Genomic DNA, 286,548 nt, shown 5'->3' with positions numbered 1-286,548 from the left:
GGAGGTGCCGGGGCTATGGCAGCCATCCTGTGACTGTGAGGACACTCGGGGCAAAGCGAAAATGAGAAGAATGATGCGACGGAAGGATGGAGAGGTCTGCTTTCTTAATGATGTTGGTCGTCTCCTGAACCAGTCTTGGAACCTCTGGGTCAACCTCTGGGTTCTTGTTAAGTGTGAAGTATGGACTTCTAGTTTGACCCAAATTTCATCCATCTACTGGTACTTGTAATGAAAAACATCCTGATAAAGGGAAATTCACAGAGTTTCCCCTCTCCTGGCTCCCTTAACAAAGTGAGAATTGGAACTGCCTCAAACTTTAAATAAAGCATATTGTAGAGAAATCCTAAAATTATGGGATTCACCTCCCCCTCCCTCCACCCCCACCATGGTGGCAAAGAACACAGTCTTTGGAAGTACCTGTGCTGGGTTCAAAATCCCACTCAGCTGCATACCTGCGGCTTTACCGGTAAACTGGAAATAACACCCAGAGGGAGAGCCGTTCACACTGCTGCCTGTTTGGGGGTGTTCTCCTCCCTCTAGTGCTGCGCTTTGTTTCCTTGCATTAGTCGGCCTGGGCTTCCACCATAGAGAACCACACCCACTTTTGGAGGCTGGAAGTCCCAAGATCTAGACTGGTCTCTGGTGGGGGCTCGCTCCTCGCGTGGCCTTTTCACTGTGTGTGGGTGTGAAGAAGAGAGGTCTCTAGTGTCTCTTCCTCTTCTTAAGATTCAAGCATTTTACCATCAAAGACAGTTTCTCTCCCCAAACAACAACAAACAGTGTGCTCCGTCGTGTCCAGCTGTTTGTGACCCCATGGACAGCAACCCTAGAGGCTCCTCTGTCCATGGAATTTTCGAGGCAAGAATACTGGAGCAGGTTGCCACTCCCTTCTCCAGGGGGTCTTCCAGACCCAGAGGTCAAACCCTTGTCTCCTGTGTCTCCCGCCTTGGCAGGCAGGTTCCTTACCTGCTGAGCCAGTAGGGAAGCCCCAAAGAGGACCTACTTTAAACAGTTCGTTAAACACCAAGATCAAGATGTTTTTTGCTATGATGATACAAACTTATGTGAGAGGTGTAGGTGTGTGTGTGTATTTGCGTACCAACATAAGTCAGAAACACGTGTGGTTTGAGAAAGGTTATTGGCAAAGATCAGGTCCTACATTTTGCTGTTGAATGTGTGATCTTTTCCTTCCATCATTTATTCCGCAGACATTTATTGCGCACTTCCTGTGTGCCAGGCACCGTGTTGCGTTTTCCTTTGTTTGCTTGGATGTGCATTTCTTTTTTGTTGTTGCTTTTGTTTTTTAGTAAATGATTTCTGTGATCAAGGAAATCTGGGAAACAATGAGATGGTCACAGAATCCTGGGTTTAGAATAACGTTCCAGATGTCTTTCCCCCTGTCTCTCGCGCATCTAACAAATTCAAGTCAGTTTAGAGTCTATTCTTGTTAAAAAGACCTCCAGCAAAAGCGACTTCACCGCAGTCTTTAGCACCTCTCCCAGAGCTTGCTCAGTTCTGTGTTCTTGGAGGAAATGATCTCTATAACAGTAATGGTTGATGCACTAAAGTGCCCTGGTGGCTCAGTGGTAAAGAATCTGCCTGCAATACAGGAGACCCAGGTTCGATCCCTGGGTCGGGAAGATCCCCTGGAGAAGGAAATGGCTACTCGATGTAGTATTCTTGCCTGGAGAATCCCATGGACAGAGGAACCTAGAGAACTACAGTCCATGGGGTCGCAGAGTCAGACTCGCCTCAAGTGACTTGGCACATGTGCAAAGTGCTCATAGTGTTGCAGGAAGGGGGACCCCCTCCAGGGCCCGAAACTGGGCTCTCATCTAACACTCGGAAATGAACTGTCCGAGGAGACGTGATGACAGAGCAAGAGATTTTATTGGGAAAGCGCACCCAGGTGGAGAGCAGTAGGGTAAGGGGTCCCCCTTCCTGCAACAATAGCATGGACCTGTGTCCAGGAACTGAAACATGTTGATGTATTAAACTGAGGAGATATGTGAGGATCAAAGAAACTGGTCCCAGCAGTTGTTGAAACTGCTTGTGCAAGCATGTAACTTCGCTATAGAAGACATTCAGCTCCTCTGAGCCTCCATTTGCAAAGGCATTCGTTCTAAAAGCTAATGTGTAGAGGGGGAAAGAATCAAGTATGATCAAAAATTACCCTTGACCATCCTTTCTGTTATAACAGTAGAGCAGGCAAGGACCAGACAAAACTCGGGGCCAGGGACGGCCCACTCCACCTCTTCCTTGAAACAGGGCACATGATTGCCTGGGTAATTTGTTTGGTTATTTTAGTATTTATTTGGCTGCACCGGATCTCAGCTGCAGCACACAGAATCCTCAGTCTTCACTGCGGCATGTGGGATCTTTAGCTGTGGTGGGTAAACTCTTAGAGGCTTGCTGTGCATTCTTTGCTTAGCATGTGGGACCTAGTTCCCTGACCAGGGATTGAACCCAGGCCCTCTACATTGAGAGCTCGGAGTCTTAGCCACTGGACCACCAGGGAAGTCCCTGACCAGGTAATTTAAATCCTTCTTTTTTCTCTCTCTCTCCCTCTTTTCTCCCCACACACATATAGTAGAATTCAGGGAAGGTAAATGGACCTAGAGGTGACTGCACTTTAACAATAACTACCCTGTATGGTTTTTCTGATGATTAAAAATATAATTCATGTAAAGCAGCTAGTTCAGGGCCTCGCATAGGGTAAACATCCAGAATATTTTAGCTCTCATTATTATCCCCATTATTACTTCTCTACTGAAAAACAGTTCCTTCTTTTGAGAAATTCTGGAAGCCAGATTCCACATTTCACTCTGGCTAGGTCACCCACCCACCACTTCCAGCAAAACTGCAGATAAATAATTCTATCTTCATCCCATGAGTACCTTCATGGCACCGCTGCTGTGCTAAGTCACATCAGTTCATGGCACCGTCACTGGCAAATAAGTGATCTATCAATCACTTATTGAGTGAATTATGAAATCTGTGGTTCAGAAGTGGTAAGGGTGAAATAGAGGAGGAAGATTATCTGATAACAGTACTTGCCTAATACTGTTAAGACTTAAAAAAACAAACCTGATGTCTAATAAATGTCCAAAACGGCTTTAGCTTTGTAAAAGGTCGTATACTCTTTCGTTTATTTATAAGTATCTCTTACATTCTTACCCAGGCTCCGAACAAGGCTCGGAAATCTGGTGATGACAGATAAGAGCCCTTGTAGACACACTGGGGAGAAAGCAATCCAAAAGAACTGTTCAAAAGATTATTTCTGATTCCAGTGCTTCATGCAGGAGATAAACAGAGGGATGGGGACGGAAGGTGACTGAAGAGGAGACCAGCCTCTATAGGGCTTTGGGACTGGCCTGGGGGGAGGGGAGAGGGGGGACATTTGAGCTGAGGTCTGGGGTGATAACAGTGTCAAAATCTAGTCACAGTACTTAAAAAAACATTTAAAGGTGTGATATATTCTGAAAACAGCTTCATTTGCGTTTTCCCCTTTCAAAGAAATCTTTGGCAGAGCCTTTAAAAGTCTGATCATACCCAATCCTAGAAAGAATGCAGACAAGGGGCTTCCCCGGTGACCCAGTGGTTAAGGCCGGGCTTCCAATGCAGGGGGCTTGGATTCAGTCCCTCGTTAGGGAACTCAGACCCTACGTGCCACATGGCACGGCCAAAAAAAAGAATGCAGACAAAGGAGACCCCTTATAAACTTCTCTTTGGAGTGGAAGTTGATGCAATCCTTTGGAAAACTTTTGGTGACATCTAGTTAAAACTGAAGGCGTGAATGTCCTACCACCCAAAAATACAATGTCTAGATATGGTCTTTAGATAGACCCTTAAAAATATCTCCTCTTAGGGAAGGAAGCAAGGGAATTTTCTTTTAAATTCTAAAGCCCAAATATAAGACAAAAGGAACTGACTCCACAAATATTTGCAGAACACCTGTATATGCCAGGTACTAGCAAGGCTCTAAGAGGCTCTGAGAAAACGATGGTGAATGAAACCATCAAAGACTGTGGCCTCCTGGTCGCCACGACGGAAGACCCACCAGGAACAAAAAGCCCCGCCCTGACCGCCTCTGCCCGCGCCCTCAGTTGCTCCAGTGTGTCCAGCTGTTTGCGACCCCGTGGACTGTAGCCCGCCAGGCTCCTCTGTCCATGGTGTTCTCCAGGCAAGAACACTGGAGCGGGTTGCCCTGCCCTCCTCCAGGGGGTCTTCCCGACCCGGGGATGGAACGTGCGTCTCCTGTGGCTTCTGTAGGACGGGCAGATTCTTTACCACTGAGCCAGCAGGGAAGCCCAGTTTGTAATGCTGGTTTTACAGAAGAGGAAACCAAGCTTCAGAGAAGTTGTCGTTTGTCAGCTAGTCAGATGGAGGACCTACTAGCCCAGCACTTTAGTCCCTGGACTACACTTGAGTCCATATCTACCCATGGGGAGACAGGTGTCAGTGTCTATTTACTGCGCTGGGTGCCCACTGCTTGGCTCAGAAGGAGCTGCATGGTTTTGGTGTGACCGTAGGCAGATTGGAGAACCATCCAGAAGTAAAACCTGCAGAAAAGGCAGGCTTCAGAATTAGCTGCTGAGATACGGGAGTAGACTCCACGGAGAGAGAAAGAAAGAAGGCTCCTTCCTCTATGCCAAGCTCCGCCTCGAGCACCTGCCTCCTCTCCTTTCCTCCTTGAAGAAAATCCCACAGCTAGTCCTGGGCAGCTCCAGAGTGTGGACCCCAGCTGTCCCCACAACATGCTCAACCCCCGAAATACCAAAATCAGACAAAACTCTGAGAGATGCCTTCCGTAAGGGGGCAGTAGGAAGAGAAGTGAAGGCGGGCGGAGAAAAATCAGAATCAGGGGTCCCCTAGTTTGTTTGTATCCTCCACTGGTGTACAAGTCCTGGCTTGGGGGCAGCAGCCCCCAGAAGAGAGGAACTCTGACATCATCGCCCCCAGGAGGCATGCCTCCTGCTTCTGGAAGAGAGTGGCCCTCATGGGGACACTTTGCTGAATGTGTCTTTTGATGTGTTTTTTTTTTTTCCTAAAAAAAAAAGTGTAAGAAAAGAACACAGAAAGGTAGAAAAAAATAACACAATGAGCCTCCCTGTCTTCTTCATGCTTAATAAGCAACTACTAACATTCCGTATTAGCTTTAAGACGTTTCCATTTTTAAAAATCTCAGATAGGTGATTCCTTTTATTTCCATCTTTCTTGACATTGACCTCATTTCTCTTTCTACTCACCTCCTAAGTTAAATATTAGCTTATTTCTTCTTTATCTTTCTTTCCTAAAAAATACATTCAAACTGTCTTCCATCATTTCAGGTGCATCTCACATTAAGAAAAAAAAAAAGCAATTCTGCTTATTTACATGCATGCATAATTACATAATTTTCATAAGTACATGATTTTAATATCACAACCATCTAATTTTCTTCCTCTTTTTTTTCTTGATTTCTGCCAACATCTCCCTTCTTCTCCATAATCTTCTCTCCTCTTCTCCCACTCAGCCCCTACACACTAGCAGTCTTCACAATGAAGTTGCCATCATTTCATATTTTTATCCAGGTTTAAGTCATCCTCGACAAGGATAACTTACCATTGTTTTCCCGAAATGAGGTAGTATTTTACACATTAGTGCCTTTTATCCTTGTCACTCCATCATACTTAATGGAAATTCACTCGACACAATTCTTACAGATTTATCCATTCTTTTTACTTATTGTCGTACAGGAAGTAAACGTCACTTGGTAACCTTAGCGGAACTGGTTTCAGGACTACTACCGCCCATGCTGAAATCCACAGATGGCTCAAGTCCCTGATATAAAATAACGCAGTATATGGTTGGGCTTCCGTGCGCATGGGTTCCAGATCCAAGGATATGATATTCCATAGTGTGACTGTGCCAGGGGTCATTCCTTTTGTTTCCAGCTTTCTGCTGCTATGAAGGATGCTGTTGTCATACACATCTTTCTGCATCTCAAAAGCCCAGATGTCCTAGGAGTAGGTGATGGCTTCACCTGCGGCAGCCGAGCTGAGAGGCTCACAGGGGAGCTCCACTCTGAACTGCCTTCCCGCATCTGTACTAAAGGAGATCAGGTTCGGAAAGGACCGGGGTCCCTGCCTGCTGATGGAATTTTTTATAGTCAAGTCCTTCGCTCACTCTGTAATCCCGAGTCACTGAGCTGTGCGGGCACCTCCCAGGCGCTGTAACCGAGAAGAGGGGTCCCCTGCCGTGCTGGTGGGAGAAGCGAACGGCGAACTTGGCAGGAAATGACGTCAACTGTGCGCGCTGAGGAGGCTGGGAGTTGCCGAATGGTGGAGGGAGGCGCTCTCAGCATCTACAGAGATGGGGCTTGGTCAGTAATCAGAATGAGTCTTGAATTAGTGTGTATTTTCCTCTGTCCGTAGCTCTTTCTGATGGCTGAGGCTCGAGGGAGGGGACTCTTGCCATCAGAGTCTGCGCCTGTGAAATAGAAGCCCAGCCTGAGAAATCCTCATTTTTGGAAAACCCAGCAGGTGCTTCATCGCACAGTCAGGCTTGGGAAGGACTTCATGACTGTCAGGAAGCAGGTTGGAGGCCCCAAGCACCCAGAGCAGTGACTTGGGAGGGAAGAAAGTGGGGGTTTGAATTGAAAAAGCTGACTCAGAGAACTTTCTTGCCTCTGACCAGAAAGTTATGCCTATCAAAATCTTAAACTGCAAAGAGGGAGACCCCCCAGGGACTACCCCCCTTCCCCTTCCTCGGGAAACACCTAAGGACTAGTTCCAGGGCTTGATTCATTTGATGTGCAGTTTAGAGATGTGAAAAACAGCAGTGGGCTGCCGGAAACCCAGCAGAAAGAAAAATCTAGAATTGCAAATGTAAAACTCCCACCCTCTGACAGAGATTATGCTGATGGCATTGAAAGCCAAAAAGAGAAGCAGAAATGACCTGATACTGGAATATCTGAGAAGGGAAACACCAGGGGGCGAATCATTGCACCCCCCACCCCATTATTATTCTGGGAATAGTAATACCTACCTCAGAGGGTCGTGTTGAGGATTAAAAATAAGACCGTTGTCAGGTCAAGCATTGAGCCATCCCGGGCGATTTGTTGGGGCTGGTTCCTGGCAGCTCCCTTCCCCCAAGCAAATTCTTCTAGCAATCCCCAATGCGTCCAAGAAATCCCTGTGGTTACTGCGGACATCATCCGGGGACTTTGCTAGCGGCTTATCCAGGTGGCACATTGCAACTTGACTCTGACAGTTTGGAAAAACAGAGCTGTTCTGACCTTTTTGATGTCTTTTGCTCCTGCATCTGCGCCTCCAGCCTGCCCGTCGGTTGTGATCCTTATAAAAACCTTAAGGATGCTCCAAACTACACACTCTCAAGCGGGCTGGAGCTTCCACCCCCAGGTTTTGCTTTACGGCCTTCTTCTGCCAGCTTTGCCGATGCTTGATGTGAATGACGTCAATGATCTTCCTTTTGTAGTGTGTCACTGACTTTCTCCGATCATTGGGCTTAATCTCACTCTTTCCCCGAATTTCAATTTTGTCTATTTTTAGGATAGCCCCAAAGGAACCCTTAACAGCTGTTTCAAGGCAGTATTGTGAAAACAACCCAAATTGGTCCCTGCTTTGTTCTGTTTATACAACTGTGAGGGGATGGGGAGCAAAATGTTTGAAAGGAGTTTCGTTTAACTTTTCTCACTAAAAAAGTATTAAAATGTGAATTATTTTAATAATTATAATTATTTTAACACAGAGCTATATGTTATTAAATATGCATTTTGCTTGTAAATCCATATGCATTTAAATATGTGTGTATGTAAATGGAGAAGAGAATGGCACCCCAGTCCAACATTCTGCCTGGTGGGCCACAGGGCACAGGGCTGCAAAGAGTCAGACAGGACTTGAGCGACTTAACATGGACAGGTGTTTATGTCATATGCAAATATTACATATTACAAATTGGAGAACAAAATGGCAACCCACTCCAGTATCCTTGCCTGGAGAATCCCGTGGACAGAGGAGCCTGGTGGGCTGCCGTCCACAGGATCAGAAAGAGTCGGGCACGACTGAGCAACTAACACACACACATATTACAAATATGTACATAATCCGTATGTATTAAATTGTACTAGATATTAAAATATGTGTATTATTATGTGTTAAATGCAGGTGTAAATATGTATTTAAATGCATAAAATATATATACAGACACATATATGAACCAAGCACTTGCTTCAGATGGTAACTTTGGATAAGGTGGAATTTTTGTATGCATGTCAGCACTGGCATTCTTCCAGAGACTTATTTCTGTAGCCCCGTTTGAAACACTTACTGGATGTTTTTGCTGGTTATAAAAGTGATATATACACTTGATTTTAAAAATTTGGAAAAGGGCAGATAGAGAAAATATCGCTCTTGTCCACTCTCTCCCAAATCAGGGTTCTGGCACTGAGTGTACTTCCTTCTGGTTCTTTTCTGGCAATAACCAGTTTAAACCTTTAGTCCAGCACCTCTGTTTGCCGTTCCTCCTGGTATCCTATCTGCTCTTGGTCGCAAGCTCTGCCTAAATTGCTGTCTTAGAAAAATCCAGAATGCTTAAGAGAAGAGACATGTAGGCAAAGAGAAGAATGGATAATTCAGAAAAGCAACTACAAAATTAAGAGCATGATTTTTGCTGTATAATCCATCCGTTGTACCCTCCTCTACCCCCATAAGACCCTTCTCCCTACACTGCACCTTCTTAGGGCGCTTCACACTCTACCTGGGGTGAAAAGGAAGGGAATTTATCACCCTCAGTGGAAATGTCAGGGTCAAATTATATACTCTTATGGTAAAGAGAGGGGAGTGGGCAGTGGTGGGGCTATGGCTTTAACAATTCCTAGGCAGGCTTTCGTGCTGGCCAACTAGCTTGCATCATGATAATACAATTTTGTATGTTAAACAACAGATGTCAGACAGAAGAAAGAGACGGGGTCTTTGCTTTTCTTCTCCTGTGGACCCTGCTCCCCCAAAGCAGCCATTTTTTCAGTTGCCATGACAGTGGTAATAGGACTTTATCATTTTCCCATGCCTGCTGCACGCTAATGCCGAGTCAGCTCACAAACGTTAGCTGGTTAGGGAGGAAAGAGTCCAAACCGCAGTTTGCGTAGTGCTGCAGAGGAAGACGCCACCACCGCCTTTTCCACTGCCTTCTCCTTCTCCCCACAGTCCTCAGCTCCCGTTTTAGGGGGCAGTTTCTGTAAAGCAGAAGTTTTGATTTGCCTGTTACTCTATCATTCACAATCAGCCTCAGAACTCCTGATGCTCTGTGCACTCATTGACAAAACAGATTAGTCACTGCTTTTTTTGAAAAGAAGCCACAGAGGACAAAGATCATCCAGATAGTAACCATAAGTAATATCTATAAATCAAATACGCATATTCAGCATATAACAGTTCTACTCTTTCTTCCTGAATACTAATCTCACTTTCAAAGCATCAGGCCCATTTACACACTAAGTAGAAGAAAGCTCTTTTGAGACCCAGCAAAACTGAGAAAATCATAATATTTTTATAAGAAGAGCACCTTCCTTCAAGAAACAGAGATGAGCTTGAAATTAAGAGATAGTCACATTCAGAATGACTCCTTCTGAGACTGAAGGAAATTTATTCTGATAAAATGGACAGAAAGGGAAAAAAAAAAAATGAAAAAGTGGTCATTAAGCCCAGATGATGGGCACACAGATGTCCCTTATATTATTCTTGGTACTTCTCTGTGTTTGAAATGTTCTGTAGTTCCTGAAAATTTTATGAATCAGCCTGTTTGGCTTTTAATTGTGTTAACTAACAGTGTTTGAGTCACAGCCCAGTGGGGGGAAAAGAGAGAAAAAAGAAGAAACAAAGTCACGTGGCAGAAGCAAAATTAACCCCAAAGTGATTTACAGCACACTTACATTTCCCCCTTAATTTCTAACAGAATGTGGTGGTCAGCTAATGTTTGCTTTTTTTTTTTTCTTCCTAATCCCTTAAGAAGAAAAAATTTTTGCGTCAATTGGCCGCGAAAATGATTGCTTCTATTGTTGGTTAGAGTTTATTCTCCGGAATTGAAAAACCAGTTGCTTTTATATGCATTGTCCGCCTTATTTTTTAGGCATCTGGCACATTTTATTCCTTTTTTGTTATTTTGAGTTGTTCTTTTATCGCTGTCTGCAGGAAGCAGCATTGGCATGCCCCAGATAAGACGGGGGATCCAGATGTGCATATCAAAGGGTGAACAGCTGCTGATTAAGAAAAACTTTTCTTTTTAAGCCCAGCTTCTGTTCAAAGGCATAATAAAGCCTATGGCGTTAGTGACAAACTGGAAATTCAATGCCTTGTCACCGCCATGCATCCGAATGGGGGAAGAAAAAAGGTCAAAGAAATTGGTAAGGTCCGCACTTTAGAGTTCTGAAAAGACAGAACTGGTAAAAGTTCATCTTCTCCAGACGTATGCATTTATACCCTGCTGTGTTTATTCACTGTTTTCTGGGGGAAATGAATGAGCCACAAATGGGCTGGCTGGCTGTTACGATTAGGGATGAATTTTAAATCACCAGGTTATTTTTTAGAAGAGTGAAGTATGTTGAGGGTGAAAGCAACTGATTTTAATGTCATCGGCCGGCTTGTGCTTCTGCTGGAGTGAAAACACGCTTCGGAGCACAGGAGGCATGCATTTAGGTGGAGGAGCACAGCGTTGTAATAGTTTATAAAGTAAATCTTCCACTGCGCCTGTGCTTCTAACATTGGGGCACTCCCTCCTCCCTCCGCTGCGTCTCTCTGTGTCCCTTGTGGGAACATAGATGCCCACAGGCAGGCATAAAGGCACAGATCTATACACTTATTTAAGGAACCAGCAACTCACTCCAATATCGGACAGAAGAGCCTGGCAGGTGGGCTGCAGTTCATGGGGTTGCAAACAGTTGGACATGACTTTGTCACTAAACAATAGTAATACACATGTTTAGTGGTGGTGTTTTTAAAACTAATTTTGCCAAAACTTGTGTATACTTCCTTGATCTTGGCAGTTCCATTTGCCGGTCATTCCACTGGCACGCATAAGCCGACCTCATTCTTTTTCATTTGTGCGTCAGTGGTCTGTGAGTTGGCTGTACCATAATGTCCACAACCAATTCATTTTCGGCAGCCACTTAACGTTTCTTCCAGGGCTTCCCAATTGCGAAAAAATGACGCAAAAAATGCCCTCACGTGTAAATTTCTGTGCTCATCCTCTGTTCTCTCTGCACATTCATTCTCTTTCTCGACTGTCCAAAAAAATATTTTAATTGCTGAGGAAAGTCGTGCATCTATGCTTGAGTGTCAAGCAAATTAGAAATAAGTTAATCTCTTATTTTCTCTTTTGACTTAAGATTTCAGAGAACTGTAATATCTGTCACAGTATCTGTACGTCGGTTCTGAAGGTATCTGATTTCACTTTTGTTCTTGGGTTCCTAAGCCAAGTTCTATAGTTGACTCAACAATTGACCTTCACTAGTCATTTTGGTACGTGGATCTATTTTTAAAGTTAGCTGAGTCAAATTTGTCAGTGAGGCTATCACTAGAGTTTTAAAAATATATAACTAACCCTCTTGTTTGGTAAATAAGCAATAAAGAAACTTTGCCCAGGGTATGTGGTGGTGGTTGAGGCCCTAAGTCGTGTCTGACTTTTGTGACCCCATGGTCTCTGGAGCCCGCCAGGCTCCTCTGTCCATGGGACTTCACAGGCAAGAACACTGGAGTGGGTTGCCATTTCCTTCTCCACGGGATCTTCCCGACCCAGGGATGGAACCTGCGTCTCTTGCATCTTCTGCATTGGCAGGTGGATTCCTTGCCACTGAGTCACCTAGGAAATCTCGACATTCATTAGTGTTTTCTTTAAAAAATTGTAATACATGCGAAAAAATAACACTGAGACGAATGAGAAGATATGCCAACAGGAAAAGCATCTGCTGCATTGCTAACTGAAAGGCAAATCGTGAATCTGCACATTCTATGTGACCTACTTGTAGATGGGATGGTTGCAGCGGTGGACGGACGGACGGACTCATTAGCGAGTGTTATCTCCAAAGGTATGGAACAGGTGAGGAAAGGGAAGAGAGAAGTTAGGTATTTACATTTTTTCCTGTTAATTATTTACAATGGGCATGTAAAGTTTTTCTCATTAAAAAAGAAAATCTCTGTTGCCTGTTGTCCCAAAGACAGGAAGTTAGGCTGGTTATAACCAATTAACTGACTGACCTTTTTTTTTTTTTTTTTAAAGAATATTCATTAAAAGAATATAAAATTATTTTACATCCTTGTCGTTTAAGTTTTCATGGGTACAAACTCATATCGTTCACAGTCCAAAATTGGAAAACGGTTAAAAAAAAAACAAACAAAACAGTTTTCTGCCTCCCAGAACTAAGTTTCCTTCCCCAGGGGTAATCACTGGTACCATTTGCTGCTGCTGCTGCTAAGTCACTTCAGTCGTGTCCAACCCTGTGCGACCCCATAGACGGCAGCCCACCAGGCTCCCCTGTCCCTGGGATTCTCCAGGCAAGAACACTGGAGTGGGTTGCCATTTTCGGGGGTGTAAATCCTATTTATTTATTTTTGGCTGTCCTGGGTCTTCACTGTTGCCCGAGGGCTTTCTCCAGTTGTGGTGAGCAGAGGCTACTCTGTGTTTTGGCTCCGGGGCTTTGGGCTTCTCTTACAAAGCTGGGCTCCTGGGCTCGTGGGCTGAGGGAGTTGTCACTCACAGGCTTAGTTGCTCTGTGGCATGTGGGATCTGCTCGGGCCAGGATCGGTGTGGTGTCCCCTGCGTTGCCAGCTGGATTCTTAACCACTGGGCCACCAGGGAGGCCCTCGCTGGTATCATTTCTGCATGCGTCTTGTGCGCCCTCCGTCGCTTCAGTCGTGTCTGACTCTGTGCGACCCTGCGGTCTGTGTAGCCCACCAGGCTCCTCTCTGTCCGTGGGATTCTCCAAGGCAAGAATACTGGAGTGCATTGCCATGCCCCCCTGCAGGTATGTGCATCTTATTAGATACATCTTAAGCATACTCAAGGAAGTGCGTCTGTGTGTATATATATAATATGAACATAAGTTTATGTAAGTATAAGAAGTATAAAAGTATTGTTTATTTTCTCATCAATGCTGCTGCTACTACTGCTAAGTCGCTTCAGTCATGTCCGACTCTGTGCGACCCCATGGACGGCAGCCCATCAGGCTCTGCTGTCCCTGGGATTCTCCTGGCAAGAACTGTGGAGTGGGTTGCCATTTCCTTCTCCAATGCATGAAAGTGAGAAGTGAAAGTGAAGTCGCTCAGTCGTGTCTGACTCTTCGAGACCCCATGGACTGCCGCCCACCAGGCTCCTCCGTCCATGGGATTTTCCAGGCAAGAGTACTGGAGTGGGGTGCCATTGCCTTCTCATCAGTGGTAGCATACTATTCAAATTGGTCTGTATTCCTTGTTTTGTTTTGTTTTGTTTTCCACGTAACTATACAGAAAGAGAATTATTTTTATTTATTCATTTGCTTATTTATTTTTAATTTTGCCTGTGCTGGGTCTTTCTTGTGGCACGCGGACTCTCCAGTCGAAGAAACACTACCTAGGCATTCTAATGCCATAAAACGTGAATATGAGCAGTCATAGCATCAACTAAACACAGCAGTTAGACCGGAAAGAGATAAATCAAATCTGCTTTCATAGACAGAGGACTCGGGCACATGTCTGGCGGTGGCTGTGGGTGGGGTCTTACAGCCCCAGCTGCTGTGGAAGCAGCGTCAAACCGGCAGGTGAGCCTGGAACCCCGAGCCCTCCCAGCGTGGCCTTCCAGCTTCCTGGGGAGCCTGCTGACCCAGCGGATACCCTGATACAGCAGGAGCAAACGCTCTGCTGGGGAAAGGCTGGAGCTTGAGCTGGAAGCTGGCCAGCGGCTGCCTGGCGCGGCCGTTCTCCTTCCGCAGCTCGTGGAGCAGCCTCTCGGGGGACAGGGCCTCCGCCCACCTTTCCCAGGCCCTTCTCTCCTGCCAGAGGAGCTCGCTCAGGCCGGAGCAAGCGGCTCTCTCCAGTTCCCTCTCTGTGTCCTCTGCCATCTTCTCGTAGAGGCTGCGCTTCTGACTGGCATAGTCCAGTCTTCGGGACACGTGGGGGCATCTCCTCTCGACCTCCAGGTGGCATGTTGCCTCCGCAGTCGACTTTCTCAGTAGCTGCCTGACCTGCTCCTGATGTAATTCAGGCAGCATTTCAAGTTTCAGCCGCAGCTTCTGGATCTCCCTCTCCAGCTGTGCGTTTTCAGACCGCAAGGAGGTTTGCTCGGTTTGGAGACGTTTTATTTGTCCCATTCTCTCTTCATTGGTTTGATTTTCTTCATACAATTTTCTGGATATTTCTTCTTTTTCTTTCTTCTTCCTTTTAAAGGATACTTTTACGTTAACAGCATGAATGAGACCCTTCAGATCAGCTTCCGACAGGCCCCCTGGGGGATGCTCACTTTCTGCTTCCCTGTTTTCTCCCACTTCCAAGTTGCTCCTCTCAACGGGACCCTCTCTCGAGAGGCCAGGCGAATGTCTGGTCTTCAGTGTGGTTTCCATGAGTGACTTTAGTTGGCTCCTTCCATCATCCAGCAGCTGCCGCATTTGCGAGTTTGAGCATTCCAGCCCATCTTTTTGTCCCTTCAGGCCCTGTGTCCTGTGCCTCCATCCCTCCATTTCTCCGGAAATGGAGACTGTGAGACTTTGCTGAAGATGACTATTTCCATTCAAACCAGCCCTCAGTTGTTCTGGAGATGTCGCACCTTGTCCTGAAAGACTTTCAAGATGTTTTTTGTCGCAGTCACCTGAAGTTGGTGGGATTCCGCCATGTCTCCAAGCGACCGTGTCTGTCCTTGGAGACGAGCCATCATCAGCCCATGAAACGAAAGTCGGGGGGAGGGCTCACTTTTCTGTACTTTTTCACGGAGGTCTTTCATGTCCTCAAGAGATGATCCGCTCGGGTTTCTGTTGAGGGCCTCCAAGCACAGGATTTGTAACGTGGAAGCTCTGGCCACCACCACGGGCGTCTTGAGGGCTTCAGAGGCTTGCGCCGTGAGTCCAGTCTTCTCCCTGACTTTCCTGTAGACCTCAGCACGGGCAGAACGCCTCTTGGCCAGCTCTGCCCCACTTCTTACAGTGCTCCGGCTCTTGACTATGAAAAGCGCCATGGCTGCACACAGCAGGATCTCCCAAGGAAACCCCCAGGGACCTGGGACTCCTCTCAAGGCCGCAGAGACCAGCAGGAGAGCATCCCCCAGACCCAGTGGTGAAGACATTCTGGAGACGGGCAGCAGGCCCTCACTGATCCCACGGGCATCCCAGCTCTGCCTCTGATTTCCAGTGTCCCATGGGCCGTAACTGACCGCACGGAACCCTGTGGCTTACTCGGTCTCTATGACAACCAGTTGCCTGGCAACGAGGGTGCACCACCCTTAGGGCTGAGGCAGGGGAGGTCCCGCAGGTTCTAGAAAGCCACACTCCCCGACTGCCCTGCTCACTGCACAGATCGTGGTATCACCTGTACAGGATGTTCAGGGAGTGGACGTGGTTGGAGAGCAAAGCTAGAGGGTCACGCGGTGCCACGCCCTACCCCCTTCTCTGCACACAGGAGCGTGTCAGAGTGCAGTGAGCTGTAGATGAGGTCTCCTGATCTCAACTTCCCTCTGCCTCAGGGTTGACTTCCCAAAGCCCAGGCTTGACTACAGAAGTCCCAGGGATGTCTCTCCTCTAAGACTCACTCACTCATTCACTCTGGCATGTGGTCAATGTTTGCGCAAGGACAGAGGACGGAGAGGCGTCCCCAGGTGGACTGCCGGTCGGGATTTCCATCATGAGAACTCAGGAGTGAATCCCAACAGGCAGGTTCGTACAAGTGCATGGATTTTCTGGGGAGCCTGTCTACCTCCATTCAATCCAGGTGTTCCGCACGGGGTCGACTCAGGGCCCCCGGCTCCTTCACAGCGTGGCCCTGCCATCTTCAGCTCAGGGCCCCCAGGGCTGCCCGGGGGACAGTCTCCAGTCCACCGAGGCATCGGCAGCCTGTGCCTCTGCAGACAGAGCAGGTTCGGTTCACTACCTCTTGCTTCTTCCAGCCCCATCTCCCTCCGCCAGTGCCTCTCCGTAATCAGGCTCAGAGCCTCATGGTCCACCACCCAGCACTCTGCCACGAGCAGCCAGTGGAGGGTGCAAGCAGGAAAGGGACACGGTCTGACCGATGTTTGAGAAGGACAAGGTGGGGAGACTTCCCTGGTGGCTCAGTGGTAAAGAATCCACCTGCCAACGCAGGAGACGTGGGTTTGATCCCTGGGTCAGGAAGATCCCCCAGAGAAGGAAATGGCAACCCTCTCCAGTATTCTTGCTGGGAGAACCACAGACAGAGGAGCCTGGCGGGCTACGGTCCATGGGGTCGCAAAGAGTTGAACACGACTTAGCAGTGAAACAACAACAAAAAGATGGGGGGCAGAATTGAAGAAGGCATCGGACCCAGGCCCCTGCACCCGGAGTGCAGAGTCTTCACCACGGCACCACCAGTGAAGTCCCTCTCCTGTAGATGGGTAGGCAGTTTGGCAATATGTACCAAAGTCAATCAGGGATCTTTGATCCAGCTATTCCATTTCTGAAATTAAGCCAGGAGATAGTCTCATTGTTGTGAAAAATTCAGTATGTAGCAGCTTATAATCTGCAGTAATATTTATTATATAATTAAAAACATGGTAGTTTTTTTTTTTTTTAACATTTCAAAAAAGAGTCTGTGAAAGATGAGAAGCAGAAGAGTGCCCTGTTCAAGAAAGAAGCTTCAGGATTTCCCTGGGGGTCCAGTGGTTAAGACTCTGAGCCCCCACTACAGGAAGCCCTGGCTTGACCCCCTGCTCAGGGATTTGGATCTTGTGTGCCATAAGACCTGGCACAGGCCAAATAAATAAATAGTTTAAAAGAAAGAGAGAGGGAGAGAGGAAGTAGTTTCCTAAATAATCCAGCTTCTTTTCCGGAAGAAGCTACTTTCCCTCTCTGAGCCTCAGTTTGTTCATCTATAGAATGGGCGTAATAGTCATGCCCACCTTACAGGGTCATGGTGGGGTTAAATACATTCAAGAAATGGTGGCTGCCATAATGCTCACTGTTATGATGCTGATCATTATTGTTACTTACTTAAATCTTGGTTTCGGATGAAGTATAAATGGTGGGTTCTTTGGTATGGCTGAGTCAGAAGCCTGAAATGAGGAAACCACTCTTGCACAACTTCCTTGGACGTCAGAAATCCTCACCATTTCCTCTGGAACTGTGAGTGTGGATGGCATGTCACACACTAACAGCTGCAGCATCCACCTCCCTGTTTCCTAAGCGGTCCAGTGACCTCCAGATTTCGTTTAGGTTTTCTATTATTCTCTTCCGAAAGGGACAATGGAGCTCTTGTTTGAACAGCTTTGGTGAGCCCAGAGGACGAACTGGTCTCTATGAGCAGCATCAAAGAGTTGCTTTCCACACGTTAGTTTGTCAGCTGTTTTCTTAATGCAAAGTTGGATAGGGGAATATACACAGTCGGGGGAGAAAAAAGATACTTTTGTGTCTACAGCTGGGTGTCCACATTTGATAGGGATAAGTGGGATTTAATGTCACAGCTTTGCAAAGATAAAGCCTGTGTGAGTAAGAAAGCCTAAGTCGCCCAATCTCAATTTTCACTGGCTTTTAACCATCACTCTGTCGGGTTTGGTTATGTTTATTGGGTCACAGGAAGACAGAAGTGAGAGACAGCACCAGGAGCTGATTTTGTTGAGATGTTGGCTATTACTTCTATCCCTTCAAAATAAAACAAACACAATGAAACAAAAACCCTTGTGGGTTAAATCTGGAAAGGCCAGTATGAAGCAGCAGGGGTGTAAATGGGGCATTCTCAAATGGGCTCAGGCATATCGTTTTAGGCTTTATTAACTTTTATATCAAAAAGAACAAGGCATCAAGAGTTGTGGTTTTGTTCTTAGATTGTAAATTTTTATTTCAAACAAAACAGAAAAAATAAACATAAAAAAGCTGCCAGATAGATGTCTTGACTCTCTTCTGGAGAGTAATTGTTCAAATTAATCCACTTTGGTTTTGCTGTTGTTGTTTTTAAGCACTATCCACATATTAGCCAAGGGAACGTTTTATTTATTTATTTATTTCGGCCGTGCTGGGTCTCCACTGCAGCGCCGGCTTCTCTGGTTGCGGCAGTCGGCTTGATTGCTCTGCTACATTTGGGATCTTGACAAGGATTCTATCCCTGGGTGGAGGAGATCTCCTGAAGAAGGAAATGGCAACCCACTCCAGAATTCTTGCCTGGAGAATCCCATGGACTTAGGAGCCTGGCAGGCTGCAGTCCACGCGGTCGCAGAGTCAGACACGACTGAACAACCGAACACGCACTGACGCACGCATGCACGTGATCCAAAGACCAGTTCCAACTTTGCATTTTTTTCTAGATTGCCACCAGTTATTTTGTAACTCATCTTCCCCTCTACCGATCTCAAAGACAGTCTTTATCAAATGCTAAATTCCCACTTGGACTTAATATCGAGGACTTTTGAGAAGCGTATGTTGTGTGTGTTTAATTGCAAAGGGAAACTGTTTCCAAATCAGAATACACTAGAATTTAAAGTCTTTTGGGGAACTCCCTCGCGGTCCAGTGGTTAGAGATCAGTGCTTTCACTGCCAGGCCCAGGTTCAATCGTGGTCAGGGAGCTAAGACTCCAGAAGCCATGAGGCATGGGGGGGGGGGGGGGAAGCCTTTTGCATTCGCTTTCGATGCTTGGGCTGGGTGTGCGTGTGCGTGTGCGAGTGCGCGTTCGCGTGCCTGCGTGCGCGTGCGCGTGCATGTGCGTGTATGTGTGTGCACACGGTGTTCTTGCGACTGTGAGCCCACTATGGTGTCTCATTCGTCTTGCCAAGTCAAGGTTTAGGAATAGGTACAAGACACCACTTTGAACAAAAAGATGATGGGAAATCAGCTGAGAGGCCTTCAGGGAGGGTTATCCTCACCCTTAAAGAGGGCTGAAAGGCAGGGACGTTTCCTTTTGCCTCTGGGAACCACCGCAGTTAAGAACGTCTTGAGGCCGTGGTGGGAGGCAGCCCAGGAAGACGAGCTGCGGCTGGAGCATGGAAAGAAGAAGAAACGGGAAGACCTGGCTCCTGCACTAAGTCACCGCCGCGAGAAACAGCCAGAGACAAACTCCTTGACAGACGGTTAATCAAGATTGCCCAAGCCCTGCTGAGCTGGGTTTTCCGTTATTTGCAGCTAAAACTGTCCTAACAGTCCAGCTTCCCCAATATATCGAAAGATCTAGAACTTTCTCTTCTCCCCTGTGGAGCTGAACTGACCCTATCCCCTCTTTGAAGTCACCAAGTGTGACAAGGTGTGGAACAGGGTGAGAAGGGAACTTTATCAAACTCAGTAGTTCAAATAAAATTATAAAAACACAGGGTACCTTCGGAATTCTGCGAGCCAAGTATATGTCAGCACTGCATGGCTTCTTGGAGAATATGCTATTTGTTTCCTGAAGACAAACCCCTCTGCTCCTAGTATGTAATTTTATGCTTTTCATTTAGAAAATCGGCTAGAAATTACTCTGGGTGTTTTGGAGCTATTTTGCCAACATAGGAAATGAAAAGATTAGAGAAAGTTGAAGCGAAAAAGGATTCTTTGAGATTCTCTAGAGCAGTGGTTTCAACCTGGCTATACATTGAAATCATCTGGGAATTAAATATATATATATATTAAAGGCTACCGCCTCCCCTGAGATTTCAATTTTATTGTTCCAGGATGTTACCTAAGCACCAGGATTTTTTTTTTTAAAGCCTCTCAAGTGTTTATCACTGTATTTTAATTTCATAATACTTTCCCTCAAACTTTTATTGAAAAACGATTTTTTTATTCCGTTAATAGTTAAGTGAACTATGTATGCTGGGAAAGATTGAAGGCAAGAGGAGAAGGGAACCAGAGAGGATGAGATGGTTGGATGGGATCACCACCTCGATGGACATGAATTTCAGTAAACTTCGGGAGTTGGTGATGGACAGGGAGGCCTGGCGTGCTGCAGTCCATGGGGCTGCAGTCGGACACGACTGAGCAACTGAACTGAACTGACCAATCCTTCACCTAGCTTTCCTCACAGTTGACATTTGGCTATATTTGCTTTGAATAATCTACTTTTAAAATTCATTATAGTAAGTTTTATCCATCTTCATACATTTACTGAAAATAAAGCCCTTGCTTTTCTTCTTCCCAAGACATTTATATTTTACATGTAATACATTTGCATCTTTCAAAAATTTCAAGTGTAAAAAGATGCCCAGTGAAAGCCCTTCTTGCTTTTCTGCCCCCCTCCCTGGTAGGAACCAGCCTTCTCACCTCTTGTGTGTCATTCTGGAAATATTTTATCAATATGTTGTCTTGTCCTCACGTTGGAATAAAATTTAGCTAGATCTCCTGTACTTCTCTAATGCAAGATTATCTATTACCATTGTTAGCGTCCAGAAATACCTATTTGTTAAAAAGTTTTGTTTTGTTTTGTTTTAAATGGAAAAATTCCTTGCCAGGGGTTAAAAATTAATCAACAACAGAAGGGCTAAAGAAAGGCCAGACCGCCCGGCCCTGCCCCAGGCCCATTCCTCAGAGGAAACTGCTTTTAACTCTTTCTGGTTGAAGTTTTTTTCATTCTCATTCCAAATTCCAAATATTAGATTTACACCACTGGTTGTGGAGTATCACCTGGAGAATTTCATCTCCCGACTTCTTGCATAAAGTAACCTTTTTAAAAAACAGATGCAAGATGACTCCTTTCTGGCTGTTTATGACCAGAGGATCCTTAGATGTTAGGAGCCCTCTTTCAAATGTTTCTAATATGCCAGAATGCTTTGGAAATGTTCTTGTTATGCTTAAATAATTTGCATAAGCATATTGTTTTGGTTGAGCTATCGTGATAACAAGCCAAATCTTAGCAGATTCTCTATTTCTCTGGGACTTGAGAAATGACCCTCTTGGATTATCACTGAGCATGGGTTTATATTGTGGGCTTTTGTATTCTTGTAAAGAGGTCGCCTTGCAGATCAAAGTCTTAAGAGTTGTTGCTATAGTCTTAAACCCTATCTTTATTTATTCATTCAACAAATACCGGAAAGAACCAGGGAGCTCCTGATGCCAGGATAAGGAAGATTCAGCTGATTCATGAGTATAGGAGTTTATTTTGGAGTGATGAAAATGTCTTGGAACTTGAGCGGGAAGGTGGTCACACACACTGTGAATGCGCTGAATACCCCTGGATGGCTCACTTCAAAATGGTTAATTTATGTCACGTACATGTATTCTCAACTTTAAAAGATGGTGAGGGGGAAGGACAGTCCCACGGTAAGACAGGTTGGAGAAACCTCCTACTGTGCAGCCCTCTGAGGCCTGTGTGTTGCTACTGTCGTATCAAGTATCTGAGAAATGTTCCCCAAATGCCTCTTACCCAGACTGGCCAGGCCAACTCCCTCTGGAACTGCTCCCAATACCTCTTCACATTATTTGGAAGCCGGCTTTAAGGAAATTCATGTATCGCCATGGAAAGAGGTTCATGATGATTGGGTGCACCAAGCCGTCACCAAGTGGGGTGTGCTGTATGACCATTTTTTGGTGAACCTATGTAAGTATATGTAGGCATAGAAAATACGTCGACGTCGTTTTTGCCAACAGAAGTTATCTGTTTTATATTCTCACAAGTAAATTTCTTTTTCTTCTTTTTATCTGTATTTTAAAATGTGTCTACAAGACTATGTACCTTTTTACGTAGTTTTTTTTTTTTTTTTAAGGAAAGAACCTTCCCTTTATATTTACTTTTGCCCTCTCCTACCTGCAAAAATGGGCTTCCCAGATGATGCTAGTGATAAAGAACCCACCAGCCAATGGTAGTTTCTTTACATCAAGTGACATGAGTTCAATCCCTGGGTCGGGAAGAGCCCCTGGAGGAGGGCATGGCAACCCACTCCAGTATTCTTGCCTGGAGAATCCCATGGACAGAGGAGCCTGGCAGGCTAAATGTAGTCCATAGGGTCGCAAAGAGTCAGCACTGAAGTGACTCAGTACGCACCTGCAAAAATGCCTGAGTTTTGCCCTTGTATCCTAATAGACTTAATAGGTTGGACTCTGTATCCATTAACATAGTGGGGAGGGTGAAATTTTGCAGTGTGCATGCAGCTTCCAACTGGTTCTTTAGAGAAGTTTGGGTCTGCCTGTGCCATGGTTTTCTGTTCTGTGAAGTGGATTCAGCTCTTGGGTTGTTATCACTCAGGATTTATTCACTACATTCAGCTCAGTTCAGTTGCTCAGTTGTGTCCAACTCTTTGCGACCCCATGGACTGCAGCACACCAGGCTTCCCTGTCCATCACCACCTCCAGTATAGTATATGGGGTTGCAAAGAGTTGGCCACAACAGAGCACACACACACGCACACACAGACATATAATAGGACCTTGAAAAATAAATAAAAACACTTGAAGAGGGTCCATTTAAAGCCAGTAGCACTCATTATTGTTGCTGTTCAGCCGCTCAGTCGTGTCTGACTCTTTGTGACCCAGTGGACTGCAGCACACCAGGCTTCCCTGTCCTTCACTATATCCCAGAGTTTGCTCAAACTCATGTCCATTGAATCACTAATGCCATCCAATCATCTCATCCTCTGTCACCCACTTCTCCTCCTGCCCTCAATCTTTCCCAGCATCAGGGTCTTTTCCAATGAGGCAACTTTTTTCATCAGGTGGCCAACACATCGGAGTTTCAGCTTTAGCATCAGTCCTTCCAATGAATAGCCAACAAATATTCAATTTCCTTTAGGATTGAGTAGCACTCATATTCCCTATATTAATTTCCTATTGCTGCTCTAACAAATTATTATCACAGCTTCAGTGATTTGAAACAACAGAAGTCTATTCTCTTAGAGTTCTGAAGACCAGAAGTCAACATTCTTCTCCCTGGACTGAAGTCAAGGCCGTGTCGCAGGGCCGGCTCCTTCTGGAGGCTCCAGTAGAAACACTTGTCCTCGCCTTATCGAGTTGCTGCGGGGCACCTGCCTCCCTCGGCTCCTGGAGGCGTCATCACATCACCCCACCTCTTGCGTGTGTTGTCATGTCTTCTACCTCCTAATTTGACTTGCTGCTGCCCTCTTATAAGGACCCTTGCAGTTGTATCGGTCCACCTGGATAATCCGGGATCATCTTCGATTTTCTAAAGATTCTTAATTTAAGCACATGTGCAAAGTCCCTTTTGCCGCATGAGGTGACACACCCACAGGTCTCAGGGACTAGGGTGTGGCATCTTTGGGGTTGGTATTATTCAGTCTATCACAGCCACTGTTATTTCTTTGGAGCCTCCTGGTCGGTCCCGGGCTTCCCAGGTAGCTCAGCTGGTAAAAACTCGGCCTGCAGTGCCAGAGACCCCGGTTTGAAGCCTGCAGACACCCTCCCCACATGCCACTCCTCTTTTCCCAAAGGACCCCATGAGACTTTCGCTCTTGCCCGTGTCTTCTCCGGAGCTCTGTTTACAGCAAAGAATCTGGCAGCTTCAAGTCCATCCTTCCATCCTGATATACCCGCTTCCCATCCTGTATACAACACAGTGAGGGGCAGCACTTTCTTCTTGAGCCATAGGAAATTCTGATCACAGCAGTGATTCAGTTGTCTGGTGCTGAGTCATTCATTACATTCTCCGTCTGTGTTGCCGAGCCCTTTACTATGTATTGGTTATAGTACTGGTTAAGAATCCAAAAGAGCAGAAGTACAGTTATTATGTCATTGTGACATAGTCATTGTGATGATGGTGATGTCCTAAGTCTCCATCCAGAGGTTGTATAAAGTAGTGGTTGAGAATGCAAATACCCAAGCTACACTTTCTGGGTTCAAATCCCAGCCCCTCCACTAACCAGCTGTGTGAGCTCCTCTATCCTCTCAATGCCTGTTTCCTCACTTGCTGAAAGACTATCCAAAAACTATCTACCCCATTTGCTTGTATTGAGGAATAACTAAAAGAAAGGATATAATGTGTCTGACACATAGTAGGTCCCCAGTATTTTCTAATTCCCTTCTCTTAGAGGTCAAGTGTAACATATCAGACCAAGCTCTCCCCTTATAGTACTGACAGCTGGATCCAAACTATGAGATAATAGTCTTATTTCCATTTCCACAGATGAAAAGGTTTTCCCAGAAGTGTAAGCAGTGAGTGAAGAACTTGCCTAGGCCAAAAAGTAAATGTATGTACATACACATATGTTGAGCTTTAAGCCAACTCTTTCACTCTCCTCTTTCACTTTCATCAAGAGGCTCTTTAGTTCTTCTTCACTTTCTGCCATAAGGGTGGTGTCATCTGCATATCTGAGGTTATTGATATTTCTCCCAGCAATTTTGATTCCAGCTAACCCTAACCCATCACTTCATGGCAAATAGATGGGGAAACAGTGGAAACAGTGGCTGACTTTATTTTTGGGGACTCCAAAATCACTGCAGATGGTGATTCTAGCCATGAAATTAAAAGACGCTTACTCCTTGGAAGGAAAGTTATGACCAACCTAGATAGCATAGTCAAAAGCAGAGACATTACTTTGCCAACAAAGGTCCATCTAGTCAAGGCTATGGTTTTTCCAGTGGTCATGTATGGATGTGAGAGTTGGACTATAAAGAAAGCTGAGCGCTGAAGAATTGATGCTTTTTAACTGTGGTGTTGGAGAAGACTCTTGAGAGTTCCTTGGACTGCAAGGAGATCCAACCAGTCCATCCTAAAGGAGATCAGTCCTGGCTGTTCACTGGAAGGACTGATGCTGAAGCTGAAACTCCAGTACTTTGGCTACTTCATGCGAAGAGTTGACTTATTGGAAAAGACCCTGATGCTGGGAAAGATTGAAGGCGGGAGGAAAAGGGGCTGACAGAGATTGGATGGCATCACCAATTCAATGAACATGAGTTTGGGTAGGCTTCAGGAGTTGGTGATGGACAAGGAGGCCTGGCGAGCTGCAGTTCATGGGGTCACAAAGAGTTGGACACAACTGAGCGACTGAACTGAACTGAACATACACATATATGTATGCTTGTGTGTGTGTGTTTAAGTTTGGGGGAAAAAATCAACCTCAGAAAAGTACATGACAAAAAGAAAAAAAGAAAAAAGAAAAAATGACAAACAATGTTAAAAGTGATGTATAGTCACAATTTTTTTAAAAAAATTAAGGACTGGGAGTTCCCAGGTGGTCTAGTGGTTAGGGTTCCAGGCTTTCCCTGCAGTGACCTGGTTAAATTCTTAGTCAGAAAACTGAGATCCTGCAAGCTGTGCTGCTTGGCCAAAGAAACAAAAAACAAAAAATTAAGTACCAAGAAGTACCCGCCAAATGAAAAGCTTCCATCTGAGGTAACCACTGTTAGCGCTTTGGCAGCCTCTAACTGTATTTCTCTGAGCATATGTGAGCCGCTTCGCTGGATCGGTTCTGCGTGTTCATTCTGCTCTGCCATCTGTATCTGTAAATTCCAACAATAAGCAGTGAGCAGTTTCATGAATCACTTTGTCTTTTCATTATGTGTTTCATTTGCAAACTAATAGCTGGCCTGTTTCAGCTTCTTAATCTGAAGTGACTATAGATCCAACAAGTCCATTCTGAAGGAGATCAACCCTGGGATTTCTTTGGAAGGAATGATACTAAAGCTGAAACTCCAGTACTTTGGCCACCTCATGCGAAGAGTTGACTCATTGGAAAAGAGTCTGATGCTGGGAAGGATTGGGGGCAGGAGAAGAAGGGGACAACAGAGGATGAGATGGCTGGATGGCATCACGGACTCAATGGCCGTGAGTCTGAGTGAACTCCGGGAGATGGTGATGGACAGGGAGGCCTGGCGTGCTGCGATTCATGGGGTCGCAAAGAGTCGGACACGACTGAGTGCCTGAGCTGAACTGTAGACCACAGAAAGTGTGAGAATAGTGCAGAAGGGTCCCTGGTTCCTGTCCCTCGGCTTCCCTCAGCTTTCCCCAGTGGTGACACCCCGTAACTACAGCGCATCATCACAACCAGGAAAAGGACAGCGGCACAGTTGATTCAGAAACTGCAGGCCTTCCTCAGGCTCACCAGTGTCTACAGGCACGTGCTTTTGTTCTTTAACTTGTCTCTAGATGTAGATCTATGACGTTTTATCTCTCAGTTCAGTTCACAGTCGCTCAGTCGTGTCCGACTCTCTGAGACCCCATGGACTGCAGGACGCCAGGCCTCCCTGTCCATCACCAACTCCCAGAGTTTACCCAGACTCATGTCCATTGAGTCAGTGATGCCATCCAGCCCTCTCATCCTCTGTTGTCCCCTTCTCCTCCTGCCTTCAATCTTTCCCAGCATCAGGGTCTTTTCCAATGAGTCAGCTCTTCGCATCAGGTGGCCAAAGTATTAGTTTCAGCTTCAGCATCAGTCCTCCAAGGAATATTCAGGACTGATTTCCTTTAGGATGGACTGGTTGGATCTCCTTGCAGTTCAAAAGCATCAGTTCTTCTCGATTTTATCTCTACTTGCTCTTCCAAAGGACTTCCCTGATGGTCTGGTGGCTGAGGCTCCGTGCTCCCAGTACAGGGGGCCCTGATTTCAATCCCTGGTCAGGGAACTAAATCCCACATGCTGCAACTAAGACCCAGTGCAGCTAAATAAATAAAATTTTTAAATGCAATCAATACAGAAATATGGTGTGCAGAATATTCAAACCCACTGTGATGTTTGGGATGTTCTCTCCAGGTTATTCTCAGTGTGTATGCTGTATTTTTTTTTTTTTAATAAACAACAACTAAAAGGATGTTCTGAGATATATATATATATTTTAAATTTGCCTTTAAAAAACAATCTTGGACATCTTTCCGTAATAGGAACAAATTTAGATTTGCTGCAGCGTGAATGTTTTTAGGGTGAAACATCTGCACGGTGGCTGTTGACTTCCCATGGAAGTAGGCACTCGGTTTATGTCCAGCCTCTAAATTTCTTTGGAAAACACAAGTCCCACCTGCCAGCCTTTCAGAACCTGAGCCGTGCCGTTTCCTGAGCTAGATCCCTGCCCTGCCCTGGCCCAAAGCCCGCAGGGGGCACATCTTCCAGACCTCCTGGCCGAGCACGCTGCTCCCACACCTGCCCAGGCATGAATCACTATCACCTTTTACAGAACATTTTTATGAGACCTCCACCGTAACCGCTTCCAGTGAAATCATTCCGGACCCCCCTCCCTCTGCACCCCCCCCACACCAGGACAGCTCTTCCCAGGATGGATGTGAACAGCTCCATTTCTGCTTTTATGCATTTGGCATAAAGATTTCTTGCGGCTCATAAACACCTTGGCCCTTTTACCAGTGTCAGAAAGGATGTTTATGACCCAAATATGAAAACTTGGTGAGAATTAACACTTCAGCAAAAGGGCTGTGTTATTCTTGGCAAGAAATACCTTCTAAAGACGACCCAAAGCAGGCAGGGCTCCCGGTGTGAAAATACCCGTGATGGTGACATGCTTATGCTTAAAACTCTAAAAATCATCTAGGATTCAAGCTCTTGACTGCTTGCTGTTCAGTAACGGGGTGGCTGAGCAGTCCAACAGGTTGCCGGCTTCCTGTTTGGGTGTTTTTATGGCATTGTGATTTTGCCAAGTGAATGAGGCAAAATAAAACAGGAAAAGAGATGTTGGATCAGGAGTTTAATCAAAATCCGTTTTGTCTCTGGAAGCCTCCCCCAGAGTGGCTTCCTCTTCCAGGCCCCGCAAGCCTCTGTACTGACAGATGCCGTTTGCTCATTTACGATGTGATAATAAAAACCTTCAGCCTTATTCAGTGTGACCCTTCTCCCCTGACAGGAGGGCACCAAATGGCTTGGAGTCAGCAGGCATCTTTTTTTGTTAAAAATGATAACTTCACATGAACTGCAGTCAAAGGATGCTTCGGAAAAGTCTCAGAATTTGGTCAGGGAAAGAGAAGTCTAATGAGAACAGGCTAACACTCTGGAGGGACCCAGAAATACGTGTGTTTGTAAAATGACCCAGATTTTACACCAGTAAGGACTATCTGAAAGCATAGGTGAATGCTGAACAAGAAGATACAAAATCGTGGCCAGTTCTTTATAAACCGGAGGCTCCACTCATTTTTGCAGTTGTGTTATTTGTATGAAATAAAGACATTTAAGCAATAGGTACCTAACTAACATCAAAGTGTAACCCACCTTCTAGTGTCTTATACAAAGGCATTTTCTTTGATTTTCTATTATTAATGCATGCCTAGTCTTTAGCTCAGAAGGTAATGAAAATGTAGATCGAAGGTTGCATAGGTTTTTTATCCCACAAATTTACATTTCATGAACTTTCATTGATCTCAGTCATTTTCAAGCTAACAGTGTTTTTTAGCTGGCAGAGCTGTGTAGAGCTTTTTGCAGGACACGTGCTTCACACTGATTCAGACTATAAATTGATTAAAACCACTAGTTTCAAAGTAGGCCATACGAGACAGTTGGGACTCTCATACCCTGCCATGGTGGTGGTGGTGGTACTCGGTCGTGTCCGACTCTTCGCAGCCCCATGGATCGGAGCCCACCCGGCTCCTCCGTCCATGGGATTTCCCAGTCAAAAGTACTGGAGTAAATTACCATTTCCTGCTCCAGGGATCTTCCCAACCCAGGGATCGAACCCAGGTCTCTTGTGTCTCCTACATTGGCAGGCAGAGTCTTTACCACTGTGCCACCTGGGAAGCCCGTGTTCTATCCTGTACATGTCATAAACTATAAATGAGAATTGTTGGTTTAGACCACAGATGTCTTTTTAAAAAGGTGGACAGATTTCTCCATCTGCAGAGGCTAAGCAGATATTTTCATAGACCACCAACTCTTGTGGGTCCTTCCTGAAATGTTCTACCTACAAATAAACCTATATGTTAAATATAAGACATGAAATAAGGTCCTTCTACCTACAAATAAACCTGTGTGTTAAATACGAGACATGAAATAAGGTCCTTCTACCTACAAATAAACCTGTATGTTAAATACGAGACATGAAATAAGGTCCTTCTACCTACAAATAAACCTGTGTGTTAAATATGAGACATGGCCTTGGTTGAAAAGCACATTTGTGATTGTATCATATTCTCCATTTTCTGTTATTTGTGGTTATTTTTTCCCTAACCATAAGTGTGAATCAGTAATTTGGATCAACTTCAGCCTTTAAAAAAAGAGTATATGTTAGTTTCTATTATTTGGAATATAACAAAGGCTAAAATTATTGAGCATGTACTGTGTGCCCAGCTTAGTTCTAAATCCTATAAGGGCATTAACTCATCTCATCCTCACCACACAACAAGAAGTATTCTGAATATTCTTGTTCTCCAAACAGGGGAATTAAGAAAAGAAGCAGTCAAGTGGCTGAGAAACAACTAACGATGGTCTTGTTAATGGAAAGTTGTTTCCAGTTTTTTATATCACCGGCAGCGGTAAGGGCCCTCGTACATCAGTTTTTACACACACCTGTCATGATTTTTGTAGGCTTATGTGCTAGGCATGAAGTCGCTGCATCTAAGGTCTAATGTCTTTTTCATCTTCAAAAGTGTTATTGCCAAATTATTCTGGCTTGGTATTCCTTCTTCCTGTGTGGGGCAAGCTGTTTTTAGCTAACGTCATCATTTCTTTAGGTAGATGACAGAAGGATGGGGAGCTGGAGGGATGGAAGGATGATGGTCAGAAAGAGCTCATTTTCTAAGAGTTTTGAATTAACAACATTGCCACCATCACCAGTGAAGGGAGTGGCCTAAAGGACTGCGATAGTTTTCTTAAATTTATGGGGAAACTATCTGTAGAGTACAAACAGTTTCATCTCATCTGCATTTTGTTAGTAAGTTCCAGAAGCTAAAAAAAAAAAAATCAGTTACTGTCATAAATTTATTCTGAGAGGCAACTGACAAGCCAAATGGTGAGTCCCAGCAGTGGCCCACCCTGCAAACGAGAGACTCCCTAAGTTTGAAGCAGGAGAGTTTCCCTGGAAAAACACTTGGTCATCAACACTCCTGGTCCCACCCCACCACCCCTTCTGCAGTGAACACAGAGCAGAGGCAAACTGCTTTAACTTCAAAAAAAAAAAAAAGCAGATTGATCTGAAATGAAACGAGGCCTTCAAAACTCACAGTTTAACGCTCATCAACTCTGATAGTGAGCAAGGCGGCTCAGCATGTCTGCACACCTTCATCCTCAGAGAGACAGAAGCTCACTGGAGCAGTTCCCCTGCACTTGTCATCTGTGAGCTGGAAGATCAAAGGCCGATGCCAGGCCGGGAAGTGCGAGAATTAGTGTCCCTCCAGGAGCCTCTCGCCCCGCAGCAGGCCTGGTGGCTCTCCTTAGGATCATGAGCTCTTTGCCTCCTATTCAGGGTTTCATTAAGGGCATCAGTTCAGTTCAGTTCAGTTCAGTCGCTCAGTCGTGTCCGACTCTTTGCGACCCTATGAATCGCAGCACGCCAGGCCTCCCTGTCCACCACCAACCCCCGGAGTTCACTCAGACTCACGTCCATCGAGACTGTGATGCCATCCAGCCATCTCATCCTCTGTTGTCCCCTTTTCCTCCTGCCCCCAATCCCTCCCAGCATCAGAGTCTTTTCCAATGAGTCAACTCTTCTCATGAGGTGGCCAAAGTACTGGAGTTTCAGCTTTAGCATCAGAAAGTGAAGGAAAGAAAGTGAAGTCGCTCAGTCATGCCCGACTCTTTGCGACCCCGTGGACCGTAGCCCTCCAGGCTCCTCTGTCCATGGGATTTCCCAGGCAAGAACACTGGAGTGGGTTGCCATTTCCTTCTACAGGGGATCTTCCTGACCCAGGGATTGAACCCAGATCTCCCACATTGCAGGCACACGCTTTAACCTCTGCACCATCAGTCCTTCCAAAGAAATCCCAGGGCTGATCTCCTTCAGAATGGACTGGCTGGATCTCCTTGCAGTCCAAGGGACTCGCAAGAGTCTTCTCCAACACCACAGTTCAAAAACATCAATTCTTCTGCCCTTGATCGACGGCGATGGAAGGTTGCTGTTTCTTTTGAAGTCCAGCCGTTAGAACTGTGATTCGGATTTGCAAAGCCCATGGCTTGTCGCCTGGCACACAGCAAACGCTTGGTAACTGCGGCAGTTATCCTTAACACCTTCTTTTTGTTCAGTTGCTCAGTCATGCCCGACTCTTTGCGACCCCGTGAACCGTAGCCCTCCAGGCTCCTCTGTCCACGGGATTTCCCAGGCAAGAACACTGGAGTGGGTTGCCATTTCCTTCTACAGGGGATCTTCCCCAGCCAGTAATCGAACCTGCGTCTCGTGCTTAGCAGGTGGATTCTTGACTACTGAGCCCCCTGGGAAGCCATTATTAACGTGACTCATTGGCAAAATGATCTGCATGACTCCAATAAAGTGATCTTATCCTACTTTGATGAAGTGCTTTAGAAATTTCTAGACTGGAGTCTGGCATGTAGAGGAGCTTGACAAACTTTTCCTGCGAAGCAGGGCTGGTTCACTGCAGTCCCCACACCCACACCCTCCCCTGGGTAGCTGAGTGAGGCTCTGGGAGCTGACATCCTTTGCCTGAGGTGGGGTCTGAGCCTCGGTCTTTAGAAGCCTGTTCTGTCTGTCTTCTCCACTCCAAAATCTGCGTGGCTGAGCAACCGATTCGCTGAGGTTTCTGTACCCTTTCTGGGGCAGCCATCAAGTAGAAGAGACTGTTCTGCACATGTCAGTGGTAACAAGGCTGAGCCTGCGGAAAACCCACGGACTCTGGAGCCCCACGGCCTTGGGCTCAGTCTTCAACCCTGACGCTGTAGCCGTGTGATCCTGGGCAGATCACTTTAGCTCTCGGGGCCTCAGTCACCAAAATGGACATAATTGTATGCACATTTGGGGATCCTTGGAGGATTAGATAGTATGATACCGTTTATTACATACTGCCTAGCAAGATCTAAGAATCAGTATAAAAATAACGCTAAGTCGCTTTAGTCGTGTCTGACTCTTTGTGACCCCATGGACTGTAGCCCTCCAGGCTCCTCTGTCCATGGGATTTCCCAGGCAAGAACGCTGGAGTGGGGTGCCATTTCCTTCTCCAGGGGATCTTCCCGACCCAGGAATCGAACCTGCGTCTCTGACGTCTCCTGCATTGGCAGGTGAGTTCTTTACCTCTAGCACAACCTGAGAAACCCATAATAATACCTGAAAATAATGCCTGAGAATCTCCATCCGGTCGGATGTGGAGACCCAGCTCTCTCTAGCCATCAGGCTTCTCAAAGATGTGTTTGTCTTGAGCGTCAGAAGCTGTGACTGCGCTGTTGCCTGACAAAGAGGAGTTAAGACAGCAGATAGACTTCAGGTCAGCCGACCGTGGGATGGAGAGAGGACGTTGCACTGATCAGTGGGCCTGATGGCACCACCAGCGTGTGTCGGTCTGTTTGGTGTTACCAGGACTCAGCAATTTTTTCTGTAAAGGGTCAGAAAGTAAATACTTTAGACTTTGTGGTCCAAGGGGCAATGTCCTCAATGCTTCAAGTAACCATTCTTGCTGAAAGACTGAAGTTGTTTCTTATCCTTTACATTTTAAAATGTAAAAACCATTCTCAATTCAGACTAAACCAAAACCAAAGGCAGTGGGCGGCAGGCGGTGGCAAGGGAGGGTGGTAGTATCTGATTTGGCCTCTGAAGTCTGCTAATTCCTGGTATCTGTGCAAATATCTATTTTACTTCCAAAAAAGGATAATACTAGAAATATAGATTTTTATCATTTTTTAAACATTATCTACAATGAATATCTTCTTAGAATAAGTTATTTATCAATTCCATTTTTACAGTTGTGAGCACAGGCCATATTTGCAGGGAGAGTTTATTATGGCGGATACGAGCGTGGTTTAGAATTCTGCCTCCATCATTTCCTGGTTGTGTGATCTCGGGGAGGTCACTTCTCTCTACACTTTCATTTTTTCATCTGTAAAATAGGTGATCAGTGATTCAACTAAAAAGTATTACGTGCTAACTATGTGCCGGGAACTCTTCCAGATGCTGAGGACTTAGAACCTGACAAAAACCACAGTCCTAGTTGGGATAGGTGTGAGAGGAGATAACAGGCAATAAACAAGCAAATAAATTCAATAGTGTGGTAGCAGCCCATCCTTCCCTGGTGGTACAGCGGATAAGAATCTGCCCGCTAATGCAGGGGACAGGGGTTTGATCCCTGGTCCAGGAAGATTCCGCGGCTTCCCAGGTGGCGCTAGTGGTGAAGATGCAACAGGCAAGGGATTGATCCCTGGGTGGGGGAGATCCCCTGGAGGAGGACATGGCAACCCACTCCAGTATCCTGGCCTGGAAAATTCCATGGACAGAGGAGCCTGGCGGAATACAGTCCATGGGGCTGCAAAGAGTCACACACACACACACACACACACACTGGGCAGATTCCACATGCATTTCACATGCATTTAACAAACCTGTCTTAGACTTGGTCTGAAGAAGTCCTGTAGTAACTATCCTCCAGACGGCCTGATAGTCCTCACCTCCTCATGCATGTCACCAATAGAAGGCTGGGGAAATGACAATGTACACGCTCCCAGAGAAGCTCATAGGAGACCTTGTAGCTTCTGCATTGCTGTCTCTTGGATCACCTACCTGGTCTGGGGGAAGCCGACTGCCCTGCCATGAGGGCACATAAGAACCCCCTGGAGATGCCCGCATGATGAGGAACTGAGGCCTCCCACCCACACCCAGGACCTGCTTGCAGGTCATGTGAGTGCCCCAGCTTGGAAATAGGTTTGCCAGCCCCAGCCAAGCCTTCACTGGACCCCAGCCCTGGCCAGTAACTTGTCTGCAACTTCACCCAGCTGAGCTACTTGTGAATTCATAGGAGACCCACAACATTTTTAAAAGAAGTGTATTGGCGTAAACACAACGAGCTTTGGACTAAAGTGGGCACAGACAGTGCAAAGGGAAAAGAGGCCTTTGAACCCTAACTTCTGTTGACCAAAAGAAGGCTGCAAAAGCCCGCAGCTGTGGACAGGGTCTGCATTTCATGGGAAAGTAAGGTCGACTCAGAGAAGAGACTCCCTGAGTCTGAAGGGTAGATCTAAGAGACGTGATCGCTCATTGCACGTCACGGGACTAGTAGTGATGGAGCCAGGTTTCAGACTGACGCAGTCTGGCTCTAGTCCATGCTCTTCGCCTCTGCATTATACCACGTCTCTAACGGATGGTTGGAGGGGTAGATAGGCAGACAGTAGTATAATTTTAGTTCTCTGAATTATCTATGCTCATGTGAGTACACACACAGTCAGAGTTCCAGACACCAGTGGCCTGGAGTGTGTTGATCTGATAGACTGATGATCTCTACGACATTCGCTTAGAGAATGGTACAGCCTCTGATCTTGAACCTTTTCTTTTTACACAAAGAAAAGGGTTAGGGAAGGAGGTAAAGATAAGGAGGGACACTGACCTTCCTACACCACCTGTGCAGATTTGTACTCCATCTTATTTTTAACACCCTGCTTCAAAGGGTGTGGGTCTGCCTTCTCGGCCTTCATTTTGTGTATCATTCTTTTTTTTTTTTTCTTATACAAGTAGTTATAGCCTACATGATCAATGCAGGGAAATCAGAACGGACCAGGAAACAAAAAGAAAACAAAGGTTGCTCGTATTCCCACTAATGAGGAATGGCTCTTGCCTGCATTGTAGTAGGTTTTGTTTGTTTGTTAAATGCAATATATTTGTATGACTTGTTATAAGGAGCCAGTTTGGTTGTGGCTAAATATTTTGTTGAAAAGCCTTCAGTAATTTCTTTTTCCCCCAGAGAGATTCCTACACCCATAGTTAGCTAATTTCTTCTTCCAATAACTGTGAGCTAAGATAAATACACAACAGTGTGTTTTCACCTCTGTGTGGGTTCCAAAGAGGATTTAATAGAAATATCTCCTTAAAAATCTTCACAGCCTTTTGTTTTGCTACTAAAACCCTTGCCTGACACAGTGGCTATGCAATATAAGTGTAACTAATTAAAAAGTAGATTTAGTCAACCATTTGTTTGGATTAAATGACAAATGGTTGACTGATAATTTTTCCCTGAATCAACTAGATGGTTAGTACTGGGATTTTTTTTTTGTCCCTACCACATTGACAAGCTGTTTTGAAATTGTGTGGACACAGACTAACCACTCCATCTCATGGGGGAAAAACTCAGTTAATGATGGATCTTTCCAAATATTCAAAGACTGCATATAGGTCTGTGCCGGCGATTCTGCTTTCCAAAGAGAGAGACTTGGAACTGATATGGGTGCTTTTAATGCTGATTTCACTGTACCATTACATTTTTTAACTTAAAAACTGATCCTTGTTGGATTTTTCCTCACCTTAAAAAAGAGATTCCCGCTTGGTGGGAAAAAAGGTAGAAGAGTACAGAAATTTACAACATAGAAAGTGGAAAACTTCTCTCACCTCCCCGCCCCTCCCAATGCCCGCCCCCCCAACCAACACCATCAAACCACTGTTAAGGACAGTTTATGTAAATGTTTTACACTGTAACTTATCGCAACAATTTCAGCAGCAGCAGGGGAGAAAAAGGAAAAAAAAAAAAAAAAAAGAAAACTTTAGCAAAACTAAACTAGAAAACAGTTTTCCCCCCAATTCCGGGTTTCATTTTCCAAGGTTTCAGTGAGTGAAGTCGCTCAGTCGTGCCCAACTCTTTGCTATCCCATGGACAGTAGCCTGCACCAAGCTCCTCCGTCCACGGGATTTTCTAGGCAAGAGTACTGGAGTGGGTTGCCATTTCCTTCTCCAGGGAATCTTCCCGACCCAGAGATCGAACCCAGGTCTCCCACATTGTAGACAGATACTTTACCGTCTGAGCCACCAGGGAAGTAACCCAGGGTAAACTGTGAGTCGAAAATATTAAATGGAAAGTTCCAGAAATAAACGATTGAGACGTTTTCAATCCTGTGCCACTCTGGTACGGGGATGGAACCTCGCGCCCTCTGCTCTGTCCCACCCAGGAGGTGAGTCACCACTTTGTTCGGCATGTTTACATTGCATTGTATACGACACCCTCCTGCTAGCATAGGAAAAACACCATCTATATACAAGGTTCAGCGCTACCCGATGTGGGCTTCCCAGCTGGCATTAGTGGTGAAGAACCTGCGTGCCAGTGCAGGAGGCACAGGAGACGCCAGTTCCATCCCTGGGTGGGGAGGGTCCCCTGGAGGAGGGCACGGCAACCCACTCCAGTATCCTTGCCTGGAGAATCCCGTGGACACACGAGCCTGGTGGGCTACGGTCCACAGGGTCGCAAAGAGTCGGACAGACTAAAGCGACTTGGCTCAGAGTATCCAGGGTGTCACATACTGGAACATATCCCCTGCCAATGAGGAGGGACCATTCTCCCAGCAAGCTGCTGCTGCTGCGAAGTCGCTTCAGTTGTGTCCAACTCTGTACAACCCCATAGACGGCAGCCCACCAGGCTCCCCCGTCCCTGGGATTCTCCAGGCAAGGACACTGGGGTGGGTTGCCATTTCCTTCTCCAATGCATGAAAGTGAAAAATGAAAGTGAAGTCGCTCAGTCCTGTCCGACTCTTAGTGACCACATGGACTGCAGCCCACCAGGCTCCTCCGTCCATGGGATTTTCCAGGCAAGAGTACTGGAGTGGTTATTTCAAGCTGATGGGTGATTGGTTCTCTACTTCCTATTGTTTATCTGCATTTTCTATAACAAATATGTGACTTGTGTGGTTTTTTAAGTTTTAAAGAAAGTAAATGGTTTCTGAAAGCCAGTTTAATTCACTTGATGTGTGTGTTTGTTGTGGTTTGTGTGTGAATTACCTGAGGGCTGCTGGCCAGTGCAGTTCAGCTGCGGACTGTCCACGTGGGGGCTCCTGGGGCTCCTGAAATTTCTGCTTCTCCGTCCTCGTCGTCTTCATCTCGTCTTCCTTCGCCCCTTCCCACCCCATCGCCTCTCCTTCTTCCTTTTGATGGTGTTTCTGATTGCCATAGCGCTTCCCTGGTGGCTCACGCAGGCGTGTGCGCTCACGTCCGACTCTGCGGACCCGTGGACTGGTAGCCCGCCAGGCTCCTCTCTCCATGGGATTCTCCAGGCAGGACTACTTAAGTGGGTTGCCATTACCTCCTCCAGGGGATCTTCCTGACCCAGGGGTCGAGCCCGTGTCTCCTGCAGCTCCTGCGCTGGCCACCTGGGAGGGATCAGTGGTTAAGAATCCACCCGCCAAAGCAAGAGATACAGGGGACACGGGTTCAGTCCCTGGAGCGATGGAAGACGATCCCCTGGAGGAGGAAATGGCCACCCGCTCCAGTATTCTTGCCTGGGAAATCAAATGGACAGAGGAGCCTGGCAGGCTACAGTCCACAAGCCCCGAAACAGTCAGATATGCCCAACTTAGTGACTACAGAACAAGATATGCATTCTACAGATTTGCATTAAAGTGTGTGTTTAAAAACAGTATTGCTGTAAGTTAGACAATGCTGTCTTGATTGACAGGGTTAACCCTCCAGCCTCCTGAAAACAGATAAACAGAGATAGGCCAGGTATTTAGATTTTTCATCAGTACCTCCTCTTGTAATGCTTAATTCCATTCATCTGCGTCAGCATCTAAAGTTCCTTGAGAATTAAAATTGCCAACATTAAATTTCTTTGTCAAGATCTGTAACGTCAGATTTTTTTTTTTTTTTTTTTTTTGAGTTTTGACAAGCATGAGAATAGGGCCAATCTCAGAAGTTTGGGGGAATTTTTTGGTGTTTCAAGATAGTAAGTTTGTATTTTGAAATTTGAGTCTGTTCCACATAACCATGAACCCCAGATCTGAGTAACCAGAATGTTTGATTCTATGCTAAGGTGTTTCATTGTATAGAAGCTTGTAAAATGTTCCATCTATGGCCTTTGGTTCTTCAGAAATTGCTTCATCACAAGGAAATTAATTTTATATTAATTTTAGCAATATTAATGTATCACTTCAAATCTGAAGTTTAGGAGATCAATTAGGAAAGTTTAAAAAAAATTGCAAGGAGGAAAAAAAAAATCCACTATTGTTATGTTTTTACCTTCTTAATTTATCTCCTCTAAGGAAGATTCCCCCTGGAAAGTTAACTATTCACATTGTAGATAATACAGTGAAATGTGATCTCTTGAACTAACAGAAATGGTTTAACTGGTTAATCAGCCTCATTCCTTATCTCCAAACTAACCTTCCCTCTCCTATTTTGAAAAATAAACAGAGGACTTATGAGACACTGGGTGGGTCCCTGGGGTATTCTAATAGCTGTGTTCTGGCAGAATCATTGTTGGGATAAAAAGGAGGGCAGAGACAAAGCTACCCGGCGCCCTCTGAAGAGACCAAGGAAGCCATCATGCCCCCGCTTCTCATTCACAAGTGTCCACACTCCGGACTTTCAACATGACCTTCGAGTGAGGTTGCGTTCAGAGTCACACAGAAGCACTGATGAGGCTGAAGCAGGATCCTGCGCCTCCTCCCCTCTTTCTCTCAGAATATTCCTTGCCCTTTAACCACCCTCGTTTGCAATACGCTTGAATATATTAAGCACAGACGTCTCATTCATGTTCCTCATAGACTCCCGAGCTTTCGCGGCTCTACTTTTTCTTCTGTGAAAATTTCCAATCACACAGAGACTCACGTTTTACCACTACGTGGACACCCACCATCTAAACAGAGCCACTGCTGGCGTTTTGCCGTAGCTGCTTCATGAATTGTTTCTTTCTTCCTCAGGCATTTCGAATGATAGATGTCATGACTTTTTGTCCCTAATTTCCCTCAGGTTGTAGCTATAAAACTCCAGAGAGGATTTTTAAAATAAATAGAGTCCTAATTTGGGAATCCTAATTTTCCCCAAAATACCCTTCCCGGCTGGTACATTTCAGCCAGGATGCAATCAGGGACCACGCATTCCGCGTGGCTGTCCTATGTTCCGTGTCCCCTGTAAAGTCCGGAACGGCCCTCCCTCCAAGCCCCGCCTTTTGCTTTCCTCATGAGGTTAACTTTCTGAAGCGCCAGTTTGACTTCCTCCAGGAATACTTTGTACAACTTTGGTGTCTCATCACTGGACCACAATATACAGTCCAGATGAGTCAATGTTTTATAAAATATCTTCTAACTAGCACAGTTATATCACATTGCTTTTTAGATTTCTTTCCTCTTGCCTTTTTTTTTTACTCTATTAAAAGTTATAATTTAAAACAGCACACATTCAGCATAGCATGCTTGACAATATGGCATACTGTTGAGTTAAAACTCCCTACTTTTTAAGCTTTCTGTATATGTGTGTCTGTGTGTGTGCATGCGCTCCGTTGCTCAGTTGTGTCCAACCCTTTGCAACCCCATGGATATAGAGTGTATACTGTATATTACCTATAACTGTGTATATCATTATGGCTATAATTATATATACACAATATCCTGTATATATACAGAATGTATTATATATAATATACGTACGCATAATATGTAATGTATATTCTATGTACAATTTATACAGAATGTATATAGGATGATTATATGTATATTTGGGGTATATAAATACAGAGAATCTCAAAAAACTAGATGGGACTTGTGACTGATGGCCACTCATCATATACTCAGGAACTGTGGGCTCATCCTAATCTAGGGGCTCTTTTTTATTGAAGCATAGTTGATTTACAACGTTTCAAGCGTACAGCAGATTCAGTTTTATATTTTTATATGTGTATATAGATATATGTCACCATACTTTTGCAGATTATTTTAATCATAGGTTCTTACAAGATATGGAATATAGTTTCCTTATAGTAAGTCTTTGTTGGTTATCTGTTACTATTTTATATGTAGTGATGTGTATCTTTAATTCCAAATTCCCAATTTATCCCTCCCCCGTCTTCCCTCTTTGACAAGCATAGAGTATGCAGTTTCTCCTAATTTGGGGTTCTTCTTCCCTCCATTCATCATTAGATGTCCCTCACACCTAAAGCAATTCTTTATTCCGTGTCATATAATGCAGTCATCTTCGTGTCTAGCGCTGGCTGCCCCGGGGCGTGTGACCTGTAATATGAATTTGTTTCCAACACCGGCGGGCGGTTTCGGCCCGGCTTCCCCATGTCTGCAGAGACGCCTTCTAATGCTTTGACAATCACTTCCTGGAGATTAAGCTGAATTATGTGGCCAGCAGCTCATGCCTCTTTTTTTCCCTTGTCGCCTTAATTTCATGCCAACTTTTCTGGGATGGCAGAGTTTTCCTCCTTCCGTACAAAAGCTCTCTGCTTGCCAGCGGTGTAGATTCTAATCCGTGTCGCCAGGAAAGACTGTTTGATCTGGAGGGGTCAGTTGCGCTGCCCGAGACTGAGGACGTGAGCTGCATGACCGGTGGTTGCATGAAGCCACTCAGTGCTGGGCTGGTTTGCTCTGAAGGAAACAGCTGCGTTGTGAAAATGTTCAAGTAACTGCTCACATTTAAAACCTTAAGGGCCCTCACCTAAGAATTCAGATCGTATTCTTTTGACAAATGGGAAGTTCTGGTCACATCGGTCCTGCTTTCCTAAGAGGCTCTGGTTACCTGGCTGGGCCCAGGGACAGCCTGCTCCAGGCGCAGGACTGAACTTTCTAGAGGCCATGCCCACTCCTTACAGTGCAGAGAGGGGAGCTGAGGCCTTTGGGTGGCCGTGGTGATAGAGTCACCTAAGCTGCATTGAACCACCACTGTGCATCAGATACAGGCAGAGAAAAAGAGACACAGTACCGTCCTTCAGGTGATGAGGAAGATGAAACAGACAGAGCTCAAGTGGACAGACATTAATCATAGTCATTCCGTAGAAAATAACTGAGCCCCACCATGTGCCAGCCACCGATCCAGCAGGAGACGGAGCAGCGAATGTAGCCAAGTCCCTAATCTCACGGTGCTCACGCTGGGGGTGAGGGAAGGCAGACAGACAATAAACAAAGTAATCTGAGTGAAACACATAATCGGTTAGATAGCTGTAAGTGCTATGGATAAAAATAGTGCAGGGGAAGCCAGGACGGCTTGGTAGGCATTGCCACTTTATAGAAGTCACAGAAAACTAACCAACCTGATCACACGGACCACAGCCTTGTCTAACCCAAGGAAACTATGAGCCATGCTGTGTAGGGCCACCCAAGATGGATGGGTCATGGTGGAGAGTTCTGACAAAACATGGTCCACTGGAGAAGGGAATGGCAGACCACAGAACCCCATGAACAGTGTGAAGAGGCAAAAAGATAGGTCACTGAAAGAGGAGCTCCCCAGGTTGGTAGGTGCCTCATATGCCACTGGTGATCAGTGGAGAAATAACTCCAGAAAGAATGAAGGGACAGAGCCAGAGCAAAACCAACACCCATTTGTGGATGTGACTGGTGATGGAAGTAAAGTCTGATGCTGTAAAGAGCAATATTGCATAGGAACCTGGGGTGTTAGTTCCATGAATCAAGGCAAATTAGAAGTGGTCAAACAGGAGACAGCAAGAGTGAACGTCTACATTTTAGGAATCAGTGAACTAAAATGGACTGGAGTGGATGAATTTAACTCAGATGACTATTATATCTACTATTGTGGGCAAGAATCCCTTAGAAGAAATGTAGTAGCCATCATGGTCAACAAGAGTCTGAAATGCAGTACTTGGATGCAGTCTCAAAAATGACAGAATGATCTCTGTTCATTTCCAAGGCGGACCATTCAATATCACAGTAATCCAAGTCTATGCCCCAACTAGTAATGCTGAAGAAGCCGATGTTGAACAGTTCTAAGAAGAACTACAAGATCTTCCAGAACTAATGCCCAAAAACATTGTCCTTTTCATTATAGGGGACTGGAATGCAAAAGTACAAAGTCAAGAAACTCCTGGAGTAACAGGCAAATTTGGCCTTGGAGTACAGAAAGAAGCAGGGCAAAGGCTAACAGAGTTTTGCCAAGAGAACACACTGGTCATAGCAAACACCCTCTTCCAACAACACAAGAGAAGACTCTACATATGGACATCACCAGATGGTCAATACCAGAATCATATTGATTATGTTCTTTGCAGCCAAAGATGGAGAAGCTGTATATAGTCAGCAAAAACAAGACCGGGAGCTGACTGTGGCTGAGATCATGAACTCCTTATTGCCAAATTCAGACTTAAATTGAAGAAAGTAGGGAAAACCACTAGACCATTAAGGTACGCCCTAAATCAAATCCCTTATGATTATACAGTGGAAGTGACAAAGAGATTCAAGGGATTAGATCTGATAGACAGAGTGCCTGATGAACTATGGATGGAGGTTCATGACATTGTACAGAGGCAGGGATCAAGACCATCCCCAACAAAAAGAAATGCAAAAAGGCAAAATGGCTGTCTGAGGAGGCCTTACAAATAGCTGTGAAAAGAAGAGAAGCGAAAAGCAAAGGAGAAAAGGAAAGATATACCCATTTGCATGCAGAGTTCTAAAGTTCTCTCTTCCAAAGGAGAGATAAGAAAGCCTTCCTCAGCAATCAAGGCAAAGAAATAGAGGAAAACAATAGAATGGGAAATACTAGAGAACTTCTCAAGAAAATTAGAGATACTAAGGGAACATTTCATGCAAAGATGGGCTTGATAAAGGACAGAAATGGTATGGACCTAACAGAAGCAGGATATTAAGAAGAGGTGGCAAGAATACACAGAAGAACTGTACAAAAAAGAGCTTCACGACCCAGATAATCACGACAGTGTGATCACTCACCTAGAGCCAGACATCCTGGAATGTGAAGTCAAGTGGGCCTTAGGAAGCATCACTACGAACAAAGCTAGTGGAGGTGATGGAATTCTAGCTGAGCTATTTCAAATCCTGAAAGATGATGCTGTGAAAGTGCTGCACTCAATATGCCAGCAAATTTGGAAAACTCAGCGGTGGCCACAGGACTGGAAAAGGTCAGTTTTCATTCCAATCTCAAAGAAAGGCAATGCCAAAGAATGCTCAAACTACCACACAATTGCACTCATCTCACATGCTAGTAAAGTGATGCTCAAAATTCTCCAAGCCAGGCTTCAACAGTATGTGAACTGAGAACTTCCAGATGTTGAAGCTGGATTTAGAAAAGGCAGAGGAACCAGAGATCAAATTGCTAACATCCGCGGGATGGTCAAAAAAACAAGTTTCAGAAAAACATCTACTTCTGCCCTATTGACTATGCCAAAGCCTTTGACTGTGTGGATCACAACAAACTGTGGAACATTTTTCAAGAGATGGGAATACCTGACCACCTAACCTGCCTCCTGAGAAATCTGTATGCAGGTGAAGAAGCAACAGTTAGAACTGGACATGGAACAACAGACTGGTTCCAAATTGGGAAAGGAATACGTCAAGGCTGTATATTGTCACCCTACTTATTTAACTTATATGCAGAGTACATTATGAGAAATGCTGGATTGGATGAAGCACAAGCTGGAATCAAGATTGCTGGGAGAAATATCAATAACCTCAGATATGCAGATGACACCACCCTTATGGCAGAAAGTGAAGAACTAAAGAGCCTCCTGATGAAAGTGAAAAGAGGAGAGTGAAAAAGCTCATTTAGAACTCAACATTCAAAAAACGAAGATCATGGCATTCGGTCCCATCACTTCATGGCAAATAGATGGCTAAACAATGGAAACAGTGACAGACTTTCTTTTCTTGGGCTCCAAAATCACTGCAGATGGTGCCTGCAGCCACGAAATTAAAAGACGCTTGCTCCTTGGAAGAAAAGTTATAACCAGGCCATATTAAAAAAAACAGTGACATTACTTTGCCAACAAAGGTCCGTCTAGTTAAGGCTATGGTTTTTCCAGGAGTGATGTATGAATGTGAGAGGTGGACTATAAAGAAAGCTGAGCGCCGAAGAACTGATGCTTTCAAACTGTGGTGTTGGAGAAGACTCTTGAGAGTCCCTTGGAGATCCAAGTAGTCAATCTTAGAGGAAATCAGTCCTGAATATTCACTGGAAGGACTGATGCTGAAGCTGAAACTCCATTACTTTGGCCACCTGATGCGAAGAGCTGACTCATTTGAGAAGACCCTGATGGTAGGAAAGATTGAGGGCAGGAGGAGAAGGGGATGACAGAGGATGAGATGGTTGGATGGCATCACCGACTCAGTGGACATGAGTTTGGGTAAACTCCGGGAGTTGGTGATGGACAGGGAGGCCTGGCGTGCTGCCGTCCATGGGGTTGCAAAGAGTTGGACACAACTGAACTGCCATTTTATATATAAAGGTCAGTGAAGGTGACTTGAAGGTGAAGCAGAACAAGGGAGGGAGAGAGACATGGAAATGACGGGGGAGTGTTCCAGGCTGAGGGAACAGCCAGTACAAAGGTCTGAGGTGGGACCACACCTGGTTCCTTCTGGACCACAAGGAGGAGCTAGTGACAGGGAGAGTAGGAAGAGCCAGGGTCAGCGGGGCCGTGGGATCCAGGCTTTGGACTCAAGCAGATGAGCCTTGTCAGCTGATCTCCGTGTTCACAGATCCCTCTGCCTATTTGGTGTAGAACAAGGCAGGGCAGGAGGCTCCAAGGAGAGCAGCCTGGAAGCCATCCCCATCCCCAGACTCGGAGCAGGATAGAACGGTCAGATTCAAAGCACACTTCAGAGGTGGAGATGGAGGCTTGGCTGGCTTGGGGAAAGCAGAGAAGAAAAAGATCAAGGGGTCCTCTGTTTCTTTTAACCAAGAGGCAGGATCAAGTGACTGTGAGCCAAGCTGGAGAATTCTCTGAGAAAAGCAGGCTTGGGACTTCTCCGGCGGCCCAGCAGTGAAGTGTCTGTGCTTCTGATGCAGGAGGCGTGGGTTTCACCTCTGGTCAGGCAACGAAGACTCTGCCGGCTGCACAGCGCTCTGCTCTGCTGAGTCGCTCAGTCGTGTCCGACTCTTTACCACCCCATGGACTGTAGCCCGCCAGGCTCCTCTGTCCACAGGGATTTTCCAGGCAAGAATACTGGAGTGGGTTGCCATGCCCTCCTCCGGGGGACCTTCCCAACCCAGGGATCGAACCTAGGGTCTCCCGCACTGTGGGCAGATTCTTTACCAGCTGAGCCACCAGGGAAGCCCAAGCTTCACAGCGTACCTCCCCCCCCTGCCCCCCGCATTCCCATCTGGGCATCGCCATGTGAATCTGCTTTGGTTGCTGAGGTTCCTAGAAAGGACATCCCTTTATGAATTAAAAAAAGAAACCACCACAAAGAGAAGGCTTTTGTCTCTGCCTCCTTCTCCCAGCCTGGAGCAGGCGCAGCCATCTTGCAACCGTGAGGACAAATGCCATGTGCTGAAGATAGCAGAGCAGAAATGTGGAAGCCCTTCCCTAAAGGCATCCTTGGCGATAGACCTGACCCCAGCTTCCCTCTCCCAAATATGTGGTGGCATGCAGCACATAAATCTTTATCTGGAGAAACCGTGGAGTTTCCTGTTACCTGTAGGCAAACACATTCCTGAACGATCTATCGTGGCAAACACAAGATAAAAAGAATCTTAGAAAAGATCTAGCTCATAGTCGAAGTGTCTTCCTCAGAAGACTAGTGTTATGGAATGTTAGTGGCCATATATATGAAGCGTGGACAGGGTGTTTGTCAAAGAGCACAGCAGTTCTCAGTCAACAGCGCAAACAGGGTTTATTTCTGTAGGACTTGTCAGGGCCTTCAGGACGCCAACGGACCTATGAATTTCCTAAGGAAGATATAGCCTAAGCTATTTGACTATAAACTGTCCTTTTACAGGGGAGCATTTCTTTGAATTGTTGTTTTTGTTCAGTCACTAAATCCTGTCTCTTTGAAACTCCATGAACTGCAGCACGCCAGACGTCCTTGTCCTTCACTCTCCTGGAGTTTACTCAAACTCATGTCCGTTGCATTGGTGATGCCAGCCAACCATCTCACCCTCTGTCGTCCCCTTCTCCTCCTACCCTCAATCTTTCCCAGCATCAGGGTCTTTTCCAATGAGTCAACTCTTCGCATCAGGTGGCCAAAGTATTGGAGTTTCAGCTTCAACATCAGTCCTTCCAATGAACACCCAGGACTGATCTTCTTTAGGATGGACTGGTTGGATCTCCTTGCAGTCCAAGGGACTCTCAAAAGTCTTCTCCTACACCACAGTTTGAAAGCATTGGTTCTTTGGTGCTCAGCTTTCTTTATAGTCCAGCTCTTATATCTGTACACAACTAATGGAAAAACCATAGCTTTGACTATAACAGACCTTTGTCGACAAAGTGATGTCTCCACTTTTTAAATTTCTCTGAATAAAGCTTCCCAGAACACACTGAAAGGCGGTCTGCGAGTTTAGCGCATGAGAACCTGACAATATCGGGCTGCCTGACACCAGTTAGGGGTCCATGAGACGGCTGTTGTCATCGGGACGCTCTTCTTGGAGGTCACATGAGCTAATCACAGCCCCTCTCTGGAGTTTTAACTCCAGAGGAAGAAAAAGTCTTCTTTGTCTGGATGTTGGCGAGATCTCGTGTTCTACGGCCAGGATTGCAGCCTCGTGGGGATGTGGACCCGAAAGGCTGGAGCCGACAAGGAGGAAGCCACAGGAAGGACAGATGGGATTGTCCTGGGGGTGTGAGGCCCTCAGGAGCATCACCCACGAAGCTAACTCCTTAGGAACCGCGTTCTGTCCTCGTCTCGATTTCCTCCAGGAACCTCGGTGTCTTCTCACATATTGTGCCACAAAGCAGCCCACCTCTCTGCCACACCCCAAGCCTCCGTTTCTGGCTGACACTGAACCCTGGGCAGATGAGGGCTTGGAGGATGGCAGAATGGAAGGTGGAGCCTTACCTTCTGCCGCACAAAGGCCTAGGTCTCCCTGCAGGAGTTCAAGGGCAGGCACTTTTCTGCCTTTGAAAACACAGTGTTTCCTGGGCCTGAGCAAAACAGCAGCTCTGGTTGTCTTGACACACAGGGGTCTCTCCTGTCCAATCTCTCCTGATCTTCCTGAAAGCCGGAGATGAACTCCCCCAGGAAAGATGCTCCCCCACACCTGGAGGAGGAGAACATTCTAGTCACCGGAGTCCTGTGGGTGGGGGCTGCTTTGAGCCCAAGAAGAACCAGAAGGTTCTGCATATGATTTTATTTTATTATTTTTTTTTTTTTTTTTTTGTCACGAGGCTTGCAGGATCTTAGTGCTCCAACCAGGGATTGAACCTGGTCCCTGGCAGCAGAAGCACGAAGTCCTAACCCCTGGGCCACCCGCGAATTCCCAACTTTGCACAAACTTTGTTGAGAAGCTCTCATCTGCCTGTAGCATCCCTATAGAGTTTACTTTTCCATAATCTATTAGACTGAGTATATAAGCACTTAGGCCCAACTGCTTGCTTTCTTCTTTGTTTCGATATATCCCTTTTTAAACATATTTTTATGTGGAGTGAAATTGCTTCACAGCGCTGTGATCGTTTCTGCTATGTGTGTGAGTCACTCAGCCATTTCGGCGGTCCAGTCTGCATCAGCGATAAGCTTAAGGATGCCCCTCCATCTGGAGTCTCCTTCCCAGCCCCCCTCCCCAGCTGCCTTCTGGATCTTCATGTTCCTGAAGGGCTCCCATGTCCATGTCATAAAATTATTAAATTCCTAAATAAAATTGACAGTTGACCCTTGAACAACGCAGGAATTAGGGGTGCCGACCCCTGGTCAATTCAAAACCCAGAGGTAACATTACAGTCGGCCCTCTCTTTCTGTGTTTCCACATCTCTGTGGATTCAACCAACTGTGGATTGCACAGCATGTGTTTAGTGAAAAGAAATGTGCACATAAGTGGACCCACGCAGTTCAGCCCCATGTAGTGCAGAGCTCAACTGTATACGCTTTTCCCCTGTCTGTCTGTCTGTGTCAACTTAATTCTCAGGCTCAGTCAGAGACCCTAAAAGGAGAGGAAACGTTTTGCCTCTGATATAATATTATTTTTTTTTAGGAAGCTGGAATGATACCTAGTTTATTTTTTATTTTCAAATATGAGTGCAAATCAAACAGGCACACAGCCAACAGCCTTTAAGCGATCTTTTCTGTTTGCAATGATCTATGAATATTAAATAGTCCAACAAAAGCAGGTTTTTTATAGTCAAATCAAATATTCCCCCAAACCAAACAATAAAGCCCATGATCTATATGAAAGTGACAAAGTCTCCACATCTCAGTTCTCTCAACTTTGTTGTTATTGCTTAGTTGCTGAGTCGTGTCTGAGTCTTTGGGACACCCCTCTACCTCCCATGGACTGTGGAGCACCAGGCTCCTCTGTCCCTGGGATTTCCCAGCCGAGAACACTGGAGTAGGTTGCCACTTCCTTCTCCAACCTCTCCTACAATATTATCTGTCTGAATTCACAGCCGTAGTTTCTTTAAAGTGAAATATCATCAACTTTGCCTTCTATGCCTTGTCCTTGTCCCACCCACGGGAGCACCATGGTCAGGGATCAAGCTTCGTGGAGAGGTTGGTCTGAGTCTTCCCAGGCAGGATCAGTGGGGAAGGTCATGGTTACAAAAAGTTATCTTAGGAAATGGAGACTGGATCCGTCCAGGAGGGAAAGAGGCAGAGCTGAGAGACTAGCCTGGGGCAGGGATTTCCAGGCCCCAGGAGCTGCTGAGGCACCCTGCCCTCCCTTTCTCTCTTTCCACCACACTCCTCCCGCTTCCCTGGGTCTCCCTCCCACCAGCCCCTACCCCACTCTGTTCCAAGACCAAACCAGTTCTAGGGGAAACAGCTGAGTCTCACTAATCAGAGTACGAGAAAAATCTGAATCAACCACAGCTTCCATTTATTCAGACTCTTCCTCAGCGAGTTATAAATGCCAGCAGATGACTCTTGCCGTATCACACTTCACTTTATCGTGTTCGGGAGATACAGCATTTTTTTACAAATTGAAGGTTTGTGGCCACCCTGCATTGAGCAGATCTATCAGCACCGTTTTCCCAACAGCATTATTATTTTTTTGATACGTATTTATTTGGCTGCGCTGGGTCTTAGTTATGGCATGTGAGATCCAGTTCCCTGACCAGGGATCACACCCGGGCCCTGGATGCGCGGAGTCCCAACCACCGGACAACCGGGGAAGTGCCCGGAAGCTTTTTAAACAAGTGCACATTTGATTCGAAATATCTATGCACCCGGGAATATGTCAAGGCACCAGTTATTCTGATTTCATGTTTTTTATTTCATATTTTTAATACTAAAGTGTTGCACCAGCAAAACTAACAGTATTGCAGTTCTTAAAAGCCCTATACAAGGATATTAAAATCTTCCAAAGTGGCTTTGCAATGAGTAACTGCTAATTGCAAATAAAATTTAAAAGGAAGGGAGAGTGGCTGAGTAAATACAGTCCTAGACACGGGGTATGTGGGGTGAAGGATTGGAATTCCACAGAAGGCTTTTCGGCGTGGCTGTACAAGTAAAGAGAACCCTCCACTTGTTAGGTTATGTTTGATCACGTGCTCCTGTTAATAAACTTGCAGGACTCCAATTGGGCAAACACCCAGCCATGCTGCAAAAAGGCTTTGTCCCTAGAACATATTTAAATTTCAAATGCATGCCTAAAATAATAAGCCCAAGCCTAGTGCGGGTTAGATTCTCTGTCTAACTTGAGGGGCCGTTTCATTTCACTCCAGCTCTTTGGAGCTCTGCAATTGGGTTTTGTCCACTACCACCCCCCCCATCCCCCCACCCCACCCCCAAGCCTGTCTTCCTTTCTCTCTGCAATCTCCAGTGGCAATTAGCCTAAAAGATATACCTCTGTGCTCTGGTTTGGTTTAAAAAGGCATTAATCTTGGTTATGGGGAATACTCTATGCTAATGCGTGTTTTATTTTCAGCAAGCCTTATTGATCTGCACTTTCCATTCTTCCTTATTAATGTCCAGCAGCCCAACTTTTAAAGGGTCCAATTTCAAAGAGACGCTCTTTGGGAAGTACTCCCCCTCATGTTTCTGGAAACACAAGTAGACTCTGCCCGCCCCCTCCCATCTATATGCATGGATGGGTTAATGTGAGCATCCCGGGTTGGAGGGCTCTAGATGCAGGCATGGAAGCTAAGGGTACCTGAAGGAATATTTCTCACTGCACAGCTAAGAGTGTGTGTGTGTGTGTCTGTGTGGTGGGGGGCACTGGGGAGGGGGTGGGAATCAAAATCACCTCTTTTGAATTTGAGAATCTCTACCTTCTGTTTGTGGCTTCCCTGGTAGCTCAGCTGGTAAAAAAAAAAAAAAAAAAAAAAAAATCTGCCTGCAATGGAGAAGACCCTGTTTCAATTCCTGGGTCGGGAAGATCCCCTGGAGAAGGGATAGGCTATCCACTCCAGTATTCTTGGGCTTCTCTGGTGGCTCAGACAGTAAAGAGTCCTCCTGGAATGCGGGAGACCTGGTTTCGATCCCTGGGTCAGGAATATCCCCTGGAGGAGGGCATGGCAACCCACTCCAGTATTCTTGCCTGGAGAATCCCATTGACAGAGGAGCCTGGTGGGCTACAGTCTATGGGGTCACAAATGACTGATCAGCTAAGCACGTGCACATATCTTCTGTTTCAGTTCAGTCGCTCAGTCGTGTCCGACTCTTTGCGACCCCGTGAATCGCAGCACGCCAGGCCTCCCTGTTCATCACCAACTCCCGGAGTTCACTCAGACCCACGTCCATCGAGTCCGTGATGCCATCCAGCCATCTCATCCTCTGTCGTCCCCTTCTCCTCCTGCCCCCAGTCCCTCCCAGCATCAGAGTCTTTTCCAATGAGTCAACTCTTCGCATGAAGTGGCCAAAGTACTGGAGTTTCAGCTTTAGCATCATTCCTTCCAAAGAAATCCCAGGGCTGATCTCCTTCAGAATGGATTGGTTGGATCTCCTTGCAGTCCAAGGGACTCTCCAGAGTCTTCTCCAACATCACAGTTCAAAAGCATCAATTCTTCAGCGCTCGCGTCCATACATGGCTACTGGAAAAACCATAGCCTTGACTAGACGGACCTTTGTTGGCAAAGTAATGTCTCTGCTTTTGAATATGCTATCTATGTTGGTCATAACTTTCCTTCCAAGGAGTAAGTGTCTTTTAATTTCATGGCTGCAGTCATCATCTGCAGTGATTTTGGAGCCCCCAAAATTGTATGACACTGTTTCCACTGTTTCCCCATCTATTTGCCATGAAGTGATGGGACCGGATGCCATAATCTTAGTTCTTCTGAATGTTGAGCTTTAAGCCAACTTTTTCACTTCTCCTCTTTCACTGTCATCAAGAGGCTTTTTAGTTCTTCTTCACTTTCTGCCATAAGGGTGGTGTCATCTGCATATCTGAGGTTATTGATATTTCTCCCGGCAATCTTGATTCTAGCTTGTGCTTCTTCCAGCCCAGCGTTTCTCATGATGTACTCTGCATAGAAGTTAAATAAGCAGGGTGACAATATACAGCCTTGAGGTACTCCTTTGCCTATTTGGAACCAGTCTGTTGTTCCATGTCCAGTTTTAACTGTTGCTTCCTGACCTGCATACAGATTTCTCAAGAGGCAGGTCAGGTGGTCTGGTGTTCCCATCTCTCAGGATCTTCCACAGTTAACTGTGCTCTCTTTCCCTGGGTTCCCCTAATTTTAACACCTAACATATCATGGTTTGTGTTAGTTGCCCAGTCACGTCCCACTTTTTGCAACCCTTTGGACTGCAGCCCACCAGGCCCCTCTGCCTGTGGGATTTCCCAGGCCAAGGACACTGGAGTGGGTTGCCTTGCCCTCCTCCAGGGGATCTTCCCGACCCGGGAACTGAACCCATATCTCCTGTGTCTCCTGCATTGCAGGCAGATCGGAGAGGCCCACATATCATGGTACCCTCATCAAAACTGAGAAATCAACATTGCTAAAATACTATTAACTAAACTCCAGATTTTATTATGATTTCATCAGTTTTCCCACTGACTGTTACCCTGTTTCTGCTCCAGAATCTAATCCAAGATACCACTGTGCATTTTTAATGGCTTAAAAAAAAAATCTTGTTTTGTTTTCATCTCATCGACCTCCACACAGCATTGCTTTTTGTTTTGTGAGGTTTTTCCCTTTTTTCTGTTTTTGCCATTAATAATAAGTCACAGGGGAATTCCCTGATGGTTCATTGGTTGTGTGGTTCAGTTGCTTAGTTATGTATGACTGTTTGACTCTGTGGACTGCAGCACGCCAGGCTTCCCTGTCCTTTCCCATCTCCTGGTGTTTGCTCAAACTCATGTCCTTTGATCCAGTGGCTAGGAATCTGCAGTCTCACTGCTGAGGGCCTGGGTTCCATCCCTGGTCGGGGAACTAAAATCCCACAAGCTGTGTAGCACAGCCAAAAACAAGTCACGGGAGAATACAATCTTCTGAAAGCAATCCTAGAATCTGTTTACTTCCTAAGTGATGGTATGCATCCCAAAGGTGGCACACATGAGATATTTCAGGTGTTATGCCAACAGACATTTTCATTTCAAAAATTATGTATATATTTCAATGGCTTTTAGAGAAGATGTAACAAGCCAGTAAGACCATTTTACACACATCATTTGCCAGGATGAGGTTGAATGTAAAAAAGTGAGTCAATATCAAGATGACTTAAAGGAAAATGTTAGGTAAATAATTGTGTGATTCACAGTTAAGTCAAGGAGGGTGCATAAAGGCCTCAATTTTGGAAACACTAGGAAAGCTATGACAAACCGAGACAGTGTGTTAAAAAGCAGAGACATCACTTTGGCAACAAAAATCCACATAGTCACAGCTATGGTTCTTCCAGTGGTCATGTATGGATGTGAGAGCTGGACCATCAGGAAGGCTGAGCGCCAAAGAATTGATGCTTTCGAATTGTGGTGCTGGAGAAGACTCATGAGAGTCCCTTGGACTGCAAGGAGATCAAACCAGTCTATCCTGAAGGAAACCAACCCTGCATATTCATTGGGAGGACTGATGCTGAAGCTGAAGCTCCACTACTTTGTCCACCTGATGCGAAGAGCCAGCTCACTGGAAAAGACCCTGATGCTGGGAAAGGTTGAAGGCAGGAGGAGAAGGGGACGACAGAGGATGAGATGCTTGGGTGGCATCACCGACTCAATAGACCTGAACCTGAGTGAACATCAGGCGATAGGACGGAGAGACTGGCGTGCTGCAGTCCGAGGGGTTGCAAAAAGTCAGACAGGACTTGGTGACTGAGCAGCGACAACTGGCAGCAGTTGGTGTTGTTTCAACCCTTTCTTATGCACACGAGGAAAGCGAGGCCTGTGCCGGCACTGCCGGGCCCACGTCTTCCCAGGCGGCCCCATCCCTGTGGAGGGGACAGAGCCAGGCACAGCTCCCGGGTGACCTGTGTGTCGTGGCGGGTGACGGCCACAACTCCAGGCTCGAGATCATTCCCGTCAAGCAGACTCGAGAGTGGAACCTGCCAGGGGCTTCGGGAAAGTGGTCCTTCATCTTATGAAGGGATGCACTCAGGAGCTTCCCTCATGGTCCGGTAGGTAATACTCTGTGTTTCCACTGCAGGGAGCGCAGGTTCCACCCCTGATCAAAGAATTAAGATCCCACATGCCGTGCGGCAACTAAGCCCATGCGTCACAACCGGAGAGAAGCCAGCCCCCGGCAACAAAGATCCTGAGTGCCGCCACTAAGGTCCGGTGCAGCCCAAAATAAATAAACTTTAAAAGTTGAGAAAAGAACTAAGAATAGGAGGATCTGGTACACGAAGGGGGCTCAGTAAAGAACTGTCGAATGAGTGGACTCTTGTGCGGCTGTGCCTCCACACGTGTACACTGTGTGGAGATACGTAACTGGAGAAGGTGATTTGAAGGAAAATGTATCATTTGACCGTTGGCTGTCACCTGCCAAGTCACACTCAGACTGAAGCAGAGGAAGGCATAGCACCCAGGGATGCTGAAATGGAGACAGATGCAGCCCCCTGGATGTTGAGATGCCGCGCTTAGGGTTGGGTGAGTCTAACCTTACTACATTAACACTAATTAGCAGAGGCCACATTATGGACATTTCATGCAAGGAGAAGGATATGTACGCCTGTGTGATTCTATGAGAATGGCAGCCCTGCAGTTGTACCGTAAGTTGCTCTCATCTTCCCAGCTAGACTGTCCTTCCTGACCACCCTGCCTCCTCCAGGAAAGTTTCTCTGCACCCCGGAGGATCCTGCAGACCAAGGCGCCTTATTACGTATTCTGCCCTTCCCATGGATCAGCCAGTCAGAGATCTCTATTCCATTCTGGCTACCAACACTGCCTCCTTGATTGGTTCAGAGATGAATAAGCGATCACACTGAGCCAATCAGAGCCCTCCCTGGGACTCCTATGCCAGAGTTAGCATGGAGAATACTTTTAAGGTTAAGGAAAGTTTCCCAAATCCAGTGCCTTTGTTGTTGTTGTTTAGTCGCTAACCTATACCCAACTCTTTTGCGACTCCATGGACTATAAGCCCACCAGGCTCCTCTGTCCATGGGATTTCCCAGGCAAGAATACTGGAGTGGGCTGCCATTTCCTCTTCCAGGGGATCTTCCTGATCCAGAGATCAAACGCCTTAAAAGGTAATAAATAACATATGTTAATTTATACATTAAAATAAGCCTAATGGAAAATACACCAAGCTAGTAATAGTGGCTTTCTCTGAGGCATGTTGTAGACGTTCACTTTTATATCATATATTCATACCATATTTGAATTTTCAAGTGATGAAAAGAATTAAAATAAATAAATAAATCCCATAAAATAAAACCAAATTTTGAAATTAGTCTCCTGTATTGGCAGGCAGATTCTTTACCACTGAGCCACCAGGGAAACCCCCAAGTGCCTTTAGAACCTTGTTAGTCTCACCTCCAACTCTAAGCCAGGTAGGATCAATCTACTTAATCACATCATCCTGAAGGCAAAACAGATTTCTGTCCCTCCCTCAATGTTTTGAGTCCCATCCTCACAACATTGATCCACAGATACCAGATAGTAGACTTTGGGAGGGAAAGGGGTTGTCAGTTAGAAGGGAAAAGGAAGTATTGGCCTCCTTCCTTTATTTAGAGTGTTCTTTGAAAAACAGACAAACAAAACCTGGTTGCATATTGGTATCAACAAAGACAAGGTTTTGGTGTGGATGCTTGGACGTTTTGGATGTTTGGATGCTGAGTTCCTGGCAGCGGCAGGTTTGGCTCATTCTCTGTGCTTTTGTTCATGTCAGTTGCGCGCAAGTCGATGCCAGTCATTGTGATGAGCACTGGAGTAAGGGGGCTTTCAGCCCACTAGAGCGCAGAGGTTGGAGTTCTGGAGTTCATTAGGCATAAAAACTGTTTTCTAAATCCATCTACCAAGAGCCCCAGGCCAGCCCCGCCTGAGTGGCTTCACAGTTGCCAGCCCCAGCCTCTTCCTCAGGGTACATGAGATTCTGATAATTCTCTCGGATTTGTCCTCCAACCATGTTACCTGTTCATTCAACTCAATGTGATTTGAAATTTCAGAATTTGGTTTTACTTTATGGGATTTACTTATTTTTTTAATTCAAAATAAATTCTTTTAATCACTTGAAAATTCAAATACGGTGTGAATATATGGTGAAGGGAAAGGGAAAGTCGCTCAGTCGTGTCCAACTCTTTGCGATCCCGTGGACTGTAGCCTACCAGGCTTCTCAGTCCATGGGATTTTTCAGGCAAGGGTACTGGAGTGGGTTGCCATTTCCTTCTCCAGGGGATCTTCCCGACCCAGGGATCGAACCCTGGTCTCCAGCATTGTAGGAAGACACTTTACCCACTGAGCCACCAGGGAAGCCCAATATATATGAATATATGGTATTAAAGTGAAAATCTACAACATGTCTCAAGAAAGCCACTATTACGAGTTTGGTGTATTTTCCATTACTTCTTGTAATGGATAAATTAAAACATGTTATTGATTACCTTTTAAGGGAATTATTCTCTTCTTACTATTTTCCACCAGCCTTTTTCTCTGAACAATACATTCTAGAACAATTCATTCTAGACGTGAGCTGCTCAGTGCAGCACCGTGAGCCTCATGTGGGTGCTGCTGTGGTTCAGTCACCAAATCGTGTCCGACTCTCTGTGACCCCATGGACTGCAGCACACCAGGCTTCCCTGTCCTTCACTATCTGCCGGAGTTTGCTCAAACTCTTGTCCATTGACTCAGTGATGCTATCTAACCATCTCATCCTCTGCCACCCTCTTCTCCTTTTGCCTTCAATCTTTCCCAGCATCAGGGTCTTTTTTTCAGTAAGTTGACTCTTTGCATCAGATGGCCAAAGTATTGGAGCTTCAGCTTCAGCATCAGTCCTTCCAGTGAATATCCAGGGTTGATTTCCTTTAGGATGGACTGGTTGGATCTCTTCGCAGTCCAAGGGACTCTCAAGAGTCTTCTCCAGCACCACAGTTCAAAAGCATCAATTCTTCAGTGCTCAGTCTTTCTTGATGGTCCAACTCTCACATCCGTACATTATGTGGGTATTCAAGCTTAAATAAACACATAATTAAATAAAATTGAACCTTCAGTTCTTCAGTTACAACTGCCACATTTCAAGAGCTATGTGTGTTGAGTGGCTACTATACAGGGCAGACATAGAACATTTTTATCATCGCAGAAAGTCAGAGCTGCTCTAGATAACTTTCTGTGTTCCTCTATAGACTTTCTACTTCATTCTTTTTTTTACCTCATCATTATTCCTTGCATGAATATACATCAATATATTTCATTTCTACTAATGGGCATTGAGTTTGTTTCTAGTTTTTCACAGCTGCAGCAACACTGCAAAATACATCTCCATACATAAAACAAGCCTTGCTTGTGCCCTGACTCTGCAGAATGAAATCTCAGAAGTGAAAATGCTCAGTCAAAAGTTATAAAACTTGATTCAAAGTTTCAGTTTTTAAAATAAAACGTTTGTTCTTCAGGAGCTGAGACTGAGAATGGATATTCCTGTTGATTAATCAGACAATTAATCAATAGGAATATCCATTCTCAGTCCGTATAGGGCTTCCCTTGTGGCCCAGCTGGTAAAGAATCCGCCCGCAATGCAGGAGACCTGGGTTTGATCCCTGGGTTGGGAAGATCCCCTGGAGAAGGGAAAGGCTACGCACTCCAGTATTCTGGCCTGGAGAATTCCATGGACTGTATCGTCCAACGGGTCGCAAAGAGTTGGCCACTCCTAGAGGGTCCTCACGCTGCGACAGAAGATCCCACGTGCCAACTAAGGGCTGACGCAGCCGAATCAGTAAATAAATGTGTTTTTAGAAAAAAAGAAGTGGTCCCACTTTAGTTATCAATTTTTCCATCCATTCCATTCCTACCTGAAATGGGTAGGTTGAAAGCCCCAAACTCTTTTCCAGGCAGAATGGTCCATGACACCCAAAAACATTCTGGCTGGACAATATCTGTTTAGTGACTGCCTGTAAGAGACAGACACTGCACCATAAAAGCCAGACATCCAAGGAAAATAAATAGCCGTCATGCATGAAATGTTGTTTACGAATCTAGTATTGTAACACAATGCTTCTCACGCCACTCACTATTTGTGGCTATTCAAATAGATTGTGTATATACAGATTTCCACTTCTGGTCATGATGAGTAACAGACACTAGATCTACCCTCATTTATTATACGATTAAAAAACAAAGCTGCACCGAATATTCAAAGTCTACCTTTTCAGACGCTGGCCGATAGGAAAAGATCATGACAAGTTGTCTGAGAAGAAGGAATCACATCCGTGAACCTCGTGGTTGCTGGATTTTGCCTAGAGGCTCGGTCAGCAGTGCGGAACATTTCTCCAAAGAAGACACGGGTGGCCACTGGGCACATGGAAAGATGCTCTACATTGCTGGTTCTTAGAAAAATGCAAATCAAAGATCCTCAGAATGGCCTTCATCAAAGAGTCTACGAATGATAAATGCTGGAAGGAGCAGGAAGAAAAGGGAACTCTCCTACACTGCCGGTGGGAATTTAAACTGGTGCCGCTGCTCTGGAAAACAGAATGGAGGCTCCTTAAAAAAACTAAAAATAGGACTTCCCTGGTGGTCCACCTGCCAATGGAGGGGACGCGGGTTCAATACCTGGCCGGGGAACTAAGCCAAACATTACAGCCCCACCCGCCGGCGCCAAAAGAGAGTGATGATGAACGGCACCTTTCAAAAGGAAAACGGCGTCAGTCCACCAAACGACAGAATGCTAATCTAGATATTCCTAGTAACACAGAACTGAAAGTAAAATACAAGCACATAGTACGGAACTCAAGACAAACAAAAATATTAATTGTTTGCCATACAGACTGGGAGTTTGTGAGATAAATGTCTATAAACTTAAGTGCTGGGTCAAAGCAGATATTGATAAAAAGTGTGATGGATACTGCCTGACTACTGTCAGTGGGAGATGGTGGAGTAAACGCACAGTTGCTATTAACAATAACCTAATAACAGCCAAGATTGTTTTGAGTACCTACCACAGGCCAGGCAGTTCTCACTTATTAACTTTTTACTCTCAGGGAGGCACTGTGCTTCTCTCCCGTTTTCTGGAAGACTTCCAGGGTAGAGGATTATGAAAAGGACTGTGAATGTAGGGAGGGCGGATAAGCAAGCCATGCTCATCACAAATGCTGGACATCTTCACTAATGCGCAGGTTTAATTTGTCCTGTGTTCCTGGGTAGCTAAAAATGGAGACGACAGTAGCCATTTCATCCTCTTGACTTTTTTCGCTCTTATTTTGCTCCAGAGGCTGGAAACTGCCTTCCAACACAGTTTTCTTAACGGACATTGAAAACATGAATTTCAGAGTTTTCACACATCATAAAATAATCTTCTTTGGATTGTTTCTCAGCCGTTTAGCCAGAGTAAAGTGCTTCACCGAAATTGAACACAACGCTCCTCTCCTCCCAAGATTTTCACCTCAGTACCCCTACCCTGCCCCCACCCAGCTTAACACGCTTCCTTCTATTGTGAAAAGAAAATTCCATGAATGCAGAAGCGAGAGACTCATGAATTTTCCTTTTTTCCCTCCTCAAGGTGCTTACCTAAGATGAGCTTTGTGATTGGAATGCAAAGGGGCATCAAACGGACTCCCGATCGCATTAGAGAAGATAAGCAGTCATCAGATGGTTTGACTGATTGGTGGTTAAGTATTTTCCTGAGGAAGCCACTTTCAACATTGTCTTCCGAGGGGCTTAACAAACTGGCTCTAGCCTCCTAAAGTCATGGTTGCTAACTTTTGCTCTTGGTACACTAATTTTTTTTTTTTTTTCTGATCAGTTGCAGCCAATACAGGTTTTGATTTTACAGATTTTACAAAAGGGCTGGAGAATCTCCCAATGTTTTTGCCCACCAAGGCAACCTCCAGATCACTGAATGTTATCCACTGTAATCACGGAATCCTCTATCTCTTTTCTAAAATGGAAGATGTGGGACAAAATAAGTTGTTTTTAGGATTTTCTTTCAAGATGCCACCTTTCATTTCTAAAAGTAAAATTCCAAGCTAAATTGAGAGCCAGCGGCAATACCTCCTAATGTGAAAATTCTCATGGATTAAAAAAAAGTTTGCTCCCAAAACATACTAATCATTTTTAATCAGCCTGTTTCCCCCCCCACCCCTTTCTGACTAAAGACATTCTCAGCATTTGGAAAAACCCATTCACCGACAAGTTGTAACAGTCATTATAATCATAAAAATGACAAGGATTTTAAAAGCCAGATGCTAACCTGGTGACAAAGAGCTTAGCAGGACTTGTGGGCCGAGAAGCCCAGGGAGATTTGAGTCTGCAGTGAGTGACTTGAAGGGAAATCCTGACTCCAATTATAAAGCAAAGACAAAATCCTCTCAGTCCTTTCAATCCATCCAACTTCTCTGACCAAATTGTATTCTCCCCACACCCTCCCCCCTCCAGCATTTCCATAAACAATATAACCATCAGACCAAACCCCTCGGTCAGCAAATAAAGGCAGAGAGCTAAGTAAATTTGCTTCCCAGCAATTATTTTTGTGAGGTCACGAAGTTAAGCATTAAAAGCGTACCACTGCGAAGGGAGGTGTTCAGTAACTGTATGATTTGTGCTGCGAAACTGACGAAAGCACCCAGACTCTCTCCTACTTTCATGCCCACAGAAATCATTGACCACGGGGGTCTTTGTTCCCTAAATTCATCGAAGAGGAATCTTTCACATGAACGCCCCTGCAATCCTGTTAATCCCCTCCTGCGCTCTGCTTCCCAAAGAAAACCCAATTGGTCATTTGGGCTGAGTCTCCACCTGCAGATTATCAGGATAATTATGATCGGGGCGGGGGAGGGGGGGGAAGAAAATAGAAGCAAGCAAGAAAAAAGGGGAAAAAAAATCCACCAAGATGTTTAGTATCCAGAGAAGGGATGAGCAAACTTTTTCTGTAAAGGGACAGAGAGTGAATGTTTGTGACTTTTACAGTTTCTGAATGAGACTGCCCACCGATATATGTGAAATGAAAACAGCCACAGACATTACTTAATTATATTATAGTGTCAGCCAGGTTCCAATAAAACTTACGGACACCGAAACTGGAGTCTCTATAATTTTTACATGTCATAAAAGTAGTACTATTTTGGTTGTTTATCTACCATTTCAAAACGTAAAAAGCGTTCTCACCTCATGGGTGGATTTGGTCCGGGGACTGTAGTTTCCAGACCCTTGATCTAGAACAATCTGGCCTTGGAAACCGCTTCTGGTCTGAATGATGTGGATCCGTTTTGATGGGTTTTGCTACTTTCACTGGAGAAGGAAATGGCAACCCACTCCAGTACTCTTGCCTGGAAAATCCCATGGATGGAAGAGCCTGGTAGGCTACAGTCCGTGGGGTCGCAAAGAGTCGGACAGCTACTTTCACAGGCAAATATATACATTTGACAATACAGCTGGAGGAGGATTTCTGGATTTTAATATCCTATTCAAAGATGTAGTGAGGAATTCCAGGAATTTAAGCCAGGAAACTAGACTTCATGCCACATACACCCAAAAGTACTCACCAGGCTTTTAATTACAAATTAAACCATCCAAATCCTAGGACACTTAGCATTCTGGTCAAACAGAAAACTGTCGCCTAAGTGCCTTCCTGTAAACCATGCGTCTCAACCTCAGCACTCCCGGCATATGGGCCAGGGGACCCTTGCTGAGGGGCCACTCCCTGCACTGTAGGGTGCTGGCAACATTCCTGACTTCTACCCCCGCTAGATGCTAGCTGCTTCTCCCAAGTCGTGACCACCCAAAACGTCTCCAGATACTGCCAGACACCCCCGGGGGGACACCCAGCCTCAGCAGAGAATCCCTGATCTGAATCAGCTCTGCCAGCACACCGTTCTGATGATGGAATCATTCTCTATCTGGACTGTCTCCTAACTGTGAGACAGTTGTCCGTGCTGAGAACTTAAAATTTGCTAGTGTGCCAGAGGAGCTGAGTTTTTAAATTTGTTTAAGTTTCATCCCTCTGAAGTTAAATTTAAGTAGCTATGTGTGGCCAGTAGCTATTGTATTAGATGTGCTGTTCTGACTCTGACCATCCCTGCCCCAACCCCAGCATAGGACAGGAGCTCAGACCCCGACTTTCACTCCCTTACTCCGTTAGTATGTATTTCTTGAGCATCCGCTGCGGGTCTGGCACTGTGCTAAGGATACAAGATGAACAAGCGGAAGGCAGTCCCTGTCCGGATGGAGATTTCAGTCTAGTGATGAGGAGAGAGAAAATATAACTTAGCAGAGAGTAATTGAAACTTATGATCAGGGCTCTCTGCAATAGAAAAAGCAGGCTGGGGGAGGTTGTCTTTTAGATCACGTGTTCTAGAGATAGCGCTCCAAATGATATTTAAATTAAAATCGCCGGGATTTCCCCAACAGTCCAGTGGTTAAGACAACAGCGTCCAATGCGGGAGGCACGAGTTCGAACCCGGGTTGGGGAACTATAGAACCCACATGCTGTGCAGCCATATAAATAAACACAGGTTTTAAAAAAATTAAAATTGCAATGTGATTTGCTTGACACGGTGCACAATGGAATGGGACAAAGGCTTGATGATTGTTAGCTGCTTTCCTTAAGAGCCAGCATTTCCTGAACTTCTATGACATTTCCTCCTTGCTGGGAACTCTTCTAAGCCTCACAACATTATACCTATTATCCCATTTTATGTTTGAGGAAAACTGAGGCATGCTAACTTGTTCAACAGTGCATATCTAAGAAGTGACAGAGTTAGGATTAGAACCCAAGCAACCAGAGGGTATCTGGGCCTGCTGCTCTATGAACCGTAACTCAAGTGGATCTTCCAGGGCACCCTGGGACCAGAACACACCAGTGTCAGTTTTTAAAAAGCCAGGCCTTACAAACTAGAGGTAGGGAAATAATAACAAGATGTGCTTTCCTCAAGATGTGAGGGAGACAGACCTCCGCATTCCTCATCTCTTGATTGAAATCTCCCAGCCACTGAGAACTCTAGGTAATAAATTGTAACTCGTCTTGGCTGTGCGAAATCTCTTGTTTCCGGGTGCTAGGAAAAACACTGCCAATGCTTCGTAATTTCTGGTGAAATATGAGGCAGAGTCAGCTAGGAGTCTCTCAGCTGCACATACGTGAGAAATTTCAGCTCACGCGTCTCCAGGAACAGCCCTGAAAGCTCGACCATCAGAACGAGGCGGCTGCCTCTTCTGATGACATCCCCACCACGGTAGTCCTCCAGAGACGGTCAGTCCTCATCACTGCAGAGGTGCGTGCTTCAGCCTCCCAGCAAAGTGCGTCTGTAACCACATGTCAGCACTCCTGGTTCTCGCTCAGCCTCTTGCAGACAGGCGTAGAGCGGGCCGGAGACCACTCTGCTGCTGGGTTCAGCTCTCACACCGTAAGCTGTCTTTTCTCTGTCCACTTAGTGCCATATTTCTCCCCCTTGTTCTTTGTGTTGATGTCATTGTTTAAAATAGTCCCTGAGTGCAGGGCTGAAGTTCTGGCTACAGTTCCTAAATTCACGAGGCTGTGTGTGCCCCAGAGCGAAATGCATGTGCAATAAGCTCCCCCCCAAATCAGTCCCCATGCGCAGTCACTCCCCTTCTGCCCCTCCTCCTAGCCCCTGGCAACTGCTAATCTGATTCTGCCTCTGTGGGTCCTGGAGGTGGAGTCACGCAGAGCCGTGGTCCTCTGTGTCTGGCCCCTTTCACCTAGCAAAGCATCTTCGAGGCCCACCCATATTGTAGCATGAATCAGTACTTCATATCTTTTTGTTTGTTTTTATCAGCTTTCTTTGTTGTCATTGTTTTAATTTATGCTTGCAACAATTTTTCAGTGTATGCTATGGTGTTGCTAACTATAGACTCATCCTTGTACAGCTGATCTCAAAATTTTTTTCATTTTGTTAGCTGAAACTCTAAACCAGTGGAATAGCGACTCTGGGTTTTCCCCTCCTCCCAGCTCCTGGTAGCCCTATCCCTGGCCATCGTCCTTCTGCCCTTTATTCCCACAGATTTGACTTTAGAAACTTCATATACGTGGGATTAGGTAGTGATTGTCTTTTATGATTGATTGATTTCACTTGGCATAATGTTCTCTAGGCTCATCCTCATTGTAGCCATATGACGAGATTTTCCTTTTTTAAGGCTGAATAATATTCTGCTGTGTTCTGCATGTAGGCCGCATTTTATTCATCCATTCATCTGTTGATGGACACTTGGGCTGACTTCACATCTTGGCTGTTGTGAATGATATGACGATGAACGTGGGGGTACCAGTGTTTGTTTTAGGTCCTGTTTTCAATTCGTCAGGACATACCCGGAAGTGGGAGAGCTGGGTCATATGGTAGTTCTATTTTTAATTTTTTTTAAATATTTTTACTTTATTTTACTTTACAATACTGTATTGGTTTCGACATACATTGTCTATTTTTAATTTTTTGAGGAGCCTCTATACTGTTTCTTAGTGGCACCATTTTATAGCCACACCTACAGTGTGTGAGGGTTTCCATTTCTCCACATTCTTGCCAACACTTGCTACTTTTTTTTAATATGGTATCCATCCTAATGAGTGTGCAGTATATCTCCTTGTGTGTGTGTGTGTTTTTTTTAATATTTATTTATCTCAGTTGCACCAAGTCTTGGTTGCAGCACGCAGGGTCTTTAGCGGCAGCGTGTGGGCTCTAGTGCCCGGATCAGGGATGGAACCCGGGCCCCTGCACTGGGAGCGCAGTCTCAGCCCCTGGACCACCAGGGAAGTCCCTCCTTGCGGTCTTGCTGTGCATTTTCCTGATGGTTGTTCAGCGGCTTTTCATGCACTTGTTGACCATTTGTATATCTTCTTTGGAGAAATATCTGTTCACGTCCTTTGCCCATTTTTTAGTGGTTGGTGTTGTTATTGAGTTGTAGGGTTCTTTTTATATTCTGGATATTGACCCTTTTCCAATATTTGGCTTGCAAATATTTTGCTGGTTGCCTTTGCACTCTGCTCATGGTCTCCTTTGCTGTGCAGCAGTTTTTAAGTTTAATGTAGTCCCCTTTATCTATGTTTTGCTTTTGTTACCTGTGGTTTTGGTGTCATATCCAATAAATTGTTGCCCATTCCAATGTCATGAAGCTTTCCCGCTATGATTTCTTCTGGGGGTTTTATAGTTTCAGGCCTTATGTTTAGATTTTTATTCTCTTTTGAGTTAACTGTTATAGATGGAGTAAGATAAGGGTTTATCTTCATCCTTTTGTGTGTAGATATACAGTTTTCCCAGCACCATTTGTTGAAGACAGTCCTTTCCTCATATTGTTATCTTGGCACCGTTTTTGAAGATCATTTGGCCATATACATGGGTTTATTCCTGAACTCTCTATTCCATTTCATTTATATTTCCTTTTTATGACTGGATAATATTCCATCACATGGATATACCTTACTTTATTTTCAATAAGTAGATATTTGGATTTTTCCACTTTTTGGCTATTATGAATAATGCTGCTGTAAATATTTGTGTACCAGTTTTTGTATAAGCATATGTTTTCAATTCTCTTGACTACATACCTAAAAGTAAAATTTCTAGATCAATGGAAATTCTATGTCTAATATTTTGAGGAGCGACTGAACAGCTTTCCAAAGTGACAACACTATTTGCATTCCCACCAGCAATGTATCAGTTCAGTTCAGTCGCTCAGTCATGTCCGACTCTGTGACCCCATGAATCTCAGCACGCCAGGCCTCCCTGTCCATCACCAACTCCTGGAGTTCACTCAGACTCACGTCCATCGAGTCAGTGATGCCATCCAGCCATCTCATCCTCAGTCGTCCCCTTCTCCTCCTGCCTCCAATCCCTCCCAGCATCAGGGTCTTTTCCAATGAGTCAACTCTTCGCATGAGGTGGCCAAAGTATTAGAGTTTCAGCTTTAGCATCAGTCCTTCCAATGAATATTCAGGACTGATCTCCTTTAGGATGGACTGCTTTGGATCTCCTTGCAGTCCAAGGGACTCTCAAGAGTCTTCTCCAACACCACAGTTCAAAAGCATCAATACTTTGGCACTCAGCCTTCTTCACAGTCCACCTCTCACATCCATACATGACCACAGGAAAAACCATAGCCTTGACTAGACGGACCTTAGTCGGCAAAGTAATGTCTCTGCTTTTGAATATGCTATCTAGGTTGGTCATAACTTTTCTTCCAAGGAGTAAGCGTCTTTTAATTTCATGGCTGCAATCACCATCTGCAGTGATTTTGGAGCCCCAAAAATAAAGTCTGACGCTGTTTCCACTGTTTCCCCATCTGTGTATGAGCATTCCAATTTCTCTATATCCTTGTCAACACTTTCACTGTCCATTTTTTAAGTTGTAGCTACCCTAGAGGGTATGAAATAGGATCTCATTGTAATTTTGGCTTGTACTTCCCTGATGACTAATGATGCTGAGTATCTTTTTATAAGTTTATTGGCCATTTATATATCTTCTTTGAAGAAATGTATAGTCCATATTTTTGCTCATTTTTCATTGGGTTATTTATCTCAAAAATAATAAAATTGTTAAGTTGCAAGAGTTCTTTATATATTTCACATATTTGTCCCTTATCAGATATATGATTTGCAAATATTTTATGGCAAAGAGTTAATCAGGCAATAAAACGATCAGACTAGTGGTTTACAAAGATATCTTGTACCAGCTAATCCGTCCTTAGCTGTTAACCAAAAGAGGGAGTTGATAATGGTACCCCGTGGATCTCTTTGTATGTCAGCTGATCGACCGGGAATGGTGCGATTTTATTAGTGATGGCTAGAATAGTGATTTTATCTGTGTATCAGTCACCATATATTAGACACTATCTTGAGCATTTTACATGTTTCAGTCCTTCTGTGATGATTCTCATCCAGCCCATTTTGTAGGTGCAGAACCCAGGGAGAATCTGTGTCCCTTCCCCAGGGTCACACAGCTAGTGAGTGATGGAGCTCAGATTTGAGCCCAGGCTTCTGGATCCCACGTCAGAGTATTTAATCACAGCACCTCGGTGAGACTCGGGGACAGCTGGGGATCTTTCTTCTCCTCTGAAATCTCTTTCCTACTTTGTAACTGAGGGTGGGCTCTCAGATGCATCATTCCAAAACTGGCTTCTTTAATCAGGTAATTCATCGTGCCTTTTTCTTCTCAAAAGTCTGTGATGCCTTGGCCACACCTGCCTGAACCAGGCCTCCGTCATGTCTGACTCCTTGCAACTCCATGGACTGTAGCCCCCAGGCCTCTCTGTCCATGGGGTTCTGCAGGCAAGAATACTGGAGTGGGTAGCCGTTCCCTTCTCCAGGGGGTCTTCCCGACCCAGGGTTGAACCCCAGTTTCCTGCATTGCAGGCAAATTCTTTACTGTGTGAGCCACCTGGGAAGTCCTCTGAGCCACCGGCGAAGTCCCATTACCTAAGTGTGAACTGCAATGAAAATAGATATTCGTAATATAACAACTATCGACATAGTTATTATTGGTTTCACTTTACTAATAAAAATATTTGGGAGGGAGAGTTTCCTGGTTGTCCAGTGGTTAGGGTTCCATGCTTTCGGGCCGAGGGCATGGGTTCAATCCCTGGTCTGAGCATTAAGATCCTGCAAACGGAATGACGCCGCCAAAAGAAAAAAAATTCCTGTTCAGTGGCAGTGCATGATGGAGCGGTCCCAAGACCACACTGCTGCTAAGAGTCACCAAGGTTTTCACTGTAGCCTTCCAGCACCAAATGTTGTAGGGTTTTTCCTCCCATGATACTTCCCTAGGGATATTATTTTCCTAGAGAACTAAGGGAGCAAATATGTAGATTTCACAGATGAATTAATTGGGCTTCCCTGGTGGCTCAGACAGTGCCAGTGCAGGAGACCTGAGTTCGATCCCTGGGTCAGGGAGATCCCCTAGACAAGGGAATGGCCACTCACACACCAGTATTCTTGCCTGGAGATTTCCATAGACAGAGGAGTCTGCTGGACTACAGTCCATGGGGTGTTCAGCCAGGTTCTGGAAATACCATAAAATCCTGCATGGCAAAATAAGTCACACACTTTCTATTTCACTCAAGTGAAATGTAGGTATATGTTTCCAAGTTAAATATTAATTGTATTCCATCAAAATGAACGATGAAAATAAATAGATTGTGTAAAATGCTGATAATACAGTTTAATAGCTATGAAAAAATTCAACTATGAGATTTTTAAATTGAGCTATCACTGACGTATAATACTGTGTAAGTTTAAGGTGTACAACGTGCTGATTTGATACATTTGTATATTGTGATGTGATTGGCATCCCAGCCTGAACTGATATCTCTGTCACTCACATGCTTATCTCCTTTGTGTGTGATGAGAAGCATTTCAGATCTAGGATCTCGGCGCTTGTTTTGTTTTTGCTCTTTGGCTGCTCTGTGCAGCATGTGGGATCTTAATTCCTGGACTAAGGGTTGAACCTGCAGCCCTCACCCTGGAAGTGTGGAGTCTCAGCCACCGGTCTGCCAGGGGAGTCCCTCTTTGTACTTTTGAAGTATTTAATACAGTGTTATTGACCAATTCTCAGTTTTTAACTGCGTAAAGTTAGGAAGGGTCAATATACGTGGTGGAATACAGGTTTTTCTTTAAAATATATAAATAGATATTTCCAAATGAGAAGGATATAAAGGGTTAAATCATTTCCTTTTTTTGTTCAAATTATAGACTCCAAGATTAAGCCTGAGGTATCTAGGCATCTCTGTGCATCCCAGAGGTTGGTTGGTTTTTCATCCCTGATAGGTAGCATATCTTTTGGGGTACGGGGGGAGGGGGCGGGGAATAAAACCCCTCAGCCTTAAATGACGCCTATTTCAGGAAGAATGTTGACTGATTAGTACAATTCTACTGTATTTATTTGCCAAGGCACTCCTCTCCCTGCTGAGAAGCAAAAGTTGTCCTTGCTTCTATTTTCTTTCCAAGCATCGCTGTTCCATTCCTCACCAATGAGGAGAGAAACACAAACAGTCAAGTCCTCGGATCCTTCTGTCCAAACTCAATGGACAATTGCCTTCATGCCGGGTGGACCCGGCCGACTTCCTCCGCAGTGAGCAGCCTGGCGAGGAGAATCCTTGCCGACGTTTAATAAGGTTTACTTCAGCTTGCGCTGAAGCAGCTTGGGCGTGTGAATTGTCGGAAGCCCCAGAACTAAAGATGCGCCCTCGGAAGCTCCGTCAGGAAGGGGTGGTATCGAGGGTCATAAATCCCCCTGTGGCTTTTCAGGAGTTTATGCTCCCAGGCCTCTTGCACAATAGGCTACAGGATGACTCTTAACACCTCATTAAGGTTGCTTTTTTACCAAATGCTAATAATAAAAAGGAGCCCTAAAAAGCCTGGCTCATTTTTATTCAGAATGCTCCGCTCTGAAATATAACAAGACGTCATAAAGTGCAAACACAATGGCGCACTCACATCTCGGGTAGACTCATTAAAACCGTTGTGTTGACAGGAATCCGGGGAAGTCAAGGCTGGGCTCTGGGTGGGAAACTGTCTTACCCTCTGGGCCACGGCGCCTTCAGTCTGCCGAGAACGGCAAGGCCAGTGGGGCCATAATGCCTTTAAGGCTTCATCTCCTGCTGTGAGGTATCATCTCCAACTTTTTCTTTCTGATCACAGCAGGGCTTTGCCAATGGGGCCTTTTCTTCCACTGTCCCCAGAGTTCTACTTATTATATGGTCCGTGGCACCTATTAGGGCCAAAACTAATTAAAAAAAAAAAAAAAGCTCAGTGCTACAAAGAGTGATGTATGCATAAATCCCAGGACAGTGAGAATAGTGAGGAAGCCCTGGAGGCTGTTCTTGTTTGCAGAGACTCTGGTGTGACACGGGGCAGTGGGGCTGGAGACGGACTCCGCCACCGTCCAGCTGTGTGACCCTGGCCTGGGACCTCTTCTCCCTGCACCCTGGTTCCTGCTCCATAACCTAAGACTGGAGGCCGCAGTGCCTGCTTCTGAGATAGGTTCTGAGGAGTGAAGGAACCAGATGGTGCCAGTAGCTTGCTGGGCGTGAAGACTGGCAGACAGAAAGCCCTCCATGAACGGTACTTCATATTCATCCATTCATCATGTAACAGGTATATCCTGGGCACAGCATCAGACAAACACAAAGTCTGTCCCCTTCTAAGCTGACCTTTGATTGTTCTCCGAGGTACAGGAAGGGGAGGACAAAATGGAGCTAATGCCTACCGTGCCCCTGGGGAGGCCTGAGACTCTAGGTGAATCCCTCGAGCTCTGGGGCAGTAAGGCCCCTCAGGAACCAGGGACCTTCTCCTGGTTTATATTTCATTTTATTTTTCTGGCTGTGCTGGGCCTTTGTTGCTGTGCGGGCTCTCTAGTCGGGGTAAGCAGGGGCTCCTCTCTGGCGCCGGGGCGCCGGCTCCTCGTCGCGGGGGCTTCTCTTTCTGCAAAGCACGGGCTCTGGGGTGTGTGGGCTTCAGGAGCTGTGGCCCCCAGGCTTGGTTGCTCTGTGGCATCTGGGAATTTCCCTGACCAGGGATCACACCCGTATCCCCTGCGTTGACACGTGAATTCTTAGCCACTGGACCTGCCCGGGAGCCCCGCAGTGGATAATTCCTAACTGGGGGAGAAGGGGGCCGTCTTGTGCATTGTGGAACATTTAGAACATCCTTGGTCTCTGCCTACCAGATGCCAGTAGTGCACCCCCCACCCCCTCCCCACCCGCTTGTGACAACCACAAGTGTCTCCAGACATCGCCACGTGTCCCCTGGGGACAACATCGCTTCCGTCTCCTCAACCCTGAGCTGGAAGAACAGCCTTATCTATTTCACAGATAGCGGAGATGTGGGAGAGGAATGAAATCGAGCCCAGCCTGGCACCTCATAAGCCTCAGGCTTTCCCTTCAGTCGCAGGTGCTCTGGGCTCCGACCGCGCAGAATGTGGCGGGAATCCTCTGCTCCTGCTGTCTCCAGGGCGCCCCGGTGGTAAAACGAGCAGGATGGGGTCCACTCAGCCACGGCCAGGGCCCATCTGCAAGTGATTTACTGACCACCTTTGGAACTTGGCCTTTGCCGATGAAAAGGTCCAGACAGTTACAGAGAATTAGACTTGACTTTTGAACACGCAGACGCAGTTCAGCCACAAGTCTGACCCTCTGGGGGCCTGCTCCTCCCCTCCTGGTTCATGAGGACAGTGTGCTTGCTTCCAGACCCTTGTTGGTGGAAAGTTTCTAGAAAGCCTAGAGATCTCCATTTGTGCATACATGCGTGCTGAGTCGCTTCAGTTGTGTCTGACTCTTTGTGACCCCATGCACGGTAGCCCACCAGATTCCTCCATCCATAGCACTCTCCAGGCAAGAACACTGGAGTAGGTTGCCATGTCCTCCTCCAGGGGATCTTCCCCACCCAGGGATCGAAACTCTGTCTCCTGTGGCTGCTTCTGCATTGCAGGTAGATTCTTTTCTACTGAGCCACCAGGAAGCCCTCTCCATTTGTTCAGAAAGGAGGCTGATTCAGGGGAAAAAGGAAAGATAAATAGATCAGTTCAGAGCATGAGCTGTGGAGGCATGGATACTGTTTCAGTGTGACCGTGGGCAAGTCACTTTCACTTTCCGAGCCTCAGTTTCTTCACCTGTCAGTTGAAAATCACAATAATAATATTATTACCCCCAATTGCTTATGAGGATTAAAGGAGAAAACGCCAATAAAGAGCCCTCATTGCCTGATCCACAGTAGAACCCAATAAATGGTAGCTCAATATGAAACAAAAAAATTCTGTTGCTGAACTGAGTCCCAGGCTTGTCCTCAAGGTACAGAGAAAGCACCACCTGGGTCTGCCTGTGACTTCCCCAAATTCACTCCCGGGAGTTCTGCAATACCTGGCAAGCTAGGGAGAGTTGACCACCCTGAGAAATGACTTCAAAAGTGATTTTCTGGTCCAGGGTCCTGGACCAAGGGCCCAGCAAGGTGAAACGGGGACTAGCGACCAGTTTGGGAAAGGTGGTGAGCCCCTCACCACGTGGGCTCCTCCAAGGGAGAATATGCTTTGTGAGTTTCAAGGAGAGGTTTACGAGCACTCTTCTTGAAGGTTTAATGGTCCCGAGTGATTTATCTTATCTGGAGAGTCATTGCTATAGGAGAAACCTGCTCCTCTGAGCTTCTGCTTTCCTTTACCATCAAACCTTTCATCTTCTCAGAGAGTCGTCTCCCTCCCCCTTAAATAACCTTATTACGGCCACACAAAGGCAGGGCCCAGCCGCCTGCAAGACAGGACTCCTCAAATCATGGTTTCATAAACCAGTTTGGCCAGAACATGGGACTACCTCATAGGATCTGCTGGGGTGTTTTAAATGAGCACAAGGATGCAGGGGGTCTAGGGTGGCAGGTCCATGGGATTAAACAGCCCAGAATCACATGTGACCTGCTCTCAGAAGCAGGGACTTAAGGAGAAGTTATCCACCAAACTTACTTCCCTTGGCTGTCTCTGAGTAATTAAGACACAAGGATGCCTTTCCACAGTGGAAATCCTGTCAAGTGTGGTAAACAAAAATGTTTCTATATCATTCTGCTTTTAAGCGGTACTGTCCAATAGAACCTCCCACATTGATGGAAGCACCGTGCAACATGGTAGCCACTAACCAAGTAATTCTTGGGCCTTGGAAATGGTACTCATGTGACTGAGAAACTAAATTCTTCACATTATTTTACCTCAGTTAATTTACTCTTAAAGAGCCATATGTGGCTGGTGGTTTGTCATATTGGGCAAGGCAGTTTTAAGGGGATAAACTTAAAACAACAAATACCATTTCAAAGGCTGTGCATATCATTTCCTTTTCAGATCTCAAAAGTATGGAGGGGATTTCAGCAACTCTATCAGAGCAGCTGTCCTATGCTTTTGTACCGCTGTGTCTGCTGGTCACGTCAGTGTTACACACCAGCTCGGGCTTAGGTAGGAAGCAGGTCACTGGAGCCTTGCTTTTCATTGCTGTGATGGTCAACAGAAAATCTGGACACTTAGAATGAATTAAACCCCAGAAAAGTGTTTGCTAAAATGCTATTAAAATGTTAAATTACAGAATGAATGCATCTTGTATTAAAGATTGAAGAAAATACCCAAACAATTTTAAAAGACTATAAAATGAAAAGTGAAGCAGACATATACCACCTCTCCTTTCGCTGTCCTTGCCACCACCCCTCAGTTCAGAGGCCCCTCTTCTCACAATCGCTCTGGGTAAATTATTTCAGGCCTTTTTCTCTCTATATTTTTAAAAGTATGTGTGTTTTTGAAAAATAATTTCTGTGTTTTTTTTCAAAACTTGGGGTCAATGACACATGCTGATCTACATGTTGCTTAGTTTTTATTTTAATTTTAATAAGAAGCAGATGAAAACATTTCTGTTACAAACATAAATATTAAAACATGTCAAAACTATACAAAAAACAACCCAGGAAGTTGGTGTCACAGCCCTCCTTTTTCACTCTCTTCTTAAAGAGAATCAGTACCATTGTGTGTAGCCTTACAGATTTTCTTGTACATTGACGCCCATATAAAAATATATTGCTTTATTTTTGTGTGTTTAAAAATACGTAAACTGGATCAAACTGTACATATTTTCCCCTCACTTTCCTTTCTTGCTTGAAAACCCTGCCACTGTTAGTACTTGGAGTATCCCTCATTCTCCTCACCTGTTTCACAGATTTTCTGAGTGCGAATGAAGTAGCTTGTTTGGCTCTGTCTGGTTAGTACTTGGAGTATCCCTCATTCTCCTCACCTGTTTCACAGATTTTCTGAGTGCGAATGAAGTAGCTTGTTTGGCTCTATCTGTCCCTAGCGGAGAGTTCGCTAGCTTCCAGCTCATCGTTAGTAGCATGGGGCTGCAATGCGTGCCTGACACCTGCCCTGCTGGGCCCCTGTGGGAACTGTCCTTCTGGACATATACCTGGGAGAGGGGTTGCTGGGGGAAACGGGAGCCACATCTAAACTGTCTTCTGTACCGAGCTGAACATTGTGCCCCTAAAATTCTTTTCCTCCCCAGAACCTCAGAAGTTGACCTTGTTTGGTATTTCCATGGGTCATGGAAGATGTAATTAATTAAGATGAGGGCATACTAAAAGTGGGGCTTCCCAGGTGGCTCAGTGGTAAAGAACCCACCTGCCGATGCAGGAGACATGGGTCAGGGAGGTCCTCTGGAGAAGGAAATGACAACCCACTCCCGTAGTCTTGCCTGGGAAATCCCATGGACAGAGGAGCCTGGCGGGCTATGGTCCATGGGTCACAAAGAGTTGGACACGACTGTGCAACTGAGCGCGTGCATGCACACACACACACGCACGTACTAGAGTAGGTTGGGCCTTAACCTAGACTTGGAACCCTTATAAGAAGAAGAAAGGAGACAGGAGCAGAGACTCAAGGAAGATGCTGCGAGAAGACAGAGGCAGAGATCAGCCGGATGCAGCTACAAGCCTCGGAACAGCCAAGGTTGCCAGGAGTCAGCAGAAGCTCCGGGGGCCTTCAGAGAGAGCCCGGCCCCGGTGACCCAGTGATTGCAGACGTCTTGCCTCCAGAACTGTGAGGAAGTCATCTCTGTTTTGCAGCACCGAATTTGTGGTTATTTGTCAAGGCAGTTCTAAGAAACTGATACACCCTTAAAGCAGCGACACACCCACTAACCAACCTGTAAGTGCTCTTGATCGCGCTGAAGTCCATACCCTCGGCACCACTGAGTGTTACCCTCTTTAATGTATTTACTTGGCCACACTGGGTCTTCGTTGCAGCATATGGGATCTAGTTCCCTGACCAGGGATGGAAGGCTGAGCGCTGAAGAATTGATGCTTTCAAACTGTGGTGCTAGAGAAGACTTTTGAGAGTCCCTTGGACAACAAGGAGAGCAAACCAATCAATACTAAAGGAAATCAATTCTGACTATTCATTGGAAGGACTGGTGCTGAAGCTGAAGCTCCAATACTTTGGCCACCTAATGCGAAGACCCAACTCATTGGAAAGGACCCTGATGCTTGGAAAGAGTGAAGGCAAAAGGAGAAGGGAAAGCAGCGGACGAGATGATTAGATAACATCATTGACTCAATGGACGTGAATTTGACCAAACTCTGGGAGACAGTGGAGGACAGAGGAGGCTAACATGCTGCGTTGGGTTGCGAAGAGATGGGCACAACTTAGCGGCTGAATAACAATAACAAAAAACTGGAGGAAAGCAATTTGAGGAGAGCCCTTCAAGTCTTTTTAACAAACGTCTTAATAATTGTATATTTGGAACTATTTCAAATGTTCAGAGAAATGCAAATAAATAATATAACAGATAGACCTATTATCCATCCCTATTTAATCAACACTAATACCTACAAGTCCGTGATTCTTTATCTGCACTCACAGAATATAAAAAGCCCTGAAAACCAACAACTGCTGTGAGGCTATCTATTATCCTAACATTTCACCTCATTTGGAATACAGACATTTCATTGCCAATATAGCACTGTGTTTGATTACAGGGGCTGCCCCAGGTTCCCCTGGGAATAATGTGGATCTCTCTCTAATTAGTTTCAAGTATCTTTTCATACAATTTCTGTTTTGTTCAGTCACTCAGTCATTTCCAACTCTTTGCAACCCCATGGACTGCAGCACACCAGGCCTCCCTGTCCTTCACCACCTCCCAGAGTTTGCCCAAGTTCATGTCCATTGAATTGGTGATGCCATCCATCCTCTGTCGTCCCCTCTGTCATCCCCTTATCCTCCCGCCTTCAATCTTTCCCAGCATTAGGGTCTTTTCTAATGAGTCAATTTTTATACAATTTTAAAATCATAACAGTAGAGTTATCCTCCCACTAGCCTTTCACGAGCTCATTTCCCTCTGTCCTTGCCTCAAGGGAAAACTGCACCCTGAAGTTGGAGTTTCTCTTTTCCTGGATGTTTTGATAATTTTACCTAAATAGTTATGGAGGGCTTCCCAGGTGGCACTAGGGTAAACAATCTGCCTGCAATGCAGGAGACAAGCGTTCGATATCTGGGTCAGGAAGATCCCCTGGAGGAGGGTATGGCAACTCACTCCAGTATTCCTGTCTGGGAAATCCCATGGACAGAGGAGCCTGGTGGGCTACAGTCCATGGGTTTGCAAAAGGGTTAGACACGACTTAGCGGCTAAACAATAACAATATTTACGGAAAGAAATGATATCATGTTGTGTTCTTCACTACAAAAATAAAGCACACTTCATCCAGTTTCAACTTTATCTTTCATACCATGTTCTCTGACTAAAATGTTAGAAATCAATAACAGAAAGATGACTACAGAAACCCCACACATTTGGAGCATTTAAAACACATTCTGGACTTCCCTGGTGGTATTCAATTAGAGGAGTATACCAGAGTGTGTTTATCCATTCTCCTGGAGATGGACTTTTGGGCTGTTTCCATTTTAGATCTATTGAGAATAAAGCTATTATGAACATTCTTATATAGTGTTTGTGTAGACATAGGTTTTCATTACCTAGAAATGAAATTGCTGGTTAGAGAACTTCCAAACAGTTCTCCGCGGTATTTATCCCACCAGCAATCTGTGAGGTTTTCAGATGCTATGCAGTATTGGGTGTGATTTCTCTTTTTTTTTTTTTTTTTTTTAACTTATTTCTTTTTAAGAGAAGGATAATTGCGTTACAGCGCTGTTGGTCTCGTCCATACAACATGAATCAGCCGTAGGTGTACCTGGGTCCCCGCCCTCTTGGGCCCCCCTCCCCGCCATCCCACACCCCCAGGCCGTCACAGAGCCCCAGTCTGGCTTCCCCGAGTCACACGCAGGTTCCCACTGGCTGTCTGCTTTACACATGGTGGTGCATGCGCTCCCACGCTACTCTCTCCACCCGCCCCACCCCCGCCCCGCCCCGCCCCGCCCCCGCCCCGCCCCCGCCCGGGGCCGTAAGTCTGTTCTCTGCGTCTGCACCTCCACCGCTGCCCTGCGGATCGGTTCATCAGTCCCATCTTTCCCGATTCCATACGTATGCGTTAAGATGCGACACGTGTTTTTCTCTTTCTGACATACTTCACTCTGTATAATAGACTCTAGGTTCATCCTCCTCGTTAACACTGACTCAAACGCCTTCCTGTGGTCAGTCTTTTTATTTCATCCGTTCTCCTGGGTCTGTACTGATAGCTCATTGAGGTTTAATTTGTGTTTCTCCAGTGACGAAATGATGCTGAGCACTTTTTCAGGCTGAGTTTCCTTTGTAATAGATTTCACTCTGACTGCTGGTAGAGCCCAGACTGGAAGGTCCAGAAAAGGGAGTGGATCTGCTTAGAAGTGGATCTTAGAAGGGGTCTCTTGGAAGGCTAGCTGCAGAAGTGGTGTGGATGGATTAGAGTGGGGAGATACACGTATCTGGGCTTCCCTAGAGACTCAGACGGCAAAGGATCTGCCTGCAGTGCAGGAGACGTGGGTTCAGTCTCTCAGTCGGGGAGAGCCCCTGGGAAGGGAATGGCAACCCACTCCAGTGTCCTTGCCTGGGAAATCCCATGGACAGAGGAGCCTGGTGGGCCACAGTCCATGGGGTCGTAAGAGTCCAACATGACTGAGCAACAAACACACACACACACTCAGTAAAATATAGATTTTACCTTGCAGCTCGTGGGATCTCCGTTCCCACCCCAGGGACTGAACCCAGGCCACAACAGTGAAAGCCCAGAATCCTAGCCACTAGCCACCAGGGACGTCCCAGGATGGCAGTATGTTTTGAGATACAGCCATCAGGAGTCCTTAGTAGATTGAATAGGAGTTGCAAGACAAAGAATCAAGAAAGATGTTCAGCTTTTGCCCTGAAACAAGGGGTGACTGGTGATGTCAGTCACTGCGGTGGAGACTGCTGGGGAGGAGCGGGTCTGGAGGGAACAGGTCACTTGACTCTTGCGAGACGAAGTGTCCATTAGGCATTCAATGGTGATGTTTGAGGAGAAAGAAAAGCCAATCTGGGACTCAAGGAAATGGTTACAACTGGAGTCATCTGCCTGTTTAAACCCGTGTGTTTGTGTGTGTGTGTGCGTGTGCGTGTGCACGCCAGTGCTTAATCGCTCCGGGTTGACTCTGCGACCCCATGGACTGTAACCCGCCAGACTCCTTGGTCCATAGGATTTTTCAGTGCCGAATACTGGAGCGGGTTGCCATTTCCTTCTCCAGGGGATCTTCCCGACTCTGGGACTGAACCCGAGTCCCCTGTGACTCTTGCTTGGCAGGCAGATCCTTTACCCGCTGAGCCACCAGGGATGCCCCCTTTAAGGCCATAGGGACGGCTAAGGTCACTAGGCAGTGGGTGTCAACTTTGGTTGCCCTTCTGAAATCAACTGGGGAGCTTAGAAAATACTGATGCCTGGGCCCCACCCCAGGGATTCTGATGTAATATGTCTGGGGCTGAGGCTCAGGCATAACAATTTTTAGAAGTATCCTGAGTGATTCCCCTTAGACTGCAAGGAGATCCAACCAGTCCATCCTAAAGGAGATCAGTCCTGGGTGTTCATTGGAAGGACTGATGTTGAAGCTGAAACTCCAATACTTTGGCCACCTGATGCAGAGAGCTGACTCATTTGGAAAGACCCTGATGCTAGGAAAGATTGAGGGCAGGAGGAGAAGGGGATGAGAGAGGATGAGATGGTTGGATGGCATCACCAGCTCGATGGACGTAGGTTTGGGTAAACTCCGGGAGTTGGTGATGAACAGGGAGGCCTGGCATGCTGCGGTTCATGGGGTCACAAAGAGTCAGACACGACTGAGTGACTGAACCGAACTGAGCTGAACTGAGTGATTCCAAAGTGTAGAGGTTGAACACCTCTGATGAGAACAACGCAGCATTGTAGAGCAGATCTCTAGGCTTTCACCTTGCATCACTGAAACGTCATGTCCGTTGACCAGCAGCTCCCCATCCAGCCCCTCTCCTCAGCCTCCGGCAGCCACCATTCTACTCGCTGTTGCTATGAGCTCGACTGCTCTGGGTGTAAGTGAGATCATGCAGCATTTGTCCTTCTGTGACTGGCTTTACGTCACATAGCATTATGTCCTCATGGTTTCTTCAGGGGATACTCTGTGCCAGGCTGTGCTTCCGTCTCAAGGCTGAACGATATTCCCTTGTGTGTGCTTATCATCTTTTCTGCAGTCATTCATCCCTTGATGGACGTTTTGGTTGCTTCCACATCCTGTTTGTTTCCTTGGTTGGTTAGTTTCTTCACCACACCACGGCATATGGGATCTTAGTTCTCAGACCAGGAATCTAACCCATGCCCCACTGCAGTGGAAGCGTGGAATCTTAACCACCAGGACATCAGGGAAGTCCCTGCACCTTGATTATCGTGAATAATCCTGCAATGAACATGGGAATGCAGATCTCTTCAAGATCCTGGTTTTAATTCATTCGGATAAATACCTGGAAGTCCAATTGCTAAATCGTTTATTAATTTTGGTTTAAAGTTTGGTTTAACTTTTAAGGAACTTTCATGTGCCCTAGTTTTCATTCCTGGAGTTTTCACAGACATGAACCCAAGCATTAGCGCAGACGGGTAGTATAAAAGGCAGGTGCTGGATTCTGAAGTCTGCCTGGAGTCAAATCTACCGTGTGACTTTGGGCAAGCTCTTTAACCTCTGCGAACCTCAGTTTTCTCATCTGCACAATCAAAATTTATCTATTAAGGAAAAACTGATTGAATGCTATAATGGTTCTAACACAGGGAATGGTGACTAGCACAGAAAAACTTTGGCCCTCTTGATGCTTACATTCTGTTTAGAAAGATAAGTAGATTAAAATTTTACTTAATATATGGCAACTTTTATCAGGATCAATGCTAATGAAAAAAGATTAAAGCAGGGAAGAGTTACAGAAAGCATAGCTTTGTGCCCAATCACTCAGTCGTGTCCAACTCTTTGTGATCCCATGAACTGTAGCCTGCCAGGCTCCTCTGTCCTTGGAATTTTTCAGACAAGAATACTCCAGTGGGTTGCCATTTCCTTCTCCAGGGGATCTTCTGGGGCCAGGGATTGAACCTGCGTCTCTTGTATCTCCCGAATTGGCAGGCAGATTCTTTACCACTGAGCCAGGGAGAGGCCCTTGAAATGCTTCCTTGCCATCATCAAACTGTCACCAGGAGGGAAATTTAAGAGTCAGTGTCTCTGGAGACTCACTGCAGCCCCCAGCCCTGCTCTTCAGCCCTCAGAAAAGAAACCTGGAATCCTTTTTAGGAGCGCTCTCCTTTACAGATCTTGTTAATCTAAGGAGTTCTGTTTTCTCTATAAATAAGGCAACAGTCCCCAGTGTGGTCTGGGTGGTATCTCCTCACTGTGTATGGTATCTGGTGCAGAATGGAGGTGAGGGAGGAAGGAAGGGAAGCAGGGGAAAGATATGGAAGAAACCCAGAGGAGCCTTTTACTTTTGAGAATGTGATAGACTGTCACCCTTGAACCCAAGTTACGCTGTTTGTTTGTGAGGTGGGGGCCTTTCGCAGAAGCTGCAGCACCACACTGTTACCGACTGTGCTGATCTAGCCCTGTTCGTCCCCTGCACTCTGAGCCATCAGGAGTCTTGGGAGACGAGTGGGTATCACATATCTTCCTAAACAACCCTCAGAGCTGGGCCGGAAGTTAAACAGTTGCCCAGGTTTTCTTTCTCTGTTCCCTGCAGGATCAAATACTCCCTACAGCCAGAGGCCTAACTGTGTCTTTTCATCTAAACTGGGATCTCCACGGAGTCAGGGGTTATGTCTTCTCTGTTTTTGTAATCGCCATGATCTGGCATAGAGCACCAGGCAGGGGAGGCATGAAGGAGTGGATGACGGATGGATGGATGGATGGATGGATGGATGGATGGTTGGATGTGGAGATAAGTATATGGAAGGAAGGAAGGGAGGTAGGTAGGAAGACAGGGAGAGGAGGAAGTTTGGAATGAGTGGAAACACGGAAAGCAGAAAAGAAGGGGATGAGGAAGGGAGGGAGGAGGGAGGGAGAAGGATGAATAGATAAATAGATGGTGACTGAGCGAATGGACAGATGGATGGATGATAGATGATAATAGTGAGCATTTCGTAAGCCCTTATTATGTGCCAACTTCATCTTCTCCACCATTTTCAATATATGAAAAGTGAGCTTCAGGAGAGCTGTCACAAACCCAAAATGATATAATTCTGCCTGACTCTTGAGTGAGCATACCGATCCATTATATCCTGGTGTTGAATATATGGATGGATAAATGAATGATTTGTCTGCATCCAGACTTTTCTTAAGGGCTTCCTGGGTAGTTCAGCTGGCAAAGAATCTGCCTACAATGCAGGAGACCCCGATCAATTGCTGGGTCAGGAAGTTCCCCTGGAGAAGGAATAGGCTACCCACTCCAGTATTCTTGGGCTTCCCTGGTGGCTCAGACAGTAAAGAATCTGCCTGACATGTGGGAGACCTCGGTTTGATCCCTGGATTGGGAAGATCCCCTGGAGGGGAGCATGGCAACCGTATGTAGTATTCTTGCCTGGAGAATCTTCACGGACAGAGGAGCCTGGCGGGCTGCAGTCCACGGAGTCTCAGAGCGTCGGACACAGCTGAGTGACTGAGCTCAGCACAGCACACAGCACAGACTTTTCTTGAAGGACATGCAGAAACTAAGCAAGAGCAAAACAGATGTCTTCAGCGTCACCTTTTCCAGCAACAAACCAGAAAGTGCTCCTCCCACTGCTTTGCAAGCCGAACAGTGGACACTGGAACGACAGCAACAAAATGGTGTGGGTGTTAAGGTTCCAACTTTTAAATCTGGGGCCTTTGACCGCAAAAAGGTTAGAAAACCTGTGGACGGAGCAGGGGGTCTGAGAGTCTAGGAAGAAACTGATTCTACACCTGGTTGTCCCAGTTTTGACCACAGAACTCGCATGGGCTCTCTCGACCTCAAAATCCTGCGGGTCCAGTGAGTAGCTTGGACTGAATGACGGTGAATGTGAAGCCCTTTCCCCAGATTCTTCTGGTTAAGATTTACACCCACTCTCGGCCGGGACAGGACATGGTCCCCACTGTGACAAGAGGCAGTGTCGGGAAGGGGGGCGGTGATGAAGCCTGGGTGCCCCGAACCAGGCAGCCTGGGTGCCCCATTCCGACTCGAAGTGGCCTTTTAGGCTACTGATTTCACCTGTGTGCATCAGTTTCCTCTTCCGTAAAAGCAGACGCGACATACTTTATACCTTGTAGAGTGGTTGGAGAGTGTTATCACAGTGTCTGGCCACTGGGAACCTCAATTTCATGTCAGCTCTTGTTGTTTCTTTTAAAAACTTTTTGTTTCTACTATTCATTACAAAAGTAAAGCTACACAGATAATTCAGCTTTATTTTAGAATAAAATTATTTCAAATACAGAGATAAAAGTTAATCAAAATTTACCTTTAGTGCCCCGTTCGCTGTTACTCTCCCTTATTAGAAATAACGGCTTTGTCTGCTGTCCTTCTAGAACTAATTTTTATGTGAATTCAGTCATTCCATGTAAAGGTTTTTTGCTTGATAGTGAGTCTTGCAAGGATTTCTACAGAAGGGCCATGGATCTGCCTCACTATTTTTCATGCTACATTGTAATTCATGGGTTATTTGAATTACAATTGTTTTTAGGCTTCCCTGGTGGCTCAGGTGGTAAAGAAACTGCCTGCTATGTAGGAGACCCAGCTTCAATCCCTGGGTCAGGAAGATCCCCTGGAGAAGGGTATGGCTACCCACTCCAGTATTCTTGCCTGGAGAATTCCATGTATAGAGGAGTCTGCTGGGCTATAGTCTATGATTTCTCAAAGAGTCAGACATGACTGAGCTACTAACATTTGGATTACACTTTATCTAGCTGTTCTTCTATAAGTGAACTTTCTCCTTTTCTTCAATTAATTTTTAATTTCACTAATAATATATGAACATATTCTCTTTGCAAAAAAGCTAAAATATTACAAATAAGACTGAAGCCCCCTTTGACGACCTGCTTGCCCAAACTTCTTTTCCGCCTCTCCCCCGTTTGAAACCTCAGCCATCCATTGGGAATGTAGGTTTCTAAGACTTTTCCAATGCACCTCCATAATGACGCATCTGTAGAGAATGTATAGCCTTGCTTTGTGCTTTCTGGTTTTGTCTTGCAACTTGGTCTGTTACCTACTAGTATATGTAAAGCTTCCCAAGTCTCCATAAAGCCTGCCTCTTTCTCTTTCAGTCCTACAGAATATGGCTTTCTTCTAGCTATAGTTTGGATATATCCCATGCCTTAATAGTTCCCTGTTGGTTGACATTTGAGTACTTTCCAGTTTTCCCTCTCACCATTAACGCAGCAGCCTACATCCCTACCCACCAGCACAGGGGACCTCCATTCACCAGTAATTTGAAAGCCGTGTATGTGATACAGACTAACCGACCAGTGAAAGCCCTGTGTTCTTGGGACTTTAAACTTAGTCGTATTTTAGAAGCAAGTGTATTTCTTTTCCATCGGTTTAGACAGTGTGACCCAGTGGGAAGAGAAAGGGCTGCAGAACCAACTAGTATTCATTTCACCCCAGCCTCTTGCCACCTTGGGTAAAGTTTACTTCTTCAGAGTTTTGATACCTTCAGCTGCACCCCTCATAGAACTAACTGTGAAAGCTGGCTTAAATAGTGTGGGGGTCACCTGCCCCTTGGGAAACCCTCGACAGATGCAGACTGTCGTTGTTAAAAGCTAGTCTGCCTCATATCCCTCAAAGGATCCGAGGTGTCTAGCTTAGACTTTTCGTGCTGCTGACTTTTAAGTTCACTCTAGCAAGCTCTTTCTAAAGTGACAATAAAAAAAATAAGCCAAAAACCAAAACAAAGCTGACTATTTAGATTTCCTGCCAACTGCAAATCAGCATTAGGTGGCGGTACCTGGCCCTCAAGAAAGAGGACACCTCTAGAGGCTAATTCCGACGATTTGGGGCTTTTCCCACTCACCCCAACCCGATAATTAATAGGAGTCAGGAAGAAGCCCCTGTATTTCTAAGTGCCGACTCCCGCCTTGCTGGCACTCCAAACATCTGAAGGAAAAACAGTTTGTTAATTGCTGTCTAGACAGTTTATTGCGGCAATAAGATCAAATCCCAGAATCCTAAGGTTCGTGGTATGAATCATGGAGACTAAACAATTGTTTTATTGCGTTTGCAGAGACGTTGACTTATCACATCACCGGGTAGTAAAATTCCTTCATGGTTTATCCGAAATAATTTTGCTCCTTTTACACCACTCTGTGATGATTCCACCTCTCTGGGGCTGTTAAAGCGTGTTCTCCGTCACATCTAAAGAGCTTCTTATCCAGTACCCCGTTGTCATCAAGCGCGACGGTTCGATCCATCCTGGGAGCCTTTGTGAGGGTGGGCGACCTGAATAGAGTGCCTGTCATAGCTCTGTCTGCCCACGCCCAGGTGAGTGGACAGTCCCTGAACCTGAAAACCTCTTGTTTGTTGGCAAAGGCCAATTCGGCATTTGGGTTTGTTTGTTTGTTTGTTTGGCCACGCTGTGCAGCCTGTGGGATTTTAGTTCTCTTACCAAGGGATTGAACCCATGGTCCCTTCATTGGAAGCACAGAATCCTAACCACTGGACCACCATGGAAATCCATGGCAAAGACCAATTTGATGGTTTCCTCCCATTGACTGTCTGGGTGAAATGGACAAGTGCCTCTGAAGGTCTGGGCTGATGCTGCCTCTGCTTGCGGCTGTATGCGCACCCCGATCGCCTGTGGACTATGAGAGAAGGGACCAACAGTCCACCCGCTCCCAGACCCCACAGCCGCCAGTGGAGAGGGGCCGCCTCCACGAAACACAGGCTCAGGGAGTTTAAGGGGCTTCTTTGGGTGCTACGCCCAGGGCTTTGTGACATGGGAAGCCAAGAGACTTCAGAGATTAGCATCAGATAAATTGTGATATCTTTTCTGAAGGAGGTACACCCGTTTCGCTCTTCTCTTTTACGTCCCTGCCCTGGCGACAGTAAATATCCATGGTGAGGAGCAGCTGGTCTCCAAACCCCTGGAATCAAGTGATAATTTTAAAAGCTGAGGGGCTTCCCTGGCGATCCAGTGGTTAACACTCCATGCTTCCACTGCAGGGGCATGGCTTTGATCCCTGGTCAGGGAACTAAGATCCCACATGCCGCACCACGTGGCCAAATACAAACAAAATTAAACATTGATGTGGAATTTGTAGAACATAAAATTATTTTAAAGTGAACAATCCAGGGAAATTCACTACCTTTGCATTATTATGCAAGCAGCACCTTGGTCAAATACAAAACGCTTTCATCACTTGAGAAGAAAACCCCCGGTCCATTAAGCGGTGCTCTGCATCTCCCCCTCCCGCCAGCCCTGTCAGCCGCCAGTCCTTGTGGATTTACCTATTCTGGATATTTCATGTAAGGGAATCCTGCAACATGGCCTTTTGTATCTGACTTCTTTCCCTTGCCATCATGCTTTGGGGATTCCTCCGCGTTGTAGCATGTATCGGCACTCCGTCCCTTTCTCACGGCTGACTAATACTCCGTCGTGTCCATAGCCCTCGTTTCTTTGTCCGTTTGGTTATTCTCCGAGCATCCGAGTTACTCACCGCCTCTGTCTGCAGTGCTTCAGGGCACATGCATTGAGTACCTGTTTTCAATTCTTGTGAGTGTTGCACCTAGAGACAGAATGGCTGGCTCACTCAGTAACTGTGTTTAGCCTTTCAGGAAGCCACCAAACTGATTTTCAGAGCGACTGATTTTCAGAGTGAGGGTTTCAAGTTTCTCCACAACCTTGTCAACACTTGTTATTTTCCATTTTTATGTGTTTTTAAAGATATTTGTGCTGTGGACCATTTTTAAAGTCTTTATTGAATTTGTTATAATATTACTCGTTTTAGGTTTGGTTTTCTTGGCTGCAAGGCATGTGAGATCTTAGCTCCCCCACCAGGGATCGAACCCTCACACTGGCCTTGAAAGGCAGAATCTTAACCACTGTACCACCAGGGAAGTCCCTGTGTTTTGTTTTTTTGCTGACTGCTATCCCTCTGGGTATGAAGTGGTATGCCACTGTGGTTTTATTTCCATATCCCTATTGACTCATGATGTTGCACACTTTTTCATGTATTAGATGGCCATTTGCCTAACTTCTTTAGAAAAGTCCTTTGCCCATATTTTGATTGGGCTATTTGTTTTTTTCTGCTGTTGAATTGCAAGAGTTTTTTTGTGTATATTTTGCATCAGAGATATGATTTGCAGTAACGTTTTCCTATTCAGTGCACTGTCTTTTTCCTGACGATGTTCTTCGATGCACAGATGCTTTTAGCTTTGTTGTTGCTGTTTGGTCGATAAGTTGTGTCCGACTCTGCAACCCCATGCACAGACTGCAGCACACCAGGCTCCTCTGTCCTCCACTGTCTCCCAGAATTTGCTCAAATCCATGTCCATTGAGTCGGTGATGCCATCCAACCATCTCATCTTCTGTCATCTCCTTCTCCTGCCCTCGGTCTTTCCCAGCATCAGGGTCTTTTCCAATGAGTTGGCTCTTTGCATCAGGTGGCCAAGATTGGAACTTCAGCTTCAGCATCAGTCCTTCCATTGAATATTCAGGATTGATCTCCTTTAGGATGGACTGGTTTGATCTCCTTGCAGTCCAAGGGGCTCTCAAGAGTCTTTTCCAGCACCACAGTTTGAAAGCATCAGCTCTTTGGCACTCAGCCTTCTTTATGGTCCCACTCTCACATCCATACATGACTACTGGGAAAACCAAAGCTTTGACTATACAGACCTTTGTTGGCAAAGTGATGTCTCTGCTTTTTAATATGCTGTTTAGGTTAGTCAAGAGAATGCACTGGTCGTAGCAAACACCCTCTTCCAATAACACAAGAGAAGACTCTACACATGGATATCACCAGATGGTCAACACTGAAATCAGATTAATTATATTCTTTGCAGCCAAAGATGGAGAAGCTCTATACAGTCAGCAAAAACAAGACTGGGAGCTGACTGTGGCTCAGTTCATGAACTCCTTATTGCCAAATTCAGACTGAAATTGAAGAAGAGAAAACCACTAGACCATTCAGGTATGACCTAAATCAAACCCCTTATGATTATACAGTGGAAGTGAGAAATAGATTTAAGGGCCTAGATCTGATAGATAGAGTGCCTGATGAACTATGGAATGAGGTTCATGACATTGTACAGGACACAGGGAGCAAGACCATTCCCATGGAAAAGAAATGCAAAAAAGCAAAATGGCTGTTTGGGGAAGCCTTACAAATAGCTGTGAAAAGAGAAGCGAAAAGCCAAGGAGAAAAGGAAAAATATTCCTATCTGAATGCAGAGTTCCAAAGAATAGCAAGGAGAGATAGGAAAGCCTTCCTCAGCGATCAATGCAAAGAAATAGAGGAAAACAGTAGAATGGGAAAGACTAGAGATCTCTTCAAGAAAATCAGAGATACCAAGGGAACATTTCATGCCAAGATGGGCTCGATAAAGGACAGACATGGTATGGACCTAATAGAAGCAGAAGATATTAAGAGGTGGCAAGAATACACAGAAGAACTGTACAAAAAAGATCTTCACGACCCAGATAATCGCAATGGTGTGATCACTCACCTAGAGCCAGACATCCTGGAATGTGAAGTCAAGTGGGCCTTAGAAAGCATCACTACAAACAAAGCTAGTGGAACTGATGGAATTCCAGCTGAGCTATTTCAAATCCTAGAAGATGATGCTGTGAAAGTGCTGCACTCATTATGCCAGCAAATTTGGAAAACTCAGCAGTGGCCACAGGACTGGAAAAGGGCAGTTTTCATTCCAGTCCCAAAGAAAGGCAATGCCAAGGAATGCTCAAACTACCGCACAATTGCACTCATCTCACATGCTAGTAAAGTGATGCTCAAAATTCTCCAAGCCAGGCTTCAGCAATACGTGAACCGTGAACTTCCAGATGTTCAAGCTGGTTTTAGAAAAGGCAGAGGAACCAGAGATCAAATTGCCAACATCTGCTGGATCATGGAAAAGGCAAGAGAGTTCCAGAAAAATATCTATTTCTGCTTTATTGACTATGCCAAAGCCTTTGACTGTGTGGATCACAATAAACTGTGGAAAATCCTGAAAGAGATTGGAATACCAGACCATCTGACCTGCCTCTTGAGAAACCTATATGCAGGCCAGGAAGCAACAGTTAGAACTGGACATGGAACAACAGACTGGTTCCAAATAGGAAAAGGAGTACGTCAAGGCTGTATATTGTCACCCTGCTTATTTAACTTCTGTGCAGAGTACATCATGAGAAACCCTGGGCTGGAAGAAGCACAAGCTGGAATCAAGATTGCTGGGAGAAATATCAATAACCTCAGATATGCAGATGACACCACCCTTATGGCAGAAAGTAAAGAGGAACTAAAAAGCCTCTTGATGAAAGTGAAAGAGGAGAGTGAAAAAGTTGGCTTAAAGCTCAACATTCAGAAAGTGAAGATCATGGCATCTGGTCCCATCACTTCATGGGAAATAGATGGGGAAACAGTGTCAGACTTTATTTTGGGGGGCTCCAAAATCACTGCAGGTGGTGATTGCAGCCATGAAATTAAAAGACGCTTACTCCTTGGAAGGAAAGTTATGACCAACCCAGATAGCATATTAAAAAGCAGAGACATTATTTTGCCAACAAAGGTCCGTCTAGTCAAGCTATGGTTTTTCCAGTGGTCATGTATGGATTGAGAGTTGGGACTATAAAGAAAGCTGAGTACTGAAGAATTGATGCTTTTGAACTGTGGTGCTGGAGAAGACTCTTGCGAGTCCCTTGGACTGCAAGGAGAGCCAACCAGTCCATCCTAAAGGAGATCAGTCCTGGGTGTTCACTGGAAGAACTGATGCTGAGGCTGAAACTCCAATACTTTGGCCACCTCATGTGAACAGTTGACTCACTGGAAAAGACCCTGATGCTGGGAGGGATTGGGGGCAGGAGGAAAAGGGGACAACAGAGGATGAGATGGCTGGTTGGCATCACTGACTAGATGCATATGAGTTTTTGTGAACTCCGGGAGTTGGTGATGGACAGGGAGGCCCGGCGTGCTGCAATTCATGGGGTCGCAAAGAGTCAGACATGACTGAGTGACTGAACTGAACCAAGGTTAGTCATAGGTTTTCTTCCAAGGCGTAAGTGTCTTTTAATTTCACGGCTGCAGTCACCATCTGCAGTGGTTTTGGAGCCCAAGCCCTTCATCTCAATGAGGTCTGATTTATCTATACTCTCTTTGGCTCCTCATGCTCTCTGTGTCATGTGTAAGAATCTCTCGCCGAATCCAAGGTCATGGATTGTTGGGGTTTTAGCGTCTATGTCTATGTCACTGCTCCATTTCGAGTTAATTTTTATCCATGGTGTGAAGGAAAGGGCCGTTTGTTTGGATATTGATAGCCAGTTGTCTTAGCACAACACTAAATCTTTTGGATACTCTTCAGGCATGATTTCCAGAAGCATCTCTGAAGCCTGAAAAGGTTGAAGAATACCTCCTCCTGTGCTCTCGGGTTCAAAATCCCTATCAAGCTACCAACAGTATTTTTCAGAGAACTAGACAAATAATTTCACAGTTTGTATGGAAATACAAAAAACCTCGAATAGCCAGAGCAGTCTTGAGAAAGAAGAATGGAACTGGAGGAATCAACCTGCCTGACTTCAGGCTCTACTGCAAAGCTACAGTCATCAAGACAGTACGGTACTGGCACAAAGACAGAAGTATAGATCAATGGAACAAAATAGAAAGCCCAGAGATAAATCCGCACACCTATGGACACCTTATCTTTGACAAAGGAGGCAAGAATATACAATCTTTAACAAGTGGTGCTGGGAAAACTGGTCAACCACTTGTCAAAGAATGAAACTAGAACACTTTCTAACACCACACACAAAAATAAACTCAAAATGGATCAAAGATCTAAATGTAAGACCAGAAACTATAAAGCCCCTAGAGAAAAACAGGCAAAACACTCTCTGACATAAATCATAACAGGATCCTCTATGACCCACCTCCCAGAGTAATAGAAATAAAAGTAAAAATAAACAAATGGGACCTAATTAAACTTAAAAGCTTTTGCACAATGAAGGAAACTGTAAGCAAGGTGAGAAGACAGCCTTTAGAATGGGAGAAAATAATAGCAAATGAAGCAATGGACAAAGAATTAATCTCAAAAGTACACAAACAGCTCCTGCAGCTCAATTCCAGAAAAATAAACGACCCAATCAAGAAATGGACCAAAGAACTAAACAGACATTTCTCCAAAGAAGACATACAGATGACTAACAAACACATGAAAAGATGCTCAACATCACTCATTATCAGAGAAATGCAAATCAAAACCACAATGAGGTACCATCTCACGCCAGTCAGAATGGCTACTACCCAAAAGTCTACAAGAAATAAATGCTGGAGAGGGTGTGGAGAAAAGGGAACCTTCTTACACTGTGGGTGGGAATGCAAGCTTGTACAGCCACTATGGAGAACATTGTGGAGATTCCTTAAAAACTAGAAATAGAACTGCCATACTACCCAGCAATCCCACTGCTGGGCGTGCACACTGAGGAAACCAGAATTGAAAGAGACACGTGTATCCCAATGTTCATCGCTGCACTGTTTATAATAGCCAGGACATGGAAGCAACCTAGATGTCCATCAGCAGATGAATGGATAAGAAAGCTGTGGTACATATACACAATGGAATATTACTCACCTATTAAAAAGAATACATTTGAATCAGTTCTAATGAGGTGGATGAAACTGCGAGCCTATTATACAGAGTGAAGTAAGCCAGAAAGAAAGACACCAATACAGTATAATAACACATATATATGGAATTTAGAAAGGTGGTAACGATGACCCTGTATGCGAGACAGCAAATGAGATACAGATGTAAAGAACAGACTTTTGGACTCTGTGGGAGAAGGTGGATGGGATGATTTGAGAGAACAGCATTGAAACATGCATATTACCATACGTGAAACAGATCACCAGTCCAAGTTTGATGCATGAGACAGGGTGCTCAGGGCTGGTGCACTGGGATGACCCAGTGGGATGGGGTGGGGAGGGGAGTGGGAGGGGGATTCAGGATGGGGAACACATACACCCATGGCTGATTCATGCCAATGTATGGTGAAAGCCGCTCCAGTATTGTAAATTAATTAGCCTCCTATGAAAATAAACAAATTAATAATAATAAAAAAAGAAATCCCAAACTCTGTTGCCTGCTAGTAAAATGGAGGGACTTCCTAGTCAGCCCAGTGGTTAAGACTTCAACTCTGTCCTCCCAATGCAGGGGACGCAGGTTCAGCCTGTGGTCAGGAAACTACATCCCACATGCCGCAACAGGTGCAGCCAAAAAATACCCAAATAGAGAAATAAATATTTATTAAAAGAAGACAAAATTAAAGTGCAGCCACCCCCGGGCTTCCCAGGTGGCGCTCGTGGTAAAGAATCTGCCTGCCAATGCAGGAAACGAAAGAGATGAGGGTTCGATTCCTGGGTCTGGAAAATCCCCTGGAGGAGGAAATGGCAACCCGTTCCACTATTCTTGCCTGGGAAATTCCATAGACAGAGGAGCCTGGCAGGATACAGCCCACGGGTCACAGAATCAGACACGACTGAGCGTGCACACACACACACACAACCACCATATGTCCCAGCGATGCGCTACTCGCATTTATCCCCGAGAAGTGAACATTCATGTTCATACAAAAATCTGTACATGTTTGTAGCCGCTTCATTCACTATAGGCCAGACTGGAAACGACACAGATGTTCTTCAGCAGGTAAACGGTTAAAATCTGGAGTAGCGTCTTCCAAGGATAGGGTTCAGCACTGAAAAGGAGCAAGCGCTTAATAAAGTCAACAACCTGGATGAACCTTCAGAGAATTCTGTGCATGGAAAAAGCCAGTCTCGAAAGGTTACGTACTTCCTATTACTTAGCATCCTTGAAGTGCCAGAACTGCAGCGATATAGGGACTTCCCTGGTGGTCCAGCGGCTAAGACTCCATACACCCAGTGCAGGGGCCCGGGTTTGGTCCCTGGTCAGGAAACTACATCCCACATGCTTCAACTAAAGATGCCCCATGCTACCACTAAGACCCGGCACAGCCAAATAAATAATAAATATTTTTTTAAAAACTATAGCAATATGGAACAGATCAGTGGTTGCCCGGGGTTAAGGAAGGGGTCAGGGCAGAAGGAAAGCAGGTGTGGCTGTAAAAGGACAACATGAGGAATCCTTGTTTGAACAGACAGAGGCGTTCTGTATCTTTACAGTACCAGAGTCAACATCCTGGCTGTGATATTAGAGTGTGGTAAGATGTTACTGGATCTCCCTGTAGCTCGGACGGTAAAGAATCTGCCTGCAATGCAGGAGACCTGGGTTCGATCCCTGGGTCGGGAAGATCCCCTGGAGAAGGGAATGGCAATCCACTCCAGTATTCTTGCCTGGAGAATCCCATGGACAGAGGAGCCTGGAGGGGCACAGTCCATGGTGTTGCAAAGAGTTGGACACGACTGAGCAGCTAACACTACAAGATGTTACTGCTCTGGAAACTGGGTACCCGGTCCCCAGAGCACCTGAAAGAGTCCCTTGCTTCTCTGCATTATGTCCTGCAACAGCAGGTGAATCAATGCATATCTCAAGGCTAAAAGTTTGTTTAAAAAGCTTACATAGGGACTTCCCTGGTGGTCCAGCGTCTGACTCCATGCCGGGGGCCAGGGTTTAATCCCTGGTCAGAGAGCTAGATCCCACATGCTACAACTAGGACCCAGCACAACCAAAAAAAAAAATAAATAAATATTTTTAAAAACTTACATAAAATATATAAATGTATATGTATTTAAATCGATAGATAGCAGATAATATCTATAAATATTTTAACATGCATTTAGCATTGAGTCTTATTTTTGTTTATAGGTCAAAAATGGTCTAATGTTGGCATTTTCACATGGTTCAGCCTGATATTTTTTCCTCACTCAACTGAATTGGTAGCATCCAAAACCCATTTTGGCAGCTCATTTTTTCATCTCACTCCGCCGTGCATAGCATATTCCATATCAGTCCAAACACAGCTGCCTCCAGCTGCAGAAACACAATGCCGTATTATAGACGACCGTAGCTTATTTTGACAGTTTCCTCTAATGGACATTTTGGTTGTGTCCATTATTTAGCTTTTGCCTACAATGCTGCCATGTATTTCCTTGAACAGACATCATTTGTCATGTGTTCAGTAGAGGGTCTATAGGATAAATTTCCAGCAGAATAATTACTAGGTCAAAGGATATATATAGCTTTTATTTCCATAAATGTTTCCTAATACCCGCCAAAGAGGCTGAACCAATGATAACTCCCAGCTTCCCCCATCAAGGCCATGTTGTGAGAGCCTGTGGTCCCACATTTTGCAAAGACAGTATTAGCATCTCTGCTTATCTTACGAATGGGAAAAAAAGATATCTCGGAGTAATTTATATTTGCATTTTTCTTGTATACCTAGGTCAAGAATCTTTTCTTATACAGCCTGCTAACATAGTATTCATTTGCAATCTCCTAAAGGGATTTTGTTTTATATTTCTTTTTATCGCATAGAGTGTTTGCATACAGTGGAAGATTAAGAAATCCTTGCAGATTAATCACCACACCTGGCCCCAAACCCCCACCCTCTCTGAGCCTCACCCTCACCTCCTGAGGCTACAAGGACTGAAGGAGAAATCAGAAATGTGCCTTAAGATGAACAGCAGATGGAACTGGACAGGAGGTGGGGTCAGGTCCAACAGAGAACCAAGGGTTGCTTTGCCTTAATTTTCAGGGTTTTTTTCATAGGCTGCTGGGGCACTAGGTTGAGGGACCCAAGGAGCTTCGCACCAGCTAAAGAAAATACAAAATTCATAAATGACTACAAAGTGTCTCATCATGCTAACTGGCGCCTGCCACTGACCTAAACTTAGTTTTTAGGGGTCTTTCAATCCCAAGAGCAAAATATTCCTCTCTTAACAAAATCCATAATCACACATTTAATTTTGGAACACTTCAAAAATTACATGTGTGGTGTACATACCAATAAATACCATTATATTACATTCCCTGTTGTTGGTATATATATGTATATATCTGGTCATTCCACTTAAACAACGAGACATTCACTGAAACACTAACATTCATTGGAAAAGTATTTACGTGAATTTGCAAATGCCCTGGACCTTTCTGGATCCATTAACAGATCCGAAGGAAAATTGCCATAGCTTTTTATTTTGAAAAATGTGTGGAACTCAGGCTGATAAGAAACCTTTCATGCATTCATGATTGCTAACTAGGAAGATAGTTGGGAACATTCCAAATGTTTATTCCTCTCTTTCTGTCTCTCTGTCTCTCTCTCTCAGCAGCCCCCCACCCCCACCCCACCTTGGGTGCGCCTAGATAACCATGGTGGAACTTGGAAGGCTCTTTTATTAAGCTGTCCCATTGTATGCTAAGTTATGGTGGGCTTCAGGCTGATCCCTTCACAAAAGTCCTTTGTTTGGGGGTTTCCCTCTATAAACTGGGACTCAGTGAATTATGCTCTTCTAGGAGGCTTTCCTTAGCTGATTATATTTACCTAACCAAGCATTATTTTCTGTCTTGTTCTCCTCTTTTTCTCAAGCATCATTCAGCTCTCAGGAAAGCATGAGAAAGATAAGGAAAATGCCAGTGAAACAAGGAGGTATGTTTGGCTTCTCTGCTCCGAAAATGATTGAGGTGTTTTTGTAACAAGCACGTGCCACTTTTTGGAAAACTGTATTTTTCAATAGAATTTTTCCCCTGGGTGCCGGATCTGCGGGCTACAAAGGACGTGCAACGTCCTGATTTTGACATGTTTTCCTTGTCTGTTGTTTCTGTTCACTTTGGGTTTTATTGCGTTTTGTTTCCATAGTTTGGGGGTGAGGGTGGAGGATAGAGGGAGGAAACCAGCTCTTTCCTATTCCTCACTTTAATCCTAAAATAAGAGCTTTATTGTTTTGTTTTGTTTTTTGAACGAGATGGTTTAGGAGCAAAATGACAGAGGTTTTTATTTGGGGTACTCTCTTTAAAGAAAACTAGTGGGACCTTTAAGAAAAAAGGCTGAGTCACATAAAATGAGAGCAGCCAAGGGCGAAATGGCAATAAAGAGGCATCCGAGGATGCGTGCGTCCTGTTAGGACGGGGACTGTCCCTCTCCTTCCGTGAAAAGCAGCCTCCTGTTCATGGGAAACCAAGCCCCTGGGTTATTAGATGCACAATGAGTTCCCCAGATGCAGTTCCCAGGAATAAGGATTCTCAGAGGAATAAAGAGAACCCCAGAGGCTTCTGTTTGTTTTGTTTTGTTCTTGTTTCAGTGAAGTTTTGACGAGGTAAGGCCTGCAAGTGGTTCAAAAAGCTCAGAGTGCAGCGAGCGAGGAGCGGCCTCTGTGTTAACTACCGTGCCGCAGGCACCCGTTTGCCTGCTCGGAGTGAAGCCCTTCTGGGTGATCCTGTGCAGTGTAATATTCGGAGGTGTCTGTGCGCATCGGCAAGGATCGGTGTGAATACATGTTCCTTCTCCCTCCTTTCTGACACGGCGTTAACATGCCTTACAGATCGCTTGGCACTTTCTCCCGCGGATGACCCATTGATGGCCACTGTTCCATCTCAACACACGGCTAACTCATCTTTCTTTTCTATGGCTGCATACTGTTCCACTGTAAATGCCCCTTAACCTTTTTAGCCAATTCCAATGGATGGGCGGTTAGGTCGCCTTTGATCTTTCGCTGTTACAAACAGTGCTCCCTTGGCTGATCTTGGTGGGACGTCATTTCACACATGTGTGAGTAATTCTGCAGGGAATTTCCTCCAAGTGGAAATGGTGGGTCAAAGAGTTTGTTATTAGCCCACGGGCCAAGAGGGAAGACTTGAGATGTTCGTGTTATTTACAAGGCTAGGTTTTCATGCCTTCTGTTTTACACGACCTCAGTATTTACATTTAGGTCCCCCAGATAAGACATTAACAGGTTCTCCCTGTAGCTTAAACCAATAAATAAATAGTCCAAAAGGCCGCCTGGTAAAATGTGAAAGTTCCCCTTGAATTCTCAACGCCCTAACCTTCACCACCACATTCTCCTCCTCAAAATTGACCCCTGTGAGTTCATGCAAATAACCCCAGACCCATCTATGTATTTACATTTCTACAAAACGTGTACATTTTGTACAGGGCTCTGTGTATATCCAGGTAGATGCCGACAGAGATGGCTGGATAAAGAAAAGTACAGAGACAGGTGTTTATGTGTGGATACATAAATAGAGAAGCTTACGGTAGTGCTTGTTAAACTTTTCCGTGCTGAAGACTCACCTGTGGATTTCATTGCATGGAGGATCTGACTCCATGCACCTGGGGTGAGAGCCAAGTGTCTCCATTTCTAACACGCTCCCAAATGTTACCAACACTGCTGAGTTTGGGTATCTTTTCGGTTTTGACTTTTTTCAACAAAAATGAGATTATACCGTCTTCTTGTTCTGCAGCTCACATTGTCCCCTGACCAGGTCGTTTGGAAAGATGATATGGATGAGGCCTTGCGAACGTACCGAACTGTGTATACATATTGATGCCATCAACTTTTATGAAAGAACAGTCACTTCATTTGATTTCTCAACTTGGGAAGCCTCAGAGACCTTCCCAGATTGATTTCATTGAATTCCAAGCATCAGTGGTGGTAATAGAAGCAGTTTTTATTGGCTGATGAAAATAAACCTCAAATGACAGGAGAATAGGTTCATTCGTGTATCCTGGTCCTAATAGTGTGTCTTTTGAGAAGAGAGGAGACGCTAGTTTCTGAGCATCAGTGAGTGAAGCCAGTTTCCATGTGGGCATTTTTACTCATTTATTTCTAATTTATTTTTTTTAATTGGAGGATAATTGCTTTACAATGTTGTCTTGGCTTCTCTACACTGGGATGAATCAGCCATAGGTATATATGTGTGCCCTCCCTCGTGAGCTTCCCTCCCACCTCCCACCCCAGCCTCCCTGCCTCGGCCACCACAGAGCACTGAATCGGGCCCCCTGTGTTACCCCGCAAGTTCCCACTGGCTGTCCGCTTTACCTGTGATTGTGTATATGTTCCACTGCTGCTGTCTGAATTCTTCCCACCTTCTCCTTCCCCCCGTGCCCACAAGTCTGTTCTCTATGTCTGCGTCTCTGTTCCTGCCTTGCGAATAGCTTCATCAGTATGATTTCTCCAGACTCCATAGACATGCATCAACATATGATATGTTTTTCTCTTTCTGACTTCACTCTGTGTAACAGGATCTAGGTTTATCCACCTCAATAGAACTGACTCAAATACGTTCCCTTTCATGGCTGAGTAAATTCCATTGAATATATGTGCCACAGTTTTATCCATTCGCCCTTCAAGGGACATGCAGTGTGCTTCCGTGTCCTGGCTGTTGCAAACAGTGCTGAGTGACCATCAGGGTGCATGTGTCCCTTGGAGCTGTGGTTTTCTCAGAGGCTGTGCTCCACTGGGTATTTTAGAGAGAACCAAAGAGGACCACAGAGTCTCTCTTCAACAGAGAGACTCCTCCGTCACTTCTTACCTGTGCATGGGAGGGCGGACGGTGTGGATTTGGGAAGGTCACTGCAAGGTCGCTGCAGGACCGACAGTTGCTCCAGTTGCCTGAGCCGGAGCCAGGGGCCTCTCGCTCCCCTGCTCACCTCTGCTGAGTTCCGTCGCCAAATCTCCACGCTACGGGGGAACCCATCAGCCTGCACCTCCACTGACCCCAGCCCTGTCTCAGCAGCAGACTGGCAGGACTTTCCTCACTGTTCTTCTCATCCACTCTTACTCCCTCCTCTGGGTCCTCCAACCACAGTCGGGCTGGGTTGGACTAAACTCACACTGAACCCCGTGATCGCCCTGTGTAAGGCCCCACGGGTGTGCCCTGTCGAGCCTTGTAGTCTGACCTCAGAGGCTTCCCGGTAGGGCTCTGCCATCCCCTCCTGTCTCATCACTGGGCCCTGCTCCCTGCTCAGCATCCTCCAGCCCTGCGGGCTTCCGTCCCAGCCTCACCCAGCCTCCCAGAGACCATGCCATTCCCTCTGCCTGGAACGCTCTTCTGCCCCCTTCACCCCGTAACCTCATCCTATGGGTTTCAGCTCAAACGTCCCTTCCTCCGAGAAGCCCCCTTGGACTAACCCACTCCCCCAGTAGCACCCTGCGCCTCTTCATACCAGTTATCCCAGCGTATAATGGTATCTCTCTACATATTTGAGGGGGATTGCTGGACTGAAGTCTGCCTCCCTCCAATACACCCTGGGCTCGATGATGGGAACCGCGTCCGCGTTTCTTTCTTGGTGTGCCTCAGTGCTAACCACAGGGCTTGGCAGGTAACGCGTGGTCACGGGATACTTTTGTTTTTCGAAGGAAAGGAGGGAGGGGGACTCAGGGCCCGTGACGTGAGCTGTTGTGATTGTAACGGACACTGTAGCGAGAGTGATTTGGTGAAGACGCTGAGTGAGGAAGCGATGAACAGGCAGGCCGGTTTGGGATGGTGGAAAGGACTAGAAAGCAAAGCGTCGGCGGTCCTCTGGGGCCGGACCAAAAGGGAGGATGGCGGGGAGCGGTGGCCTCTCGGGGCTTACCGGAGGTGACAGAGTTTTGCCAGGATTAGCACTTGATGGAGAAAGAACAGCCCCTGCCTGCATTTCAGGGCAGTATCTTGACCCCCACCCACACCTCAGAAGTAAGAGTCAACCAGACTCCGCCAACCCAGCCCTTTTTTAAAGAAGCAATTTGTAAATGTATTTTCACTTATTCTTGGCTGAGCCGGGTTGCTGCCCAGGCTTCCTCTGGTTGCAGAGAGCGGGGGCTCCTCTCGAGTTCCATGCGAGGGTTTCTTGTTGCAGCGGCTTCTCCTGTTGACGAGCGCGGGCTCTAGGCTCGTGGGTGCTCACAGCAGGCAGGCTTCGGCAGTTGTGGCCCCCTGGGCTAGCTGCCCTGTAGCTGGCGGGATCTTCCCGGACCAGAGAGTGGACTCTGGACCACCAGGGAAGCCCCAGATTCAACCCATCTTTGTTACAGTGTGGAGCTGTGAGGAGCACCCACCAGCGGCTATTTGGATCCACACCAGGGTCAGCCCTTGTCTTGGCCGGTCTTCTTTACCTCGGCCACGTCTCCCAGGGTACACACCAGCTGTGACCTCAGCCTGGAAACCTGGTAACAATCGTGGTCCCACTTAGTGATGTACCGGGTAGGTTCTCTTGGTCTGTGCAGCTGGAGTGCCAGACGTTCGTAAGTGCCCAGGAAGCGGGATGTCCCATTGTCAGAGCCACCCCTGGAGAAGCAGAGAGAAAAACCAGCGAAGGCGGGACTTCACAAGCGGTCAGCAACTCCAGGCTGAGGGGCGGGCAAAACTTCCAACAGAAACAGCTGACCTCCGTACTGAAAGTGGAAGAAGTCTCAGTCGTGTCCAACTCTTTGTGACTGTAGCCCGCCAGGCTTCTCTGTCTATGGGATTCTCCAGGCAAGAATACTGGGGTGGGTTGCCATGCTCTCCTCCAGGGGATCTTCCTGACCCAGGGATCGAACCTGAGTCTCCTACATCATAGGCAGATTCTTTACCGTGTGAATCACCAGGGGAGCCCATAATATCCAGCCTTAAAATATGAAGACTTGATCACGTGTCCAGCTTTTCCCCCCTCTAGTGATGTGTTTTGCTCTCTGCTGCAGCCTCAGTGGCCGGCGCAGCGCCTGGCATGGGTCAGGATGAGAATAGAACAGGGGCGGCCCCTCACCTTGGATCCCCCGGCCCCCTCCTTTCCCCATGCTGGTCCCCACCCCGGCCTGGCATATGATGGGTGCTCAATAAATACTTGTTGGATGAATGAATCCAGGTATGTGGAAGCAACCAGATCTCTCAGTTGACTTCTCCCAGGTGTTTTGACCTCAGATTTGAGCAGCCTCGGGCTACCTGATGAGTTTCTCTGATCCTTGCCTCCCAGGAAACAGATACAACGATCATCAAAACATCCGTGATTAAACTGATACTCAGCCTTTCTGGCGCCCCACGTCTCTGTCCTCTCCAGTCCCTGCCAGAGCATGAGCAGGAACTCTGTCTGTTTTTAATGTGCCAGGACTGTGCACGGGGACAAGTAGGCCAGTGGGAGAGGAGAGACAGAGGGTGGCTTGACCTCCGTTGATGAAGATAATTTTCGTGTAGATAAGGCAGTATGAGGGCTGACTTCACCAGTGTTTTCACGCTGCTCCAACCTGCTTGCCAGCTAATTTAGTTCCACAATTAACCTTTACATCAGAAGCAAGGTTATGCTGTTATAAAATGCTGGGACATATTGCCTCTGCATTCCTGACTGCTTTCCTTCATTTCCTATTGTCTATGCTAAACATTCTTTTGCATCGCATTTTTTTATTTAAAAAAAAACAACACTTTAAAATTTATATCTCCACAGAAGACTTTTTATTTTCATTGTGCCATGTGGTTTGTGAGATCTTAGTTCCCTGACCAGAGATTGAACTCGAAGCCTCAGCAGTGAAAGCGCAGAGTTCCAACCCCTGGACCATCAGGCAATTCCCCCGGAAGATTTTTTTTCTTAAGTAACTCAAATTGTTGAATAGATAATACAGTCACATGGTCTAAAACCTGGAAAGAATGGACGTGATGGAAAGACTCCCCCACCTCTTGTTCCTCCTTCACCCAGAGCCTGCCCCCATCATTTCTCATAGAACTCCGCGGAATCAAATACGGGCTCTTACTCCCCTCTGTTTCTTTTACATGTTAACATACTATGCACACTCCCCCCCGCAGCTTGCTTTTTCCCTTTTAATCAAATTATCTTGAAGCTCATTTCATATCTGTTCTAGGAACCTCCTCATTCTTTGAAAGGACCATATTATAACGTATATAAATGTATGATGCATATGAGGAGTATAGGATAAAAGCTCAGCATCTATTCCCAGCACAAGTTCTTACACGCTGGAGTTTCTCACTCACCACTGTTAATAGTTTGTGGTTCTTTTCTTTTATTGGAAATGTATGTTTTATTATATCACTTTCAAGTATACAACATAGTGATTCAATGTTTTTATAGACTATACTCCATTTCAAGCTTTTATAAAATGTCAGCTATATATTTTGTGCTACCCATCACACCCTTATATCTTTTTTCTTTTTATACTTACTAGTTTGTACCTCTGGATGCTTTTGCCCCACCTTACCCCCCACCCCTTTCCATGCTGGGAACCACTCATTTGCCCTCTGTATCTGTGAGTCTGTTTCTGTTCTGTTATAGCCATTCCTTTTGAAAACTGTTTAGGTTCCACATATAAGTGAAAATGTTCAGTATTTATCTTTCTCTGACTTCCCGGAGCGGAACACCGTTCCCTGACTCCCACCCACCCATGCACGTGGCAGAATTTCATTCCTTTCCTGGGTCATACGCTGCTGTGCGTGTGTCCACATCTTCCGTATGCGTTCATCTGCTGAGGAAACTTACGTGCCTTTCGTAGCTTGGCCACTGCGAGTGTGTGTGTGTATTTTCGGCTGTTCTGGGTGTCCGCTGCTGCTTGCGGGCTCTCTCTAGTTGCGGAGAGCGGGGGCTACGCTCCAGTTGTGGTGTGCAGGCTCCTGGCAGCGGCCTCTCTTCTTGTGGAGCACCGGCTCTAGGGCGCAGGGGCTTCAGTATTTGCAGCACATGGAACCTCCCTGAAGCCTCCAACCTATGTCCCAGCATTGGCAGGCAGAGTCTTGTCCACTGTACCACCAGGGAAGCCATTGGTCATTGTAAATAAGTGGCTCTTCTTCTAGACCTTTCAGCATTCTCACATAAATACCTTCCGATAATTCAAGAATATTTTTGCACATGTATTGAAAATATTAGTTTTTCTGAAACTTACTTCTTAAACATAATATGTCTTGGGAATTTTCCCCCAATCGTTATCTCTAGTCTTAGCTCTTTTAAAATTGGTTCTATTTTCTGACAGCTGCGTAGTATGTCATGACTGAAACACACTTTCTTTAACCCGGCTTCAACCAGGCTGGCCAGAGTTTTTATTTCCGAAGGAATTAGATTTTCAGCGTATCGTGAAAAATAAGCACAATGTGACAAAGGAAGAATTCTCTGCAGCAGTCATAAGGAAGGAATCACACTTAGCATCATCAGTAGGTCTGAAAACTATAAAGATAATTCCTCAGCCTAGGGATCAAGGTCAACATCACTAACCCTGAGACATAGTGACAACACACAGGCCTCAGTAATAAGACACATCACTTCTGTAGTGTCCTTGTCAAAATGCATAACCTCTTTCTAATCAGAAGAAAGCATCACATACTCTCAAATCAAGGGACTTTTAACAAAATAACCAATGAAAATTCTCTAACAGTGCCAAAGTTATGAAACACAAGGGAAGATCAAGGAACTGTCACAGCTGCCATATGGGATCCTGAAACAGGGGGAAAAAAAAAAACCACAATGGGAAAACTTGAAAATTGAAAAAAGTCTGTCAGTTCAGTCGCTCAGTCGTGTCCGACTCTTTGCAGCCCTGTGGACTGCAGCACGCCAGGCCTCCCCGTCCATCACCAGCTACAAAATGCCCGTAGTTTAGTTAGTAGTGTTGCACCAATGTTAATAGTAATATGCCAACGTTAATTTCCTAGTTTTGATCATTGCATATTCAGTTCAGTTTAGTCGCTCAGTCATGTCCGACTCTTTACGACCCCATGAACCACAGCATGCCAGGCCTCCCTGTCCGTCACCAACTCCCAGAGTTTACTCAAACCCATGTCCATCGAGTCGGTGATACCATCCAGCCATCTCATCCTTTGTCATCCCCCTCTCCTCCTGCCCTCAATCTTTCCAGCATCGGGGTCTTTTCCAATGAGTCAACTCTCTGCATCAGGTGGCCAAAGTATTGGAGTTTCAGCCTCAGCATCAGTTCTTCCAATGAACACCCAGGACTGATCTCCTTTAGGATGGACTGGTTGGATCTCCTTGCAGTCCAAGGGACTCTCAAGAGTCTTCTCCAACACCACAGTTCAAAAGCATCAATTCTTCGGTGCTCAGCTTTCTTTAGAGTCCAGCAATCACATCCATATATGACCACAGGAAAAACCAGAGCCTTGACTAGACGGACCTTTGTTGGCAAACTAATGTCTCTGCTTTTTAATGTGCTGTCTAGGTTGGTCAGTTAATATGTAAGATATGAACATTAATCATAAGATATTAACATTAACCGGAGAAAAGTGGTGAAAGGTATACGGAAATCTTTGGAACAAGTTGCCAAACATTATTTATAAAAATTAAGCTTGTGCAAAATAATAGTGTATGCACATAGACACATATATGTGTGTATTTAAAGATATACAACATACAAAGACGATATAGAAAGTGGATTGGTAGGACTCATTTTAAATACACAAGGGTGGCTATACGTGACAAAGAAAGAAATAGAATTGAAGATGGAGATGAAGAGAAAAATTGTAAAATAATATGTAGGGATGCTGGTATTCTACTCTGTATACTGATCTAATGAATATTCTTGCACATGTATGAAATTATACATACACATCCATGTGTACAAAATTATACACACACTGCACCCAGCCACTAAGCCAGAGCATTGCTTATCATCACAAAATACTAGAAACAGCCTAAATACTTAGGTCTAGGATAAGGGTTTGACCAGCTTAATCACGGTCCGTTCATTTGGTGAGATACTATGCAGTCATCCAAAACAATGGTGTAGGGACTTCCCTGGTGCTCCGGTGGTTAAAAAGCTGCCTTCTGATGCAGGGGACGTGGGTTAGACATTGGACGGAGAGCTAAGATCCCATGTGCCATGGGGTCACTGAACGCACGCCACAGTTAGAGAGAAGCCTGCGTGCCACAACTAAGGCCTCAGGACGTCAAAATAGATAAACTTTTTTAAAAAGGATGGTGTAGTTCTATAGGTGAGGCTACATAATAAACTCCAAAATATGTTGTTAAATGAAAAAGCAAGAAGCAAGACCGCGTGTAAACAGGCGGCTCCTCTGTCCATGGGATTCTCCAGGCAAAAATACTGGAGTAGGTTGCCATTTCCTTCTCCTGGCGGGGGGGCGGGGGGGGGGGGGTCTTCCTGACCCAGGGATCCAACCCAGGGCTCGTGCATTGCAGGCAGATTCTTCACTGGCTTAGCCACCAGGGAAGCCCTTCATTTTAAAAAAATATTTATTTTATTATTTATTTGGCTGTACGAGGCCTTAATTGTGGCATGCAGATCTTTAGTGTTGGCATGTGGGATGTAGTTCCCTGATCAGGGGTCGAATCTGGGCTCCCGGTGTTGGGAGCTCAGAGTCTTAGCCTCTGAACCACCAGGGGAGTCCCTAGGTAGATAATTTTAGAAGCACCTTCTTGCACGGACCAGGGATAGAAGCCTGAACGGAACACATGTTCCATTCCACTGTGTGCCCCGGATTCCTCCGAATAAATCCACAGGTTCAGTGACAAAATGCAGACAATACGAGGATGCGTTTTTTTTTCCTTCAGTAGACCATCCTTGGAAGAGCTCAGACTCTAGACCCCAGGTCCGGTTGGTTTTGTGACCTTCAGTGGGTCATCACGTGTCTGTGCCTCAGTTTCCTCATCTGTGAGACAGAGACAACACCATGACCTTCCCGGGAGTGGTACGGGGAAGCTGAAACGAGATTGTGCACACACGGCTTCCAGAACTAGCCTGGCACAGAACACGCTTCTGAGGGCGCCTCCCCTTCTGGGTTTTTTTTTGCCACCTCTATGTGTTTTGACAGAGATGACTTCAGGAATTCAAAGCACTGATCATTGGGAGAAAGAAGAAAATATGCCTAATTCCAGAGATTGTTCAAGAATCTGCTGGTGGCAAGGGCTGCCTGTGGCTGCCTGGGCCCCCCCCCCCAACCCCCGCCTTCTTTAAATAAAGAAGCGAAGTCTCTGGGTTTCTGCCGGAGGCCACTGGGCCAGGGCAAACCTGGGCCATTCATTCTCCCTCTTTCAGCCTGTTCCTGTGTTTATACTGCCCTGTTTAGCTTAATGCACATCCCAAGATTACCCCTAATACACATCCTCAGAAATGTTTATGGAAATTCTTTATAAGCAAACGGCTTTATTTCCCTTGAGTAGCTGCAGATACAAAGCAGCGGTCACTTTTTTTATTGACAGGCTTAAACACCTCGCAGAGCTCCCACCCGCCCCCCGCCCAGTGGATCTGTTACCCCAGCCCACCCACGCGTCCCACTGCGGGATACCGAGTTCCAAGGAGCCTACGCTTGCCTCTACGCCCATCACAGCCTCCCCAGCCCCTGGCCGTCTCCCCAAAGCAAGAATCCTGACAGCTGGTTCTTTCCCCTGCTGGTGATTCTGTTGGGGTCAGGGGAGGAAGAGGGAAGAAGAAGGGGGTACATATTGGCATCCCCTCCCCACCCCCATATGGGTTCACTCAGTGTCTATTACGTGCCAGGCGCTGTTCCAGACTCTGGAGATTCAGCCATGAGCAAGGGAGTTCTCGGCTGTTAGAGAAACTTCATGCTGATGATACAGGCAGACCATAAACAGACAAGTACAGGCGTGTGGTTAACTCCCGAGGGTGATGGGGCTATTGAGGACGATACTATAAAATGAGGCAATTCAGCTGGGGGAGCAGACGAGCCAACATGATCGAGAAACAGATGGCCAAGGAAGACCTCTGTGAAGAGGTCATATCTGAGTGGAAACCAGAATGGAGTGGCGAGGAAGGCCTGTGCTCCCGAAAGGGCATTCCAGGTGACGGGAATAGCAAGCACGAGGAGCCTGGAGCTGGCTCCACCTCTTATGCTGGAGGAAGAGCAGGAAGGCCCGTGTGGCTGGACTGTGGCGATCGAGGCGGGGAGCTGTAGGAAGTCATGAGGGAGAGGCAGGCAGAGGCCAGTTCACCAGGGCCTGGGAAGCCGGAGCACGGGATTACACAGTCTGTGCCAATTTTAGTGGGAAATCAAGAGTTTTGAGAAGGAAAAGGCAAAACGTAATCCATGTTTTTCTCTTTATTTTTTTAAGTAATTTTTATTGGAGTCTAGTTGGTTTACAGGAGCTTCCCAGGTGGCTGAGTGGTAAAGAACCTGCCCGTCAACACAAGAGACTCGGGTTCTATCCCTGGATCAGGAAGATCCCCTGGAGGAGGGCACAGCTCAGTGGTAAAGAACCTGCCTGCCAACGCAAGAGACTCAGGTTCTATCCCTGGATCAGAAAGATCCCCTGGAGGAGGGCACAGCAACCCACTCCAGTGTTCTTGCCTGGAGAATCCCATGGACAGAAGAGCCTGGCAAGATACAGTCCATGGGGTCACAGAAGAGCCGGACATACCTTAGCAGTTACAGTGTTGAGTGCCTGCTGTACAGTAAAGTGAATCAGGTGTACACATATCCACTGATTTTAAATTCTGTTTCCATATAGGTCATTACAGAGTATTGAGTAGAGTTCCTTGTGCTATACACTAGGTTCTTAATAGTTATTCATTTCACAAATGGTATGGCAACCCTCTCCAGTATCCTTGCCTGCAGAATCCCAGGGACAGAGGGGCCTGCTGGGCTGCCGTCTATGGGGTCGCACACAGCCGGACACGACTGAAGCGACGTGGCGGCAGCAGCAGTGTGTATATGTCAGTTCCAGTCCCTCAGCTTATCCCCCCACCAGCTTGGTAGCCACAGTTTGCTTTCTATAACTGTCACTCTATTTCTGTCTTGTAAATAAGTTCATTTGTACCATTTTTTTCAGATTCCACATATAAGTGATATCACATGATGTGATTCATTTTTGTTTGGGCTGTGTCGTCCAGCTTGTAGGATCCTAGTTGCCTGATCAGGAATCGAACCTGGGTCCCCTGCGATGCAAGCACAGAGTCCTAACCCCTGGTTGCTGTTGTTCAGTTGCTAAGTCGTGTCCGACTCTTTGCAACCCCATGGACTGCAGCACGCCAGGCTTCCCTCCTCACTGTCTCCCAGAGTTTGCTTGAGACTCTGGTGCTGGGAAAGACTGAAGGCAAAAGGAGAAGAGGGCGACAGAGGATGAGGTGGTTAGACGGCATCACCGACTCAATGGACACGCATTTGGGCAGACTCCAGGGGACGGTGAAGGCCTGGAAAGCCTGGCGTGCTGCAGTCCATGGGGTCGCAAAGAGTCGGCACGACTGAGCGACTGGACGCCAACAATAAAAGATGCTGTTTGTGTGCCAGGCCATTTTGGGGCATTCTCCCCCTCTTTATTTCATAACACGCTCGCGCACATCCTGCAAAGTGATTGCCACATTATCCCCATTTTTCAGCTGATGAGATGGAAATAGTTATTTCAGCTATCTAATAGTTTAAATAACTTGTCCCGGGTGACCCAGATCAGATTTGACCTCCCCAGTGTCCGACTTGGTTATGGGTGGAGCTGTGTCTCCTCCAAAAGCATACGTTGCCATCCTCCTTCCCAGGACCCTAGAGTGTGGCCCTGTGTGGACACGGGGTCTTTAGAGAGGTAAGCAATCAAAATGAGGGCATCCGAGTGGCCCTGATTCAGGATGGCTGCCGGCTTTTCTGGGAAATTTAGACGCTGAGACAGAAATGATGGAGGGAAGGAAGACGCTGTGAAGGCCCACCTCTACAAGCCAAGGAGAGATGCTCAGGACAGACCCTTCCCTCTCAGCTCTCGGGAGAACCAACCCCGCCAGCACCTTGATCTTGAACTTCCAGCCCCCGTATCTGTGATACGATACCTTTCTGTGTGTAAGCCACCCCGCCGCTGACAGCGGCCCTAGGAAACTCGAATTCTAGAACTAGGACCACGCTGAGCCATGTTCCTCCTGTACTGTGATCTTTTTATTGAGCTGTCTGTCTTCTCTGTTAACATGGATGTTTTCTGGACAGCTGAGATCACGCATAGCTTGCACCTCTAGTAGATAAAAGGCACCTGCTGCTGCTAAGTCGCTTCAGTCGTGTCCGACTCTGTGCGACCCCATAGACGGCAGCCCAGCAGGCCCCTCTGTCCCTGGGATTCTGCAGGCAAGAATACTGGAGAGGGTTGCCATTTAAAAGGCACCTGAAAGATATCAGATTTGTGGGGGTTTGGGCTACAGTCCTGAGTTTGACCTCCCCTCTACAGGACAGATTTTCTTCTCATTGGGACCACAGCATAAAAGTTCAAGCTCCTCTAAGAGTTTGATTTCTAACCTTAATCCAATATTAATGTCAGTCCATTTTAGGGTCCCAGCAAGAATCAGAAGGCTTAGAACTCCCCCGGTGGCCCAGGGGCTAACTCTCCTCGCTCCCAGGGGGCCCGGGTTCTATCCCTGGGCAAGGAACTAGGTCCCACCTGCTGCAGCGGAGAGTTCTCGTGCTACAGTAAAGATCCCACCAGCCACAATGCAGATCAAAGGTCCTGCATGCCGCAACTAAGACCCGGAGCTGCCAAATAAATACATAAAATAAATACGAAAAAATAATCAGAAGGCTGACTCCAGCAGAGTCACCAAGGAGAGTTTCATGAAGTAGGTATTTACAAAGGGGCAGGCAGGTACAGAGAAGCCTGTAGGGGTAGGAGAAGCACCCTGGGGCTACTGACAGCGGGGAGCCCTTGCCTCCTCCAGGCTGGAAAAGGCAACAGGAGGGAGCAGTTAGCAGGACCTGGCCGGAGCTGCAGGGAGGGGCCGCCCCCCAGGAGCTGTGCCTTCAGTAGTGGCCGGCCAAGGGGTCAGCACCCCAACCGCATTCTCTCCTGACCGCCCATCTCCAGCACCTGCTCCCTCTAGGCTGAAACCCACAAAAGCCCAGACGTCACAGGAGCCAGGAACTGCAGGTCCCGAAGGCCGAGCTCCTAGGCACAGGGCAGGAAAGAGAAAAAATGGAGTATTCTGCACCCTCGGGATGTCCGCAGAGTTGCCGCTGGTGACATGACAGACCCCATCTCTCCAAAATCATCCTTTCCCTGCTGGTTATTTATGTTGCTACCCTTTTGCAAGGACCGTATAAAATATTTTACATGCTTTTAAAACTCATAAATGTAATGAAGCCAAGATGTTTCAGCAAATGTGCTTGAAAAATCCAGCCACAGATCCACTCTTAGCTGATATCAGGACCAAAGGCACATCTCATGACCCTCTCAGCATCTGACGTGGAGGCCAATAGATTCTTCTCCAGACCTGCTTAGCCCCCAGGATGGCCAAGCTGTCACTGGGTTTTGAGACTGTACCTATTCATTTCCTGCCATCCACCTCTTGCAAATAATCGCTGCTTTTTGAAAAACGGAATTCAGTCAGTTGGAGATATATCGGTGAAGAGAGATTCTTGCACTGTGTGCGGCACTGGGCCTATAACCTCCAATCTGAGCTTTCTGAGACATGAAAAGAGACACACACATCTGAACTTGGGCTGATAATCTCTAGGGGCTCAGAGTGAAAGTCGGTAAAAGCTTAGCACAAAACCTGGTATGTGCAAAGAGTAGCTCCCTTGAGTACACAGTATGTGTACTTGATGGCCTTCAGCCCTGTGATGGATGTATAATGTATATATTATTATCCCCATTTTACAGACGGGTGCCTGGAGAATCCCAGGGACGGAGGAGTCTGGTGGGCTGCCGTCTATGGGGTCGCACAGAGTCGGACACGACTGAAGCGACTTAGCAGCAGCAGCAGCAGCAAGTGAGGCCCAGAGGGAGCTAAATCAACTTAACCGGGGCCGCATAGCTGGCAAATAGAGCCAGGAGTCAAATGCAGGCAGTCAGATTCCAGAGGACACTCTTAACATTTATGCAGTATCATCTTTTTATTTTTTTCTCCAAACTTTAAACTTTTTTTTTTTTTCCTGTATTGGAGTTTAACCGATTAACAACGCTGTGATAGATTCAGATGAACAGTAAAGGGACTCAGTCATACATATATATGTGTCTATTCTCCACCTAACTCCCCTCCCATCCAGGCTGCCTCATGACATTGAGGAGAGTCCATGTGCTATACAGTAGGTCCTTGTTGATTATCCATTTTAAATATAGCCGTGTGTACATGACCTTACCAAAGTCCCTCAATTTCCCTTCCCCCCGGCAATCATGAATTCCTTGTATAAGTCTGTGAGTCTCTTTCTGTTTTGTAAATAAATTCATTTGTATCGTTTCTTTTTAGATTACACATATAAGGGATTTCATCCGATGCTTCTCCTTCTCTAACTGATTTCACTCAGTAGGACACTCTCCAGGTCCATCCGTGTTATGCGGTATCATCTAAATATTCGGAAGGTCTTCTTGGGAAAATAGGGCGGTAACGTGTGTGGACCGCATGGGTTTGGGTGCATGATAAATGCGTCCAGGTGGTATATTTCAAACCTTTGTCTTCAGAATGGGGGTCAGGCTGAGCCATGGTTCTGATACAGGAGAATGCCCGAGAGCCACAGCTTAGGGTATCTGCTAGGTGCCTGGCACTACTGGGAACACCCAGGTGGCACCTTTAGGGGAGACAGATCTTGGTCAAATAAACTCACAAATAAGCCAAATTGTAGCCGTGATAAATGCTAATAGAGAGGTATCTAGCGCTCCTTGGAAAGAAAGCTATGACAAACCTAGGCAGCCTATTAAAAAGCAGAGACATCATTTTGCCAACAAAGGTCCACCTAGTCAAAGCTATGGCTTTTCCAGTAGTCACGTACAGATATGAGAGCTGGACCATAAAGAATACTGAGCACTGAAGAATCGATGCTTCTGAACTATGGTCCTGGAGCAGACTCTTGAGAGTCCCTCGGACTGCAAAGAGATCAGACCAGTCAATCCTGAAGGAAATCAACTCTAAACATTCATTGGAAAGATTGATGCTGGAGCTGAAACTCCAATTCGCTGGGCACCTGATACAAAGAGCCGACTCACTGGAAAAGATCCTGATGCCGGGAAAGATTGAAGGCAAAAGGAGAAGGGGCCAGCAGAAGATGAGACAGTTAGATAGCATCACTGACTCAATGGACATGAATCTGAGCAAACTTCGCAAGTTAGTGGAGGACAGAGGAGCCTGCTGAGCTGCAGTCCATGGGGTCGCAAACAGTTGGACACGACTTAGCCACTGAGCAACAACAAAAATCCAGCTCTCCAATGGCTGTGTGTGAGACAGCCAGAACCTGAATTAGTCAAGGAAGTACAGAAGACAGGGCTGAATACAAGATGCCTGAGTTAGGGCTCAAGTTTTGTTTTGTTAGTTTATTTTTTAATTGAAGGGTAATTGCTTTACAAAATCAAGTTTGAGTCATCAACAAGATTTCAGGGAAGACAGAGTGTTCCAGACGGGGAGATTCAAAGGTCCTGTGGTAGGGAGAAGGTCTGAAAAGAAGCTGGTGGAGACTTGGAGGCTGAAAGTGGGATGGTCATGAAAACTTGATGAGAATTTTGACTTCTTCCCCTGGCAGAATATGCTGGTGTGCACAAAATTTGTTATATCACAGCAGAGGCTTCATGGTCCCAGCCCCAGACCTTGGACTTCAGGTTAAAAATTGCTGCCTTCAAGAAGAGCTTCATTTACACATGTAAATGGAAGCTATTATCATAATAACTGGTGATATTAAGTCACCTGATGAATTGAGCAAGAAGCTTCCATGCCTCCAGTTTAGATTTTTTTCAGCCACACCCTATAGACCTCAAGCAAAACACTAAAGGAATTTAAAAAATAGAGAGTGGGGAGGAGAGAAATAATCTAGAGGATATTGAAATGTAAGCATAACAAAAGAGATCTCGAGACCTGAAATCCAAAAAGAGTTTTTGTCTTTGTCCCACCTTAGAACACACCTAAAACCCCACCTGGGGATGCTTCCCTCTGATTTTCCAGCTCAAAATCCAGAATCATTTCAGGCAACTGTCTTGAAATCATGCCTTAAAGCCACGCTGATGAGTCTGACTATGGAATGTAGCAGATCTGGGTTCCAGTGCAAACAGGGTTCCAGCACTTCAGAAGGTCATTTTACTTTTCAGTAACTTTGTTCTCTCATCTGTAAAACGGGGAGAAAAGTAGGTACCCTCCCCACCCCCCACACTCTGCACCTTCCTTTCTTGTTTGAAAGCGAAATTTTAGTCGCTCAGTCGTGTCTGACTCTTTGCGACCCCATGGACTGTAGCCTGCCAGCCTCCTCTGTCCATGGGATTCTCCAGGGAAGAATACTGGGGTGGGTTGCCATTTCCTTCCCCAGGGGATCTTCCCAACCCAGGGATCAAACCCGTGTCTCCTGCATTGGCAGGCAGACGCTTTACCACCAGGCCACCAGGGAAGCCTAACGCCCAGATGCGCAACCCCAGTTAACCTCGCCCTCCACTTCCTCCCTACCGAGTCTCACAGGTCCTCAGGTCTCTGACCAGCTCCCTGCTACCCCGCACCCCAACCACAAGTCACGGTCTCATCCCTTTCATCGTGCAGGAAGGGGACTCCATCAGAAGGGGACAGCCCCAACTTGCCCCAGCTCGATATATAAGTCCACTTATCCCTACATCCATTCCATGTCTTATCTGCCCCCCACTCTACCAGGAAGTGGGGCTTCAGCTGCGAGACTAAGGCATCAAGAGGGAGCAGGTGATGAATCAATACACGTGAAATGCGACACACTGCTGGATTATGCTGAGAAACCCGAGCAGGACAAGGACAGGATGTTTATGACAGTGGGGACCTGCATGGCAGGAGGGTGCTGATACCCACGGCGGGGGTTCTGAAAAGGGGACGGACCACAGAGACCAGCCAGTGAAGGATGGAGCCCGTGGCTCTCTGTGTGTGCCAGGCAGGGGGCAAAGCGAAGTGGAGAAGCCTGGTTGGAGGATTTGAAAACAGGGAAGGGAGGAGCTTCCCTGGTGGTCCAGTGGTTAAGAGCCTGCGCTTCCACTGCAGGGGACGTGGGTTTGATTCCCGGTCGGGGAACTAAGATCCAGCAAGCCTCGGAGCCAAAAAAAAAGAGAGAGAGAGGAAAAAAGAAAGAAAAAGAGGCAAGGGGGGCAGATGGCAGAGCAGAGTAAGAGGCTGACAAGAGAGAGGAGAGATGAGGCCAGAGAAGACGCGGAGACCCCTCCTGGAGGAGTTCCACTGTGCATCTTTGGAAGGTCTTCAGCTTCCCTCCCGCTGTTAAAGGATGTCTTCCTTCCACCTGAGGAGGTGCCACCTCTTTCCTAGGACCACAACCCCAAAGCACCGTGGCGAGCCCCAGGGACCTTGTCACTTCTTGCTGGATCTCTCTCCCCAGAACCATCAGTCTCTGCACCTCCTGAACCACCTGTTCACCACTGTCTCCCCACCCTCTTTCTCCAGCCCAGGCTTCCCTTTTAAGGCGCAGCTGTTACTGCTGCTATTTCGTCACTAAGTCCTGTCCGACTCTGCGATCCCATGGACTGTGGCCCGCCAGGCTCCTCTATCCATGGGATTTCCCAGGCAAGGATACTGGAGTGGGTTGCCATTTCTTCTCTAGGGAGGCTTCCCGACCCAGGGATCGAACCCAAGTCTCCTGCATTACAGGCAGATTCTTTACTGCTGAGAGATTTCTCCAAAAAACCCCAAATCTCATGGGGACCTGCCTCGTGGTCCAGAGGTTAAGATTTTGGCTTTCAATGCGGGCATTTCAGGTTCAGTCCCTGGTTGGGGAGCTAAAACCACCCCTTTAGCCCCATGCCATAAAGGAAAACATAAAACAGAAACAATATTGTAACAAACTCAGTAAAGACTTTTAAAATGGTCCTCATCAAACGAATCTTAAGCAAAAACAAACCTTGCATGGGATTTCCTACTGTGAGCCAAGTTCTGTTCTAAAGGCTGGGATTCAGAAGTGAAAGAAACAGCCCCAAATCCCTGCTTTTTTCTAGTGGACAAAACCAGTTATGTTAAGAATACAGTGTCAGGTATGAAGATTTTCTGCTGGGAAAACAACAGAGAGGGTAAATAAAGAGCAGGTGGGGGGGGGGGGCGCCGGCCCTGACTGCGGGGGCGCCGGCCACTGCGGGGGCGGGCCTGGATGCCGATCCCCAAGGCAGGGGCGGGTCTGCGGGCTTGGTACATGGCAGATGTTCAGGGAAAAGCTACTGAGCAGCTCTAAAGTTGTCGTGGTAGAAAGAGAAGGATGAAATAAAGAGCGTGCAATCTGACCCACGTGGCTCAGTGACCCCAGGTGGCTCAGTGGTCAAGAATCCGCCTTTCAGTGCAGGAGGTGTGGGCTCAATCCCTGGGTCGGGAAGATCCCCCAGAGAAGGAAATGGCAACCCACCCAGTAATCTCATGGACAGGGGAGCCTGGTGGGCTACTGTCCACGGGGTCACAAAGAGTCAGACACGATTTAGCGACTAAAAAACAGAGAACAATCTGCCCCACGCTAAGGAGACTCCAGTCCAAAATATTGATGGATTGGATCGATGTTTTAGAAATGTTTATTAAAATAGTTTCTATTTGTGGCGATGATGACATAATTCCCCTAGCGCTCTTATTTTTTTTTCAATATTTATTTATTTTGGCTGCACTGGGTGTTAGTTGGGGCAGGCACGATCTAGTTCCCTGACCAAGGACCAAACCCAGGCCCCCTGCCTTGGAAGCGCAGAGTCTTACCCCCTGGACCGCCGGGGGAGCCCCCTCTAGAGCTCTTGGTACACTGGTGGCAGGCACAGGACCTCCTTGAATCCCCTGAAGAACTGGGGCGAGGTCAACATTGTCAGCCTCAGGGTCAGGTCCCCTGGGGTGACCGTGGCTTAGGAGGCGCTGGTTGCAAGTGGGGAGGGGAGCAGTGCCCCTGCGCAGCAGGACTGATGTGCTGTGATCTTTCTTGTCTCAGGGTCCTCACGGGCCATCGAGAGCAGGGGTCTCAACCAGGGGCCCTTCTGCCCCCTCTCCTGCGGACATTCTGCAGTGTCTGGAGACATGTTTGGCTGCCATACTGAAGGGAGGGGCTGCTACTGGGATCCAGGTAGAGGCCGGGGATGCTGTTCAACATCCCATGATGCCCAGGACAGCCTCCCGCAAAGCACCATCCCTCCCCAAGCCGTCGCTAATGTGACGTTGAAGAAAGCCTGATGGAGAGCTTAGATGAAGGGCAGTGAGTGGAGGGGCAGAGGCGCCCTTGGAGAACCTCAGGAGAGCTTCTCCCCAGGAAAAGGCATTCGGCCTAGGACCAGGAGGCTCAGCGTCCAGGGGTCCCGCTTCAGACGACGGGGCACCAGGCGGAGGTTCTGAGCCCTTGATTACAGGAAGGGCTTCATTTCCGCCAGGGACGGTGTTCAAAGTCTTGACAACTATGTAGCAGTTTTTAAAGAACCCGATATTTGGTTCCACCCCCTCCCCAGCTGAACAATTTCGACCTAGAGTATTATTCTATCACCAGTGAGACCTCAGGGCAAAAAAAAAAAAAAAAAAATGCACACAGAAAGGAAAAGAAGAGAGTGGAAATAACAATGAAGAATGATTGCAAGTAATAAAAAAGACCAGTCCCAGAGGTGACCAGTCCCAGCCAGCTTCAGCCTGGCTCCAAACCTGGAGCGAAGCTCGCTCCGCCTGGGGGGCGCTTCCTTTGAGGAGGCGCGGGTGCCTCTTCTGCTGGGTACTGTCCATCGGCCTCATTTCTGATCTTCAACTTGTCCAAGCTCATTCCAGCCTCAGGGCCCTGGCTGTTTGTGAAGCATTCTTCCTCCGCGCATCAGCAGCTCTGGACGCATGAACCCATGAACTCAGGTGGCCTCCACCTCCGGTCACTCTGTAATCACCTGTACCCTTCACGGCATGTATTTACCTGTGTATCTGCCGCCTGTCTTCCTCACTGGGCTCTGAGAGGCGGGCTCTTCTTTACCGAATCCTGGGGCCTAGCACCTTGCCTGCCCCACGGATTGTAGCAAGAAGCAAATGGGTGGGACTTCCCGGGTGGTCCAGGGGTAAGGAGTCTGCCCGCCAATGCAGGGGGCGTGGGTTCGATTGCTGGTCAGGGAAGACTCCACGTGCCATGGGGCGACTGAGCTCACGCGCTGCAAGTACTGAGCCGCGCCCTGCAGCGAGAGAAGCCACTGCAACACGAAGCCTCTGCACAGCAATGAAGACTCAACAATAAATTAATTAGTTTAAAAATTAAAAAATATAAAACAAATGGGTGACTGGCAGTCAGAGGAGCTGATAGAAAGCCTGGATTGGCTGCTTCTGAGGTGGGTGCCCTGGGTCACAGCTATTCCCATCCTCAGTTTCTGCATCTGCAAAATGGGAATAATAATACCTCTCTCTTGGAATTGTGAGGATAGTTCCATAAGGGCCCCAGCACGTTGTCTTTAATTTAGTTGGAACCCGATAAATACTGGTCTTTCCTGATAAACTCTTCTCAAAAGACCAGCCTTCCAGAATCTTCCCCTCCCTCTCCAACCACACCCAGTTCTTTTATACTCCCTATAAAAATATCCCAGAGGTATACAGGGCTTTCTGCATAGCTATGGAATTTTCTGTCAGAGGTCAGATACCGGAGGACAATGGTGGGTTTGCTTAGATTGAGTTAGTATTTCCCTGGGTTTATGCTGACCTAATCAACTCTCATCTCCAACAAAGTTTCTGAAACTAAACTCACTGCTTCTGACCCTCCCTGTCTTGATATGCTCTCTGTCTTGGTGAAAGACACTATCACTGTCCACCCCCATCCCACCTCCAGCCTCTCCACCCAACTACTCATTCATTCATTCACTCATTCATTCAAGAGCTAACGTTTTGGATGATGTCACCCACGAGATGACTCACAGCCTTGGCAACTGTTTTCTGCAAAGGATCAGATAGAAACATTTTAGGTTTTGCGGACCAAGAGGCAGAACTGAGGATTTTTGTTTTAAACTTGTACCTGGATATTTACAACAGCCTTATTGTTTGTTTACTTGGCTGTGCTAGGTCTTAGTTGCGGCATGCAGAGCCTAGTCCCTGCATTGGGAACTCGGAATCTTAACCACTGGACAGCCAGAGAGGTCCCCAAACGGGGGATATTATGCGGATACTTATGTAAGGGAGAAAACCAAATTTTCAGTTAATGAACTTCAAAATATAATAACAATGTAAGGAAAGTAAAGTCGCTTAGTCGTGTCCGACTCTTTGGGACTCCATGGACTGTAGCCCTCCAGGCTCCTCCATCCATGGGATTCTCCAGGCAAGAGTACTGGAGTGGGTTGCCATTTCCTTCTCCAGGGGATCTTCCCCGCACAGGGATCGAACCCGGGTCTCCTGCATTGTAGGCAGACGCTTTACCATCTGAGCCACCAATTTTTTTTTCAATGTTAAGTCTATGAATGAAAATAATGGAATTCTTTTGGAGGATAACATTGCTTGACTGGAGTTCAAAGTCTTGTTTTTTATCCTGAAGGAGATAGTGAAGTTTTCTCTGTAAGAAAGAAAGAAAGAAAGTGAAGTTACTCAGTCGTGTTCGACTCTTTGCGACCCCATGGACTGTAGGCTCCTCTGTCCATGGGATTTTCCAGGCAAAAGTACTGAGCTGGGCTGCCATTTCTCTGTAAAGTCCCTTGTTAACGCACGGGTCCTACAAACCAAAGGCAGGCTGGACTTGGCCTTTGGGCTGCTGTTTGCTGACGCCTCGTGTGGCCCTCAGAAGTTGCTCAGTTCTGAAGGTCGGCCCTAGCCCTGCAAGGCCTTGGGTAAGTCATTTACCTCTCTGTGCCGTAATCTGCTCCCCTGGAAAATGGGGGAGATAGCAACAGAAATTACCCCATAGGGTACTTGATTTTTTTAATATATGAATGCATTGGGTTTTGTTTTGTTTTTTGGTTCTGGGTCTTCCCTGCTGCCCGGGCTTTCCAGCATAACAAGTCCCAAGTGAGGAGTGAAGACCCCAGGCCATACTGATTTCCCCCAGCCTTCCTGTTTCTGGACATGACGTGGCACTTGGGTAAAACATCTAGGAATCGTCCTTGGCCTCTCTCTTCTCTCCCCGTATCCAGTCATCCAGTCTGTCTCCAAGTCCCACGTATTCCTATCCAAGCATCTCTCCTGGAGCCGCCGGTCATCTCTCCCTCCTGGGCCCATTCATTGCTGGAGTCTCCACCGCTGGGGTCCATCATTGCACTCACAGTTCTCCTTCTAAAACCTAATGAAAGTCATGTCGTTTCTCCACTCAAAACCTTCCAGCAGCTTTTCATCTCACTAGACAAAAGGCAATGTTCTCTCTAAAAACAGAAGGCTGTTTCACTGTTCTTAGCAGTCATATCAAGATAAAAAGTGAAAGTGTTAGTTGCTCAGTCCTGTCTGACTCTGTGACCCCATGGACTGTAGCCCACCATGCTCCTCTCTCCATGGAATTCTCCAGGCAACAATACTGGAGTGGGTGGCCATGCCCTCCTCCAGGGAATCTTCCCGACCCAGGGATTGAAACCTGGTCTCCTGCAATGCAGGTTCTTTACCATCTGAGCCACCGGGGAAGCCATATTAAGATGAAGCTTCTTTAAAAGGTTCAAGACTTATGTGTTTTTGGTGCAGGACAATTAATGTTTTTATGAAAACATCCTACGTAGTTACCTCCTCTTGAGTAATTTTTTACATCTTTGAAATGTCCTGATACTTATTTGGGTATCTATTTGGTAGGGTGTCACTGTGATATGACATTTAATATACATGGAAGGGCAATTTTTTAAAAATAAAATGAATGGAAGGAAGGAAAAAAAGAGGTAACAGCATCTTTTATGTAAGATAGACATATAATACATAGAAACCTGGGGAAGATACTTAACACACTAATCATTCAGTTCAGTCACTCAGTTGTATCCGACTTTGTGACCCCATGGACTATAGCACGCCAGGCCTCCCTGTCCATCACCAACTCCCGGAGTTTACCCAAACTCATGCCCGTTGAGTCGGTGATGCCATCCAGCCATCTCATCCCTTTTCCTCCTGCCCCCAGTCCCACCCAGCATCAGAGTCTTTTCCAATGAGTCAACTCTTCACATGAGGTGGCCAAAGTATTGGAGTTTCAGCTTTAGCATCAGTCCTTCCAATGAACACCCAGGACTGGTCTCCTTTAGGATGGACTGGTTGGATCTCCTTGCAGTCCAAGGGACTCTCAAGAGTCTTCTCCAACACCACAATTCAAAAGCATTAATTCTTTGGCACTCAGCTTTCTTCACAGTCCAACTCTCACATCCATACACGACCACAGGAAAAACCATAGCCTTGACTAGATGGACCTTTGTTGGCAAAGTAATGTCTCTGCTTTTTAATATGCTATCTAGGTTGGTCATAACTTTCCTTCCAAGGAGTAAGCATCTTTTAATTTCATGGCTGCAATCACCATCTGCAGTGATTTTGGAGCCCCCAAAAATAAAGTCTGACACTGTTTCCACTGTTTCCCCATCTATTTCCCATGAAGTGATGGGACCAGATGCTGTGATCTTAGTTTTCTGAATGTTGAGCTTTAAGCCAACTTTTTCACTCTTTAGGAAATGCAAATCAAAACCACAATGAGAAACTGCCTCACACCCATTAGATAGTTACTAACAAAACCCGGAAAATAACAAGTGTTAGTGAGTATGATTTCCATTCTAAAGGAAATCAGTCCTGAATATTCATTGGAAGGACCGATGTTGAAGCTGAAACTCCAATACTTTGGCCGCCTAATGTGAAGGGCTGGCTCATTTGAAAAGGTCCTGATGCTGGGAAAGATTGAAGGTGGGAGGAGAAGGGGACGACAGAGGATGAGATGGTTGGGTGGCATCACCGAGTCAACAGACATGAGTCTGAGTAAACTCTGGGAGCTGGTGATGGACAGGGAGGCCTGGCGTGCTGTAGTCCATGGGGTCGCAGAGTCGGACACGACTGAGCGACTGTGAATTGAGCTGAGTGAGTATGCAGAGAAACTAGAACTGTTGAATGGTGTCAGTGGCAATGTAAACTGGTGCAACTGTTGCTGAAAATAGTGTGGCAGCTTCTTAAACAATGAAAAATAAGAATTATACACACTACTACATGTAAAATAGATAATCAACAGTGACCTGCTATACAGCACAGAGGACTCTGCTGAGGACTCTGTAATCACCTGTAGGGGAAAGAATCTGAAAAACAATAGATCTATGTACGTGTTAATTGCTCAGTTGTGTCCAACTCTTTGTAACCCCATGGACCATAGCCCACCAGGCTCCACTGTTCATAGGACTCTCCAGGTAAGAGTACTGGAGTGGGTAGCTATTCCCCTCCCCAGGGAATCTTCCTGACCCAGGAATCGAACCGGGGCCTTCCTGCATTGCATGCGGATTCTTTACCCTCTGAGCCACCAGGGAAGCCCCTAGATACATGTATACCTGACTCACTTTACTGTACCCCTGAAGCTAACACAACATTGTAAATCAACTGTACTCCAATAAAAACTGAAAGAGAAAACAACTAAAAATTGAATTACCATATGACGCAGCAATTCTACTTCTGGGTATTTATTCCCCAAAGAATTAAAAGCCAGGCCTATTAGAAGATACTTGTATATTCATAGTCATAGCAACATGATGCACAATAGCTAGAAGGCAGAAGCAACCCAAGTGTCTGTGACAGATGAATCTATAAGTTAAATGTGGTATATACATACAAAAGAATATTATTCCCTTAAAAATGAAAAATTCCAGTACTGGCCACACCATGGATGTATCTGAGGATATGATGCTAAATGAAATAAGCCAGTCACACAAAGGCAAACACTGTATGATTCCTCTTGCATGAAGTACCCAGAGTATTCAGACAGAAAGTAGAATGGTGGTTGCCAGGCTGAGTTGAGGGAGAATTGGGGAGTTAGTGATTAATGGGTACAGAGTTTCAGTCTTGCTAAATGAACCGTGGTGATGGTTGCACGATAATGTGAATGCATTTAATACCACTGACCTTCATTATTTTGAATTGTTAAGATATTACGTTTGATGTGTATTTTCCACAATTTTTAAAATTGTAAAATAAAACCCAAAAAACTAGAGTCATGACCTCTGAAAGGCCCCCCCATTACCCCTCATTCACTCCAGTCCCGCCCCAGTGGCCTCTTTAAATTTCTCCAGAGAGGGCAAACACATTCCTGCCCCAGGGCCTTTGCACTGTCTGTTACCTGGAATGCCCTTCCCACAGATAGCAGCTTGGCCGCCACCTCCTTCATGTCTCCGCTCACATGCCTCCTTATCAGCGAGGTCTTTCCTCATTCCTCCGCCAAAAAAGCATCCTCTGACGTTCTCTGTCCCTTTATGTTGTTTCGCTGTCTTCGTGGTATTCGCTTCTAGCTGACACGTATTGAAGGTATTTGTTTACGCAAAGACGAATGAAGTGATCAGGGTGCCTTCTGTCATGGAATGACAAGTCTGCAAGGTAACTTATGCCTTCCACAGCTGCATCCCCTCGTCCCATCCCAGCGCCATGCTGGGCAGAGTCCACGCTCCCTCGACCACCACTGTTTGCATGACTCAGTACTGTTCACATTAGGTTTGTGGTGGGGAGGTGCCTTTTTTTTTTTTTTTTTTTTTGACTGCCTGGCACAGCTTGTGGGATCTTAGTCCCCTGCCAGCGATTGAACCGGGGTCCTCTGCAGTGAAACACAGAGCCCTAACCCCTGCACAGCCAGAGAATTCCCCATTTGCCCATTTTAGACCATGTGAGTTTTTTCATCCTAAAATTCTCAGCACTCAGCCCAAGGCCTGGCACCTAGAGGACAAAATAATTCTTCATTGAATGAATGCTAGTCAAGTAAATCGAATGACTCTGGCCCCCAGGCTATCATGTATGTTGTGGGTCTACTTAATATTATCACAAACCTTAGATTAATCCTTCTACTATAGGCTGAAAAAGTGTGCGTGATAACGATACGTGCTTCCTGAACACCAGTATAAGCCAGAGGCTTTACTACCATCATTTCTAATTTTTGAAGCAAAGTAGAGATTAGTCTCTCCATTTACCGGCAAAGGAGATCAGGTTTGGAGAGACGGAGAAAGGCTGGAGGATAATGACAGAAGACAGGATGCACACCCCAGCTCGTCCCTGTTGCCCAGGTTAAGAAATGAACTTTCAGGACACTTCCTGGTGGTCCAGGGGTTAGGATTCAATGTCTTCACGGCTGGGTCCTGGGTTCGATTCATAGTTGGGGAACTAAGATCCTGAAAGCTGCGTGGCACAGCCCGAACAAAAACACTCAAGAGTAAAACAAACCAACAGCTGTCCTTAGCTCCTGCTCTGTTTCCTAGGAGCGCCTTCCTATTCGGCGTCTATTTCTTCCTCGACATTTGTCACCCCTCCCGTCCTCCCCTCCTATTTTTCTTCTTCACCCTTTGCTTCTTTCTGCTCTTTTCTGCTCTCTCTCTGCTTTTCCCTCTTTCCCTCCATTTCAGCACCTCATCTCAGTCTTTGTAACCAGACCAGAGCCAGGTCATTTGTTTATTTGGAAGCTGGAGCTGAGCAAAGAAGTCAAAATCTCTCCGCACGTTAAAACAAAGACGGGGCATCTTATATTCCCTTTCATGGTCAAAAGATGATCCTTCCTTTCTTCCCCTTCACAAAATCCATTTCAGTGTTTATAGACCGGTTATCTTAACAATGACTGCCCTTTGCTTTTCTCTCTGTGCCAATTAACATTCTTAATTGCCTCGCTCTAACCCACTCACTTTTTGTGTCTTGGGCAGAGTTCTCTGACAAGTTTATTTTCAATTATAATTTATATTACAATGATAGATAGATATTTATGACAGTAAACTTTCCAGTGCTGGGCTTTTAGCTCTTAAAGTTTTGTTATAATAAAGAATGCTTGTGGCAAATTGACAGAAGTGCCTTCTCAGTGTTATTTTTTTTTAAGACAAGTTCAGAATAGGTATTTTTGGGGAGGCGGGGGAAGCAGGGTGTGTGTCTGGAAGGTAATCACAAAAAAGAAAGAGGGAAAAAGCAAGAGAAAACTTTTAGGAAAGGCTGTGGGGGCCAATACAGAAATGTTCAAAGAATGAATCAGAACTGCTAGCAAAGGGAATGCAGCGGAAAGCGCTTTTTAGCAGAAAAATTGTTCAATCAATTGAACCTTCAACTTGCTTTTGAAAATCTATACATTTCTCCTGTCCAGTTACGAAATATCTGAATGTTCCGATAAGCATGTTTATGGTTTTACCCTTTTAGCTTGACCACTCATGTCATCCAGGCCCATGTCTTGCACAAGAACCCACAAAGGAATAAGAGAGTATTTTCAGAAGCTTTTGATGGGTTGTGAATTTGAGAAGCACCAGCACTTATTGCAGAAAACCTGAGGATGTGTGGTCTTCAGAAAGCCCAGATTTGCACAGAGCCAGAGCAACAGGATGTTCACTCTCACATTCTGTACAATAAAACAACTCAACATATAACAGGGATTGGTTAAGCGGATTAAAGGTTCATCCGTAGAGTGAAAAAATGACATGATAAAACACATTGACAAAGATTTGTTGTTAGCAAGGTAGAAAAGGCTGATGCTATCCCGTTCAAGTGAAATAGAACCGCAAAATGTTTTTTTCTAAAATGTATTTTCAAATAGATCTCAACTCTGTAAAAGTTATGATATTCATGAAAGAAAGATTAGAAGAAAATTCACTCAAATATTATCTTTCTGTCATCTGTAGGAGCAGCAGAAAAATTATTCACATCGTCCCAATGAGGGAATGAGGGAATATAAGCCTGTACAATTTGAGAGAAAAGGTGGGGATGCATGGGTTTGATTCAGCTGGGGGGTGAACAAGTTTCCCCTGGAGAAGCTGTTGTTCAGCCGCTCAGTCGTATCCGACTCTTTCAGCTATATACCCCAAAGTGGACATGCTAGATCCTATGGTAATCCTATTTTGATTTTTTAAAGAAACCTCCATACTATTTTCCATGACAGTTGCACATTGTACATTTCCATCAGTGGTCAGCTCAGTTCAGTTCAGTCACTCAGTTGTGTCCAACTCTTTGTGACCCCATGGACTGCAGCACGCCAGGCCTCCTTGTCCATCACCAACACCTGGACCTTGCTCAAACTCATGTCCATTGAGTCGGTGATGTCATCCAACCATCTCAACTTCTGTCGTCCCCTTTTCCTCTCACCTTCAATCTTTCCCAGCATCAGGGTCTTTTCAAATGAGTCAGCTCTTTGCATCAGGTGGCTAAAGTGTTGGAGAAGCTAAGGATTCTGTTTTAGTTGAGGTATAGGCTTAAAACTCAGCATTCAAAAAATAAAGATCATGGCATCCAGTCCCATCACTTCATGGCAAATAGATGGGGGAAAAAGTAGAAACAATGACAAATTTTCTTTTCTTGGGCTTCAAAATCACTGCAGATGGTGACTGCAGCCATGAAATTAAAAGACACTTACTCCTTGGAAGGAAAGGTATGACAAACCTAGCCAGTGTATTAAAAAGCAGAGACATCACCTTACTGACAAAGGTCTGTTTAGTCAAGGCTATGGTTTTTCCGGTAGTCATGTATGGAAGTGAGAGTTGGACTATAAAACAAGCTGAGTGCCGAAGAATTGATGCTTTTGAACTGCGGTGTCGGAGAAGACTCTTGAGAGCCCTTTGGACCGCAAGGAGATCAAACCAGTCAATCCTAAAGGAAAGCAACCCTGAATGTTCATTGGAAGGACTGGATGCTGAAGCTGAAACTCCAATACTTTGGCCACCTGATGCGAAGAGCCAACTCCTTGGAAAAGACCCTGAAGCTGGGAAACACTGAGGGCAGGAGGAGAAAGGGACGACAGAGGATGAGATGGTTGGATGGCATCACCAACTCGATGGACATGAGTTTGAGCAAACTCCGGGAGATGGCAAAGGACTGAGAAGCCTGGCATGCTGCAGTCCTTGGGCTCACAAAGCATCAGACACGATGTAGTGACTGAACGACAGCGACTGTTGATGTACAATATACACAAGTCACAGGTGCGCAGCACAGTGAGTCACAGTGTTAAAGGCTACACTCCTCATACAGTTGTTATAAAATATTGGCTGCATTCCCTGTGCTGTGCAATATGTCCTTAGATCTTATTTATGCTTAATAGCTTCTACCTCTTAATTCCTACCTATCTATTGTCCCTCCCTGCTTCCCTCTTCCCACTGGTAACTAGTTGGTTCTCTATAGAAGATAAGAGGATTTACTGTGATGGCGATTTAGTATCTTGTTTTACTGAAAGGGCTTCCCTGATAGCTCAGATGGTAAAGAATCCGCCTGCAATGCAGGAAATCCGGGTTTGATCCTTGGGTTGGGAAGATTCCCCTGAAGGAGAGCAGGGCAACCTGCTCCAGTATTCTTGTCTGGAGAATTCCATGGAAAGAGGATCCTGGTGGGCTACAGTCCTTGGGGTTGCAAAGAGTCAGACAGGACTGAGTGACTAACTTTCACTTTTATTAGGAATTATTATTTTATTTTGATAAAATTTTAACTAAATAAAAATTATGTTATTATTATTGAAAAGAAAAGGATTAGATAGTTGCTAATACGGCCAACCAGTCCATCCTAAAGGAGATCAGTCGTGAGTGTTCATTGGAAGGACTGATGTTGAAGCTGAGACTCCAATACTTTGTTCCCCTGATGCGAAGAGCTGATTTATTTGAAAATACCCTGATGCTGGGAAAGACTGAGAGCAGGAGGAGAAGGAGATGACAGAGGATGAGATGGCTGGATGGCATCACCGACTCGATGGACATGGGTTTGGGTAAACTCTGGGAGCTGGTGATGGACAGGGAGGCCTGGCGTGCTGCAGTCAATGGGGTTGCAGAGTCAGACAAGACTGAGCGACTGAACTGAAACTGAACATGGCCTTGAAAATCATACTACCTATAGACCTGGTTTCTCAGCTTTGGCACTACTGACTCGTAGCTCTCTGGTGTAGGTGGGCAGCTGTCCTGGGTTATATGGGGTATTAGCATGTTCTCCCCGCCTTAGCCTGCTATGTTACGGCCTCTACCTACTGTGGATCAGGAGCTCTCTTTCATTGCCGTATGCCCCCAGGCAGTGGGGAGGTCAAATCACCCCCATTGAAAACCGCTGCCTTGGACTTAACAGTGTAAGGCCTGACCAATCTTCTCTAGAGCATGTAAGTGCCCCAGATTGCCCTAAAGATCTGTGGGCATGGACCACAGTGGGCCCGTCAAGGGACTGAGGGACCAAAAAATCCCAGTAGCCTCAACTTTCTCATTCCTAGTCCATCTCCTCTTCAACTGCAGTAACTGGGAGAAACTCCTATTTCTGACAGTTCAATCCTGCTTTAATGAACTTGCTGGAGTAGCTATACTTTTTTTTTTCTTTGAGTATGCAGTTGTGGGATTTAATATATTAGAGGATATATTAACAGGGAAGACTAATTGGAGCTAGAAATTGTTCAATACCAATTTGGGATTGATAAAATGTTAACAAGCAGAGAGACATTAAAACAGGAATCGGGAGAGTATCATCATTTAAGTGGTGATTACTGCAATTAGCCAGATCTTGCAAATATAAATCATCTCAATAAAAGAGTTCTGGGCCAGGACACTCAGAAGAGTGGACAGTTGGCCCCATAATAGAGCACTCCCAGTGAATGACAAAGATGAATTCTGAAGCAATTTTCGCTCAACTTCTAAATCTACATTTGAACGGCTGCTTCCTGATATACAAAGCCTTCTATTTGAGGCAGGCAGATATCAAATCGATGAGTCCATAGCCTCCAAGAGGTTGGTCCATGTTGAGGAAAAAAGCCACTCTTTTTACTTCCTGAATCCAAACCTTAGATTTCCCAAATTAAAGCAGCCGTGGTCACCACATTGGTCCACTTAGCTGTTTCCTGGTACAATTAGCGACCCAAAGGGGTGATCATTTCACAGTGGCAGACTGCGGTTTATGGACACCAGCCTTGCCATTTCTGTCTTTTCAAGACTAAGATGCTGGGAATCCACGTAGGAAAAAAGTACGCAGGTAATTATGGCTCTTTCAATTATAGGGACAACCAAATATCTAATCGGGAAGCCCAGATGGCTCAGTGGTAAAGAATCTGCCTACAGTGCGGGAGACATGGGTTCCATCCCTGGGTCAGGGAGATCTCCTGGAGGAGGATGTGGCCACCCACTCTAGTACTCTTGCCTGGGAAACCCCATGGACAGAGGAGCCTGGCGGGCTACAGTCCATGTGATGGTAAAGAGTCGGACATCACTGAGCACTCAACGTAACATAAATACCTACTCACCTTCTTAACAACAGCTTCGTTTAGACCTGCTGTACATATCACAAAATTCACCCACTATAGGTGTACCCCAGTGATTTTTAATAAATACATATGGCTGGGCAGCCAGCAGTTTGTACTTGCCTTTTTTTCCACTTGTGGTAGGATATACATACCATAAAATTTCACCATTTAACCGTCTTTAAAAATGTGAACTCATCAGTGGTAAGCAGGACATTCATATCACTGTACAGTCTCCAGCACTCTCTGCATCTTGCAAACCTGAAACTCCGTACCCTTAGACAACAACCCCCCAATTCCCCCTCCACCCAGCCCCTGGTGGTCACCCCTCTACTTTCCGTCCGCATGATTGTGACTTCTCTAGGTACCTCCTAGAACTGGAATCGTATTTGTCCTTGTGGGACTGGTTTATTTCCCTTCGAGTAATATCTTCAAGGTTCATCCAGGCTGTAGCAAGTCAGAGTTTCTTTCATTTCTAAGGGTGAATAATATTTCATCGTATGTAGACACCACAGTCTGTTTAGCCAGCAACTTGTTGAGGGACTCTTGGGTTGTGTCCGCCTTCTAGCTTCTGTGAATAATGCTGCTGTGAATATGGGCGAACAGGCTACTGTTGACGTCCTGGCTTTCAGTTCTTTCAGCTACATACACAAAAATGGAAATGCTGGATCCTATGGTAATTCTATTTTGATTTTTTTAAGAAACCACGACAGTTGCGCACTGTACATTTCCATCAATGGTCAGTTCAGTTCAGTTCAGTCGCTCAGTTGTGTCCGACTCTTTGCGACCCCATGGACCGCAGCACACCAGGCCTCCCTGTCCATCACCAACTCCCGGAGCTTGCTCGAACTCATGTCCATTGATTTGGTGATGCCATCCAACCATCTCATCCTCTGTTGTCCCCTTCTTCTCCTGCCCCCAGTCCCTCCCAGCATCAGGATCTTTTCCAGTGAGTCAGTTCTTCGCATCAGGTGGCCAAAGTATTAGAGTCTCAGCCTCAGCATCAGCTTCACCATCAATGGTAATCGGCTTTTAATACCCTGTTTTATATTCAGCCCCCCAAAATCCTTCTTCAAAGTCACTGACTGTGACTTCCGTGTTCTGTTACGATGGCTGTGCTAGAGACACAGGGGTGAAGGTGTCTGCCCTCGTGGAGCCTGCACTGTGCAAAACCAATCATAAATGCATATACCATTCAATCTATAATTATACATTTTGAACTATGCTATAAAAGGAAAGAACTGGCTTCTAAAAGATCTAGACTAACAGGCGAGACTGTTCTAATTTGGATGAGAACAAACCAGTTTTAGGAAGAAAAATTCGAACTGAGACTGGGGGCTTAGTAGAAATGGGCAGGTGAAGAGAGGCAAAGAACAGGAGGGGAGAAAGTTCCTTGCAGAGCACACCAGAGGTGGATGCTGTGGACTTGGAAGGTTTGAGTTCCACAGACGATTATACCTTTAACTGGAAAGTTCCTGAATTTATACGTTCAGCATACAACTGTTAGTACCCAGGAGGCATTGGATGAAATGGGAATAAAAAAGGATTTTAATAATGATAAAATGGGATTATATATCCCAAATACCCTTAAACACGATAAATCTTCAGTGTTCTTAGACTGCTTGTGGAAAGGTATAAAAGAAGTCAATTTCCCGACAATTTCTGTCTGGGGCAAACAGGGAGAAGAACCTGATTATACACAAACCCAGTCATCTAACAAAAGGCATTACAAAGTTTAATCCTGTGCACCAATCTTTTTTTTTTTCTCTTCCCTGACTCTCATCACACGTTCAGGTCTTTCGGTTGTTTAAGGAATATTAAATAATCAAAAAATTACCTTGGCTTAGCGACTAGCCTTCCGCACCACTCACCCCCCTCCGCTTTGTTCTAAGGTCTTACTTTGCCTCTGGATTACTAGCTGCTGGCCGCAGCTCATCAGTTGGAGGTAGATTTGAAAACTGTACTGGGTCTTTCTTTTCAATATTCATGGAAGATTTTCCTTCGGGGAAAACTCTTTGGCTTTATCTGTCGAAGTTATTTCTGCAGACCCTGGATTTTTCAGGACAGGCTTACTGTAACGTGTTTCATTTACCACAATATTTTCTTGTTTGGCTATCTTGTCTATATTCAGCTACAGCTGGATAATGGGCATCGGGGCGTGATAAAAGAATTTTGAAGTTGGGCTTAGGGATTGAGCTCACCCGCTTCTTAATTATGTTACTTCAGGTCCTTACACCTCAGTTTCCTCGTTTTCAAAATAGACACAACAATGCCTCTATCTTGGAAGAGAAAACTAGGGAGTGTCCATCTCTCAAAGTCTGTGGTGCATGCCAGGGGCTCAATCAACTGTTATTATTATCACTTGGAGACTCACGCGACATACTTTTACTACCTTGTTCTAAGCAGAACCGACTACCATGTTTTCATTGTCACCAACTAAAATAAGTAAATATAAACACCTACATGTGAAATGAACTTTTCCTTAAACCACTAATATTTCACGAGCTGTAAGCCTCTGTGCACATGCGTTTACACTGGTAAGTTACATCGCCTACCTTACACAGAAAAGGTGTTGGGAATATAAGCAGATTAGTCAGTGAGGCAGGCGTTAATTGGCTTTTTTACTCAGTATGAGAATGCTAAACAGCTTCCATGTATTATGAAACCAAATTCTTACCTTTCCAACTTGGGCTGTTGACTGTAACTCTATCTTTTCTGGTTTAGGGAACTTAAACCAATTCCAAGTATTCAAACAAAGACTCAAAACCTGGAAGTTAACCTCACTTCCTTCAGTAAGTTTTTATTGAGGACCATGAATATCAAAAAGATGATCAAGCTGATTTATTTTCTGCCTTGGGTTGTCCAAACAACCAGGTGAACACATTTATCAGCTTAGGATTCTATTTTGCTTGCATTCCCAAGGAGCTTACAAGGAACTGTTACAAGCTGGGCACCTGATGAATAACTAATCAAGAAAATTCAGTGCACAAATGTGGAAGAAGGGTTTATAATTGCTTAGTTCCTTACAGTGGAGTCAGTGCTAAATTAAGACACACGCAGAAAGGTGCCAGGGAAGTATTGAATCAAAGACTTAGAAGGCTATTTCATCATTTACTCAACATTTAGTGACATCATGCAAAGCAGTTAATGGAATAAAATACATCGAGATTTACTATAGGTTTTTGTACATAGAATATTCTACACACATGCACAATTTTAGAAGATTTCAGACGTCTCCGTGTCAGGATGAGGCAATCACTTTGAACTATACACATCTTTTCGACCGTAAAGCTGGTATAGCAAAAAATTCCAATAATGGCTCGTTTGGCAACAGCCAGTTTCTCTGACAATGCTCATTGCTCATCCATGGGAGAGGTTTGTCTCAATTATAAAATGATGTTAGCAGACTTTTATGGCTTGTAGGGGGAAAAAACGCAGCCTCTCCATGTTTCCATATTATCTCTGACTATACTTGTTTTTAATCCGCTTTTTCTATATTTAGTATCTAGTCATTTTAAAGTTAAAAAAAAAAAAAATCAAGATTTGCACTGTGACAAAAAACCCAGACTTTGTGAGTATGAATCCTGGAGGTTATTATTTAGCATTTAAAGGAAATAAATCATGGCGAGGGGCTACTCTGAAATTTGGGAAATTTGAAGGCCACCTTAAGTGTTGAGATGAGGGGGGAAGGTTGAATATACCGCCGTTCTTCGGATATCTCAAAACTCAATTTAAACATTTCAATGAAAAAGGAGATGGGAGGGGACAAGGGTCAAATCTCAGGGTTTTTTGTTTGTTTATTTTTTTGTTAGAGGTAAAAATTGAGACAAAATATTTCACTGAAAAGACCTTCCTCCCCAGCTTGCGCGGATATCAACCTTACAAAAGTAATTTTTGGAGCACACTACCAAATACTCTTGTTTCAAAACTGTTATGGAAACTCCTAGTTTTTAGTAAGTACACAATTATTTCTCTCTTTCTCTCCCAGAACTCAGATAGCTGAAGGCGAGGATGGTCCCCCCTCGGATTTCGCCCAGCACCCAGCCAATCTGAGCCCGAATGCTAATTAGTTGCTCTCCCCAGATGAACACGCCTTTGTCGCTTGTAGGGCCGGACTACAAAGCCCAGAATGCCTCGCCCCTCCCTGATCAATGAGGACTTATTTAAATGATCTCTGAGGTCTTGGACCCAGGCCAATCAGCTGTCAGGGCTCATGATAAATCGCAATGCATTATTGATAATAATAATTACTGGGACATGCGCGTTCCGGCCGAAGGGGGGTAAATTTCCCAACTCCAGGAATTTGTGGCGGAGTGGGCAAATAACCGCGGCTCTCCAGGCGCCCCGATGCTCGCACCATGTCGAGGCGCAAGCAGGCGAAGCCCCAGCACATCAACTCGGAGGAGGATCAGGGCGAGCGGCAGCCGCAGCAGCCGGCCCCCGAGTGTGCAGATGCGGCCCCAGCGGCGCCGGCGGCGGGGGCGCCGGGTGAGTGGGGCTGGGGGGCGCGCGCCCCGGGCGGGCAGCTTCTTAGACGCTCGCCCGCCCCTCGGAGGCGCGGGCTTCGGCGAGGCCGCGGCTCCCTCCGCAGATTCGGGAACTTGGATCCGGGGGCTTAGTTCCAGGGGCGAACCGGCAGCCTGGTTCCCCACCCCCACCCCCGCCCTTGTTAATTTTACACTTTTTCTCGCTTCTCTCTCGTGGAAGTTTCACCCCCAGGTCTCGCTCTTACTGTAGGAGTGACCCCGAGCCTCTGCCTGCCCCTCGTTCCCGAGAGGTCCCCTTCTCCTCGTCCTCTGCCCCTCTCTTAATTGGCTGCACTCCCCTCACTAGTAACCTCCCCCCCACACTTGTAACTTAGGCCCCCCTCCTCCCTCCCTGGCGCCGCTTTTAAAAGAAAAGACCCCGGGGGTCCCCACTCTATTCCCTCACCGTTGGGGGCTTTTCTAGGCGGCTGGGGAAGGGGCGCACCTTTGGAAGACCCCCCGGGGGCGGCCGATCGGTTGCACGCGCCCCTCCCGTGCCGTGAGGGGGAGGGGGCGCGACCTCTCCCCACCCCCCAGGAGCTGGGGTGCGGGCCACCCGCGCTGCGGAGGGGACTGAGGGCCGGAAGAAGTGGAGGACGAGGGCACAAGATTGCCTTCTTTTCCGTTTCAAAATTTTCTTTTTTTGGTTTCCCTCTTTTCTCCCGGGGCTACGCCGCCTGCCGATCTTCGCCCTAACCTTTCGGGGCCTGACCTCCAGCCATCTTTGATTTCCGACTTCCTAAAAATAACCGCGGGCGGCGGGAGGGGTGCGGGCCCCAGGGCGCGGGGGTCGTGCGCGCTCTGCAGTCCCGCTGGGGTGCACCCGCCTGGCGTTGCGCGTGGCTTTTCTGGCGCGCCCCGCTTTCCGAAAAGCGCGCCCCGGGGGCCGGAGGGGAGAGGTCGCGCCAGGGCTGGGCGGTCGCGGACAGGGCGAGCTCCCAGGGGCTGACCCGGCCCACGCTTCCGCGCCGCGCCTCTCCGGGGTTGGGAAGAGTTCGGGACCCCCAGCCCAGTCGGAGCGGCCGAGCGGACTCCTCTCTCCCTAATCATTTAACCTCGGGGGCTTTAGGAGCGAGTCGCTTTCTCACTATCTCCCCTCCGCCCTGGCCCGCCAAATTGTCGCCTGATAAGTTTTTCGCGTACGCGTGGGGGGAGGGGGCGTCTTTAAGCTCCTCTCAGGCCTTGTTGGTGGCTTCGCTCCCCTCGCCGCCTGCTTTCTAATTTCCCAGCGGGTGATGGGGGTGCGCGCGGCGACCCCAGTCGCTTCAATCCACTACAAGGAGGGGAAGAGCCGTCGCCGCTTTTTGGTTACCGTACCCTGTATTTCGGGCAGGGAATGGAATACATTTTCTGAATCTATAACATAATGTAAATCCCTATTTCCCCCCCTCCTCCCCAAATAATCTTTTTCCAGGGCAAGTTAAACAGATCGGCTTGACCAAAGGGGCGGCTCAGCGGCTTTTGGGGCGTCGGATGGTCAGGGCAGCGCGCACCGGAGGTCGGGGGAGGGCGGCCTCTCTTTGTGCCTTGGGAGGGGGGTGGGGGGGAAGGACGGAGAGGCTTCGTTGCCTGGCCCACCTGGAACAAAAGGGTTAACCCTCCGCCCGCCCGCTTCCTCCCGGGAAGGAGGGGCGAGCTCCTGGCTCTGACCCCTCCCCTGGTCCTGCTCTGACCTCCCCTTCCCCCTACCCGCTTCGTTTTGGGTGGGCGCACTCTTGGTGCGGCTTTTGGTGGGATTTGGTATCTTAGGGGGAGCTGGTTACGGGGGGCGAGGGGACGTTCTTAAATGAACGCTAGCTGGAGTCGGGCACCAGTCCACCCGAGCTGGTTAGGATCGCGAGCCTGGCCTTGCGCTCCCTCCACAATTGGGGAGGGGGAGTTGCTATTGATCGCTGGGGTTGCGGTGGCCGCTGAGCTGCGCGCGGGCGTCCCCTGGAGGCCCAGCCGGGAACCTCGCGCTCTGCTGAGAGGCGGGTCCCCTCGCAGGTACCGGCTCCCACCTGATGGGAGGGACGCGCTGGGGCTGGGGGTTGAAAATCTCTGGGCTGGGCGCTCCTCGGGACGCCAGTCAGTTCTTTGCGCTTTCCCCGGCGGTGCCGAAGTTTCTTTGCCAAGTCTTTAGCATTCTTGGAAAGAATTCTTCGATCCTAGTATGTGTTTGCAGAGCCCCCAGTTGCCGCCGTGAAACAGAAGGTAGTAGTAGTAGTACATTCCCAAGCAGTTCATTTTAATGGATACATTTTGTGTTTGAGCCCCTGTTTGCGTGTATGCGTATAATTAAAGACATCCAGTTTAGACTGATCTTATAGTGCACAGCCGATTTGAGACCACTTAAAAAAGAAATGCACTTTTTGAGGGAGGAAAATGAAGTTTGGCGATCAGTTAGATCCAGAACATCTGCAGGTGCTCAGGGGACTAAGGCCATGTACAGGAAAATTAGCCTTTTTTTCAAAAGAGGTTCAAATGCCCTTTGTGCTAAACTGGATGACAACCATCAACGATTAAGATTCCCCAAATTCAAATAACCGCTTAGCCCCAGTTTCTAAACTGAAATGACCTACATCTGCGGTAAGGAGGCAGAATGGGACGCTTGGAAGTTTCTGTTTTAATTGAGGGAAAGGGAAATCTTGGTGACAGTAGCCTCCGTGAATGTTGCAGGCCAAGTTTCTGCGTTTGCATCTGGCTTTCTGAAACAGAAGGGCTACAGCTTGCCCACACCTCTTTTGTTCCGTTAAAAGTTGCACAAATCGGTGCTAGCTGATGCTACAAGCCCCTTCAGCCTTCCTCCTGTTAGGGAGCCATCTTGGGAGGGAGGGATAGAGTTAATGCTTCCTCTTTTTAAATGAAATGAATTTTTTTTGTAAGGTGTAAGAGTGAGGTGTGCATTCCAATCTGGTTGTAAGACTTTCAGCTGTGTAAGCTTTGATTTCTGAGCTTCTGGGTTCTTTAGAGCTGTGCTCTAAATCCAAGAAGTTGTGTTTATCGTGGTTTTAGAGGAGTTGGTTATGGGATGGGATTTTTCTATCAGTATTCTATCAGATGGAGGAGCCGGGCTGCTGTAGGCTTTAGAATAAGGGGTCCTGGGAAGCAATTTGGAAGTTAAACAGAGTTTGCATTTGGTGCTCCAGGCTTTACTGCCTTGGAAAAAATGATGGAAAGAGTTTAAGATACCCCTTTTTCATCACCCTTCACCTGTGTGCTTTTGATTGTTTAAAAAAGCATCTAAAGCATCTTTAGAAGCCTCTAAATCCAGATAAGAACTGCATCTCCAATCATTGCCATCCATTTTTACCCCCAAATTTCGAGTCCATGTCAGGTATTGTTCTAAGGGGTTCTGGGGAAGGAGATAGCAAAAACTGCCTGCGTGAAGTTAACAACTTGCTTTTAAAAGATGAGCTCCAGTTGAGGAAAAGTGGGACCTATCTCTAGCATAAACAGCAGAGCTTGCACACGTTAGCAGAAAAAACTTTGATTTTTTTACTTCTTCCTTTTCAGCAAACTTGAATTTTGATTCAGGACAGTTTGGAACAATATTTTTTATACCTTTATTAAATGGAAACTTAATTACAGCTTCAATTTCCCACCTACAAATTAAGTTAAAGGCGTTTCTCAGATTGCTGAATGCAGATGTAAAGTTAAACTGGTTTAATTTTAAGCGCTTTTTTTGAACTGGTTCAGTACTTAAGGACATCTCAATTTCCTTTTGTTTTTTGGTAAGCAGTTATCCTGCTGGTGGGGGTGTGGGGTAAGAGATATTAAGTACTTTAGATAATCTACTCATTGTAGTTCTTTTAATATAGGAATGGGAGGAAAAAAAGATAAGCTTCAGGCATAATGCTTGTCTCAAGATATACGGTTGGTTTCTTAAGCATTTTCATAGGCTTCAGAATTTGATTGGCCTCTGGCAGATGAGCTTTTCTTGCTATACAATAGTAAGAGTATTTTCTATCCATTTGGCAGTGATTGAATCTAAGCCCCCTGCTGGGTTTACTGCATTCTTCCAACTTATTGGATAACTAGATGCTGAGAGATAACATTCCTAAAATTCGGGAGTGGGGGTGGGGTGGAAGGATGGAAGATCTAGTTGCTGTAATCCCTCTGAACTTTGCTTTTTCTTTTCGGGAAGGGTTAACTTAAGCATACCCAGCGATTGTTCATAACAGAGCCCTCTTACTTTGGGGCAAATATGCTTTCAGTATTTGCCAGTGGTGGTCTGGATGTCGAAGTACTTTACTGCACCAGCGAACAGAGCTCCTGCTGTTTGAAGACTCAGAGCGGGATGTTGCCAGTATTGCTTGAAGGCTGCAGAAGAGGCGAGCCTGTGTATACAGGGCCTGCAAGCTGGTATTCAGGTTGTAAATCACTCTTGGGAACTGCTAGGTCCTTCTGGGGCAGGGAGCTTAACCTTTTTTGTGCCACAGTTCCCCTCCTCCAACAGAAATCTTGAACCGCGTACAGTGAGATACATAGAAATACCCAGGAGATAAATCACGTTGAGATACACTGACCAGAAATGATTGGAAACATTTGTGATACAGTAATACGTGCTTCTTTGTGAACACAGTAAAGAAGATCTAGCAGTCAGTCAGGTAACCAGAATTTCCAGTAACACAGCCGCATTAACCTCACAGGAAAATACCTGCTTTCTGTTGACGACCTAGGCAGGAGCTCTGCAAATACTGCCAAGGTGTGCGCTCAGTGCTCACGATTGAAAGAATATTGTCTGTGTGGGGGTGAAAACTTTCTGGGGGGGAGAGGGAGACAAAAATGTATATTTGGGACTTCCCCGGTGTTCCACTGCACTGGGCACAGGTTCTTAAGATCCTGTGTGCTGTGCATCCTGGCCAAAAAAAAATTATGCGTGTTAACAGTGGTTTGTGGTCTTCCAAAGGATCATAGTGCATAAACAGATATACAGTATGTTTGTGGTATTAAAGTTTTGGACTGAGTCGGGGGGAGAGGAGGGGGAAAATGCTTTAAAAGCTTTCCTAGAGGGGTAAAAGGAAAAAAGAAAGTGTTCTAGCAGAAAGAGTAATAAATGAGGCCGCTAACTTTAGTGCCTTTATAAATGTATTTAAGACTAGAGTCCCTGCTCTTGTGTTTTCTAGTGAACAGTGTGGCACCTTGAGTCATTTATTCCTGAGCCTCAGTTTCCACGCTTGCACATTGGAAGCAAAGATGCTTGTCTGTGGCTGCAAAGATAAATGAGTTAAGGTGGGAGAGTCTGTGTTGGGTGCTCTGTGGCAACGTATGGGGGATGGTCGCAGTTGTGCTTTGGCGCTTAACAAGCAGAATGGGCATTTGTACACGGGCTTTGCTAGAGATTTCCAGAAGTAGCATGGCTGAGACGAGAGAGGAGGGGTGTAACATGCTAATTAAAAAAAAAGAGCCAAAAGTGTATACATTTTGAAGTTTCTCTTCCACCCCAGGCCTGTGCTCCAGAGGCCAGGGACCAGCCTTAGCAACGCTTATTTCAGAAGTTTCCCACGGACATGTTTATGTCTATTCCCAAACATGGCAGGGGGGAAGCACATTATGTGTACAGCCTGTTGTCTGCATTTTTTCTTCCTTTTGAAATCACACTTGAGTGGTTGTCCTATAGAGCAAGCACCTGTAGTAAAGAGCTACAAAGTAGTCATCTTTTGTCTGTACCCTGGTTTATTTCATCAGAATCTTGCTGGTGAACCACAGTGTGTCCATTTCTGTTTGGGCTGTTTATTTGCTATGAGACCTGAACCCTGGCATCACAGAAAGTAAATTCCTACCAAGGGAGTTGCTGGGTGGAAGAATTGCACTATAATGGTGGTGGTGGTGGATTGTACTCTGAAAAAGTTGTATCTATTTATGCATTTACCTGGCTGGTATATTTCCCTCCCAAGAGAAACTTTCTAAGTTTCCCTTGAAAAGTTCTTGACACATAATTGCCAGAGTTGCACTTCCAGAAAGATGGTGCCACTTAACACACCTCCACAAGCATCCCATTACAAATGTACAGGTAGATAGATACACCATCTTAATGATTCTGGGAACTGATGAATACTTTTGATTCTTGGGAATTTGGTTGCTTTAGAGCAGTTGTGGAGTTGGAAGGAAGGTGGTATCTACCTACTGTTCCCCGTGGAAATAGCTGGGGTAGATTGTGTCTTAACCCTCCCTGTCCCGCCCCCACCCCAACCTGCTCCTTCAAGCCTTCCTGTCCTCCCCAGGGGTTTCTGCAAGAGGCAAGATAGTTGCCATCTCAGTAGAACTTAGTAGGAGAGGAAGTGCATGAATGAAGAGTTCAAAGGGAGAATCTGCACTTGCCTGGCTTTTTTGCTTCACCACCTTGGGGAAGTTAATGTCCCGTGCCTCAGTTTCCCCCTCTGTTAAATGTAATAGTCTCTTTTGTTAATTGTTAATAACATATAAATTACACCTGTACATAGTAAGGGCTCAAAAGTTATCTATGACTACATTTTTTATTGTGTTGTCTTGGGTAAAAGTCACATCTTGGAGTCTGTTTTTCTCATCTATAAATGGGGCTGGTGTTTAATAGGATTGGATGGATATAGCGTGGACCACGGGGCACCTAGAGGTTCTAGTCTGGACCGTTGGGGACTACCAGGCTGCTCGTCTTTGCATCATCAGACCCCTAGCCCTGCCTTGCACTCATTAGGAAGTGAGAAGGGTTGTTAAAATGAGTGAGGCTTTAAATGACGGTTGTAAGTCTTATTTTCAGCAGCCCTAGTTGCCCAGGTAACCAAGCCACAGAAATAGACAAGGTGAGGAAATTGATGTTCACTGAACACCTACAGTATGTACACTTTCTCCAGATCCTAGGATGGTGCCAGGCTTGTAGTCAGCACTCACAAACACTTATTAATCACATGGCTTAACCCAGGCATCTACCTTATGTAGCGGTCATGATTGTACACATTTAATAGAAATCCTGAGGGATAAACCTACCATCTCAAACCTGTGAATGATAGATTACTATAATTTCTGTTTTCTTTCCCTTGGTTCACCCACACACACCTTGCTAAACTTCTGATTATTACCTAGTCTGAAATTAGGAAAGATTAAGTCAATTTATTAAGGCTATGCTGTGGAAATTTAAAAGAGTCAGTGTTTGAAAGTCTGTTGGAAAGTATAGATCTTAAGAGAAATACACTGTTTCAAGATCAATCCCTCCCCCAAATTGTTGACTGACTCCTCAGTCAAAACCCGTGGTGTTGGGAAATGTAATCACCCAAGAAGAGGCAAAATAGGTTCATTTATTTTTAAAAAGTGATTATTTAAAAAATAATATTTCCTGACATGGCCATTTCCCCATTCATTTGTACATTTCAAATAGGTGTTTTTTGTTTTAAACAAAAGTGGTTACTTGTTGCATACAGTTCTGTGACCTACTTCCACCTAATTTCTGTCTCCGAATTCAGGACATACGGAAATTCTACATTGCTTCCATACTGTGGGTATACCAAAATTTATATTCCACCTCCCTCCCTTTTTTTTGTGGCTGTAAACATTTCTGTGAAAAATACCCTTCTTTCTAGGTGGATCTTTGTATCCATATGCAAAGGTCTGTGGCTTAGCTCAGCACCCCTGGGACTGCTGCGTCTGAGGTGTGCCTGTGTGACTTCTCGGGTCAGGGTGTACATACAGCAGAACAGCCAGGAAATGGAAACAGTCAAGTCGGTTACAGAGTCTCCACTCGCCAGGGCCCAGGCAGCTGGCCATAGTATGGCTGCCCAGTAGGTGTTTTGACAGGCAGACTGGCAGTCACTGTGAAGGAAATGGGACCCAATTGGCAAAAGGAACCCAGGGATCAATCATTTTTAGGAACAGAACTGCCCAGACTATGAAGGTGGTTTGATTTAATGTAACAGTAGTAGAAGCTGCAAACGGAGGGCGAGGAGGAAATTCTGTCATTCCATCCTTTCCTGCTTGTCTCTGGCTTCTTTGTTTAATGGCTTGTTAATCCTTTAATGTCACGCTAAGGCACTTCTACAGGATTTCCATAATCAGGAAGGTCAGTAAAGTCTTTTTCTTGGACGTGCAATCTTTCCTTTTTTTTTTCAGTCGTCCCCCCCACCCCCCCCCCACACAAAAAACACTCCTCGGTGTATCGGCTTTGTCTTCTTTAGGTCTCCACATTTTAGGTGAATTGAGTACCACCGTCATAGTTCTTGGCACCTTTAAACTTCCACGGTCTCTGGTGGGATGGTCGAGTTCCCACTTCGTCTGAAGGAGTGATTTATTGCAGTTTCACTTCTGATGGACCCAGGGTGGAGATGAACAGCAGGCTTCCAGTGTCATTTTAATGGATGACATGAAATCCATTTGCTTTTGTAAGCCAGCTCTGAGGTGGGGCAGAGAGCTCCGTGGGGATTATTTTAATAAATTATATTGAGTTTCCCAGCACTGCCTTAATAATAAGTTGGTACAGATTACTAGATGGCCAGTGCAGGAGATGCAAGATACCCAACTTCAGTCTGTGGGTCGGGAAGATCCCCAGCAGAAGGAAATGGCAACCCACTCTGGTATTCATGCCTGGAAAATTCCACAGACAGAGGAGCCTGGCAGGCTACAGCCATGGGGTTGCGAAGAGTCGAGCGTGACTTAGGGAATGAGCACACACTAGATTGCCCAAGACAAGTCTATCTGCACTGTTCTGGAGGCTGGACCCCTCAGGCTGAGGAGCAGCAGGGTCGTTTTCTCTTGGAGGCTCCAAGGCGAGTGTGGACCACACAGCCTGCTTGCTGCCTTCTGTTGGGTGCAGCATCCTTGGCTTAGAGCTTTGTATCTCCTGCGTTGGCCTAACACGGCCTTATTCTGTCGCGTGTTTTTTTGTTTGTTTGTTTTGATTTCTACTTCTTTTTGGCTGCCCTGGGTCCCTGTTGCTGCATGCTGGCTTTCTCAAGTTGTGGTGCAAGGGCTTCTCACCGTGTGGTGGTTTCTTGTTAGAGAACACGGGCTCTAGGCCCACGGGCTCAGTAGTTGCGGTACATGGCCTTTAATTGATTCGAGGCACGTAGTATCTTCCTGGACCAGGGGTTGAACCTGCGTCCCCTCCTTGGCAGGTGGATTCCTAACCACTGACCACCAGGGAAGTTTTCCTGTCTCTTTTCTCCTTAAGGACACCAGGCACTGGGCTTGGGCTCCACTCTATAATTAACAGTTGTACAGAGCCTCCCCCCCAGCCCCGACAAGAAGACCACGTGCACAGGGGAACGGGTTAGGATTGGATATTCGGAGGGGTTATGATTCCACCCACTACATAAATGGTTGGCTCACTGAGACCCTCATTCCATGGTCTCCTTGTTAGGACACAGATCATGAAGACCTCTGAATTGTGAGTTGTGGTTCTCCCCCCGCCAGAGACCGCCCTGTGTCCTTCCTAGGGTGGAATTCTCATCTCCTTCCCTCTCCTCACAGGTGCTCCAATGAACTATCTTGGTGGCGGCGGTGGCAGTGGCAACGACGAGCTGAATGGGGACGGAGCAGGGATAAAGCGGCCCCGGCGGGAGGAGACCCACATCTGCGAGAAATGCTGTGCGGAGTTCTTCAGCTTCTCGGAGTTCTTGGACCACAAGAAAAATTGCACTAAAACGCCCCCCGTGCTCATCTTGAAGGACAGTGAGGGACCAATGTCGTCCGAAGACTTGTCGGGGACTGTGCTCAGCTCGCAGCCGCCGAGCCCGGGCCGGAGGGAGGGCCACCGGGACGATGGCAGCGGCGGAGGGGCCCCCGGGGACGCGAGGGAGAAGCCAGGGGCGGAGTCTGTTCTGTATCTGAAGACAGAGGCCGCCCTGCCGCCCGCGCCGCAGGACATAAGCTACTTACCCAAAGGCAAGGTGGCCAACACCAACGTCACGCTTCAGGCGCTGCGCGGCACCAAGGTGGCGGTGAACCAGCGCAGCGCCGACGCGCCCCCGGCGCCCCTGCCCAGCGCCGGCAGCCTGCCCTGGGTCCTCGAGCAGATCCTGTGCCTCCAGCAGCAGCAGCTGCAGCAGATCCAGCTCACGGAGCAGATCCGGGTGCAGGTGAACATGTGGGCCTCGCACGCCCTCCACGCCGGCCACGCGGCCGACTCGCTGAAGACGCTCGGGGGCCACGTGTCGCAGCAGGTGTCGGCGGCCGTGGCCCTGCTCAGCCAGAAGGCGGGGAGCGCCGGGCTGCCCCTGGACGCCCTGAAGCCCGCCAAGCTACCTCACGCCAACGTCCCTTCCGCCGGCGGCTCCGCCTCCCCGGGGCTGCCGCCCTTCGCGCTGAAGCCGGACGCCACCCGGGTGCTCCCCGGCGTCCTGTCGCGCCTCCCCGGGGCGCTGCTCCCCCAGGCCCCGGGCTCTGTGCTCTTCCAGAGCCCCTTCTCCGCGGTGGCCTTAGACCCGTCCAAGAAAGGAAAAGGGAAGCCACCGAGTGTCTCCCCGGTGGAGGTCAAACTCAAGGACGAGGCTCTCTGCCGGCACAAGTGTAAGTACTGTAGCAAGGTTTTTGGGACTGATAGCTCCTTGCAGATCCACCTGCGCTCCCACACCGGAGAGAGGCCCTTCGTGTGCTCCGTGTGCGGCCACCGCTTCACCACCAAGGGCAACCTCAAGGTGCACTTCCACCGGCACCCCCAGGTGAAGGCTAACCCCCAGCTGTTGGCCGACTTCCACGACAAGACGGCGGTGGGCGGCGGCCTCCCCTTCGCGCTGGCCGGCCCCGCCCCCCTCGAGGAAGCCGGGCTCTCCCTAGACAGCAAACCCGCGCTCGCGGCGGGGACCCCCAGTGTCCTAGGGCTAGTTCAGAATCTCCCCTCGGGGCCTCACCCCAAGGACGTCAGAGGGGGCCCATTGCCCGGCGACCTGCAGCCCGGGCTGTCTCCGGAAAGCGAGGATGGCTCCATCCTGCCCGGGGTGGGGCCGACCCATCCCTCCCCCAGGGTCGGAGGCTTCCCAGGGGGTGGGCCGCCCGAGCCGGGGTCGGAGACCCTGAAGCTGCAGCGGCTGGTGGAGAACATAGACAAGGCCACCGCCGACCCCAACGAGTGTCTCATCTGCCACCGCGTCCTCAGCTGCCAGAGCTCACTCAAGATGCACTACCGCACGCACACCGGGGAGAGGCCCTTCCCGTGCAAGGTCTGCGGCCGCGCCTTCTCCACCAAAGGCAACCTGAAGACGCACCTGGGGGTGCACCGCGCCAGCGCGTCGGTGAGGACGCAGCACTCCTGCCCCATCTGCCAGAAGAAGTTCACCAACGCGGTCCTGCTGCAGCAGCACATCCGTATGCACATGGGCGGCCAGATCCCCAACGCGCCTCTGCCCGAGAGCCCCTGCGAGCTCGCGGGGCCCGAGCCCTCGGCGGCCGGGGGGGACGGCAGCCCCGGCGCGCCCGCTCACGACGGGGTCATGCAAGCCTTCGACGTAGACGAAGCCTGCCCCCAGGAGGCCCCCAGCAGCTCCTTGAGGGGCCCCGGGCCCCTCGCCGGCGTCCACGCGGCGTCCCCTACCCCGGGGCTGGCCGCGGCGGCTTCGCTGGATGTCCCGGTGAAGGCGGGGCTCGCCGCGCTCGTCCTGCAGCGGCAGGGAAGCCGAGAAAACGGGTCCGCGGAGAGTGACGGCCTGACCAACGACGACGCCTCCTCGGTTATGGGCGACCCCGAGTGCGCCAGCCGAAGCCCAGACGTCCTGGAGAGCACGTCCTTCCAGGCGGTCTCGCCGGCCCATAGCCAGGCGGAGAGCGTCAAGTCCAAGTCTCCGGACGCCGACGGCAAAGGGGACGGCTCGGAGAGCAGCCGCACTGAGATGGAAGGTGATAGAGCTTTGGATTTCACTTAGGTCCATTCTGGGCTCGAGGTCATCCGGAAGGAACCAGGGTGACCTTGACCGATGGAGAGTGAACTAGCTCCTCCGTAGGGCAATTAGTGACTACCTCTGTCATAGTCCTGACGTGCTCTTACTTAGGACAGTGTACTTTGCTCGGTTTTGATTTTTGTGTTGGAGGTCCTTGGTGGCCACACGGGGATTCTTTTGAGTTAATGCTATCCCAAAAGAATATTTCAGGAAGTGGACACCAGTGAGATAATTCATAGTTCCATGATTCAGAGATCCCGCTCCCTAATGTAAGAGTCACAGATGGGTAATTCTTGAGGGAGAAAAGAGAATGTAACCTATTTTAAATTGTGGAATGCCTGTTGATGGCATTAATGGTCAAATGGAGGGGACACCTTTGTAGAATCAGAAAGATGGTGTCAGAGCAGACTTTAAAAGTAACTTGATGTGGGGATTGAACTTGGAATTGCGTTGCATGTGTTTCTGATGCCGATACCTTTTAAAATCCAAAATACTGGGTTGGCCAGAGACTCTGTTCGGGCTTTTCCACCTCCTGTTTTGGGGAAACCGGAACGAATTTTTTGGCTCACCCAATAGGAAAATTCTTTTAAATTTTTGGAGTCGTCATTCTCTGTGTAGCTAAATAAGAAAGCTGCTTCCAGTGTGTAAATTTCCTGAAAGGTGTTTCCAGACTCTGAAACGTCGGGGCAGTGGTGGTCAAAACTCCTTTCTTGGTTTGAAGAATGAATGATGACGTGATGATAAAAGTGTTTTTTTTTTTTTTCTTTCCCCTGTGCGCAGGTCGGAGCAGTGTTCCATCGACATTTATCCGAGCCCAGCCAACCTATGTCAAAGTTGAAGTTCCTGGTGGGTTTGTGGGTCCCGCGACCATGTCCCCAGGTATGACGCCTCTGTTAGCAGCCCAGCCCCGCCGACAGGCCAAGCAACACGGCTGCACGAGGTGCGGGAAGAACTTCTCGTCGGCCAGCGCGCTTCAGATCCACGAGCGGACTCACACCGGTGAGAAGCCCTTTGTATGCAACATATGTGGCCGCGCTTTCACCACCAAAGGCAACTTGAAGGTGAGCTTCCTTAAGGCTTCAGCTGGGGGGTGGGGGGAGCTCGGTGTTAAGCAGTGACGTTCATCCCTAATAAATCCTTCCATCAGGGCCAAGTGGGATATTACATCGTGCCATGTCAAAACTGGCTCTTGAAATAGTATTTTTTTTTTAATTTTTATTTTTACTTTATTTTACTTTACAATACTGTATTGGAAATAGTATTTTTTAAAAAGGAATAGTGGATAGGACTGCATGCTTCCACTGCTGGGCCCCAGGTTGAAGCCTAGGTTGGGGAACTAAGATCCTGCCAGCTCTGCAGTGCAATGGAAAAAAGAAAAAGGAAACAGGCTTCTTCACATTACAGCATCTCTGAAGTTAGGATGTTAGTTGCCTTCATAAAATCCTGCAGATCTGGAACCGTAGATGGTGATTGTCATGTTTGTAATATAAAATTGATAAATCCATTATGGGTTTGTCTTGAGCTTTTAGACTGGACTACCTACCATGGTCTTCAGCTTTTTATTTTAAAAAAGGGATTTGAAAACTCAAAAGCCAAACTGGGAAAATAATGGCAGAAAGGAGGCCAGGTTGAAGAAGCAGGAGGTAGTAGATTATCTTTGCTCTTCAGAAGAGTCCCTGTCTTGCTTGCCACCGTAGATGAAACAACATTCATTCTTGGTGGCTTGTGTAACCTTCCCAGCTAGGCTAATTTTTTCCTCAGCAGTGATTGCTCCTGTTGACACGATGTATCTAGGTAATGTCAGCTCCATCAGGGCAGGGTCTGTTTTGTTCAAAACTTAATTTTTATAACTCAAATGTTTTACATGGGTCAGTTCCCACAAAGGGGGAAGTTGCACGGAGATGCTCACACACTTTTCTAGCTTCTCCCGGTGGTAGAATTTTAATTTTGCGCAGCTGTAGAATGAATGGGCTTCTCAGGTGGCACTGGTGGTGAAGAACCCACCTGCCAGTGCAGGAAATGGTACAGGAGACCTGGGTTCGATCTCTGGGTCGGGCAGATCCCCTGCAGCGGGGCATGGCAGCCCACTCCAGTATTCTCGCCTGGAGAATCCCCTGGACAGAGGAGCCTGGAGGGCTGCAGTCCATGGGGTTGGTTGCAAAGAGTTGGACACAACTGAATTGACTTAGCATGTGTGCATAGAATCAGTCGTAACCAGGGCGTTGACACTGATGTAAGCTCCTGCTCTCACATATTTTCCCATTTCATCTGCGCTCAGTGTCTGTATGCCTTCGGTTCCATACCATTTGTTACCTCTGTAGGTGTGTGTGTTAACACGTCGTAACCCTAGCACTCAAAACAACACTATACTCCCTAGTAGGTGTTGACAGAAGTGCAGAATAGTGAATGGGGAAACTTGGTGTGTGCGTCCCCAACGTTGCCTCTAGGGAGGAATGTGGGCCCATTGTTGCCAGATGGTCTGATTGTCGACCCCCCGCCATCCCCCGCCAAGAGAATAGATAATCTGGATTTTTTAATCTAATTTCTCTCCTGGCTGCTCTCTGCAGCTTGTGAGATCCTAGTTCCCTGATACAGGGTTTTAACCTGGGCCCCTCGCAGCGGGAGCATGGAGCCATAACCACTGGACCACCAAGGAATTCTCCGAAATCTAATTTTAAAATAGAAGTTTCGATGGGCCGCACCTGTGGGCAGACTTGACTTTGATTGGCCTACATGCAAAAACCTCTGTTTTGGTGGAAACCTTTCTGTCCCTCTTCCCACAGGTCCATTACATGACACACGGGGCCAACAACAGCTCAGCACGCCGTGGCAGGAAGCTAGCCATCGAGAACACCATGGCTCTGTTAGGAACGGACGGAAAGAGGGTCCCCGAGATGTTTCCCAAGGAAATCATGGCCCCTTCGGTGAACGTGGACCCCGTCGTGTGGAACCAGTACGCCACCATGCTCAACGGTGGTCTGGCCATGAAGACCAACGAGATCTCCGTAATTCAGAGTGGTGGCATCCCCACCCTCCCTGTGTCCCTGGGGGCCAGCTCCGTGGTGAATAACACGGCTGCCTCCAAGATCGACGGCTCCCAGTCTGCCGCTGGTGCCGAGGTGGAGAAGCCAGGGACGGCCGACAACGTCCCCAAACACCAGTTCCCGCACCTCCTGGAAGAAAACAAGATCGCAGTCAGCTAAGCCGCAGGAGGACGCGCCTCCGAGGAGCAGTGCACGCAGTGACCTCTCTAGAGAACTGTATCTTTTTTTGTTCTCTCTCTCTCTTTTTTAAGGCCCCCATCTCCTCCAGTTTTCTTCCTGATGTGCAAATAATGTTTACAGTTGTGACCACAACCTCAGGCACCTCTTACAATCACAATGTTGCTATGCTGCTTTGCAAAAAAAGAAAAAAGAGAGGGAAAAAAAAAATTCTTACTAAAACAAATACTAGTATTTTTTTAAATTTTGGAAGAAAGCGGGTCTTGCAAAGTAGTTTTGTTACTTGCAACAAACTATATACATAAAAACCTTTGTACAACCTCGAGTAACTGTTTCCAAAGATGGTCACCTCTTTCAAGTTGGAAGGTATTGAACCACCATGGAGAAGACACCTGTTTCACCTGCTTGGGGTTGGGGGGTGGCAGGGGGTGGGGCGGCTGTATGCTCGATTCTGTGGGGACTGGATTCGGGTAAGTGGACGTGGTCTGTCATCTGTTTCGGGACCCATTTTTGTATTCTCCCAATCCTGCACCCACTTCTCTTTTTTTTTTTTGAATGTATTTTTTTTTTGGAAAACCAAGGTTGTAGAATTCCAAAGTGTTTTTCAACCTTGGAACCTTAAGTAGGATGCCCTCAAGTGGACTGATTTTAGTCCTTAGAGAGTCAATGTGTGTGTTGCTGCTTATTTAAATACAGTTCAGTTGGAGCCTCAAGAGTGCCAAGGTCCTCTCTACCCTTCCAGATGCCGCCTTCTTCCTAAAACCAGGAGAGGTGACCACCTGAGCAGGGGAATCTCAGGTGATGTAATTTAGTCCACCAGTGCCTGCTCTGTTGAAGAGCTCGGTGTCCATTCTTGAAGAAACAAACTCGTGGAAGGGCATGTTTTCTTATTATATACTAAAAACTTATACTAATTTGTACCAACATTTCCTTGATTGTGACTTACGCCGAGTAATTATGAAGATTTTTTTTTTTTCTTCTGAGTATTGCATGAAGGCTACCAAGTTGGAACAGGCGAGTCCTGGATGTGAAAGCTTTAATTTATCTACCTCATTCATGTGTTATTTTTGTAGCTATAGTCTCTATTTTCCTATTGGATGACCGCTGAAGTGTTTCTAGACCCTATCGTAAACCTAAGAGTTGATGTATTGGTGGGAGCAGCTGAAAGTTCAAGATGTTGTGATTCTTTTTTTTCTTCTTCTTAATCCCCCCTTTTGTATATGTGATATTAAGCAGACGATGAAGCGTTCCTCTTGAAGATTTAACAAGCAAGGAGAAAGACCCACATTTCTGGGTGAGACGTCTTGGCCCCTCTGTTTGGAAGAGTGGATTGTGGCTCTTCTCAAGTCTGTCTCTTGGTAATTGCACCTGAGTTTAGGACTCCCCACCCCCACGAATTTTTTTGTTTTGTTTTGCCAAGTTGTGCCTTTCCTTCTGGAATTGTAAGTGAACACAATGATAGTACCTGTTTACACTGTGAAGCGGATATTGTTACAGAAGATAGACCAGAGGCTTTCTTACTTGTTAAGCTTAATAATGCCTTGTGAATGTATGATCTACGGAGAAACCCCTGTAGTTTTTACCTGCTGATGCTGTCTGTCTGTTGGAGAATAAATTTTGAATGGTTCTTTTTTTTTTCACCACCAGGCGTGTATGTAAATTTTTCTGTTTAGTTTCTGCTCCACACTTGAGAGTCCTTTCCTGACAATCATTTCCAGCTGCCTTGGGAGAAATTCCACCCAACTAAGTAGGATAGGGGCTTCCGCGATGTCTCAGTGGTAAAGAATCTGCCTGCAGCGCAGGAGACACGCTGGGTCAGGAAGATCCCCTGGAGGAGGGCATGGCAACCCACTCCAGTATTCTTGCCTGGAGAACCCCACGGGCAGAGGAGCCTGGCGGGCTCCAGTCCATGGGGTCGCAGAGAGGCAGCACGACTGAAGTGACTTGAGTACACAGCACAGATAGGCTACTTCCAGCTTTTTGAACCAAACAAGCAAAATGAGGTGGCTGACGTATTGAACGCTTGCTATGTCCCAGATGAGATGGGCATAAAAATTGGTCCCAACTCTGGATCACAGGATTCTCTTGGTTCAGTCTATTGAGACTGAGGAAGGCAGGCACGTGGGGCCAAAGCCACGTGCGGTGGGCGCCTCCTTCGCCTTCCAGACAGTGGTTCTTGGCAGTTCGTAACCCAGGGAGCACTCGTGCAACGGCCTGCTTCATCATTCTCCAGTAATGTGCAAAGAAAGGCCGGTGCGGGCAGTTTCTAAGGTGGGTTTTCTGTGTGTCTTCAAATACGGACACAGAGCAACAGTATTTCAGTGGGAGTCGCAGTTTCCTTGGTTCCAGCGAGTATATTTTATCCCCCTCCCCACAGCCACCCTCGTCAGGTTACCCCAGGACATTTGAACGCTTGTGGCTGGAAGTTATAAAATGGCAGAACCTTGATTTGTAGGCTCTTTCCTGGGTTTGGGAGAAGCCTATTTTGAATCCATCAAAGAGGTATATTTGGCTAAGTTTGTGATTCTGACCTTGTTTGTTTTTTTTTAATCTATTGTGAACCATGTTTAAAGCCTTTATTGAGTTTGTTACAATATTGCTCTTGTTGTATGTTTTGTGTTTTTTGACCACAAGGCATGTGGGGTCTTAGCTCTCCAACCAGGGATCGAACGAGTCCCCCCTGCATTGGAAAGTACAGCGCTAATCACTGGACCACCAGGCAGTCCCTGACTCTGTCTCCGATTAAGATCTAAACACCGTAGTGGCTAATTCATGACTTCACTTTCTTCTCCCCTCGGCCCCATTTATTTTATAGATTCGGTAACCATGGTCATTTAAAGGGGCACTTTTTCTGGTGGAGAAAGCATATGCTTCTTGTGGCATAATCATTCTCTGTCCTGGAAACTCCCTCAGTTCTGTTTCCTTGTTTACAAACAAAATCGTTAACGACTACAAGAAATGTGCAATTCTCTTCACAGAAAGTGAGTTGTTAGCTTTCAGAGCTATTAACATCTAATATGCTGAGAGAAGCAACTCCTTTTGGTCTAGGGATCCTGCTTTGGTCCTGGTATCCATGAAAATTCAGATTTCCCCCTAAATTAAAAAAAAATAGCAAAAAACCCCAGGTCCTTACTACTTTGCTGTGATTCAACTATTTCTAAATAATGAAAATGGAGCATTAGCTAAACATGGCCAAAACGAGGAGAAGGAAGCAAATTTGCCTCAAGTGCATGCTGCAATTGAGGTATTAAGGGTAAGACCTCACAAATGTGTTTAAAAGTATCAAACTGTGCATTTGAAAGTCTTAAATTTTTTTTTTAATTTTTGATTGTGCTGGGGGTGTCCCGCTCACAGGCTTTCGCTGGCTGTGGCAGGTCGGGCTGCTGCAGCTGCGGTGTGTGGTCTCCTGGTTGTGGTGGCTTCTCTTGGGGAGCCTGGACTCTGGGGCTCCTGGCCTTCAGTAGCTGCAGCGCCTCAGGCTTAGTGGCCCGGAGGCACGAGGAGTCTTCCCAAGCTAGAGCCAGGGATTGAACCAGTGACCCTGACTTCCAAAGCAGATTCTTAACCCTAAAGTCTAAATGTTTGAAAGTGACCTTTCTGGGAGAAGGAACTTTCCAGATGATTTGTATTTCTTCCCCTCTTGTCCCCCTCTTCCGTCATTTCCATCCTCCAGCCCTTTTAAGTTCAGTTCAGTCGCTCAGTCATGTCCAGCTCTTTGCGACTCCGTGAATCATAGCATGCCAAGCCTCCTTGTCCATCACCAACTGCCAGAGTTCACCCAAACTCATGTGCATCGAGTCGGTGATGCCATCCAGCCATCTCATCCTCTGTCGTCCCCTTCTCCTCCTGCCCCCAACCTCTCCCAGCATCAGAGTCTTTTCCAATGAGTCAACTCTTCGCATGAGGTGGCCAAAGTACTGGAGTTTGAGCTTTAGCCTCATTCCTTCCAAAGAAATCCCAGGGCTGATCTTCAGAATGGACTGGTTGGATCTCCTTGCAGTGCAAGGGACTCTGAAAGGTCTTCTCCAACACCACAGTTGAAAAGCATCAATTCTTCGGTGCTCAGCTTTCTTCACAGTCCAACTCTCACATCCATACATGACTACTGGAAAAACCATAGCCTTGACTAGACCTTTGTTGGCAAAATAATTGCTTTTGAATATGCTATCTAGGTTGGTCATAATTTTAATTCCAAGGAGTAAACGTCTTTTAATTTCCTGGCTGCAGCACCATCTGCAGTGATTTTGGAGCCCAAGAAGATAAAGTCTGACACTGTTTCCCCATCTATTTGCCATGAAGTGATGGGACCAGATGCCATGATCTTCGTTTTCTGAATGTTGAGCTTTAAGCCAACTTTTTCACTCCCCTCTTTCACTTTCATCAAAAGGCTAACCCTTTGTAAACCATCTATTAATTCAGGTGTTGTGTTGTTGTGTCTGACTGTTTGTGACCCCAAGCTCCTCTGTCGATGGAATTCTCCAGGCAAGAATACTGGAGTGGGTTGCCATTTCCTTCTCCAAGGGATCTTCCCGACCCAGGGATCGCACCTGTGTTTGTTACATCTCCAGCACTGACAGGCAGGTTCTTTATCATCTGAGCCACCAGGGAAGCCCATTAATTCAGGGAAAGAGGTAAAGTGGAAGAAACACCCGTGTTCTAAAGGCTTGGGACAAAGGGTGCAGAGGCTTATTTTATGCTGAAGGGATAATTGTTGATCCTCAAAAGCACTGAAACGACCTGTATCATCGAGTGATTCATGCTTTTACCTCCTTAACTATTTACTTCACCTGAACCAGCTTTTTGTTTTGTTTTGCTTTTTAATGCTTGCTGGCTATCTTGATGGCTTTCAGGCCATCCTGGTGGGAGAAATCGTTTTCACTGACCTTCCTAAATATCCTGAGGTAGTTGAGTTGGAGGCTGATTGTGTCTTCACTTTCTTGTGTGGTGAAGACCCCAGGGGACCCAGGACAGGAAATTATAATGGAATTTAGGATTGCTCATCTTTGGGATTCCACACAGCAGGAAATTGTTCTTAAAAATGGGGAAATAGAAGAGAATTGCTTACAGTTGCCAACTTTTTATCAAGTAAGAATGATAAAAGCCCCTCTTTTTCTGCTTCCCTGTTGTATTATCTACATGGCGTTTTGCACTCTGAAATGCTGGCTTGTGTATTCTATGCTTTTAAAGTATAACCTTTTGGAACGGGAAAATCAAGACTCCTACAAATGTAAAATGAACATGTATCCAAGATTCTATCAACAGTTACAACTGATTGAAAGGAGAATTGAAAAAACGCCTCAATTTCAGGTGATCAGGAAGATTGGAGTAAACTGATAGGAAAAAGGAGTCAATCTTCACAGGGCTAGAATCAACTGCATTCCACTGGGCAGGGGTCATTTGCATCTCTGCCAGGGAGAATCTTTTGTGTTAACTACAGTATTCTGTTGCAAAGTAGCTCAGTGACAATGAAAGAGGCAGGCAACCCGGAAGGCCTGCTAGACGGGTCATCTGGTCATCTTGTTGGTCTTGCCTTAGATCTAGGTACCAGCACAGACCTCAGCTCTGGGCAGCAGGTATCCCCAGTGCCTGGAACATTGTAGGTGCTAGGTGAAGATGGCTTGAATGAATGAACGTTCAGTGGTGTTTTCCTTAAACTCCCCAATGTCTGTCTGTTTGGAGATAAAAACAGTACCATACAAACTAATATAATTAGATCCTAACTAGATATAGTTGCTTATGGAAAGCACTTAGAGAGTTCTTTCCCCAAAAAAGGGGAACCGGGAAGATGAGGTCAGTGTTAGAGATGGGGTCTTACTAGATTAACACCACATTTCTAGCCCGGTGGGGCTCAAGTAGGGACACTTTTACCCTAGGGACATTTTGCCATGTCTGAAGACGTTAGTGGAGGTCACAGCCTGGGAGAAAGGGGTGAGCTGCTCCTGGCACGTGATGGGTAGACACCAAGGTTGCTTCTGCATATCCTCCAGTGCACGGGGCAGCCCCCCACAATCTGGGAATAGCCCCAAAGTCAGTAGCACCCACGAGAAACTCAAAAGGACTACCTGGGGCATTCGTCCACAGAGAAGATTGTAGGCATCAAAACAAGTCTCCCCAGTCTGGGTTTACCCAAAACATTAAAAATCAGTTTGGCTGCCCTGAGTCTTGGTGGCAGTATCTAGTCAGGGCATGTGAACTCTCGGTTGCAGCACGTTACATCTAGTTTCCTGACCCTGCATTGGAGAGCAGAGTCTCGGCCACTGGACCGCCAGGGAAGCCCCTACCTAAAACAGTTTCATTAGGCCTTTGGTCCCCTTTTCCCTGCCTCACTTTCACCCCTGCTAGTACCCTGCACTCTGCAAACAGCCTCAGCCAGCTTGGCGAGCTATGGAAATGAGGCTCCAGAGTAGGCTGGACTGAGTCTCAAAATAGATGATGGTCTGGGCCCAATATCTGTTGGTGAGGTTTGGTGACCTCTGTGGGCCTCTGGAAAGACGAGGCTGGACTAGGTCGGCTTGTCTGTCAAAGATCATTCTGTTCCAGGTGTCTAGGGGTCAGTGACTTCTTGGATGGAGCCTGCTCCAGAGCCTGTTGGTTGGACAGGGCTGTCAAAGGCTGTGAAAGGGGCTCCTCAGGTAGCTGTTTCTAGGGCCACCAGAAGGCAGGGCCGAGCCGGGAAGAGGGCTTCGGATGCCCTCCCCCCAGCCCCACCCCATCACTGCCCCAGTCTGCTGCTCTCCTGGAGCCTGGCACTGTTCCCACCAGCCCCACAGGCCCTCTGCTATCTCACACAAGTCTGGATCTTTCTCACCAAGAGATAAAAGCCGTTAAGTGCCTCCCTTCCCCAGGGATTGCCTTCCTAGAAGGGAGTAATCTTTGTCTTCTGCAGTGATTATAAAAGCACACAAAGAAATTTGGGAAATGCAAAGGCAATAAAAAAGTGCCTCTCTTTCCCTATGAAAATATTCTTGCCTTTGGAGATTAGGAGGGGCTCTCGGTCTTTTCAAAATTCATTTAAAGAAAAACTTAAAAAGTGATAACCTGTTGACTAGAGAAAAAGCAGAAAGTAGAGACAAGGAGAAAATTTCAGATCCATTCAGATGTACCACAATCATGCAAAATGTTAATGAGGAAAACTGCTGGGTTTGGGATCAGGGTGGATATGGAGTGGGTATATGGAGCTCTCTGTACCAACTACTACAGAAATAATTATTAATTACGGTTCAAATATCTACCGAGAACGTTGTCCGGACACCACCATTTGATACCACTGTGATGGTATTTTTTATTTTTTACTGTTTTAAAAGAATCCTGTTTTATTTCCTTTGTGCCGAGTCGTCGTGGCTGCAAGGCCTTTTGTCCGGTTGTGGCGACCAGGGGCTACTCCAGCTGCGCTCGGGCTTCTCACTGTGATGGCCTCTCGTTGCAGAGCCTGGGCTCGGGCACGTGGGCTCAGCAGCTGGGCACCTGGGCTCAAGAGCACAGGCTCAGCAGTTGTGGCGTGTGGGCTTAGTTGCTGCTTAGAATGTGGGATCTTCCGAGACCAGGGATCAAACCCATGTCTCTTGGATTGGCAGGCAGATTCCTTACCACTGAGCCACCAGAGAAGCCTTGTTGTTTCTTTAATTAGTAATGGAGGAGGAGGAGAAATTATAATCACTAACCTTGGTGACGATTTACTATGTGACATGCATTGCCTGTTTTTACATCTTGCTATTACTGCTCCGAATTCTTGCAACAATCCTGAGCTGCCCACAGTTTTCCCTGTATCTCTGCAGCTTTCAAATTGCTTTGTGTACACAATTGGTTCATTTAATCCTTCCAACAATCCTGTGAGGCATGTGTGTGCGTGTGCGTGTGTGTGTGTGTGTTGCTCAGTTGTGTCCGATTCTTTGTGACCCCTGCCAGGTGCTCTGCCCATGGGATTCTCCAGGCAAGAATACTGGAGTGGGCAGCCATTCCCTTCTCCAGGGGATCTTCCTGATGCAGGGATCCTTTACCATCTGAGCTACCAGGGAAGCCCCCCATTTTACAGATGAGGAAACTGAAGCCCAACTGTTTGAAAGGCGCCTCTGGTTCTACAGTTGTGAGGTGCTGAAGCGATACAGGATCTCAGATGAGGGGCCACTATTATTACTCTACTCTAGGCAGTGAGGGCACAGCCTGGTGAGTGAGGGAGGCCAGAGGGAGCTGGAAGGTGTTTGAGAACAGGATTTGTAGTTGCCTGGAAATGTCAGGATCACTGGTTCCACTGGTCACTGGAGGGCATTTTTCCTTCCTTCTGGAGCACAGAAGACCAGGCCTGAGAGCCCAGTCTTGTTCCTTCCTAACCATGTTGCTTTGTGCAGGCCACTCTGAGTTTCTTGTTTCCTCACCTGTGAAATGGGTGTGATCATTTAGACTCAGCTGGCAGGGCTGCTTGGAGGATGAAATATGGGATTCCACGGTGTTTTAGGTGCTTGATGAAAACAAGAGCTCGTGTTTATCGGCTCCCAGCTGTGTGGGGCCCTTGGATTAAAGGGCCATGATCTCTTTGGTCTTCTCTGCCCCCATCATGTGTGGTGGTGGAGTGGAGGAGAGGGCCTGAGGTGGGTGGGGTTTGAGAGGGGACCTCCGGGGAGCAGGTGGGAGAGGGTGGGGCCCCCTCTGATGCCATAATTGGTGGGTCAGGGTGTTTACATTGCCTCCACTCAATAAACCTTTCCTGAGAGTTGACTGCGTCATGCTGTGTGCCTGGCGCCGTCCTGCATACAGAGAGAAAATCCGACGCAAAGCAGGTCAGGTCTGTTAGCCAAAGAATGCCGTTTCCCCTTCAAAGGTGCAATACAGCAATCTAGCGACATGCTTTTCTTGAGGAACTTCATCGGGACATGAGATAAGTCACACTTCTTGGTTTGGTATCTGCCTTCCTTCACTCAGGGCCCCGGAGACTTGGTGGCTGCGCCCTTATCCACAGCAAATGAAGTGAAAGACACCCACACCCCACATCAGATGTGTTGGGTGTGACTACTTAACAGCTCCCTTTAGTTGCAGTAGGTTAGTTAACATGGTGTCACAGTTTGGGGTTCATTACACTTGGATTCATTACACATTGATTTCATTACACATGGATTTTTAACTTCCCTCCCTCCTTCCTACACCACGGTTCGTTTTCTTTCTGTTCTTAAATTTTTATCGGGGTCCCTGGAGACTGAGTGGATCTTGGACACTGTGGGAGAGGAGGTAGGCGTGGACGCAGGTCTGGGCGACGGAGTCAGTGTGTGTGTCTCAGTGTGGGTGAATGTGTCTGTGTGACAGCACGCGTGTCAGCCCCAGAGGTGGGTGAGGGGTGAGTGTGAGATGGAGGGTGTGCACGTGTGTGAGTGCACACTGTGATGGGGAATTTCAGGGTCCAGGTGGGAGAGCGGGGGGCCAGTAATGGTGAAGGATGGTGGCTGAGGGAGTCTGGACAACAGTGAGGCAGTGTGTCCCTGTGATTGTGATTCCTGGGGGCACACATGTGTGAGGTCCAGGGTGGACAATGGGTGTGAGTGTGGCAGGGTGTGTGCTTGTGCGGGTGAGCATGGGTGACTGAATGTCAGATGCTGGTAGGGAGGGAGCGGGTGAGAATGTGTGTGTGTGTGTGTCTCGCGTGTGAGTGTGCAAGAATGAGCCCGTGAGAGGATGGATGCAGTGTGAGCTTGGTGGCGTGTGCGCACAGGCGGGCATGTGCGGGCTAAAGCGGCGTCCGCGCGGGCGGGGGGAGGCCGGGCGCGCGCACGCGGGGCGTGGGCGGGGGGCGCGCGGCCGGGTGGGCGCTCGTGGGGGGCGCGCGGCGCGGGCCGGGGGCGGGGCCTCTGCGGCGGCCGCGCGCGGACCCTGCGGGCCGCCCCCCGTGGCAGGCGCGGCGCGGCGCGGGCGGGCGGCGCGCGGAGCTCGGGCCCATGGTGCGCCCGTGTCCGTCGGTCGGGCCGCGCGGGCGGCTCCGCGCGTGGCCCGGCGCTCGCGAGCTCGCCCCGTCGCTGCGGGCCCGGCCCGCCCGCTGCCGCCGCCTCCTCCCCCGGGGCGGCGCGGCGCCGGCGGGCGGTGGCGCGGAGGCCGGACCGGGCGGCGGCCCAGGCTGCGCTGGGGGCGCGGCGGTCAAGGCGGGCGACATGACGGACAACATCCCGCTGCAGCCGGTGCGCCAAAAGAAGCGGATGGACAGCAGGCCCCGCGCCGGGTGAGCGGGGCCCGGGCCGGCCGCCCTCCTTTGTCGGCGCCGGGCGGGGCGGGCCGGGCCTGACAGGTCGGCCGGCGCCATGAGCCGGCGGCCGGGCCCGGGCGGGGCGGGCGGGCAGCGGTCCGGCTCAGCCCGGCCCGGCCCCGCGGCGCGATCGCGCCCCTTTCGGGCCCGAGCGCCCGGCTGCCGGGCACCTCTGCCCGCCCTGCTTTAGGCACCGCGGGAGGCCGGGCCCGCCGGGCGCTGTGGAACCGGGGTCAGCCTCGCCTTCTATCCATTTTATTGTTTCCTCGTTACGCCTGGTCTTCGTAATTCCGATCTGGTCAATATCGAGCCTCGCTCTTGGCCTGGAGCCGCCCTCGGGAGCCGGGAAATTCTCGGCTGGCATTGCCCCCGCCGCGGAGTCCCCGCCCGGCCCCCGCTGGACCGCCGGAGGGCGAGAGGAGCTCCTGCTGGTCGCCTGCACCCCCTCCCCCGGTCCCCACAATTTGAGGAAGGAGCCTCCCGGGTCAGGGGCGGCGGCTGCCACCTGCTGTACCCTTCCGCAGAGGCAGGCCCCTGGGCCGCCTCGTGAGGGTTGCACTCACTCGGGAAGAGGAGGCGCGGGTGTTTTGCGCCCTGACAGCTTCCCACTGGGAGGAGGGCGCTGACCTGTTGAGGTTTTAAGGGGCTGTGGCATCACCGGGGCAGAGTTAACCTGGGGGTGTGGGGTCGTGGGGAGGCGAGCTGGTTAAAATGCCGACTCCTGGCCCCGCCCGGGCCCGCCGGTGACTGCTTGGGGTGGGACCTGGCAGCGTGCATTTCCCAAGGCTGCCCAGGTGGGGCTGCGGTCGCCGGAGAAGGCAGCTGGGCGGGGCTCGCTTTGGCGTCCGGTTCTCCCCGCGCACTTCCCGGTGGCGGCCGCTTTGGGCGGCGTCGGTTGCTTGATGCAGGGGCGTGGGCCGGATGAACCTCTAGGGTGACTTCACCAGGTGTCCGTGGAATTTGTTGAAAAGTGGGGGAAGGGATGATGCCAGCTGCCATTTTGTGGGGTCTTTGTCCCTAGTCTTCCTTAAACCTTCCGGGGAGGAGGCCCCATTGGTAGAAGACAGAGGCCCCGCGGGGTCAGGGACCACTGCGAAGATGCTGCAGAACGCAGACTGAGCCCAGGATCTCTGAGCCAGAGGTGCGTTGCCCTCCACGGCTTTCTTCACTTTTGGCCTACGTTTCAATCCCGACCTCTCAAAGCTAAAGAACGGTGACAGCTTGAGCCCTTTGCCTGGAGGAGGGCCTGCATATAATAAACGTCCTCAGTGAATGTTTTAATGAGTTAAGATCAGTGGACTCAGGACTCTTGTTATTAATTCATGCCACAGTTATAAAAATGCATACTGTGTGTGGAGGCTGTGCGGGGAGATGGGTGCAAAGCTGAATTAAGCCCTGACCACAGGTGTGGGCCTCCTGACGCTGCTTGTACATTGGAATCACCCTGGAAGCTTTAACAATGACCATTCCTGCCGCCTTTTTGACCTTTGAAGTAAAAATCTGGAGTTGGACCTGGCTATCTTTATCTGTCTTATCTACCTTATTTTTTCGTGGCTCCCTGGATGATTTTAATGTATCGGCATAGTTGAGAACCTCCCATTCAGTACAAGAGAGAAACATGCAAATAATTATTTAAAAGTGATGATTACCATGAGAGAAATATTCATCCTTAGCATAGGGGCCCAGACGGAGTGGTGCCAACAGTTGGGAAAAAAGGTTTCTGTTTAGTGTTGGAGCGGAGGATAGCTTCTCCTTTAGAATTTGCCACCTGGGAACTAATTTATTTCCTCAACAGTGACATGGATTCAAATTCAAGTCAGGTCTCTGGAATTCCAGGTGTTTGCATATATGTTCTTGTATTTAATCTGCATTTTTAGGAATAGCCTTGTCAAGTTGGGGATCTTGGTATCTGGAAACACTTTTGGAAAGCCTTGTAATTTAAGGGTGGGAGGTGAGGTAAAGAAATAAGAAACAAACATATTTGTGATGGTCAGACTCTCTGCTGGACACTTGAGATAAATGCATACAATTGCTCAGTTGTGTCTGAGTCTTTGCAACCCCCTGCCAGGCTTCTCTGTCCATGGAATTTTCCGGGCAAGAACACTGGAGTGGGTTGCCATTTCTTGCTCCTGGGAATCTTCCCAATCCAGGGATCAAACCTGAGTCTGCTTCGTCTCCTGCATTGGCAGGTGGATTCTTACCACCATGCCACCTGGGCTGTGTTTAAATCCTCATAACCACTGTGTGAATTTTTGGAGTTAGTTTCTTCATTTTATAGCCGGGGAAACTAAGGTTCAGTGATGCTAGATAATTTGTTGGAGGTCATAGGGATAGTCAGTGTGGGGGGATGGATTTGAATTTGATCAACTCTCTTTATCAAATGGCTCTAAGCTGTAGGGTGGTTGGAGGATTTTGTGGTTAAAGAAACCAAAAACCTAGGTGCCACAGGCCCTAGGAGACAGAGTATAATTAGTGCTGGGATCACTCAGCATTTGCGAAGACATGCAGTTTATTTGCTGGAGGAATCCCGTAGCCCCCGAGCTCTCTGTCTTCAGAAAGTTACCACATCCTGATGTTGAGAAAACTATTGCAGCCGCTTTGTTAGGACAGAAGCACTTGCCTCACATCACTGGAAACCTTTTTTCTGACATCGTGTGCTTTGCTTCTGGCCAAATGAAATTCCCTCCTGGTGAAACACAAGAGACGGGTCCGGAGCATGGGCGCAGGATTGGAGAACTGGGTGCAGGCCTGGGTTTTGCCGCTCACTAGCTGGGTGACTCGGGGGACATTACTTAACCTCTCTGGGTTTTAGTTTTTCACCTGTAAAGTGGGACTAGCAGTAATTCTGAGTGTGTGCTTGTGTGCCGAGTCGCTCAGTCATGGCTGGCTCTTTGCACCCTCGTGGACTGTAGCCCTCCAGGCTCCTCTGTCCATGGGATTCTCCAGGCAAGAACGCTGGAGTGGGTTGCCATGCCCTCCTCCAGGGGATCTTCCCAACCCAGGCATTGAACCCAGGTCTCCAGCATTGCAGGTGGATTCTTTACCATCTGAGCCACCAGGGAACCCCATAATTATGTGTATCTCCTAGGACTGTTTATTTTGAGACTTAATCCATCATAAGTTTGGAACACTAAGCACTCAATACGTCTTAGACGTTTGCTAGGCCGAATAGTGATAATTAGATTTTTGTGTGAGGTTTGCCTTTGGTAATTTCCGGAACGCTCCTTTGAGAAGAAGGACTTTTGATGGTGGAAAGTTGAGAAATATAGACTTCATTGCTCTCTCCTGATCAAATTCAGGAAATGATTAACCACATAAATGATTCCAGCCAGATAAGTAGGTGCCCTGGTGTGATAGGTAGAGAGCAGGTTGGGCAGAACTGAGACTGCCTTTCCTGGGTAATGATTAGGGATCTCATGGACAAATTGGACAGGATGCTTTGATTTTTCGATTTATTTGGACTTGGGGAACAAGGAAATTTTGGAAGTGAACTGAGTTAAGAAACAGCTGAGTATTTAGGTACACAGTTTCCTTCAGCTTTTTTGGGGGGGCAAACAACTTTATTGGGGTCTGGGGCTTCCTGGTGGCTCAGATGGTAAAGAAACCGCCTGCAACGCAGGGGTGCTGCGCGCTCAGCGTAGTTGTCAGTCTGTCCGACTCTTTGTGACCCCGTGGACTGTAGCCCGCCAGGCTTCTCTGTCCATGGATTCTCCAGGCAAGAATACTGGAGTGGGTTGCCATGCCTTCCACCAGGCTTCTCTGTCCATGGATTCTCCAGGCAAGAATACTGGAGTGGGTTGCCATGCCTTCCGCCAGGCTTCTCTGTCCATGGATTCTCCAGGCAAGAATACTGGAGTGGGTTGCCATGCCTTCCTCCAGGGGATCTTCCCAAGCCAGGAATCGAATCCAGGTCTCCTGAGTTGCAGGCGGATTCTTGACTGTGTGAGCGACCAGGCAATACAGGAGACCCGGGTTCAATCCCTGGGTCGGGAAGATCCCCTGGAGAAGGAAATGACAACCCAGTTCAATATTCCTGCCTGGAGAATCCCATGGACAGAAGGGGCTACAGTCCACGTGGATACAGTCCTCGGGGTCACGGAGTGCAAAGGGACTGAGCAGCTGACACTTGGGTTACTTTATGTCACATAAAATGCATCCATTATTAAGGTACAGTGCATTGATTTTTTAAAAATTAAATTTACAGAGTTTCTGTAGTTCCTCACAATCCAGTTTTTGAACGTCTCCGTCTCCCCCAGAAGTTCCCTCGTGCCTTAATCCCAGGCTGATTTCTGTTTCCATAGGTTTGCCCTTTCTGGAAATTTCATATAAATGGAGTCATAAACTGTGTTGTCTTTGTATCTGCTTTTTTTTTGGTAATTTAACAGAATGGTTTTTAATTTTAATTTTTAATACAGTTTTTAAAGGTTACTGTCCATTTATGTGCTAAGTCACTTCCTAGTTGTGTCTGACTCTTTTTTGCAACCCTGTGGACTATAGCCCACCAGGCTCCATGGGGTTCTCCAGGCAAGAACACTGGAGTGCGCTGCCATGCCCTCCTCCAGGGGATCTTCCCAACCCAGGGATCGACCCCAGGGATCTTACACCTCGCGCATTGGCAGGCGAGTTCTTTGCTACTAGCGCCACCTGGAAAGCCCTGTGCCTTTAGAGTTACTGCAGAATACTGGCTGTGTGTTGTAATACATCCTTGAGCCTGTCCTACACTCAGCGGTTTGTATTTTTCCCTCCACAACCCCCTCCCAACTGGTAACCACCAGTTCGTTCTCTGTAAGCCTGCTTCTCTTCTGTGCGCACAGTGAGTTTGTTTCTGTTTTAGCTTTTTGTTTTATATTGGAGTCCAGCCGATTATCGATGTCCTGTTGGTTTCAGGTGGACAGCAAACGGATTCAGTTTTGCATGTCCATGTATCCTTTTCAAATTCTTTTCCGGATTAGGTTGTAACAGAATTTTTAAAAAAAAATCGATCGGTGGCAGTGGTTCTTAGCTGCGGTGCCCGGGCTGTCTGCTCTTCCTTGCCTCGTGTGGGGTCTTTCGTTGTGGCGTGAGAACTCTTAGTTGCAGCGTGGGACCTAGTTCCCTGACCAGGGGTCAAACCAGCGTCGCCTGCATTGGACGAGTGGAGTCTTAGCCGCTGGGCCACCAGGGAAGTCCTGGTTACGGAGTAGTGAGCAGAGTTGTTAACGCAGCGGTTTTAAAGTTCCCTTTTATTGCTTAAAGATTTCCACCGGGTGGGTATGCCATACTTTATGTCTTCACCAGGATGGACCTTTGGGTTATGTCTCGTGTGTGGCTGTTGTAAACAGCATCACTAAGAGCATTCATGTCTTCGTGCAGACATGCTTTCGTTTCTCCTGCCCGCGGTGAGCGTTTGAGACAGAGCGTGTCGGCCCTTCCTGGGTCTGCCGTCGTGGTCCGATGGGCTCCCCTGTGTCGTCTCCCTCTGTCTTCCCGTTCGGAGTTGCGGTTGCTCAGGGTTTGCTCCTGACCCTCTTTGCCTTTGGAAGTCTGGGTTGAGCTCGTCCGTGCTCATGGCTTTGTGTGTGCAGGCACCTCCAACTCTTTGCAACCCTTCCAGCTGTAGCCTGTCTGTCTCCTCTGTCCGTGGGATTTCCCAGGCGAGAATACTGGAGTGGGCTGCCATTCCCTCCTCCAGGGGATCTTCCCGACCCAGGGATTGCACCCGAGTCTCCTGTGTCTCCTGCACTGCAGGCGGATTCTTTACCTGCTGCGCCATGGGGGAGCCCTTCCCTGGTGGCTTAGCTGGTAAAGAATCGGCCTGCAATGCCGGAGACCCAGATTCAATCCCTTGGTTGGGAAGATTCCCTGGAGAAGGGAATGGCTGCCCACTGTAGTATTCTTGCCTGGAGATTTCCATGGACAGAGGAGCCTGGCGGGCTGGAGTCAGTGGGGTCGAAAAGAGTCGGACACGACTGAGCGACTAACACCTTGAACCCATGGCTTCAGTGACCTTCAAATCCTTCTGCCGTCTTCCTGAGTCCTCCTCTCAGCCTGGCTCCCACTGTGAGCCTGGTCTTCCTCCAGTGTTCCCACGCACGGAAAATGGTGTGCCAGCTCTTCACGGCAAAACCCTGGCGCCCAGGATCTGGATGCTGCCTTCCCCTTCTCTTCCTTTGCTAACCCTGCCTCAGGACCTCCCCCTTTTGTTGCTGCCGCCCGCTCGTCCTCCTCGTCTTCGTCATTATCATCGGTTGATACCCTTCATCCATGCTTTTGATTGTCCAGTGAGGTTTCCACCTCTCAGCCAGAGCATGTGTGCTACGTCGATTCAGTTGTGCCCGACGCTTTGTGACCCTGTGAACTGTAGCCCTCCAGGCTTCTCTGTCCATGAGATTGACCAGGCAAGAATACTGGAGTGGGTTGCCATGCCCTCCTCCAAGGGATCTTCCTGACCCAGAGGTCAAACCAGCATCTCCTGTACTGGCAGGCAGGCTGTTTACCACTGAGCCACCTGGGAAGCCCAGATATGGCCAGATGCTCTGATCATGGGCATATTCTGCTCAAAGCCCTCCAGGGAACCATCTCACTAGGTGCTTTGGCCCTGCACTGTCCAGCATGGTAGTCACTAGCCTCCTGCTGTTGTTTAAATTCAGATTTAGAGTAATTAAAACTAGATTAAAGTTTCAGTCCCACGTTTCAGCGTCCAGTCCCCACGCACGGCCAGCGTCTGCTATACAGGTTGGCCCAGAGGCCAGCAATTGCGCCGTCACAGGAGGTGCTGTCAGACCGCGCTGCTGGGACCCTTGCCGCCTCCCGAGCTGATCTCAGCGCACTTTGGCCCCTTCCTCGTCCAGCCGCGTGCTCTCTGCTCACTGTCTCCTCCCGGTCCCTCTGGACGCAGGGCCTCTGCACGTGCTGTCCTCTGCCTGGAAAGTCTTCCTCTCCCCTCTTCATTTGGCCGAAGCTCCATCTTCCATTAAGTCCCACTGAGGCTTCAGGTCCTCAGGGGAGACTTCCCTGACGTCCCCTCTGCAGAGCGGGTCCCATTCTGGGAGCCTCTCGGAGCGCCTGCTCCTCTTCTGTTTCGCTCAGTTGGAGTTAGACGTGTCCTTGTGTGACCCTTCAGCTGGGAACACCGTGGGGCCCTGGCTGGGGATAGGTTAGTCAGCATCGCATGGAGCCTGGCACGGAGTAGGTGCCCAACACATCCTCCTTTTTTTTTTAAGAAGAGAACAAGTCTACACTTTTATTTACTTTTCAATAAGTTTAAATCCTTGAAGGGCACGCCAAGAGTCCAGTGGCCTTGGCAGAACAAGTTGCTTTGAAGTTTGGCATGAACCATGCTGCTGTTCCCACCAGCACGCGTTGCCTTTCCCCAGATTACGCTGGTTTTGTTACGTTTTCCTCCCGCAGTTACTGTGCTTTCTTTGTTTTGTACACATAAGCACGTCTCTCGCCTGGATAGAATTCAGTGTTATCTTACACGCGTGCACTTGCTTGCTTGCTTGCTTGGTTTTGTCGCGTGAGCTTGCTTGCTTGGTTGTGTCTGACTCTTCGGGACCGCATGGACTGTAGCCCACAGGTTCCTCTCATCCATGGGATGCTCCAGGCAAGAATACTGGAGTGCGGCTGCCAGTTCCTCCTCCAGGGGATCTTCCCAACCCAGGGATGGAACTGGCGTCTCCTGCATTGGCAGGGGGATCCTTTTACCGCTGAGCCCCCTGGAAGCCCAGTACAGTTTCAGTTTTCAGGCTGTGTGCAAGTTCCGTAGGCCCCACTTGTAGCCAGCGAAAATGGCCATGGACCACAGTCTTCCAGAATATTTGTCATTTTAGAAGTCCTCCTCCTAGCGGGCCTCCCCAGGGGCCAAGAGGACGGAAAGAGCCCAGTAAATCCTTGTTGAGAGAAAGCATGCCTGAAGCAGCTCTCCGGTTTATTAGAGACACAGCTGCCTCTGCTGTTGAGAATGGGGAGGGGGGACCTTTCTAGCTGGTCCCGGCAGAAGTCCCCGTGTCCTCAACTCTGAGTCTGTAGGACGCCTGCTGGACGTTCTTGAAGTGCTGCTTACTAACCGTCTGCTCCTGTGTTTTCCTGGCTCGGCCGTCTTCGCTGGTTGGGCTAAGACGTGCCTGTCTTAGCCGTGTGGTCTGAAGACAGCACTGGGAGTGCCGAGGGGCTTGCAACGTGAGTGCCAGGAGAGGGGAGTCTCAGGCCAAGAGACCAGGTGCCCTCTGTCTGCCCCTCTCTCCCGCCGAGGGGCGCCAGCCCGTCCGCTCCTGTGATGGGCTCTTGGCTGCCTTGGGTGAGAGAACAGCCTGGGCAGGCGTTGGCAGCGGCCCACCCGGAAGCGGCCTTTGTGCCCTTTGCCAGCCTTGCTCCACCAGTGCCCCTTGCTCCGCTTCCTGGCACGGCCTCCCTGCTGTGGGCCCGCCCCAGTGCTGAGCAAAACCAGCCCAGGGTTCCCTGCCCAGGCGGGCACAGGTGGTGACATCAGCTGTGGAATTACATGCCGACCCAGGTGGAGATGCTGGAAGGGAGCAAGTGGGCACAGGACCAGGAAGGCCAGGGCTCCCGCCGCACACCAGCCCCAGGGCAGCAAGGCGGCCCTTTGAGCTCGACCTCTGGCCCCCATGCGTGCAGTCAGTGGGAAGGAGGAGCCAGGGTATGGAATAAGCCATCTTCGGACTTTTGGGGCTGTTACTTTTCAGCATAGAAAGCCCTTTCATATTTCTGCCCAGTGCAAACGATGGAGGTCACCAGTGAGGGATGTCCAAACCTGATGGCCACCTTTGGGAATGGCCATGCAGTGGCTCGAGCTTCACTCCTGAAAGCAACTGGAGAGAAGAAAGCCCATCATAGCACATCTTTTTGATGACTTTTACCGAAAGGGAGAGAGAGTGCTTAGTCACTCAATTGTGTCCAGCTCTTTGCGACCCCAAGGACTGTAGCCTGCCAGGGTCCTCTGTCCATGGGATTCTCCAGGCAAGGATGCTGGAGTGGGTTGCCATGCCCTCTTCCAGGGGATAGTCTCGATCTAGGGACTGAATCCAGGTCTCCTGCATTGCAGGCAGATTCTTTACCGTCTGAGCCACCAGGGAAGCCCAAAAATACTGGAGTGGGTAGCTTGTCCTTTAGGGGATCTTTCAGACCCGGGAATTGAAGGAATCGGGGTCTCCTGCATTGCAGGCAGATTCTTTTCCAGCTGAGCTACCAGGAAAGCCAAAGAGAATGGTGCTGATTTTTTTAAAGTGAGCGTTTGCTTTATTTATGTGATTTTGAAAGATTGATTTACGCATTCAGAGCTTGGCCTGGGGAAAGCATCACCAGAGCTCACTTTAGGTGGCTCAGGGCCAAACATTGAAAGGCTTGCAGTCATGTTTATGGTTCCTTCTGTTTATGCCAAACGACCCTTGTCTTCTTTTTGTAGTAGTGACAGGAAGTTTCCTTTCTCATACGTTTCAGTAAAAAAACACAGAGTTGGTTTAGAAGTATGAAGTCAGTAATAGTTGGGGAGCTCTGTAGATGTGCCCGCGTCGCGGCTGACATTTAGGAAGCGGTGGCCTGTGCTGACGTGGTGCTGTTGGTCTAAAAATATAATGGTATTGTTACAAAGGGGAAAGAAAAGGGATAAGCTGGTTGTGCTAATAGAGTTAAAATTCTAAAAAACTTTTTCTAATTTTGTTGAAGTAGAGTTGATTTACAGCGTTGTTAGCTTCCGCTTTATAGTAAAATGATTCGGTCACGCGTTATGCATTCTTTTTCCTATTCTTTTCCATTATGAGTCCGTACAGAATGTAGTAGGACTTTGTTGTTTATCCATCCTGTGAATAATTGTTTGCATTTGCTAATCTCAAACCTGGCTTCCCTGGTGACTCAGTGGTAAAGAATCCGCCTGCCAAGACAGGAGGCGTGTGTTTGATTCCTTGGTCAGCAAGTTCCCCTGGAGAAGGAAATGGCAACCCGCTCCAGTATTCTTGGGCTTCCCTTGTGGCTCAGCTGGTAAAATATCCACCTGCAATGCGGGAGACCTGGGTTCAATCCCTGGGTTGGGAAGATCCTCTGGAGGAGGGCATGGCAACCCACGCCAGTATTCTTGGCTGGAGAATCCCCATGGAGAGAGGAGCCCGGTGGGCTACAGTCCATGGGGTCGCGAAAGAGTCCGACACAACTTAGCGACTGAACGACAAGCCACAACAATCGGAAATTCACAATCCGCCCCTCTTCCACCGCCTCCCCGTTGGCAGCCGCAAGACCGTTCTGTCTGTGGGTCTGTTTATGGTTCATGGATGAGTTCCTTTAGGTCATCTTTTAGATTCCACACAGAAGCGGCGTCATATATTTGTCTGACTTTCTTCACTTGGAGTGGTAATCTCTAGGTGCATCCACGTTGCTGCAAATGGCATTATTTCATTCTTTTCTTCCTCCACGGCACGGGGAATCTTCCTCCACCGGGGATCCAGCACGTGCCCCCTGCGTTGGAAGTGCAGAGTTTTAACCACTGGACCACCTGGGAGACCCACTCCACTCCCTTTTATGGCTCCGCCATCTCCCTGGGCTGGTTCCAGGTCTTCTTTATCCGTTCTTCTCTTGATGGGCATTTAGGCTGCTTCCCTGGCTTGGCTTTTGTGAGCAGTGCTGCAGTGCACTTTGGAGGTGCATGTGTCTTTTCAAATTCTAGTTTTGTCCAGATGTATGGCCAGGAGTGGGATTGCTGAGTCATATGGCCACTCTATGTTCAGTTTCTTAAGGAACCTCCCTATTGCTTTCCAGGGTGGCTGCACCAATTTGCATTCCCAGCAGTGTAGGAGGGTGCCTTTTTCTCCACAACCTCTGCTGCATTTGTTATTTGTAGACTTAAAAAATCCTGTTTCTTTCTCCAAGTCATCCGGGAAAGAAATGCTTTTGAAAACAGTGGTTAGTTTGCCTTGTTGATCAGGGATCTTATTGTTGGTTTAATCATCGTCTAAAGTTCAAGGGGATTGTGCGAGAGGACAGTTGGAAGGGGCCCCGAGGAAAGAAAGGCTTCTTGTGTGAACTGGCAATCGGGGTGAGCTGAAGGCTGTTGCCTCCTTCCCGTTAAATCTTTGTGGCATTTGCCCCTTGCCAGGACAGAGCCTGCTGGCTGCCCTGCCTGAGAAAGAAGCCGCCTGCGGAGGGAACTGGCCTCCCCGTGGAGCTGGGCCTGGCAGGTCGCCTCCCTCCGCCCAGCCATCTGCTGGGCCACGGGTGAAGTCGGGTTTGGCCAGGTTAGACCTCAGGGTTTGGCTAACCCTCAGCCTCCGCAGCGTCGATGTCTTCAGTTTGACAGTTCTCTACCGTGGGGCTCTGTCCTGTGCGTTGTAGGAGTTTGGGCAGCAACCCTGGCCTCCACCCTCTGGAAGCCAGTAGCACTCCTGTAAGCTAGGGGCCCCCAGCTGGGACAGCCCGAAGGGTCCCCAGACGTTGCCGCACCCCCCGGGGATGGGGAGTAGGAGTGGGCAGGACCGCCGCTGTGAGGAACTCCTGGATGAGTGGAATGTACATGTTCTGTGAATGGCCATAGCCTTTGTTGTCCTTAAGGTGAGTCATCGTCTCTTTACAAAAGTAAAAGAAAAACCTGTTGGGCAAGAAATTCATGTTTGGACCGTGTTCTCAACTCTGAGTTCAGCTTCTTGACTAAGGAAGCCTTGAGCTGTTGGAACAGAGCATTTGGGAAGTGTTCTGGGCTGACATGTATCCCTGCCCGAATTTACACACCAGGGTCCTAACTGCGCACCTGTTAGAAAGTGACTGTGTTTGCACACAGGGCCTTTAAAGAGGTGATCAAATTAAAATCAGTCATTACGGCGAGCCCTTAACCAAGCTGAGTGGTGCTCTAGGAAGAGGAACTGAGGATGAGAGGAGAGATACCAGGGACAAGACGACAGTCCACGAGGACCCAGGGCAAAGGTGACCGTCGGCACGCCAAGGAGCGAGGCCTCCAAAGGTGCCGAAACTGCTGACGCCTTGATCTGGGACTTTCCAGCCACCAGAGTGATCAGAATATAAATTTCTGTTGTTTGACTACCCAGTCTGTGGTATTTTCGCATGGCCACCTAAGGAGACTGAATACAGGAAGCATTTCCTGGTTATTTGTAGGTGAGGAGTCTCTTGGTGTCAGTGGTAAACTTTTAAACCAATGGATGAGTTCTTCAGCGATTTTCTTTAGACAGTCCAGTCTCCCTAAGCGTATTGCAAAGTCATGTGTGCTAGAGCTGAGTACCACCCACTCCCATAACCTAAAGCACATCCTGCGTGCTCCCCAGGGAGGAGACACCGGTTCCAGATGTTTCCTTGTGTTTGCAGAATTTACGGTGGTCACATTTCCAGGTTGTGCTTTGGATGGTTGGTTCGCTAATTCAGACTGTGCTAGATTAGTCTGATGAGGAGTGTAATAGTTGCTCACCACTGATGTGTGCTGATTGGGCTTCCCTGGTGACTCAGCTGGTAAAGAATCTGCCTGCAATGCAGGAAACCTGGGTTTGAGCCCTGGGTCAGGAAGATCCCCTGGAGAAGGGGATGTCTACCCACTCTGGTATTCTTGGCCAACCCAATACACGTGTTGCTTCCGGCGGAAGCAGAGAGCAGAAAGGATGTGACAGGGAACTTTTAGGAACTTCAGATTATCCCCGGGGATTGTGAATTCTTCAGGAGCGTAGTTTCTGTTTTCTGGGTTAGTTTGTGTGTTGGTCCTTATTTTCCTGATTCACTCTGTGTGAGGCAGACGTTCGTGGTAATGGAGGAAAAGGGCGGAACATCTGTTTCTAAAATGTCTGGACTCACCCTTTGAATCTGAATACCTTTTAGCTTGTATAAAGCAGTCAGTCCCCAGGGAGGTCCAAAGACAAGGTAAAACTGGAGAACTGCCCCGCCTTCATGTTCTTCCCTCTCTTTTTGGTTCTCCAGATTAAAGGCAATTTGAGACTCTCCTAGAAGGGACGACACAATTGTGTCCGGCTAAGTCAGAGGACCAGGAAGTAAACAGATAAGACCACTTGTCCCATGGGCAGGGCTTTTTTTTCCCCCCGAAATCACCTGATTAAAACCTATGCATATGTACACAGCTATGCATCTGTACACCCAGGAAAGTGCGTCAATAAACTCACAGCTTGATGAGTTTTCATGAAGTGAACACACTCCTGTGACTGGAGGTGAATAAACAGGCTGTGACCTCAGAAGCCTCCCCCTCCTCACCTTCCTCGCCCCCCCCCCACCCCACCCCATCGGTGTCCTGACTTCTAACAGCAGAGACTGGGCCTGTTTTTGACCTTTAAGTGCACGTGTGATGGAGCAGGTACGCACTCATGCCTGTTAATTCTTGCTGCATCTTTTGTTCATAAGGGGTGACTCTGCTGCCTGTTTATTAGAGTTTGCTCACTTACGTTGCCAGATGAAGTCAGTGTAGGAATAAGTCATTGATCTGTGAACAAGGAGGGGTTTAGGAGTGTCGACCCTCAAACGGTCAACAGTCCAAGGACTGGGCCTGCTATGTTTGCCTCAAAAACAAAAGAATTGATAAATGACTCACCCATGGACAGAAGCTGAAACAGTTTGGATAGAATCAGGACTCAAACCCTAGTTCTGTTTTTTTTTTTTAACTCTTTGTTTTATATGGGAGTATAGAATCTGCCTGCAGTGCGGGAGACCCAGGTTTGATCCCTGGATCAGGAAGATCCCCTGGAGAAGGGAATGGCAACCCTTTCCAGTGTTCTTGCCTGGAGAATCCCATGAACAGAGGAGCCTGGTTCTTCTCAGATATATTCTGAGAAGCAGCTTGATCTTTCTTTTTTCCTTTCTTTCTTTTAATTTGGCCGTGAGGCATATGGGATCTTAGTTCACTAACCAGGGATGCCCCCTGGTTAGTTCACTAACCCCATGCCCCCTGCATTGGACACTCGGGGTCTTAACCACTGGACCACCAGCGAAATCCCTTTTTAATTTTTTTGCATTTCTTATTTTACATTTTTTTTTTTAAGAATCAAAGTAACATTGGTTTGTAACCTTATGTGTTTCACGTGAACAACATTTTATTTCTGCTTCTGTATACTCTACAACCAAAGACCCCTTCTTGAGTAGTTTGCATCTGAAGGGAAATAGTAAAAACCTCTAAGCTGTATTTTAATTGTAAAGCGAGTGCATGTGTATTAAAGAAGAACTGGAGAACAGAGAAAACTACTGACTGAGATACGGGCGTTAACTTCTGCCTTCAACGGCGGCCACAGCTGACACAGACCTCTCAGCGTGTGCTGTTTTCTCCCAGTCTTGGCTCCCTGTGTACATTGGTTGGTGAGTTACACCCATGGAGCACATGTGCTTTTAGTCCCATTTTTTCTCACCCAGCGTTTTAATGTAAAGCTTTCGTGTGGTATCCTGATGTGCTTGTAAACGACACTTTAAGTGGCACCCTGCTGTCTCTTTGAGGAGGCATCTTTAATTCACATAACCCAGGACCCTGGATGTTCACAAGTTGGTTCTTACTGTGATGTCACTTTATATTCATTCTGAACGCTGGCCCCCCAGAGCAGAGGCACCCCGAAGATGCACGGAGGGCTGGTGCAGGGAGGCGCGGGCCTGGGTCACCATGATCTCGTGTTTGCTGCGTGACTGGAGACGCCCCCGTTTCGGTCCGCCTGGCCGCTCCCTGACGCAGCCCGCGATCTCTGACGTTTCCAGGCTGTTGCATTAACTGGGGTGGACCTTTGTCGGGCGGGCGCTGATTGCCCCTAGATAGCCGGGGGCCCCGGGGAGCCAGGGCTCGCTGGAGAAGAGCCCGTGTACCTCTGCCAAGGGTGGCTGCCCGGCCCTGCAGGGACCTGCTTGACCCACCCAGAGCCCCCCTGGCTCCCACATGGAGACTTCTGAACCTAGCATTTTATTGTTTTCCAGTATAAAGGTAATAATTTCTGTTAAAGAAAACTAGTGGTTTCTCTTATAGAAGAATTAAAGATGTAGAACCCAGAATTTGAAGCCCAACTTGCTGTTAATACTAGGTATGTTTCCTTCTGGGCTTCCCTGGGGGCTCAGTGGTAAAGAATCTGCCTACCAATGCAGGATACGCAGGTTCTATCCCTGGGTTGGGACGATCCCCTGGAGAAGGAAATGGCAACCCGCTCCAGTATGCTTGCCTGAAAATCTCAGGGACAGAGAAGCCTGGTGGGCTACAGTCCACGGGATCACAAAAGAGTTGGACATGACTTACTGCCTCAACAACATATTTCCTTCTGATCTACAGTTTTATCAGATGGCTGTTGCTGCTGCTGCTGCTAAGTCGCTTCAGTCGTGTCTGACTCTGTGTGACCCCAGAGATGGCAGCCCACCAGGTTCCGCCGTCCTTGAGATTCTCCAGGCAAGAACACTGGAGTGGGTTGCCATTTCCTTCTCCAATGCATGAAAGTGAAAAGTGAAGTCGCTCAGTCGTGTCCGACTCTTAACGACCCCATGGATTGCAGCCTACCAGGCTCCTCTGTCCATGGGATTTTCCAGGCAAGAGTACTGGAGTGGGGTGCCATTGCCTTCTCCGCAGATGGCTGTTAGGTGACATTATTTCTTTGGGTTTGCTGTTAGAAATTAAAACTTAGTCTGTAGAGGCAGTCTTGATGCATGAATTTTTGCTACACCTTGGACAGCTTTCATGGGCTAGCATCCCCAGGTCTCTGGGTTAGATGGAGCTCATGAGTATTTAGGGGCTCTCACCGTGTCTTAATCACTGAGCCACCCTCTGGAAGGGCTCTGCTGTGTTCAGTTCAGTTCAGTTGCTCAGTCGTGTCCGACTCTTTGCGACCCCATGAATTGCAGCATGCCAGGCCTCCCTGTCCATCACCATCTCCTGGAGTTCACTCAGACTCACATCCATCGAGTCCGTGATGCCATCCAGCCATCTCATCCTCGGTCGTCCCCTTCTCCTCCTGCCCCCAATCCCTCCCAGCATTAGAGTCTTTTCCAATGAGTCAACTCTTCGCGTGAGGTGGCCAAAGTACTGGAGCTTCAGCTTTAGCATCATTCCTTCCAAAGAAATCCCTGGGAAAGCCAGAACGGCCCCTCCCAGGTCAGGAGATGGGCGGTGGCCTCCTCCAATCATTTACGTTTTTCCTTTGCCTAGTGTATACCCATGAGATTGGGAAAGTTTCAAAAAAGGAGAGAAAAAGATGTAAGAGGATAAGGTTTTTCCTTTCTCTGTGTTTCCGAGTGTCTGAGACGGGAGGAGCTGGAGGGCAGGGGGCCTGCGGCTGACGGCCCATGGGCACACTCTGTATATGGACTGGGGCTCGACCGCCTCGTGATGGTGCATTTGGTGGTTATGAGAGAACAGAGCGTGCAGGCATTCAGTAAGTGCTGAGTAAAAGTGCTTGTAGATACAGTTTCTCCTGACAGAGCTGTGTGCAGACACCACGTCTGATATAGTTTCTCCTGACAGAGCTGCGTGCAGACATCACGTCTGCCGCCCTGCAGATAGGAGCCCTGGTCCTGTTCCTGGCGGGCAGCAGCATCAGGAGAGATGTGACCGTGTCCATCTCAGACCAGCCCCTCCACCCCCTGGTTCCAGAAGTCGACTCCCCCCGAGCGACAGGTGCTGTAACAATCTGGCGTTTTACAGGAGCCCTTGGAAGCTTCGCTCGTGGCCATGCGGGGCTGTCTCAGCACCAAAGCCATGCTCAGTGGGCAGCGCAGCCTCTGGGCTGTGGTCCAGGCCTCCAGGGGGCAGGGAAGGGGCTGGGCCGGGAGGAAGGAGGCTTCCCGGTAGAGGTGCCGGCTCCCCGCGGCCAGGCTCCGCGGCCAGGACCCGGAGGGGCCCAGAGCATGGATCCCTCTCCCTGGCCCTGTAACTCTGGCCGGGTGAGTTCAGCTCTCTGAAAATGGGTGTTGTGATGACACTGCTCAAGGGGTGTGAGGACCGGATGAACTGATGTCTGTCGTGTGCTTAGGCCTCAGTGTGTGGCCCACGGCAAGGGCAGGAGCAGAGACAGCCACGGTCAAGGCTGACCTCAGAGGGAGGAACCAGCAGGGTGTGGGCAGTGGCCCTGGGGACCCGCATGCGTCCTGCTGTGCCTCCATCTTTGAGTTCGGGTGGTCTGGACAATCCAGGCGCGGCTCTCGGAGTCTTTGGTAGCGTGAGGTCTCCAAAGGCAGGTTCTGGGATCTGTCTGCTAAAGCCACAGTCCCCTCAGCCCCCTCCAGCTGCAGGACTCGGTGCAGGATGGGGAGCGAGGGAGGAATGCACGTTGATGGCTTCCCCCAGCGTCCGGCACACACTGAGGGCTTTCTGGATGGGCTCGCTTGGTGCTCTGCCCTCTGGGGACTTGCCTTCCGTGTCGTCACTTGATTGCATTCAGTTCCCTGGGATCATGTGGTCCCTGCAGCGTGCCTGGCTCTGCCTGGGGGCGGCTGCACTCAGACCTCTTCTGGAACCTGTGAGCAGATGGCCTCGCTCAGTGTCCGTGCATGAGGTCAGGTCCCTGCGTGCTGGGGGCCTGGGGTATGTGGAGGGCTTCCCAGCAGAGCGGCCGAGCACCTGCTGTATCCCAGGCCTGGGGTGGGAGGTGAGTAGAATCTGGTCTCTGACCCACAAGCTTGGGGCTGAGATGTCGGCTTCAGACTGAGAGCTGTGTGCTGTTTTGCAGCAGGCTGGCTTTGTGGTTTGTTTTGTTTGTAAATGTAAGCAGTCTGATCCGTCACAGTCATGTAGTTCAGTGTTAAAGGTGCAGACGTGTGTGGATTGCAGACCCAGCGCGCTTCCCACGTGCTCCGTTCAGCCACCTGGTGCCCTTCCCCGGGCGAACACTCACCAGTTTCTTCAGTGCCGTCCTAGACAGCCTCTAACCATTGATGAAAACAGTACAGATATTTTGTATCTAAAGAAATGCACATAGATTTTTCCCTTTTTTATTCACTTGTTAGTACCCCTCATACAATACAACATACTTTTTTCACTTAACAATATACCCTGGGCTTGTTCCATATCAGTACATGAAAACTTCTTCGTTTCTTTAAAGACAATTTGTTTAAACTGGCTTTATAGGGTTCCATTGAATAGAGGTACTTTATTTTTAAAATTTATTTATTTTAGATTAGAGGATAATCGCTTTACAATATTGTATTGCTGTCTGCCATATATCGGTGTGAGTCAGCCATAGGTTATCTGTGTGTCCCCTCCTCTTGAACCTCTCCCCCTCGGACCGCCCCCTCCCCTCCCACCCCCACCCCCTTTCGGTTGTCGTGTGGCACCGAGTGTGAGCTCCCTGCGTCATACAGCACGTTTCCACTGGCTCTCTAATTTTCCATATGGTCATATAGATGTGCTGTGTTTTATTTAACCAGTTTATTGCGGAGCGCTTGCTGTATCCCAGGCCTGGGGTTCAGGTTATTTCTAATGGTTTGCTCTTACTAGTGATATTACGGTGAATGGTCTTTGTGCCCATTTCTGAACATACGGAATATCTCGAAGGGTAACTGTTGGGTCAAAAGGAACGCCTGTTTGTAATCTCGGTAGCTGTTGCCAGGTTGCCCTCCAGGAGGTGACCCTGATTTAGGCCCCTCCCCGTGGTGGAAACGCCTGTTTGGCCATCCTGACCAGACACAGGTGTTGTTAGGCCCTTTGATCTTGCTCATCATGCTAAGCAGAAAAAAGTAATACCTCAGTGTGGTGTTAGTGCTGCCTAGTATTTTAAAATTGAGTCAGTTGCCAACATTTAAGAACTGAGTGTTGGCCCTTAGAATGTGTGTTTATCTTTGTCGTGAAGAGCTGGAGGGTCTGTTGTGCTGGGCCTGTGCAGAAACAGCCTGGAAGGAACTGCTTCCTGTCCACGGGGTCTGGGCTTCTCAGGAGCCCCGTCCCGCTGGGTCATGTGTTTATTTTTGTTTGTTTGCTCTTTTCTTGCCGGGCTTCTGTGGATTTGAGTTCGCCAGTCCTGGTTTAGAGAGAAGCAGGTAAGTTTAACGGAGAACAGAGTTGCTTCCTCTTCTCTTTGGGAATAGCACGATGGGTTTCGAAGGATGAGGAGAAGTTGGTTGCTCGAGAAGGTCTGGTGTGGTTGAGTCTTGCAGAGGGGTTGGGAGTTGGAGGGAAGTAGAGCAGCAAGGAAAGGACTTGCAGGGTTCTGGAGCCCGCCTGTCTTGCCTGCAGTTGGTGGCTTGACAGGGAGGGCCTGGGATGAACAGGGAGCAGGGATGCACATGAGTTCATCAGTAGTGAATCTCCATGGGGCGGGACGCGCCACGAGAGGCGTCAGGCGCTGTGAAGAGCAGGAGATGACTTAAGCCATGAGAAATAGGGAGAGAAGGCGGTGTCCACCATCCGTGACTGCGCCTGCCCCCAGAGAGCCTGAGTTACTCCCGAGCGCGTGTGTGCATTTGCTTTCCAGCATTTTTCCTCATGCATACGTCAGCATGTGTCATTTTCATTAAGACGTGGCACGGTGAATTGCCCGTCTCCCGCTGTTTTTCCTTCACTTTGTCACCTGGGCCCCGTGCAGCCAGCGTGTGTGTCCCTCCCTCACTCTGCTCAGGCTGCGGGCCCGCTGTCCAGGGGTCCGCCTGCCACGGGCCTCTGGGTGTTCTCAGCGTGTGTGTCCCTCCCTCACTGTGCTCAGGCTGCGGGCCCGCTGTCCAGGGGTCCGCCTGCCACGGGCCTCTGGGTGTTCTCAGCGTGTGCCTCTCTCCCTCACTCTGTTCAGGCTGAGGGCCCGCTGTCCAGGGGTCCGCCTGCCACGGGCCTCTGGGTGTTCCCAGCGTTTTGCTCTCTCTGTGTATTGCTGCTGTGAGCATCCGAGTGCATTTCCCTTCGGTCACCTTGTACCAATATTTGTCTAAGACGCGTCCAGGGTGGCCTTCTAGGTGAGAGGATCTGAGCTTTCATTGGAAGAAGTTGCCACGTTGACTTGGCCTTTTTCACTGGTGCATGGTAGTCCCACCTTCTCTGAGCTTTTGCTTTCTATGGTTGCAGTTAGGCATGAGGGACCCAAGAATATTGAAAGTTTCAGAAATAAATGTAAGTTTCACATTGTCGGCCCTTCTGAGTCGCATGATGAGACTCTGTGTCTTGCTGCTCACTCCTGCCCTGGAGGACTTGAACCATCATCGTTTGTCCCGCCTGTCCAGCCTGGTAGCCACTCAGCCCCCTCTGTTACCAGACCGACTGTATCGCAGTGCTTGTGTTCAAATAACCCTCATTTTACTTAAAAAATGGCCCCAAATAATGATGTTGGCAATATGGATATGTCACAAGGAAGCTGTAAAATGCTTCCTTTAAGTGAAGAGTGGGAAGTTCTCAACTTAAAAAAACTATCTTATGCCGAGGTTGCTAAGATGTACAGAAAGGATGAATCTTCTGTTTGTTAAATTGTGAAGAGGGAAAAAGAAATTCCTGCGAGTTTTCATGACTTCAAACTGCAAAGATTACAGCCACAGGGTGTGTGATAAGTACTTAGTTAAGGGGAGAAAGTCTTTTAATTCATACTGTAAGATGTTTTGAGAGAGAGCCCGCATTCACATAACTTTTATTGTTACAATTGTTCTGTTTTATTATCAGTTACTCTCGTTAATCTCTTACTGTGCCTGACTTACAAGTGAAGCTTGATATGCAGGTCTGTGTGTTTAGGGAAAGCACAGTGCTTGTGGAGTTTGGAACTGCCCTTGGCTTCAGGCACCCACTGGGGGATCTTGGACCGTGTCCCCCATGGATAAGGGGGGCAACTGTGGTCTTGTTTCTTCTCGGGACAGTAGCATTCCTGTGGCCAGAGATACTTCAGACTTCAGTGGACTGCTTCCTTCCTGACATTCGTCTAGATTTTACATTCTTCCAGTTCAAAAAAAAAATCTAGCCAATTCCCTGTTTCTGGAACAAACAGAGAGGTTTCCTTTCATGCCTTCGCTTCCATTCCTTCCAGTCCCCCTCCACGCCGCCCCCAAGCGCTTAATGGTTGGGGTTACGTCCTTCTAGGCCTTCGGGACCAGCCGTTCAGTATGGCAGCTCCTAGACTCACGTGGCTGTTTTGGGTCGTTAAATCAGTGAACTGAAATTTAAATTTTGCGTTTCCAGCGCTCAACAGCCGTGTGTTGCTTGTGGCCGCTGTGTTTGACGGTGCAGCTGGAGGATATTTCCCTCGTCACTGACATGCAGGGGACAGACTCGGGACTGTTAGCATTTTGTTGTTGTGCAGTTGCTGAGTCATGTCCGACTCTGCGACCCCACGGACTGCAGCACACTTCTGCAGGCTCCTCCGTCTTCCGCTACCTCCCAGAGTTGCTCAAACTCATGTCCCTTGAGTCAGTGATGCCATCCAACCATCTCATCCTCTGCCACCCACTTCTCCTTTAGCCGTCTATCTTTCGCAGCATCAGGGTCTTTTCCATTGAGGCGACTCTTCACATCAGGTGGCCGCAGTATTGGAGCCTCAGCTTCAGCATCAGTTCGCCAATGAATATTCATGGTTGATTTCCTTTAGGATGGACTGGTTTGATCTCTTTGAAGTCCAAGGGATCCTCAAGAGTCTTCCTCAACACCACAGTTCAAAAGCATCAATTCTTGGCATTTGGGGCCAGGTAACCCTCTGCATGGGGCCAGCCTGTGCACCCTGGGATGTTCAGTAGCGCCCTTGGCTTCTACCCACTCGATGCCATTAGCCCTTCCCTCCCCTGAACCTGCAGTTGTGATAACCAAACTTCTATCTAGATGTTGCCAAGTGTCCCCAGAGGCAAATTGACCCCATCCTCACATTGAGAACCACTGCTGCTGGCCATTTCCTCTGTGCTGCTTTTTAAAAACACTGTGTGTATTTAGTGTTCAGTATTATCTAAGTTTCAGATGTACCGTGTAAAAGTTGCAGTCCATCTTTAGTTATTATAAAATACTGGGCATATCCCCTGTGTCGGGCCGTGTATCCTTGCAGCTGGATAGTAGTTGGTACCTCTTAATCCCTTTCCCCATCTCGCCCCTCTCCCCACATGCCCACAGTTTGTTCTCTGCATTGCGTTTAATTTTTCCTTGCCTTCTTCCTGGATCTGCCCCGTGTCAACACTGAAAAGTCTAGATTTCTGGAGTCCAGCTTCAGGGAGGATGGGTGCGTCACAAAGTCAATTTAGCAAATATTTACCGAGTGCCTGCTGCTGGCGGCAGCACCAAGGCAGAAACGACCGTTTCTTTGGAGGCGGCTCCCTGTTACGCGAGTTGCCTTTTCCAGAAACACTGTTCCCTTGGCGCGTTCCCCTGTAGTGTTTGCTTTACCCCTTGCATTTGCCCAGATTGTGTGAAACCACCGCACATCTGGCCAGCAGGCTACTGGCCATCAGAGCTTCTGTCTGTTCTAGGGTCAGGACGTAAGAACGTCCCCTTTGGTTTCCCTTCATTTAAATGGTCTAAGCTGGGAGCAGTGTAAGCTCAATTATTTCTAGCCTTGCATCTTAACCTAGTTGAATCGCTGTTGCTAGTGACAAGTGAGAAATTTTTCATGTGTTTTTTAATCTGAAAAAATAACTCAAGAGAAATAATATCTACTGTTAATGGAATGCCTGTTATGTGCTGCTGCTGCTGCTAAGTCGCTTCAGTCGCGTCTGACTCTGTGCGACCCCGTAGACGGCAGCCCATCAGGCTCCCCCGTCCCTGGGATTCTCCAGGCAAGATACAGGAGTGTGTTGCCATTTCCTTCTCCAGTGCATGAAAGTGAAAAGTGAAAGTGAAGTCGCTCAGTCGTGTCCGACTCTTAGCGACCCCATGAACTGCAGCCCACCAGGCTCCTCCGTCCATGGGATTTTCCAGGTAAGAGTACTGGAGTGGAGTGCCATTGTTATGTGCTAGGCATCGTCTTATGCCCTTTTTATATATAAAGTCCTTAATCCTTTTGATAATTCAGCAAAGCAGGTCTTATTACAGACAGGAAGAGAGGGAAGCATAGAAGATGTCGGACACGACTGAATTGTCCAGGGGTGCACAGCTGGGGTGGAGCTGGGCTGGACTTTGCATGTCGGTCTGTCTGGTTTAAAAGCCAGCGCTCAGGGACTTCTCTGGCAGTCCAGCAGTTAAGGCTCCATGCTTCCACGGCAGCGTTCGATCCCTGGTTGGTGAATGAAGAGCTGACGTGCCAAACAGCACAGCCAAAAAATAAAAGCAAGCCGGTGTTTATTACTCAGCCCACGCGGTCCTGCTGTTCTGAAACTGGGACTCCTGTTCCTGCTTTTCCAGCTTCTGCATCGATTTCCCACACTCAGGGGTTCTATCTTGCAGCCTCTGTCCCCAGCCTGTCTAGAAGGTGGGATAGGAGCTAATGTGTCTGGGAAAGTGACAGACGGCTCAGTTTGGTGTTGAGAAAGCAGCAGCAGGGTGACAGCTGCCCCCACAGCTCCAGGTACGCCCCCCTTGGACCTCCCGTGGGGCTGACTTCCACCCCTGGACAGGTGGGGTGTGGGGCAGCTGCTGGAAAAAGAGCTGTGGGTATAAATCCAGATGTCAAGTGGGGGCCTGGCTGCTTGCTGCCTCTTCTGTTTTGACTGACGAGGGGCGCTGCGGGAGGACTTCGTCACTTAGAAATTTGCCACCAAGCCCACGGCTTTGCTGCAGGACAGCGGTTCCCCAAACACGGGCAGATGCTGGCTCCAGGTGCTACAGTGGTAATAGCTAAGTAACTCAGGGACAGGAAGTAAATCTCATGCAGACGTATAGTGAGACCCTTAACTTCCCTTTTCAGTTTTCCTTCAATATTTCTACCCCGGTCAGGGCCCAATTTTTTTTTCTTTTTCTTTTTAATTTATTTTTTTATAGAGGGATGATTGCTTTACAGAATTTCCTTGTTTTCTGTCAAAGCTCTTTTTCTAAACAGGATTCTGGCTGCACTGCACCTTCATTGCAGCCTGCAGGCTCTTCGATGTGTCGAGCAAGACTGAGTTGTCCCGTGGCAGGTAGGGTCTTTGTTCCTCCACCAGGGATCGAACCCACGTCCCCTGCATTGGAAGGCGGATTCTTATCCCCTGGACCACCAGGGAAGTCCCAGGGTCCACTTTTGAACAGCAGACACTTGCTGATGTCTGTGCAACGGAGAGAGGACGCAGCAGCAGCAGACTGGAGGCTCGAGGGCAGGGCCCCTGTGTCAGCGGGAAGTTAGTAACATTCGCTCCTCCTGGTGTGTATTTGGTTGTTTGCCTTCTATTTATGGCAAGTGATACTAGTTTTCCATTTATGATAGTGTTACTGTGGAAAATTCTGAAAGAGATAGGAATACCAGACCACTTTACCTGCCTCCTGAGAAACCTATATGCAGGTCAGGAAGCAGCAGTTAGAACTGGACATGGAACAACAGACTGGTTCCAAATAGGAAAAGGAGCACGTCAAGGCTGTATTTTGTCACCCTGCTTATTTAACTTATATGCAGAGTACATCATGAGAAACGCTGGGCTGGAAGAAGCACAAGCTGGAATCAGGATTGCTGGGAGAAATACCAGTAACCTCAGATATGCAGATGACACCACCCTTATGGCAGAAAGTGAAGAAGAACTGAAAAGCCTCTTGATGAAAGTGAAAGTGGAGAGTGAAAAAGTTGGCTTAAAGCTCAACATTCAGAAAACGAAGATCATGGCATCCGGTCCCATCACTTCATGGGAAATAGATGGGGAAACATTAGAAACAGTATCAGACTTTATTTTGGGGGGCTCCAAAATCACTGCAGATGGTGACTGTAGCCATGACAGACGCTTACTCCTTGGAAGGAAAGTTATGGCCAACCTAGACAGCACATTAAAAAGCAGAGATATTACTTTGCCAACAAAGGTCCTTCTAGTCAAGGCTCTGGTTTTTCCAGTGGTCATGTATGGATGTGAGAGTTGGACTGTGAAGAAAGCTGAGCGCCGAACAATTGATGCTTTTGAATTGTGGTGTTGGAGAAGACTCTTGAGAGTCCCTTGGACTGCAAGGAGATCCAACTAGTCCATCCTAAAAGAGATTAGTCCTGGGTGTTCATTGGAAGGACTGATGCTGAGGCTGAAACTCCATACTTTGGCCACCTCATGCGAAGAGTTGACTCATTGGAAAAGACCCTGATGCTGGGAGGGATTGGAGGCAGGAGGAGAAGGGGACAACAGAGGATGAGATGGCTGGATGGCATCACCGACTCAATGGACATGAGTTTGGGTAAACTCTGGGAGTTGGTGATGGACAGGGAGGCCTGGCGTGCTGCAATTCATGGGGTCGCAGAGAGTTAGACACGACTGAGCGACTGAACTGAACTGAACTGATTAAGTCACCTTTTTAAAAAAAATTTTTGTTTGTTTGTTTGTATTTTTTGGCTGTGTTGTGTAGCATGTGGGATCTTAGCTCCCTGACCAGAGATAGAACCCAAGCCCCCTGCATTGGAAGCTTGGGATCTTAAGCATTGAACTGTCAGGAAGGTCCTTTAAGTTTCCGTTTAAGATACACTAGTAGAAATAAAGGGCAGGAATTCTCAACCAAGGCATAACTGGCATTTGGGGCCGGATCATTCTTGGTGGGGGGGAGCGTTGTCCTGGGTTTTCTAGAATGTCTAGCAGAATCTTGGCCTCCTCCACCTAGGAGACACCAGTAACTACCCCCCTTCTTCCTGCTGAGGATCACTGATTTAAGACATGCAGATTGAAAGGACTTCCCTGCCTCCCTAGTGGTTCAGACTCCCACAGGGGACGGGGATTTGATCCCTGGTCTGGGAACTAAAACATTCCGCATGCCTTGAAACGCACCCCCCCGCCACCCCCCCACCCCCCAGCCAAAAAAAAAAAGAACACATGCAAATTGAGGCAAACTCTAGAACTTAGAAAGTGGAGGTGGTTGGTATGTAGAAATCCCGTGTGTGTGTCTGTGTCTGTGTCTGTCTGTGTCTGTGTCTGTGTGTGTGATTGCTCAGCAAATTGCCTTCAGTTGGGGGGCTGCTTACTAATGTTCCCTTGACTGAGGTTTGGTCCAGAGCCAGGCGGGAGCAGGGGCCTTGACAGAAGCCGTAAGGCCGCATGGTCCAGGGGAAGCTCTGTCTTGCTGGCGTGCTCTCCATCTGCACCATCCCTCCATGCCGCTGGCCTCCTGTGACTGCGGAGCACTCAGGATGCGGCTACTGAGAATGAGGAACTCAGCTCTTATTTTAAGTAACTTCAGTGTAAAATTTCCATGTTTGCACAGCCCCGAAGAAATCAGTGTGGAGAGGTCAGGATGATAAGACCACAGGCTTTAAAAGCTTAGAAGTGAAGATGCACAAAATGCATAAAAAATGCAGTAAAAAGCATCTTTCAGGACAGTCCAGTCACGTGGCAGACAGGACTGTTAGGAGACCTGGGGGGCAGTTAACACACCCACTTAACACTGACTTTGCTGACTATGTGTGTGTGACTCTTTGCAGCCCCATGGACTATAGCCCTCCAGGCTTCTCTGTCCATGAGATTCCCCAGGCAAGAATACCGGAGCGGGTTGCCATTTCCTCCTCCAGGGAATCCTCCCAACCCAGGGATTGAACCCGCGTCTTCTGCACTGGCAGATGGGTTCTTTACCGCTGAGCCATCTGGAAAGCCCAACATTGGCTTTAGCAGAGTAAAATAAAAACAGAAGCCAGTTTACTGACGCCTGACACTTGGCCTTCCCGGGTGGCGCTAGTGGTTAAAGAACCCGCCTGACAGTGCAGGAAACATAAGAGACCTGGGTTCGATCCCTGGGTCGGGAAGACCCCCTGGAGGAGGAGGGCGTGGCACCCCACTCCAGTATTCTTGCTGGAGAATCCCATGGACAGAGGAGTCTGAGGGGCTGTAGTCCGTGGGGTCACAAAGTCAGACATGACTGAAGTGGCGCAGCGCGCATGGAAGGCAGGAGAAGCCGAGGAGATGGACACACCTAGGCTCTCCGCCCGGGTGCTCAGAGCCTCTGGTATCTCTGCATCTTCCTTGCGACTCCATTTTTCAGGCTGACTCTCCCTAAATGGGAGCAAGGCAGCTGGCTGCCTGCACCTCCAGGTTTGTTTTCTGCCACCTAACCAACCCCAGGGTGAAGGGCACATCTTTTCTGGAATTTCTAGCGAAACCCCCCCACCAGGCCTCTCATCGGCCCCTCCTCTGAGCCCATGGGCATGTCGAGGGCTTTGCTTGGCCAAGCCTGCGTCCTGGGCTCATCATACCTGGAGCTCAGAGGTGGGGTCGGCCTCGGCTAGTTCAGGTGGAGAGATGGAGGGAAACTGACTGACTGAATTCTGATGAAAGAGTAAGTGCGGGATACGTGGCCTAGGCTGAGGCCCCGAACTTGAGGCGGGATGCACTTGGACAGGGCCCCCCGTAAGGCTGGGGTGCCAGGCTGGTTGGAGATGGTGCAGTTCAGGCCACCGGATGGCCGGAGTGGAGCCAGTCTGCAGGCAGGGCAAGCAGGCATCAGTCCCCATGGTGAAGACGGGGTCGTAGGCACAGCAGTGGTTGGCACACTTGGTGTGAGGGAGCGGGAGCCCGCAGCCTCCCTGGTGGATGCCGGCAGAAGGGCCCCCAGACAAACCTGGGCGTGAGAGAATCCCAGCTCTGGCGTGGAGGGGCCGGGGCCTGGAGTGTGCACAGGAGGGTCCTGGGAAGGTGACCCCAGGGCCACAGGGGGCCTGAAGGGCCTGAGGGATGTCATGTCCCGGGCACATGGCCGACCACAGCACGACTCACATGCAGACGCTGCCCACCTGGCCTCCGGGCTGCGGCCTGGGAACCTGGGGGGTGGGAGAGGAGGTGGGGGGCACCTTTTCCTCCAGGGGCGTCTCTCCAGCGCCTGCTACTGAGGACGCTTAGCATGTCACTGCCCTGAAGGAGTCTGTCCACCCACCCAGCAGGCACTGAAGGGAGACTGGGGAGCTTCCAGCCCGTCCCTTGATGTGAGAATTCATGGGCGTGGCTCGGGCAGGGCAGCTAATACGCATGCCGAAGAGCTTCGGTCTGGGGCCAGCTACGCAGACCTCGGTGACACAAAGTCCTCATCCTACCTTGTGCTAAGTGCTTGCCTGCTTTCGTATTTGTGAGGAAGCAGAAGCGAAGGATCTTGTTCCAAAGTTAGGTTCCCCCTCAATCCCTTCCCAGGACCTGGAACCATGGTTGGACCAAGTGAGCGCTTAATAAAAGCTTATATTATGGATTTAGCTGAAAACACACACAGATACACACATAGACACACATTTAGCCCCATAGGTAATATGCTTACATTTAGCCCCCCCCACAGGTAATATGCGCACATTCAGCCCCACACAGGTGATATGGGCACATTCAGCCCCCCACACAGGTAATATGCGCACATTTAGCCCCACACAGGTGATATGGGCACATTCAGCCCCCCACACAGGTAATATGCGCACATTTAGCCCCATAAGTAATATGCTCACATTCAGCCCCACACAGGTAATATGTGCACATTCAGCCCCCCACACAGGTAATATGCGCACATTCAGCCCCACACAGGTGATATGTGTACATTCAGCCCCATAGGTAATATGCGCACATTCAGCCACACACACAGGTAATATGGTCCAGTGTGACCAGAGAATACATAGGAAAAGGCCCCCCACCCCCTCCTTCCAAAGGAACCCACGTTATCAGCTCATTATGCAGGTTTCCTGCACTTTCAAGCACGTCTGTGCATTATCCTCTTGCCTTCGTGCAAAGAATGGCGTCCTGGACACACCTTTCAGCCTTTTCCATTTAGCAGACTTGCAAATAGGACCATTTAGCACACGCAGCTCTGTCTCCTTTAAAAACTGTTGAGCATCCCCTTGTATGAATCTTTCCTGCTTGTTTGACCAGCACCCCCTTTTTTCCTTTAATACTTTTTTGGCTGCACCAGACAGCATGTGGGGTCTTAGTTCCCTGACCAGGGATTGAACCCATACCCCTTGCATTGGAAGCCGGGAGTCTAAACCGCCGGACCGCCACGGAAGCCCCAACCAGCCCCCGCCCCCCGCTCTGATGGCCGATTAGGTTAGTTTCCAGTCTGTGCTGCCTCACGCAGGCTGCCCTGCACGAGCTGCGCTGTGCCCGTGCACGCCTGAAGGTTGCGCCTCAGAGAGTTTAACCTTTGTTGTGTGGAACCTTCTGCCAGCAGAAGGCAAACAGAACTCACATAAACAGTCAGCCCGACCGTCTGCGGTTCTCTTCGGCTTTCCTTAGAAACATTCCACTCTGGGCGTCGTCATTACAGGATTGTTACAGGATAGGGAGAGAATTGCTGGTGCACGGCAGACTCAAAGCCCGCAAGGAAGGTTTCTGCGGACGGAAGGGTGTGCTTGTGCTCAGCGAATCCCCCGTCCCCCCTTCTTTCGGCACTTAGCCGCACGCTGGCCTGCTTGGGTGATTCACACCCAAGAGCAGGAACAGGGTTGGATTCCTCCAGGTTTCCCTGTGTTTCTCTGGCCAACACGAAAGAGTTACTTAGAAGTGAAACCTGTCCTCATGGGAGCCACCAGCAGCCTCCCTGCCCCACCCCCAGCACCAGTTTACTGGAACCAGGATGCTATTTTTAAGAAAGAGCGTCGTGTTTCATCATGGAAATTTTGAGCATCTGAGCAGGCGACTTGCTGGCTTGCCAATGTTTAGAGTCCTGAGCCCACGGCCTGTGTGTGCTCAGATCTGTACCCAGCACCTCAGCAGGACATGCCTGGTCTGAAAGAGAAGGGACAGAAGGTGGGTCTGCCGCTGACAAGTAATTATGTAAGTCGTGATGGCCACATCGGGATGGTTTGCTTTCAGCTGGCAGCGTCTCAAGGGGCTGGCAGGGCTGGGCTTCCTCCCTCGCAGCCTATGTGTGTGCTGGGGCCCAGGTAGGAACATTCTGCCTGTGGTCTTTCTACCACAAGGGGCTGATGAGGGTCGTAATTCTCAAGATGCCTTGTTCACAGGCTCTCCTGAAGGATGTGGTGCCTTTTTGGGGCGAGAGTTGGGGTTGAGGATATGTGTCTCAGAGCAGCCTAATTTCATCAGAGCCGGGCAGGTGACCAGGTGTCCCTGCCCTCGCACAGGGCACCTGAGGAGCTGCCCTCTGGGGGCAGCCCTTGGGGTCAGCTTGCCTACAGCTGGCATGCTGGCCCGTCTCCCGATTATGTGGGGCTCTGAGTCATCATCTTCCTGGCGTTTTCCTCCAATGTGTTGCTAAAAAGGAGAGATGGGTATGGAAGGAGATTCTTTTCCTTCTCTTCTTTGATAGTAATCTTGGTGTGACTAGCACTCTTGATAGCTTTGAGAATAAGACAGACCGGCTTCAAGGCCAGGCTCAGCCGTTTCTCACACTTTGGCAGACTCGGGGGCTTTTTTCAGCTGTCCTGAGCTTTCCTCTCTCATCTGCAACATGTCAAAGTGATAAAAGTTCTTATTGTTATGTATTCACTTTCTAAATCTTAAAAAAAACCAGATCCTGCTTTTCTAAATAATTTGGGCTTGGGGACAAAGCATCTTTGATTTGGACTGCAGCTGGCTTCTTAGATGCCTCAGCTCTGTTTTCCCTGCCCACTGAAGGGTGAAGCCCCATGTGGGGCTGTGGTTCTGACCCAGTGATGATGCTTTAGAGAGAGAAGTTCTGGGAGGGCATGGCCTTGGCGGCCTGGCGGTGTGGGCGTGGCCTTGGCGGTGTGGGCGTGGCCTTGACCGTGTGGGTGTGTCTTTCCCACAGGTGCAGCGAGTGGCTGAGATGCTGCGGAGGAGGCGAGCCCAGGCCCCGCACAGTCTGGTTGGGGCACCCGGAGAAGAGGGACCAGCGGTACCCTCGAAATGTCATCAACAACCAGAAGTACAACTTCTTCACCTTTCTGCCTGGGGTACGTACGGGCCGGGACAACATCGTTTTTTCCTTCTTACACCACATGTTTGCAGTGGTACCGGTCTTAGAAGACCGAGGCTCCTGCCGCAGGATCGTGTCTTTTCCACGTCACCCCAGCCGCTGGCCTTTCACCTCCCTTAGTCCTGAGCACCTGAAAGATGTTGCCTTCTGTCTGCAAGGCAGTGAGACTCCACCTGATCGGCTGGAATAACTTCACGTTTATTTGGTGTGTTCGGCCTAAGAGGAGTGAAAAAGATATTTTGAGGGCCTAGCTTTGTTACAAAAAAAAAAAATCAATGCCTATATTTCCCCCCGTTACCATCTTGGAGCACATATTCAGGATAGAAAAGCTGGGGGATAAAAGTGTAGAGAAATTTTTTTATTTTTCCTTGGCTGTACTGCTGTAGTTGCAGCCCATGGGGTCTTTTGCTGAGGCGTGCAGGCTCAGCAGCTGAGGCCTGTGGGTTTACTTGCCCCACAGCATGTGGGGTCTTAGTTCCCCGACCAGGGATCAAACTTGCATCCTCTGCGTTGGGAGGTGGATTCTTTCTTTAAAATTTTTAAAAATATTTATTTATTTGGCCCCGCTGAGTCTGAGTTGTGACATGTGGGATCTAGCTCCCAGAACAAGGAACAAACCCGGGCCCTCCTGCATTGGGTGCTTGGAGTCTTAGCCGCTGAACCAGCAGGGAATCTCGGGAGGTGGATCCTTAACCACCGGACTGCCAGGGAAGTCCCAAGAAATCTTTGTAAGATAGATTTTAATACTTCCACCCAGAGAGATTTTCTATTAACGCATTTGCTAATGTTTGTTTTGTTTAGTAGTATATTGCTCTGCGACTGTCTGTTTTGTCCATTAATTTATACAAATCAATAGACAAGCCTTCTGAAAACCTTCCCCCCTGCCCAGCACACCCTTAAGTTAAATATCGATTTCTATTCATGGTGACCTCCAAAACTACACCAGCTGGCTGTAGAAGTGGCAGCAACAATCAGTTCCAAAGCTGAAAGAAAAAAAAGATAAATCACTGATTTACTGAGAGAGAACATGGAAACAAATACCTCATACTGTAGCGTAAGGTTAGCCTGAATTTCTTTTTAATAATTGATTTATTTTTGGCTGTGCTGGGTCTTCGCTGCTGCCTGCAGGCTTTTCTCCAGTTTGGTTGCTCTCTAGTTGCAGTACGGAGGCACCTCACCGCAGAGGCTTCTCGCCATGGAGCACAGGCCCTGGGGCACACAGGCGCGGTGGTTGCGGCTCGCTGCCCACAGGGCCCAGGCTCGATAGCTGTGACCCACAGGTCTCGTTATTCCACGGCATGTGGGATCTTCCTGGACCAGGGATCGAACCTGTGTCTCCTGCGTTGGCAGGCGGATTCTTTACCACTGAGCCCTGAGGGAAGCCCCTGATTGTTTCTTTAAGGGTGATTTTTGACTCCATTTATTGCTACCTGGTTCAGCCCTCCCCCCGGCCCCTGAAATCTCCGTATCTGAAGTCAAGTGCAAGTTAATGTCTCATTCATGGAAACTCTCAGGCAGTCAGGCCACTCTCCCATATCTTGCAGCTGCACCGCTGGGGTGTGTGGAGCATTCACGTCCCCACGGCAGGGCAGGAACGAGGGGCTGGACGGTGCCCTGAGCAGACAGGGCATTTCCGTTTGTTGCCTGATGGCCAGATGAGTTGGAAACCGCCAGAACCCTCCAGCCACGTGGGATGGAATTCTGCTGTAGTTACTTCTGGCGCTGAAATCATACCATCGAGACATCGATGTATCTCTCTTGATTCAATCTTACAACCGAGGCCTTTCTCACTAAACCCTCTTCAGTGGCATTTGGAGTGGCCTTTTCTGCACTTGGAAAAGAGGTTTAAAAAATAAAGCCTAACAGCTGTTGTCAGAGACCCCACACCCAGAGGTCCCCACTGTGCTGAATTTGGTGTTTAGAATTCCCACGGGTATCATTTGCTTCTTTATTTGACAAATGATGTTTTCATCACCCAGGTGTGTTTTCCTAAACAGGTGTCAGAGTGTAAAGTGTACGTGCAGGTACCACGTGAGTTGCGTTCTCCTGAGGGAGTGTTTGAAAGGTCTCCCGTCTACCTCGCTCCGAGTCCACCAGCCTCAAGTGTCTTCTCTCTCCATTGCAGGTGCTGTTTAACCAGTTCAAATACTTCTTCAACCTCTACTTCCTGCTTCTTGCCTGCTCCCAGTTCGTTCCCGAGATGCGACTTGGAGCGCTCTACACCTACTGGGTTCCCCTGGTGAGTCAGTTGGGGCATCTTTTCCGGGGGGTCCGAGGTTGGGCAGCCGCAGGGTCTCTGTCCTTCAGGTGGCTGGAACAGGACGTGGTCTTTCAAGGGAGAGGACGCCCCCAGGCCAACACGGTGGGAGCCCCTGCGGTTTTCCTGGTGGCGTTCTGTTCCATCCACTGCGGGCCGCGGCGCCTCGGCTCCTCCTTCCATCTGTCTATCTGCTGTCCAGTCTCTCCTTGTTTCAGCAAGCGGTTCCTGCCGGCTCACCGCGGATTGCCGGGTACTGGGCCCTGGGTCCCGAGAAAGGCAGGGCCTCTGACCCCGTGGCTTGTGCTCTTTAATTCATTTTCTGTTTATGATGGAGTCTGTGTGAGCGTGAGGGGTTGACCACGATTCTGCGCTTCGGTGTGTCTGTGTATGGAGTGTGACTCACCTGAGGCTTGTAAATAAATACATGGAAGTCTGGAAGATTCTTCACTAAAGCTACTAGTTTTCTTTGGAACAGAGGTGAAGGTGTTTGTGGCTTAGTCTCTTTGTGAGCTCATGGACTGTAGCCCGCCAGGCTCCTCTGTCCATGGGATTCTCCAGGCAAGAATACTGGAGTGGGTGGCCATTCCCTCCTCTACGGGATCTTCCTGGCCCACGGATCAAATTTGGGTCTCCTGCATTGCAGACAGATTCTTTACCTCTGAGCCACTAGGGAGTCCTTGGAGAGGGTGGTGTGGCCTTTTATTAAGTATTTTTTATCTTCAGGCACAGAGGCCTCTGTCTTAAGTCGCCGCAGTGCCTTTCTGGAAGTTGGAAACTTACGGGAAACTACATTAGCTCAGATGTGTAGTCAAGGTGTTTGAAACTGTTTAGAATAGAGTTGCTCCCTCTGCAGGGGGAGACCACGTTGGTTCTTGGGCCTGGTGACCAAGGATCAAAGTGTTGAACGCAACTCGAAGGCAGGTGCTACGCCCATTTCTGGCCTGAGATGTATTCTGCATGTCGGTACGGATGATGCTGACCCCGGGGACTGCAGAAGCCCCTCAGGAAATGCAGTGAGGGCCCGAGTAGGGGCCAGGATGACTTGGAGGGCTCCCGCCCTTCCAGCGAGAGCCTCACTCCAGTTCTAGCCTGTGTCTTTTCGCTGAAATGATGCTCAGAGTTTCCAGGAGGAGCCAGGAACCTGACTCCTGATGCAAACAGCCGAGTCCTGGTTTTCCTGGGCCTCTGGCTGTAGAGAGAAGCCAGGGTTACCAGCAGCCTCGGGCAGTCCTGAGGCTTCTAAGTGCCCCATGGCCAGAGTTTCCTGTGATGGTGCAGAGACAGAAGGAGGCAGTCATCTTGCCCAAGTTCTTCCTCTCTTTCCAAGGGCTGCAGAGAAGGGAGCTTGGGGCCAAAGACGACTGGAGGACGCCTGTTTCCCGGTGACTACAGCTGGCTTCCCCTAAGTCCCCTAGATGTTTATGCGGAGAATCAATTCCCAGTGCTTGGCTGACGTACATTTTGAAATGTGTCTGACCACCTTCAGAGTCCTCTCGTTTCACGCCCAGCTGTGAGCTCAGTGGCTCAGAACAAGGGCTGTGGGGCAGACGGTTGCCCTGCAGCCTCTTTGAGAAGCCGTGTGATTGGAACTAGCTTTTCCGAACCTCGGTTTCCTCATCTGTAAGTAGGGTGTGATCGTGTCTATTCCCGTGGCTTGTTGGGAGGTGCTGTGAAGTATAGCAAGTAGAAAGGTGCAGATAGCTCCTGACTCATAGAAAATTCTCAGAAAATGTCCTCATTTGAGTTTTAAAATTCTGGTACCAGTGCCATTGTTGGTCATCATGTGGATTACGTCTTAGCTTTTGGTAACATTTTTCCTCTTTTTTGAAAAAGGTATTTATTTATTTGGCTGCATTGGGTCTTAGTGGCATTCGAGCTCTTTCCTTGCGGTGCACAGGCTTCTCTCTGGCTGTGGTGCGCAGGCTTAACTGCCCTGTGCTGTGTGGGGTCTTAGTTCCTGGACCGGGGGTCAACCCCACATCCCCAGCACTGGAAGCAGATTCTTAACTACTGGACTCCCAGGGAAGTCCTGGTAACTTCTTTCTCGATGCTAATGTATTCGTGGGAGATGTTCCTCAGGAAACAGATGAGATAATCAGTAAAATAATACATTGAGATTTCTCTGTTGTTAAGACGCAGTCTACACGATACTGAGTTTTCAGTTCCCTGGGTGTCACCAGCACCCATGGTCAGGGCAGGACATTCTTACCAGCCCAGAAAGTTCCCTTTGCCCTTCTCCAGTCAGCCTGCCTCCCCAAGCAGGAGTAGCTGCTTTTCTGATTTCTCTCAGGAGTTTTGCTTTAGTAGATCTTTTTTTTGACTGCACCTTGCGGCTTACGGGATCTTAGTTCCCCACCCAGAGATCTAACCTGGGCCCTCCGCAGTGGAAGCATGGAGCCCTAACTTCTGGGCCTCCAGGGAATTCCCGTGAATCTGCTCTTGGCGTGCAGCTTTATGGGAGAGTCTCAGTACCTGCAGGGTTTTGTCTGTTCACTGTCACCACCTCTGATACCCTTACAAGTTTAGCCAAGCCTCCACTGCCACTCAAGCTTCTTTCTCAGTATCTTTGGCCCTTCAGTCAGTGCAGTTGCTCAGTCGAGTCCGCCTCTTTGTGACCCCATGAACTGCAGCACGCCAGGCCTCCCTGTCCATCGCCAACTCCCAGAGCTTGCTCAAACTCATGTCTGTTGAGTCGGTGATGCCTTCCAACCATCTCATCCTCTGTTGTCCCCTTCTTCTCCTGCCCTCAATCTTTCCCAGCATCAGAGTCTTTTCAGATGAGTCAGCTCTTCGCATGAGGTGGCCAAAGTGTTGGAGTTACAGCTTCAGTATCAGTCCTTCCAATGAACACCCAGGACTGATCTCCTTCAGAATGGACTGGTTGGATCTCCTTGCAGTCCAAGGGACTCTCAAGAGTCTTCTCCAACACCACAGTTCAAAAGCATCAATTCTTCGGCGCTCAGCCTCCTTCACAGTCCAACTCTCACATCCATACATGACCACTGGAAAAACCATAGCTTTAAGTAGATGGACCTTTGTTGGCAAAGTAATGTCTCTGCTTTTTAATATGCTGTCTAGGTTGGTCATAGCTTCTTTTAATTTTATGGCTGCAGTCACCGTCTGCAGAGATTTTGGAGCCCAAAAAGATAAAGTCTGTCACTGTTTCCACGGTTTCCCCATCTATTTGCCATGAAGTGATTTGGCCCTTAGGGACCTCCAAAGCTGGAAGGTTGCAGTTTATATCTGGACCACATTTGCATCTCTTTGTAAAGCAGTTTCTAGCTTAAGAGATGGCAGGTCCCCTGTGATTCGTGAGGATTCTGTGTGCGTGTGTGTTGGGGTAGCGGGGAGGTCATAGATATGGTAACGTGTGTGTGTGAGCCCCCTGGCTCTTAAGGAGTTTCGCTCAGTTGGAAAGTCGCTTTCAGCTCTGGGTCCCAGCACCTGGCTATGTGCCTGTGTGCTAAGCTGCTCAGTCGTTTCCAACTTTTTGTGACCCCTTGAGCTGTAGCCCGCCAGACTCCTCTGTCCTTAGAATTTCCTAGGCAAGAATGCTGGAATGGGTTGCCATGCCCTCCTCCAGGGGATCTTCCCGACCCAGGAATCGAACCTGTGACTCTTGTGTCTGCAGCATCGGCAGGCAGGTTCTTTACCACTGTGCCACCTGGGAAGCCCATGGTGACTTAGGAAGCAGTATTCATATGCAGCAGGGAGGTCAGCCCCTCCTGTCTTTGTGGTGAGCACACACTTCCCATTAACATCGATGGAATTTAGCCAGGCCCACGCAGAGAGAACTAGAAACTGGAACACTTGGAAAAACAAACAACCGAAACCTGGATTCTGGCGCAGAACAAAACAGCAGCGTGAGGGGTGGGGATTCTGCAGACGTGGGCCGCGCTTTTCCTGACCAGGTTTTCTCACCTCCCTATGTGGTCTGGTCACGCTTTCATTCTGAAATGTACCGGTTTTTCTGTGGCTTCAATGTGTACTTTCCTTCTGATTGGAAACAGGAGAAGTCCTTTGATGGCAAAGATGTATGGGCCTTGGGAGGGGTTCCGCAAAGCGGCACATCGCTGGCTAGATTTACATAAGAGATTTAACGTCCTTTGAATCGAAGTTAATATATTGCACAGGGTAAACAGTATGAAAATGAAATCCTCAAAGAATTCACGACTGCTAACCTCAGGGGCAATTGTGCCCTCTGTATTAAAAAAAATGACTTTAAAAAGAGAGATGACAAGGCTCTTTTGTAAGAAAAATGAATGGCTGCTCTTGCTTTTATTGATACGAGAAGAAAAATCAAGACGAAAATAGATTCCTACCATGGGTGACAGACACCAGTCCGCACCAGGTTTTATGAGTAGGGATATCTAACGTGGGAAGGTGGGGTGGCTTAAAATTTTCCTTTTACTAATGGGTGCTTATGCAGTCAGTACTTTAACATGAGGATTCCCTTGGCGGTTCAGTCGTTAAGACTTTGCCTCCAGTGTAGGGGGTACAGGTGTGTTCCCCGCTAGGGGAGCTAAGAGTCCACATACCTTGCGGCCAAGTAAGATGTCCCCACCTCACCCCATCCCCTTCTTTGCAGAGGAATCTAACCAATAGTTAAGGAGTGGGGGCTTCCCAGGTGGCGCAGTGGTAAAAGATCTGCCTGCCAATGCAAGACACGCAAGGCATGTGGGTGTGATCCCTGAGTCAGGAAGATCCCCTGGAGTAGGAAATGACAACCCACTCCAGTATTCTTGCCTGGAAGATTCCGTGGACAGAGAAGCCAAGTGGGATATTGTCCATGGGGTCACAAGAGTTGAACATGATTAAACACACACACACACACACACACACACACAGACCTTATAATAAAAAAAAAAGTTAAGGATATTGGAAAATCTTCAGCAGTGTATGGAATCTTTGTTGGTGTTTATCTGAACTGGAATGTGAAGTCAAGTGGGCCTTAGAAAGCATCACTGCGAACAAAGCTAGTAGAGGTGATGGAATTCCAGTTGAACTATTTCAAATCCTGAAAGATGATGCTGTGAAAGTGCTGCACTCAATATGCCAGCAAATTTGGAAAACTTAGCCGTGGCCATAGGACTGGAAAAGGTCAGTTTTCATTCCAATCCCAAAGAAAGGCAATGCCAAAGAATGCTTAAACTACCGCACAATTGTACTCATCTCACACGCTAGTAAAGTAATGCTCAAAATTCTCCAAGCCAGGCTTTAGCAATACGTGAACTGTGAACTTCCAGATATTCAAGGGTTTTAGAAAAGGCAGAGGAACCAGAGATCAAATTGCCAACATCTGCTGGATCATGGAAAAAGGAAGAGAGTTCCAGAAAAACATCTATTTCTGCTTTATTGACTATGCCAAAGCCTTTGACTGTGTGGATCACAATAAACTGGAAAATTCTGAAAGAGATGGGAATACCAGGCCACCTGACCTGCCTCTTGAGAAACCTGTGTGCAGGTCAGGAAGCAACAGTTAGAACTGGACATGGAACAACAGACTGGTGCCAAATAGGAAAAGGAGTACGTCAAGGCTGTATATCATCACCCTGCTCATTTAACTTATATGCAGTGAGTACATCATGAGAAACGCTGGGCTGGAAGAAGCACAAGCTGGGATCAAGATTGCCAGGAGAAATATCAATAACCTCAGATAGGCAGATGACACCACCCTTGTGGCAGAAAGTGAAGAGGAACTAAAAAGCCTCTTGATGAAAGTGAAAGAGGAGTGTGAAAAAGTTGGCTTAAAGCTCAACATTCAGAAAATGAAGATCATGGCATCCGGTCCCATCACTTCATGGGAAATAGATGGGGAAACAGTGGAAACAGTGTCAGACTTTATTTTGGGGGGCTCCAAAATCACTGCAGATGGTGATTGCAGCCATGAAATTAAAAGATGCTTACTCCTTGGAAGGAAAGTTATGACCAACCTAGACAGCATATTGAAAAGCAGAGACATTACTTTGCCAACAAAGGTCCTTCTAGTCAAGGCTATGGCTTTTCTAGTGGTCATGTATGGATGTGAGAGTTGGACTGTGAAGAAAGCTGAGCACCGAAGAACTGATGCTTTTGAACTGTGGTGTTGGAGAAGACTCTTGAGAGTCCCTTGGACTGCAAGGAGATCAGTCCTGGGTGTTCTTTGGAAGGAATGATGCTAAAGGTGAAACTCCAGTACTTTGGCCACCTCATGTGAAGAGTTGACTCATTGGAAAAAACTCTGATGCTGGCAGGGATTGGGGGCAGGAGGAAAAGGGGACGACAGAGGATGAGATGGCTGGATGGCATCACCGACGCGATAGACGTGAGTCTGAGTGAACTCCAGGGGTTGGTGAGGACAGGGAGGCCTGAAGTGCTGCGATTCATGGGGTCTAAAAGAGTCGGACACAACTGAGCGACTGAACTGAACTGAACTGATCTGAACAGTGTTATGTCTGGAAGGTTGATTTCCCTATTGGCAGGTCGATACAAATAGGCCTCGTAACTCATTTTGTGCCCTGGTGGCCCACCTGCTTGGTTCTACCCATCCAAGTTTCTGCAGGTGCAGAACGTTGTGGCCTCTGAGAACGAAGACTCTGGGACAGGAGCCGCTGAATGATCACTCAGGACCTTGATGTCCTCGGTTTAGTTGCTAAGTTGTGTCTGACTCTTTGAGGCCCCATGGACTGTCATCTGCGGGCTCCTCTGTCCGTGGCATTCTCCAGTCAAGAATACTGGAGTAAATTGCACTTCCCTCTCCTGGGGATCTTCCCGCCCCAGGGATCGAACGCGGGGCTCCTGCATTGCAGGCAGAGTCTTTACCGATTGAGCCGCCAGGGAGGCCCATTTTATCTCCTTCACATCTGAGCGTCTCGGTCTCTTCCCGGCCAGCGTGGCCGTCCCAGGGCTGAACTGCTCCAAGGAGGGAAAGTGCTCCAGTGGCCCCCGGCACGTGGCCAGTGAGCCACAGACGTCAGGGCGGTCCCACCGCTCAGCCCTTACAGGGGCCGGACGGCTCTGGGGCTTCTGTGCTTTTCACTCTTAGGAGCCCTGGGGTGGGGGTGGATGGGACGTCGCGGGGGGTAGGAGATTCAGAGAACTGGGCCTGCTGGGGCTCGCGCGTGTGAGCAAGCTGCCGCCCTGCTGAGTGGCTTCTGGTCTCTTCTGTCCTGGCTCCAGGGGAGGCCAGTGGCTTTCAGGCCGGCTCACCCTCTCTCTCTCTCTCTCCTGCAGGGCTTTGTGCTGGCCGTCACCATCATCCGAGAGGCCGTGGAGGAGATCCGATGCTACACGCGGGACAAGGAGGTGAACGCCCAGGTCTACAGCCGCCTCACGGCGAGAGGTCAGCCTCCTGCTGCCCAGCCCTGGGGGCGGGCAGCGGAGTGGGCATTGGGTCCCAACTCGGCCACGGGGCACTGACCGTCAGGGAGCAGAGTTCACAGCCCAGGGCCGTGGGGTGTGGCCGGCAGGGGCGGGGCAGTCGCTCAGTGGCCAACGTCAGGGAGGCCAGCATGTGTCCCAGGCCTGGCGGGACTTTGGCCACATCCCTGGGCCATCACTGTGCCCCTGGAGCCCGTGCTGACGGGTGACCTGCGCCGTACCCACCCGGGATTAACTGTGCGCTCCTGACATTCTCCACGTGCTCACCCCTTTCCCCCGCTGGCTGAGGAGGCAGCCCTTCTGTTGGGGTTTGGGCGTGTGCATGCTCAGTTGAGTCTGACTCTGCAGCCCCAGGGACTGTAGCCCACCGGGCTCCTGTGGCCATGGGATGCCCCAGGCAGGAATACTGGAGTGGGTGGCCATTTCCTCCTCCGCGGGATCTTCCCGACCCAGGCATTGAACCCATATCTCCTGAATTGCAGGCAGATTCTCTGCTACTTGAGCTCTCTTGGTGTGGAGGCTGTAAACTCTCCTTCACAGGTTTTCAAGGGAGCATAGCTCTAGAAGATATCCTTTCAACATCACAAAACTAATGTGACAACTTGGCAGTGTTAGTTTTTTAAGAAGGCACCAGGCTTCAAACTAAATGTTGCATCTGTGAAGGTTTCTTTTGAGGGATCGTATAAATTTTCAAAATGAAGAATAAAGAGTTGAATCATCTGACCCAAGGAGAATTGACTAGGCAGACGTTCATTTGAAGTTTTGAAATGGTGGAATTTTAAAAACCCACTCAAATACACCATGGAGAACCCACCAAACAACCCAACTGATGTCGACTTTAATTTCTAAGTACGGATTCTATCTAGATTTCCGGTAAGAAATGAGAATGTTACCTTACACACCCAAGGATGACTGATCCTGTTCAGGGATTAATGTTTCAGGAGCAGTTGAGGGGGATAAAAGCTGTGCTTTGCCTCCAGGAAATTGAGAATTCTGAAAGAGATAAGATAGATGCCTGAGGGAGCCTGCACCCAGCCAGGCTGTGAACTGCCTTATGTAAGTGCCTCAGTCTTCACAAGAAGCAGTTCATCTGTAGTTTGTGGGATCTGAGGAGAATTTTCCTTCTAGGAAAAATTTTGGAGAAATTTATTTAAGGCTCCCCCAATTTTTTTTTTTTGGTATAGACACATGATGGCATGCTTCCTATGTGGCTCAGTGGTAAAGAATCTGCCTGCTGAGCAGGAGATGCAGGTTCCATCCTTGGTTCGGGAAGATCCTCTGGAGAAGGAAATGGCAACCCACTCCAGTGTTCTTGCCTGGGAAATCCCATGGACAGAGGAGCCTGGTGGGCTGCAGTCCACGGGGTCACAAAGACTCGGACGCGACGAGTGACTAGACAGCAACCGCATGCAAGTATTTTGCTTTAGTTCATTTAAGCAGATTTTCATAGTTGGTGGTCTTAAAAAGTTGCCAGTCTCTGGGAAAAGGAGGGATTTAGAGTTGGTATAGAAATGTTTTATTATTGCTAAACTACTTATATTTAGGGCGTTTTGCTACCTGAAGAAAGAAACCCCAACATAATCTTTGCAAAGGCAGGTGGCTTGGGCTTTCCACGGGGGTAACCAGAAGACCCCTCTGCAAGACAGTTTTTTGTGGTTCGTGTATATTAAATCCTCCCTTAATAACATATTCTGACTATAACATTGACAGCGCTCGGCAACCGACAGAAGCTCCACCAGAGAGGGTGTGGTGAGTCTCTGTGGAGCTCAGGAGGCGGGTCTGGGGACCCCATGCGTCAGCTGTCCAGGCTCCACACCTTCTTTGCTTCTTTTCATGTTGCAATTGCTTTTCCCGTGAAAGATTTTTTTTTCTGCCCTCCCCTGCAGACCCCCTTTCTCAGCCTCTGCTTTAGCTTCCTTCAGCTCTTGAAAAGACCCTAAGTAGAACTGGCAGATGGCTCCAGTGTTCAAAGCTTGCCTTCCTTGTGGGTCTCCTTCTGTGGCCTGTGGTTTCCACTGTCATGCCAGTCCAATGGGAGGGGAGAACGGAGGAGAGTTCTGAGTGTCAATCCAGACCCTGGCTCCACAGTTTGTTCCGGAAGCCCCAGAAAAGAACGCACTGAAGAAAACCTCCAGCTTGGAACGTGGAAGCCCTGTGGGGGAGGGGGTGGGGGTGTAGTTATTGGATACACTGGGGAAAAGGCCAAGGTAAAAAGCTAAAATTGGAGGATTTCAGAGAGAGGAAGAGAAATAAGCCCTTTTTGACCTTACCATTCAATCGTTTAATATTTTCTCGAGTAAGGGTTTTCATCAAGATCTTCTTTTAGTAAGTTCAAAAGCAAAGGGCAGCAGGTACATGCATGGGTATCCATGCAGGACTATTTTCTGTTTTTATCACATGGCATCTTAAAATGCACTTTTCAGTACTATTTTTGGAATTCAAGAAAGTTTGGAAACCAAAACAAGTCCTTGATCATGAGATTGTGAGCCATAATATTTACCTACATTCTGTATAATTTCCTGATTTATAATAGCAACACTTGTATTAATACTAATGTAGTTAAATAATTGGGGAAAGAACGTGAAAGTGTTAGTCGCTCAGTCATGTCTGACTCCTTGCGACCCCATGGACTGTAGCCCACCAGGCTTCTCTGTCCGTGGAATTCTCCAGATAAGAATACTGCAGTGGGTTGCCATTCCCTTCTCCAAAGCGGATCTTCCTGATCCAGGGATCGAACCTCTGTCACCTGCATTGCAGGCTGATTCTTTACCATCTGAACCACTGGGGAAGCCCAAATGGGTAGAGGGTGCTGATAATTTCTAACTAGCAAAATAGTTGGAAAAATTGTGTGGAAAACTCCTGTTTGCCCTCACCCAGGTTTATCAGTTTTTGACCTCTTGCTTTTGAATACTCTCCCCTCACCCTTTCCAAGTCCTTGGAGAATTAAGGTGCAGACATTAGTCCCTTTTAACCCCTTAATGCTGCTGCTGCTGTTTAGTCCCTAAGTCATGTTCAACTCTTTCCAACCCCATGGACTATAGCCATAGACTGATTTTCCAGGCAGGAATACTGGAGTGGTTGCCATTTCCTTCTCCAGGTAACCCCTAAATGTGTGTGTGTGTGTTAGTCATTACCTTGTGTCCGACTCTTTGCGATCTCATGGACTGTAGCCCACCAGGCTCCTCTGTCCATGGAATTCTCCAGGCAAGAATACTGGAGTGGGTTGCCATGCCCTTCTCCTGGATCTTCCTGACCCAGGGATCGAACCTGGGTCTGTTACATTGCAGGCAGATTCTTCACTGTCTGAGACACCAAAATAATTGTGTTTAATTCCTAGTAGGATGTTTCTCTTAAATAATGCAGTATAATTACAAAATCAGGAAATTTATCATCAATATATTACTGTTAACTTCCTCTATACGTCTCACTCAGAATTTGCCATTTGCTCCCTAAATGTTCTTTAATAGTGTTTTTCTTTCTCCTAGTCCAGAAAGCAGTACAGGTTTTCCAGCTGCATTTGACTGCTTCCTTAATCTCCTTTAACTTGGCAGAGCGCCCCGATTTCTTTGTCGTGACATTGACATTTCTGAAAAGGACAGGCCAGTTTCAGGCCACTTTACAGTCTGACCCTCAATTTGTGTTTGCCCAATATCTCAAAATTAGATTCAAGATATCGCAGAGTTAGTATCATTATAAGAATGTCAATGGCACAGATTCTGGGATGTTGCCAAAGTTTTAGAGGCATTATGTTAACCAAATTGAAAGAGTTTTGAACTTGGAGGGAAAAAGTTGATTTTAAACAACTGAACTTAAAACCCTGGAAATCAGGAACTTAGCACTGGGAGGAAAAATGGATACTTTTTTTTTTTTTTTAATTGCTGCTTCCAAGGGTTTTGATCATCTTATTTCAATCAAGATGTGTCTAGAACAGCACACCAGTAGATCACTTTTTAATGTAATTGTCATAGTTTAATAAGTATTTGGAAATGGCAACCCACTCTAGTATTCTTGCCTGGAGAATCCCAGGGACGGGGGAGCCTGGTGGGCTGCTGTCTCTGGGGTCGCACAGAGTTGGACACGACTGAAGCGACTTAGCAGCAGCAGCAGCAGCAGCAGCAATAGTAAAATTAACCTACATGTACAAATGACCTTTTATTCATTCTTCAAGGGTATTTGAGACTCCATCACTTCCCAGAGTTTGTGATAGGTTTCTGTATTGCAGAGATAAACATGAGCGATTGGGACTTCAAGGAATTAATGTGCAGCAAGGTATCCAGACAGGTAAATAGGATGATTATAAAATGTGATTCGTAATTATACCGTAGTGGCACGAGCATTATGGCCCTTCTGAGCAACCACTGCATTTCTGGTCCTGAGCACAGTGCCTGGCGGTGGAAGAAGTTAGTGGTTTCGAGTTTGTGTTCTGCCGGATTCAAGAGTCCTGCTTCTGCCGCCCCTCTGACGTGGGGCAGATCCTTTAACCAGTCAGTGAATTGGGGATAATAATAGTGCCTGCCTTGGAGGGTTGCCGTGAGTATCAGTCTTGCATGAGAAGAATTTAGCGCTGGGCTGGGATTAGGTCTGTGCCCAGGAAAGGCAGCACTAGTGGTATTGTAGCAGGGCTTCCTTAAATATTGGTGGATGACTAAATGGAGGTATGAGCTGGAAGTTAGGGGAGGTTATGGGAGTGCATCAGGCAGGAGCTGCTGGTGTCTTCACAGAAGAGGTGACCTGCATCCTGAGTCCTAGAGGATGAAAGAAGGCAGGGCTGGCTTTGTGATTTGCAGTGCTGAATGCAGAGGGGCAAGGGGCCCCCGTGCAAAAATTGTTCAGAAGTTCAAGATGGCACAGCAGAGCGTTAAACCAAGTCACGGCCGTTTCCGAGTGCGTCCCCCTGTGCCGTCACGTGGATCACATGCCCCGGAAGTGGCCTGGTAAAGAGTTCTCCGGCGGACTTCCCCAGTGATCCAGAGGTTAAGAAACCTGCCTTCTAATGCAGAGGACTAGGGTTCAATCCCTGGTCAGGGAACTAAGTTCCCACACCCTGCAGGACAGCTGTGTGTGTGTGCCACAGTAACTGAGCCAACGTGCTGTAGAACTTGTGCTCAGCAAGTGGAGAAGCTTGTAAGCCTCCACAGAGACCCGGCACAGCTGGAAGAAAGGAAAAAGAAAGAGTCTCCCAAAGGTCACGGACAGTGATGGTTAGAAGCGTGGGGGACAGAATTCCACATTCTGGCTCCATCTTGTTCTTCCCAATTCAGCCTTGTTTCCTGAGCCGCTCCTTCCAGGGGAAAGAGAAGAAAAGACCATATAGGCCAGTGAAGACCAGAGACTCTGCGCAAGTTCATTTTGTGATCCAGGAATCTGTCATCACGGCATGCAGCAGGGAGACGGTGCATTGGAACTGTTAGAAAAATGCTGTCCAGAGTGAGAAGCAGGAGAGGAAAAAATGAAGGAAGGTTTTTCGACTGTAAACCAGCCAGGCGCTGGGTAAGGTCTGCTCTGTACTTTTTAAAACAGCCTCACGGAGGTGGGTTTTACAGATGGACATCCGAGGCTCGGAGAGGGACAGCGTTGTGTCCGATGATGTGGCAGTTACAGGGGAGAGCTGCGGCGTGAGCCTGGATGTCTCATGTGACACCTTCGTCTGTGAGTCTGGTCACCACTGGGCCCCGAGCTGAGGCTCAGACTTCCTCGTAGGGTCTCTTAATAATTGCCACAGTGTTCAGCTTTAGTACATAGTTTAAAAACGCGTTTTTAAAATTGAAGCCTTAGTTGATTTACAGCGTTCTGTTACACTGTGCTCGTTTCTGGGGTTCAGCAAAGTGATTCAGGTATATACTGAGTTGGCCAAAACGTTCGTTTGCACTTTTCTGTGAGGTCTTTTTGGCCAGCCCCACACGCATATATGATGGTGGTTTAGTCACTACGTCATGTCCGACCCTTGTGACCCCCGTGCTTCCTCACTGGATTCCTCTGTCCGTGGGCTTTTGCAGGCAGGAATGAACACTGGAGTGACTCCCTTCCCCAGGGCATCTTCCCAACCCGGGACTGAGCCCACGTCTCTTGCGTCTCCTGCACAGCAGGCAGATTCTTTGCTTCTGAGCCAACAGGGAAGCCTTTTCGGATTGTTTTCTGTGATAATTTATTACAGGATATTGAACATACAATATGACAAAACACATTTCTGAGTCCAAAGAAGCCGATCCAGCCCCCTCTTTCGAGGCAGACAAACTGCTGGAAGCCACATAGGAAGGACGCTTTTCAATAAGTAATCACCCCCTTTCCTCTTGCGTGAAATCCACATTGAAACCTGATGAGAGACTTTAGAGAGGTTCTCCGACCTTTATGCATTTTATGGCTTTAATTGTAGAGCTGTCTTTCCAAATTAATAGCATTCGGTGGCCCTGGAAACACCAACGCTGAAGAGGAAAGGGTCTTGAAGTCGTAGCAGACTTAGCAAACCTTTTGTTTTGCTACTTGAAAGATTTGGCTTGGGCCAAGAAATAATAATTAGTAAAGGAATTATTTTTCTTTATCCTTGACTTTCCCCAAACTTTATTTCTGAAGCGGGGAACCTGCCTTGCTTATCACAGGTGGGGTGTGGGTAACTGGTTTCAAATTTTCACCAGATGAATTCCAGGGGTCTTCATGCCAGGAATGTTTTCCCAGACTAACTTGTGATCAAGGGCTAAATGAAGCAAGTGGATAATTAGCCTTGAAAGAAAGTGCAAACAGAAGCACAATTAACACAATTGCTGGTGCTTCTTTCCTGCTGGGGACATCTGGGCACAGGGTGAACCGCAAGTCATAAGTCAAAGGTCTGTGCAAAATGGAGGGACTCTGTCTTATCTTCAGCTTTTTAGGACAGATGTGTAAAAAACGGAGCTGGTATCTTCACCCTTCCTCCGTTCTTTCCAGAGTGTTCCTCCATGCTGCTCTATGCACCCTTTGCCAGTTACAGAGTAACCTCAAGGATCTCACTTCCATTTGAGAGTGATACATTTTAAAAAATTTAATTCAGAATCCACTTTACCCCATTATTTAGGACTGCAGTGAATATGACTAAAATTTGAAGTATAAAGACACACATGTGTTTCCTTTAGGACCTTGTATTCCAGTGGAGTTCGTCAGGAGATCGGATAGGGCAGGGAACATGGGTTCATTAGCGGCAGTTGTTTAGCTAATAGTTAATTAGCTAAACGGAAACCCTGTATTCTTAAACACAGGTACCATTCACGTTTTCAAAGCATGAACTCTGTCCAGACATGGGATAACACTAAAAATGTCTTCATACTTTTCTCGAGAAGAGAATTACAGTGATGGTCTTTTAAAACTTTCTTATTAAAAATAATTTTAAACTGTGTTTTTGAAGTTGATGTACAGTTGATTCCCAGTGTTGTGCCAGCCTCTGCAGTATAGCAGAGCGACTCGGTTAGACACATACAGACAGTCTTTCTTTTGTATTCTTTCTGCTGCGGCTTCTCACAGGACATTGAATACAGTCCCCTGAAAATTTGATTTTACTGAAGTACAGTTGATTTACAGTGCTCTGTTAATCTCTGGTGTACACCACAGTGGTTCAGTGATACATACACATATTCTTTTGCACTGTGGTTTATTATAGGTTATTGAATCCAGTTCCTATGCTGAACACTAGGACCTTATCTATTTTATTCATAAATAGCTTGTATCTGCTTAGTGATGGTCGTTTGGATATTCCTGCTGCAAAACAATTGCAAAGGTTTTTACTGAGGCTCTCAAATACAGCTCAGTAAGCGAAGCATTTCCCTTCCCAGGCTTCTCTCATTAAGATTCAGAGCATTAGCTTTTATAAGTCTTAACTTAAAATAGGTCTTGCCAAACACTTTCCCATACATTTTCTGACAGATACGAAGTTTGTTATTTCAAACTCATAAGGTTCCTTTTATTCTTTCAAACTACTCAGAATTCACTTTATTACAAATCACTGGTGAACTGATCTACTGTTTAATCAAAATAAAAAAGCAACCCCGGAAAAAAAATCTCACATGCAAATTGCACTGTTATCTTTCCCAACAGGTATTTACCCCCTGCCGGGAGTGTTGGTCTATTCCATCATTATTGGGCACCAGAAGCAGGGGAGGACCATTTATATATTTATTTTAAAAGCCTCTGTTGAGTATAAACTTGTTAAATTTAAACTCCAGCCTTTCTTTTTAAAGTTCCCGCTAATTTAAACAAAAGCCCCAGGAAGTGGCCCGTGGAATTTATAATAATACTCTTCCACCCTGTTTTCGCATAACAGTCTTTTCTCCGGCTTTGGGCAATGCAAGACAACCCGATTGGAAGACGAAAATATCAACTTTAAACCTGTGAACTCTGCCGGGCCTGCAGAGGCGTTTTCGTGTCAAGCCCAGGAAATGTACACATGCCGTAGAATTTACAACTCATCACTGTCACAGTCAGATTAGAGTGCGAGTTAAGGAGTTATACATTAACCAGGGTTAGTGCCTGGAGCTTGCTGCTAGAGACCTACAAAGGCAATTAATGTCCTGCGTGCACAATGAAAAATAGAAGTATAGCTGGAGGTGTTCGGGGGTCAGAAAATTGACCCACACGTACTAGTGCCCTGGAATTTACTTTTTTTTCTGCGGGTGGTTCTGCAGTTTGACTGAATTGTCATTTGCTTGTTTCAACTCATGGAAAACATCTGGTTTCTCTCTGTCGTGTAGACAAACTGCCCTTATTCTGAAGCTCTCATCCATGAAAAGCATGGTTTGGGCTCAATAGGTTTGCTTATGAAAGGCTCGGGGGTCCATCTCTGCAGAAATAAACAGATCTAGTAATTGGAAGTTTGTTCCCCATTATAAACTCTGACTCAAGAGACGGCTTGGGTGAAGTGGCCGAAGCTGAACGGGGTGCATTTATTTTATAGAAGGCATTTCATGATTTAGGATGTGGCTGGCAGGCAATCTGCCACTTAACCTTTGAAAAATCTCTTACCCAACTTCTGTAGAGTTTCTGCAGAGATACGTGAAAATCCCAGAGCCAAGAGGTTGGAGGTTGAGTGTGACAGGGTCCGACAGAGAAGGGAGGTCTGGGGGGCAAGGTGGGAGTTCTGTGTCTTCAGTTCCTAGACCAGTTCTCCTCCTCCCTTTGTAAAGAAGGTCTGAGTGCGTGTTTTCACTCCTGAGCAGGACCAGCTGTGTAATTTGTGGTGCAAAATGAAAATTCAGGGTCCCTTGTTTAGAAGTTATTAAGATTTATGGTATGAAAAGAGTAGGCCATTCGCCCAAGGGTAAGGGGGTCCATGTGAATACACAGGTCACGTGAATATACAGGGCTGGGCTCTGTCTCTGGAAGCTTTAGGAGTCTCTGGAAGCTTTAGGAGTCTCTGGAGTAGATGGGAAAAAAAAAAGGAACAGAAAATTGGAGCCCTTGGGAAGTAGGTCTGCTGACTTCCCAGTGGGGTGTTAAGAGGGAATTTTCTTGCAGTCCAATACGGGACTGTAGGGAGAGCGCCTCTCTCTCTCTCAGAACAGCTTCTTTACTTTGGCTGTGCTGGGTCTTCGTTGCTGCACGCGGGCGCTCTCTAGTTTCGGTGAGCAGGGGCTCCTCTTCACGGCGGTGCGCGGGCGTCGTGTTGCAGTGGCTTCTCTCGTGGCAGAGTGCCAGCTCTCAGGCGTGTGGGCTTCAGGAATTGCAGCCCATGGGCTCAGCAGCTGTGGCTCCCAGCTCTAGGGCACAGGCCGAGTTGCTCCAGGGCTTGCGGGATCTTCGCGGACCAGGGATCGAACCTGTGCCCCCTGCATTGGCAGGCGGACTCTTGGCCACCGAGCCACCGGGGAGCCTCAGGATCTCATCTCTCTTGAGGGTCTAGGTCATCGTCCCTGTCACTGTGCCATTTTTCAGGCCTTGTTTTCCTTTGTCAGGAAGATGGGGAGCTCTGCGAGAGCGTGAACGTTTCTGCTTTTCCTTTCTTGCAGGAGCGTTGGTGGAACGCTCAGAACAGCGGCTCAGGCATGGTTAGACATCATGTGCTTTGGACCCTTTACATAGTTCTGAGATTCTTCTCTTTTGGGAGTTAATCCCAGCCACTGCGTGCTCGGTTCTTCCCCACTGACTCTGGGCCTGTTTCTGTCCTGCCGCAGCGGTGGTTTCCTTACCACTCAAGGCCGCCTTAGAGAGGGCGTGTCATCCGAATGTTGGATGTGGGCAGCAAAACCCCCAGTGATGGAATCGAAGTGGGGATCTCTGCTTCCCCTTCTCTTTCCTTGCGGCCGCTTTCGGTCCTCTCGTTCTTCTGGTTCTGCCTTCTCTCGTCAGAACGAGCAGGGACACGTGTGTTCTGCGTGCAGGTGAGAGCCAGGCATTCTTGTTCTTTTAATTTGGGGGATGTTGGCTCTCCCGTGTTGTGTTGGTTGCGGAGGTGGAGCGGCATGAACCAGCTGTGAGCGTACACACGCCCCCTCCCTCCTGGACGCCCCTCCTCCCCGTGCCCACCGTCCCGCCATGGCGCTCTAGGCCATCACGGAGCATCCAGCCCAGCCCCCTGTGCTGTGCAGCGGCCCCCGCGAGCTGCCCGTTTAACGCTTGTGAACCGCGCAGCTGTCATCACCCCAGAATGCCAGCACGACCCGTGAGGTCCAAACTTATAGTCCGGCCTGGGTGTTGGCTCAGCGGAGCAGGGGAGACTGAGGGTCTCCGTGTGGAACCTGAAAAGCTGAGGCTCCTCCCACCGAATACTAACATGCTAACGAGGGGGCTGTGACTGAGACTCCCCAGGGACCCTCCCCGCCTCCTCCCGACATGGAGCCTATTACAGTAGGAGGGTTTGTTGGAGGGATCGGCCTGCCGGGGTTGGTCAGAAACTGCTCTGCAAGCGCAGTGGATTAAAGGGGTTTTTGTTGAGGCAGAGCAGATGGACAGAGAGGCAGAGTTCAAATTAACTGACCGTAAATCAGAACTCTGCCGTGGAAGGGGGAAGTCTGGGCCTGGTCACTTAGAGGTTGGAGCTAATTTAATTTATTATATATTTTTTCTTATTGGAAGAGCCTCTCATGTTAACTCTTAAAAAAAGAAAAATCATCGTGAAGCATTTAGAAAGTACATATGCCAAAGAAAAGGATAAATCTCTTCTGTCCCTAGATTAACCTTTTTAGGATAATCCCCCTGATTTTGTCCTCTGTCTTGCTCACATACCCACGCACATCCAGATGCAGTTATTATTTAATAAGAATTATAACAGTGTTCTTCTTAGGGTTGGCCGTTTGGAGAAAACGTGTGAGTAGGTCTTGAAGATCAGAACAGAGGCTCAGGGATGGTTTGGGTCAGGCCACCAGCATAAATTCCACTGAGAACACCAAAGACAATGTGTAAATTTATGTTTGGGAAAGTTGGGGTGAACTCAGGCAAAGGAAAATCAGGAAAAGCTTACGGGCACCAGGGGGTGGGGGTAGGGCGACGTGCTGAATTTACGATCTTCCCTCCAGGAAGAGCCTTGATGAGCTGCTCAGAAAGAGCAGTGTGTCCTGTGCGTTTTTTCCCTGTTGCCCCCCTGGTGGGGCCAGAAGCATTGTTCAGGCAGGAAGAGAATTCTCTGCTTCGCACCCCCTGTTCATTCATGCATTTCTAATGACCTGACTCTTAGGATTAGCGCAAAGATAGCAGCGTCATCGATGCTTAAGGCGAGTGGGTTCCAAGGGTGCCCCAGCTCAGGCTGTTGGCTTGAGTTCTGCTTTATGGAAGCAAGGCTCTACGGGAGTCTCCCTTTTAGGGGGAGGGAGGGTCCAGCTGGGCCCGGCGAGCCACCTTGAGAACGCTCTGCATCGTGCCTAGACACCATTTGTGTTTGAGAGCTGCCCTTTTAGCACCAGGTCTCCTCACTGTTAACCATGACAGAATTTAATTAAGGACAAACCTTAGTTAAAGATCAAACCCTGTGGAACCTCTGAGAAAGAATTGTTTCAGTTGAAGTCTTCGGAATGCTTTGAAGCATCTCAGCAGTGATGAATTACTGGAAAGACCTGTGGTATTAAATGATGTGAAAAGTGTCAGATAAAATAATCTGAGCTGCGTACACAAGTTCCTGGTGGGGAATGTTGGGTGTATGTCAGATAAAGAAGCCTACAGTCGGGGACAGCAGATTCAGGACCCCTGGACTTATTAAATGGGCCTAACAGGAGGTGTCAGGAGCATGACGATTTTGGTGGTGCTGCTCCCTCGCGTGGGAATCCCGTCCCTCACGAGGGTGAAGACCCGAGTCCTCTGCAGGCTTGTTCACAAGGTGCTGGGCCACCTGGCCACCCACAGACCTTCATCTCTGCTCCATGTGATGCTTCTGGTCTTGCTGAAGGAGTTCCAGCTTGCGGCCACACACATACGTGTACTGCTCACGCGTCTCTTTCTCATCTCATACCTTTTTCCCGATGCTGATAGCCAGCATCCTCTGGTCAGGTCTGGCCTCAGCTCCCCTGTAGAGTGCTCGTCGACACCTCCCCATGCCCCACCACACTCACTGTGTGTCTCCTGCCTGCTCCGCTCCACGGGTACAAGTCTGTGGAGCCCACCCTGGGAGCCCCTGGCCTCCAGCAGGCGCTCAGCTGAAGGGGCTTGAACCTGGGGTGAGTCGTCACGTGCCCTCGGGGTGCCAGCCACCGTTCTCGGTCTTCCTTCAGGGAGGAGGCCTCCTTCCTTCCTGCTTCCTTTCTGCACCCACCTAACTCCTGTGCTTTGACACTCTATTTTGCACTCACAGCATCTATCCAGCTGTCTTTCTCACAGCTCATGGGTTTGCAGACTACAGCTGGCAGGCCAAATTCAGCCCACCACCTCGGCCTGGGAGCCAGGAATGGTCTTTACATTGTCCAACATAAACGCACAAAAGAGGATTGGCCTTTGGGGAGAACAGTTCTTGGGAGATTTGAGTTTGTTTATTGGCTGCAGAACCTAAACTGTGTACTGTCTTGCGCTTCCCAGGACGCCTTTGCTGACTCCTGCACGGGACTGTGGCTTTTTTAGGATGAGGGACTATCTTCTTTGAATTCCTAGACCATGGCACTTCAGTAAATGTTTTTTGAGTTGAAGTGAATTTCCTGTTTTTTCTTCCTTCCTCTGAAGTCAAGTGGGGCTGTGCCTCTTGGTGCTGACCTGTTCTGTGAGACTGGGGGCAGATGGGGCCTCTCTGAGCCCACTTCCCTTGTCTGAAAGCTAGAGATAGTATCTTTTCTGATGGCCATTGAGAGGAGGAAGTGAAGCCATTAGGATGTCAATGTGTATACCGCGCTTAGCATGAAATCCGTGTTTAATGTTATTATTTATCCAGATAAGCATCCAGCCAGAGTTGTGTGGTCTGATTAGAATCATATAAGCCATTTGCTGTTGAGTCGCTAAGACATGTCTGACTCTTTGCGACACCGTGGACCGTAGCCCGCCAGGTTCCTCAGTCCGTGAGATTTCCCAGGCAAGAATAGTGGAGCGGGTCATTCCGTTCTCGGAGGGATCTTCCTGACCCAGGGATGGAAGCAGGGTCTCCCGCACTGCAGGCGGATTCTCTACTGTGTGAGCCACCGGGGGGCCCATATGAACCATACTGCACGGCAGTTGCACGTTTTAAAAAGTCATTTTGGGTTAGCTTCTTTTTGGTGCTGCTGAGAATTCAGTGTTGATCTTTTGACCATGGATCCCCATTTCTCTGTGTGTGTGTGAGGCTGAATGAATCTTTTATAGTGCTGATTCAGAAGCGCCTCTAAGGTGCCCTTAGGACGGAAGATCTACTTGAGGCCTCTGAGTCCTTCCAGGGCTCTCAGAAGTGGGGATCAGGTTTTGGATTGGTCTCTGCAGCAGAAGAACCTTTCTTCAGAGAGGCGGGAGATGCTGCAGCCGCTGGGATTGGGGGGCACATCCTTCAGGGTGTGCAGGCTAGCGGACGCTCTATAGCGACGTGACTTGAATTCAGATGTGATATATCGTGGGCCTGCTTCTTTGCAGGGACGGTAAAGGTGAAGAGCTCCAGCATCCAGGTGGGAGACCTTATCATCGTCGAGAAGGTGAGAGCGGATCCTCGCGGCTTGTGACCGCTGCTGTGTGGGCGCGCATTCGCGGGGCGTGATCACGCCCACTTAATCCTGCCGTGCGATTCCCGTATCTGTGGCCATAAGCTTTCCCGGCTCTACCCAGCACCTTTGCCCGGGAGAAACGTGAGACACGCACACAAAATACGGTTTCAGGGTTTCTGTGCTGCTCAACCAGCAATCCCGCTTCAAACACGAAGAGTACAAGCTCTCATTTCCTGTTTGATGTGTTCTTTGTTTGGGAGTCTTTTTGTTTTTAACTCATCATAAAGTTTTTTCCTAGAGGCCAGCTGCCTGTATCAGCACATAAAAATATTAGTCATTTGCCTGTTGAACAGTTTTAGGTTGTGTATTTTTGACTTAAACATTGTTCTTTTCTGTCATTTTATGGGGACTGGGGGTTAAGTGAAACATGAGAAGGGTAAGAAGGCCACAAATGCATTTTAAAAAACAGCACGGTGGTTCTGTTTGTTAGTCCAGCCAGGGCTCATATCTCCTGGTACTGTGTTCGCTGGGAGGTGTTGGATCCAGGGGTGGCCCCGGAGCGTCTTGGAATCATACTTGATTAGGAAAGGACTGCATCTCAGCTCCTTTCTGTAGGAAGTGAACTCTGCTCTTTTAAAAGGATTAAATCTAAGAACTCAGAGTTGATTTGAGGTAAAGCAAAGCTCTCCTGAGTGGCAGCTGCGAAGACCCTCGCAGACCTCTTTCTGCTGTGACACACTTTCCTGTTCACAATTACACGAGGGCTACTGTTGGCGATCCTCTTTTTTTTTTCGAGCGTGGCTTTTTTTCGCTTCTTCCTACTTGACTTCCTTATTTAAATCCCGTTCGAAGCCAAATATCAAGCCAGAAAAGTGGTCGAAGCAGAAAGATGAGCCTAGCGTACGTCTGTCTTTAGTTTCGGCAGACAGCCTGGACGAGCCAGCTTGGGGAGCAGGCTTTGGGCCCCCCCGGTCCGCAGGCTGCAGTTGCAGGAGGTAATGGTTGGATTCGCCAGAAAACGGGAAGCTCTCTTTTCAAGATAAGATTTCAATAGGGGATTAGCAATGTAACAGGAGCAGTGCAAGATTTTTCAGATTCAAAATCAGGATAAATCCCCAGATCTGTCTCCGACAACGGCAGACACTTAAAAGAGGCTGTGGGTTTTGGTTGCCACCCCCCCCAACTCCCCACCGAGTGGGCCAGGGGTAGGGGGGTGCGAATCCCCACACAGAGACACTCATGGTAACAGTCTCTCTGTTCATAACAGAACCAGCGGGTCCCTGCCGACATGATCTTCCTGAGGACATCAGAAAAAAACGGTAAGCATCTGGGATCAATTTTGGAAATGGCCATTAACCTTTCAGTGGTGATTTGGCAAAATAATCAGTTGAAAATCTGACAGAAGTGGATGCTCATTTTGGAGCCATGGAGGCCGACCAGAAACGCTTCTTTTCATAGAGCAGTCTTTAAAAAGGAGGTGGGGGCGGGGGGGGGGGCTGCTTGGTGCATGCAGGTCAACAGCTTCTGATCACGACAGAGACAGCGGGACCTCTGCTGAGTCACTGCTGGGGGGTCACATGCGGTGGCTGGGCATCGCCCCCCACCCTGCGCTGGGCTGCATTCAGCTCAGCCTCCGGAGTTGGGATGAGGAAGTGTGTCGAACACACCGAAGCCAACAGCAACAGACTCTCTTCTGAGAAGATACTGGGAGGTGTGTCACGAGGTGGGGCAGGAGAGAAGCCGGGCAGGAGAGAGGGGGTGGCCTCCCCCAAACTTCGGCTCACAAGCGATGGGGCCACGGTCGCCCCTGCCCGTCTGTTTAGTTCTTGTTTACAGCCTGTTTGCCTGAGTGACCCTCTCAGTCTCCTTCAAGACCCTACATGTCACAGTTACCATCGTCTCTCCGTGTCCCAGGGGGGTTGGTTCCAGGACACCCCCCCACCCCCCACTGTGGGTACCAAATCCACGGATCCTCACGTCCCTCACATGAAATGATGCTGGACACTCGGCCGTCTGCATCCATAGCAGGGTTGGAGGCCCGGCTGTATTTCCCAGGGTGGCTGCCCCCTCTGCTGCCTGCCTGCCTGCCTCATCAGTTGACTCAAATCTCCTTTTTATTTTTTTTATTTAAGCTGTTCTCAGGAAACAAGGCCATTTTTCTCTTGCCTAGCAGGCAGAAGCAGAGATCTTTGAACCTCAGAAAAATCCACGTTTATACTCTTTCGAGCTTGCTGCAACCTCATTCTGTGATGAACTGGATAAAAGTGAGGATGAGGTTTCATATCTAATTTGCTGTTGCTCAGCCGCTCAGTTGTGTCTGACTCTGTGGCTCCTGCGCTGCGGCATGCCAGGCTTCCCTGCCCTCACTGTCCCCCGGGGTTTGCTCAGACTCACGTGCATCCAACCATCTTACGTTGGTTCTCGCCTCCTTCTCCTCCTGCCCTGGGTCTTTTCCAGCCTCAGGGTATTTTCCAATGAGTTGGCTCTTTGCATCAGGTGGCCAGGGTATACTAATGAGTGTACGCTAAATCATCCAGGGTGCGTGGAATGCACTCCCATTAAAAGTCTTTTAAACACTACAGCTTTGTCCTCGGGTTGGTCCTTATTTCCTTGTCAGTGAAAATGGATTAGGGTCCGAGAAGTCTTCTCTTTTTTCCAAAAACAAACAAAACAAAAGATGGACTGGAAGGGGTCTTCCTGAAAGTTCTCAGAAGTCTCACCGTCAGTGAGGGGATATTCGGTGGCTTCTCTGTCTGATGAAACATGGATCTGACTGCTCATACGTGCACACATCAGGCTGAAACCGGCACCTGTCACGCGTGCAGGGGAGTCACGGCCGACGGCTCCGGGGTCCTTCCCAGGTCGGAGCAGTTTGCGTGAAGCAGCTCTCTAGTCCTCACGCTGTGAGTCGGCGCTCTGATATCCTCATTTGTGCACGCGAGGAGACTGAGGCTCACAGGAAGCAGCTTCCTCAAGTTACGCAGCTAGTGAGCCATGGAGCCTTGAACCCAGGAGGTTCGGTTCCTGAGAAGGTGCTCGTAACGCCTGCGCCTTGTAGAGTCGAATGCTGGTGAGCCTGTGCCAGCTGCTGTCTGGGGGTACGATCACCCCCACTGAATCCTCTATAGCCAGCTTGTGAGGTCTGCGTTTTTCCCCAGTTTACATACACGACAGGCTGAGGCTTAGCATGGTCAGGAGCCCAGCCCCGGCTCCCACTGTGAGTGGAGAGGAGCAGGGATTTAAACCCGGAGCTGATGGCGAAAGCAGGAAGTCAGGTATTACTTCTTGCCTCTTGGCCATTGGTTGGCTGTCCTGACATGGACCAGAGCAGGAGCTGTTGGCGCCCCCGCGATGGGGGTGGGGGGAGTCCTGACCCGCACGTGCACAGAGGGCGCCCCCTCTTCTCTCCACAGGGTCCTGCTTCCTGCGGACGGATCAGCTGGATGGGGAGACAGACTGGAAGCTTCGGCTTCCGGTGGCCTGCACGCAGAGGCTGCCCACTGCCGCTGTGAGTAGCTTTCCCTGCAGAAGCCCCCGACGGCCGCATCCAGGTGGGGCTCTGACATCCACCTCGGGGGCCACACGGGGGGCCGCCTGCTGTGAGGCGGGGCTGCGGGGCCCCCAGATCCCGGTGGCTCAGGTGCTCCCTGGTTGTGGGCCGTGCAGCCTTGTGAGCCCCGGCCTAGCCGACGGGGTTGATGGTCTGTGGCGGGCAGCTCCAGCCCTTACGAAACCTTGACTGAGGACCTGGCATGAAACTAAAAGGCGGCACAGTCATGCGCTCCTCCGCGCGTGCCCTCCAGGGGCGTCACGGCCACTGGGACGCGGTCCTGAGGTTCGTCTCTCTGCGGAGGCCCTGCCCTGTTCTGGAAGCCCTCAGACAGGCCAGCGAAAGGATTTCTGAAGGATTTCCCTCTTGCCCTGTCCCCGTGCCCACCGGCTCCAGTGTTGCCTTCCGCCCCCAACCCTCGGCCTTCTCCTCCAGGAGCAAGCAGGCCCGCTCCTGCCTTGTGTGCACAAGCCCCTGGGGTTTCATTTGCTTTTGAAACCTCATTTATTTATTTGCTTCTGGCTGGGCTGGGTCTGGGTTGCTGTGCAGGCTTTCTGCAGTTGTGGCGAGCGGGGGCTGGTCGCAGGCGCGGCTTCCGGTGGGGTGGCTTCTGCTCTTGGGGCGACCGGGCTCTAGAGGACGGGCCTGGTAGTTGTGGGGGTTCAGTTAGTCGCCCCAAGTGAGGCATGAGGGGTGTTCCTGGACCAGGGGTTGAACCCGTGTCCTCTGCACTGGCAGGTGGCTTCTTAGCCGCTGGACCACCAGGAAGGTTAGTCCTTGTACCTGTTGTTTTGATAGTAGCCACCCTGCTGGGTGGGAGGCGTTCTTGCACACTTGTTCACCTCTCTGCCCTTTCCGAGGCTTTGCACAAAGTCAGCGTCCTGTGGCCCTTTGTTGAATGAGCAAGGGTTTCAGTGGGTTTGAATGACTCTTGTAAACGAGAGTGTCGCAGAGGGGGAGGGCTGTCCAGCATCGATTAGTTCTGGAAAAGCCGGGTAAACACAGACTCTCCCCTTTAAGGCTTCAGGGTGTTTGGGGATCTTGCAGGTAGAGGCTCCCAGACCAAGTTGCTGGAAGGTTTCCTTCTTTTTTTCCACCTGCCCTGTGGTTTTGAGGGCCTGTTTGGAAAGTACAGTTGCTTCTGAAAAAACGGCGGATGCTTCCCGAAGTCCCTTTTAATCATGCGCTGACTTTGTTTTACCTCCAAAATGTCACCCCTGTGGGACAGGACCTTCTTCAGATTCGCTCATACGTGTATGCAGAAGAGCCAAACATCGACATCCACAACTTCGTGGGGACCTTCACCCGAGTGAGTAAGCCTCGAGGGGCACAGGGTCCTGCCCGGGGGGCGCGTGACCGGGGTGCGGGCCTGCTGCCCAGTGCCAGCAGGGCTTTGTTGGGGCGTAGCTTTGTGTCACATGGAGGTGATGTCCCCATTGGAAGACTCCACCTTGAAAACGGACATATTGCTTCTCAGTGAAGGCGACACAACTGGGAATTTCTTGCAGCCTCCCAACAGCTTTCATTGCCGACTACTGAGAGCCAAGTGTTCTTATAATTAATGTTGCTTTGTCTTTTTCACATGAGCCCATTCATTGCTGTTGTTCAGTCGCTAAGTCATCTCTGACTCTCTGCGACCCCGTGGGCTGCAGTACACCAGGCCTCCCTGTCCATCACCAGCTCCCGGAGTTTACTCAAACTCACGTCCATTGAGGCGGTGATGCCATCCAGCCATCTCATCCTCTGTTGTCCTCTCCTCCTCTGGCCTTCAGTCTTTCCCAGGGTCTTTTCCAATGAGTATCCTCCAAGTCCTGTCCACCATGGTTATAACTTTTAAATCATATCCCAAGCTTTTGGAATAGAAATTAAATTTGAATTATTTTAGGCACCTGAGATGATAGGTTTATGGAACCTGTATTGAATTGTGCCTGCTCCTGTTCTAGAAGCCCTCAGATAGGCCAGCACAGGGTTGTTTCTGATGGATTTCCCTTTTACATTATCATTCATTCCCACCTTGTGAAATGTTCCTCCAGTGCTGGAAGCTTGCATTTCTTAAATCACGGACTGCTGTTTTCAGGTATTTCCGTGGGGCTGAAGCACCAAGGATAAGAGTTTATGAGTCTGGTCCTTCTCTCCCGGCTGGGCTGTTGGCTTCCAAATGCGGGGGTCATCCTCTCTTCCTTTCTTGCAAAGAGCAGGCTGGAGATAGCAGCAGGCTCTGTGCAGACTTGGGTGGGCCAGCCTGTGTCCATCTGCTCTTTTGCAGGAGGACAGCGACCCCCCGATCAGCGAGAGCCTGAGCATAGAGAACGCACTGTGGGCCGGCACAGTCACCGCGTCAGGTACGTGCCCTCGCAGAGGAATGTGTTAGCAATTTGAGGAGGAAAGCAAATCCTTCGGTATAATGAGAATAATCATCTGTCAGTTGGGAAAATGAGCTGTCGGTCAAATGGAGTTTTCCACTGGCTCCTGCGCCCCCGGGGAATGAAACGGCCGTCTAATTGCCCCCCGGTGCTTGGAGGCGTCTGGAGGGGAGGCCGCCCTGGCCTGTGGACTCGGCCACAGCGTCCGCTCTGGGAATAGCCCCTAATTGCCACGTGAGATTGACGTCCTAATCTGTACCAGAAAGTGGATCAGCCTGGATGTCCGGGCTCTTGCATCCGTGAGGGCTGCCCAGCTGGTCCTGATGGCGCCCCGGTGTTGGAGACTCCCAGGTGACGTAGATTGTCTGGTCCTCTGGACTCCAGAACAGAGTTTGCGGGATGGCCTGTGGAGGCGCAGAAAGGAAAGGTTGGGACACTGGGGTGCAGCTGAGCAGAAGGGCTCCAGGGCTGAGCACGCCTGGGGCAGCTGGAGTGATGGCGGTGGGGGCGCCAGTCTGTCGACACCTGCTGTGCGTCACGTGGTTCACTTAACCCCCCAGCAGTGCCCTGCGGGCAGGTGCTGGCATCGTCCCCATGTTGCAGGTAGGGAAGCTGAGGGTCGGTGAGGTTAAGCAACTTGCTCAAGCTCACACAACATGTAAAAGGCAAAGCTGGGACTCCAGCCCAGGCATTTTGCCCCAGAAGCAGAACTCTCTTCCCCTGTTTTCACTGTATTATATATGTTATTAGGTTGGCCAAAAAGTTTGTTTGGGTTTTTCCATGACATCTTACGAAAAACTTCATCTTACGCAGAACCCAAACAAACTTTTTGGCCAACCCAATATGTAATTCTTAACATGTAATTCCACTGCTGGCAGCTTCCTGTCTTTACTGTGGGAGAAGCCCGTGCCGCGCCCCACTTCCCCTCCCAGCTCTTTCCCTCTGCTCGCTGCTGCCCTGTGGCTCTGCAGTCCAGCAGGCGCTCAGTCAGGCGCTCTCTGAAAGGAGAGGGACGGGCAGAGCCTCTGCAAAGGCTGCTGCCCACGCGCTCAGTGCAGTGGGCAGAGATGAGCTCAGCTTCTCGGCCTTAATTTCAGAGATTAGCAAAAAGAAGGCCTATCTATCAGGCACTGTGTGTTTACAGAGCGTTTTATTTTCCATTCTCTTGCTTTGATCTCACAACACTAAATGAAGACACTTAATGGAATAAGGAGTTGAGTCTCAGAGAGGTTGAGCGACTTGCCTAAGGCCACACAGCCTTGGAGAGATCGTCTCCTGGGAGGAGAAGGGAAGGCATGCTGAGACCTGGAAGGTGGAAAAAAGATTTCACATAGCTCCTCAGAAAGGCACCGTGAAGTCATAACATGCATTCTTTCCCCACTTGTGTGAATTCCTTGTGTTTGGTGAGGTGGGACGAGAGAGAGTTGTGACCCCCAATCCAGAAGCATTACTTGCCACGCCCTGCAGTGGACGTCTGCTTTGCAGTGGGTCTGAGGAGCTGGGCGGCTACCATTTCTTTAGCAGGCCTCCGCTTCTCCCCGCGTAGATGTCTGACCGCACTCTGGTTCTAATATAAACACGGAGTTAAATGCAAGCCATGTTCTCCTTCCGGTGCTCAACTCCAGAAGCAGCCCTCAAGAGTAATCTTAATTATTCGAGATTTCACTTCTCAGAATCTAAAATTCCCATGTCTTGATCACTCCACTGTTATCAGTTGAAAATTTAAAGAATAAAAAAGCTTGCCAGGCAGTGCTAAGGGTCCAGCTGCACTGGCTGGCATCAGTCTGTAAGAGGATGCAGTTGCCATGGTAACTGGACTGCTAGGCTGAGGAGTCACTGGGGTGATTATAGACGGGAGAGGCTGGTGGGGCTTGGCAGAAGTGGAACCTGGGTATCGCGGATGCCAGTTCTTCTCAGGCTCTCCGTGGAAAGGGACAGTTTCTTGAGCCACTGCCCCCAACCCCAGTGTGCAGCAAGTCAGTTGGTGGCCCTGCTGGGGCTGAACTGTGACCAGCATGTGGGTCACATCATGCGGGTCTGATAATGCCTACTGGTCTGTACCCTGTTCCTCTGGGCTTGTCCTGGAATCACAGACTCGTGTAAGAGCAGTGTCTGGTTGCTGTAAACATGTCGAATCCTCCCTCTCTGGGGCTTACCCTCTCTCTCGTCTCAGACGGGGTCAGAGGTTGCCGGCAGCAGCACACTGCAGTGGAGAGTCTGAGGGGCTGGGAAAATACCCGACCCCAGCAGCCTGGCTGGTTGGAGACCCTGGTGTGCAGGGTAGAGTGGACACCACAGTGGGCAGGTGGCCGAGGGAGGGGCCGTGTGAGGGGAGCCGCCGGGGATGTAGCCTCAGAAGTCGGGTCGGGGTCTGGGGGAGCGGAGGGGCGCAGGTCAGGGGTCTTCAGGGCTGAGTGGGGACAGTGATGAGCGGAAAGTGGGAGCCAAGCAGGGTGGCTGAGTTCAGCACCTGCCGGAGATGTGAGAACTGCAGACCCAGTGGCCCCCGATCTTCCAGTTTTCCAGAAGAAACCAGAAATCTCTATTTATATATATATTTTAACATGAAAGCTTCTGTATTTAAAAGTTGGCAACTACTTCAAAACCTTTAGGGAGTTCCTGGTGGTCCAGCAGTTAAGAATCCACCTGCCAGTGAAGGGGATATGGGTTCAATTCCTGGTCTGAGAAGGTTCCATACCCTGGGGGACAATTAGGCCCGTGCATCACAACTCGCGAGCAGTCCCCCCACCCCCATCCACTCATTGCAGCTCGAGAAAGCCCACCCGCAGCAGTTAGGACCCAGCACAGCCAGAAGTTAAAGAGACAGAGCTTTCGAGCACTGGGCAGACCAGCGTGGCTCTGTGGACCGCTGGCGTGCTCTTGCAGGGTGGCTGAGGCTGGGGTCTGCATCTCGCAGAGACCGTTTCGGTCCTGGGCACAGAGAGGTGCGGGGGAGAGGGCATCTCCAGCGGCCTTTGAAGGCACCAGGATTGGCCAGTACTAGATAGGGATGCTGCCCTCAGGGGCCCCTGTTATTAGGACTCTCTAGAACCCTGGACGCTGGGGATTGGGACCCACCCGTGAACGCCCTGGGGTGAGAGCCGTGGCCACCCCTGCGCACCCGGGCTCGGCTCCCCCTGTCCGACCGTCTGCGGGGGTTGGCTTGCACTCGCTGGGGCTTGCCATCTTCCTGGGAGCAGGCAGGCGCTCTCTCCAGCTCTCTGTTTGCTGAGCGCCTGCCTGGAAGGGAACCACATTGTGCAGGAGACTGCGGCGACTCGGGCCCTTGGTGTCTTTCTGTCTGAAAGACACGGCCCCAGCACTCCACCTGGGGTCGTGCTCCTTTGGTGACTCTGTTCGAACCGACTCTGGCGGTTTGGGTGCGACCCTCTGCTGGTGCCCTGCCAAGAGCTGAGAGGCCAGAGGAGAGGAGCTTAGAGGTTCCCTTTACCCGCGGAGCCCAGGCCGTCTCTATTCCTGGGATCTCCCCTGAGTGCTTGGCACGGCTGCCCTTTCTCCTGTTTCAGCTTAGATGTCCTCCACTCTGAGCCTGCGGCCCTTGTCCCCGGCGCACGCCGGCCCCCTCCCCAGCCCCTCCTGTCTGTTTCTCCCCCTTGGTTTCCCCGTGCTGACCAGGGGTGCTGCTACCCTTCTTGATTCTCCACCTGCCCCACTGTGCGGAGCATTTCCCTGGCACATCCTGGAAAGGGGAGACAGAGGTGCGGTTTTGATGGCTGTTGCCCGTTCTCCTCCCCAGATAGGCTGTTCAGCAGATGCCCCGGCCAGCGTGTGTGCCAGTCTGTTTTCCCACCTCTGGGCTCACGCTCATGTTCTCACGTGTCTGAATTTTTATTACGAGGATGGGAATAAGAATTTCCCTTTTTTTTTGGTTTTAGAGTAGGGTAAGCATTTTTTCTCATGTTAATTGGGTTTTGGGGTTTCTTTTAGAAATTGTGTATAACAATTGATGTCTTTTTTAAAAACAAATTTTGATGGAGGGGTGGAAGGAAGGGGTAGGGGAGTTCTCAGGAAAGAGCTGCCATCCAGACAGAAGTCTGCCAAAGGTTCTGGTTGCGCACTGACTCTGAGCGGAATCACAGCCCGTGGGAAGAACGTGCTCTGATGAGAGGGGCATGTTCATAGGTTTCCAGGGTAGTTTGTGAAGTTGCAGGCACCTCTGGAAGCCTGTGAGGCCAGTGGCATAAAGGACAGGGCCCCCTGCCCCCACCTCTTCTGTTCTCCGAGGTGGCCAGGGCCACAGGCCGGCAATGCCCAGTGGCGCTTTTTTTTTTTTTTTTTATTAATTTATATTTAATTTTGGGTGCACTGGACCTTCGTTGCGGTAGTTGGACTCTCTCTAGTTGCAGAGAGTGGGCTTCCTGTTGCCTCGGCTCCCCTTGTTGCCATGTGTGGGCCCTGTGTACCCGGCTCACAGTTAAGGCACGCAGGCTCTAGAGCGCTGGCTCAGGAGGTGGGGCGTGGGCTTAGCTGCCCCTCGGCGTGTGGATCTTCCCAGATCTGCGATCGAGCTGCTGTCCCCTGCATTGCCAGGCAGGTCTTTTCCACTGGACCCACAGGGAAGCCTGACCAGTGGCGCTCTCAGCAGTAGTGGGGACGCCGTGCGCCTTGACTGAACTGGATGCCCCGCTGCCCTCCTGGGGCTGTTGAGCCTGAAATGAGGCTAATGAAAATGGGGGCTGTGTTTCACTTTGTTTTTCACTCAGTGTAAATGTGAATGGCCACATGTGGCCGGGAGCTTTCCTGCTGTCTGTGTGGACACGGACGTTGGTTGGCCCTGGTGTAAACTCGGGGACTTCCACGCTGCGGATGCTGGACTGAGAAGAGGTACGCTCGGGCGCGTCAGACCCTCTGCAAGCCTGCCTGTCTGCACTCACATTTCTCCGGGTTGTGTTCCCTTCGTCTCAGGTACTGTCGTGGGTGTTGTTCTTTACACGGGGAGAGAACTCCGGAGTGTCATGAACACCTCGAATCCTCGAAGTAAGGTATGTACACAGTGGTAGCATGTGTTTTCTTGCCAGAACTTTCTCACTGACGTGCTTTGATGATTGGTGTCGGTGGGGTGAGGAGCAAGACTCAAAAACAGGAACCCCTAAAAGTGTGACTTCATTTGTATAAACTTACTTTTTGTGTACATGTTTGTGCATAAGTGTGTGTGTGTGTGTGTGTATGCTGTGCTAAGTCACTTCAGTTGTGTCTGACTCTTTGCAACCCCATGGACTGTGACCCACGAGGCCCCTCTGTCCATGGGATTCTCCAGGCAAGAATGCTGGAGTGGGTTGCCAGGCCCTCCTCCAGGGCATCTTCCCAATTCAGAGATTGAACTCGTGTTTCTTGGTCTCCTGCACTGCCAGGCAGGTTCTTTACCCTTGCCGTGACCTGCGAAGCCCATAGATCTATTTACACACAAAATACATGAACACATATTCACATACGTGTTGGAAGATGCCCGGGTTCCAGACCACCACGTCAAGTGCGTATCACTACAAAGCAAGTCGCGTGAATATTTTTGGTCTCCCGGTGCATGTGAGTTACGTTTACACTATTCTGTAGTCTGTTAAAGTGTGCAGGAAAAGCGTTGTATCAAGAAATGTACATACTTTGATTTTAAAATACTTTATTGCTAGGAAATACTAACAATTATCTGGCAACACAGGGTTGCCACACACCTTCAATTTGTAGAAAAACTTGGTATCTGCAAAGCTCTCTGCAGTTAAACAAGGACTGCCTGTGTATGAAAACATAGCATTTTCAAGGTTTAAAATGAAGCGTTGAGTCCTGAGGGCTCCCCAGGTGGCGCAGTAGTGAAGAATCTGCCTGTCAGTGCTGGAGACTCAGACTGGTCCCTGGGTCGGAAAGATCCCCTGGAGAAGGGAATGGCAGCCCACTCTAGAGTTCTTGCCTAGGAAATCCCATGGACAGAGGAGCCTGGTGGGCTGCAGTCCGTGGGGTCACAAAGAGTCAGACGTGATTTAGCGACTAAACTACCACAGTTGAGTCCTTACTGTCTGCCACACGTAGTACAGCACCCTCTACCCACATCCCTCTTAATCCTTACACCAGCCTGTCAGCACACGTCTGCCGCCTCTTCTCAAGAGGACAAATGGCCTGGAGAAGCACCACGCTCTGGCGAAGCTGCGTAGACCTGGATGCAAACCCACACGGAGCTGCTGGCTCTGGCACAGCCCGCGGAGTCAGCTCTGGGAGTTGACCTAATGGCCCTGTTACTGCTCGAGCACAGCAGGACCCGCCCAACCCACCCGCCCGCCCAGCCCCACCCCTCCTCCAGTTTCTTAGCATCAGAATATTGCAGAATGATTTCCTTTGTCAGTACCATGAACAAATATCAGTCATTTCACCTCACCGTTACAATCCCCGTGACCACCATCATTACAACTATCAGTTCAGTTCAGTCGCTCAGTCATGTCTGCCTCTTTGCAACCCCATGGACTGCAGGAAGCCAGGCTTCCCTGTCCATCACCAACTCCCGGAGTTTACTCAAACTCACTTCCATCGAGTTGGCAATGCCATCCAACCATCTCATCCACTGTTGTCCCCTTCTCCTCCCGCCTTCAATCTTTCCCAGCATCAGGGTCTTTTCAAATGAATCAGTTCTTCGCATCAGGTGGTGGAAGTATTGGAACCTCAGCTTCAGGAACAGTTCTTCTAACGACTGTTCAGGACTGATTTCCTTTAGGATGGACTGGTTTGATTTCCTTGCAGTCCAAGGGATTCTCAAGAGTCTTCTCTAACACCACAGTTCAAAAGCATTGATTCTTTGGTGCTTAGCTTTCTTTCTAGTCCAACTCTCACATCCATATATGACTACTAAAAAAACCATAGCTTTGACTAGGCAGACTTTTGTCGGCAAAGTAATGTCTCTGCTTTATAATATGCTGTCTAGGTTAGTCGTAACTTTTGTTCTAAGGAGTGTCTTTTAATTTCATGGCTGCAGTCACCATCTGCAGTGATTTTGGAGCCCCCCCAAATAAAGGTTCTCACTGTTTCCATTGTTTTCCCATCTAGTTGCCATGAACTGATGGGACCAGATGTCATGATCTTAGGTTTTTGAATGTTGAGTTTTTAGCTAGCTTTTTCACTCTGCTCTTTCACTTTCATCAAGAGGCTCTTTAGCTCCTCTTATGCTTCTGCCATAAGGGTGGTGTCATCTGTGTATCTGAGGTTATTGATATTTCTCCCAGCAATCTTCATTCCAGCTTGTGTTTCATCCAGTTCAGCATTTCACATGATGTACTCTGCATATAAGTTAAGTAAACAGGGTGACAATATACAGCCTTGATGTACTCCTTTCCCAATTTGGAACCAGTCTGCTGTTCCATGACCAGTTCTAACTGTTGCTTCTTGACCTGCATACAGATTTCTCAGGAGGCAGGTCAGGTGGTCTAGTATTCCTGTCTCTTGAAGAATTTTCCAGTGTATTGTGATCCACACAGTCAAAGGCTTTGGCATGGTCAGTAAAGCCGAAGTAGGTGTCTTTCTGGAACTCTCTTGCTTTTTCTGTAATCCAACAAATGTTGGCAGTTTGAGCTCTGGTTTCTCTGCCCTTCTAAATCCAGCTTGAACATCTAGAAGTTCATGGTTCATGTACTATTGAAGCCTGGCTTGGGGAATTTTGAGCGTTACTTTGCTAGTGTGTGAGATGAGTGCAATTGTGTGGTAGTTTGAACATTCTTTGACATTGCCTTTCTTTGGGATTGGAATGAAAACTGACCTTTTCCAGGTCAGTGGCCACTGCTGAATTTTCCATATTTGCTGGCATATTGAGTGCAGCACTTTCACGGCATCATCTTTCAGGATTTGACAGAGCTCAACTGGAATTCCATCACGTCCACTAGCTTTGTTCGTAGTAATGCTTCCTAAGACCCATTTGACTTCACATTCCAGGATGTCTGGCTCTAGGTGAGTGATCACACCATTGTGGTTATTTGGGTCATGAAGATATTTTTTGTACAGTTCTTCTGTGTATTCTTGCCACCTTTTCTTAATATCTTCTGCTTATGTTAGGTCCATACCATTTCTGTCCTTTATTTTGCCCATATTTGCATGAAATGTTCCCTTGGTATGTCTGATTTTCTTGAAGAGATCTCTAGTCTTTCCCGTTCTGTTGTTTTCCTCTATTTCTTTGCACTGATCGCTGAGGAAGGCTTTCTTATGTCTCCTTGCTATTCTTTGGAACTCTGGGTGTATCTTTCCTTTTCTCCTTTGCCTTTCACTTTTCTTTTCTCAGCTATTTGTAAGGCCTCCTCAGACAGCCATTTTGCCTTTTTGCATTTCTTTTTCTTGGCGATGCTCTTGATCACTGCTTCCTGTACAGTGTCACTAACCTCCATCCATAGTTCTTCAGGCACTCTGTCTGTCAGATCTAATCCCTTGAATCTCTTTGTCACTTCCACTATATAATGGTAAGGGATTTGGTTTAGGTCATACCTGAATGGTCTAGTGGTTTTCCCTACTTTCTTCAGTTTAAGTCAGAGTTTTGCAATAAGGAGTTCATGATCTGAGCCAGTCACCTCCTGGTCTTGTTTTTGCTGACTGTATAGAGCTTCTCCATCTTTGGCTGCAAACAATATAATCAGTCTGATTTTGGTATTGACCATTTGGTGATGTCCATGGGTGGAGTCTTCTCTTGTATTGTTGGAAAAGGGTGTTTGCTATGACCAGTGCGTTCTCTTGTTAAAACTCTGTTAGCCTTTGCCCTGCTTTATTTTGTACTCCAACTATATTACATATCCAACTTTATTACATATATCCAACTATATTACAACTATAAATGCCACTTATTTGAGGTTTTAGCCTTATCTGGGGCCGTGTTTCTACAAAGTGATGAGTTTTATGGGCTGGTTTCATTTTTAAAAAACATGTATTGAGATAAATATATAGTCATTAAAATAATAATGTTCAGGAATGCATCACCTAAAAATCAGATGCCACTGGTGGTGTGTGTCCTGAATTTCCATGCAGTACAAAACCAGTGCGTGGTGTAGAGCTGGGTCATTTCACGGGTCCCTGGGAGCACGGTTGAGGCCGTGCAGTGCACAGCACCACTGAAGGCAGCAGTAACCCTCTTATGAGTTGCCATGCTAAATCTTTAAATTGTTAAGAAAAAGTCAAAATGAGATTCATTGAGGTCCCTGGGATGTCGGTTACTCCGTGGAGCCCAGTATTCTCCCCCAAAGTTGTGGGGATCCACAGAGCCTGCTGTCTCACCCAGGGTGCCGGTGTCCAGGGGAGGCCCAGCCCTGCGGGTGGGCTGTGGGCTGCACCAGCTCGTGGCGAGTTTCTGTCTGTGTGCCGTCCCGCAGATCGGCCTGTTTGACCTGGAGGTGAACTGCCTCACGAAGATCCTCTTCGGAGCCCTGGTGGTGGTGTCCCTGGTCATGGTTGCCCTCCAGCACTTCGCCGGGCGCTGGTACCTGCAGATCCTCCGCTTCCTTCTCTTGTTCTCCAACATCATCCCCATCAGGTGCGCTGAGAGCGAGCTGGTGCTGCAGCGTTTGTGCGTCTCTGTCTATCTGAAGGTCGTGCTTTTGTGGTTTTGAGGAGCTGGTCCCTTGTAAAGGGATGACCCGGAACAGGTGGGGTCTCATTTGTGCTGATGTTACAGCACCCACGGTGTGTGTTTTAGAATCGGTGTTGAGATACAAGCAGCTTTTTGTGTGTGTCCTGTAAACCTGTGTGCTCTGGTTTTCTGCCCAGCCTGCGTGTGAACCTGGACATGGGCAAGATCGTGTACAGCTGGGTCATTCGCCGGGACTCGAAAATCCCTGGGACTGTGGTTCGCTCCAGCACGATTCCTGAGCAGCTGGGGAGGATTTCCTACCTACTCACAGACAAGACGGGTGAGTGTCCGGGGCCCTTGCAGGATTCAGAGTCAAAGAAGATGCTTGGACTATCTTTCTGGAGGTGTTAGAGATGAGTGTTGCAGTTCCTGTATCCTCTTTGGAGGAAGATAGACTCCTGGCAGCAATCACTTGGTGCTAATCGTGTGGAAAAGCACTGTTCTGGGTGTCTGTATCCAGTCACTTAATCCTCCCCTGATATTGTGTTTGGAGTTATTAAGTGACTTGGTTACGTGACTTGTCAGAAGCATATAGTGGCAGAAGTCGGCTTTGAACTCAGACAGACTGGCTTCAAGTCCTGACCTTGAAACCACATCTTGAAATGCGTCTTTACAGTTTAGCACCTATCAAGTTACGAGTGGTTGTAGTGGTTGAGAGCAAGTGGGGAGACCTGGGTTCAACCTTCATCTCTACCGTCTAGTGAACATGGGATAAGAGGGCATTTGTTGCAAAGATCCGGGAAGGCAGAGCAAAGCTAGATTTCAGAAAGAAGAACCAGGCAGGTTCCGGCTCTGTCAGTATCGGGATGGTCTCTTGACTTGACTCTTCTCGTCTGTTGTCTGTGCGTCGGTCTGGTCAAGGTTTTGATTCCTTCAGGATTGAATCTGATTGGCCTCATGTATGTCATGTCCCGCCCTCTTGGCCAATGGAATGAGCCAGGCACCCTGATTGGCATTCTCTCTAGACCATCCCAGGGACCAAGGATGATCATATCCCCTGGAACTCTAAGATTCTGTTTTTAGAAGAAATTCTTGGATTCCAGGCTGACAGAATATCACAGATGTCTACTCCAGAAGAAGCAGTGCTGAAACCAGCGTGTGACGTAGAGTGAACTCTGAAAAAACAAAAACAAAAAACCACTTTCGTCACTGTTAGTAATAAGAAGAGCTTCAGGATGTAGGCGCAGTTACTCCTTGTTCTGTGTTTCAGGAACTCTTACCCAGAATGAGATGGTTTTCAAACGGCTCCATCTTGGCACTGTAGCCTATGGCCTTGACTCAATGGATGAAGTTCAGAGCCACATTTTTAGTATTTACACCCAGGTAAAGCCTTCTGTTTTGATACCCAAAGTGATTTTTAAAAATATTTACTGGCATCTCTATTGGGAAGAATTCATAATACCATATGATTCACCCATTAAATGTGTGCAACTCAGGGGGTTGTTCTGAATACTCAGAGTTGTGTAACTCTCTCCACAATGTTTTTATCTTCATCACCCAAAAAAGATCTGCCATACCCACGAGCAGTCACTCCTTGCTTCCCCCCACTCACCTTTCCTTCCAAGCCCCTGGCAATCACTGGTTCTTCATAGTTTGAATAAACCTGCAGCTGAGGTTTTTCCCATCTTCTTCATCCCGAGGGTCGATCTACTGACCTCCGACTTATGAATGATAGGGGAAACATGGAAAAGAACTATTTGCAAGTGACTAGTACCGGAAACGGAGAAGGCAGTGGCAGCCCGCTCCAGTGCTCTTGCCTGGAGAATCCCAGGGACGGGGGAGCCTGGTGGGCTGCCGTCCATGCGGTCAGACAGAGTTGGGCACGACTGAGCGACTTCACTTTCACTTTCATTCATTGGAGAAGGCAGTGGCACCCCGCTCCAGTGTTCTTGCCTGGAGAATCCCAGGGACTGGTGGGCTGCCGTCCATGGGGTCACACAGAGTCGGACACGACTGAAGCGACTTAGCAGCAGCAGCACCAGAAAAAGCTCTGAGAACGTGATGGTTCTCCTTCAAGCTTATAGACATGTTTAGTTTTTCCTTTTCCCCAGTTATGAGCAAAAGCAATCAGTAGTTAATGGACTGCTTGTGACATAATCACAGTGTAACTGATGAGCTTTAGCTCCTCATCTCTTTTCAACTCAGCAATCTCGTGGAAGAAATGATCAGAAAGGACTATCAACTTATCTGCTCCTGGTTTTCTACCACCACCCCCCCCCCATAAGATTTTTCGAAACCAGTCTTTTTTTTTTTTTTTTTAAAGAGAAAGATATTACTTGTAAGTGTCCTAAGAGTCCTAAGATGTTAGACCAGTGGGTCGCCACCTTGGCTGTTCATCAGAATTCCTAGTGATGTTTTAAAAAACAAATAGAATAAAAGCGAAACAAAAGACATTGGCTTGGGCCTGATACCCTAGAGATTCTGGCTCATTCAGATGCACTTCTGTGTGTTAAAGGAAAGATGATAAACAAGCAATTCCCTTGGTAATTCTGAAAACACACCCAGAGCTAACATAGATTGCGTTAGACCAGCTACGGGGTTATGACACTAAGGACAAGAGAATAAAGAGGCCGTATTTTGCTTGAATTTGTCCAAGTAGATACTGATTCCGTAGTCAGAAGGCCAGTTAAAAATGTATTTTTGTGTAAGGATCAGAGATGGACTCTCTAAATGCTCAGCGGCACAATCAGAGTCAACATTTTAATTCTCTGGGACATTTGCCAGCTGGCACACCTGGATTTCTGGGGCGTCTCCTGAACGCGGCAGGGCAGGGAACAGAGTCTGGAAGCGAGGGTGGGTTTTACGTGAAGAACTGCTCACTCGATCCACGTCCAGTCATTACCTACAGCCAGCAGGAGGCACCTGCCATTCCGCTGGCTGGCTGTGTGGGCGTCGTGGCTTGACTCTAAATGGATCCATGGACCTTTTTCAAAGATGGACTTTAAGACTGTTAGAAAATTACAAGGACGTGATTGGGCTGGGAGGAGAAGCCACAGCCCGCCCCGGTCCCTTTCCCCCTCTGTCTGGCCCATCTTCCAGCGTCGTGCCGTGGAGTCTGTGCTCTAGGGGGAATCACTCCGCACTCCACCTAGAGAGTGTGGAGTCACTCTCTAGGGGGTTTCCCTCTCTGCCAGCTTCTGCCGCCCTGTCACAGCTGATGACTCCCGTGTCTGCCTCGACCCGACCTGGAGCTTTAGCCTGGAATCCTTGGCATCCCCGCTCACACGTCAGGAGGGCAGTGCACCCACCTCCCATCCTTCTCCCTGCATCCCCATTTGTGCTCAGAGTCATTCTCATCTTTGTAAGCACCGTGCCCCTTTGTCCTGTGAGCTCCATCCTGGGGTTTGGGAAAGGCCCCTGCTTCCTGCCGCATGGCCACCTGCCTGCAGTCACAGACCTGCCCCTCAGACCACCCGCTCGGCTTTGGATGTCTTCCCCTCTCGCTCACTAGGCAGAAGCTGCACTCTCCCTTGCCTGGCTGTCTGCAGAGACCCTGCAGGGTTTCCCTGCTTCACTCCCTCCCGCCCTGGTCCTGGCAGTGGGGTCCGTGGCGTCCAGCGTGGCCTGCATCCCCTCCCCACCCTCTCCCGTGGTTCAGCCTCCTCTCCCGCTCACCACGGCCTGCGGCTTCCCGGCCAGGGTAAGCCGCATCACTTCTGTCTCTTGGAGTAGTCTTCCCTCTGACCCGCCCCCCCCCCCAGTGCCCTCCAGACTCCCCTGAAGGGGTCACCGTGTGAATCGTCACGCTTGTCAGCCCCTGGCCGGGTCCTGCCTCCCTCGGAGCCCCGTGTCAGCGGTGCCGGCCTCCCGACGGTTATGTTAGACGGCGTCGTGCACTGTGTACGTGCCCTGGCGGGAGGCACACCCCTGCCCATCCTGGTGGTATTTTTAAGAGCTTGCGGTATTGACAGAAGCCACCCTTTCTCAGGGTGTTTGTCTGGCTCAGCTTTGTGGCCCATTTTTGCGGGAGCGCAGATAAGCCTCTCCGTCAAGTGCTGAGAGTCAGAAAACAGCATTTTTTACAGTGAACTCTCAGCACCCTTCCTTAGCAGAGGCTCATAAATTGACTTGCCCATCCTGGCCTTGGGTTTAAAAGAACGGGGTGTGATGGGGAGAGGCTGGGGCTGGTGTGGACACCCCCTCCCCCAGGGAGGCCATCTGCACCCTTCTCTCCGGACAGCGAAAAGCCCGCAGTAAACACACGGATTCTTTTGTGAGGACAAGTATGAAGCCTTTCCTGTGTGTGTTTTCTTTTAACAGCTCTATTGAAGTATAACATTCATACCATAACATTTAGCGATGTTAAATGTACTATTTAATGCTTTTTTCGAGTAAATTTAGAGTTGTGGAATCATCCCCACAATCCAATCTTACACGGTACCCACCCCCCAAGTGGGATTCTCCTGAGCCTGTTACAGCCATCCATCTGCCCTTTAGAGTTTAATAATAGGATGTTTATAACAGTGTCTCCTAAATACAGCGTTTGGAACTCCTGGGTGAGATGGCTGGGGACCGAGTCAGAATCTCTAGGAGTGGTGGCTGGACTTAAAATTTTAACCGGTGAACCAGGTGATTCCAAAGGGCAACAGAGGCGCTAGAGCTACCTTGAATCTAATTGTTATCTAGTTGCTCAGCCATGTCTGATCCTTTTGTGACCCCCATGGACTGTAGCCCACCAGGCTCCTCTGTCCCTGGGGTTTCCCAGGCAAGAATACTGGAGTGGATTGTATTTCCTTCTCCAGGGCATCTTCCTAACCCAGGGATTGATCCTGCATTTTCTGCATTGGCAGGGGGATTCTTTCTCGCCGTGCCACCTGGGAAGCCCACCGTGAATCTAAGGTCCGCCATTATTTTTCAGAATATCGCTGTTCTAGATCTGTGAACTCTGAAACAGAGGGTGCAAGGTGACCCATGGAGGTGTAGGAAGGAAAGATTTGAGTGTTCACACACACTTCAGTTTCATCTTCAAAATTAAAGCAAAATTTAAACCTTACTAAGAGCATGAAGATTGACCCTGGGACCCTCCCTTGATTTATCAGACGAACATTTGTCAGGACAGTCCTTGAAGTGTCCTGCAGAAGGAGTCAGAATTTTGCGATTGTTTATTTTCGAAACATTGGAATACAGACTGTGTTTTATGAGTGTCTAGGTGACTGGTTTTAGGGATGTTGTTTAACTAAATTAACCTCATAAAGAAGGCAGGTGGTTTTACAAGATTCCTGCAGGGAAACTCCAGATGATTAATACAGGCGCAAGCAAACCACAAAGAAATGGCCAGCACATTATGAGGGAAACCCATGACAGGCTAGGGAGACGTGATGATTTTTCCTCTGGCTTATTGATTTACTTACTGACACCTTTAAAAAATTGAGAGATGGTTCCCAAACCATAACATTTATCCTCTTAAGTGTACAGGTCAGGGTTTATTAGTATATTCTCAACGTTCTGCAGTCACCACTGCTATCTAATTTCAGACTGTTTTCACCACTCCAAAGAGGGACCCTCCCTATCTCTTAGACTCCCACCGTTCCCCAGCTCCTGGCAACCACCCGTCTCCTTTTTGTCTCTGTGGGTCTGCCTGTTCTGGACATCGCAGATGCCTGGAATCAATCAGTACCTTTTGCACCTGGCTAATTTCTCTTGGCGTAACATCTCCAAGGTTTTTCCAGGTTGCAGCGTGTGTCAGCACTTCATGCTCCTTTATGACAAACAGATACGACAATTCGAATCTGTAATTTTAAATAATTATACTTTTAAATCTATAATCCTCAGCACATGTTATTTTGAACTGTGAAATGTGCTCTCTTTTCGTCACGTCATTTTATAATCTTTGGCTGTTTCTCAATGCACAGGACAGTGTGTATACAACTCGAATACAGACGTGGGGAAGGTACTTAATTTTTTTTCTCAACATGGTCAGAATATTTGAGATGACTAGTCTGTATATTGCCTGGAATATGGAATCATCTATTTTATTTTACTCAACTCTGGCAAGTGGAAGTATCTTTAACTTTTATTGATATATGTGTCTGAGAAAAATAATGACTGGGAATTGGGAGCCACGTGGTGTTCTTTGTCAGAGAACACCAAGACCAGTGCTTCTGAGTGTTCTTCTAGGCTATTTTATATGGTACATTCTTGTTTTTTTAGAAAAACATAGTTCACCTTATCACACATATTTTGATCTGTGAACTGTGATTTTTCACTAAATAGTTTGTCTCTGATACTGTTGTATGACTTGGTAGAGTTGGACTTTACTGAGCGATTTTTTCCTGTTCTGTTTAATGAGTATGTTGAGGAGCGTGTGAGTTTGTGACTTGCTTTCTGCACAAGACGTGCACCCGGGATGCGCTTGGCCATCAGGGCGCGCTGTGGCCCAGGTAGTGCCCCTCTTGCCTTCAGCATCCTTAGGGAGCACAGAGAAGGTTGTGTTTTCTCAGGGAAGAATCTTTACTCGTGTGTTTTGCTCTGGGACACAGAGCTTACTTTGTTTTTTAGTCATTAAAAAAGAATTCTAATCCTTTCTTAGGATGCATTTTTTTTTTCGCTACAGATAAGATAAATAATATGGATCCGTGCAAAGAAAAAACACTGAGATCACCTGTATTCACATCAGTCAGAGATTACGGTGTTAACACCCGACTGTATAAAACGCATTTGTCTGCCTTTGTGCATCTGTGGAGATGTCTACCGTGTTTCTCTCTCTCTGGTTCTTTTTTCTTTCCAACAAGAAGTCATTATATTTTTGTAATTCTTTTAAACTAGAGCTTAGGATCAAAATTATGTGTAGAATTGAAAAATAATGTATATATGCCTGGGCCCTACTGTATTCTTTAAGTGACCAGGACCTGGGCATATATATATCTTTCCTGGTTATTCAGAAAGGCATTTCTGATTAAGACCCACTGTTGGAATAACACTATCCAGCTTCCTTTTTTTCCCACACATGTCATAATTGTGATCCTTTTGAATGGTTTTATAACAGGGCCAGATAGGGCAGAGTGAGGAATGGACCCAGGAAGGAAAATTCATTGAGATGGCCAAAAACGCAGTCATTAGGACAAATCGTATTGTAATGCACTATTATGAAAACTCAAAACGAAGGTAAAGAATTCAAATCTTTAGTTGACAGGCTCCAGTTCAGCCCTTGCACAGGTTGGTCTCACCGTCCTGACTCTTTTTTTTGGCAGCAGTGGGTGCGTGTCTGGTTCCCAGCCTTGCCGTGATGACGTCATGGGCGGGATCATTCTTTGTTGTGGGGGCCAGCCTGTGCCTTGTAGGATGTTTAGCAACGTCCATGCCCTCCACTATCTAGCTGCGTGTAGCACACGCCCCCTGCTCTTTGTGACAGCCCCATGTATCTCCAGACACTGCCCAAGGGGGAGGGCAGAGTCTCCCAAGCTGAGAGCCCCTGTGTTACGTGTGGCTCCGTTTCAAATGGAATGTGTTGCCTCTGTCATACAGAAAGGTGCGTAGTGTTGCATAGTCAGCGTTAGTCGCTTAGTCGTGTCTGACTCTTTGTGACCCCACGGACTGTAGCCCACCAGGCTCCTCTGTCCATGGGATTCCTCCAGGCCAGAATCCTGGAGTGGGTAGCCATTCCCTTCTCCAGGGGATCTTCCGGACCCAGGGATCGAACCCGGTTTCCCACGTTGCAGCCCATTCACACCCTGAGCCAGTAGGGAAGCCCGGCTGTTACGTAGTGAGTGTTGCATTTATTCAGTCCCTTAGCCTGTAAGTCAGCTGATTCATTTGGAAGTTGTAGCTCTGAGCCTGTCTCTAGAAGAGTGGCCCTTTGAGGCTAATGAGGTATCAGCTCTGAGCTTTATTTGGGGAGTGAAGTGGACGTATTGAAACAGGAATTCCTTCTCTTCAGCAGTGCTCTTCTAAGCAGTTACAACCCAGTTGTGCTGTTATCTTATGAATGTTCATAAGTGGCAGTGTTTTCACTGCATTTGGAAAGAAGGTGGGTAAGAGAAGGTGGATATTCATGGTGACCGAGCATTTAATTTTTGTATTACTCTTTCCTGAAATATAGGCTGGGGTTCTCATCAGGAAGTACCTTTGCTGTGGATTATTAATGAGAAACGGAGGCCTCTTTTATTTTTCATGGAGTCTCAAGTCTCATTTGTTTGCTGAGGTGGCATGGAATGACCGAGACACCCCACGGTGCGGGACACCCACCCACCCCGGGCCGAGGCAGGGGCCCGTGTGTGCGGAGAGCTTGATTCTTCACTCGACTTCCGACCTCACGAGGGCCTAGCGTGTCCTCCCCTCCTTAAGAGGACCGGTGGTTCCCCCCTAGGGCAGAAAGGGCCGTAACCTGCCTCTGTGGATACCACATCTGTTTTTATTTTCCCCTGGTATTTTTTAAGTAAGAAGAAATGTGTGTAGGTTAAAGGGCCTATGGGGCCGTGGGGGAGGCTGGAGATAACACTGTACATACAACGTGATGCTTTTCCATGTGGGCAGCGTGAGGATGCTTAACAACCGGCCTTGGTACAAACACTGGCCGGACCCCTCGCAGTGACCAGTGCCTTCCTGGTGTGTGTGTATCACCGCTTGGGGCATGGGTGAGCCTTTTATTTGCAAATTAAATCGGAATCAGTGGCTGTTATGACCCATCCTCCCTGAAACATCTTAGTAGTGTGAGTGTTTAGTCGCTTCAGTCATGTCCGACTCTCTGAGATCCCATGGACCATGGCCTGCCAGGCTCCTCTGTCCATGGGATTCTCCAGGCAAGAACACAGGAGTGGGTTGCCTTTTCCCTCTCCAAATCTGACCTGAGACAGGCCAAAACGATCTTAGTAGTAAAGGGGGATACGTATCCATTTCAAAGAGAGACAAAGGAACGTGGAGGCAGCAAATCGGTTGCTTGTGATGCTGGTCGGATTCAGTCACCGTCATCTTCTAGTTTACTGTCAACTAGTTCCTTGATCTGAGAGTTGGGTCTTTGCAAAAATCTGGGCTGTGTTTCTCTTTTTGCTTTGCTCTGGAGTGGTTTCACCTGGAATGCAAAGCCCCAGGGCTCTGTGTTATCCCACATTTAAGATATTAGTGGAAGTATCTGACTCCTGTAGACATAATCAGATTGCTTCTAAAACCCAAAGGTTTGTGAAAGATACCCTTAATTCAGCCTTCCCTTCAAACCCACTGTTGCTAAAACTTGCCAGCCAGAGCAATTACTTTGTCAAAGGTCTTGTTATTGCTCCTAATGGTAAATAATAATTTGGTCCAGGTGCTGAGGAATGTGGGCAAAAAAATGAAGACACGCGTCCATGGCCAGAACATAAATTACAGAACTTTGAAAAAAAAAAAAAATTCTTGATTTAGCCTCACTACGAGAGGGGACCTTTCTGTAAATCTTCAGTCCTCGTTATAATTTTAGAGTTAAATTCTTTATAATTAAAAGCACTTGGCAAATAATGATTCATTTAAACTGTAGTTCTGATATATTACTCTAATTATTGTTACCATGCAGCGCCCTTTGGCCTGGAAGTGAAACCCGTGTCCTCTTGACACCAGAGGTTAACAGAACAGGAAGCCAGAGCAGTGTGTGTGTGCCTGCGTGACCAGAGTAATTTAGTAATTGTCTAATTACCTGAGGAGTCTGATGCCACTGCTAAAAATAGTATTAAAAAATTAAATGAAAGTCTTTTCTTGTTTCTCATAACCCATCTGTTCTCAATTTTGGGCAACCATGTGTTCATGGGTATAAAACATGATTCATTCTAAAAGATCAGATCGCTTCTCCTCTGTTGGATAAAATATGTTTTTAATGGAACATACTGTTCAGTAACTCATAAACGTCTCTCGCTTCTGAGACTCAGTTGTGGAGGTAGGGAGGCTATGATAAGTCTTTTGTCCTAAATTGTGGCTTAAAATCTGATGTTGGTCAATTTGATATTTATTTCTTCTTAAAATTGCAGGGGTGGGGGGTGTCAGATGAGGACTTCTCACCATTGTCTCAGGAAAATTAAGTTGTTTGTTGGACAAATATTGGAGGCAAGTTATCTCCTGCCCTTGGTACTAGAGTTCAGTAGACAAGCTCTCTGTGCTCACGATCTAACGGGAGAATTATCAGGTAAACAAGCCAGTTTTAGTCAGTGAAGACAGAGGCACATGTGGTCCCATGGAAGCGTGGCTCCCAGTGGGGCAGGCACCCGAGGCAGAGCCAACTAGGGGGTCGGGGAAGGCATCTCTGAGGAGGCGATGGTGAATTTGGGGCCTGAATGATGGGGTGGAACGAGCTAATTCTGCCAAGATGTGGGAAACAGTGTTCCAGGCAGTGGGAACAGCAAGAGCAAGGCCCTGAGGCAGGATAAGGAGCTTGGAGAGAGGCTGGTCAGGTGGGCCATGGGGTGTATCTGAGTTTTACTGACCGCTAACTCATAGACTGCTGACAAGTGGTCTCTTTCTAGTGCCCTTAATTTTTTGTTATATTTTAAGGCAATAGAGCAACTCAGCACAGCACAGAGCAAAGCAGTAGAACCCATTCTTCAAAGCAGAGCCTTCATGGTACCCGATGGTACACAGGTGGGGAAGGGACTGCTTGTTCTCCACGTTTGATGCTGCTGAGTGCATTTCTCGGGGTTCCTCTACTCCACCTGTGGGTTGAAAACCAGCCCCTCCTCTCATTGGCAGGAAACCGAGGCCCAGAGGGCAGATGGTCACACAGTTTGCTTGAGGTCACACAGCTGTTGACACCTACCCGAGTATCAGACTCAGATTTCTCACCTTCAGTTCAGTTCAGAAGCTCAGTTGTGTCCGACTCTTTGTGACCCCATGAACCGCAGTACGCCAGGCCTCCCTGTCCGTCACCAGCTCCTGGAGTCCATCCAAACCCATGTCCTTTGAGTCGGTGATGCCATCCAACCATCTCATCCTCTGTCGTCCCCTTCTCCTCCTGCTCTCAATCTTTCCCAGCATCAGGGTCTTTTCCAACGAGTCAACTCTTTGCATCAGGTGGCCAAAGTATTGGAATTTCAGCTTCAACATCAGTCCTTCCAATGAACACCCAGGACTGATCTCCTTTAGGATGGACTGGTTGGATCTCCTTGCAGTCCAAGAGACTCTGAAGAGTCTTCTCCAACACCACAGTTCAAAAGCATCAATTCGTCGGCACTCAGCTTTCTTTATAGTCCAGCTCTCACATCCATACACGACCACTGGAAAAACCATAGCCTTGACTAGACGGACCTTTGTTGGCAAAGTAATGTCTCTGCTTTTCTTTTTACCGTGTTGCTCAAAACCTTTTCCCCAAGACTTAACCCATTAAGAGGACAAGCCATGTGCTGAAAGGTATAGTGAAGAGGTGGATGAGGGCTGTGTAAGCCGGGCAGCCGCTTCTTAGACGAGAATTAGGGTCCTTGGTCAGTGCCGAAGGCAGAGCTTGAGTACACTTCAGTTAACTCTTGAAAATCGACCTTGAGTGGACGTCTCGTACCATTTTGCAGTGTGTTACTGACGTTCTCCCTGACCTGCCCTGGGATGCTTGTTGCCCCCTGGAGCCCCGTTGAGGCTGTCTTCCATTTTAAACTGCGAGGGATGTACAGTTAAAACGGTGGCTCTAAGCTGGGCGGGATTTTGGTCTCCATGGGGCATTTGGCAACCTCTGAAGACATTTTCTGTTTGTTCTCCTGTGACACCCGGGGTTGTTTGTGGAGTCTAGAGATGGAGCAGAGAAGCTGCTAAGCGTCTGCTAGACGCAGTATCCCGCCCCCGCCAGTAGAGAATTATCCTCCTCAAGTGTCAGCAGTTGCCGTTTAGTCGCTCAGTCATGTCCATCTCTTTCGCAACCCCGTGGACTGTAGCCCACCAGGCTCCTCTGTCCATGGGATTCCCCAGGCAGAATACTGGAGTGGGTTGCCATTTCCTTTTCCAGGGAATCTTCCTGACCCACGGATCGAACTTGGGTCTCCTGCGTTGGCAGGCAGATTCTTTACCACTGAGCCCCCAAGGGAAGCCCCAGATGTCAGCAGTGCTGAGGTCCGGAGCCCTGGTCTGAAACACCAGCATGGCTGGCAGCGTAGCGGAGCCGCGACACCACCCAGCATTCCCTGGGGGACTCGCCCACATACCCTTGACTGTCATTTCTTCCTGTTTATTTGGTGTTGGTTGATTTTGGCTGAGCCCCAGTGACTGGATCCCTGAAGTGTGCGCCCCTAGGGTGGCACGTGCTAGAGCAGGCTCCCCTGGAGGCCCCTCCGTGTCCTGGTCCTCCTCGCTGCTTTCCTCTCCCGCAGCAGCCCCAGGACCCGCCGGCTCAGAAGGGCTCCGCGCCGACCACCAAGGTGCGGCGGACCATGAGTAGCCGCGTGCACGAAGCGGTCAAGGCCATCGCGCTCTGCCACAACGTCACCCCCGTGTACGAGTCCAACGGTGTCACTGACCAGGCCGAGGCCGAGAAGCAGTACGAGGACTCCTGCCGCGTGTACCAGGCGTCCAGCCCGGACGAGGTAAGCCCCGCGCATGCCCGCCGGCCGGCCCGCTGCGCTGCCGCGCCGGGTGGAGCTGCCTGTCGCGGGGGCGGGAGCCCGGTTGATGCTGGGTCCCTAAAGGCCCCGCCCTTCCTCCGGAAGGAGCAGTCTTGATCTTGAGATGCATCATAAATCAGGGAAGAGCAAGCGATCTCTGCGGTTCAGACGGCCAGCACACGGGACACAGGTCCCTTAAAGAACCACATTCCTTCAAAAACTTTATTGATATAATCCAATCCTTTTACTAAACCATAGCATGTAATTGCCCGTTTAACAGAAGTACAACTCAGTGTTTTTTATTTTAATAGTATTTTTGTGGCGTTCTGTAACCTCGCCACAGTTGTTTTATTTAATTGATGAGTGAATTTTTATTTATTTCGGCTGCACAGGGTCTTTGTCAGGGTGCTTGGACCCAGTCGTTGCCGCTTGTAGGCTTAGTTGCCCAACAGCATGTGGGACCTTAGTTCCCCGACCAGGGATCAAACCTGTGTCCCCTGCATTGGAAGGCGGATTCTTAACCCCTGGACCACCAGGAAAGTCCCCACCACAGTCGACTTTAGTACATTTTCACCACCCCTAAAGGAAGCCCTCCATGCCAGTCTTCCCACAGACCCCCACCGTTCCTCCCCACAGCCCGTGGCAAGCCCTGACCTGTGTTCTGTCTCCGTAGACTGGCCTGTTCTGGACATTGCATGCAAATGGAAACATCCACCGTGTCTCATTTTCTGCCTCATTTCTTTTACTTCGCGTGTGTTTTCAAGGTTAATCCATGTAGTGGTGTGTATCAATGCTTCATGCCTTGTTTTGAATGAACAGTATGCTTTCGAATGGATAATACTGTGTTCTGTTAATCTGTTCTTTGGTTGATGGACCTGTGGGATGTTTATATAAGTTTTTCTGTGAACATCCATGTCCAGGTTTTTGGGTGGACGTGTGTGTTCATTTCCCTCGGTGTGCGTATAGGAGAGGGATTACTGGGTCACGTTACCTTTATGTTTGACCTTGGTTTTACAGCGTGTCCTTCAGGTTATGTCCGTCTAAGCTTCGCATATGATGTTGCCTCAGGTTACGTGTTTCTGGCACTGGCCTTGGTATCTGGAGTCACATGATGTTGGCGTGTCCCGCTCTCAGAGATTCTAACGTAGGTTTCTTGGCTAAGGTGGTGTCCCCTAGAAAACTTTTCTTCCGGGTGAAGTTGCCGTTTTCTGTGACTGACTTAACACCAGCCCCCTGGGTGACAGGGTGAGGGCTTTAACCAGAGTTTGTTTTCAGAGCCCAGATTCTTTTACTTTTCTGCTAAACCTTTTACTAAACCATTTTTAGACACCACAAGGAATCGATTTTCATTAGTTTGAAATATAGCCCCTCTACTAGGTCTTAATGTATTTTTTTCTTAAAAAAAATGAGAACTTTAGTTTTGGCAAGGGTTTTGCATCCTCCTTTTTTCACTTAATATTTTATCATGCCTGTTTCTAAATTTTGTTGGATATTATTAGAATACGGTTCTTCAGATTTACTGCCCATGAATGGGCCATAACATTTTTTAACTGTGCTCATATTTCTGGATTCAGATTATGCCTTAATTTCAAGCAGTAGTACTTAGAAACATTTCTGATGGGCATCCTTGCACCTGATGTTTGTAGAAATGGTGTAACTGGGTTCATGATTTCACCAGGCATCTTTGAGGGCCTCCCATGGGCCAGGCACTAGGAGTCTACATTAAACAAGACACCAGGCCACGTCCGTAGGGGCAGCTGGAGTGAGACAGTTGAGCACATGGATCCTGGGTTCCCAGCTCCACACCTGGGCAGGTTTCTTATCTTCACGGTGGATCTGTGGCATGGGACCCACAAGAGGGTGTTGTGAGGCTTTTAGTAAATGGTCAATAAATCCCACGGGTCAAACTGAATGAATGTGTTTATATAAATACGAGAGTGCTTCCTGGGATTTTTTTTTTCTTTAACCATTTTACTCTTCCACCAGCGTTGCAGGGAATCCCAACTATTATTATTATTATTATTATTAATTTCAAGAAGGAGGGAGGGGCTTCTGTGGTACATGAAGTTTTTTTTTTTTCTTTAATATGTATGTTATGACAGTTGACTCATTGGAAAAGCCCCTGATGCTGGGAATGATGGAGGGCAGAAGGAGAAGAGGGCGTCAGAGGATGAGATAGGCAGCTGGATGGTATCACTGATGCAGAGGCCGTAAGCTTGGGCAGACTTTGGGAGATGGCGAGTGACAGGGAGGGCTGGTGTGCTGCAGTCCGTGGAATCACAAAAAGTTGGACACGACTGGGTTACTGAACAACATCAATGACAGTTGACATTTACCATGCACCTGGAATTGTGTGAAACTGACTCTATTATTATTTAATGCTTACAACAGCTTTGGGAAAGTGCTGAAAGTATTAGTTACTCAGTCATATCTGACTCTTTGTGATCCCATGGTCTGTAGCCCACCAGGCTCCTCCGTCCATGGAATTCTCCAAGCAAGAGTACTGGAGTGGGTTGCCATTCCCTTCTCCAGGGGATCTTCCTGACTCAGGGATCGAATCCGGGTCTCCCACATTGTAGGTGGATTCTTTACCGTCTGAACCACGTCAGTGACTATTACTATTTAATGCTTCCAACAGTGTTGGGAGGTGGTTTCTATCATGATTTCTGATTTACAGATGAGGAGACAGATGCACAGAGAGGGTAAGTGACTTGGCCAAGGTTGCATAGCTGGTGAGCACCAGAGGTTGGACCCAGGCAGCACCCGCTTCTGCTGGCTCAGCCTTCAGCCTCCTGGTAAAGCACGTGGTTGAACAAATTGTAGACGAAAGCCTTGGTAGGTGGAGTCAAAGAAAATGTTGCAGGAAGGGAAACCTCTTCCAGGGCCTGAGAGCGGGCGCTTGTCTAATACTCAGGAAAGAACTGTCTGAAGAGACAGCCATGCTGGAGACTTTATTGGGAAGGGGTACCCCAGTAGAGAGCAGGAGAGTAAGGGAGCCAGGAGAACTGCCCCGCCATGTGGCTCCCAGCCACATGGGATGGGATTCGTTTCCAGGTTTTCTCTGGCCAATCACTCTGACTCAGGGTCCTTTCTGGTAGCACATCCATTGCTCAGCCAAAGTGGCTGCCAGCGAGAAGGGTTCTGAGAGGTGGGACACGTGGCGTCCCTTTTGGGCCCTTCCCTAACTCCTCCAGTTGGTGCTGGCTTGTTAGTTCCATGTTCCTTACTAGGACCTCCTGTCTCGTGCAGATTGTTACCTATGGTGCCTGGTCAGGGTGGGGGCTTTCAGTGTGTTTCCCCTAACAGAAGCAGGCTCTTCTCCTATGCCCCATTCGGCTGAACTGTTCCTGGGAAGGAAGGAACTCAGGCTGAAACTCATTCATGTGTTTTCAAAGTCTGGACCCCTCTGAGAACATCAGTGAGCCGGTGGTTGATGTGGTCGAGGGAAGCACAACAGGAATCTTCTCTAAAGGTCAGGAAGGACACTTTGGTGCATCTTTCCCCATGAGGTCCTTTCTTCCTCCTTCTCTGGGGCAACGAAATGGGTCCCCTGGGAGATTCCTCCTTCCGTCTGCTCGGTATTTGTGGAAGAGCTCAAACTGTGAGGCCCAGTTGATCTGTGACCACTGATACCAGGCTTTTTAGGGGTGAAAAATGTGGTAGCCCTTGGCCACGTTCTGAGATGGGAATTGTGTGCAGAAAGAAGAGGAGGGAGGGACTGTAGGGATGGATGAGTTTACTGGTCTCTTGGGGCGTCTGCCCTGGAACCAAGAGCTTGTCACATTTGGCACTGTGTCTTCACCAGGGTTCGTCTGCTTGATCTTGCTTTTCCATTTGGGAATGGGAGGATGACACCAGCGAATGCTCCATGTGAGAAAGGACCAGAGTCTTGATGTTATGGACTGGGAACCAGTAGCTTGTGGCTACTTGGTAGAATTTAAATTCGAACAGGTTCCAAGTGGTGGTGGTTGGACGAGCACTTCTGCCTCTGGGCTCCTGTTGACTATTGACATGCATCTGTGGTGGTCTTTAATGCCTGCCGCACCCCTGGTTCCTGCTGAACTTTGATATATTTGTTTTAGGGCTGTGCAAAGGTTTTTCCACAAAGGTAAATCTTCCATGGAATGCTGTGTGCTTCTCAGCTCCTTTTTTGTTAAAGAGAAGAGCCCTTTATCTCTGCTGTCCGTTAATCACCTCTGGATTCAGATTTGTTCTGGCTTGCTAAGATTCTGAAGTGTTTCTTTTTTAAAAGATATTTCTTTTGGTCTTTGGTGTCTTCATAGAGGTCAGTGTTACTTTCTTGGTTTCCTTTTCCCCATGACTTTTATTTTTTTTTTATTATTCAGTTATTTCAGGTTTATGATAGGATATATGAAAATGTAGAGAAGAAAAAAGGTAAGCCAAAACCCTAGTAACTAAAGGTGTGTTGTTGTTCAGTTGCCAAGTTGTGTCCAGCTGTTTTTGACCCCGTGGTCTATAGCCCACCAGGCTCCTCTCTCCATGGGATTATCCAGGCAAGAACACTGGGGTGGGTTGCCATTTCCTTCTCCAGGGAATCTTCCCAGATCAGGGACTGAACCCGAGTCTCCTGCATTGGCAGGTAGATTCTTTACCACTGAGCCACCAGGGAAGCCCCAACTAAAAGGTGTAAGTAACCACTGTTAATATTTTCCCCACCAACCTTTTAAACTACTTCAAAAGATGCATACCTCAAAACAGAAATCTGTTTATGTAAATAGACCATCTGACAGAAAGTTGGCCGAATCTGTTGCCAATGAAATCTTTCAGAAAGTCGTCCTGTTTCCAGATCTCTTTGGGATTCCACGTAGGAGCAGCAGGGTCTAGAATCCTACCTTTGAAATTCTATATCAATAGAGCCTCACTGGTGCAGGCAAGGTCAGTTGATGGAATACACACAGAAGCCAGTATCCGTTTTACTTCGGAGCTGCTGGGTAATTCCTACCAGTTGGCCCAGGATTCATTTCCTGTAACAGAAAGCAGGATTTCCTAAATTTGTTTCCTGTGCGCATTCCGCCTGGGAAGCCTTGAAGTGTCTTTATTCAGCTATTGATTACAGCCTGGGGGCAGCGCCCTCCCCCAGCCCAGTACAGTGACTCCCCAGGGAAGTGAAATGGATGAAGTCTGCTGGGGAGAATTCCGCCCTGACCGCATCCCATCCTTTCAAGGACGTTTGGCACCGTCAGAGGTGGGGTGCAGTGGAGGGGGCTTCTTCAGACTCTGGAGATGGAAAGCATCCCTGCGTGCATTGAAATGTTAGGGGCTGGGAGTAACGTAGACGGGGTGACGTAACGGGGGGGGTGTGCAGTGGAAGGTACAGCTGCTCTAGGGTGGATTTTACTTTCTGTTCCCCACTCTGGTCTTGCCTGGAGAATCCCATGGACAGAGGGGCCTGGCGGGCTGCAATCCATGGGGTTGCAGAGTCACACACGACTGAAGTAACTGAGCCCGCACTCGTTATGAAAGCAGCAGGGTTTCCCTGGTGGCTCAGTGGCAAGGAATCCGCCTGCCACTGCGGGAGACAGGGCTTCAGTCTTTGATCCGAGAAGATCCCCCATGCCGGGGAACCACAGCGCCCGTGCACCCCAACTGCTGAGCCTGTGCTCCAGAGCCTGGCTTTGTGACACGAGAAACCACCGAAGTACCGCTACTCGAGAGTAAGCCCTGCTCTTTGCAACGAGAGAAAACCAGTGCAGCAATGAAGACCCAGCACAGCCGGAAATAAATTATATATCCAAAAGAAAACAGTAGCAAGAGCGTTTTATAGAAAAAGAAAAAAGTTAAAGGAAAAAAAAGCCAAAAACATTTTGATGTTTTTGCTACCTCTCTCTGGTATGTGTGTGTATGTATATATACCTTATAAGTTCAACGACCTTGACTTGTTCCCTTGCATTATCCCTTTCCAGTAACCGTCTATGATGGGAAGATTCTGAGTGACTGCTGAGATACAGCACAGATTATTTTTCCTGTCTCGCAAGCATTACGTTTAGGTGGGCCCCGGTTTTGGCCGTCCTGAATGACGTCGTGATGGAGGGCCTTGCGTATTCAGTCCCTCTGCACCGCGCAGCATGCATGAAAGGTCCCAGTTGCCTCGTTTCTTATTTTCTTAGCCCTGTTGGCAAAGAGTGAGGAGAAAAGCTATAGGGGAAGGGAAGCTTGTGGCCTTGAGGGGGGCTGGCAACCTCCCAGTCTGATTGCAGCCTTGAGGCTTTTTTCCCCTTCCCTCCAGGACTGCATCCCTGTCTCTCCTGAACGCCTCCTGGTGCCTGCCTCTCGGCCCCAGGCCGTGGACAATGCCAGCATTCAGATGTGTGCACGGGGGAGCATGGCGTGTTGACGCAGAGTGGCTTGGGAGGCTGATGGAGCTCCACCATTGCCAAGCGCTGGGGCCCGAGGGTGAGGTCAGAGAACAGTGGTCGGGAACTTGATAAAAACCCTCCGTCAGCATCATTTATTAACCGTTGGGCTGGAATCTTGAAGTAGGAGTTCGGTTGCTCAGAAGAGAGGGGTCCTGTGTAAAAGGCAGGGCCGTGGGGCTGTGGGGGACACTGGAAAAGTGTCGTATTAGCCTGTTTGTTTGAGCTCATCTGTGGACAGACATGTGAAAGTTCTGTCCTGTAGCGTGTTAGTTTGGGCCAGCGAGGATTAAGTAAATTCTGAATGGCTGAATTTTAATGGAGGGGATGCCACTCTTCCTTCTCAGATTTTCATCAGAGTTGAGTGATAGGAGGCTGGATTTTGAGTATAAGAGCAAGGAAATTTAGATCAGGGAGTGGCCCTTTATTCTGCTGCCTTGACCGCTGATTCTTTGTGAAAAAAATGTTTTAGCCGCAGTACGTGGTGTGCAGGACCTTAGTTGCTGGACCAGCTATTAAACCCACATCCCCTGCAGTGTAGCCTTAGTCCTTACTCCTGGACCTCCAGGGGAACTGCCTGTCCACTGATTCTCAGACGTTGCTGGCTCCATGATGGTTTTTTTTTTTTTTTTTAATCAGCAAACTTTAAAAATCACTTAGCGTTCTGTAAGAGTCCTGAGAAAGATCAGAACCTGGAAAGACTTTCTGCCTGGCAGCAGTGAGCCGAGTGGGGTGGCTGCTGCCTCTGTTTCCCCAGGCGCACCCCCCACACCGCCCCGGTGGCCTGCCCTACCCAGTCCACTGCCTGCCCTATTCCCGTCAACAGTCAGACCTGCAGCCACCACCGTGTGGCACATTTTGGAACCTATTTTTTTTTTTTTTTGGAGGATAGTTGCTTTCCAGTGTTACACTGGTTTCTGCCGTACATCACCATGAATCAGCCACAGGTGTTCATATGTCCCCTCCCTCTTGAACCCCCCTCCCACCCCCCACCACATCCCACCCCTCTGGGTTGTCACAGGACCTCAGGTTGAGTGCCTTGTGTTATGCGGTAACTTCCCAGTAGCTCTCTGGTTGGCGTGGGATGCTGTGTGTATTTCAGTGCAGCTCTCTCGGTTCAGCCCACCCTCTCCCGCCCCTGCTGTGTCCTCAGGCCTCTTCTCCGTCTGAGTCTCTATTCCTGCCCTGCAAAGAGGTTCATCAGGAGTACCGTTTTTCTAAATTCCGTGTGTGTGCCTTAATACATGGTATTTGTTTCTTTCTGACTTACTTCACTCTGTATAATAGGCTCTAAGTTCATCCACCTCATCAGTACTGACTCAAATTTTACGTTCCTTTTAATGGCTGCATAGTATTCCATTGTATATATGTACCATAACTTCTTTATCTGTTCGTCTTTCGATGGACATCTGGGTTGCTTCCTTGTCCTGGCTGTTGTAGACAGTGCTGCTGTGAATATTGAGGTATATGTGTCTTCTTCAGTTACGGTTTTTTAGGGTGTATGCCCTGTGGTGGGATTGCTGGGTCATATGGTGGTTTTATGAAACTTATTTCTTCAGTAAGGAACATCCTAGGTCTGTGGATACATTTATAATCCTGAAAGGCTGGCCTCAGGCAGACTGGCCACTCTTTGTAAGCCTGGCTGTTTATCTGATTGAAGGCCGCCAAAGAACCCTTTTATTAATAAATCAGATAGCGGATTTGTGCGTGTTCTTACGTTTCACATGTATCCTGCCTTTGACAAGAATTCAAGACTCTTTAGCCTACCTGGCATAATTCCCAAGCACACATTCCCAGGTACAAAGGAAAAATTATTAAAACTTATCACAGATGGCTCGTTGCTGACCAACAAATGATGAAAAAGCCCTTTCACGGGCAGCTCTGGCGAGAGTTCTTCAGATGGGCTTTTATTTTCGTGGGGGCAGGGTAGAGTGGCAGACTCCGTTTTGTTTTGTTTTTTCCCCTGACCCAAGCCGGAATATGCAGCCGACTCGCAGAGCCAGATCCCGCCTCTGGCGCTTTCTTGGTTTCTAGCATTTGCCTTTGACTCTTGATTTGTTTATTCATTTACCTGATGCATGCGTGAACGCTCAGTCCCGTCCAGCTCTTTGTGACCTCGTGGATTGTAGCCCGCCAGGCTCCTCCGTCCATGGGATTCTCCAGGCAAGAGTACTGGAGTGGGTTGCCATGAGCTCCTCCAGGAGATACTCGCTGTGTAGGGATCGAACGTGTGTCTCCTGCGTTGGCAGGCTGGTTCTTTAACAGTGAGCCACTTTATGTGATGTATTTGTCTGCTGCCGTTTTGACCTCTAGATAGCTTCACCCAAGGCCCTCTGAGATCCCTACTCAGTGAGACTCAGTGATACCCCAGGTGAGACTTGATGATTTGGCAATATGGAATGATTCTTTTGAACTAAAGCTCTCACTGCCTAGGGGAAGAAGTAGCCTTATTCACATCGTCTTGTTCTGCAAAGGGGTAGCTAGCATCCCTTCTTGACCCCTGAAATGTCTGTCTCCACCGCAGTTGAGAAGGCCTAGATAGCCCCTCCATTCTAAACGGCTCTCTTCTGAGTAGGCCCCAGGGGATTTTATGTCTTTCGGATAGAGATCAGCTTTAAATTAAGGCTGACTTAATGTTAGTTGAAGTAAGAGAGTGGAAGGTGAGAAAGAAAGGCCCCCCGCAGGACTCATATCCTGTTGGAATCGGCCCCTGAGGAGACCTGCGAGCTTTTGATTAGGACCTTGGACCCTGGGGGTGAGGGTGGGGGCGGTGGGGGTGTTGCTGTGGCAGAATACAGGCTGAGAAGATGTTTCCAAGGCCTTGTAGTTCACGCTTCCCTGGGAGCACGTGTTGCTGGTGCTCATTTGAGATTTCCGGTTCAGCTTTCCCTCCAGCGCAGTCCTGTGGGGTCTGTGCTGGGGGCATCTGGGCTGGCTGAGGCCAGAACTGCCCCTGCAGCTCTGAAAGCCGCTTCCCGTTTCGGGTCCTTTCTTTTTCTTTCTTATTTTCTTGGGCCAGCACTGGGGCTCCATTGCTGCGCGCGGGTTGTCTCAATGCAGTGAGTGGGGGCCACCCACAATCGGCGGTGCTCGGCTTCTCACCGTAAGGGCCTCTCTCGTCGCGAAGTCTAGGGCCTGTGGGCTCAGTAGTCGTGGCACACGGGCCGAGCCGCTGCGCAGCAGGTGGAACCTTCCTGGACCAGGGACCGGCGCCGTGTCCTCTGCGTTCGCAGATGGATTCAACCACTGGCCCACCAGGGAAGTCCTCTTGATTGACATTAAGAATAGGCTTTCGGGGACTTAGCGTATCTCCTTGAAGCCCAATATCTCAGACTTTTCACATCATTTCAGAACAATTAAATACATTTTTCAGGAGTGAAGTAATAGTTGTTCAAAGGCAAGGATGAAAAAAAATCTGTTCCCTAGCAGTCGTGTTAGAAAGCATCAGAGGAAGAATTATTTTTTATTTGTTACTAAATTTGTATGTAAAGGAGGATGTAAATTTAGTCAAGCTTTTGAGTCTTGTATAGAACTAGGTATTTATAATATCTCACATTGTGTAGGGATATTTATTTACTTAATCAAAATTTAAAATGGCAAAAATAAAAGAAATACATGTATACGCCAAAATATTTCAGTAGTATACATGGAGAAAAGGAAACGCTGGAAGGAATTTCTCTTCATGTGTATTACCCAGTGAGCATTTTAATGAACGTGAAAGTCGCTCAGTCGTGTCCGACTCTTTGCAACCTCGTGGACTATACAGGTCTCCCACATTACAGGTGATTCTGAGCCACCAGGGAAGCCCAAGAATACCGGAATGATTTCCAGTGGATGTTCCCGACTGGAGAATCGAACTGGGGTCCCCTGCATTGCAGATGGATTCTTTACCAGCTGAGCTACTACTCAATGTTCTTTTTCATATATATGGATGAGATTTTTAAAATCTTTACTGATTTTTTTCATTTTAAACTTTGAAAGAAAATTGTTAGCAGATAAGACAGGCCATACTGAAATTCAGAGTGATTAGAACAAACAGTTACATGAATGCATTTCTGAAGACTTATACAAGTTAGTAGCAAAAAATAAATTCGGCGGGGACCAGGAGGTGGAGGTCGGTGGGGACCAAGAGGCGGAGGTCGGCGGGGACCAGGAGGCGGAGGTCGGCGGGGACCAGGAAGCGGAGGTCGGTGGGGATCAGGAGGTGGACATGTTTGGGGGCTGTTACTCTGCCCCCGGTGCCTCCCGTCAACTTTCTGATGGTGACGGGGAGTCAGGGGTGGCCAGGCGCTCACTGAGGATGCGCTGAGGTGCATGCACCTGGTATTTTGAGAACGGACGCCTGGATGGCCCAGGACGGGCACTTGTCTTGGGTCTCGGGTCTGCTGGACCTAGGGTTAGATCTCATCTCAGCCTGTCGTAGCTGCTCGTTGGGAGCAGCTCCCCTCCCGTCTCTGTTTCCTCATCCCCCATGTGGAGCTTGGCAGTTCCTGCCTCCGTGGGCTCTTCTGACAGGGAAACACGATGCTGTCATCCACACACTGTAGCTCTTCATCCTTGCCGTCCCCCTTCCTGTGGCAGCGGGGGGCTCGCCCCTTCCCAGCTCCCCCCTTTTCTATTCCTCTTTCCTTCTTTCCCTGAAGACCCCAGGCCAGACTCATCTGCAGGTGAATGTTTCATTTTCTTCATAGGCATTTAAAACATGCAGCTTACTTGCTTACACTGAAAAGTTGAGAATGCTCGGGGACAAGGTCAGGTTTCTGGTTTTTCTTGAGAAGCTGGAAGCCAGGCCCAGCCTGGACCCCCATTCCCAGGGCCAGCCACCTCCAGCTGGGGCTCGGGCCCTTGCCAGCTGCCGTCCCCAGCGGTCTGGTCCTCACCTTGGAATCTGCATCCTCCGTGCCTTTGGATGGGCAGCGAAGCAAGCCTTGCTCAGGCTGTAAAAACCTTTAGTTTGGTGACTGGACCAGCCCCCCAGCAAGTGCAGAGGGCGGTGGAGGGCATGGCTGTGCACCAGGTGAATCCAGGTTCGGCCCCGGAACATCACCACTCACAACTTGGGAGCTTCTCCGAGCCTCGGTCTCCTCACCGGCACAGACCAGCGTTCTCACCCTCGACAGGCCTGCTGTGTGGGGTGGCGTGGGGGTGATTCTCTGTTGGGGAGGGGGCTGTCCCGTGTGGTGTAGAATGTTTAGCAGTTCCTGGCCTCCCCACAAGATGCCAAGAGCAAATGTCCACCCTCTGCTTGGCCGTGACAAACAGCTCTGTGCCCTTGGAGGGCAGAGCTGCCCAGCAGAGAGCTACTGCGGATTCCCTCCCGGTTGGGTATTTGTGAGGCTCGGTGGGGAGCCTGGACGCGCGCCACCCCCCGCCCACCACGTCGTGCTCCTTCTTTCCCAGTATTTGCAGTTTGCTTGGTGCAGATTCTTCCTGACGGGACCCCTGGTTGCGCTGGTCACCCTTGAACCTGCATAGCTCTCTCCACAGTCCGGCTCATGGCTGCTTAAGGGAAGAGAGGCAGCCGTGAGTCCAGGGCCCCCATGGGCCTGAGCAGGGTGCTGGCCCGGCCTCCCTGAGGGACAGAGGCTCCGCTAAGCTCACCTGTCTCTGTGTGCCCGTCCACCTTCCTGTTCGTTTGCTTGACCTGTGCACCGGGACGCCCGCCCGTGTGTCTGACCTTCGGCCCTTGTCTCGTTTAGGTGGCCCTGGTGCAGTGGACTGAAAGTGTGGGCTTAACGCTGGTGGGCCGCGACCAGTCTTCCGTGCAGCTGAGGACCCCTGGCGACCAGATCCTGAACTTCACCATCTTGCAGCTCTTCCCCTTTACCTACGAAAGCAAACGCATGGGCATCATCGTGAGGGTGAGTTGTCTTTCATTTATGGCTAAAAATTTTGGTTTTGTTTTTTAAGAAACATGCCTAAGTCTGATGTGTGTCTCTGGCTGGACGTTCTTTCTTACCCCTCTCTTTCCTCTAGTATTGCCTGTTGTTCAGACTAACAAGAGGATACAGTTCCCTCTGCAGTAAGAGAATTTGTTCTTCAGTTGGACAGATCTCTGATAGCTGCTCAGCTTTTTGGTCAACCCCATTTCAGAGTGAAAGGTCTAATGAGTGTAGATCGGGCAGCTCTTGGTAATAATACATTTCTCATTGTATATTCATTGATTTAATCAAAATATCTTCTTTTCTGTTGAGGTGAAATTCCTGACATGATTAATTTATTACCATTTAGTACATTCCTAATGTCGTACAGCCACCACTTCTGTAGATTTGAAGCACTTGCGTCACCCTCGAAGGAAACCTCAGCATTGAGCAGTCACTCCTCAAACCTCCCTGCCTGTCGTCTTTGGAAGTCTCCAGTCTTCTTTCTGTCCCTAGGATTTACCTGTTCTGGGCAGTTCATGTAAATGAGATCACACGATATTCCTGGCTCCTTTCGCTTAGCCTAAAGTTTTAGAGATTCATCCATGCTGTTGCCTGTATCCATGCTTCATCCCTTTTTATGGCTGAATAATATTTCATGTTGGTTATCCATTCACCCATGAGTGGGCATTTGGGCTGTCTGTACCTTTTGGCTATTGTGAATAGTTGGCTACTGTGAACACTCATGTAAAAGGATGTAAGTACCTATCCTCAGTTCCCCAGGATAGATGCCTAGCAGTGGAATTGCTGGGTCTGTTTCCCAACTGCTGGATAATTCTCTTTTAACTTTATGAGAAACTGCCACAACTTTTCTGCAAAATGATGCACTGTTTACATTCTACCATGTGAAGTTCTGGTTTCTCTTCCTCAATGCCTGTTACTTTCCATTTTCTTTTCATTGTAGCCATCCTGGTTGCTATGAAGTGGTGTTTCATTGTGGTTTTGATTTGCATTTCCCTAACGGCTAATGATGTTGGGCATCTTGACATATTCTTATTGGTCACTTGTATTTCTTCCTTGGAGACATCTGTTCAAGTCATTTGCCCACTTATTAATTGGGTTGTCTTTTATCGTTGTCTTGTAAGAGTTCATTATAAGGTCTAGGTCCCTTATCAGAGATATGACATACAAATATTTTCTCTCATACTCTAGCTTATGTTTTTGTTTTCTTGATAAAATTCTTTTCATGCACGTAAGTTACTCATTTTGATGAAGTGAAATTTATTTTTTTTCCTTTGTTGCTCTTGACTTTGGTGTCATACCTAAGAGTCATGAACTAAACCCAAGGTCATGAAAATTCACCCCCGTGTTTTCTCTGAAAAGTTTTTGTAGTTTTATCTCTTGTGATCATCAGTCCATTTTGAGTGAGGCCTGTGTGTGGTGTGAGGTGGGGGTTTTAGCTCCATTCTTTTGCCTGTGGATATGAGTTGTCCCATCATCGTTTGTTGCAGAGACCATTGTTTCCCCATTGAATAGTCTTGACACCTTTATCGTAGTAAAATATTTTCAGTGATTTTTCGTTCATACAGTCACAAAAGTTACTGAAAAACATGTGATCATGCAGCAGCGTGTCATTTTGGCCTGGATGTTTCAGATTTTCTTTTTAAATTTTTTGAAACTTTTATGGAAGTACAGCATACACAGAGAAAGGTGCAGTCTTCATAAATGTGCAGCTTAAGTGTTTACAAAATTAGCGCAACTTGCCTGGTGCCCAAAACAAGGCCAGAACGCCTCCACCGTCACCCCAGAAGCTCCCTGTGCCCCTTTCTGGTTTGGCATCCTTCCTCCCCACAAGGGCCTAACCGCTGTCCCATTTCTACCACGGACTGACTTTGTCTCTCTGAGCTTTACATGAAGGAAGCTGTAGATGCTCTTTTAACTCCTGCCTTAAAATTGCTTTTATTTTTAATTAGTTTTATATTTTACCAAAAAAATCTGATTTTTTTAAAACTAATTTTTATTGGAGAATAGATATACTTTTGGAGAAGGAAATGACAACCCACTCCAGCATTCTTGCCTGGGAAGTCCCATGGACATAGGAGCCTGGTGGGCTGTATAGTCCAAGGGGTTGCCAAAGAGTCAAACACAACTTAGCGATTAAACAGCAGCAGCAGCAGCAGAGACACTTTTGGCGCCTTCTGTTATCCGAAGCGGGTCACTGGGTCCGACCCCCTCACTTGATGGGGGAAGTGGGAGTCATTGAAGAGGCCGCTTCTCCAGGTTAGGGTTAGACATGGTCCTGATGGTCCAGTGACACGCGGCAGGGGATGTGCCTTGAGAACAACCCCCTTTAAGGGGCTTTGTGTCCCTGAGGCCAGTAGGTCCTCAGACTCCACTGGATGTATATCCTTGGCAGTTTTTAAGTGGGACCCACTGGCCTGCACCCTGCCTGCCCCATGCCTTCAAACCATGTCTTGACTTCATGTCTGATGTCAAGAACGTCCATGGCCTGGAGGCAGCCACATGAATCCTGTGGGTGGGTGTTTCCGGAGGAATTAGAGTCATTATCTCCTACTGTAATTTTGTCCCAGCCATTATTTTTCCAAGTTCTAGGGCCGTGGGCTCTGCTGGAGTCATTTGGGGGTTGATCATCATCAGATAGTCCCGATATCAGCTGTTCTAGAAGCGGGCACAGTACGTCCCCTCCCGTGTGTTGCGAAGGGCTCTCATGCCCAGGCTCGCATCATAGTTTACGAGCCGTGACCCCTGGCTCTGCCCTCAGCAAGAATGGGGTGTATGTCTGGGATACTGTTGGATGGGCTCTCTGTCCTTCCCAGGACATACTTTGAAAAATCAGCAGCCACCTAAGGCATTCAGAACAAATACATGTTAAAGCGGAGGGGTAGAGCCATCCATCTGTGTTTCCAGCACCCAAAGACTGACTCACTCACTCCTGCCTTTCCAGGGAATTTCCCTTCTGTTTTTTTCTCTAAGCATAAATGAGTGTAAATAGCCACACACATTTTTATAAAATTGACATCAAACTCTACCTAAAACTTTGTAAAATCCCACCCCCTCCATTGAACGATAGGTATGCTAAAAATATTCTCCTGTCATTAAAACATGCTTTTTATGAGCGCTTAGCGTTCTGTTGGAAAAAATGTAGCATCATTTAATCAAAGGTCACTTTCCTGGACACTTAGATTGTTTTCTGTGTCTCAATACAAACAGTGAATCCGTGCACGTCCATCTTTGTTAGTTGTCTTTAATGAAATGCAGGTTATTTTGCTGATGTTTCTATTTCCTGACCCGTCTCCCTCTTTGTCTTGGTTTTGCTGAGTGCAGCTCAGGGCCGTGGGACTAGCTCACCTCTCTGCACAAACCTCACTGTCATCTTTTCACTAAATGTCTTTCATCCTGGAGCCATCTTACCCCCAGGGGACGTGGGGACGTGTGGAGACATTTTTTGGTTGTTACAACTCAGAGGGTGATGCCACTGGCATCTAGTGGGTAGAGACCAGGACAGCCTCCTAACAAAGAATGTTCCACCCTGAATGGTCGTCGTGCCGGGGCTGAGAAACTCTGTTCCCAGGTGTCCATCTTTTCTGCCTGTTGTGGGTCCAGTTTCCTGATGTGAGGAGGTTTGCCCTCAGTTATTACAAAACGGTTCTCATCTTGGTTTATGACTGTTGACAGTTAGTGTATTTTTATTTTTATTTATTTATTTGGCTCAGTTGGGTCTTGGTCACAGCACATGGGCCCTAGTTATGATGCTCGGGCTTAGCTGCTCTCCAGCTTGTGGGATCTTAGTTCCTCGAACAGGGGTCAAACTCGTGTCCCTTGTATTGCAAGGTGAATTCTTAACCGCTGGGCCACCAGGGAAGTCCCCGTCAACCCTCAAACACCTGTGAGCTTATGGGCGGAACTGAGCAGCATCTGAACACTCACAAAGCAAGGTCTGGTCTTTGCATGACTCTCTCTTCTAAGAAGGTCGGCCAGGTTCGAGAAGCTGGTTTCCTTGGGGCTTGTGTGTTCAGCTCTGGGCCGCTGGTTTTGTTTTCGTTGTTTTTCAAGATGTTCCATCGCCCTTCCTACACCCTTCCCATGTGGCGTGCCAAAGTCGGATCGTTGGTAGAGACCCAGTGACCCTTGTCATTGTCTGAATAAAAGAAGCCTTTGAACAGGTGCCAGAATCAGACCACAGTGGAAAAAGATGAGGCCCCCAAACGATGCAACACAACGGGCAGATCTCTGTAGATTTACAGCATAATCTTGCCATAATATGGGAACGGAGTAACCTTGAGATGAACTTGGTGGGAGGAAGTGACTCAGGGGAGGAGAGAGTCAGTGCAGTATTTATATTGGCCGAGATGCCCAGGCTCTTCTGAGCCCCTGCTGGAGCAGACGAAGCTGGGGTGGAGGGCATTGTTTTCCACAGCGCCTTTTGGGTGAAGGGGAAATGAAGAGCAAAAAGAGAAACCTGATGTGTTCATGTTCAGGCCCCATGGCTATCTTTGGCCCGGGTCACAAGCAAGCATAGATGCAGTCCATCAAAGAAGCAGCCTGCATTTGTAATGCGGCTAAAATGCAGGTGCTTCGTCGTGGCCTGTGGGTGCTTCGTCGTGGCCTGTGGGTGCTTTTACGAGTAAGCACGCTGTTCGAAAAGATGGTCAGTGATCAGAGGTGTTCAGAAGTTACTTTAGAAGATGAAACTGTACCATTGGTTTGGCACTGGGTATTCATTTCCTCTTCCATGAGGAGCTTAGAGACCATGCATTCTGGGCTTCCTGGGGCAGCAGAGTTTAGGCGCAGGGGGTGGTGGTTGGGCTGTTCCCCTTGCCCGTCTCCACTGCCTCCAGGTTCCCTGTGATGAAGGTCATTGAGGGAAGAGTCACGGGATAAGAATCAGCAGTTTCACCATCAGTTCCTTAAAGCCAGGGCTTCTCAACTTCCGCACTACTGACGTTTGGGGTCGGATGATTCTCTTTTGCGGGGACTGTCCTGGGCATCGTAGGCTGATTGTTGTTGTTCAGTTGGTAAGTTATGTCCAGCTCTTTGTGACCTCATGAACTATAGCCTACAGGCTTCTCTGTCCATGGGATTTCCCAGGCAAGAATACTGGAGTGGGTTGCCATTTCCTTCTCCAGAGGATCTTCCCCACCCAGGGATTGAACCCACGCCTCCTGCATTGGCAGGCGGATTCTTTACCACCGAGCCCCCTGGGGAGCCCCTAGGATGGGGAGCAGCATCCTTGTTCTCTAGCCTTTATATGCGGGTAGCACCTCCGGGTTGAGACAGTCAGATACGTGTTGAGACGAGTTGGAAGTCCCCTGGGGACAAAACCACCCTCATTCAGACCCCTGTTTTCTACAAGCAGTGCAGCTGAGGGTCTCGAGGAGTTACTGTCACTCCAACAGGAGTAGTAACTCTGGGCCAGCAGTTTCGTAGGTGTTGGCCCTTTGCTCGCTGCTCTATGTAGATTATCTCACTTAAGCCCCAGCAAGCCACATGGTTAGAGTTGTTAGGATCCCAGCTTCACAGAGGAGGCCAGCGAGGTCTAGAGATGAGAAGCAGTCTGTCCAGGTGCACACAGCCGGGAGCTGGTGCTGGGTCTGAGCATCTGACGGCTGGGCTGCGATGTCACCATCTCCCCAGAACAGCTGGTTGGTGTGGACCGAGAATCTGCGTACTTTCTTCTCTAGCTGAGTCCTCGAGTCGAGGGCTGAGCTAGGGTCCAGCTGGACCTCATTTAGGGTCCAGCTTTGCCTAGACCGGTGGTTCTTAGCTGAGGCGCTGTGTCCTCCAGGGGATGTTTGTTCATATCTGGAGAGATTTTGGTTGTCGTCATGGGGCTTGCTGCTGGCATCTAGTGGGGAGAGGCCCAGGGATGCTGCCAGAGATGGTGCAATGCACAGTCCAGCCTTCTTGTGGCAAAGAATTCTCCAGCCCCTACCTAGTGTCAACATCACTGAGGCGGAGAAGCCCTGACCCCGAGAATTATCTTACTTCCCAGACTCTTTCCGGTAGACCACCTTTCAGCCACCCTGGCTGCCCTGTGTATCAGTTTAAAACGGTCTTCCAGTGTGGGAGTCCGTTCTGTTAGAATAGGGATACCTGTAAAAACAGAGCTCTTCAGTCCTGTTGATCTGGCTTTGATGCTTTAACCGTCTTCCAAGGGCTTTGAGTTTTCTTCTCTCTTCTGTGGCCTTTGCCCCAAAGCAAGCTCTCCCCTGCCGCCCCAACCCCCGGCATCTCGCTTTCCATCTCTGGCCAAGTGAGCACACAGCAACACCCGCTGAAGGACACTTCGCGTGGCGCCGCTCGTGGGCAGCGGGCGCTGGCACGGAAGGCAGGCTCCTCCCGCGTGTTCATGCTTCCCGCCCCCCGCCCCTTCTCCAGGATGAGTCAACTGGGGAGATCACGTTCTACATGAAGGGAGCAGATGTGGTCATGGCGGGCATCGTGCAGTATAACGACTGGCTGGAGGAAGAGGTAAGCGGGATGCACGGCGCAGACGTGGGGCCCAGGAAGCGCGTTCTGGAGCCTGTCCCTCGTGTGAACGGGGAGGCGGGGGCCTGTGTGCGTTTGCTGAAGCCGTGTAACAGGTCACCCCCAAATTCAGCAGCTTAGAAAGAAGGGTTGTTTCTTACAACTTCTGCGAGTCAGCACTTCAGGCACAGCTCAGCCAGGCCCTCTGCTCAGCTCTTGGGCCAGGGTCAAGGGGTCGCGCAGGGCCAGGGTCTCATCTGAGGGCTCGGCTGGGGCAGGACCCGCTTCTGAGCTCGCTTAGCAGTTGGGGGTGGGATTCAGCTCCGCAGTGCCTCTTGGCCGGAGGCAGCCATGTTCCTCGCGCTGTGGGTCTGTGCGTAAGGCAGCACACACGTGGCCCTGGCTTTGTCAGAGACAGCAAGCACGGGAACAGAGGTTAAACAGGAGCCGCCGCCTCTGAAATGACCTTCCCTCACTTAGCCGCGTTCTGTCTGTCGGGAGGAAGGCCCTGGGTCCATTGCATCCTCAGAGCAGGTGATCATACAGGGATGTGGGTACCAGGAGGTGGGCATTGTGGGGCCCCAGCCCCAGGCTGCCTTGTCCCAGGCTGTGACGTGGGAACTGGCCATACCCTGGAAGGGAGGAACTGCCCGTTGTCTCAGGCCGTTTCTGTGCCATCTCCCAGCTCCAGTTGCAGAATTCACATTTTAAATTCAGTGACAATACATTTCTGATTAGCGAGCTAGCAGTCCCACATGCCGACAGGGGCCGGGCAGGTAAGGCAGGTGACTGAGACGGGCCGGGATGTGCTTTCTGGCAGAGTCACACGGTGTGTGTTAAACATATTGGCACATTCCTCGCCTGACAACTGTGTTTCACGGGAACAGCTGCCTTGTGGTGTCATTGACTGTGGTCATTTGGGAAAGTGCTCTTGTCAGAGGTGCACTTTTTCCAACGAGCCAGAAATATCCAGATTTAAGTCAGACTCTGTTGGCTTAAATTTTGAACCTCTTTTAGAAGGTTTGCTCAGGGAGATCGCTTTAGGAGGAAGCAGTGTTGTGATTTGCCAGGGCTCCTCCCTGGACTGGAAGGGGGTCCCATCTGCTTCAGCCTCCAGCTATCCCCAGGGAGAGGTGGGGACTCAGCTCTCAGCGCGGCTCTCCACTGACCGGCGCCTGCTTTTCAGTGTGGGAACATGGCCCGGGAGGGGCTCCGGGTGCTCGTGGTGGCGAAGAAATCTCTAGCAGAGGAGCAGTATCAAGACTTTGAGGTAAGTGGGTTCTGTGACTTTCCTGTTGGCCTTGAGCCCCGCCCCCCTCGCCATCTTCCCTCCCGTCCTTCTGCTCTGGCCCAGGCCAATGTCATTTCCGAGCACACTAGCTTCTTTTCTCTGCCTAGAACTCTCCTCCCTCGTGGAACCCCGTGGCCTGCCTCGCTTGCTGCCTTTGGGTCTCAGCTCAAATGCTTCCTCCTCCGAGAAGTCTTCCTGGCTCCCCATCTAAGGCAGTCCTACCTCATCCCTTCCCCCGTCACCCTGTTGAGCTTTCTTCATTTGCGTTTATCAATAGCTGTAATATGACGACTTTGTTAATGTGTATATTTCAACGCTCTCTTTAATATCTTCTTTTTGGAATAAAATCTTCTTGAGAGCAAACTTTATTGGTCTGGTTTGCTCTTGTACCCCAGCACTTAGGGTAGAAATTGTAAATCTTCTAGGAAATTTGAAATGAAACCTTTAAATTTGAAATTGTAAACTTTCTTGGGGCTCTGATGTTTTTTAAGCTGTAGAAAGTGTTGGCTGTGAACTAGGTCGTTGACTTTCACAGCCAAGCCTTCCGGTATAAATATGTCTTGTTAATTGTCATCCTGTCCCATGGACTGTGTGCTCCTTGAGGAGGGGTCCTTGTTGTACCCCCTGTCCTGGCACAAAGCTAAACGACTATATTTATACATGACTGGAAGGGAGAGAGAGAGCAGGCTGCAGGGAGAGGCTTCTGGGGGCCTTGACCTGCTCCACCCGGATAAACTGTGCTTGAGTCTGTCCCTTTCACAGGCGTGAGTTCTCTGTGAAGTTTGATTTAACAGGAGTTCTAGCCCTGATGCATTCTACTGTTTTCTGAACTTTAAAGGCATATGCTTTGAAATGACCATATCCTTGCTAACCGTATAAAGAGGGGTTAAACGGAAGGGTTGGGTCAGTAGTCTTTGGAAGTGGGATGTCGTCTTTAGACAACCTGGTTCTTGGTTACAGTGTATGTTTATGGGGGAGAACCTACTGTTTTTTGAGGTCTAGAGTTGTGCTAATCCTTGTGAAAACTCAGTCCAGTCGGGGCTATTATTGTCTCTTTGTGGAGGAAGACAACTGAGGCTCAGAGAAGTTTAGCGACCTGCTGGGAGTTGTGCAGCAGGTGAGCGTAGAGCGAAGGCTGGGACTCTGGTCTCCACCTCTGGTGTCTGGGCTGATGAGCTTGGAAGGAGGCCGAAGATCTCAGTTTCACCACTTTGAGGTTCACCCAGGGGCTGGGGTCCCTGCCCTAAGCGGGCCTGGCCTGCCGTGCACCTCCCCACGCCACGGCGTGACCGTGGTCCCTGGTGTGTCCCAGGCCCGCTATGTCCAGGCCAAACTGAGCGTGCATGACCGCTCCCTGAAAGTGGCCACGGTGATCGAGAGCCTGGAGATGGAGATGGAGCTGCTGTGCCTGACGGGGGTGGAGGACCAGCTGCAGGCGGACGTGAGGCCCACCCTGGAGACGCTGAGGAACGCCGGCATCAAGGTACGGCGCGCCTGCCGCCTGGTAGCAGATCCAGGCTTGGGCGAGTGGGCTCTTCAGTGGAGGCTGAAAATTAGAGATGGGGCAGAGGGTGGAAGCGGTGACAGGGAGCACAGGGAGCCAGATTCGGACGGTGACCTGAAGCGCTCCATCCTTCCTGTGCTGACAGCCCGCTTTCAGAAGACGTCCTGTGTGTCCTTCTGCCGGTGGCTGCCCTCTGCACACTGGGTTCCATGAAGGCAGGCCCGGGAGCTTCACCTTAGCTCAGGCCCTCCGTATCCTGCATGCTTGGGGTATCTGTTACATCCTTGTCGAGTGGCCAGCCAGCCAGCTGTTTTATGGTCTAGGTGAATGAATAGCTGCCTGGCAGAGTGACCGCCCGCCCCAGCACCCTGCGGTGTTCATGTTCTTGTACTCTCCTGTTTGGGGGCCAGAAAGTTCATATCCAGTTGTTTAATCTGGAGAGGCCAGTAGAGGGCGTCTGGGGAGCAGGCTCCATCTCAGTGGACCCAAGAGAGGGATTAGCAAGCTCTTGGGTTACCAAGTCAAAGTGTTAGTTGCTCAGTCATGTCTGATTCTTTGTGACCCCATGGACTGTAGCCCACCAGGCTCCTCTGTCTATGGAGTTCTCCAGGCAAGAATACTGGCGTGGGCTGCCATTCCCTTCTCCTGGGGATCTTCCCAACCCAGGGATGGAACCTGGGTCTCCTGCATTGCAGGCAGATTCTTTACCGTATGAGCCACCGGGGAAGCCCTATGGGTTAGAAGCTCCTGAAGATAACGTCGGTTAGTGGCCTGTCTCTACCCAACCACGTCCTGGGGCCCGCGTCTAGCAGGCGTCCTTATGAGCAGGATGGTGTGAACAAGAGGCATGAGGCCTGCGGTCATAAACCAGCTCCGGCCACCTTCTAGCCCACGGGGGCTCACGCGTGTGTGGGCGTGTCTCACTGCAAACCAAAGTGTCACTTGTCTTTGGCCCACAGGCCTGGTTCATTGCAAGGAAATCGCCAGTGAGATCCCGTTTCTGCACAAAGTCTGATGTCAGAGAGGCCCATTTCTGACGCCTTGGGGCATGTTGTGTTTGTTCCTGCCAGTTTCTAAAACCTCTCCTCTAGGAACCTGGGAGATTCCAAGTTTCTGCCACTGGCTTTGTCCTGAGGTTTTTTCCCCTCCTTAAAACCATTCTCTCCAAAAGAGGTGTTTTATTCATAGAGCGTGCACTGGACTTTGCTGGTTTCCATTGTGAGGGGGAGGGCGTGGAGTGTATAGTTAGGGGTCTGGCTAGCTTGTGATGACCGTCTAACGTGTGGTGTTTCACAGGCCAGGAGGCGTTAGAACTTGGGAACTTCCACTTCACTCTCTTCCTGGGTGCAGCCCCCCAGGCCGCGCAAGGTGCCTCCACACGCAGGCTCTCATGCCGGGAACCACAGACCTGGGACTGGGGCTTCCCCGTGGGGCCCTGCCTGTGTTTCTGCGAGGGATGTAGCCTCAGTGCGCTCAGGACTTTCCATGGTTTTCTGGAACTCTAGCCTTCCAGCTCCTGTCCCAGGGTTTGCTCTCTTACAGAGAACCCTGAAGACTGGCGCCGAACTGGGATCACTTAAAACAACATTGTTATTTATTTGTAATTGGAGGATAATTGCTTTACAGTGTTGTGTGGGTTTCTGCCACACATCAGCATGAATCAGCCAGCAGTATACATATGCCCCCTCCCTCTTGAACAACAGCACTGTTTTTAAGACCAGGTGGGAGATGGAGGGAAAACACCGACATACTCTGGGGGTCAAATCCAGAGGCAAGGGGCCCCCAGCAGGGCCTGGTGCCTGGGGGTTCAAATCCTGCCTCCCCACCGACGACTTCTGTGGCCCTTGACTGGTGGCCTGACTTCACAGCACCTCCATTTCCTGTCTCATAAGGGTGTGTGAAGGGACAGTGCCCTGAACCCTTGGTTAAATGCACAGAGCTGAGGCGGTGCCTGGCATGGTGAAGAACCTTCATGGTTATTTTCTTCCCTGCTCTTCCCCTCATGCCAAGGTGTCCCTGTCCCATGACTCTAAGGTGCCTGCACCCCCACCCCCGTCCTGGGAGCAGAGATAACAGTTAAAGAGTGAACAGGCGGAGCCGGAAGCACATTGGTTTAGACTCCGCAGATCTGGGTTCTGGGCCTGGTCAGGACAGGGGCTAGCCCTGTGGCTCTGGGGAGCTCACCTACCCTCTCTGAGCCCACAGCAGTGAGACGCAGAATTTCTGTTATAGGGTGATGAGGAACCTGGCATGTTTACCGTTGGCAGTTTACAGCTAGGGTGAAGCTCCCTGGGGCATCCCTGGTGGCTCAGACAGTAAAGAACCTGCCTGCAGTGCAGGAAACTCAGGTTTGGTCCCTGGATGGGGAAGGTCCCCTGCAGAAGGGAATGGCAGCCCACTCCAGTATTCTGGCCTGGAGAATCCCATGGACAGAGGAGCCTGGCGGACTACACTCAATGAGGTCGCAGAGAGTCGATAAACACTTTCACGTTCAAGCCTCCTGAGATCACACAGGGGAATCCGACTGTGTGGAAAGGTCCCATGTAACGTGACAAATCGGAGAAGGCAGTGGCACCCGACTCCAGTACTCTTGCCTGGAAAATCCCATGGACAGAGGAGCCTGGAAGGCTGCAGTCCATGGGGTTGCTGAGGGTTGGACACGACTGAGCGACTTCACTTCACTTTTCACTTTCATGCATTGGAGAAGGAAATGGCAACCCACTCCAGTGTTCTTGCCTGGAGAATCCCAGGGACGAGGGAGCCTGGTGGGCTGCCGTCTATGAGGTCGCATAGAGTCGGACACGACTGAAGCGACTTAGCAGCAGCAGCAGCAACGTGACGAATCAGTTTCTTGTAGGACATGGAAGCAATCCCCCATCCATACAGCCTCCCCCTTCGTTGAGATTATTTACTGCTTTCAGAAACATTCCCAGAAGGGGGGTTAGGAGGGCAGCGGCTGGGCTTCTCGTGTCTGCCAAGGCACGCTGGGCCGTTTCCCGAAAGTGCTGCGCCAGCTTCTGCTCCTCCAGCAGCAGGCAACAGGGTCTTGAAGCCCTTGAACCAGGGCTTTCCCTGCAGTGCTTGGGGGACACTGTAAGCCTAGAGGTAGTTGGAGCTTATCAGTTCAGCGTGATGTGTTTGGAAACCCAGCTGACACGGACGACAGGCCGGCCTGAAGGCTCACCGAGGGGACGTCTTCCCTGCGGTCATTTCAGGTTTGGATGCTGACGGGAGACAAGCTGGAGACAGCTACATGCACAGCGAAGAACGCACATCTGGTGACCAGGAACCAGGACATCCACATTTTTCGGCTGGTAAAGCATTCTCGCTTCAGGGCCTTGTGGCGAGGGTGGGATGCTCTGTTTGCCCTGTAACCTCATAATCTCACGTGGGGCCCCGTAGGGAGAGGGGGAGGATGTTAACCACCTAGGGTAGGGGGAGCTCAGGGCACTGGCTTGGGTGGACTTACTGAATGGCCCAGGTGAGGCTGAAGGATTCCTTCCAGACGTGGTGCAGGGGCTCCTGGTGACCACCTCGCGTTAACTCGTGCTCTTGACCTGCTGGGGCCATGGTCCCTTGGAGAAGATGACGGGATGCAGATAAGCTCGTACACGTGAAACTACGCATATGAGTCTAGGGTTTCTCTGAACCCTTGAAAGCCAAGTCCTTGGGTAGGAAATAAATTCGAGATCACAGGTACTGGCCTGTCTACCTTCCTGAAGGAAACCGTTGAGGGGGCCTTTAGAAGGAGGCGTGGTGGGTGGCAAAGGAGAATTCCCTGCCCTGGTGGCAAGCCCTTGGCCAAACAGTGCAGGCAAGAGGAGCCACTCCAGGGCCCGAAGCTGAGGACTGTGATTAGCTTTACTGAGGCATGAGGCAAGAGCCACTGATCTCCTCCAGGGCTGAATATGGTGGTCCTGAGTGTCTGCCACCAGAGCCACCGAGCCAAACAGCTGGGGGTTCTCTAGATGTTCTAGGGGTCTCCCCCCACCACCACCCCTGCCTTTGGTCCATAGCACGTTGAAGCTTTAAAAAATCTAGCGGTTTCTGGAATAGCCCAACCAGCGTCACACAGAGGCAGGGCAGATATGGCAGACCCTCATTATTCATGGATTCTGTATTTGCAGATCTGCCCACTCATTACAATTTATTCATCACCCAAAAATTCATACTCGAGCTGCCTTAAGAGTCGTATATGGCAGGTGACGCCACATGTGCAGAGTGGCGTCACCTGCCGAGCAGGTTCCCAGCTGAGGCGGAGCCAGGCGACGCTCCACCGTCTTGTACCAGCCCTCAGGTCGACGCAGGGGTCCTTTCAGTGTATTCAGTGCCACCTGTTTTTTTTGCATTTTTGTGGGGTTTTTGTTCGCAATCTCATGGTTTAAAATGGTCCTCAGCACAGAGCTTAGTACTGACCATGTCCCTGAGTGCAAGAAGGCTGTGACACATCTCCCAGAGATGAGCGTCCTTCAGGTGTGAGTTATGGTCCTGTTGGCCACGAGTCTAGTGTTAACGAGCCAACTATACCTATGTATATTACTAAAAAACTTTTTGAGGTATAGTTGATACACAACGTTATATGTTTCACATGTGCAACATATTGGCTTACAGTTTTTTTAATGGTATACGGAGAAGGAAATGGCACCCCACTCCAGTATTCTTGCCTGGAGAATCCCATGGACAGAGGAGCCTGGCAGGCTAAAACCCATGGGGTCGCAAAGAGTTGGACATGACTGAAGCACCTTAGCACACACTGCATTTATAATTATAAAATATTGGCTAGATTCCCCGTGTTATACAACAGTCTGTAGCTTATTTATGTTATACACAGTTGTTTGTATCTTTTAATCCTTTACCCCTATCTTGCCCCTCCTCTTCCCTATTCACAGTTAGCGTGTTCTCTGTATCTGTCTCTTTATATTCATTCGTTTTATTTTTCAGATTCCACATATTAGTGACAGCATACAGTATTTGTCTTTCTCTGACTTATTTCGGCAGTATATATTTTCAAAGATGTCTTTAAACAGAGACACGTAGAAATCAAGGTTATGTAATGACCGATGGACAAAAATATAGTGACGAGAGGCTCAGAGGAGCCTAACCCTGTATCTCCCCCAGCAGCAGTGGTTCAGTAATCACTGACCGTTCACAGCGGCTTCACAGAACATCACTGTTGGACGTAACGAGAACACGCTGTATGCTCTAGGATTCTGGCAGACTATGGCTGTGTGCTGGTCACCTGTTGTTTTTTTTTTTTAATAAAGTTTTATTTAAATGCAAGATCTGCCCATCTGTTTAGGATTGTCTGTGGCTGCTTTGGCAGTGTAGCAGCGGAGGGGTAGTTGTGGCAGACTGTGGTCCACAGAGCATATCATACTTAACACCTGATTCTTTATAGAAAAGCCAGCCGCCAGCTCTGAAATGGACAGGCTGTGCTCCTTTAGCCAAGCTAACACATGCCCTGCGTCCGTTTCCTTGCTCCTCCAGCCAGGCTAGCACATCGCGCCTGCGTCCGTGTCCTTGCTCCTCCAGCCAGGCCAGCACATCGCGCCTGCGTCCGTGTCCTTGCTCATACAGTAGAGCCTGGCAGCGCCCTTGTGAGAAGTAAAGGGGTGAAAGTTCAGGAATAGTGCTTAGCACAGTGCGGGCGCAGAATGAAAGGACACTGGCTTTTTGCTCTTCCCTTGATTATGTGGCTCCCAGCCTTCCTGGGGGAAAGGCAAGGGGATGGTTGGTGTGCAGACCCCCCTGATGCCCACAGTCACAGCAAACAGGGTCTGCTCTGGCTCAGGGGTCGGTGGCAGGGGAGGGTGGGGTTCTAGGCCAGGGGCCTGGCCCTCACGGGAGCCCCAGGAAGTCGCCACTTGTTCCCAGCGGCTCAGAGCGCAAGGCCTCCTTCACCATCTTCCCTTACAGGTGACCAACCGCGGCGAGGCGCACCTGGAGCTGAACGCCTTCCGCAGGAAGCATGACTGCGCGCTGGTCATCTCCGGAGACTCCCTGGAGGTGGGCGCCGGGACCCCCGGGAGCTGGCACGGGGCGGAGGGGGACCGTGGCCGACCCAGCCCCTCTCCCCCGTTGCCGCCAGGTGTGCCTCAAGTACTACGAGTACGAATTCATGGAGCTGGCCTGCCAGTGCCCGGCCGTGGTCTGCTGCCGCTGCGCACCCACCCAGAAGGCGCAGATCGTGCGTCTGCTCCAGGAGCGCACCGGGAGGCTGACCTGTGCAGTAGGTAGGCCCGCGGCCGCGCCCGCTCACCTGCAGCGGGACGGGGGGACGGGCCCGCCGCGCCTGCGCCGGGTGACCTTCGGCGGCGAGGCCCCACGGCTGCCCGTGACCCTCCAGGGGACGCCTGGTGACCTTTGGGGGATGGGCCCGCCGCGCCTGCGCCGGGTGACCTTCGGGGGCGGGGCCCCACAGCCGCGCGCTGCAGGTTCCCAGGCCCCTTGACCCAGGCCGTGACATTGATACCCCTTCCCCTCTTTGGCCTGTTTCTGTCGCCATTATTTTCAAGTACTTTGCTCTGAGAAAGCGTCCAGAAGGACCTTCCTCCTCGGTTTGTGCCTTGTTGACTAGTGATACCAGTGCAGCAAAGCCGCGGGGGTGAAGAAGACTACCTGTGGAGAGGGGTCTGGCTCCGGTCTGCAGGCTTTCCCTAGCTGGGGGTCCGCGGGGGTCTTGGTTTCCCCGTCGGGAGCCGGTCTCCTTATTGGTAGAATGGGAGAGGACCCGCGGTTCCCTGGAGAGGTGCCTGGGCGGATTCAGAAGGGCCGTAGCCTTTACGAGGTGCCTGCAGCAGTCGCAGTAAGCCGGGCAGCACCTGTCATCGCTGATGGTGATGATGATGGGACCCCCACCCCTCGGAGGCAGGCCCCGAGGGGCTGTAGACCCCCACGCGGCGTGGACACAGCCCCCTTGCTCAGTGAGTCAGCCAGGCCCCTCGACCAGTTGCCCTGTCCCTCTGACTCTCTGCTCCTCTGCCTGTAAAAGAAGCTGATTCCGCAGGCTGTTGGAGAGACTGAGTGAACAGAACAGGACAGAAACGTAGCCTGCGACGGGAGGCAGCAGTGGGCGAGTCTGGAAAGTGACCGGGAAAAGCGCGGTCCTGTTTCTCGCCTCTCCGTCCTTGCTGACCTTCCTGTCTGGTCTGTACGCCCCGCAGGCGATGGTGGCAATGACGTCAGCATGATCCAGGAGTCGGACTGCGGCGTGGGCGTGGAGGGAAAGGTGAGCATGGATCGGGGCGTGTGCGCTGATTTCTGCCCCAGAGTCAGCGTTAGGGCATTAGGTGGTGGTCGTGAGGATGTCACAGGGGAGCCGCTCTGCTCCACCAGCTGGGGTTTCCCTTTCCCTCCGAGATGCAGCTTCGGTGCTTCTGAAAATTCTCGATTAGAATTACAGAGCATAAGGAACCACATCTGGTAATTACCTAGTGTTACTACCGGGAAGTCAGAGATCGGTGTCCGGGTATCTTACGGACAAACGCTGAGTCTTTGCTTGCCCAGACCTAATCTTTTTTAGTGTCTTGCTGCATTCTTGGGGTGCAGCGAATGTACTCCAAATGCTTCCCTGGGAGTGTTGTTAGTAAAAGCGTTAGTTTCACACTGTGGGTCATCTCTCAGGGATTATGGAAGAATGGAGCATGGTTTGCTCCTGCCTAAAATGCTGTGGCAGCTGCAGATTTTTAAAGGTTGTGTGTTACAGTCATCTTTCTTTTTCCTTCCCTGTCAACTGTGTGCCTGCCAGTAATCGTTTGCCCTGCCCTCTGTCCTTTGTGACTTGAGATGAACATAGGCCACAAAGTTGAGCCCACAGTTGTTAGCTCTGAGTGTGGAGTGAGAGTGTGGAGGCCTTGAAGGAGGGCCAGAGATGCTCTCTATCATATATAGACAAAATGCATATAGACATATATGTCATATATAGACATATATGCATTTTGTCATATATATTTCTTTATACATCTCTGTACATTCATGCATCTGGATTTTCCAAAAAAAGTTTGTTTTCCTTTCCACCTTTTTCCCCTGGTTTTCTGGTCCTCATCCAGTTGACAGTTGCTTGAAGTTGCAGAGCTAAATGATCCTTGAAGAAGATGTTGGGTCTGAAATCTGTATGATTCCTTTAATGCAGGTTGTAAAAAGCACAGTTGAGGTTAATAGATGGAATTCTTTACACGATGCTGTATAGTACGAGAACATTTTCTCTTCTGTTAAAAGTTATAGTCTGCTTCCTTTGTTTTTTGGAGTGTAAAAGTGACAAGTGCTCACAGTAAGAAAACCACAACAATGTAGAAATGGGTAAAGAGCATTTTTTTCTTTCGGACAGCTGCATCAAACTAATAACAGTGGTTATTCTCCTAGAATTTTTGTCTACGTGTATACCACTTGTTATGGGGATGTATATAATTTATATGGACACACACATATATACATGGAATTCCCAGGTGGCTCAGTGGTAAAGAATCTGCCTGCCAAGCAGGAGATGCAGATTCGATCTCTGGGTCAGGAAGAGCCTCTGGAGGAGGAAATGGCAACCCACTCCAGTGTTCTTGCGTGGGAAATCCCATGGACAGAGGGGCCAGGTGGGCTACAGTCCACGAAGTCGCAGAGTCAGACATGACTTAGCAACTAAACAACCACCACCTATATGCGTACACCTCACGCACATGTATGATTCTCATGTGTAATTTAACATTTAAAACATTATACTATGTTTTTTTACAAATGAAACTTCCCTAAATCTGCCGTACCTTAGATTTCTTTATACATCAGAACATGTAGATACATCATTTTGTATATTTCCTCGAACTTTCTATTTTGAAAAATGTAACTCCTTCAGAAAAGTCGAGCTAGGACAATGAGCACCTGTTTACTCTTTGCTTTGATTATTTACCAGTTATTCGCGTTTGTCACATTCTCCTCCCCCTTCCCTCTCTGTCTCAATCAGCTGAAAGTAAGTTGCAGATATGTTACCCTCAGTGCTTCAGGGTGGATCTCTTAAGAAAGAGGGCATTTTTCTACATAAGCAAAATAGCATCGCCATCATGGTCTCATTTCTTCAGGGGTCCCCAAAATGTTTAAGAAAGAAATCCCGGCAGCAGTGGAGGCTCACACACCACGTTTACTTGGGCCTTTCGCGTCTGTGTGCTCTCCTCTAACGGAGAACCCTTCTCTCTGCCTGTTTTGTGGTAGAGGTGGTGTGTTTCAGGACGTTGATTCTTGAAGCGTTCAGGCAATTGGAGCACAATCCCATGACGTCTGTGGGACGGGTGGGCTTGCTTATGGTCCTGTGTGTTTGGTGTAAGGGGCGCATAAGAGGAGTTTATGCCTTCCTGTTCACCAGGAGGCCGTGACGTCCATCTGTCCCATTGATAGCATCTGTCACGTGCCTTTAAAGAATCCCGTAATGTGGCTGCACTCTAAATTGTTTTCAGTTCTGTGAATGTGCAAAGCTGTGTTTGGGAATGTTCAATTTAGTACCATCAGGAGCATCGCCTGCCACCCCCCCACCCCCCCTCCCCCGCCCCATACACTTAACTCTTAAGGGAGCTGAGTGCTCACTGCCTGCCTTGGAATGATTCTTTGCTCCTGACTCCCATTATGGGTTGGGCCTAACCCCCAAGGCTTAATACTAGATCTGTTTGACCTCCCAATTATGACTATCTGTGCTTTAGAATGTTTTTTATTTAAATAAATTCCTCTTTTAAAATCAGATTTAGACTCAGACCACCAACTGTGTATGGCTGGAAACCAAAGAATTTCTTTATTGAAGTTCTTCAAAGATCTCCTTACCAGCCTCTTGCTTTTTCAATTAAAAAAAAAAAACATGTGTTTGCCTTGACCTCCCGTGCCCCTGATGGCGCCCGATGTCGACGTCCGGTCCCAGGAGGGCAAGCAGGCTTCACTGGCCGCCGACTTCTCCATCACTCAGTTCCGGCACCTCGGCCGCCTGCTCATGGTGCATGGCCGCAACAGCTACAAGCGCTCAGCCGCCCTCAGCCAGTTCGTCATCCACAGGAGCCTCTGCATCAGCGCCATGCAGGTGGGCGCGCGGGCGCGTGGGCGCACGGGGGGCTGCTGTGGAGAGTGCCTGAGAAGCAGCTTTGGAACGGTGACCCCGCCGGGCCAGTTCCAGCCCTCCTCTCTGCACCACTCCCCCCGCAACTCCTAAAGAGCTCGGAGCGCCTGCCTGGAGCCCTCCTGTGTGGGGGCCAAGGCTGGGCTTGCTCTGCAGAGTGTCAACGGTAGGGCCTGGCTGGGGCACGAGATGGACAGTGGTGTAGGTGACTTGGGTTCGTGTATTGGGGTGAGTTGTCATCCTTAGTTTGCCAGAGAGAAGGACGCAGAGGTAAACGCCAAATGAATAGTCCAGCACAGAGTTTTCCGCATGCAGAATCGAGGACCACCAGAGAGCAGCCACAGACAAACAGTGTGCCTTTTTTGAGAGCGTCCGGTACCCTGGGCAGCAGGTTAAGTGTTCACAAAGCAGGGGCACCTGCAGTCTTCACTGTGGTCTGTGCCCATTCTACAGATGGGGAAGCTGAGGCTCAGTGAGGGTGAGGAATTGGCACAGTATCCTTCAGGGATTTAGTCCACCCAGGCAGGGGCCCTGGTGCCTGCCCTGTTACTCCAGGTCTCCCCTCTGCCTTCCATTCTGGGGGGCATGTGTTGCCTCCACCTAAGGGGGCACTCAGTGAAAGTGGGACAGCCCAGTGCACCTCAGCTCTGCCTCCAGCGCAGCCAGGCTGGGGGTCCAGCGTGCTCAGCCCAGTTGTCCGTCCTCTCGGGGAGTTGAAAGTGTTCATTGCGCAGTCGTGTCTGACTCTTTGTGACGCCACGGACTGTAGCCCATCAGGGTCCTCTGTCCGCTGGAATTCTCCAGGCTAGAACACTGTACTGGGTTGCCATTTCTTCCTTCAGGGGATCTTCCTGACCCAGGGGTCAGACCCAAAGAGTAACATCTTGCTTTTTCACAAAGGATTCCAGAATGTATGAGGTATCTTCCCATCTTCTGTCCCCCCCAGCTCCTTCATAGTCTATCACTGGGCCGTGGCAGTGAAGTCGTGGTACGGAGGAGGCTCAAAGCAGGGAAAGAAAACATTTTGGGTGTTGAACATCTATTGGCTGATTTTCTTCCTTGGGCATTTAGGTGAAAAAGAGCCCCAGTTAAGTGGTGAGAACTTATGAATGGTTCATCTTGGACCCGTATCCCCAGGTGTCTCTGAGACCTTGAGCAAGTCACGTTACCACTCTGGGCTTCAGTCTTTCTACCTGTCAAGGGGGCATCACTCTGTTCAAGGGTCTTGGCCCTGGCCCTGCAGAGAGGGCTACTTTGAGAAGCAGAGAGTTTTATTAAGGCATCAAGTGCTGAAGGCATCCTTACATCATAAATAAAAGCAAAACAGGCTAATGTGTAAAGCTAAGGTGAGGTTTTATCCTTTTCCTTTTTTATTGTGGTAAAAGTCACATAATGTACAACGTCGTTTAAACCACACGTAAGTGTGCACTGCAGCGGCGTTGCGTACAGCGTTCGCAAGGCTGTGCGATTCTCACCATCGTCTATCTCCTGAATCTCTCACTTTTCTAAACTGAAACTCTGCCCATTAAACACCAGCTCCCCATTCCTCCTCCCAGCCCTGGAATCTACCAGTGTACTTTATGACTCTCTGAATTTGACCATTCTAGGTTAAGGTGTTGTTTTAATGTGTGGGGAAGCTGTTTAATCATATGCGAAAGACACCCTGCCTTCAGGAGGATTCCCCCTCCACTGGCTCATCTGTGCATCTGCGGGGGTGGGCTGGGGGCGGTTCTGTTTTCAATATCTATTGCACTTATGAGTGAAGGAGCTTTAAAGTGATTTTCATCAACACGATTAAAATGCTAACAGATGCCGTGGTTCATCAGACCACATCTGTACTTTTATGTTATGTAAGCTCATCAGTTGGACTGGATAATGTCATGGTTTTAATCACTGGGAGATTAATCAACTCATTCTCAGGCAAACACACACAAGCTGGCCTGGATGAATTTACTTCTATAATGCCCGTATGTTACCATAGACATGGATTCAGAAAAAAACAATTTTAGCGTGAGGAATTGTTCTTTGTGCTATCGAGGGAAAAAACAAACCAACCACTCCCTCATCCCCAGTAAAAAACCCCTTAACCCTGTGCACTGTGCCAAAAGTAACTGGTTGAGAGAGTCCCCTTAGAGTTGTGCCTTGACAGTGGCCTCTGAAATAGATGAAGATATGGCACGTTTATTTTCCACACTGCTGTTTCCAGGGTGAAGGTGTTATCGTCAGTCTGGCCCATTTAGAGGAAGAGGTTCCTGACTGATTTGCAAAACTGAACACCAGGATTCTTGACCTTTTTACAATCCTCCTTCCTGGGCAGCAGCCTGTGTGAAAAGTCATCTGAAAGGGGGCTTTCACCTTTCAGTTCCGAAGTCACAACCAGGGCAGGGCCAGGCTGCCCGTGACCATGGGCCTCGGCGCCACCTGCATCCTGAGCTCTGTACCAAGCCAAGGCCCGCGACAGGCGATGAGGGCGACAGGTCTCTGGTTCCACACTCTTTCTAGCCACTAGGCTGGCCCAGCCTTTCCTTCCATTTGTTGTTCGGCCGCTCAGTCGTGTCTGACTCTTTGCGACCTCATGGACTGCAGCACGCCAGGGTTCCTTATCCTTCACTATCTCCTGGAGCTTGCTCAAACTCATGTCCATCGAGTCGGTGATGACACTCAGCCATCTCATCCTCTGTCGTCCCCTTCTCTTCCTGCCCTCAATCTTGCCCGGCATCAGGATCTTCTCCAGTGAGTCATCTCTTCGCATCAGTACTGGAGCTTCAACGTCAGCATCAGTCCTTGCAGTGAATATTCAGGGTTGATCTCCTTTAGGATGGACTGGTTGGATCTCCTTGCTGTCCAAGGGTCTCTCAAGAGTCGTCTTCAGCACCACAATTCAAAAGCATCGATTCTTTGGTGCTCAGCCTTCTTTATAGTCCAGTTCTCACATCTGTTGGAGAAGGCAATGGCACCCCACTCCAGTACTCTTGCCTGGAAAATCCCATGGACGGAGGAGCCTGGTAGGCTGCAGTCCATGGGGTCACGAAGAGTCGGACACGACTGAGCGACTTCCCTTTCCCTTTCCCTTCTCACATCTGTACATGACCGCTGGAAAAACCATAGCTTTGATTAGACAGACCTTTGTTGGCAAAGTGATGTCTCTGCTTTTTAATATGCTGTCTAGGTTGGTCATAGCTTTTCTTCTAAGGAGCAAGCATCTCTTAATGTCATGGCTGCAGTCACTGTCCACAGTGATTTTCTTCCATGTTCAGGTTTTAAAATCCTTCAGGCAACAGCTGCCCCTGGCCTCCGGTAGGTTTTGACTAACTAGCTTAGCGGTCACTGCTTCTGTCGAGGTCAGTAGGTGTTCAGAGAAGGAAGTAACAGAGCGTCAAGCCTGGTTTCATCTCCCAATTTTTCACTGCTAACATTTTCCAAATCAGGCAGCAGGGGCTGGTAAATATCTCTATCGCTTTTGTCTGATTGCAGAAGTAGTAGGTTGGGGCTCATGGTAGAAATCTCCAAGAGAAGTAGAATGCGTAATATGAGAAGGGAAGCCTTCTGGATCCCACCCTCCAGGGTAGCTGGTACATATCCGTAGGGTGGAGGATATTTTTCTGTGTCTCTTTCCACGCATACGCTAGCTTGTTTATCGGTTGTACACCCAGAGAGGAGGTGATTTTGAGCCGCTGGGTGTGTGGGTTCTGGGGACAGAGCAGGGCTTGAATCCTGCAGGGCCACTTACCTGCTCACTTTCCCCTTCTATGATGTAGGCAGTATTAGGACGTGATCCCGTGGGTTGTTATGGAGACTCACCGAGATCAGATACAAGGTATTCCCAGGTCTGGCTTGTGTGTAAGTTAATAAATGCTTACAGAGGAGCTGGGAGTGGACCCTGGAGCTAAGCCCTCTGACGTGACTCCTGGCTCTGTCCCTTACAAGCTCTGCTATGTTGGGCAAGTCACTGAAACTCTGCGCCTCACTCCCCTCATCTGTACAGTGGGTACAATGATAGCAACACCTCCTTTGTAGGGTTGCTGAAGGAATTAAATGAGCGAATAGACTTAAAGCACTGTAACAGGCAGGTGTAAAGTAAGCACTGTGTGAGTGTTGATGCTGTGTTTATAATACAGACACAGGCGCTTTGCTTACAGTTTTTGGTAATGTCCTTTTTTCTCCTTGGCACAGGCTGTGTTTTCCTCCGTGTTTTACTTTGCCTCCGTCCCCCTCTATCAAGGATTCCTCATCATTGGGTAAGACAGTCCAGGCAAAGTATTAATTTTTAATGAGCCACCCCTAAACCACCACAGAAGAAGGAAGAAGCATTGTGTTAAAGACGCCTCGGTCCCCAAGTCAAGGCTGGTCTGGCAGTCTGGCTTAGAGCCTTCTTGAGTTAATATGATTTTGAACTGGTAAGCTCGTAACCAGAGTGCAGAGGTCGAGTCCAGTCTGTCTGTGGTCCCTCTGTACCTGATGACTGAACCGTGCTGGCCTGCGAGAGCCTGAGGTTATCAGATAATTGGCAACCAGGCAAAACTGAAGTCCCTGAGGGGTCTTAGGAAAAGCGGAGAGAGGGGATCGGGGAAGGACCCTCGTTGCCATGGCCGCCTGCAGCGAGCGCCTGCCGGTGAGTCTGAGGCAGCCAGAGCCTCGCTCCCGGGGGCACGTACCCTTGGGAGAGCTTGTGCCGAGCCCTGTGCTGTCCCTTGGACGGTTGCTGCGGTCACATCCACCCCTGTTCCTGGCCTGGAATTTGTGACGTTCCTTTTGACCTTTGCAGAGGATGTGCTGGTCTCTGAGTTACCCAGGGAGGTGGAGTCTGGTTTCCCCCCCGGCCCGTATAGATGCTGGTAGGGCGGCTGGTTACCAAGGCGGGAGGCACAGAGGGACCCACTGCCCCCAGGGCCGTCTTACAAAGTACGTCTTCTGACGTTCAGCCTGAGAACCGGCACCGGGGTTCTGCCTGCTTCTAACTGGGAAAACGGCCTGCCCTTTGTCAGGTCCTGGAACCGTGGCTGGAACCTGCCAGAACAGAGCCAGGGCTTTAGGCTCCACGTGCCTCCCTGGGACCTGGTCCCCCTCCCCTCGGGTTTCATCTGCTCGCGTCCCCCCGCCTGCGCGGCTCCGGCCACGTGGGCTGCCTCGCTGCCCTTTTCACAGGACAGACACACTTCCACCTCGGGGCCTCTGCCCTTGCCGCTGTGTCCGCCTGGGAGGCTCCTCCCTGGACACTGACACGGCCGCCCCTCTCCTCTTGCGGGCGTTTCCTCAACCGTCTCATCTCCCGTCCACCTTCTCTGGAGTCGCGCCATCTCACCCCGTGTCTTGCTCCCTCCCCCGCCTCGTGTTTCCCTCCTCGGCACCCTGCCTCCAGCTCGCAGCACCGTTTACTGGGTTTGGCTTTTGACTCCCAGCACGGGCGCTCCCTGAAGGCAGGCGATTTTCTCTGCCTTGCGTCTCGCATCTCCAGGGCTTCACACCGGCCCTGCGTCCCCCAGGCGCCGCGTGCACTGTTGTTCAGTGAAGCGGTGGAAGCTGGTCTCCAGCGGCGGGGGCGCCTGGCTGGCTCTCCGCTGAGGGGTCTTTTTTCTCGCAGGTACTCCACCATCTACACCATGTTTCCCGTGTTTTCTCTGGTTCTGGACAAAGACGTCAAGTCGGAAGTGGCCATGCTGTACCCCGAGCTGTACAAAGACCTGCTCAAGGTCCCCGAGTGCCTGCCGGCTTCCTCCCCCAGCCCCGTTACCCCCTCTTCCCACCTTCTCTGCTGCTCTATTTAAATTATAAATTAACATGCATTTAATGCAGCCTGTTTGCCTTATATAGGCAAATGTTTTCTGCCTTAACCCACAAAGCTATTCTGTGGCTATGGTCACGTCTTTATTTTTATGATACATTTCTTAGACCTTTTCTCACCCTGTCAGCAGAAGGTATAGTATAGACTCTACTCAAATTGTTCAAAGACCTCACCTTTCTGCTTCTTGTAACGTATTTCACATGGACATTCCAAGTCTGATGTGAACACACTTGAACTGATGGCTTTCTTACTTTTGAGAGGAAGGCGTGGGGGCTTATCATTTTACTTAAACTGTTGTATGAACACGTAAAGACTGTTAAACCGTAACACTGATAGGTCAATAGGAAACAAACCTCCTCACACCTTTTTACACACCCCAACAGTTCTGTCCTGCAGCTGCTCCTTGTGCCCCTGGAAATGCTCTTATGTACCGTCCGGAAAAACCTGTGTGTTTGTAATTGCATTTTTTTGTCCTCAAGGAATTTTTAATAAGGAGCAGCCTTATTTTATCTAAAATCACTTCTCTTAAAAAAAAATGTCATTTCTCTAATGTATTTGGACGTGTGTGAGCCACTGTTCCAATGAAAACAGGCAGATTGTCTTGTCTGGCTGGCGCAGGGGCGTCTGAAGGCGCCTGGCGCCCTGGCCGAGCCCTGCCTGCTGACCCACTCCGTCTCCTCCTCTCTCGCTCAGGGACGGCCGCTGTCTTACAAGACGTTCTTGATATGGGTGTTGATCAGCATCTATCAAGGTAAGGACGGGCGAAACCACCGGCTGTCTTGTGCTCTGGCCTTGCCTGAGGGTCACATTTCCTGTGCTGTGTCTGTAGAACACGAAGAGAAACAGCTAGAATCTTGAGACAGCAGTCAGGAGCGTAGCATTGGGCCCCCGGAAGCCCCCTCTGCAAGTCCTGAGGACGCGGTTGTGGGGCTCAGAGTCACACATGTGACGTGGTGCTGCCAGCTGAACTGAGGCAAAATCAGAGAAAGTGCTAGTCACTCAGTCGTGTCCCACTCTTTGTGACCCCGTGGACTGTAGCCCGCGAGGCTCCTCTGTCCATGGGATTTTCCAGGCAAGAATACTGGAGTGGGTTGCCATTCCCTTCTGGGGATCTTCCCCACCCAGAGATCGAACCTGAGTCTCCTGCATTGCACGCAGGTTCTTTACTGCCTGAACCCCCAGGGAAGCCCAGAGAAAAACGTAACTAATACTAATCAGAGCTTGCTGGGGTGTTGGAGTCACTGTAACAAACAAATGCTTGCTTTCTGGGATGTCCTGATACGTTTTCTGCGTTTTCTGAGGTCCAGCTCTAGTTTTTGAACAACGGATTTACTTCCGTGGGCTCCAGAGAGGGTCCCTCAGACTAGAGGCTTTGTAAGCTGATTTACTAGAACGTGGACAGGAAATATCAAGCCCTCTTTGTGTATACTTTTTTCTCACTCTGTTTAGAATTTCTCTTTACTGGTGTGTTTTGTAATGTAGCTGATGTATTTGCACAGTGGGCCTGCTTTCTATGTCTGTCTGCACAGGTACACATGGATAGTTCACAAATACATATTGTCCGTTAGGGATTCATGCTTAGTGATTTTTACTGATGAGGTGATGTGGAGGTAAGAAGTGTAGCGACCGTTGGATTTGTTGGGGGGGGGTACCCTGTCACTAGAACAGTCTGAAGGGGTCTTCCGGATAGGTGTAGCAGAGTGACGTGTGTGTGTCTGGTTGAAGAAAGCAGAGCCAACGTGAAAGTTCATGGCAACAAGCAGAGGCGCTTTGCTGCACGCCCTCCACCCCCAGCTCTGTTGTGATAGACTCACCTGAGTTTTGGGGCTTCCGTCTCCTGGCCCTGCTTGTAACCAATGATCTCACATAGCTAGTGTGTGTGATCAACATGAGACATGGTCTATTCAGTTCCTGCAATTCTGGATGAAAAGGTGCTTATCTAGATTCTCCCCCACCTCCCTTTCTCTTCTCAGCACGGGTGCAGGATTTTTCGAGTGTCTCTTAGCTGCCTGTTAATTTTGTGCATGTTTTTCGGGGTGGGTGGGAGGTAGAAGAGACAAAACATGTCGCTTACCTTCATAACTCTTCTGAAGTGCCCAGCTCAATAGCGTTCAGTGTATCTCCAGAACCTGCTCAGCTTTGAGAACGGAAACTGTGTATCCGTCCAGCAGCAAGCACGCCTTTCCCTTCCTCCCCGCAGCTCCTTGCTAGTCACTGTTCCCCGCTGTGTCTCTGTGAGCACGACCACTTCAGAGCCCTTCAGAGCCCCTACTGTGTTCTTCAGTGGCTGGCCATGTCTGTCATTTCAAATAAAATACAGAAACCTCTGTCTCTCGTTCCCCCCAATCCAGATAGTTACCTCCTCCTTCGGCCTCTTTTCCTGTCTTTCCTGCCTGTCTTTTCCTTTCTTTCCTGCCTGTCTTTTCCTTTCCCTCCCGGAGACCAACTCTCAATTGTATATAAGTCAGAAGGTGTGTAGCAGAGCTAGGGACTTCCCTGGCTGTCCAGCAGTTCAACCTCATGCTTCCATGTGATCCCTGGTTGGGCAACTAAGACCCCGCACACTGCCCAGCGTGGCCAAAAAATTTAAAAGGAAAAAAAAGAACATAGGAGAACTAGGATCTGCTGCCTGTCTTTCAAACCTCCTGAAGGCTTCTCATCACCATCCTTGACCAAATGGTACCTTTCATGTCTAAATGCAGAGGAGCGAGGTCAGGTGTGGGCGAGCAGGCTGTGTCCTGAGGGAATGGGGGGCATCGGTGCCCAGCAGAGGGGCTGCGGGCCCCTCCCCATGTGGAACCCCCTCCATGTGGACCCCCCCACGGACCCCCTCCCCACGCAGACCCCCTCCCCACGCGCACCCCCCCATGCGGACCTCCCCCCACTCAGACCCCCCACGCGGACCCCCCCGTGGACCCCCATGCAAACTCCCCCTGTGGACCCCCCTACGTGGACCCCCTCCCCACGCGCATCCCCCTCCATGCGGACCTCCCCCCACGCAGACCCCCCCCCGTGGACCCCCCGTGGACCCCCACGCAAACTCCCCCCGTGGGCCCCCCCACGCGAACTCCCTACGTGGACCCCCTCCCCACGTGGACCCCCCCACGTGGACCCACCCACGTGGGCACCTTCCCCTGCCGCGGACCCCCCTCCCCACTCGGAACCCCCCCACGCAGACCCCTTCGCACACGGACCCCCTCCCCACGCGGACCCCTCCCACGTGGACCCCCCGCAGGGAGCACCATCATGTACGGGGCGCTGCTGCTGTTCGAGTCGGAGTTCGTGCACATCGTGGCCATCTCCTTCACGTCGCTCATCCTCACGGAGCTGCTCATGGTGGCCCTGACCATCCAGAGCTGGCACTGGCTGATGACGGTGGCCGAGCTGCTCAGCCTGGCCTGCTACATCGCCTCCCTCGTGTTCCTGCACGAGTTCATTGGTAAGGGCCCCTCCCACCCCCGTCTGGGGCACACACACAGCCTGCCCAGCGGGCCCAGGGGCCTCAGCTTGGGAGGGAGGCGGGCCCCTCGTGGGCTGGGCCCTGTGTCCAGCAGGCCTTTGCACTCAGCAGCCCTGCTTGTCTCACTGGCGTCCCGTGGAGCAAGGCACTGTTGACAGTCGGCCTCCTGGAACTGAGGCCGGTGGGCGTGATCTCAGTGCTGAGTGTGGTCTTTAAGCCACGCCCCGTGTCTGCTTGCTTAGAAGGGGATTTGTTTAATTCGAGGACCTGTTGGGCTTTCTCCAGGGAGCTGGTCACCATGCTGGGCTCCGTGGAGTTGCGGAGCTGGTGAGCCAAGTCAGGCTTGCTGGAGAGTAAGGGACTGTCAGCAGGACGTAACACGGCTGTTGGCTTGAGAAGCTCTGCCTTATTGCAGAGGCATCTTCCATCCTGCCTCTTGTTTATCAGCAAACTGCTCCTTAAGAGTTTGATACAGCAGCATTCCCACGGAAGATGAAGTCTTAGAACAGCTTCACACTTGCTTGAAAAGCCTCCCTGAATGGGTTTTGTGAGCACCTACATGTGCATTTCAGCAGCTTGACTCCGGGGAGTCACAGAGGCTTGCCAGATGAGCCTGCCCCCAGGAGCTTCAGTCATCGATTTAGAAGTGGACCTGCCCTAGGACTGGGCAAGCAGCCCATGGGTGGGGCCTTCGGCGTGGCACTTAGTAGGTGGTTACTCAGTGCCCACTGCATTTCCCCAGCTTCTGCTCAAGAGGCAGGGGAGATGCCCCCAGTTCTGCTGGTACTCACTAGCTGTCGCTCCTCTCGCAAAAACCACCTAACCGCAGGGACGACTGTCCTGGAGCCAGGAGGGGATCTCACGCCAGCAGCCCCCTCCCCACCCCCCCCCCCCCGCCCAAGGTCATGCTCGTCCTGACCAAGGGTCTCCACCCCCTTGCTCTGCCCTCAGACCTGGCTCCGGCTTCTGTGACTGTCGCCAAGATGAAGGCAAAAAGCCGCTCGGAAGCAGAACCATGTATTTGAGCCTCCCTTTCTGCCAGGTTTAGAAAGAAAAACCTCCAGCTGTCAGATTCCAAATGAAAAACACCTGGAAGGGTTCCCCTCTCCCACCCCATGCCATAGTTTTCTTTTCCCAGTTGTTGGAAGTAGCATTTCATGGAAGATCCGGAAGCTGCAGAAGCAGGTCAGGGAGGAGGGGAGCACAGCTGTCAGGCTACCGGCCGGGCGCCCCCCCCCCCCCCCCCCGCCCACCGCTGTGCTCTGTCTCCCCGCAGACGTGTACTTCATCGCCACGCTGTCCTTCCTGTGGAAAGTGTCCGTCATCACCCTGGTCAGCTGTCTGCCCCTCTACGTCCTCAAGTACCTGCGACGACGGTTCTCGCCTCCCAGCTACTCGAAGCTCACGTCCTAGGCCGAGTGCGGGAGGGGACCCCGGGCTGCGCACACGCCTGGCGGGCAGAGTCCAAGCTGCTTCCTGTTGACCACCGCCCGGGGACTGTGCAGGCCCACCGCTGAGGCTCTGGGCTTCCGCAGAGCCCCGGCCTGGCACACGCGGGAGGCAGGCGCCCAAGGGCCCCCGAGGGCCTGTCTGAGCCCCTGGCAGTTCACGGAGGACTGAACGTGACTCTGAAACCCCGTGGCTCAGCCCAGAGGTTGGCGCGTGCGTCGCCGTGCAGGCTTCCTTACGACTTGAATTTCATTGTCTTGTGCTAAAAGTTTCTGTCCAGTTGAAAACCGTAGAGGGTTTCTCATGTTTTAAACCGTCCCAACGCGTATGCACTTTTTACATCTTTCTGCCCTTTAAAAAACTGGTTGCAGAGAAAGATAGAGCTCCTGGTGTTGGCTTTGGGGAAAAGACGGTGCTGTTTGGTTAAAAAAGTTAAGCAGATGGTAATCTTAGTTTTGAAACGCTAAAGATCCTTTCTAAGGCAGCCTGGCTTGTCGAAACGGCGCTGGATTCCTGGAATTACAAAAAAGCCACGAGAAGGGGGTGAGAGAGGCACGCTATCCTTCCCCCAGCTCAGCGTCTGCAGCCCCGGCGTTCACGTCAACGTCACCTACCACCTCGTAAAAGAATTTCAAAGGTGTTACCTTGCTTCGTTTGGACCTGGTAATAATTACAAACCCAGTGGCTATCTGAGGACACCCTGGGACTTTTTTATTTTTCAGCAGGAAACGTGCCACTGGGTGGCCCCTCCACGTGCCGACAGTGTGACAAGACACTCAGCTAATTCTTTAGACCACGTCACACGTGTGGCTCAGACCCTCCGAGTCCAAGGTGGAAAGGTCAAGGATGGGGGTCTTGACGTCCACAGGAGTCTGTTTCCGGTTCGGAGGAATTGCTGAGGACGCAGCGACAGAGGGGGCCATGTATTAGCGTGTTGTGGGTCATCAGTGGCAGCTCTGAGTGAGGAGCTTGGGGCGGGGGGAGGCCTGGACTGCAGCTTTTCGGTCTGGGCTCGCTTGCACTGCCTCCGGATTTCAAGGGAAGCTTGCTCAAAGGTGGCCGTGAGTGGAGATTCCTCTCCCCAACTCGGGTGGGGCCCTGTGCGACTTTCTTATAAAGCCATGGCTTCTTGTTTCAGAGGAACAAGAGACTTTGCAAGCGCTGGCCGTGGCCCGGTGAAGCTTTCTTGGGTTTTTGAGTCTCTCCCTCCAGAAGCCACATGTGTGTGCCAGAAGGGTTAGGTTGGCGGATCTGCAAGAGCTGATCATGCTTGAGATCTTAGATTTGTGATTAATTTTTTCTGACTGCATCCCCTGCAGCTCTTTGGCCTGGTTCTTCTTGTGCTTCAGAGGTGTAAGTTATGGCCACCTCCCCCACGGGTAAGCCCGCTTTTGGATTGCTGGGGACACCAGGTCCTTGCCTTTGGACCGCTTGATACACTGATGTATTTCCGTTGCCCTCTTAAAACTTTATAGAATGACAGTAAGTTGCAGGCGTTGCTAAACTGACTATGACATCACTTCTATTTTTGTTTTCAAGATTCTGCAGTTTTGCGAGATTTTTTCCCATTCTGTCCCAGCCATTTCTGCCCCACAGGAAATAAATGTTGCATTAAATGAATGGTTATTTAGGAAGAAGATCTTGCTCCAAAACGCTGAGGAAGAATGAGCCAGTCTGGCGTCTTTGCTGGGTGATCTTATGTGGTCTCAGAGGTGGGGCGGGGGGAAGGTGTGCTCAGTGCTCTTGCACCTGTCTGTCCGCCTGGAGGTCAGCGCTGTCCACCTGGGAGTCTGAAGGTCCTTCTCCCCTTTCTCAAGCCCTGACCATGACCTTGTTCCCAGACAGGTGATGGCTTCCACAGGAAGGTCTCCTGGAACCCTCGGTAGGAAATGTTTAGATTAACAGCAGAGATGGGGAATGCAGATGGTCTCTTTGGATTTTTCTTTACTTCCCAACTTTGATTGAGGTGCTTGAGTTGACTAAACTCCTTACTGGCATCTGAGAGGGAGAAAGGGTCGCAGGGGAGTGGAAGAAGCCGTGCCCGGAGGTCACACGTGCTCCCTCGTGCTGTGCACAAACCCGCTCGCTCAGTCTCTCGACCACACCCCGGTGGAGGCAGCCAAGAGCTGAGGATCCAACGTGCTAGTGGAGACGAGACCGTGGCCACCTCAGAGAGCCACCCCGCTGGCAGGTAGCCTGTTCCCACCGCCCACAGGAGTGCCGAGTGTCTAGGAAAACACACATCTGCTTCTCACATGCTAGAGACCCGCAGGGTGGGAGCCACGAGTCAGCTGAGGGTGCTGGATCCTGACCTGCACACAGCAGGCGTAATCCTATAGAGCCAGCGCGCACGGGCGCGTCCCGGCTTAGCCTCTCTGCGGGCAGAAGACAAGGACACAAGCAAAACCCCCCCGTTTTAGAGGAAGCTCCTGAGTCATAAACCTTAAGCATGAGACTCTGTTCACCACCTGGGAAGGAATTGAGGACACACCGCTGACAGCTTGGAGGTCCCCTCACCTTGGAACTCAGTGGCCCCAAGTCTCCCACAGCCAGTTTGATTGGAAGCCAGAGACCCCGCTCCCCCCCCCCCCCACCGCCGCCCCGGCACACAGGCACAGTGCTATTTAAATACTTTCCTTCAAAGTTTAAAAACAAGAATGACACGTCCTCCTGCCCGTCAACAATACTAGGTATTTCTTTTGTAATTGATGATTCCTGTCTTTTTGGCGACGGGGCGTGTGGAGGCAGCTGAGCAGTCCGATTGGTGTGTCTTTTCCCGCCTGTTCGCTCCTCCCTTTCTCTAGGGCAGTGACCGGACAAGCTTCTCTAGCTCGAGTGACTTCCTGTCTCCGCCTGTCTTGATGCCGTTTTGAGAGCCTGTGTGTGTTGCCAGTGGAGCCTGGTGAGGCTGGCCACACTGACTCGGGCTGCTTGGGGCAAAGGACATTTCCCCGAAGTGAAGAAGGGCACCCCAGGGAGCAGCTAGACTTTGGAGCAGGTCCATCTGTTTACAGCTGCCTGGAGCTGGGGGGCCAAGAGCTGAGATTCCTCCCACTTCATTGTATCCAGATCCCAGACTGACTTTCCTAGCGAAACCCTGTTTTGTAGCAGTGATGTTAAATACCAGCGTCTGCTTACCCTTTTCCCCGTATGGCTTCTGCTGAAAATTTAGACTATACTGACAGTACTTTTGAATGTATTTTGAGCTTTTGTGCTCACTGGGAATAGACACGATCACGCCTGTTTTTCTTTCTCCAGACCTTTGCTCTCATGCTTTGTTTCATCTTTGCTAGGGTGGGGATGCAACGCTCTTGGCGTTTATGGGGCAGCGTTTTAAACCTCCGCCAACAGTGCAGATGGGACCTACATGTTCTGCTCCATCCTTTTTAAGGCCAACACCCATCAGCCATTTTTATCTTTGACCTTTTTTGTGTGTTTGGAATGTGTGTGTGTGTGAGCGCATGATGTCACCTCAAGAGTTTCAAAGACGTACTTGGTTTTCACTGTGTTAAAATCCTGTCAGTCATGGTTTTCTTTTTCATTAAGAAATATGCAAGGAGCTTTGCAAAGGCAAGGCTTTATTTCTCTCACCTTTTAACATAAAGCACTTTTTTTTTTTGTCGTTTATATATACTTCTTAGGAAATAGTTCCATGAATTATGTCCATTCTATCTTAGAAAAATGTGTGTATGCTATGCTTTTGTACAAAACCTGGAAGCACGTGAGCAGTGTGGCAGTACTTGGGGATTTGCAGGCTCTTCTCCAGCCAGCGCCTTGCTCCAGGGAATCTGGTCTTCTCTGTCAGTGTGGCTGGAGGCACTGTCTGTTGGTGTTGCTGGGCAATGTCAGTGAATATTGTATTTGTTGGGGGGCAGCTGGGGAGGGGGCATGGTATTTGCAAAAAAAAAAAAAACCTGTGGCTCATTTATTACTTTGTTGCGATGGGTCTGTCTGTGAATTCCTCTAGGGCTCCTTGACTTCCTCATTAGTAGACTATCTGTAATCCTCTCGGCAAATATTCACCAGGACAGCGTTTTTTTGATTAGAGAGAAGCTCTGGTACAGAACTTGAATTTAGCAGGAACTCCCAGATGAGTTAAATTCTTGATGCCGTGATGACACACATGTGATCCTGCGTGATTCTGAACGGTTCTGTTTTGTCTGCCAGCGTGGCCCGTTGCTGTTGCCCAATAAAGCTTGTGTACTTTATGCCTTCGGGGATCATTTTAATTTGTGCAGAAACATGAAATTCTGGTGTCAGAATGAGAGCTTTTTATGATAATGCTCCTATTTTGTGTGTGTCTTGTGGTACATAAAAAGTAAAGAGCTTTTTCTCTGGGTGAAGAACTGTTTCAATTTCAGCAAAAAAAACCACAAATCCATGCATTATTTATTATTCTGTACTGTTGCCTATTCCAGACATGTTAGAACTTCAAAAAATGATCTCTATTAAAAAAGGCAAACATTTATTTTATGATTCATATTTTATTTATACCCACAGTCTTTGATTGCTTTGAGTATGTTTTATCGGGGGCTTCCCTGATGGCTCAGTGGTAAAAAATCCGCCTGCCAATGCCGAAGACACGGGTTCAATCCCTGAGTCAGGAAGATTCCCCCAGAGGAGAAAATGGCAACTCATTCCAGTATTCTTGCCCAGAAAATCCCATAGACAAGAGAAGCCTGGCGGGCTGCATACGGTCCATGGAGTCACAAAGAATCAGACACAACTGAGCAACTAAACACCAATCTTTTGTTAAGTGATCGAGGATTCAGGATCCCATGAAATAAGTCACTTAAGTTTTAGGGAAAAGAGGTTTTGAAGCTATTGTGTAGAATGCAGGGGATATTGTGTTTCATTCAGTATGTTTGTCAACCAGGGGCGATTTTGTCCTGCAGGGGACACGGGCAATGTCTGAAGTCATTTTTGGTTGTCACAGCTTGTGGGGTGTGCTCTGCTGGGATCCAGTGAGGACCGTGCAGGGATGCCGCAGGTCACCCTACATGTCACCGGGCAAGCCCACCCACCACAGAGGATCACCCAACCCAGCATCCGAAGTGTTGCGGCTGAGAAACCCACCCGCAACCTGCACGCGTCAGTTTTGCCCTTTGTAGGAGCCTTCATTTCCAGAGGAGCCCAGCAGTAAAACTCCCTGTCTCAAGAAGCCAGTTAGCATCCAGCGGGCCAAATGTTTTAATTAGCAGCTCTTTGCAGTGCAGGCTGCTGGTGTCCTCTCGCTGGCTGTCAGCTGAAAGGGCCGTTCTCAGTTTACGGATTAGAGATGGGATTTTACATTAGCTGTGCCTGCGTCACCAGCGGCTCCCTGGGCCCATGTGGGACGCATGCGCTCCAGGGCAGAGGGACGGTACTTTTCCTAACCGCATGCGGTCGATGTAAAGGCTTCAGACCACATTTGCCTGCTGTGAAATTCCACGACCGTGCAGGCACTGCTCCCGCCGCGCCGCTAGGGGGCACCTGAGGCTCAAAGACCTTTCTATTTCCTGTTTTCACCAGCCTGCCGAGCCCTCCAT

General features: G+C 48.5%; 2 protein-coding genes across 4 annotated transcripts; both read left to right on the top strand.

Moving 5' to 3' along the window:
- On the top strand, positions 130,886-146,479 carry SALL4 (spalt like transcription factor 4). The gene is made up of 4 exons (XM_018058044.1): positions 130,886-131,015; positions 140,471-142,831; positions 143,653-143,933; positions 145,656-146,479. The coding sequence occupies exons 1-4, from the start codon at positions 130,886-130,888 to the stop codon at positions 146,073-146,075; spliced, it is 3,192 nt and encodes a 1,063-aa protein (XP_017913533.1). The 3' UTR covers positions 146,076-146,479.
- Positions 156,148-285,228, top strand: ATP9A (ATPase phospholipid transporting 9A (putative)). Of its 3 annotated transcripts, none has more exons than XM_018058040.1 (28): positions 156,148-156,291; positions 186,920-187,064; positions 189,213-189,326; positions 196,560-196,668; positions 210,678-210,736; positions 212,013-212,064; positions 214,159-214,253; positions 215,524-215,604; positions 216,562-216,637; positions 221,585-221,661; positions 226,000-226,160; positions 226,394-226,536; positions 227,467-227,579; positions 238,502-238,714; positions 250,806-250,967; positions 257,367-257,459; positions 258,643-258,726; positions 260,060-260,230; positions 263,467-263,565; positions 266,168-266,257; positions 266,340-266,484; positions 267,415-267,479; positions 270,138-270,293; positions 274,503-274,567; positions 275,911-276,019; positions 276,805-276,862; positions 279,347-279,550; positions 280,848-285,228. In XM_018058040.1, the coding sequence occupies exons 1-28, from the start codon at positions 156,224-156,226 to the stop codon at positions 280,982-280,984; spliced, it is 3,144 nt and encodes a 1,047-aa protein (XP_017913529.1). In that variant the 5' UTR covers positions 156,148-156,223; the 3' UTR covers positions 280,985-285,228. The 3 variants fall into 3 exon arrangements, with proteins under 3 accessions (XP_017913529.1, XP_017913531.1, XP_017913532.1); XM_018058042.1 differs by having other exon boundaries at positions 156,153-156,291; positions 238,505-238,714; positions 280,848-280,984; XM_018058043.1 differs by lacking the exon at positions 156,148-156,291 and adding an exon at positions 185,946-185,964 and having other exon boundaries at positions 280,848-280,984.

This window comes from Capra hircus, chromosome 13 (assembly GCF_001704415.2).
Source record: "Capra hircus breed San Clemente chromosome 13, ASM170441v1, whole genome shotgun sequence".
Classification (NCBI taxonomy): Eukaryota; Metazoa; Chordata; class Mammalia; order Artiodactyla; family Bovidae; genus Capra; species Capra hircus.
This window is presented reverse-complemented; position numbering and strand designations above follow the sequence as displayed.

What these genes read in the sequence shown, in the direction of transcription:
- SALL4 (XM_018058044.1), top strand. Translation starts at nt 130,886, where the DNA reads ATGTCGAGGCGCAAGCAGGCGAAGCCCCAGCACATCAACTCGGAGGAG. An exon ending in CAGCCGCACTGAGATGGAAG is followed by an intron (nt 142,832 to 143,652) that starts GTGATAGAGCTT and finishes CCCTGTGCGCAG; the next exon opens with GTCGGAGCAGTGTTCCATCG. An exon ending in CCACCAAAGGCAACTTGAAG is followed by an intron (nt 143,934 to 145,655) that starts GTGAGCTTCCTT and finishes CTCTTCCCACAG; the next exon opens with GTCCATTACATGACACACGG.
- ATP9A (XM_018058040.1), top strand. Translation starts at nt 156,224, where the DNA reads ATGACGGACAACATCCCGCTGCAGCCGGTGCGCCAAAAGAAGCGGATG. An exon ending in ACACCTACTGGGTTCCCCTG is followed by an intron (nt 189,327 to 196,559) that starts GTGAGTCAGTTG and finishes TCTCTCCTGCAG; the next exon opens with GGCTTTGTGCTGGCCGTCAC. An exon ending in CAAGGATTCCTCATCATTGG is followed by an intron (nt 274,568 to 275,910) that starts GTAAGACAGTCC and finishes TTTTTCTCGCAG; the next exon opens with GTACTCCACCATCTACACCA.